Here is a 288,358-nt window from a genome sequence, read left to right as displayed (position 1 = left end):
GTAGCAACTCTGACAGACTCACAATGCCATGTTCTTATGTTGAATTTCAAATATGCAACATTGTGCAGTGCAACTCTGTGCATCACACTTCATATGTTGTGCGTCACTAATTAGATGTCACTAGACTAGGCCGTGCACAATCCTATGAAATCTGTCAGCCATGCAAGTTAACTCTGCCCGCAGCTAAGGTTTACTGGACACTATTCATGCTGCAGAGTAACAGGTCTCATCCATAGTCACACATACAGGGATTAAACCACAGATGGAGTGACTGGCATACAATGTAGCAAGCACCAGACTCTACTCCCTGACTTGAGTGCAAGTAGTAATCAAATTCAACAGTATGTATTCTATAAAATGAAACTAACACTAATCCCAACCACTATCACTATATCTAAAATAGCTAAACATATATTAAACTAAACTACACATGTAACACATGTAACATGTAACAGTGTGTATTCACTAATACACATTATAAAAAAGGACATCAACCCCCTTCCAAAGATAAAAGAAACTTAGCCCCAACACTATCTTAACGTATCCTATATATATATCACACTAAAAAACTAACTATACCTATTCTAAAACTACTCACTATATCTAAATACTACCAACACTAACCACACATCTAAAAACATTCTAACATTGCGGGAATGGAGAAGAGGGTAGTGGGGAATAACATGGGGAGGTACAAGGAAGTCCGAGATGTTGCCGGATCTCATGAATCTCACGGTTCAGGTACTGCATCTCGGTACAAACGTCCCGCACCAACTTATTGTTCCTCCGCATCTCCTTCCACATCCCCATTATTGCCTCTGTCATCTGCAGCAGAGTTGTGGGTGGGACAAGCTCCTCGCTGGTTGTGGATAGAAGTGCGCATTTACTGGTTGTGGCTGTAACTGTCCCCTGGCTTGTCGTGGGTTGAATTGGCACCTGGCTGCTTGTTGATGGAACTGTCCCCTGGACGGTCGTGGATGGAACAGGTCCCTGCTTGTGGGTGGGACTGTTCGCTGGCTGGTTGTATGGTCAACAGGCACCTGGCTGGTTGGGGGAACAGGCATCTGGCTGCTTGGGGGGGGACTGTCCCCTGGCTGGTTGTGGGGGGAACTGGCATGTGGGCGGGTGTTGCCAGCGCTTCCACAAAAGAGTTTGGTCCCATGCTGGCACCAGCAAATCTAAATGCAAACGAAATGGTCAGAACATGGCACCATTGTGCATCCTGAGTGTGTGCAACATGTACAATTCACTTGAATAGGAAGGCATTACCCCACCATGTACAGCACCATCCTCATCTGATCCTGTGACACACTGATGCTACTCCTGTACAATGCACATGTGCAGCCATGTGTGTATAACTGCCACTGGGTACAGTTCATTTACTCAGTGCTTAGACTGGCACTCTTTTACATGAGTTCTAGTGTGGCTGTGTGCAGGTGTGAATGTCAACCTATTGCAAGCTCAGCCTACATGCACAGAAACAATCCTGGGACACCCTTACTAATGAATAGATATTGGCTGCATCACGCATCACACATGAAACAAGTTTGTTATATGAAAGTAGACTTTACCTCTAAGTGCATTAACTCACTCAACCATCACTATACAATGTCTGTCTTTTTGACACTGCGAGGGGCAGACATCATGTAACCCTTTAGCTCACTAATGGGTGTCTTGTGTAACCCGTAATTGCAATGTCGCAAACTGTTAAAATGGATTACACACAGCAATGGCACCCTTGGGTCATGAGATTATGGTAGTGCCAATGCCAAAGTCCTACTTGAGAGCCCCGCGTAGCCAAATAAATGTGAGATCAGATGATGCAGAGTGAAAGCATGCTCACTAAATGCTTGTTGTGTGAAGTCACCAATTGTGACAGAGGAGTTTGTACACATGATCCAGAGACAAGCATGGTATGTCACCAGACACAGCCTGAGCACACCACTGCAGTGCACTAATATGCTACAGCAATTGATATACACATCCATTTAATGTGTGTGAAATATTACGTTTCTACTTTTCCCTATGAGCTACACACTGCCACTACTGTGGAGCAGCAATGCAGCATATCTTCTGATTTCACTGTGCCAACAGGTTTACAATTACATGGCGTGAACCGCACTGCATCCTGGTGCACAACACAACAGCCACTGCATGTACATTGGACGATGCACACAGCAGGGAAGTGTGCATTATTGACTATGCAGTGATATTCACCATGTGCTAAAATTGATGAGTGTATTCCCTGCATCATTTTTGGAACAATGACTAGTTTGCTTGATTCAGTGTTATATATCATGCACAGGAATTGAAAGCTGTATCACTGTCTCTTGATGGAAAAACTCACAACTGAGAATGATATGCCTTGGCCCACATCCAACTACCAATTCTCAGAGAAATCAGAATCCCAAAATACATCTTCACATTGTGGCAGAGTGATATGTGGTACACACCCATAATGCCAAACAACCACGTGTACCATTCGGTACTGACATTCATGACATCACAACAGGGCAATTTTCAACGCAAATACTCAACAGTGGTGTGTGGGTCCCGGAATCGAACAACGTCACCCTGTGTGATGGGTTGACGGCCATCGGTAAGTGAACAAATGTAAATATGTGCCATTACCAGGCATGAAGAAACGCGACATAAACATTAGGAAAAACATTACAGCCACAGGAAAAACAACATCACTGTGGAGGTGAATGGCATGTTGTCCACATGACCCTGTTCACTTTGACTGCCATACACACATGGCCTGTGAATGCAGTGGTGGGCCACACCAAACATCAGTGCTATAAGACATGCACATAAGAGTTGTGTCACCCAATTTCAAGGCACCATTTCTACACAAGCATCATGTCTAAATTGTACTGCGTATGATGGCACTTTTGCAGTATGTAAGAAGCAGTTAAGCAGTGCTTTGAGATGTATGACACTCTAGAGCAGTCAAACTTCCGTAATGTCTTTGGACCTGGCACGGACTTTTTTGCACATGAAGCATGTACAGGGGCGGTGTAGGTACAGTTCTGCTTCTCAAGGTGCTCTGCGTTTGTCACACTGTGTTCTATCCTAAACATAAGTCATAACACAATCGCTCTGCTTTAATATGTACAGTTACCCTGACTGGACACACACACGGCATCCTGCACACAGTCTGTGCCCAACTCTCAAAACTTTGGCCCTATAGTGCCAAGTTTGGATCCTACATAGCGGGTCACACATAAAAGCCCCCAATGTTTGCCTAAATTATGCAGCATTGTGTCTGATGTAACCACATCATGCCTACGCACATTGTACCTCACACCTCACTTTGCTAATTTTTAATACTTGTAACACTACTCAATGACGTCCGCTGTGGGGAGAGAGGAGCAGGACCACCAACTATTTCTCTCTGGAATTGCTCTATCCACTTACAGATTTAACATTGCATGTGGCCTCACACAAGCCCCTGCACCATCTAGTGTGAGTGTCTGATGTGCTCCTCCATCGACTGGTTCACCTGTGTCTCATCCATAATGCACAAATGCACCTCTGTCACTTGTTTACCGCTCCATATTGCAATCATCGTAACCTTTTTACATCTTGTCACCCTCATCCATTTTCAGATGCTCTTTCATTCCTGATTGTCTGCTACTCACTCTATTTGTCCTATTGGCCTTCATTTCTACCATCTACTCATGTTTCTTGGCCACCGACGCTGCCCCGCGTGCATTTTGCCATCTCCATTCCTGACATCTTCTCACTGCATGCCATTGCAACCATCAACTACACCCCATTTGTGAACCACAAATTCCCCGTTGGTAAAGAACTATAGCCCAGCACAAATATAATCCAGTACAACCAACATAACATTGTACTCTGCCAAATTGTGACTGAGTACAGGCACTCATCGGGACCAACAGTTGCACAACACTTCACAACAAGAGAGTCAATGAGCTTTAGCCACAACCCCATAATGGAATTGAAATACTGTTGATGTGTCCACTCCACTTTCAAGCCAGTCACCATCCACAGAAATATGCTCCTACTCCCGCAAACAGACAGCACCTGAATTGGTGCTCAACATCCACATTCATCACTCAGGTACTCCATCAGAAACATTGAGGAGATCTAGACCAATGCCATTGCATCACAAGACATGCACAAATGCATCTCCAACATCTACACAACGACCTACCACAAACTAGCAATCAACAACTGGACACCCATCACCAAAGCTGACAGACTGTAGTGTATGAAGTCAAACTACTCCGTGTGCCGCATGGAACCCTGCAGCCCCAACTATTTCTACTTGTATGCAAGATTCATTTCAGCCAAACACTGCCAGAACATCAAACGTTCCCAGGCACATGCATTGCTGACCAACTACATGGAACATGATGAGTTCAAGTCACTCCTGATTGGGCACAAGGCCAAGCCCACAAACATCGAACACTACATGGACAACTCCCTGCCCAGCTATACCAGCCAAACTCATTGACAGACCCATTTACAGCCTACTTACAACTTGCATCAAACAGTTAACATCATCCACACATCCCAAAACTGCATCAAGTCATACCACAGTCTATGGACCCCCATCAGCAACACACACTATGCCAACTGCACACAAACGGACAATGTTAACAGTGCTGCACTCATCATATTTTTACGTCTCTGTGGCGTTCAACACTGTCTCTCAACACACGCCAATGTGCAAAATCCATGAGGCATGGATCCAAGAGAAGGCCCTCACCTGGATATGTTCCTTTAACTACATACTAACGCTGTGTGACAGAGTTCCCCCTTACCCCTCAAACCCCACTACAGCAACACGTGGAGTCCACCAGGGGACCACCCTCAGACCAAGGCGTGGCAACATCTACATGGCTCCGCCTGCAACCATCTTCCAAAGCGATGTCATCTACATTGTACCATACAACAACGACGACCAACAACCCAGCCTCCTCACATCCAAATGACACTTCTACGCCATACCCAACTTTTGTTAGGGTTTGGAAGGCCTTGCCATATGGATGACAGACAGAAGCCTACAACTGTATGACAACAAAACGTCATATCCTGTCATGCTCAAAGGCAGAGATGCATGGGTGTACACATGGTGATGCCATGCCATTCACTTGTTAGGACCCCCCGGGACAAAGCAACCAACCTGTGGATATTGATGAACTGTTATATATATTTATATATACCCCAAGATCTACCCCATCTCCAGATCCTGCTACCATACCCTCTGCCTCCTATGTTAGGCCATCACATGATTAGTACTCAAACACACATGGACAGTCATTCATGCCCTGGACAACAGCTCACCAAAATACTGCCCCAATCTCACAGCTGGAATGAAGACAAAGCACATCTGCCAATTAATGGGCACCCCACATTCCACCGCAGTACTGATCCTCACATTGCCAGGACACTGACACATCTCCCACCATCTGCACACAGTCCACTGTCTCTACATTGAAGCCCCAGTACTCCTCCAATATGTTCATCACCGCTCACACAGCCCTCTTCCACACAGGGCCAGCTTACCTCAGCGTACAACATACTTCACACACATGAACAGACCCAATGATCTGGCCATCTGTCCTACAATGTGCTCATTGGCACAAGAGAGACAAGATTGTGAGTCTGCTCCTTTTCCCACCTTGCAGACATAGTCAGCAATGAGATTCATCCCCACCTCCAACAGACAAAAGTGCTCACCATTGAGGATAATAAAATCTGGACACATCTCTTTTACTGACTACACCCTTGATGGACTTATACATGCAAAGAACCCTGCGCCTTGCCACCCATATCATTGTTAGTTTTTGTGAAGTGTCACACGGAAAACATCTGTACCATATGTGTCTTCACGGCGCAAATAGGTGTTCGCACATCAATTACAACGTGACTACTCACTACAACTGGCACTTGATGGTGCAATTCACTAAGGGATATTTGGATTGACTACTCACACACCTACTCTACTGTTGCACACACTGTGTTTGGAATAGGTTGTCATTCCAATCCTAAGTTACATGAATCGTGCGGAAGTCTTTTGGGCTAATAACATTGTCTGGACCAGGTTGTCGCAGTATCACAGTTATGAGACAGCATTCAGATGTCATGCCTATTTGCCACACGCGTCAGTTAGTACGCGTTAGTTCTTACCACCATGTAGGCCAGGCATCAGTCCAGTGTAGTCTAGCAGGTCCTCCTCATGCACCAACATTTGTTGCCAGCGAAGCTTCCACTGGCACACGTTCCGGGCGACGCCAAAGTAATGCTCCATCTGTACCCGCACACACTACCAGCACACCTTCCTCACAGACACCCTGTATCCCTGAAGGATATGTCCCGCAGCCTCCAACATCAAAGGAAGATATAACTTCACCAACCACAGGAAGCCCCCCAAATTCCCCATCGGTCATCCTCCCCGACCTTCCCACAGCGGGCATCCCCCTGCACCCCATTACCCACATAAATACTAATAAATAATAACCCACTTATCAAACTTTAACTAACTAACTAACTAACCCCACACAAATACAACAAGACAGAGGACAGTAGACAAACAAATAATTTAAAACAATTAAAACAGACTAAATAGACACGTTTGACAGCACACAGCACACAGCACCACTCTGAAAGTCCCAAACCAACAGCACAATCCACCAAACACTTCCTTCTCTCAGCACATTCACAAGCAATGTGCTGAAAAGTGAAATTGAAAGTCAATACCACACCCCTGTGAGAGGAAGAAAAAATACATCACTTCCTGTGTGTTAGTGGCAAAAATGTTGCTGTAGCGACATAAATTTGGATGCAAATAGGCTGTAAAGCTTCTGATATGTGAATGCAGCCCGTTTTCAGGAAGTGCGATAAAAAAATGCTTGTTAATAAGCCGAAAAGGTCCCAATGGTGATACTGTATGATACAGTGGTGTATTTTCATGGTGATAAAGATTAAAACTTTGCCTGTACCTTATTTTTTTAAGCATTAAGACCATTTTAATTTTCTGCATTGTTTATATAAGTTTCACTGTCTATCTTCAATTTATACATTGCTTATTACGTGATACAGCAGCATACAAGGCAACACCCATTGGGGAAGATCTAAACTCCAATGACAATACATCATGGTGCTGATTTACATGCCTCTTGCACCTCTTTGATGGAGCCATTGCGTCCCTTTTTGTATAGCAGCGGCGGCTCAAGAGATGCACCATGCAGTGGGGTCTCCACAACGTGATGCTACTGTGAGATATGTCAAGTTCCAATGCCCTGCACCAGAAGGAGGCGTTCTGGCACAGGGGGTGGTGTTCCAGCGCTGGAACGCCTCATACAAGTGGCTGAGTAAAATCGACAAGATTTCACACACTCACTGTTGGACCCATGCTGTGTCAGATCCCTGCACTTGCTTGTAGCAGGCGTAAGGATTGACGCAGCATTGTAAAAATATGGCCCCCAAGATCATGGCATGTGCTGCGTTGCACTTGCAAACCCACTCCAGCAATGCCATACATTCATGGCACATATGCGTCACGCATCGTTTCCGTTTGTGGCCCATGTTGCGTCGCATTATATATGTGTCACATCCATGCTAGCTGAGGTGTTGTGAACAATACCTGACATGCAGGGATGCGCCAGTTGTTGTACATCTGCCCCTTAATGTCTAACACTGTGGACCTAAGAAGACGTGTAGGACACCATGACGTATTGCAAGCACCAACATCATAGGCACAGTGGCTAGCTAGACGCATATAAACTCCCAAAATGGCATCCTGCAGTCCCAATTTTTCATAGGCTGGCAGAAAGGTCCTATGACACCAGGATACGTATCAGCGTTCCATGACTCTGTCCCTATTAAGGACGTGGCTGGTGCGTTGATATGACAGTCTGTAATCCATTAGCTATACATCATGGATCAAAACAGGAACAAAGAAGATCCAACCACTAAGCGAGAGGGGAGGATAGGAACAGGATATTGGGGGAGAATGAGCATATGCGAAGATGGGTAAAAAATGAAGCCCTATTGCCAGTGTCAATTAATATCCCAGAGCATATCATCAAACACGGCATTAACATAATCTCCGCTCAAGTGGCAGTTACCTTGTGCAAAAGCAGAGCCATCTAGATAGGTCTTCTTACTAATATGGCACTGTGAGACCACCATGTACCACTATAACTTCACATACGCAAACTCATCAAATTTTTCACCATTTGTAAACAAATTTTCCTCCACTCACAATCAGTATGATCTCACATTGTCCTGCTGTCTCAAAGTGAAATAAACAACTGCATGATTGTTGCTGACATTGTTGCTGTAATTTATCTCCCATATCACATTTCAGAGGGCGAGACAGCACTTCCTGAAGAGGAGCCTGGCCTAACACCCGCTGAAAACGTGGATGGCTATGAGGACAACAACGTCGACTCCCTGCAACTCCTCATCGATACCATCACCTTGTCAGCCTCCAGAGCAAGGCAACCCTGCAGCTTTCCGCCAACCCCACCCCCTGCTCAGACCAATGAGCAGCAGGCACCTGCCGCCCCAGCTAGCTCCAAGGAGCCAGATCCCATCACCGGGGCCTTCCAAAGGCAGGTTCCCGAGCTCCAGGAGCAGTTAGGGGAAAAGGTGCAGGTGGGGTTTCAGCAACTGGCAGAAACCTTGCGGGCCTATGTGGGTGTCTCAGTTCCATTAGGGACCACATTTAAAAGCTAACAGACACCCACAGCCCCTTCACTGCTCTCCAAAAGTCCATGGCTGACATTGCTGGAATCATGATCGTGAGACACCAGTCACTATCTGCTCAGGGTGGCTCCAGCAGTGTCAGCCAGCATCTGGCCAACATCTGCCGAATCATGGAGAGCATGGAGCGGATGCAGGCCCAAGACTTGGCTGCCAGGGCTGCCCACATGCACTAGGTTGCTGGGATCTATAATGCCCTGTACCTGCTTGTTGCCTCCTTTCTGCCGCAAGGTTTGGTGCAGATGGATGCTGCTGCATCCTCAGCTCCACCTCCTGCTGTGTCAGTGCCTCAGAGTGCTGCACCCACAACACCAACTGACGCCTGTGAGGCACATGACACACCAGATGATGGAAATGAGGATGACAGCACATTTCTGCTGAGGAGGAAGCGGCAGCATCCCTCTGTGCCAAAGCCCCAGTTTCTTCAGACGTGCTGTGCTCAAAATCTTGCTACAACTATACACTTCTTTCACTTTCTTCCACTGGGCCCGATTCACAGAATGAACTTACTACTTTTGGCATTCACAGAATGCACTTACTACTTTTGGTATTCACAGAATGAACTTACTCCTTTCGGTATGCACAGAAGTTAGGACTACTAACTTTAGGACTCCTAAATGCCTTCTGTGAATACCGAAAGTTTTAAAATTTGGATTTTTCTCAATTTAGTAGTAGTAAAGTTAGGACTCCTAATTTTACTACTACTAAATTGAGAAAAATCGTAATTTTAAGACTTTCGGTATTCACAGAAGGCATTTAGGCGTCCTAAAGTTAGTAGTCCTAACTTTACTACTACTAAATTGAGAAAAATCGTAATTTTAGGACTTTCTGTATTCACAGAAGGCATTTAGGAGTCCTAAAGTTAGGAGTCCTAACTTTACTACTACTAAATTGAGAAAAATCCTAATTTTAAGACTTTCGGTATTCACAGAAGGCATTTAGGAGTCCTAAAGTTAGTAGTCCTAACTTCTGTGAATACCGAAATGAGTAAGTTCATTCTGTGAATACCAAAAGTAGTAAGTGCATTCTGTGAACGCCAAAAGTAGTAAGTTCATTCGTGAATCGGGCCCACTGTCTCTTGGAACCTCCTTAGACCCCCCCATGGACTGCCATATCACCCCATTCCTTACCACTTCAACCAGCCTGTGGACTGAACTATGCCTCGTCCCTTGGCCCAGTTAACATCAATTGTCTCTGTCTGGCCCTCAAATGGGCACCCTCTGCACTGTATGGCCTGCACTTGTCCTATATGCCTACCACATTTGTAAATATTGTAAATAAATACTAATTAATTCACACATATATGCATTTTTACAATGAGGTCAAGGTACAAAGTTGACAAATACGGTCTGGAGAGTGATCCAGCCAGAAGATACATCAATGTAAATACTAGCAGTGTACATGTCTAAATAGATCCGGAGATGCAGAAAAGTAGGTCGAAATGTGTAAACAGGGGGTGTCACCATTGCACCAAAGGAACGGTATACCAATATCACAATCTCAATAGCCCATCAGGTACAGAAATGTATCCGTACATATCGAAGTCAGTTCCTGCCCACGGCTTGTGTCATCAGTAACACTAGTAACTTGATATCACTTGTCACATCCACTCACATGTGATGTGGAGGACTAACTCTGTTGGCATAGAGCAAATAGCACATCACATTCCAAATGCCCGGACACCACATCCCCATTGATGGAGACACGGAAGGGCACATGTCCAACACAGACATACCCCACCACATTGTCAGCTTCAAGGAACTCGAGCCCTGCATCCAATACACAATATTAATTAAATCCCAACATCCTAGTGACATCATGCCATTAAGCTATAGTTAGCAAAATGTGCTAGATGCAAGTACTACTGGCCTGCTGTCTAGTATGCCATGCACTGCTACATAGCTGTCTTTGTCTTTGATCTATATTTTTACATCTGTGTTTTGAAAGGGGACCCCCAAGTCTGACCCATATTTGTACCATTCCTGCATACACTGAGTATCCCATGGCATCCAACTGTCACAGTCAAAAACGATGTAGATGTGGCGTTTCAGGTTTTAGACAAATGTATTTAATGTAGCTGCACTGGCTGTAGATGCTGTTGTTTGTGATGGGAGTAAATTTCTGCAACAATTTAATGTGGTCACAGTGTTGCCTACGCTGGCACCAAAGCTTTTCAAGTTGACCTTCTACAGATGTTAGATGCCAATGCAAACAGTTCAAAAAGCATAAGCGATTACAAAAGGGCTAATTTGCTACAGTCAATCATCAAAACCTTGTACCACTGCAACATTCACACAATGACATAGTTGTGTGTGCTACGCACCTCATGATGGACCAAGGAAATGCAAGTGTCTTGATTGGTTCTTGTGAGGTCACAAGCTCCCAGACAGTTGCAAGTGGCCATGCGCCTTGCGGTACAACTTCCCAGCCCGAAGATCCATTCTGACATAGGGAAAACGTGTGGAAGCACAGCTTGGCAATGAGAGGGCCCTCAGGGTCGTCATAGAGTCAGTGATCGTGACACAGCCAAAATGCACATATGTGGGAGTCCACAGGGATTGCGACACAAGACAGTTCAGGATAGGCATGCCATGACTGCTGGTCCAAGTAGTTACCAAGGGTGTGTCACCCAAGTGGCACACAAGTGCAGCTTGTTAGGAAATGTAGCTGGACATTTTTGGGGTGACATTGGGCCATTTGGGAGAGCATTGAGATGCCTGTTGGTCTTTGGAGGAGTGATTGTGCCTGATCTGGTCCAGTTGAGATGATGTGATGTCCGCTGTGGCCTTGAGTAACTTGCAACATTCAATCAGCGCTTGGCTCTAATCCGGTCTAGCAGATTGTGAAGGGTGAGATTTCCTCTGCCTTTTACCTGCATTGGGACGGCAGGAGGATGCATTGTGCGACAGCATTTGCGGATACGTGGGCACAGTCTCAGTGTTTGCAGAAGCATAAGATTCCATCCATTCTGCAGCCTGTTTGTGATTTAGAACAACGTGTATATTACCCTTTGCTACTACACATAGACATACTGGGAACAGGATCGAATACAGAAGCTTGTATTGCCTAAGACTTTTTCCTGACTGCCATGAATGTGTATCTGTGTTTAGTGACCTGTGCCATGTAGTGCTGGATAAAAACTTAGAATGATTGACAACCTAAATGTCTTGTTGTTTTATTGTTTCTTGCATTATGGCATCCCTGTCCCTGTAGCTGAGGATGCAGATCTAGAATGTAGGTAGCTTCAAACCTGTTGACAATGGTCTTGTAGGCACCCTGTGCCCCCGTTCCACTATGACGCAAGATGGGAGAGTGCCTTCAGGTAGCAACGAGTTGGGCCAAGTCTCAGTGTACACATCCGTATCTTTACCCTCCTGGAATCTGGCAGCCCCATCATACGTACGTTGTAGCGTTGTGTACATCCTTCGGTATCCTGAACTCTGTCTTCCAGCAAATCAACATGGTTGGGTAAGTTTAGTATATGTAGGTCTAAAGCTGCAACATGCTGGGCAATTTAAGCGATGTCAGATTCTGTGTGAATGGTGCAATCTACCAGTTAGTGATGATCTGTACATAGTTGTGTGAGGTCTATAGCCACCTTCACAATATAGTTTATTGAGGAAGAGCATACTTGCTGTAGTGACTCACCCAGCGTTTCAACTGCTACTAAAATTGCATCCTGCTTGCCAGAGACCTAATCCATTGTGGTTAGCATTGCCATTTTACTTGATTTGCACCCTAAGGACAAAGGGGAGGTGAGTGCGCCTCCGGCACCCACCCTGACATGTGGCTGGGGACTCATCCACATGTAACCTCCTGCCGTGGACTAGATGGGGCTTTGGAATGTCCACCCATCCCAGGTGAAGCATCCACACCAGGGCAGCATCATTCAGCAGGGAGCGCATGCTGAAGAGTAGGGCACCTGTAGATCTACATTACAGGCGTGACAACAGGTTGGTGGGTTGGTGGACAGTGTCCAGCTGGAGAGTGAGGTGTTGTTTGCTAAAGCACAGCAGTGTGAGGTGCTTTTGTGCAATTAATCCTAGCCACTTGTCTCAGTATCACAGAGGTGGAGGCCTTGCCTGCACTACGATGTCAGGAAGAAAATGCATCAGCTCCCGTCTGTGGCCACAACACTGTGCTCCGCATCTGCAATGCAAGTAGGGTTGGCTGGCAAAGTGTCCATTACAAGAAACTCATTGTGTAGTTGCAGTATGGCACGGGTAGTTAGCGTCTGTTGACACACCTATCAGTGTTTCTCAGGCATCAAATCCTCCCCGTTACACTTGTGTGCCCATGCCAAAGTCACAGCAGTTGGTGAGTGCTGGGACATGGTGGCAGTCATAGCTAGTCCACACAGAAGAGAGGCGTGAGTGGGTGGAAGTGGGGCTATGCAGTGACTGTGTTATGCGGCAGGGCCAGCAAAGGCACCACCGCAAAACCCCAGCAAGCAGGATCACAAGAAACCTTCTGTTGCCTCCCTGCAATGACCACCAGAACCACAGTGCCCAGGTTCAGAGATTCTAAGGTCAGGAGAGGTCAGAGTGGGTGGGGTGTGCAGAAGGCCCACAGGGATGTCCAGATGGACTGTGACTCATCGTGACTAACCACCAGTTGATCCAAAGTCTGTGTCCCCACTTTCACCAAACACACGTTTATCAGAAGGACTCTTGGAGGACGCTGTATTCCATCTAGGGCTCTCTTTCTTATATATGGGAGCGTAGTGGTCCGTCACAGGATGTAGTGTGTGACCCTACGGGTCATCCTCCCGCGATCAGGCGTCAGTGTGCAGGATCATGCAGGCACACCAAGGGTTTGCATCAGGGTCCAAGTTGCTGAAATAGTCCAGTCCGTTGGATCAGATATCCAGGGGCTTGCAATCTCCTGTGCATTGTGGCCCTAGTCTGCCACCCAGTGGCAGCGTAATGGTAACTGCACCACTTTCCAAAGCCTGGGGGGCAGAGCTCATCCATGGCCTTACATAGCCTGCGACTCCAATATGTTCTGAGCGCACTCTGCGGTTCAGGAGTCCCTGGATCAGCGGTGCAATGAGCAGGCCTTTATTTTCCTAAAAATTTGGCTCAGGGCTGCAGCATGTGTGTAGTTATGGCGCCACTCACCAAGATGTGCAGCAGGTCAGCGAACAACGAATGAATTTGCCCGTGGAAAGAAAGCTCCCGGCAGCGCTGTACCCAAGCACATCTGCACTATTTTCTGGCTTAGCCACCACAAGTCACACCATGTTGGCATTGCTCTCAAGTGGGCCATCAGTATTTTTTTTCTAGTTACATGTGCTACTCACCCGTGGGGGACACATGACATAGGGCCCTCAGTTTCTGTACACTTCCAGGTGTGTGTGTACCTGCATGTGTATTGTGAGATGTTGATGTTACGTATTGGTTCATATGCAATGGGAGATGTGTCTCACTGGTAGCTATGAATGAGCCTGGTGTCAGTGCGTATCCTCATATAGTTGTCTGTCCATATGTATGAGGTGTCTTCACCCATGCATGGTGCCCTTTTGGAGATGTTATTGTTTTCCATGTGTTGGTGGTGGTGGTGGACCAATGGTTTTGCAACTAGCTTATCAACATAGTGATGGTAGCCCTTAGTGATCAGTATGTGGTACTGGCTTCCAGGCTGATGTATTTTGACAGACAGATAAATGTTGTCACCCAATTATGTGCCCCTTTCCTTTTTTTCTCCAATATGTCCCCTATTTTTTATGATGGGCCACATTTCATGCCCCATTTCCATCTTTGACCCCCAACTAGACGCCCACATTTCATATTGTGCCACATTACACGCCCTGTTTCTATCTTTGACCAACAACTTGACACCAAAATTTCATATTGTGCCACATGTCACAGCATATTTCCATTTTTCCAGACACTACATGCCATCTTAGCAGCTCTTACCTGATTGCACACATACATCTTTGGGGCATATGTTCGAGAACCTCAATAACATTGTGGCCATCTGTACAGCTGTTAATTGCCAATCATACAGCGATAATGGGCTTGCTAATATGCATGATATATTTCTACTACAAGCCCAGGTTAGATATTCTGCACATCTGACACAGGCTTCTATAGGATTTGTAACACGCAGATTAACAAGGCCATTATTGAAATTTTGGGGACAGTTTCCTGATGCTAACACAGACATATTTTGGACAGGGTCTGGATAATATGCACAATTGTATATTGGAACTTTGCATGCACTATTGGCATCCCTTACACCATTTCACATACTCCTTAATTATAAATTTCACACTACGTACACCCTCCAATATACCTTGATTTGGGCAATGTTAATAGATTATAATTCTCAGCCTCATCACAACCAACACCCTCGTTTGCTTGTGTGGACCTCAGGGGACACAACCTTTTTACATTGGCTAGCCTACGTAGCACCATGAAGACTATAGTGTCATACATTTGACACACTGCAAAGCATATCTGTACTGTGGACACACTCCCAACATCAATGGAATGGTGTTTTGCCTTACCACATGTTGAGCCACGTAACTGTTTCTTGAGAACAGTGCCCTTGGCAGACAGTGACACGTAGACATGGTATGTGTTTGTGACATTTTATTTGACACACACCATGTGTGTGGTCTTTTTGTGCTGACATGAATCGGAGGATGACCATCACAATGTTTATTTATTTATTTATTTAAAGAGTTTTATATAGTGCTAACTATACCTGAAGGTATCAGAGCGCTTTACATGAGAATCAACAATGTAACAGAAAAAGATCAACAATTACACAATACATCAAAAAAAAAATAGCCAATACAATTAGTAGAGGAGAGAAAGGAGAGAGAAAAGTAGTGGAGGGGCAAGGGAGGTGAGAAGGGAGGATAAGGGAAGAGAAAACAAGGATAAACGAAAGGTAGTCTGTCTAAAGACCGACTGGGTAGGTCACGACCAAGGAGGGAATCCACGGCCCATCTGTTCCTTCGTGCAAGTCCTGCTGCATTTGCTGTGGGGTGTACAGGACCAGCCTCCTCTTCATCCTCATCTTCATCTGGTGGTTCTGGCACTTGTACCCATGGGGCTCTTGTATGTACACATATGTTGTGCAACACACAACATGCCAGAATGATTTTCATCACGATTTCAGGGCTGTAAAGCAGGCTGCCACCTGTGATTTCCAAGCAACAAATCGTGACTTTAACATGCCAAATGTACGCTCCTCAATGGACCTTGTGCATCTGTGTGCCGCATTATACTGTCTCTGGCCTTGAGTGGTGGGGTTTCGTAGGGGTGTCATCATCCATGGTCGAAGTGCATATCCTTGGTCCCCTGTGACATATGAGGGAAAGAGGAATAAGTCATTGATTGTGCTGGATGTGTTGTTGGTGTAGATGGAATTGTGTGTTGAGATTTCTGTAATGTTGTTTCTCAGGTTGCCCATGTGTTGCTGCTGAATGTTTATATGCATATTAGCAAAATATATTGTCTCTCTGCTGTTACTGCCTACACCACCCAACATCTGTTTGGTGCGCAGCTCTGTAGCATGAGTGGCTCTTTTCCCATCTGCCACTGACACTGATCCACCATACGCACTGTCATTACCATTTGCAATGTAGGATGCAGTAGAAGACACAACACAGAGTTGACATTCTGTGCTGCTGCAGCTGGCCAGCCTGCAGCAACGCACGACACATGATGTTTCATGTCATGAGCTTGCTCTAAACAACAATTACGGACGATTGTGGGCTTGTTTGCTTCACCAACATCATTGACTTCAGCAGCCTCAACACCATCCACTCCCTGTACTAAGTGCTCCTTCCTGGCTTAGGGCTGTCACCACACTGATCCACAATGCAGGGCATACTTTAGAATTCTCGTTATGCACAGTCCGGGCCAGCACGTTGGCTCCGGTCAACACCCAGCCAGGACTAGGCCCCTAATTCCTGCCAGTCGTACACCCCATCAGAGCATTGAGTACACGGAAAATGAACTGCAGAGCAGGATTCCTAAATTTTTATATGTATGTCAACATTGTATCCTGGGGGACAAGAAGACTTTAAATGGTGGACACAGCAACAATGAGATCTCACACTTGATTATGGTCACACAACTGAGTAGTGACCTGTCCATCCTCCTGCTGAAAACTCGGTCCATTACCTACCATGAATCTGTAGACCACAACATACTCAAGGGACAAAAGCCCAGAGGAGATGCTAATTTCCGAGAAGCTGCTTGTTGATAATTCCAACCCAGACATCCTTGATGCTTACCCGATGGCTATGTGATCACAAGAAAGGATCAGGTGGGACAAGGAAGGGGTGGTCTAGCAATTAGTTACAAATTGGCTTTCACATGCCGAATGGGAGAGGCAGACCTGTCCAAATGTAAAGGATATTTAGCCGCTGCCACCAACATTGTTGATTACAACATAGCATGCTTCCTGATTTCCCACACCACTGGCCCAGGATCTCACTTTTCTTCAGTAGCCGTAGGTATTCAGTGAAACATGGAGCAATCCGTCACAATGTATTCATCATCTTAGGGTATCTCTACATACACTTTGATGATGTTGAGAAATCAGCGGTACCAATAGTCTGTGATGGGCTCATCGTGCTCCACCTGACACAAATGAGATATTTCTCCTACACACCAAGCATGGCATTTCCTGGATACAATCGTCAATGACATAACAACCATGGAATTTTAAATGCTGGGGCCCATTTCCATGATACTACCACCATAGTATCCCTTTTCACATCCCACGGCAAGTTGTAACAACATGTAAACCCAATGACACAATGACCCACAGGCAGTGGGATGATTTATGACAAAGGCATTTGCACTGTATTCACATGAAGATTATCTCATATTGGGTAGGGACATTGACATAGCCAACAGACAAGTAGAAACCTGCTTCACGGAGGCACTCAATGAGTTAGTCCACTTACAATGCCAGGAGAGTTACAGCATCCGCCAGGTTTAACAAAAACGTACGATAGGCAAAAGAAATTATGCATACAGCTGACACGCCGATGGCATAAGAACTATTGTATCATATTTAAGGTGGCTTACAATCACAATCTAACAAACTGATGGGGGCATTCAACGGAAATTTTATGACAGGGAAACTGACTTGTCTCAATACTCATCTGCAAACATGTTTGACTTACTGAAAGTCCTACAATGTGATGTGAGATTGATTCAGCCCCCTCATACATCTGAGGAGTGCTGTAATGGATTATTCAATTTGTTGTCAGATGAGGTGACAGAGATTTCTGTCAACTTTCCTCTGGAGGCTCACCAGGGCATGGGCAGCATAACTACTATGGATATAGCAGTCAAAGAAGTAACCTTAGACGAGTTTGGAGTGCAAGCAACCAATGTGATTATAAAGTTGGCAACTGTTGTCATAACAGCCTGCACACACAGAAATGCAGATGCAAGTAGGTAACAGCACCATGCCATTGATGTCATTACTGATCTCCCACTAATTGCAATCACGTACAGTCACCTTTGAATGTCAACAAGACATTGTCCGTCCATTGGGATGAAACCTTACATAGACCCTGAATTGTGTTTTTTTTGTGTGGGACACTTCGACTCTACCTTTCATGGGAAATAGCTGCAGTAAAAGTAGTTATTCTACAGCTCACCAACCATTGCACTGAGCATGCCCTACTACACATGTTGCAATCTTGTTTCCAAGCTGCACACTCCACTGTGTTGCTCCTGCCTAGTGAAACCCTGGGACAATGAGCAGCCATGGGTCATACTGGTGCCCAGGTCCTGTAGCTTTTCAGGTCAGCATTGGACTAATTCTCCTGTGACAGGAGTCATGTGGAGTCAAGAGCTTAACCCTTAGATGGGTGAGTTATTTCATTACTTCAAAGGGCGTTCATGTGGTACATGCAAAATTCTGTTCAGTAAGTGCTCCAATTCTACATGGAGACCCTCACGGCTTGATAATGATCCACAAACAGTTTGATCTATATTTGTTGGGACTTTCCAGCCTGGTGTAGGTGCACTGGGTCTCAATTGTAATATATGCTGATGAAACTCTGCTTATATTCACACTGTTCAAAAGACAATCCCTCATCGCCTAACAATTTTCCCAGTGTATCGAGGCTGTTACGGAATGTATTCACTGCCTGGAACTTAATGGCCGTGCAACAGAGGTGATGATCGTAGGAGGAGCGTCATTTGTATGGACATCTTCCTGGTGACCTCATATGCTTGGTCATCTCTCAAATCACAAAATAGACAGGAATGACTTTATAATGTGGAATGACTACAAATTCTATACGGGAGCCAAATTAGTTAAGTAGCAGGGACATGTTTATGAACACTGCAAGTCCTGAGTCAGGTCTGGGACCTACTTCCCATCAAGGTCAGCAAAACCGTAGTACATGCTGTGGTCCAATCTCATTTTGATTTGGGGAATCTCTTGTACCTTGGTGTATCAATGATTTGGCCTGAGACACAGTAATACCTATTGAGTATGCAGCAGCTCGTATTGTGAATATCCTACCAAAGATTGGAGCATATTGTCAGGTACAGCATTATAATCATTGCTGAACACTGCCACTGAAGCTGTGACATTTTTGACACTGGTCTTGATGATATACCCATCAAACTTTTGGCTGGCAGACATCGGGGCTCGTTGCCAGGGTTGCTGAGCACTGAGCCATGGGAGAACTCTTTCTGTAAGGGGGAAATTACATGGCTGTTCGCAAAAGGCACCAGGAACTGGTAGACATGCAGGCTGTTTCTTCTACCTTGGTCCACCATCTGAGTATCTGGTATTGTCACTAGGACACAACAGCAGGGTGAACCAACACTTGACAAAGGATGAATGTGAGACTCATTTTATTGCATGTGTGGTCTACATCTGGTTCATCGGTACACTGAATGCACATGTGTTGTCCACTTACACACACACAGTTTCAAACCAATCGTTTACTTGGGGATTTGAGACACTGTGGATGTTCACAATACACTGTGACTCGGATTTAAACGAGGTAATTACTTAATAAAGCCCACATTTGTGAGCGGGTCTTTTTAGCCCATGTTCAAATATTTGAGTCGCTATATATATAATTACAGAACCATTGACGCTGCCTGCCTTAGTTTTCCAAGCCCTCCATCTCTACGATAGAGGACGGCCGCCTAAGGTACGACAGGGACATTATGTCTCTTTTGTCAGAGTATTACTAATTGAACACCGGCTCTGTCTCAATTCTTTTCTCTTAGAAACTTCTGTTTGAATTGAATTTTTCTGTATCAGTGATCATTCTGCCACTTCGGTGGTCAACACACATAGTTATTTATCCATGAAACTTGTTGCCACTTCATTTAGACGCTCTATCATTATCCTGAGAAGACTGTTTTTATGCTATCACTGGAAAATGAGCAAAATGTACACAGTGATTATGTTGCCTCTGCCTGTACGTCGGATACATTCCTTATAGGACCACAAGCATAATACAATATGAGGTCTTTAGGTCCTAATTACATAAATTTTCATAAAGCATGTATTTAATTGCTTTGCCTAAAAAAGTACTGGTATTTAGCAGTCAATATTGATGTGACCAGTGTTTCTCTGAATTGAATAAGTAAATGTATTGTTGAGTCTAATTCTTTTTTTGTATGTTGTGTTAGTATTAGGTGTATTATGTGAAATGAAATTGTAAGATTTGATTCAATTGTAATTGCAAACATTTTTGTTTCATTTTACAATAGGGCTTTACAAATATTAATTGATCAGTCCTGAAGATGGTCTCAAAAAAACATTCATAGGAGACCGACACGTCGACCTTCACCCTTATGTAAATGTAAATGTTTTTGTACTTGTCTAGCTACCCGCAGTGGGTTTTCAGGCGCTTGTACGAATACCGCAAGGGAACCCTTCCTGGCTTTCCCTGTGAAGAGTCCACTCCTGGGCAACCCCATGGTGCAGACCAGGCATCCCTCGTGTTGTGGGGGCCATTGTGGAGACTAAGCAAGCTATTGCTCAGAGTTGCAGCGTGGGACCCATGATCAGAATAGGCACTGAGGCGAGAATATCTGGTCAGGGGAATTAATGAGCCCAAGACCAGCCGGGGCTGGAATCGAACCCTGGTCCCTGGCCAGAGCTCTGCATCGCGGTCTGCTTGCTCTATCCATTGAGCAACACTTCTCCACGAGAAGTTATTATCCTATGAGAATTTATAATATTTACAAACAGGATAGGTGTGCTCAGGATTTACAGAGGAGAAAATTGAGATCTTACTGCTCTTCCTGTATTCCTGTTTATATATTTTAAATCCCTTTTGACTTATTTTTTGATAAAATTTAAGATTTGCATATGCACCTAGTGTTATTGTTGGTTTTGTTCATTGTTTCATGTTCAATGTGTCTATGTGAAAACATTCATTGAGGATTGAATACATATGATTTACTAAATTAATCTTTATTAGGGCCATTGAATTGTCCTTCCCACAATTTTATTTAAATATTTAAATCTTTTTTGTAACAAATTCCCTTGGAGGCACTCCTTACCCTGTCATAACGTTACCCAAGCCCCCAATGGTAATTTGGGTTGCTCACTGTGTGTACACTGTACACTAAGAACACCTCTACAAGAAGCCGGAATCCAGAAGAAGGCCCTGGACTGGACCACGTCCATCCTCTCAGGCAGAACCCAACGATTCCGCCTACCACCGATCCGAAGCCACTGCCATCATCTGCGGCATACCCCAGGGCTCAGCCCTCAGCCCAACCCTGTTCAATGTCTACATGGCCCCCCTCGCACAAGTGGCCCATCAGCATTACCTGAACATCATATCCTACGCCGACGACATCCAGCTCATCCTCTCCCTTACTAAGGACCCACACACCGGCAAAACCAACCTCCAAGAAGGAATGAAGGCCATCGCCGAGTGGATAAGGGAAAGCTGCTTGAAGCTGAACCCGGACAAGACGAAGTCCTCATCCTCGGCCCCACCCCCTCAGCATGGGACGACTCCTGGTGGCTGACCACACTGGGAACAGCTTTAACACCCACGGACCATGCACGCAACTTAAGATTCATCCTCAACTCCTCCCAATCCATGGCAAAGCAGGTCAACGCCATCTCCTTGCAGGATCTACAAGTGGATCCCTACCAAAACCAGAAGAACGGTGACCCAAGCCCTCGTCAGCATGAGGTAATATAAATTTTATGGTCAAGTTATGTTCCCTAGCGCGTACCCCACCGACTCCATGTACGAGTTAAAGTGCATGTAACTTCCCTCCTGTGTCAGCTATGAAGACGCAAATACATTTGCGTCCAACGTTAACATGTCCTCTTTCAGACCCACCATGAATGGGTTGAATGGTCCGATCCTAAGTATGCTATGCCAACGTCTTTTTGTAGTGTACTCCTACGTTTTTCAGCCCTGGCTGAAGTAGGCCCTGAATCTCTGCCACCGAGCCTCTTTTCTGGCTTCTGACTCCGAGAAATCTCTGCCCAGGCAGCCCCCGTACCCGTGAACTCTGACTTACTTCTAGCGCGGCCCTCCGTGCTCGGCTCAGCCTGCTGCCTGCCAAGATTGACTATAACCTTCGAGTTATCTGTTTCCCTCCCCGAAAATACATTCCAGCCTGCTAGCTTCAGTAAACATCCTTCCTCAGCTGCAGGGCTAAAGGGCCGACCTGTCTCTGTGCAAGTAATTCATAGCTTCGTTGCCATGCTTCCATGGAAGGCCCCATGCCCCCACGCATCTCATACAGACACCCAGGCGCTTATACACGCACTCACAGCAAGTATAGAATAGCTTCTGCTCTAGAGACCTTTCTGCCCAGATAGCTTAGTTCCTAAACATCAGATATCAGATATGATAGAAGCACAAGTTGATCTGACATGCCAGACTTCTGTCTCTTTCCGTCAGTGTAAATGTCAAGTCCCCTGCACCCCTCCAATTACACGTCATGCAGCTGCGCACGCATCCAAGCTTCCGATTTCTGCTGACATTGCCACATTTTCTGTTAGTGCCACCCCTTTGTGACACCTATCAGTGACGTTTCCAGAACACACCTCTAGTTCACGCCTCTTGATTACGCACATGTACCACGTGTATACTGTTATCTTGTCTTCTCTCAGCTGTTACGCCTTCTATACTGTTTCCAATGATGCACAATAAGTATATAAGCTGTGTACTGTTAATAAAATGTAGCGCTCTATCCCTTCTGACACCCTGTGTGGTGGTCAGAACATGATATCTTGGCCATGACCATTCCTTTTTAAGGAATAAAACCCCTTAGAACTCTAACACCACGGACTCTGTCTTTTTTCATCCGATCTGAGTTATTATTGATTAAGCACTTACCTGCATAGAAATTAAGAGAGTAAATTAATTATTTACGTCATTTTGGCGCCCGAATAGGGACCCCTCCCCCACCTCACGCGCCGGTTGGCGCATTGCAAGCTCTGTCCCCTGCCATCAGTTAGAAGGAACATACGCGTACCGGCAGGATTTCCTGCATCTCCCTCTGACCCACGGAGGTGACGAAGACTGCGATCAGTGCCCAGACGAGGCGGTGAGGAGTGCGGAGGATCCCGACCAGAGCCTAGCCGAAAGAAGCAAGGTCCGAGGTGTCAAGAGGCCCACCAGGTTTCCGAAGTTTTCCGAAAATTCCCGAAGTTTTCCGAAGTTTTCCGAAGTTTTCCGAAGTATCGAGTCGAGTCCAGTCGAGTTTTTCCGAGGCCTTCTGTTTCCGTGCTTCCTGGTGAGTACCATTGCTGGGTCGTATCTAGACGGGTTTGGGTACGCAAGTCCGGTCTGCACTGTTTTTTAGGCAGTGTATCTGTACTGTTTAGCAGTATATCTAGTATTCCGAAATTTCTGAATCTCTGCACTGTTACAACAGTGTATCTGTACTGTTTAGCAGTACATCTAGTATAGTGGGGTAGTCATATATGTTTTAAATGTTTTTTGTGATTAATGTCGTGGTATGAATGTGATTGTTTTCCTTGTGCATTATTGTGTTTTCTTGTATAAATAGTTACATTCAGAATTAAGTATCAAGGATCGAGCATTTCAGTATCAAGTAGGCAAAATGCCGTTTTTCAACAAGTTAAAGCAGATAGGAACTAGAAAAGGGATGTTAGAGGAAGAAATTCCGATCCCCCCTAGGGACACTCCAGGTAATTTCATGTATAACAAACATGGCATAGACGCCATACTGTATCTAGAGTTATGGACCGATTATACCAAGCACCTAGAGGAAAGATACCGATGGCCAGTTAACGGAACATGGGATGCCGAGTGCATCATAAAGGTAGAAGAAGCATTACGGAAAAAGAAAGCCAGACAATCTCAGAAAGACGCCATAGAATTTTGGCGTAAGGAATCACATAAACGTGCTGAAAGGGCACTCCGTAGAGAAGACAGACTTAAAGAATCAGAAAAGGCCCAAGAAAACGAATTAGTTATTGAAGGAATTCGAGTAAAATCAGAACAAATAGATCGCATCCGAAATAGCCAAGTGAACAACATGTATCTTTTGGCCGAGGGTACACCTGACGCCATTTCAGAAATACCGAAAAATTTGCCGTCACCATTAGTTCCAACTAAAGTAATGCACAAGACTACTAAAGACATATTCCTAAATTCATACTTAGACGATGTAGCACCAGCTTACACCAATCTGCCTGTTCGTGCCCTGCCTATTGACAGGGACGGGGGTGGCACTCCACCCCCAGGTCACGTTCCGCCGGTACCGCAACAGACCTCTCCCGTTCCGCCAGCCCCGCCACTTCCCGTACTCAAAACTGACCTACCGAAACCACGTTTGCCTGATCCACCTAAACGACAAGTTCAAGTTCAGATACCGACTCCACAGGGAGGTAATGTACAAGCGTCCGCTTCAGGAGGTGCGACCGCGGGTCCTCAGACCCCGCCACCAACTCACAGATTCAATGTCAGAGATATGCAGAGTCCTCTCACGTACAGGTCTCCCCACTCCTCTAATTCATCCCGCCTTGACGCATTAAAAGAAAACATGTCAGTTTGCAGATATGATCCAGTACCCGGAAAAGACGATTTAATGATATTGGCATCATTACGGTTAAGATCCGCTACTGATAGCTTGTTATGCTATGCAGGAATGAAGGAGCGTCTAGACAGAATATATGAGTTCGTTCAGACAGGAAAGGACTCTGACAGTATTAGGGATGCCATGGAGAAACAGAAAGTTGGCATGCAGGCGCTGATATTACGATTTTTCATAAATTGTCTAATAAGAGAACGAGACAGGCCCGGAACAGATCAGAGTGAATTAGATGCATTGAACAAGTGGGGTCAAAATATAGCTGATGGAAGACATGGCAGACAGAATTGCATAGACTCTATGTACAAGAAGATTAAGAAAGCAGTGATAGCAGTACACCAGAAAGAGAAAGAAAAGGCTTCCTCCGAGGAGGAAGAAGTACAGGAAGAATCCGAAAGAAATGTAGGAACAATAGCATATGTAGGTAAGGGAACTTACCTTAGGAAGGGTATCCGTCCGGAGAGCAAGAGAGTTTTCTTCTCTGCCTTAACAAATACGAATTCTGCTGAGCATCAGTTCCAGGAAACTGATAAAAGGCTTCGAGATCGAGTTGGGTACCATGTACTCAATTCTATGGATGAACAAGAACTAGCCCGATCAGCTGTAACATGGGCCGAAAATGCAGACATATATAATGATGACACAGTAGCGCAGACATTTCTGAACCTCTCCCCCGACGAACAGAAATTAGCAGGTGTATACATGATTCAGCACCTTCTCATTAAATACAGAAAACATTATTCCGATCCAGGTCCCTTACATGAAACACTAGAAGCACTACTGATGGATAGATGGAGAGGTCTAAGCTCTAAATTAATTCAAATAATTCTAGAACAACGACACAGATATGATACCTTTGTAAGCTCTGAATATGTTCCCGCCCCACCTCCAGAAAGGAAAATGTACCACATGCAATGCGGGGGTGGTATTGAAAGTCAGAACCCCTTACGAGAAGTGCACCCTGTTATGGGTGAGGATAAAACCTTGAAACGCGTGTATGTACACACGCCTCTGACTAAATTAGAACTGTTAGAAATGAAGAAACTAGTACCATGCCATGATAAAGACCCTGCAGGTTTCCATAGAGAGCTTAAAGACATGTTATTAATGGGGGACTACACATATGATGATATCATGAAAATGTTGAAAGTATTATTGCCTACGGGTATATTCGAGAAATTAAGGGAAAAGGAATGGGAGGTGGGAGACACAAAGATTGCCTGGGCAGAAATAGAGGAAGAAGAAAAGAAACGGGTCCCAGGGTTAGGCCTTGGGGACAAAACTAAAGCATTACCAGGTTTGATAGTACAGGTCCTGCCCAGATTATTGACAACTAGAAAGGAGGATTGGGATGCAATCTCGTCCTGTAAACAGAAACATGATGAAGATACTAGTGACTTCTATTCAAGATTCGAGAAATGTTTTATTATTAATAGTGGCCTCCAGCCAAGTAGCGAGTCGTACCCACATCTTTTTGTATCAAAGTTAGTCGAGAATTCCCTACCGTTAGTTAAAAATCGAGTGTACAAGGTTGAGAGTACATGGCAAGCAAATACGCCATCCCAGATGTTACAAATGTTACAATATCATCAGAACAGAATTAGAGAAGAACAAGATCAGGAACAAAAACGCATGAAAGACACAAAGATGAAAATGTTAGTAGCTCAGACGATCCCATCCGATGGTCACAGAAATGGTACGACCCAGACAAGTCATACTGCCGCTCCCGTTAAAGGGACATGCAATTATTGCAAGCAGCCAGGTCACTACGTACATGAATGCCCAGTTCTGAAACATAACATAGCGACAGGTAAAACTAAAGAAAGACCGCATCCGCCTAGACAAGACCACAACCAGCATCAGTCTACACAGAATACACAGCCTATGCATGCTTCCTCGACTCCAGCACAGACCGTAGCAGTACCACAGCCACAGCCCATTGCCGCAACGCAGCAAGTTTCACAGCAGATGTATCAGTATGCCCAGTCCGCTTACCCCGAATATTCCCGATATACATGAAACAGCCTAGAGAAGGAAGGTGGCTTGCCTCTTATTTAGATTCCTGTAGATCAAGAAGGTCCTTATGTACACAGTCAAGTATTGGGAAAAGACAGAAAGTTTTTAATTGACACAGGGGCAAGTCGCACTACAATAAGTCATGATGAAGTTCCAGGGGCACCCCTCTCAGGCTCACAGAATGTTTCCCTGGGTTTTTCAGGACAGCCTATTGTAAATGAAGTATCCGAACCAGTCCCCCTGGCTGTGGGTCCATTATCACGTGTTACAGACCTGTTACTCACGAAATCATGTCCAGAAAATCTGTTAGGAATTAAAACATTGAAGGCTCTAGGAGCTATAATATGCTGTTCCCCGGAGGGAGTTAGACTCTTTCTGCGGGATTTCAAGGGTCATTATGTTTTGCGTGAGTTTGATGTCAGATTAAAAAATGTACCTGATTACTTGTGGGCAAAAGGCCCAACTGATGTAGGCTGTATGCACATTACACCATACCGCGTTACACTCAAGGCAGGTGTTGTATTACCCAGAATCAGACAATACAAGTTACCACCCGATGCTGTAGTGGCTTTACTGAAAATGATTGAAGAGCTCATTGCCCAAGGAGTGGTCGTCGAGACCGACTCCAATATCTGTAATTCACCCATCATTCCGATTCTTAAACGTACAGATCCCAATGCACCGCCAGTATATCGGCTGGTGATTGATCTTCGAGAATTGAATAAATGCATTATTCCACAGTATCCTGTGGTCCCCGATATCTCCTCTCTATTGACTGCTATTGATTCAGAAGCAACGTTCTTTACTGTAATTGATCTCAAGAACGCCTTCTTCAGCGTGCCTATTGATCCAGAGAGCCAATATCTCTTCGGATTCAGTTTAAATGGACGCAGTTTCAAATTTTCGCGCGCACCTCAAGGATTCACAGAAAGCCCCAGCATCTATAGTCAAGCACTGAAAAGACAACTAGATTGTATTCAAATGCCAGTTAACACCGCTTTACTGCAATACGTCGATGATCTGCTGATCACCGCACGAAGTGAGCCCGAATGTGAAAAAGCATCACTGACAGTTCTACACTTTCTGGCCGACAAGGGACACAAGGTGTCTCCTTCGAAGCTACAATTCTGTGTTCAGCAAGTTGTGTACTTGGGTCACTTGCTGTCCAAAGTGGGGAGACAGCTCACTCCCGATCGCATTCAGTTAATTGTAAATATGCCACAACCCCAGACACAAAAGGAAGTGCGGGCCTTCATAGGCCTCACCTCGTACTGCAGACAATGGATTCCCCAGTATGCATTTCTAGCCAAGCCACTCATCCAGTTAACGACACAGGAGGCAGCGACTTCGACTGCCCTCCCTTGGACTCAAGAACACACACAAGCTTTTGAAGACTTAAAGAAAGCCTTATGTCAAGCACCAGTTTTAGCGACACCATGTTACAGCAAACCGTTTACACTTTTTGTTACAGAACGTGACGGTACAGCGTTGTCTGTCCTCACCCAAGATCAAGCAGGTTCACATAAGCCTTGTGCTTATTTTTCTAGTACATTGGATTCAGTAGCCCAAGCACTCCCTGCGTGCTTAAAGTCAGTAGCAGCAACAGCGTTAGCAATAAGACAAAGTGATTCAACAGTTCAAGTACCACATTCTGTAGAGGTTTTGTTAAACAGAACCCAGACTCAACACTTGACTATAGCACGACTGACAGGTTATGAATTAACACTATTCCAGCCACACATAGAAATCAGACGCTGCAGTATCCTGAACCCCGCAACACTATTACCAACAGTTATGACAGATCCAGCCCCACATGATTGTATAGAAATCATTAATGCAGTAACAAAGCCTAGACGAGATTTAACAGATGTTCCATTGACAAATCCAGACCTGACACTCTATGTGGACGGTTCATGCATGAGAACAAGTACAGGAGAATTAGTGGCCGCGTATGCCGTGACCACTGAAACTGAAGTTAAAGAAACACATCGTATTGACACACTGTCTGCTCAAGCAGCAGAACTTATCGCTCTGACCCGAGCTTGTATTCTAGCCAAGAACAGAAATGTTAACATATACACTGATTCCCGTTATGCCTTCGGAGTTGTACACGACTTCGGAGTCCTCTGGCAAGAACGAGGTTTTCTGACCTCTCATGGGGCCAAGATTCAACACGGTCCCCTCATTCAAGCACTGTTAGAAGCAATACATTTGCCCTCGGGCATATCAGTCATGAAGTGTAAGGCACATACTAAAGTTACAGATTCTGTTTCCCAGGGTAACGACCTGGCAGACCAGACAGCAAAACATACAGCACTGACTCACATCCAGATTACTGATGTGACAAAGACAATAGTACCGATAAAGTGTATGGCAGTTAGAGATCCCGCCCTAGACGTAATTGACATTCAGACACATGCTACTCCAGATGAAATAAAGAAATGGACTGAACTAGGAGGGATTCAGACAGATCAAGGTTGGGTGACGAAGGGAAAATCTATATGGTTTCTCCCTGACTCAATGGTTCAAGTCATGATAAATACAGCACATAGCCCGGCACATCTAGGAGAGAAGGCGATGTTAGACAGTTTACAGAATCTCTGGTACAACAAACACTTACGAGCAGCAGCAAAACAGAAAGTGCGTACTTGCATGATCTGTTGTCAGTTCAATCCAGGTAAAAGCGTCCCTGTAGAGAAAGGAGGATTTCATCCTCCCGATCACCCTTTTGAAGTCCTCCAGATGGATTATATCCAGATGAACAGTTGTCGAGGTTAAATATGTCCTTGTAATTGTTTGTGCTCTGTCCCGCTGGACCGAAGCATACCCAGTTCCAGACTACACTGCTCCGACCACTGCCCGACAGTTGGTTCGTGAATTCTTCCCACGGTACGGTTTGCCCCGTGTCGTGTATTCAGATAACGGACAGCCGTTCTCGTCCGAGTTGATGAAACAGGTTTCCCTTTTGCTAGGATATCAGTGGAGGTTCCACTGTGTCCGACATCCCGAAGCAGCAGGCCTTGTAGAAAGGCATAATCAGACACTAAAAATCCGCCTTGCAAAGATCTGTCAGGAAAAGGGGGTCGACTGGATAGTTGCCCTGCCCGTGGCACTATTCTACATGAGAATGGTCGCCCACTCAAGATCAGGGCTATCCCCGTACGAAGTGGTCTTTGGCAGACCACCGAATATGTGGGGGACGCCCATTCCGAAGAAAATAACTGATGTTGATTGCAATATGTTGACAGATTACCTTGCCTCCTTGATGTCTGCACTCCAATCATGTCGTTCACAGGTTGCCGCAGCCTTCCCTGACAACACCGATGTAAAGGCGCATGAGGTCTGTCCTGGGGACCTGGTACTCGTCCGGAATTTCGACCGGAAAAGTCCGCTGGAGCCCCGTTGGAAGTCTCCGAAGACCGTCCTCCTTACAACAAGGACCGCCGTGAAGATAGAGGGGAGAAAGGGGTGGGTCCATACGAGTCACATCAAACTTTGCAATGAACTAAAAAACGGACTAAAACAGGACTCTGACTCGTCCACCCCCACCAAAGACTGTGTTGAGGAAAAAGACTTTACCGTTACCGAACGAGAAAAGACTCCCCAAGAACTATATCGTATGAAGCTCCGATCTAGCAAGTCAGACAGTTTAATTGTTTAAGTCCTCCCCTAGGTGAATCGGTTAAATAGTTTCTGACATGTATCCCCTAGATCGAGATAGAGAGAGAGAGAGAGAAGCAAAGAAACGTACATACTGCAAATCACTGCGTAGTCACTGTATAGTGACGTTGTTAATAATGTTTTTTCTAAGTATTCTAATTATTATTGCCAGCATTCTGCTACCTATATATTCAGGCGTGAACAATCTGTTTACAATGTCTCTGCTGAACACACTTTTAGTGAACTTCCTGCACATGAACTCTCTTACAGACTTGCGCTGCGCAACAATACATTCATTAGTATGTTACACCACTCCCATCAGACAAATAATGCTACAGACTGCTGGATATGTGGCCGACTCCCTCCCTACCAGAATTACAAGGGAGCTCTGCCCCTCTTTCCGTACCCGTTCACTCACAATGGCTCCTGTGGGGCATGGTTTAAAATAATTAATTCCTTAGATCCTGATATTGCTGTTTTCGATGGGGGCTGGGTTTGGGGAAACTTGAACTTAGTCCTGCTCAACGTCTGTTATCCTGATAAAGAGGGACTTCCCACTCGAATAGGAACTGATCTAGAAAACGAAGTATATGGATTAGGTAATTACACAATTAGCCTTATGATCCTTACTGTTGAATCCGAGACTGCTCCAGTTCTGCCCCATATGTTAGTATTACCAGTCACAGGTGAACTATGTGTTAGCAAGAAAGGTTCAGTACACGTAGGTCATAGTAAATGCACTACTGTGGTCGAATTCAGTGACCATGGCAAATCGTCCTTTAAAGCTATCAGTCACTCCTATTTTGTTTGTGGTCATACCGCATACATACGTTTGCCTCCAGATTGGGATGGTACCTGTTATATTGCATTCCTTCTGCCACCTGTTTTTCTAGCTCCCCCTGATTATCATAGAAATACGAATCTAGTGCAGAATAGACCCAAAAGAGATATTCCACTTGTCGACTACACAGAAACGGCATGGGAACAGTACACTGATTTCAATAAAGGATTCTTTTTCTTTCTAGGACCTGTCCAAAACAGTAAATTAATACGCAGATTAACCAGAACACTCGAAGCTGTAGTACATGAAACGGCCTCCGCCTTAGGTAACTTAACAGAGGAGCAATCTGCTATACGGGTTGTTGTCCTTCAAAATCGTCTTGTAATTGACGTCATCTTGGCAGATAGAGGTGGAGCCTGTAAGGTCATCGGGTCAAGTTGCTGTGTTTTCATCCCACAAAACGCACCATCTGTCTATCAAGCTATTACCCGTCTGCATAAAATTGCAAATCAGATACATCAGAATCCAGGCACCTGGACTTGGTCCGGTTGGTTCTGGACTACGTTAACAGCTTGGGGATGGAAGATCTTATCATTCCTAGGCATTGGCCTTGTTATAGTATTCAGCTGCTGCCTGTGCCTACAGTGTGGGCCAGCGATTTGTGGACTGTGTGCCACATCGTGCATTGAACATTCCAGTTGTCTCTCAAACAGTCAAAGAAAGAAAGATGAACATATAATGTTACAAGAACAAACCGATCGATTTATGAGGATCGATATATCATGAAGGGTCCGTAGGGAACAAGGAGGGAATGAGGTAATATAAATTTTATGGTCAAGTTATGTTCCCTAGCGCGTACCCCACCGACTCCATGTACGAGTTAAAGTGCATGTAACTTCCCTCCTGTGTCAGCTATGAAGACGCAAATACATTTGCGTCCAACGTTAACATGTCCTCTTTCAGACCCACCATGAATGGGTTGAATGGTCCGATCCTAAGTATGCTATGCCAACGTCTTTTTGTAGTGTACTCCTACGTTTTTCAGCCCTGGCTGAAGTAGGCCCTGAATCTCTGCCACCGAGCCTCTTTTCTGGCTTCTGACTCCGAGAAATCTCTGCCCAGGCAGCCCCCGTACCCATGAACTCTGACTTACTTCTAGCGCGGCCCTCCGTGCTCGGCTCAGCCTGCTGCCTGCCAAGATTGACTATAACCTTCGAGTTATCTGTTTCCCTCCCCGAAAATACATTCCAGCCTGCTAGCTTCAGTAAACATCCTTCCTCAGCTGCAGGGCTAAAGGGCCGACCTGTCTCTGTGCAAGTAATTCATAGCTTCGTTGCCATGCTTCCATGGAAGGCCCCATGCCCCCACGCATCTCATACAGACACCCAGGCGCTTATACACGCACTCACAGCAAGTATAGAATAGCTTCTGCTCTAGAGACCTTTCTGCCCAGATAGCTTAGTTCCTAAACATCAGATATCAGATATGATAGAAGCACAAGTTGATCTGACATGCCAGACTTCTGTCTCTTTCCGTCAGTGTAAATGTCAAGTCCCCTGCACCCCTCCAATTACACGTCATGCAGCTGCGCACGCATCCAAGCTTCCGATTTCTGCTGACATTGCCACATTTTCTGTTAGTGCCACCCCTTTGTGACACCTATCAGTGACGTTTCCAGAACACACCTCTAGTTCACGCCTCTTGATTACGCACATGTACCACGTGTATACTGTTATCTTGTCTTCTCTCAGCTGTTACGCCTTCTATACTGTTTCCAATGATGCACAATAAGTATATAAGCTGTGTACTGTTAATAAAATGTAGCGCTCTATCCCTTCTGACACCCTGTGTGGTGGTCAGAACATGATATCTTGGCCATGACCATTCCTTTTTAAGGAATAAAACCCCTTAGAACTCTAACACCACGGACTCTGTCTTTTTTCATCCGATCTGAGTTATTATTGATTAAGCACTTACCTGCATAGAAATTAAGAGAGTAAATTAATTATTTACGTCAAGCAGCAGGCTGGACTACAGCAACGCACTCTACGCATGAATCCTGGCCAAACACCTGCGATGACTACAACACATCCAAAACACCTCCGTCCGTCTGATCCTCAATGCCCCCCGACGCAGACACATCACCCCCACCTAAGAGACCTGCACTGGCTCCCTGTCAACAAGAGGATCAACTTCAAGCTCCTCACCCAAGCACTCCACAACACCAAACCAGCTTACCTGAACAACAGACTCAACTTCTACAACCCCGCCCACCAGCTTCGCTACACCAGCCTCACCCTTGCTGTCGTCCCGCACATCCAACGAACAACCTCCAGCCGATCCTTCTCCTTCCTCGCCGCCAAGACCTGGAACATCCTCCCCACCCATCTGAGGCAGACCCAAGACCTGCTCACCTTCAGAAGGCTCCTCAAGAACTGGCTCTTCGAACAGTAGCAGCACCCCTGCCCCCCTCAGCGCATTGAGACCCTCAAAGGTACGTAGTGTGCTTTACAAATTGACTGATTGATTGATTGATCGATTGATTGATTGCAAGTCCTCAGCTTTGTGTCTGGCAGTGCTAGGCTGGTCTACCTTTATAGTCTCCTTTTATCGTCAGGTTTTCAATTTTAGAACTGGTTTTAGCAGTTCTTATTTATCTCCAGCTAAGGGGCCTTAGCGCAACTTTTTTTGTCGCTAAGCATGTCCAGGCGATTATGGGTAATAGTGCGACAGTGAGTCAGTGACTTTATTTGTGAGATTTAGCTAGGGTACGCCTACTTCGCATATCATTAGCGATATTTATTGCTTCCATGCATGGCAAAAGTTTAGATGGTGGCTATCGCCGGAAAACTGTCTCTAACACTAGTTAGCGATAGCTTGGTAAGAGGGCGATAAAAATGTCACCGCTTTAGCGGGAAAAAGTCCTGCTAAAGCGGTGTCGTATTGAGTTTCAATGAGCCCACGTATGCCGCAAGTAACTCTTATTGTCATGGAATGGAAGTTGGCATGGAAACTGGAATACAAAAGATATGTTTATTAAGATCCCATGGGGTGGTGGTACATTCAAACAACACCCTTCAGTAATGCAAGAAGGATCACACCGAACAGAAGGCACATGGTTCTTTTATACTCAAACACGAGTTTGAAAAGTAGGCGGCACACACTTAAGACCGGTTCATGTACATATAAGGAAATTTTTGGAACACATCCAACATGTGGGAGGAGTTTAACAACTTAACCAGTTTGGGAAAAACATCTTTCAACGGTGATCGATTAATAACAGATGTGGTTCGATTGCGCATGCGAGGATCTTGACCACAGACTAAATATAGCCTGTTGCTGGGCAGACCATGTGGTCAACTGACGGGGAGGTAGGACAAAAAGCATGGTGACCACGACGTAACGCAGATACTCATAATAGAGGCCATAAATGTAAAATGGCCTCCAAAAACCGGTCAAGATAACATTGAAATGACGTGTAGCTTCAGCGAATGCTAACCTAATAGCTGCTAATTTACAACAGAGGCGAAAGTGCCCTTGATAATATGCCCCCAAATGCTTTCTTAAAAATCCTGGGAATCACATTGTGTCATTTTTCTACTTTGCATTCCTTACTGGGTTTGTCCACGTTGATGTATATTATGGGAAACATACATAGCTTAGTAATGGTAAACCTTATTGCATTCTTGCATTTTTTTCTGATCTGCCTCATCAGTTCCTTAATCTTTGATGAAACAAATTGTCTTTTGGGACAGTTTTCATCTTCCAACAAAACATATTAAACACCTACCTTTTAAGCAGTCATGTTTTCATTGAAATGCTATGGCAGAATGGTACAAAAAACCATGGAAATTAAACTTTTATTGTTGAAGGTCTGGAAAGGTTTTAACCTTACATGTGAATAACTCATGACATCCCCATTTGTCTGTTGGAATCCCAAATCTGACATGTGGGAGGCTCCTTCTTAGAAAACCTTATCTTAAGTGTGAATAACACTTAACCTTAGCGCACTGTTGCTCAAGCGCTAAACGCGCTCCAAATTAAATATACACTCTTTTGCTTTTTCAAGATTGTTTTTAGTTTTTTCCACAAAAAATTCCAAAGATTACAAATAAACACAACTTGTTTTCATTTTGTTACAAACACAATATGCAATATTCAAACAAACATCAAAATCGGTTTCTTTTCATCTCTGTATGCCCAATGCATTTCGAGCTGTAGGCAGTTCTTCGTCGGGGGCCTGTAGATAAATAATGCAGAAAACAGTACTATCACTCAAAAGTCTTAGAAGCACATAAGATGTAAGAAAATAGTGAAATGGAGCTGATCACTCCAAACCAAGAAACACCTTCACCATCACCTAAGTGCACGTGTGAAAAACGCCAAAAAAACCACTTACTCCTGTCGCGCTCCTCAAGCGCTAAATCATTCTGTGAACAAAAAAATCAGAACATATCCTCTAAACTTAGGTTTCTACCATGATAACTGAAACAAAACAAAATCTATACTCTCAATAGTCAATCCGGCGGACTGGAGCAACTAATTACCTTGTCTTCAATTCCACTAGCCAAAATGCTGTATACTCCGTGTTCTATTATTCACCTGCAAAAGTAACAGAGAGACACCATATCTGTAAAGCGGGCGACTAGCTAACCCTGACCGATGTAACTGACACCGCTGCCATAGCGCAGCTCCCTCACCTCGTTCAACTTCAACAGAACTTCTCACGGAACTCCTCTACGTTGAAAACCTCACGCGTTCCTCTTTCGACCCAGTGGATGCGGAACCACAAACCTCGCCGGTATTCATCAACAAGTTGCGTCCAACAACATAAAAGACGGACTAGCGTCTAAAGTACCACACGCGAAACCGCGCCATCTTGTAATGATAAAAATTACCCTTTTTAGTGAAAGCTAGTGAAAACGAGTGAAAACTATATATTAGTGAGTGATGAAGTGGTGATTTAAACCAAAAAACAATGTGCCTCAAAATGTTTAAAGAGAACAAACAGATGCAATGTTACAATGGTAATTTACAAGCAGCATACTATGGTACATTGACAAAGTCAGAAGGATTTATAAAAAACATGAGAAATCTATTTTTTCATTGAGCCCTTTAGGTTCTTGTGTCATTAGAAATTTAATCCAGTGAATCTCTCGCTGGAGGAGGGATCTGGTGAGATCAACCCCCTCATATGATTTAACTACCTCTAGGATGGAATACCTTATCTGAGCGATGCTATGATTGTTCTCATTCCAATGTCTGGCTAAATTACTTTTAGTGTTTTTGTTCCTGATTGTACTTTTATGTTCTGAAATTCTAGTTTTCAGTTTCCTTTCTGTTTTCCCTGTGTAAATTTTGCCACACGGGCATTTGATGTAGTAGATCACATTTTTTGTGTTACAATCTCCATTGTAGTGTAATTGTATTTCTTTGCCAGTTTGCGGATGGTTCAGTGTGCTTCCTACAATAACATTGGAGCAATGTACACAATTCTGGCACTTCTTCATGCCTCTGTTAATCTCTTCAGTTGCCCTAACTGGGGTCATAAGTAGCTCTTTCAGATTTTTAGAGCGCTTGTAAGCAAAGATGGGTGTGTTGTTGAAAATTCCCTTAAAATCAACTTCATTCCTCAAAAGAGACCAATGTTTGTTTATTATGGTTTTTAATTTGTTGGATGATGTAGAAAATTTGGATACGAACACCTGTCTGTCTTGAAGTTTCTTGGGTTTTTGAGTGAGTAGATTCTCTCTGCTACAAACTTTTATCTCACCAGATCCCTCCTCCAGCGAGAGATTCACTGGATTAAATTTCTAATGACACAAGAACCTAAAGGGCTCAATGAAAAAATAGACTTCTCATGTTTTTTATAAATCCTTCTGACTTTGTCAATGTACCATAGTATGCTGCTTGTAAATTACCATTGTAACATTGCATCTGTTTGTTCTCTTTAAACATTTTGAGGCACATTGTTTTTTGGTTTAAATCACCACTTCATCACTCACTAATATATAGTTTTCACTCGTTTTAACTAGCTTTCACTAAAAAGGGTAATTTTTATCATTACAAGATGGCGCGGTTTCGCGTGTGGTACTTTAGACGCTAGTCCGTCTTTTATGTTGTTGGACGCAACTTGTTGATGAATACCGGCGAGGTTTGTGGTTCCGCATCCACTGGGTCGAAAGAGGAACGCGTGAGGTTTTCAACGTAGAGGAGTTCCGTGAGAAGTTCTGTTGAAGTTGAACGAGGTGAGGGAGCTGCGCTATGGCAGCGGTGTCAGTTACATCGGTCAGGGTTAGCTAGTCGCCCGCTTTACAGATATGGTGTCTCTCTGTTACTTTTGCAGGTGAATAATAGAACACGGAGTATACAGCATTTTGGCTAGTGGAATTGAAGACAAGGTAATTAGTTGCTCCAGTCCGCCGGATTGACTATTGAGAGTATAGATTTTGTTTTGTTTCAGTTATCATGGTAGAAACCTAAGTTTAGAGGATATGTTCTGATTTTTTTGTTCACAGAATGATTTAGCGCTTGAGGAGCGCGACAGGAGTAAGTGGTTTTTTTGGCGTTTTTCACACGTGCACTTAGGTGATGGTGAAGGTGTTTCTTGGTTTGGAGTGATCAGCTCCATTTCACTATTTTCTTACATCTTATGTGCTTCTAAGACTTTTGAGTGATAGTACTGTTTTCTGCATTATTTATCTACAGGCCCCCGACGAAGAGCTGCCTACAGCTCGAAATGCATTGGGCATACAGAGATGAAAAGAAACCGATTTTGATGTTTGTTTGAATATTGCATATTGTGTTTGTAACAAAATGAAAACAAGTTGTGTTTATTTGTAATCTTTGGAATTTTTTGTGGAAAAAACTAAAAACAATCTTGAAAAAGCAAAAGAGTGTATATTTAATTTGGAGCGCGTTTAGCGCTTGAGCAACAGTGCGCTAAGGTTAAGTGTTATTCACACTTAAGATAAGGTTTTCCTAGTTTCAGCACGTGACAGGGCAGACGTGCTACCTCAGCTGCACGCATTGAGGTAAAATAAGTTTGAATATTTACTTAAGTTCAACGAATAATAATAAATAGAGATAGGTGAGTGCTCCTCTAATCATTAAAGGCTCCTTCTTAGACCCACTGCCTCTTAGAAAAAAAGACTGAGAAACAAATAAGGTTTTGGATCCTGCGTCTACCCAGCCCGGATCTCAACAACAGGGTAAACAGAACAAAGTGGCTGGATAGGAAAAGTTCATATCGTGAGTAATAGCGACGCAGTCAATATGTACTACGTAGCCACAGTCATAAATACCAAAGCAAATGTATTTTCTTTTTATGGTTTTTCAAAATTTAAAAAAAAAAGGGCAAACCAAGGACTGTCACGACAGTGATTTCATGAGTACAATATCTACACATATACAAAAGTATGAATGAAGCAAAACGAATGAAAGCAAATAAGCAGAAATGACACATCAAAAACAATGAATAAATACAATATTCACAAATTAATTGCATACATAAACAGTGAAAAATTTGTGCAAGAAGCAAGGGGACAACCAGTCCGTGGGAGTGTGAAACCAAGGGACAGGCGGGGACAGATGGAATGGGACGCCTGCCTGCCTGACAACACTGCGGTACAATATTTATGTTGGGTTGCACAGCTAGGATCTCAAGTGATGGACAATTTCTTTTCCTAGATGCACCCTTGTGAATAACCGCAGGGTGGAAGTGTCGACGCGTTTCGAACCCGGGAATTTAGGGTTCTCTTCAGGACGGGGACTGGGAACAGTGAGTCTGTAACAATATACAGAATGGGTGTCAGAGTTGTATATCATGGTATTGTAATAAACAAAAATACACAGTGACTCCACAAATAGAAGAGGACTTTTACCTGCACGTGGCAAGGAGTGTGCCTGGTGTCGGTAATACGCAAAGAAATGGTTTTATCTGGAAAGACACATACAAAGGGTGCTTTAGCACACTGGACCATTGAGGGATCTAGGTAAGTGCATGTCACTTAGACCTATAAAGAGTTATGGCTCATACCTGTGGTTCACCAGGTGTGGTTCGCGTTGATAGGATGCCCACCGCACAGAGCAAAACTCGGGGGGGGGGAAACGGCTCACATTGTCACTGTGTTTGAAGGCTGGGGAAGACACATAACATTTAGTATGCGCGGTTGGCCGGGTGATTAATGTAGACCGGTTGAGATGATTGCGTGGCAATTCCTACCTTAGTAAAAAGGTGTCTGGTCTCATGCGCCAATTTAGAGCCAGCGGGCGGTGTCTCCGAGGCCCGGGATCTGCATGTGAACAAAGCGAGTTTGTTTAAAAAGGGCGCGTCCCTGTTAGGCAGGAGGCGCAGCGGTAGCGCGATAGACGCGGGTTACGGGAAACCTGCAGAGCACTTACTTGTTCAGCAGGATTGAATCTCTTCTCCGTCGAGTCAACATACAGTCAATGGGTGTGTGACGATGCTCGGCTTGGATATTTAAAAGCTACCCGGTCGGTCAACCAATGGGAGTGTCTGGGGGCGGGGTTGGTGAGGCATCATGGTATATGTAGTTTTAACACTGGAGTGAATCGGACCCCCCAGCAGAGAGTGTCGTATTAGGCATAGATGGCGCTTAATGCCCGCTAAGGGCTGGCGGATATCACTATCAACCTCAATCCAGTTCTGCCATCGCGTGGATCTTTGCTTATAAGGCTAGCGCTGCAACCATATGTACAACATGCTCACTGGGCATTGAACATCAACACAGTACGGGCATGGTAAATTACACAAGTAATACAATAGACCCTTTCTCTTAGAACAGTGTGCAAACACAGATTTAAAAGAACCAAAGGGGTTAGTTCAAAATATCAGAGATGAGAAAGAAAAGGTTCTGAACAGCAGAAAAGCCAAGCTCAGCCAGACAATTGGAATGTGATTCATAGACTGGAAGTCTCAGACATTTCGTTCAAGCCTGTATTAGATGTGTCAAACTTCAAAATGAGGTACGCTTCTTTTTGGGACAAGCGGAGATCAGGGTCTCCATTGCCACCCCTGATGACTGCCAGTAAGAGGACTTGTGAATGCAGCCAAGGAAGCAGGGATCCTTGGACCCAAAGAATCGCAATACCTCATAAAACAACACCCCCGGACTCCACATTTGTACTTCCTGCCCAAGGTGCATAAAGACCCCGAAATACCACCTGGCCGCCCAATAGTGTCTGGGTGCGACTCTGTTCTTGAGCCCATCTCCAAATTCGTGGATGTATTCTTGAAACCCCTCGTGGTACAGGTGCCATCCTATCTGAGCGATACCATGGACTTTATCAACAAGGTCGAGGGCCTACCATTTGATTCTTCCAGCCAATTGCTAGCCACCATGGATGTATCTTCTCTATACACACAGATACCCCAACAAGACGGATTGGATGTCATGGAACTCTACCTGGAGGGTCGACCTCGTCCCCACAGGGTGCCTACAGAACTCATAATCTCTCTAGCAACAGTGGCCCTTAAGAAAAATTTCTTCACTTCCGAGGACGAAATGTTCTTACAAATTAAAGGCTCAGCGATGGGCTGCCCCTTCGCCCCCGAAATGGCCATTTTGTTTATGGGCCAGTTCGAAGAAAAATTTGTTCTGAATAACAACCCCTACAGAGACTCAATTGGACAATGGTTCCGATATATAGATGACGTGTGGTGCGTGTGGAATGGTACATCTATACAATTGGAAGAATTTCATGTGTGGCTGAACAACAGAAGCCCGGACATTAAATTCAGTTTAAGTTACCATGAAAAAACTCTCCCATTCCTGGATGTAGAAATTTCAGTTAAAGACAATGTGCTGTCATGTTCTCTGTACCAGAAAAAGACGGACAAGAACAATGCTCTTCATTATAAGAGCTACCACCCACAAAGCCTAAGGGATAATCTCCCTTATGGCCAATACCTCCGTGTGAGACGCAACTGCACCACCATCGAACAGTTTGAACTACATGGCCAAGGTTTGACTTCAAAGCTACAGGAACGTGGCTACCCCCAGAAACTCTTGAAACACTCTATGAAAAGAGCGAGATGGACACCCAGGGAACACCTCCTTGAAAAAAGAACCAAACCTGCGACGGATAGGATGGTTTGTGTCTCCACCTATGGCCCCCATACCAACCAACTGCAAAAAATCATTAGGAGAAGTTGGCATCTGGTCAAGGAAATCCTCCCTGACGTAGGTGCCCCCCTATTTGCTCTTAAAAAGAACAGGAGCATTGGGCAAATGATAACATCCACCAGACCTCCACCGAAAAGGGATCTTCAAAATACCATCTTTGGCGCTAACCCAGTCACGGGGCACCGCAAATGTGGGACTTGTTCCGTCTGTGAACTCACAATAGAGGGGTCACTCTTCACTGATGGTAAGAAGTTTTGGCGTCACAATGAACACACAAACTGCAAAACCAAATACACTGTGTATGCCATCCAATGCCCATGTAATATGCTGTACATCGGCAAAACCACGCAGGAGGTCCGCCAGCATATCATCCAACACCGTTCAAGAATCAAAAATAAAACCATGACAGCTCCACTTGTATCCCATTTTTCACAAAAGAATCACTCCAGTCAAGATATCAGATGGACAGTCCTGGCAGTCATCAGGGGTGGCAATGGAGACCCTGATCTCCGCTTGTCCCAAAAAGAAGCGTACCTCATTTTGAAGTTTGACACATCTAATACAGGCTTGAACGAAATGTCTGAGACTTCCAGTCTATGAATCACATTCCAATTGTCTGGCTGAGCTTGGCTTTTCTGCTGTTCAGAACCTTTTCTTTCTCATCTCTGATATTTTGAACTAACCCCTTTGGTTCTTTTAAATCTGTGTTTGCACACTGTTCTAAGAGAAAGGGTCTATTGTATTACTTGTGTAATTTACCATGCCCGTACTGTGTTGATGTTCAATGCCCAGTGAGCGTGTTGTACATATGGTTGCAGCGCTAGCCTTATAAGCAAAGATCCACGCGATGGCAGAACTGGATTGAGGTTGATAGTGATATCCGCCAGCCCTTAGCGGGCATTAAGCGCCATCTATGCCTAATACGACACTCTCTGCTGGGGGGTCCGATTCACTCCAGTGTTAAAACTACATATACCATGATGCCTCACCAACCCCGCCCCCAGACACTCCCATTGGTTGACCGACCGGGTAGCTTTTAAATATCCAAGCCGAGCATCGTCACACACCCATTGACTGTATGTTGACTCGACGGAGAAGAGATTCAATCCTGCTGAACAAGTAAGTGCTCTGCAGGTTTCCCGTAACCCGCGTCTATCGCGCTACCGCTGCGCCTCCTGCCTAACAGGGACGCGCCCTTTTTAAACAAACTCGCTTTGTTCACATGCAGATCCCGGGCCTCGGAGACACCGCCCGCTGGCTCTAAATTGGCGCATGAGACCAGACACCTTTTTACTAAGGTAGGAATTGCCACGCAATCATCTCAACCGGTCTACATTAATCACCCGGCCAACCGCGCATACTAAATGTTATGTGTCTTCCCCAGCCTTCAAACACAGTGACAATGTGAGCCGTTTCCCCCCCCCCGAGTTTTGCTCTGCGCGGTGGGCATCCTATCAACGCGAACCACACCTGGTGAACCACAGGTATGAGCCATAACTCTTTATAGGTCTAAGTGACATGCACTTACCTAGATCCCTCAATGGTCCAGTGTGCTAAAGCACCCTTTGTATGTGTCTTTCCAGATAAAACCATTTCTTTGCGTATTACCGACACCAGGCACACTCCTTGCCACGTGCAGGTAAAAGTCCTCTTCTATTTGTGGAGTCACTGTGTATTTTTGTTTATTACAATACCATGATATACAACTCTGACACCCATTCTGTATATTGTTACAGACTCACTGTTCCCAGTCCCCGTCCTGAAGAGAACCCTAAATTCCCGGGTTCGAAACGCGTCGACACTTCCACCCTGCGGTTATTCACAAGGGTGCATCTAGGAAAAGAAATTGTCCATCACTTGAGATCCTAGCTGTGCAACCCAACATAAATATTGTACCGCAGTGTTGTCAGGCAGGCAGGCGTCCCATTCCATCTGTCCCCGCCTGTCCCTTGGTTTCACACTCCCACGGACTGGTTGTCCCCTTGCTTCTTGCACGAATTTTTCACTGTTTATGTATGCAATTAATTTGTGAATATTGTATTTATTCATTGTTTTTGGTGTGTCATTTCTGCTTATTTGCTTTCATTCGTTTTGCTTCATTCATATTGTAAATATTGTATATTTGTACTTTTGTATATGTGTAGATATTGTACTCATGAAATCACTGTTGTGACAGTCCTTGGTTTGCCCTTGTGTTTTTGAAATTTTGAAAAACCATAAAAAGAAAACAAATTTGCTTTGGTACTTATGACTGTGGCTACGTAGTACATATTGACTGCGTCGCTATTACTCACGAATGGAACTTTTCCTATCCAGCCACTTTGTTCTTAGAAAAAAAGGGCAGACCTATGTCTGATTCATTTGAAAATCTATCACCCTATGTGAGGTACATGCCAGATATGTACTTTACTTGTAACATTCACACCTGGCCTTTCAAAATTGTACAAGTGAAATTAGAGACCTACTATACAAACATGTTTTATAGGTCACAAACACTCAGATTTGGTAAAGCTGAGGATTAATGACATCCAAAACACTTTTTGTAATTTGCTTAACCCAATAAAAAATTCAGAAAAGGTTTTCGAAATCCTTAAATGGAAAAAGTAAACATTAATGAATTAGTGATTGGAAGGGGTGTGTTAAGATTGTTTCTCCCAAATACAGATTCCTTCAGTGATATATTATGATTTTGCAACCAAAATTCATTTGGAAAACATTAGTATTTTTACCACCAAGTCCAAATTAGTGGTCACTCATTTACAAACATGAAAGGGTACCCAGGGGAACTCCTGTGGCTCATGGGAACTCTTTCCCATTGGGAATGTGACAATAAAAAATAGGAATAGGCACTGGCCATTTGGAAACACTACCTTCGCCTAAAAAGTGTGTTTAACTTTTTATTTTTTTACACGTATTCCAATTGCATTAAAAAAGATTGCTTTATTTAAAAACAATCATAGACATGGTGGTCTGCTGACCACCAAGTCTGTGACTCTTTCATAGTGGGTTGCAATTTGCCACCTGCCTAATGCATAATACAGAGGTACGCTAAATTGCAACCCACTATGAATCAGAATTGTTTGACCTGACCTTTTAGTACATAGGTCAGTCTGCAATTTTTTTTTCTATTTCCAAAAAAAACATTTTTATGATGGAAAATTTGTATCTCATGCGATTGAATCCAAGCCTGGAATTTAACTTATCCTGCGCTGTACCTGGCTCTGCATCAGTATTGCCCGAATGTAAACCACAGAGTTTCACAACTTTACATAAGATTGACTCATTAAAAGTCCCTAATACATTTTTGGAGTGTTGACTCATAACACCCTTATGCCTATCTCAAACACCTGCCTAGCATCTGATGGATGATAGGTGATCGATTCCCTACCTGTTTTCCCTAGGCTTTACGATAAGATGTGACATACTCTGGTGTATCTCATCTTGACCTTCAGAGGCACAACACTGACATACAACTCATCCGATCCCACTCCTACAACTATTGTAGGGATCACCAAAGTCTATCATGTGATAAATCTAATCCCAGCCGTACTAGCCTTACAGACACACAATCCTCAAACCTCTGGTCCTCAAAGAGAAGTGTTTGTTATTCCTCTCTAATATGTTAAAAAATCTTCATTTGTAGATAATTACTTATTAATTAGGTGTTTTTGTAAATTGCTTGGTGTCTTGTTAGAATAACTTCAGAGCTAAGAAGAACAAAAGAAAACCTGGGGGCTAGAGAGGAGTCAAATGAGGTTAGAACACCAATCCCACATTCTTCTATGACGGCCAGGGGGAAATTCTTCAGTCAAATGATTTCCTGACTTGTTCAGTTATAGGAAGTTTAGCAAAACATATATTAGTTGGTTCTTTTCTGCATCTGGATCCTGACCATGCAGATATTGAGGCTTAAACAATCCCACAGAATGGCTGCCATTTTTCTTCACAATGAAGATGCTTCGAATGTACAATGAGTATATGACAGTAAACAAATATAAGACCTTTACTTCCAGTAGCTGTTGTGCCTTAATAATATTATTGTGTTAATTAGTATTTTCTAAATCTGCAATTGTGTATTAAATCAATGAAATATATATCTTGTTCAAGATCTTGCTTAAGTGAGGTGAACATATTCTCTTATAGCGTGAACCCCTTTCATCAAGGAGCAGATATCACATTATTTTTACCTTCAGAAAGACAGTACACAAGTGTCACGATCCTCCCAATCCAAGAGGGACATGATCAAACTGAATCTTGGTGGGCTAGACCTCCTCTCAACAGTACTCTTCTCTTTCCACAGCAGGACGACTGGGCTGCCACGCCTGACACTAAGCAAGCGGGGGACATATTTGTCTTTGGACAGGATCCCTCTAACTGGAAGTCGGAATCCACAGGCAACGCCCACAAAATGGACATCATTGCTAATGGCCCAATAAGATCCTGCAGATTCCCTGCACAAGGGTGGGAGAACCCTGGAAGACTAGTGAGTGGAGACGAGGAGGACGCCGAAGTGAGAACACGGGGCATGCCAGCGGAAGAGCAGCCACTCTTACGAAGGACCACAGAAGAGCCGGAGATGCCGGATTTCCCTGGAGGCCAAATATTTCTCGCTACGCCCGGTCACGCTCCTTAAGTTGCCGGGTGGGTTGGCGAGAACAAGAAGTCCAACCGTTAGGGTGGTTCTCCCTGTTTCTTTTCCCAGATTACTGCTTCCCATTCACAAGCACCCTTTCTGGTTGTTCAGCGCACTTGACGGGTGTTTCCTCACTCCATTCCCTACCAGTATTGTTATATGAGGCAGTGACACTGTTCTCTCTTCTTTTTATGTACCGGAGTGACGTGGCCAAGATGAGGGGTCTCGCATCCTGAAGATGGAAGGAGCGACACACAGAACAAAGCCCGGATAAGACATATTATCACTCACTGTTGACACTGGCCTCTGTAAAGAGAAGAATACAACCTTGTCTAACTCAACGTAGTCCGGAACTTGGTCATTCCACTCTCTTACAACATGTCTAGCAGAGTGTCTTTCTCTCACCTGCCAAAAGTGCAGCACAGAGCACAGCCACCCTACCAAGTACCATACTGTAAATGCCTCATTGTTCATTGCAAAGCTGATAGCAATCACCTTTCAGAGCGCAAAGGCCAGGTATCCGACACATCTAACACATTGATAATTAGCGGATAGCTCCCACTGCTCACTGACCAAAGATCAGCCAACCTGCACCAGTGTTAATACACAGATAACTATCACTTTTCATAGTGCAAAACATACACTGTACATTTTATAGATCAACATACAGTCTCTAAACTCCATCACTCACAGCACTCCCACTAGGTACTGTCTAATGATCATACAACCTGCACCTACTAGACCAATGCCTGGATAACTCGCAATTCTCACAGCCCAAACATATTCCAATGTATGATAAATCAACAGACAACTGAGGACCTTCATCACTCACAGCCCAGATACCTGATAATCTGCTCTTCTAAGAGATTAATTTATAGCAGTAGTCTTACCTTTCACCCATCATAGTCCAATGATCAGGAACCCATTAACTCTAACAAATCAATTCATAGCAGATATCCAGCTGCCTGTTAGAGTCTGATTATCAGTAGATATACCCTCCCACATGTGTTACAGGCCATCATTGACCACTAACAACTCCAATACTACCAAATAGAATTTGGTTGCCTACAGTATAACATAGAGTATATAACCACTTCTCTCAAAATCAGATACATCGCTACTTAAACCAATTAACTTTGCACAGATGATAACATCACTTTCAAAGGCACCCTTGCATACAGACTGCCAGGACCATGAATAGGCCTTGGCGATGACATCACTGACTTCATCACCCCACTGGCCACCAAATCAGAATTTCTTGGGAGACTTTTACTTCAACTGACTACCTAGAAAGGCTGGACAACATCGGACTCACTCGAGCACAAGACGTGGCTGGGTTAACCTTGCGCAACGTCACCTATAATAGTACTTCTCTGCAGCAAGTTGCTCCGGGGAACAGGTGTAGATGGCCACTAACTTCCCCTAATCTTCTCTGTGGAAAACACAGAGAATACCAGTAAAAAGGTTATTGTCCCTGAGCACAATGAAACAGATTAAATCTTTAGAGAAAAGAAAAACCAAATCAAATCCCTTTCCGTATCAGAATTTCTTTATGTCTGTTCCTTATTTATGGAATGGAATTGAATGGGATAGATTTTTATATAGCGCGATATTTACCCGCAGGCGTCCTAGCGCTGTAGTTGAAATACAGAAGGGTGAGGCAGGTCGAGGTTATCTGTTGAAGAAGAAGGGGGCATATTATCAAGGGGGTTTATCTCCTCTTTTTTGGCTTTAAAAGCCCAGAAAGCGGAGATAAAATTATCTCCCTATTACCAAGCTGTCGCTAACACCAGTTAGTGACAGCTAATAGGAGATAGCGACCAACTTGGGCCCCGCTTTGCATGTCAGTGATATTTATCACTAATGACATGCAAAGTGGGCGTGCCAAGATGTTAGCGACTGGAAACAGTCCCTAACATCGCTATCTTCTATTACCAACTTTTGGAGATATTCGCGCTAAGCGCGAATATCTCCAAAAGCTAACACCTGCCCTGAGCAGTTCTTAGCCATGTTATCCAATGGGAGGTGGATCACATGGCTAAGAGCATTTGCTCGATAATGCATGAATATCGCTGACTTTTCAGCGATATTCATGCATTGCGGCCGTTTTTTATCGCATTTGCGATAAACCTTGCTAATAGCAAGGTTTATCTGCGATAAAAATCGCCGATGTGCGGCGATAAGTTTTGTCTCTAAACAAGTTAGAGACAAACATTATCGCTAGTGGTTGGTAATATGCCCCAAGGTTTTTAATTTTTTCTGAAAAGGTAAGATGCTAGGTTCCGAACGGATGGAAAGTGGAAGGGAGTTCCATAGCCTTGCTGCATTAGTTGAAACCATTCTTCCTCCACTTCTTTCTCTTTTGAACCTGGGAATGGTGACTTGAAAGGTGAGGGTCGACCTCAGCTGCCTATAGGGGTAGTAGGGGGTAATCAGAGTATGATTGAGATTTGCTCCTTTTCTCCAGTAAGCACAGTGGGTGATGCACATGCTTTTGAAGCTGACTCTATCTTTTACAGGCAGCCAGTGCAGGGCTCTTAGTTCAGTTTTCACTGATTGCCGGCAGGAGATGCGCAGAAGAGTCCGAGCAGCGCAGTTTTGAATAACCTGCAGTTTTTTTAGGGTGGATTCGGGGGCTCCTAAATATAGGGCATTTCCGAAATCCAGTCGGGAGAGGATTAAACCCTGGACCCTGATCTGTCTGGCCTTGAAAGGGAGGAGAGGTAGGATTTTTCGTATGAGTCTAATGATGCTCATACAGGTGGCTGCTAATTTGGTTGCCTGGTGGCCGAAGGTTAATGCGTTATCCAGCCAGATACCCAGGCTCTTGATGGTATCTCTGGCTAGAGAGGCAGGGCCTAGTGCTGGCGGCCACAGTGAGTCAATAGATTTTTGAGGGGAGTTGCCCAACACCATTAGCTCAGTTTTGTCGCCATTGAGCTTTAGGTAGGACTGGCTCATCCAAGTGCAGACTGCTTCCATACAGCCTCTGAGATCACTGGAGTAGGAGGAGGGATGGGTAAGGGTAACTACCAGTTTCGTGTTGTCGGCGTAGGACACGACTTGGACGCCAAAAGGGTGTATTATTTCTGCGAGGGGGAGAATGTAAATATTAAACAGTGTGGGGCTCAGGGACGAGACCTGAGGAACCCCACAACTGAGAGGTTTGCTGGGCAATGTGATCTTCCCCTCGCTGACTCGGAAGGAGCGGTCAGAGAGAAAGGAGTGTATCCAAATTGCTGCAGTGGAAGTTATCCCTAGCTCTGACATTCTGTGACATAGGATGTCGTGATTCACAGTGTCGAAGGCGGCACTGAGGTCCAGTAAAATAATGGCCGCGGTGACACCTTCATCCACAATCCTTCGAGCTCCTTCAGTTACTGCTAGTAAAGCAGTTTCAGTTCCATGCATGGGACGAAACCCGGTCTGCGAGGTATCCAGGGAGTTGTTTGTTTCCAGGAATTCAGTGATGCATTTATTTACATGTTTTTCTGCAATTTTTGTAATCCATGGTAGCAGGGAAATCGGACGGTAATTACCTGGGTTCATCTGATCCAAGTTAGGTTTCTTCAGAAGGGCCTTAACTGTAGCTTGTTTCCACTTCGGGTGGACGAGTCCTGTTGAGAGGGAGTTGTTAATCAGATTCTGGATAGTGGGCGTGATTGTTCTTAGGAAGCGAGCTGGGGCTGGGTCACTGGGGGATCCAGACTTAACCTGTAGCATTATAGATTCTAGGCTGGTACGCTCCAGGGGTGTAAAGGATTCCAGGGAGGTAGGAGGGGTCGGTCTGGGGTATTGCTGTTGTGGGAGTGGATGAGGAAGTGGGGGAAAAGAGGAGTAGATCGTTGCTATTTTATTGTAAAAATAGTCAGCCTGCTCATTGCAGCGGGTTTGTGCGGTCAAAGGATCAGGTAGTTTGTCGGGGAGTTTGAGCAAGCTTTTAGCGATCTGATAGATCTCCTTGGGTTTGCATGCTGCTTCGTTGATCTTATTTTCAAGTAAAGTGGCTTGCGCTTTTTTTATCTCGATTTTATAGATTTTTATGGATGCTCGATATTCAGTTTTGCTGGTGTTCGAGTAGTCGAGGTGCTATTTCCGTTTCAGTTTCTTACATTCTCTTTTTAGGGTACGTAATTCCTGTGAGTAGCAAGGGGCATTTTTTGGTTTGTGTTCAGATTTAATGTTTTTGGGTGGAATAATGGAGTCTAAGGAGGTGGTGATCCAGTTATTGAAATTGTCGTTGCTGACAATAGGATCAGGGTTGTTCTCTGGGACAGAGGATTCCAGTGTGGAAGTCCACAAATTAGTGTTAAGTTGAGTCCATTTGCGGTCTCAGCTTGAAGCAAGAGGTATGGAGGGGCTAGAACCTGGTGGAGTCCACAAAAATGGAATCAGAAAGTGGTCCGTCCATGGAAGAATAATGGGTGGACTAACTGTGAAATGAGTGCAGTTACTGAAGATGGGATCCAATAGATGCCCTTTTTCATGAGTGGGTTGCAGTACTAGCTGGGAAAGGTCTAATGCTAGCAGACTAATATGTAGTTCAGTGATTTATGAAGTTAGTTGAGGTGCCGGGTGGTCAATAAATAAGCGTCCCCGAGAATGTACAGGTGGGGGAGAAATCCAGCGAAAAAGTAAGGTGTTTGCAGCCGGGTATATTGGTTGGAGAGGAGCGGCAGATGTAATGTTTTTTGTAAATAATTGCTAAGCCACTGCCTTTTCCTAAGGAGCGATCAGCTCAAATTATTTGGTATTCTGCCGGGAGAGCTTGGATGATATCGGGGTCAGAGTCACTTTGAAGCCAGGTTTCCGTGAGGAATATGGCATCGGGGTCTTTGTCCAAGATCAGCAGAGATATTTCAGTGGCATGTTTGGGAAGGGATCTGCAGTTCAGCAGAAACATGCGGAACGAGGGGGGGGGTGTAGAGGGGTGACTTCGAAATAGACAGTATGGGCAGTTGAAGTGTTTTGAGGTAGGGTCCCAAGATGTGATACACAGATTGTTCGTTTGTTTGCGAAATTGATGTAATGTTTTGGAGGAGTACTGTGTGGGAGGAATATGGCCAGCGGTCGTGGCCCCTGGGCCCGGTTGGGCGCGGACGGGCGCAGACGGGCTTGCCTTTGGCGTGCCTTTGACGCCCCGCTGGCGCCACCACTGCGCCCATCCGCTGCGCCTCCTAGGAGGGGGGATCATTTTGTACTAGCTGGTGCCTCGGGGAGGGAGGGGCCTGACCGAGGTGATCAGGTTCCTCACCCAAGATGGCGGGTCCGATAGTTTGCAATGGGGCAGGAGAGCCGAAGGCTCTGTTGAAGGGTCTGGGGAGCAGGATCCACTTTTACTCAGCGGCAGCCTGAGAGGTCAGTGTAAAATACCGAAAATCGTATTTTAGGCAGAGTGCAGAAATTAAAATCAGTTTTCTGAAATGCGCATATTAAAACAACAAGTAAGGCTTTTGTCATCAAACAATGCAAGATTCGAGCACTGTCCCGGCTTCCGCCTCAGGACCACAACACACACCACACACTCACTTGTAATCAGTGGGAAGTGGGGAAGCTGTTGTGCTTTTGTACTAGCTGGTGCCTCGGGGTGGAAGGGGCCTGACCGAGGTGATCGGGTAACTCACTCAAGATGGCGGGTCCGATAGTTTGCAATGGGGCAGTAGAGCCGAAGGCTCTGTTGAACGGTCTGGGGAGCAGGATCCGCTCTTACTCAGAGGCGGCCTGAGAGGTCAGTGTAAAATACCGAAAATCGTATTTTTAGGCAGAGTGCAGAAATTAAAATCAGTTTTCTGAAATGCGCGTATTAAAACAACAAGTAAGGCTTTTGTCATCAAACAATGCAAGATTCGAGCACTGTCCCGGCTTCCGCCTCAGGACCACAACACACACCACACACTCACTTGTAATGTATTTTATTTTATTTTCTTCACACTTGAAATTTCCATCAAGCTGCCAATCTTCACAAAATGTCTGTTAAGATTTTACAGAATGTAGCCACAAGAAAGCAAAGCCGACACGTGTTTCGTCATTGGAAACAATCACCCATTGACTTCTTCAGGGCTACAACAAAACGAAAAAGCAAATAAGGTGTACAGATACAAACAGAGGTTAACTGTTCTCCACCTTCACCAAAAAGGAGAAGCAAGATCTAGAACAGAATTTATAAAAGAAGAAAAAGTGAGAAGAAGGTCGCAACGACACCAAACAGAAAAGAAATCACCCAATGTGAACTCAATGAATATATGAGACAAAGGAAATAGTTTGACTAGTCAAAACGCCTAACCCTAAGAAATTCGAAAAGAGTACAGGGAGATAAAATAGATTAGAAGATGTGGGTTTCGGGAAGTGAAAATTGGTATCTATAGCATCACTGTGGGCCTTTGAGCGAAAAGACTAATGTATCAGCATAATTAAAATTATAATTAGATAGCCAAAATATCGGTTTTACTAATAGGATCCTCGTGATTGTGACCCGATTTCAATGTCTTGCCATATGTTTGATAAGTTCATAACTCACCAAAAACGGGATTTCTTACGAAGTCAATTATTACAGTCCGGGTGTAATCTATGTATGGTTCAGTATTCTATAAAATCACTGGAGTGTAAAGAGAGCAAAGAGTCAATCAACATATTGCCTATAAGATAGAAAATTCACGATAGATAGAATGTTACGTCCCTTAGTACCTAGTTAAATATTTCTCAGACTAGTCAGTTGTGCAGTTGGCATCTGCGCTGCCAACTGACTCACCTTCACCAGACCAGTCAAACACACATACCCGCCAAACAAGGGAGATGGTATACCCCAGATCTCCACACGTCAAATTGCAGGTGCAAGGAACTTGAAAGAAGATAGCATATCAGCAGAAATCTCACAGAAGAACCACCTTCAAATCAGCCCTCAACAACTACCACCAACAGATCAAAGCTGTGAGAATTCCGTAGTCAGAGAGTTCACCTGCCCATCAGCCACCTAAAACATTATCCCAATCTCATAGGAGCTATGCAACACTCTCGCTGACCACTTCCACAAGATAGCAACCATCTACAAAAACTTTGGCCCACACCATTCTAACCTCCTCAGTCACCGATCAACCACCACCACTAATCACGCAATCGCCACATTGGAACAGCTCACCACATCAAACACTACCACTCTGATGAACACCATCTACTCTGAAACACCCACTGACCACTGCCCCCACTGACTCGTCAACCTCAGAAAAGACTAACTCAGCCGCTAACTCTCCACCAGCCTCAATGCCTCGCTAACAACAGGACCTACCCCAATGAGTCAAAACATGAAGAGGTCAGAAGACTCCTCAAGAAACCCTTGGCAGACCCCAATGAGCTCCCAAGCTACCACTGCATCTCGCTATGTTGGTTCCCCAACAAAGTCCTGGAGAAGGTCATCAATCACCAACTCACCGAACACCTGGAGATTAACAACCTACCAGACCCCTCACAAACAGGCTTCAGAACCAACCTCACCACCAATACAATGCTGATCGCCTCAACAGACAGCATCCAGACCATACTGGACAGAGGTGAATCAGTCATCTTGCTTCTACTTGACCTCTCTGTAGCTTTCACACTGTCTCCCACCACACGCTCATTGAACAAGTACACCCTGATTGTATCACTGATGACATGCTCAGATGGATGGCACCCTTCCTCGCGGGATGCACCCAGGAAGTCTGACTACCTACCTAGACATTGCAAGCCAGGCACAACATTGCATCATTCCCCAATGCTCATTCCTCAGCCCAACAGCCCAACACTCTTCAACATCTACAAAGCACCACTCACAGACATTGTCAGATTGCACAACATCTAGATCATCTCCTACGCTGAAAATTCCCAGTTCATCTTATCACTCTCAGACAACCCCACCATGATTTAGACTAATTTCCACACCGGTATAAAAAGAATATCAGCCTGGATGAGGGAAAACTGCCTCAAGCTCAACACAGGAAAGACAGAAAACCTAATCTTTGGTGACACACTGCCCCCTGGAATGACTTCTGGTGGCCTTCGGAACTCAGACCTACACTGACACCAAAAGACAACACCTGCAACCTTGTCATCATCCTCAACAGTGAACTATTCATGAAACACCAAGTCAACCAAATCACCCAGGACCGGAAGGACCTCCACTGGCTTACCGTTCAGAAGAGATACCACTTCAAGCTCCTAACCCATGCCTATAAATCACTTGAAGACCAAGGACTCACCTACATAAGCCACCATTTGCACTTCCACTGACCACCCAGGAATCTCCATTTTGAACACCTCACCCTTGCAGCGATGCCCCGCATATGCCACAGCCACACCTGGGGGAGATCCTTCTCCTACCTTGTCGCCAAAGCCTGTAAAACCCTCCCATTCCACCTGCATTCCACAATTGCTCACTGACATCAGGAAGGGGCTCAAGACCTGACTTTTTAAAAGAGCCTGGCAGCAAGCTTCTGGATACCATTGTGGGTGACAAGCAGCGCTATACAATTACTACTTGATTGATTGAACTTTCTGCTACTCTGACAATCCAGTACAGAGGAAACCACTCCTATTTGTCACTTCCCAGCATATAGTGAGTGACATACTGCCTCTCACATTTGAAAACAGCCTGCACCATTCATTGGATATGCATGACATCATGTCACAATCCAAACTAGTCTAGTTATACTCCCTATTATAATAAATATACAAGATGGAGCAGAGATTGTCAATGTATCAAACACTGAACGTCCACGGTCCAATACAGAGGAGATAGGCACACATAATCAGAAAGGGAGAAGAGTCAGTTAACTTTCAGTTATCATAGTACAAATCATACCAGATGAAGTGTTTCCACAAAGAAAGGGTGCATAATCTAAACCTTTACCAGAAATTCCCAACTTTCAAGCCGCAGGTAACATCCAATCCTAACTCACCAACACACAGCCAATACCTCTCTGTAATTCAATCTTCAGCAGGTGGCAGATACCTCAAAGAACTTGTGAAAGCTCCCAGGAATTATTTTCCTTCCAAGAGTGAAGATGCAGAACAATGTTGAAGTGCAATTATATCAAAGATAATTCCTTGAGAGTGTTCATCAGTCCTAGCTTGCTCACTAGAGGCAGAAGTGAATCAGACAAATTTTCTGATGTTTAGTTTCAACACAGCTGGCTGAAAGTAAGAAATGTTTGTCTATTGCATTTGCACTGTCAGACTCTTTATGTGACATTCATTATAACTAGCATTTTGAGGAGGGCTAATCAGCAGCCAAAACACTTAGGAATCAAAATATGACTAATGGATACAAAAATGCAGAACATTCTTTAGAGCTTGGCAAAGACGGTTTTTAAAACTAGTAAGCAATTTTACTAGGAATAATGTGATCCTTCAAGCCTTGGAACTCATGGTCCCACCCACTCACACTAAAACACATAGCAGATTATCTCAGATGTAGCTGAATAAATTGAAAACATTTTCTGTCACTTTATTTAACATATAAATAAGAGAAAATCTAACTGCCAAAATTGTAATGAACAGTGAGTTTGAATCACATCCTCTTCATAAATCACTCTCCCTTTGCTTTCTTCTTTCACTCTTCTGATGTGTGGGAGAATGGGAGTCATTCCTCCACCGTGCACACCCAAGGGGTGATTACTATGTCCTTCAGACTTGCGTCTGCCTAACACACAAACAGGACCCACCGACCTTAGGTCGGTGGTCCTGGCCACCTAATAACGATGCGACCGAACACTGTTTGGCCGCATACTCCTATTCCCCTATGGGAGCTATTGTTATGGTCATAAACGGGATATGTTATTAAACAAAGAGGACTAGCTTAAGTTGACCAAAGTGTTGCAGTACTCAAATTAGTTCTGTCATGGGCACCTTGTTGGTGTATTCATGAGGCCCTCACCCACCAACCTAGTTGGTGGCATGCTTCATCATCGGGCCCACCCAGTGACACCTAGTATTTCCCGGGTGTGCTACGATGCCTGATTACAGTGGAGCTGGTATATTGCTGAGAGTGCAGTGAGGTTGGGTGAGTTGTGATTTAAAACGGCTTGGTGGTGGTCCCAGTACCCAAGGGTAAATTAAATTTTAATAACTGGGCCGTCACCAGCGGTTAAAAGTAAGGGTACAGGACGCGTGAGGGTGGCGAGTTACTGCCCCCTGCGTCCTTCAGATGGTCGACATGTTTCAGCCAGTGCCTTAGAGTATTCTGGCTTTCCTCAGGACCGTTTTTTAAAAAGGTGTGGTAAAATAAAACAGACTTAGTGTTGTGGTACAGACTATGTGATACACTCACTAAGGCGTTTTTCTATATGTGAGAGGGGGATTCCCTTCTCATGCATACCTGTACAAACAAACATTAAGAACAAGGACAAAACATTTACAGAGAGAGTCAGTAGACAATTTAGACATATGGTCAACAATGCTTTGGTGGCCGGATCTATAGTGCAAGGTGAGAGGACTATAGTCGGCTAGGTGTGATGGTACTGGTGGTGCCATCAGAGTGAAAATACGCGACTAATTAGGAGCGTGGTGTGGCTAAAACACGGAAATCACACTGAAAGGAGTTGACTTAGTGTGGCAGGGCGCAAGAAAATTGTTCTTACGCTATGGGTTATTAGCCAAGGCTTCCATCTTTCTCGGGAATAGTAGCAAAAGGAATTACACCGGCCGAGCCCAAAGAAAAAGGTATAGATACTCTATGGGTGGAATTCTCTCCCCTGTTCGATACCGAATGTATTTTGAACAGATCCCTCTTACTCAAATACTTTCAAGAATCGGCCAACTTGAAATTGATACAATCGGCTGACTTAGATAGAGTACAAATATTACAATCAGAAGTGGGGATGACAACTAGGGTGAGGTTCTACTCTAAGTTAGTAGCCAACCTTATTCTACAACGTTCAGAAGATTTGCAGAGCAGAGGGATAGACGTCATCCCGGTTTTGGGTTATTCAGGCCAAACTAAGGTTTCTTCCAAACCCTCCCAGAAACCCCCATTCTCCCTGTTGCATGCAGCCACAGGGCGTATAAATAAGCCTGGGGAACTAACAGAGCTAAAAATATGTAAGTCTAAGGACTCCCGTATGGTGTCCTATCTTGCCCCTCCTCCGTTATCTTACCAACCAGTCTCAGGAATCGAAAGTGCCCAATGGAATTGGCTCCCCCGAGTCTTGGCAGAAAAAGCCTCAAACAATCACTTAAATAATCAGGATCTTTAACACAAAACTTTCCATAATCTCTTGGAATGCAGCGGGCATAAAAAATAGTCCAGAGAAACTGGCTTTTCTCTTATCTCTGGAGCAAAACATAATATGTCTCCAAGAGACATGGTGCCCTGATAAAATCCAACTAGGGAAGGACTACTATGTCTTAGAAGGCAGTGCTATCTTGAACAAAAAAGGTCATGCGAGTGGGGGGATAGCCTGCCTTTTATCAAATAAAATAAATTGGAACTATGAACATTATCTGGACCCCAGTAATCTGTTCCAAGCAGTAACTATACTTGGGTTTAATAATTCTAAAACTACCAACCGTCTGGTCCTGATTAATGCTTATATCCCTCCAGAAACAGGCTTTAATGCAATACTTAAAAAGGTTTTCTTGCATGTCCAGGGAATTAGGGAGAAAGATCCGATGTCAGACATAATTCTAGTTGGGGATCTAAATAGTAAGATTTCCAATCTAAGCTTAAACTTATTCAGTGATAAATCAAGAGAGGAAACACTTTGTATTCCCCGGGCAGTATTCCCTGAAAGTATAAAAACAAATAAACGTGGTAAAATAATACTAAAGGAGTTGGTAGAAATAGACGGGCTCATAGTCAATGGGAGACTCCCATCAGATTCCCCGGCTAATTTCACACACAAATCATATAGAGGGAAATCGATTTTGGACTACGTAATAACGGGGTTCCACTCATTCGTGCTGCTGAAGGATCTTAATGTAATTGATACCCCACTAAGTGATCATAAAATTCTTTCCGTTTGGTTAAATATAAAGCCCCCAAGTTGTGATCAATGGTCACTGAACAATGACCAAACAAATTTCCATTCTAAATCAGGAAGGTGTTTTTGGAACGCGAAGGCGCATCGAAATTTGGAGGTAATGCTGGATGCAGCAATCTCCGAGCTTCCATCCTGGAATGGCTCTGAAATCGAAAATTTCTGCGTTTTTATGAATTCAGTGGTAGCAGGGACAAAAACACTCAATAGGAAAAAATCTATTAGAATTTCCCCCAGCCCTTTGAGATCTTTAAATATAGAAATAAATAAACTAGTTAGGGCCCAATATCTGAACAGATTACCGGATACAGCACAAAAAATAACTAAGCTAAAAAGGAAAAGGAGAAGGTTATTGACTAGGTTACGCAAAGAAAAGGAGGACTCCATATGGGTAAAACTAAGAGAAGCGGCTATCCATGGGGAAATGAGGCAATTTTGGTCCCTCGTAGGTGAAGGGTGCGGAATGAGAACAAGTCCCGCCCCCATTGCCATCGAGGAACAAATATGGAGGGAGTTTGTCATCAACCTCTACGCTAGTAATAACGAGGCAAATTCTCAAATATGGCAAATAGATACGAGGGAACCATTAGAACCACTTACAGAAAAGGACATAGATTTGGCAATTAGTGAAATGTGTTTTTCCGGGCCAATGGCCCGGATGAGGTGCCCATCAATGTATTGAAACAGAACAGGGCTAAATGGTGCAAGTTACTCTGTCCTGTTTTTAATATTTGCCTATCAAGAGGTAAGGTGTTACCCTCCTGGAAGGGAAGCATCCTGGTGCCGTTGTTTAAAAAAGGTGATCGCCTATCCCCCCAGAATTACCGCCAGATTGCATTACTTGATGCAGTCGGCAAAGTCTTCACAAGGTGTCTGCTCAAGCGGATAAATATCTGGGTGGAGCACTCGGCTGTTCTTCCACTTGAGCAGACAGGCTTTAGGAAAAATCACGGTACCCTGGATAACTTGGCAGCCCTCCAGGTGATAACAGATAAATATATCGGAGCCAGAAAGGGGAGAGTCTATGTGGCATTCATAGATTTCTCCACGGCTTTCGATAAGGTCGACCGACAGCTACTGTGGAGAAAGCTACACGATCTAGGCATGCCTCATGGTCTTTTAGGATTGGTTCAAGACCTACACGACAACACATGGTGCAGAGTATTATTGGGGGGGGGGAAAGGCCTATCCCAGCTTATACCATCTGCAAATGGCCTCAAACAGGGTTGTCTCCTAGCCCCCCTGTTATTCTCCCTATATGTAAGTGATCTTCCCCGTACAATATCTGCAGGTGACGGCATTGCCCCTCGCTTAGGAGACTCATACATCTCTTGCCTAATGTATGCGGATGACATATTGATCTTAGACCTCACCCCAAAGGGACTTAACAATCGTCTCCAATTATTACATGCATTTTCCGAAGAGCATTACCTGAAAATAAACATCTCTAAAAGTAAGGTAATGTGTATGGAGGGGAGGAAAAAACTAAGATTAGAAAACATCAGCTGGGAATTGGGAGGAAAGAAATTAGAAAGAGTATTATCCTACGTATTCTTGGGCAAGGTTGTGAATAGTAATCTAAGCAATAAATCCCATATTGAAAATAGCACTCACAAGGCAAAAACACAGGGAAATGGCTTAAAAGCACTATATAAGTCGACTGGTAAAAGGCACTTTGATTACCTATTGGAGGCATTCCGGGCAAAAATCCCCCCAACTTTGCTTTATGGTATAGAGTTTATTGAATTAGCTGAATGGGGTTTCTTAGATACAGTTGAGGGATCCCTCTTGAGAAGCTTAATATCAGCTAATAATAGCTGTAGCACTGCAGCTCTTCGTCTGGAACTCGGGCTAAGAAGCAGCTGGGCACAGGCTTTGGCAGGAGTCATTCGCTGGGTAATATGTCTGATCAAGGGAAAGCCGGCAACATTAAGATCCCTAATTAAAAAAGAGTTGATGGGCCCATTAAAAGAGTACTCTTTGCTTATAAGGAACTATAGGAAGGCCCTCAAACTCTTGGATCTGGAGGAAGTTTCCCTCCTAGCCCTTTCTACTCAACAACTAAAGCTCACATTAAAGCACGCCACCTGGAAGTTGAGCTATGAAAGGGATCGTACCCTGATCTTACAAAAAAAGGGGACAAACCAAGCTGTTGATTCTTGTATGGTAAAACAAATACAACCTTACGTCACTTGGAATATGCCCCATGGCTTGCGCCGCTTCTGGCTACTTCTTAGGCATGATATACTTCCATTGAATAAGCTGCTAGCTAAATGGTATGGCACTACCAATATATGTAATTTTTGTAACAGTTCAGTCCAAGACTCCCTACACGTCTTGTTAGTTTGCCCAGCTCTAATGGCGCACCGTCGGCAGTGGGTAAAGCCCGTATGTATCCAATTTGGTATTTTAACTGCTAAATCCTTGATTAATGCAATCATCTGTCCCCCGAATGAAATTTTCTGTAACAGAATTTTTAACTTTTTTAAATGTTTCCTAGAATTGTATTAGTTGAATGGCATATTACTGTTAAATAGGTTGATAACATGTGGCGTTATTTTATTATGTTTAATTTGTATCATTGTAATATGTGGATCTCCACGGAGTTCCAAAATCATATTTATAAATAAATAATTGCTTAATTGCCAAGGCTTCCTGGAGGGAAGCGGCAAGGGGATGACCCTATGGGAGAAAAAGAGATAGGTTGTAGGGGTTAGGGACCTGTTAGGAAAGAAGCGCTTACCCAGTTTGTTGTTTGGAGGCTTGTCAGGTTTGTGATACTCACAGTCTTTTTGGTCAGTGCCTGCCTTGTACCTGTTGTCCCGCCGTCCGGTAGAATGAGCCTGTCGGCGTGTGGGCTTTTTATACTATGGTGAACAAGGTAATGATGAGCACCTGTGGGAATAGTAAGGGTGGAAAGACTACCCCTTGGTGTTGTTCCTGCTCATGCTCGTGGTTTGCACACTAGTCTCTCGTGCATGCTCAGTATGTCAGCGCGATTGCTATGATGTTGCTCATGCTCATGATTTGCACACTAGTTTCTCGCACATGCTCAGTATGAATGCGTGATTACTGCTCATGTAGGTGATTTGTACTCAAGTCTTAAACGGGATATAACACAACCTCCCATAAAGCCATGGGAGTCTGTGTTAATCCCTGCCCAGTGTGAAAGTCCCCTCAGAGTGCCTGCCACAAGGTGCAGGTATGAACAGGGGCAAAAGACACACAGATTATGGATGGAATGCAAGCAAATCAATAATTCACCCCCAGCCAAGAGATCTGAGTTACAACAGTCCAGCCTCAACTGCCAAGCTATGCTCTCCCTCGAATTAAAACAAGTATCCTGGGGCCGGTTTCAGGGCATACCCTCATCAGCCAAGCTAGCATGAAACCAGTGTCACAGTGATCCTGCTACCCACATCTCGGCATACCTGGCGCATTTAGGGTCAGAAAACAAAAAACACATGATTGACGGAATGCAGAGCAAATCAAACTTTGAGCCCCAGTCAAGATATCTGGGTTAAATCCATTTTTCTTATGCCCACCATGCCACCCCAGTTTAGAAACAACCATATGCAAATCAGTCGTGACCCTGTGATACAATCCTGGCCAAACTGCCAAGCCAGGTCCTCCCAGGTCTGAAACAAGCATCCTGGGACCGGCTTTGGGGCATCACTCCTTATCAGCCAGGCTAGCTTGAGTTCAGTGGTATACTGAGCCCTGGACCCATATCTGGGCATACTCGGTGCACTTAGGGCGAGAAAGCAAAAAACACACAAATGATGGATGGAATATAGAGCAAATCAAGCAATCACCCCCATTTAGGAGATCTGGGTTAAATCTGTCATCCTTTTGCTCACCGTGCCACCCCAGCTGAACAGGGGAGGCTCCATAGGAGCCCCCTCGACCCCCAAGTGGAGGCCGCAGAGGCAACAGGGCCCCCATACTTGCTCTACAACAAGCTTTCCATATCAGAAAGCCCGACATGGAAATCCTGCTGGAGAACGAGTTACATAATCCTGAGGGCGAAAAGGCAGCCTTTTAGAATTACATGCCAGCCAACGACTGGCTGACGGGCTCCTTGAACCTGTTGGAAGCCGGCTGTAATGAACGGCCAGTTTAATTTCCGACCGCAAGAATTGGGGATGCAGTTGGAGACTTTCCGGGCCCCATCATGATAGGGCCCTCTATGTATTGCTGTAACTCTTTACCTGCTAGTGAGGACAACAGGAAGGAAACACATGTATATTGGGACTTTTGAAGAAGATGTATTTATTTTTTCCTCAAGAATACCTTTAGGACCCTTCCTTTGGCCATCTTCTAAACGTGGCCATCTTCGTAATGACTGTTGCCACAGAAAGGCTAACAAATATGTCATGAATGTTGATTTTTCCTACACAAGGCTCTACCAAAATAATTAATGTAGATAGCCCAACCTTTCATGATTAGACATACAGCAAATAAGTAGAAGTTTCACAAACAATCATAGAGTTAATACATTTATTTTATAGTTTGGGATGGATAAACAGATTAACAATTATTGTGGGACAGTTAGACAAGATAAGATAAAGATAAAATATGTGGTTCCCATAGGTCGAATATTGTTAATATTCATTCTGTAAAGAAGCTATTTCCTGATTTAAACATGGATGAATGTAGTGAGCTTTGCCAGGTTCGGAGCAAAAGGATCCTTGCTTCAGTGTCTTTTTGCCAAAACGCCCTTGCTGATTTCCAGAATCACAATTGTTTGCAGTCTGTATGACATATCCTCTGGGAAATCATTCTTGGTCTTTGCACTTGTGCACCCACGGTATGCAGAAGCCTCGGTAGGAGGTGGCTCTGTGGAGAAAAGTTGCAGAGTTCACAACTATGATTACATTTTGCAATTATATATCACTTACTACCCAGAGGTGGTGTTGAAGCAAGTGCTGAGTTTGAGCACTGAATTGGACATGAGACACCCTTAAGCAGATTCCACGGGTCCTCATTTCCCAAATTTTACTGCACTTATGGCTGGCATTGCAGGAAGGTGTGAAAGCTATTGAAATTCTGATCCACCTAAATGTCTGCCCAGCAAATAGTGGGTAATACAGATAAGATCACCACTAGAACTAACTGGGAGAAGGAAACAACAGAACCATGGGCAGTGGCATGGCATTCTCCAAACCAACACACAGCCACTTATAGAGACATATCCTTCCCTTAAGAGAGTTATATGCGTACCCTCTCCAGCTGGGTGGGCAGAGTTGTCTCTGACCTATTGGGGGATGGGGGTAGTAGCTTGATGATGCAGGACCTCAGATTCTCTGGCAATGCATGTAAGTGAACGAGAGTTGTATATCATCAAAGTGTCTATTTGTCAGATCCTCAGATGGCTTTAGCATTGATAACCCTATTTATTTTTTATCCTTGTCCACTCCTGTAGTCAGTGCACTCTCTGTATTAGGGATAATTATTATCAAGGGCAGTAAGTGTTGGAAATTACCATCTTCTGCATGCTGTACTCCCAGATGCTTGCCTGAGCTGTTTTCCTTGATCATAGAACTCTAGTCCATTTCTCCAGTTGCAAACTGCTTATGCTCTCCCTCTTAAAATGTTGACATTGGTATATATCTGATTCACATATTTATCTTATCTATAAGTCTCTAGCATATGGTACAGAGTGTACCTCGAGCCTTTGAGTTAAATGCTACCAGTGGTCCTGCAGCACCAATTGCGCAAAGACCTAGCAACCCCATCTCTAGGCCTACCATTGTAGCCTGGCTGTGCATTTCTAAACTGCAAATTCTACTGCCAACAATAAACCCTTTTGGCAACTCAAAAATGTCCTTTTGATATATAAAAAAGTCACTCCTAAGTAGGCCTTACCGCCCTTAATGCAGGGTGCATTTTATTTAAAGTAGGACATGTACATGTTGAATGTTCAACACACCCTTGAGGCGAAATAAGGCCCAAAAGCAATTTTCACTGTAGCAAGGTTGGCTGCTCTATTGGAAAATAGTGGTTTACGTTATTACATATATATTACATTTAATCTTGGTTGGAAACAGCTAAAACAAAAATTCAAGCACTATTTTTAACAGTTAATCAAAAAAGTATTTTGTGTTGAAATCGACTTTTGTATAATTATTAAGGAAAATATACTTTAAGAAAGTTTATTTTTGCCTGCCTACAGTCAATGGACGGGATTCAACATTTTGCTTTCATACATTTTCAAACCAGAAATAAGCATTACTTAGGTTGGAGCTTGCTCCTAGGATAGGAATAGAAGGCCTTGGGTGTGGGTGTGTGTTGTTGTGCCCTTGACAAGATGGTTTGTGGGCTGCATCCAGGAACTTTATTAACTTCAAAAAGGCCTACCCTGTCACAAGCAGATATAGCTAACAGCTAGGCCTTCACCCTTCTTTTACAGCCCAGCCTGCCTGGCTCCAATCACATTGGGCGTCTTGTTGACATCACAGTATCAAATCGTGCTGGAGTGTGAAGGCCTGCCTGAGAGGTTTGCTGGAGTTTTATACATCTCTCTCGGGGTGCACTTAAAAGGGCGAGCGTCCAATCAGAAAACACTTCTTGTGTATTCACTGCCTGGCTGATGATGATCCTGCTTTATTCTATATCATTTCTGTCTTTTGGTTTCATGAGGGTACATGGACTGCCTAAAACTGCTATTGGTGTTAGATGTGGGAGGAAACTAGAATTACCATGGTACACTCCGCACATACTCCATCCCGCAGAACCCAAATTATGTTTGCTGCCATCTTGAAAATGTTTAAATTTGAAAACGATAGTTCTTGGAACCTTTACCCCTTGATTAGGGAATGCCCTATGGTCATTTTGACCCACTAGGTCATGCCAGGCATAAATATAGGATCTCCAAGCTGCCTCTTCAGAACACTCCTGGACCTGAAGAAGATCACAAGATGACTGAATCTGCTTACTGCATACTAAGAGGAAACTGGAAGACAGGAGGACCTGCTATTTCTCTCTTACCCAGGACAAGGTAGACTCCAAGTTTCCAAAGGTCATAGAGTGGACCTCCTGCTACAGGTTTCAACAAACTACAAGTGGCCTTTTTTAAAGCTTCCAAGCTGATCAATTGCAACTGGATCTGGACTGGCTTGAAACTCAGGGAGTCTCTAAGTCTCACCCATGAGGTGCTTTGGGGCTTTAGAAATGTACTCCTGTTTTGGCTTGGGACTTTAAGGACCAAAGTTAGAAGGAATATTCTTTGACCAGATAAAACCTGGTTAGTGTATGTGATGTATGCTCCATTGCAGTGGACATCACATTTTCCCTAGGACGTGTTCCACATTAACCATTGACTATCATTGGCACTTTGCACTTCGTGGTGTTATTTCTATCCCTTCTTGGATTTTTGTAATTTTGATGTAATCATATTCTTACATTTTAATCTTTTTTTTTAATTTTAGTTTGGGATTCTTATTGTTTTGCATTTGAATGTATTACTCTTTTTGAAACTGCATAAATACATTGGTTCCAGGGGGTTGATCACAAGTTTATTTAGCATGTTTAGTGGTTTGCCCTGACAAGGGATGTGATTATTACTTGAGGTGGTACTTACCTCTCTCAACTAAGCTGTATGACACAGCCACTAGTGTATATATATTTATATGGGATTAAGTTGGGCTGCATGGGAGATACTTCATAAAGAGTCTCATATTCTGGTTTATTTTTCGGGTTAGAGGTTGGAACCAACATTGAACCAAATCCACTTTCCTGCTACACATATGTTCAGTCTCTCCATATTCATAGAAGTGGTGTATCCACATATTCAAAGGCACATGTCAACACCTGATATAATACATGTACCACCATAACAAAGAGTAAAGTAATTAAGCAAGTTGTACATTATTTTAAACCAGCAAACTTGAAACACTAGCTCCCCGTTTCATAGGATCAATAAAGCACAGCACCCTTTTTTTAAAAAAAGAACCATTTATTTCACCAAATTGGATGGAATGAACCTTAGCTCACCCGTAAATATTGTTTTGTGTAAGTTTCCATCAAAATGTCCTTGATTTTAGAGCACTGAGTATATATATATATATATATATATATATATATATATATATATATATATATATATATATATATATATATATATGTTTTCTATGGAGTCTCCTGGAGCCTCTGGGATCATTCAATGCTATTACTGAGTAAGCATGTGTTCCGACGTATTTGTGGAAATATATTTGAAGCATGTGCTCTAGCCTGTGTCTTGGCCTCTGTGATCAGCTGTGCGGTAGAGTGCAACATTTGTTAACTTGTTTTATTTTATTTTAAAAGTTTAATAAAGCGCAAAAATCACCCATATGGGTATCAGAGCACTGTACAAAGTGGCGTAAGTATGAGTACAACAACAGAATTGAACAAAAGATATAACTTAACAACCAAAGGGTCAAAGGGGAGAACACACAAGGTCAAAGGGGGGCATGTGGAGTCAGCCAATCAATTGGGTTTCAGCAGATCAAAAGGAAAAGTAACAAAAACATAAATCCAATTGAAACCACACGTTAAAAAGAGTATCCAGACAGGAGAAAGAAGTAGATTGAGGTGATATCTGGGTTAATGCAGTCGAAGGTCATTCATTGGTTCTGATCTTGGGGGGAAGAGCGTTCCATATTCTTGCAGCAGGCCCTGAGAAAGAATGATTGTAAGTTATTTTCTCATTGAAGTTGGGAGGTTTCAATAATAGGGTGTTAGAACTTCTTAGGTTACGACTTGAGTCAGATAGCTCAAGTTTTTTCACCAGGTAAATGGGGGTATAGTAATAAATAGCTTTGTGCGTCAGGCAATTTTTATCTTGAACCGGATCCTCACTTCAATGGGTAACAAGTTTAGTTGGGTTAGGTCTGGCATGACGTGGTCATTTTTTCTGGAGTCAGTGATGAGTCTGGCTAAAGCGTTTAGAGTGGCTCTAAATGGAATCAAACTAGTATTAGGTAGCCCAGCATGGGTCACTAAACCATATTCCAGGCGAGAGATAGCTAGACATTGAAAAGCTGGCTGGATGTCCTCAGGTGGAAGGAAAGGCGTGATTTTATTGAGGGTGTTGAGCTGAAGATTGTCTCCCCTAATAGGTGCACTGATGAGATCTTGCATATTTAGGTATTTGTCCAAGGGTATGCCTAAAGATTGAGCTGAGTCAACTACATGAGGAGTGCAGTTTAGTGCAGTAGGATGTTTGAGCATGTCCAGGGTAGGTGCAGAGTGGTTGCGGGGGACAATCAGAAGGAATTCAGTTTTGAGTGTATTCAACAATAGATGGTTATGAGTTAACCATTGTTGAGTTTTTAGAAGTGTATCATTTAGGGTTTTATGTTATCTGGAGAGGAGATCTTCAAATATAGTTAAGTGTCATCAGCATACATATGGTAATGGATGTCAGTGGGGATCAGAATATCGGAGAGCAATTCCATAAAAAGGTTGAAATCAATGGGCGTAAGTGCAGAGCTTCGAGGCACTCCAAAGGTGGCAGGGTACTGGTTGCAAGGGATTGGTTAACCTTTATTCTTTGGGTGCGGTTCAGTAAGAAAGAGGCAAACCAGTTTAAGACTGGGCCCAAAATGTCTATCCTACATATAAGAAGAGCAAATATGTTTTCTTGTTGGATGATGTCAAATGCTGAGGACAGGTCAAGAAGGATCAGAAGACAAGGGACATTTTGATCAAGGGATCTCAATGCGTAATCAACAATGTGAGGTAGTGCTGTTTCAGTATTGTGCCCTGCTCTGCATCCCAATTGGTTGAGGTCAAGGAGCTGAAGTTTCTCAATAGTGTTGCAGAGCTGTGCATGGATGCTTTTCTCGAGCAGTTTAGCTAGAGTCATGATGCTGGTGATCGGTCGGAAGTTGCTAGGATCAGCTAAATCGGCATTGGGTTTCTTTGGGATGGTAGTGACTTGACCCGACTTGAGTCAATCTGGAATCCTCCCATGTAAAAGGGATTCTTGGATTATCCAGGAACCCACAATAGAAGGATTTTTGAATTAACTTGACCCATAGTGGATCGCTGAATTGATTGGCAGGTTTTAAGGACGCCAGAGCTCCATGTCATCTGGAAGAAGAAATGTATTCCATGATGCATTGTTTTTCGTGGTGCAAGTTATGTGGTAGGAAGGTGCACTTGGTGCAGAAGATTCCGTAGGTTCCTCTGATTAAGCAAGGGAGTACAAAGGGTGCACATTTAGAGTGGTTGATTGGTTGCAGCTCAAGTTCAATTTTCCTTGCCTTTTAAGAGCAGTCCAATGAGAAGTCTTCCCCACTAAATAAAGATGTTCTGTGTGCTACATTATGGTTGGTAGAGTAGTTAGCTTGCTGTTTGATGATTTCAAAGAGTTTCTTGGGTCTGTGTTAAGCACTGTCAAACTGAGACCTGAAATTGGTGAATTTTGCATTGTGAATATGGTTGCTGTATCTGCTTCTCATCTGCCTTAACAGATTGAGGCTGGTTGTGGAGGGAGAATTTCTTCAAATTGTCTCTGAAAGCCTAAGTTTGCGACGTTCATTATTTAAAGAGCAAATAAATCATGGTTTGGATTGTTTGATCAGAATTCTCTATGTTGTTTTAGAGCAATAGAGTGGAACATACTAGACGTAGAGTTAATGTAGTGATCAGTCAGGTTGTCTAGATTGGTCACATTAGGGGGTGGCTGAAGACTTTTCTAACTAATGGATATCAGGTCACTAATGTCTCCCAGCTTACAGGATAGTTATTTGGTTTTATGTGGTTGACCCGGTCTACGCATGACCTTTTCTAGTATGCGTAAGGATATTTGGTGATGATCCAACCAGTCACAGGGTAAAATGTTGACGAGTTGAATGATGTTGGCTTTAACTATAATAAGGTCAAGGGTGGCACCCTTGATGTTGGTAGGTCCCTTGCAGACCTGGGTGAAATAGTGGTCAGAGAGGAAGGCTTTAAAGGAGCAAAATAAAGGATCTTCAGTGTTGTTCCAATGAAGGTTAAAGTCTTTGAGGAAGATATGGCTGTGTTGGTCCTAGAATGAGGTGATGGACCCCATCATTTGCTCGATAAAGAGAAGATTATCCCCTGGTGGATGATAAATAGTGTGGAGCACACAGACAATCTTGTTGTTGTTCCACATTTCAGTGACTAGTTGCTCACAGGAAGACATCAGAGCATTTGAGTTTGTTTCAACATCAGACTTGAGCGATGTATGCAAGCAATGCCCCCCCCCCCCGATTTTAGCACATTGATTGCATCTGATAATTGCATAATCAGGAGGGATTTAGATGTTAAGAATTGAGAAGTCATAGAGCCCAGTTTCAAAGAGGATCAGGAGGTCTAAAATTTACGAAATGTTGACTTCTGAAATATATGCTGCATGTTTCACAGCATCTCTGCAGTTGAGAAGCAATGATTTGATGTGTGAGTTGGTAATGACTGCTTCACTGTCAGACATGGTGATATGAAGTACGTTATTGCTATTCACAGATCTTAGGTTCACACTAGGTTCTCTACCATGTTCAAAGGAGCTAGTTAGGACGTTAGTTGTAGAGTCAGAGGGGTCAAATCCAGAGCCGTTGTATGATATAAGAAGAGCAGGGGTGTTGTCATCCAACAACTGATGCAAAAACTTAAGGGGCCTAGACTGGTGGTTTGGAAGAGGTTGAGTTCTCAAGAGAGGGCTTTGTGGGTAAATGAGAGTAGACAGTTCATCCCCGCAATGCTTAGCAATTAGAGGAGGACTGGGTTGGTGTTTCCTCAGGGAGGTATAACATTTCGAAAAATTCTTCATCTTCAGGGAGAGTTGTAGAAGGGTCTACAGGATATCTTTAACAGTAAGTGGATCCTGCTTGAGGTTATCCATCTTCTCCTCAATGTAAGGGAAGCTATTGCAGTTAATGGCCGGCCTAGAATACAATAACAGGTTAGTCCCTTTGGGAAGAGCTGTGTTGGATGGCAGAATAATTCCCTTACAATGGTCTCAGGAGAAGATAGAGCCCCTCCTGTGATTGGATTTAATGTCCACTAAGGACTGAGGACTGGCATAGAGGATAGTAAGACTCAGTGTAGGAGGATGCAGAGATAATTCTTGATTAGGATTGATGGTGGGCAAGGTGATTTTATCCAAAGAGATAGGGAACAAACTCGGGGAGGAGATAGTAAACTGTGGGTAAATGGGAAAAGTACTGGGTAAAGAAGCTGGTAGCACGGCTCTCAACTTGGTAGTACAGCAGCCAAGGTTTAGATTATCCGGGTTGTCAGGGTAATATATGTAGGTATTACACTCACCATCCGTGAAGGGGGAAAAGACAGACTGATTCATAGGGAATGAGGGGGAAGCAGAGCAGAAGGAAAGAGAGGCGGAGCAAACCAAAGGTTCAGCATCAGTGGGAAGACTGATATGATGAGGACTAGCAGGATTTGAGTTATTAGGTGTATTTTTAATCCTCATAAATATTCTGTCAAAGCTCTTGAGCTTCAGGTAGGAGTCTTGAATGAGGATCTTACTATTATTGTATAGGGAGATGTTGAGATCAGCGTGAAGGACAGGAGATACTAGTATCATTATGTGGAAACTGTGGGGGGTTGTTCAGCGGTTTGGAAAAAAGTGAAGAAGTTAGAGCTTTTCTCCATTGGCCTCTTCTGGAACTGTAGAAAATGAGGTCATTAACCACAGTACCCTTTTCTGTGGAAAAGTAGGTGTCAGAGAGTAGCGTTTCAGGACATTTTTTAAGCAGATTGTATTAAAGGACTTTGCAACTTTCTTCAAGAAATCCTACCTGAACAAGGAGATCAGAGGATCTATAAGTAGGTTGATCCATAGCGAGGATAGCGTGCAGAATAAAGATGGTAATGGAGGTGAGGTAGTCCAATTTTAGAGGAGCAATATTCCAAACCAGGGTTCTGGTACAACTGACCAGTACTCGTATCAGCAATAGCTAGTTGGATGGACGATACCGTGTTGTTCACCAAGTTTGATGTTTACAGAGCAGCCTTCATACAATGGAATTCTGTGTTTTATGTAATTGTTTTACAATTCCAAGGTGGTCAACCCATTGCTTCTATGTGTGTCATTCATCTTCGCACATTAACTAAACTTACATTATGCATAATCCCATCCCCGTTTCACTGCTCACTGTAATCTTTAAATTGTTAATAATTTCTTATTGCAAACATTTGCACAATGCATATAGGTTTATTTCTACTTTTATTCTCTTAATGTATTTGTATATGCTTGTCAAGTGTGTGTGTGTGTGGGCGTGTCCGCGATATATTGCAGTTGGTTAAGGTGATGCATTATGAGTTACTGGGTGCCTAAACTCACCAATGATTAAATAGGCAATTTAAGATTGCCACATTGTTAGCAACTCATTGAATGATGGAATCACGCGTGCATTTACCAAGCATGCCTTTACAACACAGTCACTACTTTGACTGCGATGTAACCACATGTTCCATTACCTCAAAATTCATTATCACTTGCTTTAGGAGAGCACTGGACTTTGGAATAGTATAAATTACTATTCCATCTTCAGTGGGTGTGTGAGTAGCGAAGGTGTTGGACTTAAAATCCGCTTTCCCTAATGTTATTGTAATAGGTTGTGTGGAAAAGGAACGCATAGTGGTAGGGTGGTAGACTGGTAGTGACTGCATTGTAAATGCAGGCTGTGTTCTGCCTGATATTTGCACCTCACCAGCCTCAGAAATTAAATAAACTACATCAAAGTTGAGTGACAGTAAAAAAGATCCTATTTAATCTTCAAAGCGTTGATTGATCAAGTATTTTATGGTGATCTCAGGAATTCTTGGCTCATGTTTTATATAGTCCTTATTGGCAAGTGTCGCTCCTGAAGTTTGGTCTTGCAGGTATCACAGATGCTACTTCTTCTGCTACCAGCAACATTTATCACATCTGTCCAACTTTGTATTTTCTGTTGAACTCAGGGTGTGTTGATTGGTGAGTTACTCAGCAGAAGTATCTCTAGATTACATTTTCGGAGCCATATATCCTCGTGTCAACAAAAACAAACAATAAACAATAATTGAGAAAGTCTCCCTCCTGCCATAATGAAGAGGTCTTACCCTGTGGGTTCTTTGAATGATAATGGTGAGAAAAAGAACACATTAAATAAGGGTAAGGAGTTTCGTAGATTTTCTAAGGATATTAGCTCTCTCCAAAGGCACTATTCAATATTGTGTTACCAAAGTATCTAATCATGTAAGTCAGCCTCAGTTCCATTATGAAAGGCAGATCCCTTTGATGACCACATGTTTCCATCCACAGGAACATTAACAAATTTAGAGTTGAGAATCCTGCAGACCTGCTGTTGGTTACCATTCTTAAGGCATTATAACAATTATTTAATGTGCACATCAGAAACTTTACAGACCAAACTCCTCAAGCCTATATTTCAGACAAAATATGTATAAGGCTGCCCCAGTGGTAGAGACATCTTCACAGTTTAGGTGATATACTAGTACTTCTAACTCTTTTAAGTGGCCTTTAATAATATCTTGGAAGGTCATAGTTAAGGGTCCTCACCATGAAGACCAATGCATTAGGTACCACTTTGTACAAGAGGTGATGACTATGTGAAGATTGATAGTGTGGATTTGTACATATATCACTACTGTGCAGTCAATTATTCTCAGCACATTGAGTTCAAGAAGAAAGGAATATAAAAATCACCTCTATTTTGAGGCACCTACCTGAGCGATAAAATGTTGCTGCCATGTAGATACAGTTAGTCATCTCCCCAACACATTTAACAAATCCATTGGCCTCACAGGCCAGGGAACCAGTCGCATTACAGGTGGGGCACTTCACTCCATTCAGAGTCTTATTTTTCGGTGGAACTGTACAATGCATAAAGGGAAAACAGATCTCTGTTGATTATTAGGTTTTCCATACATGTGTCTCAATATGCAATATATATTCCATATAGCAGCATTTCCCAAACTGTTATTATGTGGTGAGTCACGAAAGACCTGGTACATAGCACATTTAAAACTTGTGCTCGATTTGTACCTCACTCCTCCGCAGTGCTAATGTTAAAAATAGGTTGTATGACGATCCGTCTCACACAATGTTATTGCAGCACTTTTAATCGCGGCAATTACATTGCAAAGGCCATCACACCGGCCATTATCTCATCACACGTAGTTGCGACGCAAATGCGGCAATGTAATTGGATCGTGTGTCACATTGTCGATTTAACATCGCGTGACATGACAACGCAATGTTTGAGTATTTTCAGCCAATGGGTTTGTGGGGGGGTGGAGGTATATATTGTATTGCCCATCGTGTCTGCAGCCATTTGTGCCTGTGTCGTGACCTGTGGACAGACTATGGAATCAGTAAGTCTGTACTATTTTGCATTGTCCTTGCTTTGCCTCCCTCTGATTTGTGCATCCGTGGCAGTAGAGGGAAGGCCTACGCTTGCAGCATTGTTTAGTTTGCGCTGATGTCCTGTTTGGCAGCCGCTAGGCACACAGCTTTTGTCCCTCTGTTTCAATCGTTTCCCCTTTGTTTTTTGTGCCCTTATGCCCTCTGTCTACCTTGTTTTTTGTGCCCTTCTGCCTTCTGTTCCCCTCTATTTGCGTGCACTTCTGCCCTCTTTATCCCTCGTTTTTTGTGTCTTTCGACCCTCTGTTTTAATCGTTTTTTGTGTCCTTCTGCCTTCTGTATCCCTCGTTTTTTGTGTCCTTTTGCCCACCATTTCAATCATTTTTTGTGGGATTCTGCCCTCTGTTTCCCCTCTATTTTTGTGCCCATCTGCCCTCTGTTTCCCTCTATTTGCATGCCCTTCTGCCCTCTGTTCCCCTTTTTCAGCGTGCACTTCTGCCCTCTGTATCCCTCGTTTTTTGTGTCCTTCTGCCCTCTGTTTCAATAGTTTTCTCCTTCTTTTTCATGCCCCTCTGCCTCAGTATCCATCATTTTTCGTGCCCTTCTGCCCTCTGTATCCCTCATTTTTTGTGTCCTTCTGCCCTCTGTTGTCAATCGTTTTTTTGTGGGCTTCTGCCCTCAGTTTCCCTCTATTTTCGTGCCCTTCTGCCCTCTGTTTCCCTCTAGTTGCGTGCACCTCTGCCCTCTGTATCCCTCCTTTTTTGTGCCCTTCTGCCCTCTGTTTCAATCGTTTCCCCCTTGTTTTTCGTGCCCTTCTGCCCTCGGTTTCCATCATTTTTCATGCCCTCTGCCCTCTATTTCAATCGTTTTTTGTGGGCTTCTGCCCTCTGTTTCCCGCTATTTTCGTGCCCTTCTGCCATCTGTTTCCCTCTATTTGCGTGCCCTTCTGCCCCCCTTTATTTGCGTGTACGTCTGCCCCCTGTATCCCTCCTTTTTTGTGTCTTTCTGCCCTCTGTTTCAATCGTTTTCCCCTTGATTTTTGTGCCCTTCTGCCCTCTATATCCCTCGTTTTGTGTGTCCTTCTGACCTCTGTTACAATAGTTTTTTGTTGGCTTCTGCCCTCTTTTTCCCTCTATTTTCGTGCTCTTCTGCCCTCTGTTTCCCTCTATTTGCGTGCCCTTCTGCCCTCTGTTCCCCTCTATTTGCGTGCACCTCTGTCCTCGGTATCCCTCCTTTTTATGTTCTTCTGCCCTCTGTTTCAATCGTTTATCCCTTGTTTTTCGTGCCCTTCTGCCCTCGGTTCCATCGTTTTTCATGCCCTTCTGCCCTATGTATCACTCATTTTTCGTGTCCTTCTGCCCTCTGTTTCCCTCGTTTTTTGTGGCCTTCTGCCCTCTGGCCTGCAAACTATCCCTTCTCCCCCTGCCCTGCCCCCAAAACTACCCCGACCCCAGCCCCCTACCCTGAGCCCTGAACCCCATTCCCTACATTCCTAAACTACCTGTAAAGTTTCCCTTCTCCCCCTGCCCTTAGCCGCTTTAAAATAAGCCCATGCCCCAAAAAGTACCCCAGCCCCCCGCCCTGAACCCAAAAAAAAACTGTCCCCTACCCCCGTGAAGTACTCTCACTCTGCTCCCTACCCTCCCTGGGGGCCTAAAACTGTCCCCTGCCTTGAACCCTAAAAACTATCCCCAACATCCCTAAACTACTCCAACCCTGCTTCGACTTCGTAAACTGTCCCTTCTCTGTCTGCTTTGAGCCCTAATACTTAAGCCTAGGCCCAAATGGATGGATGGATGGGTGGATTTTTTTGGTAAAGTTTTACTTAATGCGGTTTTATATAGCGTGAACTTTACCCGAAGGTGGCTTTACATAAGAACCAGTTGCAAAACATAAGGACTTTGGATTACATGTGTTAGATAAAAGATACAAATATGAAAAAATTGCAAATGTACTAGATGTTGTCGTACAAAGAAGACAAAGAAGAGACTGTTGATTATAGTTATCTCTATATAAATCGGGAAGGGATATGAATGGATATACTGCAAGAGCGTTTCACATAGGAATGGTAGAGTACAAAGGTCTACTGCATATACTAGTGATTACAGATATCTCTATATACAGAAAAGCAGAGTTATATTTAGAGGGGTCGGGGGGGATGCAGTGGGTGGATGGATGCATGATGGATGGGTGGATGGATGCATGATGGATGCGTGGATGGATGTATGCATGATGCATGGATGGATGGATGGGTGGATGGATGGGTGGATGGATGGGTTGGTGGATGGGTTGGTGGGTGGGTTGGTGGATGGATGGGTTGGTTGGTTGGTGGATGGATTTGTTGATGGGTTGGTGGCTGGATGGGTTGGTGGCTGGATGGGTCGGTGGATGGGTGGTGGATGGGTTGGTGGATGGGTTGGTGGGTTGGTGGATGGGTTGGCGGGTTTGTGGATGGATGGGTTGGTGAGTTGATGGGTTGGTGGATGGATGGGTTGGTGGATGGATGGGTTGGTGGATGGGTTGGTGGATGGATGGGTTGGTGGGTTGATGGGTTGGTGGATGGATGTGTTGATGGGTTGGTGGCTGGATAGGTTGGTGGATGGATGGGTTGGTGGATGGATGGGTTGATGGATGGATGGGTTGGTGGATGGGTTGGTGGATGATGGGTTGGTGGCTGGATGGGTTGGTGGATTGCATACATTGTTGACGGATTGGCTGGATATATCCTACATTTTACTTATCTTTATTTTGTCTCTTAAAATAGGGGGCCACAATCGCGAAGCTTTGTGTGGATATCCAAATACTAACTACAAAGTCATTCCTGTTCATAACAATGATACAGGTACATTAATGTTATTTTGGCCTAACTCTGACGACACAAAATTGTTTGGCGAAGCAACTGCCAAATGTGTATTTGATACACCTAAGTAATAATGCCACCCCAACCTAATTTTGTTACTTGCTGTTGCAGAGTTGGAAAGTTAACGGAGATGCATGGCAAGCAAAGATTTGGAGTTTCTCCGCTAAGTGCATCAGAGTAGCACAAAAGGTAAAAATGCCTGTTGTTACTGAAAGAGTCAAGCAATGTGATTTGTTGCCAAATTAGATATGCTGTGCTAGAATTAATATTTGTCCATTTATTATCCCACCAAAATAATGTGTTTGGTTATTAATGAAATAAAAGGCTTTTTTGTGTGTTTTATTAGCAGTGCTGTTTGCATTTAGTGACCGGCCTTATCACAAATGTCTTTTTTTATCATTTTAAAAATGCATGTTGATGTTTTGTTCCTACAGCAAATGTATTTCTTATCAACGATACAGGTACATTAATGTTATTTTGGCCTAACTCTGACGACACAAAATTGTTTGGCGAAGCAACTCCCAAATGTGTATTTGATACACCGAAGTAATAATGCCACCGCCAACCTAATTTTGTTACTTGCTGTTGCAGAGTTGGCAAGTTAACGGAGGTGCAAGGCAAGCAAAGATTTGGAGTTTCTCCGCTAAGTGCAGCAGAGTAGCACAAAAGGTAAAAATGTCTGTTGTTACTGAAAGAGTCAAGCAATGTGATTTGTTGCCAAATTAGATATGCTGTGCTAGAATTTATTTGTCCATTTTTTATCCCACCAAAATAATGTGTTTGGTTCTTAATGAAATAAAAGGCTTATTTTTTGTGTTTTCTTAGCAGTGCTTTATGCATTTAGTGACCGGCTTTATCGTAAATGTTTTTTTTATCAATTTAAAAATTTCATGTTGATGTTTTGTCCCTACATGAAATGTCTTTCTTATCATCTCTAAAAGGCATTTTTTTTTGGGTTCCTACAGAAAATGTCTTTCCTACCATTTTTCCAATGTCTTTCTTATCATTTTGGTAATGCATTTTTTAATTTTTCTACAGCAAATGTCTGATCCAAAGATGGCGAAACATATAACTTCAAGCAGAGGAAACTGTCTACTCAAACACAGCAGTTATATATATTGTAAGGAGAGAAATTCTGAGCCACGGGGTCATTGTAAGTGTGTGCAATACTATTTGAGCGATTGCAGAGGACGAGAGGTTACTCTGGGTGAGTGTTTTTAAGGAGCACAGACCATAACCACTCGGCCTCTGTAACTGCTATTGAAGTACGAGAAACGATAAATGAAATAAAGTGATTGCAGGCAACTCCAATGACCCTTATGGTGTCATTTTAAGGGAGGTATCCCAAAACATTACTGAACATGTGGCTAGTAGTATGCCTGCCATCCCCAACTTACTTAGAATGATCCAACATCAGAAGCATGCTAAGGATCCCAAAATGCGTGGCACCACAAACTTTTGGGGATATTACAATCCCTGTTGAACTCTGTGTTACCAATTTCAATTAACCGTTTCTTATGTATGACAATGAAAATTGTCAAAAGCGCATTCTAATATTTAGCACCCCCCGTAATCTCAACCGCTTGGAGAACAGTGATGTGTGGATGATGGATGGCACATTTAAAAGCACGCCCACCACTTTCACCCAAATCTATACCATTCACGGGTACATTAACAACATTATAGCCCCTTTAGTCTACAATTTACTACCAGACAAACAATCTTCAACGTATACTGAGTTTTTGTCAGTCCTACAAGCCAAAATCCCAAACAAAAGTCCGAGAAAAGTAATCATGGACTTCAAATTACCCATGATCAATTTTATAAAGAAATTGTACATGGATATCCAAATACAAGGAAGTTTTTTCCACTTTTCTCAGGCTATTTGGCGTAAAATTAAAAAAAAATGTGTCTGATAGTAAACTACAGTTTCAGCTTAAAAATCTATCTGGAAGAATGCTACACATCGATTACACAGTCTGAATATTTTGGGGTAAATAAAGAAAAATTGGCACCAATATTAAATTATTTTGAAGACACATGGATTGGGCATTTAAGCAGGTCAAGTTGCCGGAGGAAACTGTGTTTTCTTGTGGACTGGTGGAACTGCTACATGCTTAGAGGGAGGAGCAAAAACAAACAATGCCATAGAGTGTTGGCACAACTCTTTAAACGAAAGTATTGGAAAACCGCACCCTAATTTCTGCAGTTTTCTTGAGATTTTGCAAAGGGAACGAAGTTACAAGGAAATGCGCATCTCACAGTGTTTAGCAGGTAATCTACACCCACGTTTTTCTCACCGTTCACAGAAATTTCTGCCCGAATTTTGGCAGTATTAAAAATGTTCACGTTGTCTGTGCCGTGTGACTACCTATCTTCCATCGCACACATACTTAATTCCTTTGGGTAAAAAAAGTGGCACTTGCTGTTGTGTATCATAATCCTATCCAGAAATTGGACATCCTATCTTCTTTAAATTTTTTGGGGGATATGTACCACCCTTAAATTGTTAATGGATTGTGTTATTGTTTGTGTTTTTTATTTCTATATGATATTAAATACCTATTCATGTTTGAAGTATTTGATATTAACACCTTGGCTGCTGGGCGTTTTCCCCCCCTGTGCTGGAAAGAGTGATTTTGCACCTTTCATGACGAGCTCAGCTCGTCATCAGCACAGCTCAACTGTGCATCATGACGAGCTGAGCTCGTCATCAGCATCAAAAGGGTTAATGCAATGTTAAGCATATAATAAGTATTTTGGTATTAATGGAATGTAAAGAAAATAAAAGATCTTGACTTGTTTGAGTATTTGGTATTAATGCAATGTAAACACAAAATAAAAAGGTTCAAACGTGTTCTTTTGTATGTGTCTTAATTTCCACATGGGTCAAGGGTAATTTTCACAATGCATGTTGTATGTCCATGCGCGCTCACTCACACCCCATATGGCTGCTCCCCATCCCCATCTGCAAGCCTGAGCATTCATTCATTTATCCACCCATCCATGCATACACCCATCAATTCATCCATCCGCCATTTATTCATCGACCCATCCATGGATCCATCCATACACCCAGCCATGCATCCATCCATACAGCCATCCTTTCATACATCCGCCATCCATTCATCCACCCATCCTTGCATCCATCCTTTCAGCCATCCATTCATCTATCCGCCATCCATTCATCCACCCATTCATGCATACACTCATGCATCAATCTATCTGCCATCCATTCATCCACCCATCCATGCATCCATCCATAAAGTCATCCACCCATCCATGCATACACCCATGCATCCATCCATCCGCCAGATACAGCCATCCATTCATCCATTCGTCATTCATCCATCCACCCACCCACACACCCACCACACACACAGCCTTCCGACCATCCTTCATCCATGAATCCATCCACCCTGACATCCGCCACCCATTCATCCATCCATTCATCCAACCCAGTAGTGCATCGATCCCCCATCCATTCATTCACCCATCCATAGATCCATCCATACAGTCTTCCACCCATCCATGCATACACCCATGGATCCATCCGTCCGCCATCCATTCATCCACCCATCCATGCGTCCATCTATACAGTTATCCACCCATCCATGCATACACCCATGCATACATCCATCAGCCATCCATTCATCCACCCATCCATGTATCCATCCATATAGTCATCCCCCCATCCATGCATACACCCATGCATCCATCCATTCGCCATGCTTCATCCACCCATCCATGCATACACCCATCCATTCATCCATCCACCATGCATTCATCCACCCATCCATGCATCCATCCATACACCCATCCATGCATCCAACCAGCACCTATCCATGCATCCATCCATAAGACAGTAATAAAAAAGTAATTTGACGCATCTATCTAGATGCGTCACTTTGTAAATATGACGCAACAAGGAGCATTTTTTACGCCACTGGTGCGTCATATAAAGTGAGGCACCGGCGGCGTAAAAATGACGCACGGCCTCATAAATGAGGCCCACTGTGTTTACAAAGTAAATGCAACATGACACCAGCTGATAGGAGTGTACATTTGCCCAGTGGTGCGTTTGTGTTCACAACATCGTCCGATTTAAATCATGTCATAGCAGATTAATCGATGACATAGTTCAAAGTGTTCATATTGCCCCATCTTCCACGAGATCAGAAATGGTCAAGCATTTTTACCATTAGGACTGATGGGGAGTGAGTTTCAAATTTAACACAAGCTTTGAGGGTGAGTGACTCTGACTCATTCCTACTGTTCTTCCAGTGTAACTGGCCTGCAAGTAATTCAAATAAATTGCCTGCATAGGTAGGTTCTGCTCTTGCCCTGAGCGTGGGCAGCTGACAAGACAAATATATTGCAGGCTGAAACCCTGAACTCAGGCCAAGGCAAATGATCTGCAAAACAACAGAAAAGCATATTCTGCATATTTGTCAATGTTAAGAGAACTGTGCATAGGGGCGTGGCTTGGACGCCAACCAAGATGGCGGCGTGAACCGAGCTCTCCGTCACCAGCCTTTTCCCGTCTCCTCAAACGGGCACTTTAAGTTACGATTATTTGCGCAATGAACATTGCCCCGTGCATCGGAACGTGAGGAGAGCCTAGCGCCCTCACTATTTCCCGGTTTTGCGGACCTGCGACAAAGTAATCGAGGAGTCTCTGCTCCACGGCTGCAGCCGCGATTTTGAGCTCCGGCCGCAAACTCCAGCGACGGCCGGCCGGCTTTCTCTTTGAACATGCCTCTGCTGACTCTCCTCTGCTCGCCTGACAGCCTCTACAGTGCTACACTTCGTGGTAAGCCTTAATGACTCTGCAACTGGCTTTCTTGGAGGCGCCCTTTTCCTCAAACTTCATTTGTGCTGCTCTATGAGGCATTTTGAGACTCATAAGGCTAAATTTCATTCTTTCAGCAACAACTATGTAGTCCTTTTCAGCAGCGCTCTTCAGCACTTCAATTGCGCTTCTATTATGCTGTACTTTACAATGCCTCGTCAGGAAGTCTCCCAATTACGAGGTCTTCTGTGCAAGTCAAGCAAGTTGTGTGAGGCCTCATTTCCAAGCTCCAGTCACCATTTTGTGCACCAACAGTAGATTTTAGCAGCGGATGGTCTGTTCGCACACATGCTTGTCCTCATTCTCTCCTGCTTAGCTTAAGCTCTCTGCAGCATTGACCCTCAATAGTGATATTTATTGTCTTTGCTTCTGGCTTTCTTTAAGACATCCTCTTTGTTATGCTTTGCCAGTGACGCGTCTGAGGGCCATTTTGGAGCTACTGTGCAACCTTTCAACTTTCACTGACTTCTCCTCTTCGCCTATATGAACTTTGCTATATGCTATATTCCTGCAACGCTTTTTCATCACTAATTTGTGCTTCTGTTGTATTATGCACTGAGGCACATCGTCAGGAAGTTTCACTTCACCAATTGCCTCCAGTACTACGTTTTTGATTGGTTTCGTTCCTGTGCTTTATTTCTCCTACCTAGTGTTATCACTGGCCATCACAAGCTTGATGCTGAGGAGTTTTCTTATTTTACACCAGCTTCTTATTTTTGCTCCTCTGTTCTGATCGCCTTATATGGGGAAACTCCGTACTCTGAAGCTCACTCCTTTACCTAAATTTCCTGCTGGTTCTGATTCCGACTCTCCTACCAAGGAAATGGAGGAAAGCAAATCCTCGAAGTCTGATTCGGCCCATGGGGCTATTCCTAAAGCTCAGAATGGAGGTAAGACACAATCTTCCTTGACTTCATCCAAGCGTCTGAAGAAGGATCCGCCATCTCCTGGGAATAACTCTTCATCTTCCTCTATGGACCTCATTGTGGAGGAGCTACGTGCCTTCAAGCCACCACAAAAAACATGCAGGCCATGCAAGAGAAATGGACATCTTTGGATTCACGTGTCATGACCTTGGAACAGTCCTCGGATTCTTTACACTCTACTTGCTCCCGCATTCCTTCCATAGAGGCTGAAATCCTTCTACTCAGGCGTCAAACCGAGGATTTGGAAAATAGAAATCGCAGAAACAACCTACGCTTATAAGTCCTTCCAGAACTCAGAGAAGGGTCCAACCCTACCATCTTTTTCCAATCTTTCCTTGCGAAAATACTAGACACTCCGGCCTTATCCACCATTAACATTCAGCGAGCACATCGTCTTGGCCTTAAAGTTGCTACCAAGCCTAGAGGTGTTATCATGCTGTTTTTGCAATATACCGACCTCCTGCAGGTCCTCTCAGCCGCCAAGCTCAAGAAGTAAATCATCTGGGAAGGTCACCGTCTCTATATTTCACAGGATGTCTCCAAAGCCACCGCAGATCGGAGGAAAAAGTTTTTAGACCTGAGCCCTCAGTTAAGAACTCTTAATGCTAGATATGGTCTCTTACACCCTTGTCTCTTCAAGGTTACGTACAAAGACAGAACAATCACGTATGAAGAGGTCCTGCAAGCCTTCATTTGTCAACAGAATCCAGATGTCATGGATACCTCCAGGCCTGGCTGAATAGCTTTGTTGTTTGCTGTCTGTCATTTTCCTGATCTTGTTTGATTGTTGGTTCTGCTTTTCTTCCTTGATGTTGCTTTGTTCTGTACTAATTGCCTTCCTTGTTATTATGAGTGTTTATTAAATCATTCTACTGTTTTATATACTATTATTCTTAGTCAAGTCATGTTTCACTGTGGATCTCTACATTATTTCCTAATGTTTCTCTGATTCCTTCAGATATTTCCCTCGTCAAACCCATTCTATTATTTTCTTTTTCTGTTCCTCTCCTCCTTTTCTCTCTTTTTCTTTCCATTCTTCTCATTTGTTCTTCATTGTATTTATTATGCATTACTATGCATGTTGCACTCAGTTGTTTTTCTAAATTGTTACGTTCCGTGTAACGACATGGAACATTAAGGGATTAACAAATCCCATCAAAAGACAGAGGGTTCTCTCACATTTAGCAAGACTTAAAACTGACTTCTTCAAGAGACTCATCTTGATGAACCAGAAGTTTTGAAACTTCAACGTTGTTGGGTGGGTCATGTTTTTTGTTCTCCTACAAGTTCTAGGAAGAATGGTGTTGTACTTTTGATACATAACAAGTTAAATGTTTCATTGATTACTCATGAATGTGATGTTGATGGCCGTTGGCTCATCGTTAATTTACTCATTGATAACATCCCACTCACCCTCTTTAATGTATATGCTCCTACTGGGATCGATAGATCCTTTTGGCCTACTATCTCTTCCAAGTTGTCCTCCCTTCTTGGAGATTACATACTTCTCGGCGGAGACTGTAACCAGGTTATTGATCCCTTTCTTGACCGTCACTCGAAAGTCACTTTTTGTTCCCTCTAGAATGCATACACAGTTTGTGAACTCCTTTCAAAATAATGCCTTAGTAGATATTTGGAGACTATGCAACCCAGATGTTAGAGAGTACAGTTTCTTCTCCCCCCTCATCAATCCCAATCCCACATTGACCACATTTTTCTCAGTAAATCCCTGTCCCAACATGCTATCCGTTCTGAAATTGGCTCCATCTTACTTTCCGACCATGCCCCAGTTTTTGTAGACTTTGACCTACTCTCATTCTCTCCTCATTCAGGCAGGTGGCGATTTAATAATGCTTTACTTTTGGAACCTTCCTTTTGTACCAAATTCACTGCCTTTGCCAAGGAATTTTTTCTTTTAAATCAAACCCCTGACTCCCCTTTTGTTATGGTTTGGGATTCATTCAAATCAGCCTCTAGGGGTTTTATTATGCATGTTGTGTCTAGACGGAAGAAACTTCGAGAGGCCAAGTCGGAGAAAATTTTGGCTGATATTAAAGCTTTAGAACTTGCTTAGTATGCTTCCAAATCTGATACCTCTCTTAAAGCTCTTATTGACGCAAAAATTTATTTTAACAAATTCACAACAGACGCTGCCTCTAACATTCTGCTAAAATGTAATTCTAGATATTATGGGGGTAAGAACAAGATGGGGAAACTTCTAGCCAATTACTTAAAGATTCGTAAGGAACATACAAAAATTCAATCTATCAAGACTTCTTCCGGTGAATCCACATTTAAGGATAAAGATATTCTTTCTGAATTTGCCAAATTTTACGATACTCTATATACCCCAGAACAGGTTCCAACGTCTGATCTTCTTTCTTACTTTCACTCTCTTCCCTCTCCCTCGGTTTAACATGTTGACTTTCATGCTTTAGAACAAGACATTTCACTTTCTGAAATCTCTCATGCTGTGTCCAAACTTCGTCACGGTAAATCTGCAGGTCCTGATGGGTTTACTATTGAATTTTATAGCCACTTTGCCTCTCTTCTTCTTCCCAAACTCTTTCTCTTATTTCAATCTTTCTCTGCTGCCAGTTCCTGTAGAGGTTCTTTTCAACAGGCCTTAATTTGCTTAATTCCAAAAGAGGATAAGGATCATTCCCTGTGCAAAAATTATAGACCGATATCTTTGGTTAACACTGATTACAAAATTCTAGCAAAAATATTAGCACTTCATATGGATCCCCTCTTGCCTGATTTAATTGGTCCAGAACAATCTGGCTTTGTCAAAGGACGTCTCTCCTCTGATAACTCCCGTGTTTTTCTTAATATTCTTATCAAATCTTCTTCCTTGACTCTTCCCTTTGCAGCTATTTCTCTTGATGTGGAGAAAGCTTTCGATCGGATAGGGTGGGACTTCATGTTTCAGGCTTTACGTTGGATTGGTATTCCCCCTAAATTCATTTCTATTGATTCTTTGCTTTATTCTGACCCTCAGGCCTCTATTTTTGTTAATGGGATGTCCTCGGATTATTTTTCTTTACAAAGAGGGGTTCGTCAAGGTTGCCCCTTATCTCCTTTACTTTTTGTTTTAGCCTTAGAACCTTTCCTTACTAAGATTCGCTTAAATGATACTATCTCTGGTTTTCATTTTGGTCCCTAACAAGTCAAACTCTTGGTTTATGCCAATGATATTCTTTTTTTATTGTTCTGACCCTGCCACCTCCATTCCCTCCTTTCTTCAACAGGTCTCTTCATTCTCTGCAGTTTCCAGATACCGCTTGAATGCCGACAAGTGTGAGATTTTACCTTTGAATCCTCTTTGTCAGAAACATCTCTTTGCTTCTACAGGTTTCTCATGGCAACCATCTAAAATCAAATACCTAGGGGTTTGGTTTGCTCCTCTTTTATCTGATACTCTCAAATTAAATTTTGATTACATTTACAAGAAAATGGACGCAGCTATTATCCACTGGCATCCGCTCTTTTTGTCCTGGTGGGGCCGCCTCAATTCTATAAAGATGATGTTATCTCCCTTGCTTCTCTATACTATTTCTATGCTTCCTTTACACATTCCTCTTTCCTTCTTCAAGAAGATTGACTCTTTATTACTGAAGTTCCTATGGAACGGTAAACATCCTCGAATAGCTCTTGCTTCTTTGCGTAAAGACAAAGCTCACTCTGGAGTACGTTTTCCGGATTTCAAACAGTATCACCGTGCTTTCTCTCTCAAGCAATCGACTTGTTGGTTTTCGTCTATCTTACCTCATTATCCTCCTGTCTGGCGAAGCATGGAATCTTCTTTCATTTCTTCTTTTTACCTTCCGTGAATTCTTATTCTTTACGTCTTCTTTAACCCATTTTCGCTCGCCTATTCTTTCACATTCTCCTCAGCTTCTCTCTCCCTACTTATCTTCATCCTATCCGTCACTCCTCTCCATACACGACCAGCCAATTTGGAATAACACTCTTCTAAAAATCCGTAATCGTACCATTTTTGGAAAACTTGGCACTCTCGAGGAATATGTTGGATTTCTCAATTACTTTCTCAAGGTACGCCTCTCTCCTTCAAGGATCTTCAATCTCTTTTCTCCTTGCCTGCTTCTACCCGTTTGCAATACAATTCCCTCTATCCAGTCTTGCTCTCCTACCTTCAATCTCTTTCACCCTCTAATGATGTTCCTTTAGATCGCAAATCCACCTCCCTTTTACTGGAGACTTCTCCTTCTGCATCCGCCCTATATAATTCTTTCCGTTTTACTACGGATAGAGTGAAATCTCGCATTGAACTTGCATGGGAGTTAGACTTTTCTCAGAATTGGCCTGTACTTCTTTGGGATAAAATTTGGACTAAACTTCATAAGACCTCTAGAGCTGCTAACACCACTCAAACTGTATTTTTAATTTATCACAGAACTTAATTTACTCCACTTGCTCTGTCCCGCTTTTTCACCAGACACTCCCTCTACTTGTTGGTCTTGTCCCTGCCTCTCTGCCGATCTTAAACACATGTTGTTTGAATGCCCCCCTACTTACCAATTCTGGCTGCTTGTTTGGCGGCAAATACAAAAGATTTTCCATTTTCAGGTCCCCTTCTCACCCTCACTAGTATTTGTTGGCTCCCTCTCATCAAACCTTCCTCATTCTCCCAACCACTACCCTCTACTTGACCTTTTCATTGCTGTTGCTTTTCATATTGTCACATCTAACTGGAAACAGGCTGCAAATATTTCATATCAGTCTTGGTGGAATGCAGTTTGTTTTAATCATCGCTTAGACACCAACTATGTATCTCCCATCTCCCTATCAAACGTGATCTAATTTGGCTCCCTTTAGTAACATACCTCTCTTCCTCTGCCCCTGTTCATTTATCTCCTGATCCTGAAACAGTTGAAGTTCGTAAGCCCCATGATTTTCTTATTCCTGTTTTTACCTTAATATTTGATCATTAAAATTCTTAAATCTCAATATAGTATGTTTTATCTAATGTATTAGTACACTTATGATGTGTTCATAATTTTTAATGCTTGTAATTCTTCCTTTTTATGATGTTTGTATTATTATTATATTCCTTATTTCTCCCATCCACCTATTGTAACTCTTCTCCTCTCAACCCCCCTTCCCTTATTCCCCCCCTTTTTATTCTTTTTTCTCAATAAATCAAACTTAAAAAAAAGAGTACTGTGCATACCCTATCAAAGGAGCTCGATTTTAGCTAGCTGCCCCAACAGGAATATGAAGCAAACTATACCCACATTTGATTGTCTTTAATATAAGCTGAAAAAAGTCCATGAGGCTCAAAAACCTGACTGTGTTCTACCAGATTGTGCATGATCAGGCTATAGGTCAACTCCTTGACAATGCCCAAAAGGTCCCCATACACCGGCCAGCAGGGGACATTATTGCCGGCAGCAAATTCATTTCTTTATACTAAAAATCACCCTGCTTTAAGTTCATTAGGGCTATGTGGGCCACAAATGTCCGTTGTTCTAAAAATATGGTTGTGATTATAAATTGTTTAGGACGCACTGCCCAGAAGAATGAAAGCGAGATCTAAATGAGCTTTGCAAAGACTGGAATATAATATCAACGCAAACAGACATCAGAATACTGACAGGTCCGGGACATACTGACTACATCCCCTCACTTTTTAATACCAGTTTATGAGAATAATTCACCCAGGTTCTCTACCAGTGTCAGTATCAACAGGAAAGTTACACCTGCTATTAAATAATAGGTGTGGGCTGAACTCGCAGAATTTCCCTCTGTGAAATTCTGCAGAGTTGCATGAAAACTCAGCGTGTTTCAGCATAGTTCTGCGATCGGCTGGAAATCAGCATGTCACGCTGCTCGTGCTGATTTGTAGGACTGGGAACTTGTTCCTCGCTGAAACATCTGTGTGAACAGCACCACGTGGGGTGCACCTCAAATTTGTTTTGCTGCCTTATTTACAACCGGTGGTTGAGAAATATATATTATCTAAGGCGGGATCCCTGCATATAGCATTTTTAGACCTAACTTCCGCATTTGACTTCATCAAGAGACCCAAGCTGTGGTCTATGCTCCTAGATCTGGGCATGGACGAATATTTGGTGGTTTTCCTACACTCTATGTATATGAGATATAATAAGGCTCCAAATCTACTGCTACACATCTCTACACAGACAACACAGTGTTGCTTGTCACTGCAGAATAAACCATAACACCTTTACAATCAAATCTCAATAAACTGCTTCGGACAATACCAGTATAGCAGGGACGAGTTCCCTCAATGCACGGCGGGCTCTCGGGTCGCGGTAATTCTACTTACTGGCTCCTAATTAGAATTACCGCGACCCGAGAGCCCGCCATGCATTGAGGGCACTCGTCCCTGCTATACTGGTATTGTCCGAAGCAGTTTACGAGATTCTTTCTCCTTTTACCTTCATTGAAAGGTTCTTAGCCACATCCGTGCTGATGAATATCTCCGGTCCCGTGGCTAATCTGGCTTATTTTAGGCATAAATTCATGTCCTGATGATGATTTGCGTGATCTAAAATAGCGAATTGAAACGCCGTCGACACTCCTTTGACACCTTATACTACCACAAAAAATTGAGATTTGATTGTAAAGATAAAATGGTTTATTCTGCAGTGACACTTTGACAAAATTGTATTGGAAGTGTCGCTAACCAATTGTTCCTTGCCTAACAAGCCTTGTATGTTCCGTTTGTATGTCATCTTGTAAGTGTGTTCTGTGGGTCACAGGCTTGTGCCTCTCCTTGTAATATTGTAACATTGTCTCAAAAATCTTTTTCTATAATAATACACAGGCCCTCGCCCGGCTGGGCCGGTCTACTTACTAAATATAGCTACGACTGCGTCTATATTTTATTGTTTCTCTCCAAAATTACTCTTTGCAATGGACCACTGTTGTTGATAAAGTACTTTCCCAAGGTCCATGGCTGTATCCTTTGGGTCCCCTTGTTGTTTCAACGCATAATTAGTAAACATAACACAATCGAAAATAGACCAAATTCATGCATGGATGAACATTTCTACGCAGTTACAACCACAAGAACCAGACATTTATCTGGGAACATTTACATCCCACTAGACTCCCCCTGTAATATCAAGGAAATCTTTCCAACAGTGTTAACATATTCATCTGTAAAGTTTTACTTAAGCTGCATCCTGTTCCAAGTCATGGGCATATCCCAGGCCAAAGAGAATAAGAGATCTAGCACCCAAATATACTACATACTAAGAGAGATGAAGTAACACAGCAAAGTGGGTTTACCACCAACAAATAAGCAGTCAGCCCTTAGCCCCAAACACACATACACAGAACATACACAGAATAACACTATAGTATTTATGTTAATAACAGAAACTCCTGCAAAACTAGATCAGTGTCCCTGGAAGAATTAATCTATTTCCCTGAAAACTTGCAGCTGATGCAGTGTGTGACCATCAACAAGGTAATTTGCTTACAACCATGGACTGTCTTACATAAACACAACCATCATATGATCGATCGGTTATAAAAAGGAAATATCCCAAAACAATATTCAACCGCCAACCAAAGTACAGCCACTCCACCAGAGGGCCGACCTATTATGGAAAATAAATATAAAAAAACTCAGCACAACTGTCCACCAAAGTACAGCTGGAAAACCAATAGCAGGAATCAATAATATCCACCCCTCAACTACAAATTGAAAGAAAGAAAAATAGAGTTTTACAGCTAAACAAGTCGGATCAACTGGAACAAGAAATATATGCTCCTCTAATGACACCACAGACATCTACAAGAAAGCAACCACACATTATTCAACCACAACCATTGTCACCTTCATCAAAGTAAGATTGTTTTATTTTCCGCTTGCCCTTGAGCAGCAGGCCAATAGATCAGGAGAAATAAGGGGCTATGGTCTGGTCTGGAAGAATGCTTTACTCTATGCAGAATCTCAAAAACTCGTTCATTTTTTGTTAAAGATAAAAAAAAAGTAGTGAAGATGCTGTGACTTCGTGAGACTATGTGTGCTAGGAACCGTGCAATTCTGGGTGGACTTAATAGAGGAATTACATAACTTTCTGGGAGGTGTTCAGGTGTTATTATCAGTTATGAAATAATCAGAGTGGAATTTGTGATCGTATGTTGAAGAATTAAGATGTCGGTTACAGAGCTCTGTAGGTGGCATATTTGTTTGTATGCTTCAGAGCTGGGAAGGATGCTACAACTGGTAGATGAGTAGGGGATCCATGCCTCAAATGAAACAAGATTGCTTTCTCTCAGAGTTTGCAATGCTACAACAAACTGCTTGTGCAAGCCACATGCACCCAAATAGATGAGAAGCTGTTAGAAAGTGATATGTGAGAAGTTGAAGCCCCTCTCCAGCCCATACATGGCCCTCAAAGAATGTGAAGGCCCTGCAGGGTAGCACATTTTGAAAGTCCACCAGAAACCCACTGGTAAAAAAGAAGAGATACTGTGCCACATCATAGCACAGAGCTGTCATCAATAAAAAGCAAAATGCAAAAGGCAGTGATTGAAACAATGCCCAAATGTGAGAAATGGAACAGTTACTCTCCGGCAACAAGCAGATGACAATCTATAATCTCAGATCAGGAGTGAAGACCCAAATGTAAGCTCACTGACAGTGCTTGCTGAAGTTACAGGTCCAAATGAACAGAGGTAGTCGTCAGAACAGCATATGCTCTCAACAGCAGTAGAAAAGAGTACAAGGTATGATTCAGGTCTATTCCTGAAACCACCATTTGACACCGCCAAAAATCAGAACATTGGCACCAGGTGGCAAGCATGGATTAACACATTTGATGATGTGATAGATGTCATAAAAGAATCAGATGATAAGATAAGAAAATCATTAAGTACTTAAAGAACATTGGTGGTGATGAAGTAAAAGAAGTGTTTAAGAAGATCTCGCAGACTGAGGCAATATTGGACCATCGCATCAAAGAAGTATTGGATACCAAGTTCAATCCAATGTCAAATGTTGATTATGAAAGGTACATTTTTGATCAAGGGAGACTGCAAGCCGATGAAACAAAGGATAAGTTTGTTGAAAGACTTGATGTGCCTATCAAACACTGTATATTTAGTGATTTTACTGAGGAAGAAGCCATACACCTCAAAGCCGTTGAATCATGTCTTTCAGACTCTTCCAGAAGAGACATGTTGAGAAAGATGCTCAGTTTAGAGCAAGTACTAATGACTGCAAGAGCCAATAAAAGAGCAGATGGACAAGCTGTTGATATGGAAGCTAGAACAGTAAAGAATAAATCAGCATTGGTCATGAAAAGCAAGCACAAGTAGCAGGTAGATACATGCAAGTCAACGTTTCCACAGAAGAAATGTTTGTCTTTCAGGTGTGGGTTTTCATTACCCCATGAATTTAAATGTACATCCATAGCACAGGCATGAAAAGTTTGTGGGAAAGAAAAACACTTCATAATGGATTGCAAAATGAAAGAAAAACCACACATGTCACAGCGAGAAAAGAATATGGATGCCAGAATGTTCCAGAAGAACTCTCACCATGCCCACACGGCCCATAGGTAACATCAGTCAAGTTCATCTTACAAAGGCTCATCAACGTCATTATCAAGCACATAAGATAGATGTGCATTGCTGGTTTTGACCAAGGAACAAGAGGCACATGAAGGTTTGGCTGTTTGCAAGGAGGACCAAACAACCAAATAAAACAACAGAATTAATTAGTACAATGCTCCTAAATGACAATAAACACCAACGGTTGCCCCATACCCTGTATCACAGGCGGTGGTGCATTGATCAACTTCAACCCAATCAAAAAGTTTAACAGCCTTTCTGTGCTAAACCTCAACCCACCAAACATAAATGTGTACCTGTCTGCTTCAAGGGTCATTCACAACGATAATGTGACATGAAGCAAGCACTGATTAAAGTTATTCATGGAACTTTTTCCGTTCCATGCCTAATTAGTAGTTATTGATACTGATATGGGACTGATATCTCTCAATTAAAACCTCCTTACTCAATCTGAAATTGTGAGTCACTTTCTATTGTTGCGTCATGGACTAGGCATGCTGAAATTAATGAAGGTGCAACTTCACATTAATGATGAGATTTGCCCTGTTGCCCAACAGAAGCACAGGGTAACTTTTCAGTAACAAAAAGCCATTGACAAAAAACTAGAAATAGTAATGAAGCATAACATCATTGAGCACACAATCAGACCTACGCCTTCGTTTTCTCCCATAGTGCTGGTGCCAGAAAAGGACAGTGGATGCACAGTGCCCATCTGTGTTGCTATGCACCAAGCTAACAAAGCAATCGATAGAGAAAGGCATCCTGGTCCACACATAGCTGGCATGATCATATGACTGAACAGCGCCAAAGTCTTCTCCCATCTTGACTTGAGCAAGCAATACCAACTCGAGCTAGGAGAAACCATAGGTACAGAACTACTTTTTCAACTCATGTTGGTTTGTTCAGATACGAAAGGTTGAGTTTTGTAATGTCATCAGCTGCAGACATATTTCAGGATGTTATACGTCAAATAATTCAACGTGTTATGCATGGTTTTAATTACGATGATGACATGGTGCTATTTGGAGCAGCACAAAATGAGCATGAAAAAGCTCTTACACAAGTGTGCTATTTACTTTCAAAAGAATAAAACATGCAATTCAGAATGTAACCAAGATTTGCCTATTTTGACCCCAAGTTAAAGACTGTGATCACAGTTGATGTGAGCCTGGTGGGGCTGGGGGCAATCCTTGCTCAACCGAATGGTTATTTGACTGTTCAGAGACATATTGTGGCCCATGCCAATGAAAGCCAGTCTGACACAGAATGCGACCATTCTCAGCCAGAGGCAAGTCAGGCTGTAGTGTGGACCTGCAATGTGTTTCTATGTGAGAAACGTTTCACTATCATCACAGACCACCAAACGCTGCTCACTATTTTTGGATACCATACAGCCAAGATGCGCCCTCACATTTAGAGGTGGGGGTTGTGACTACAAGAGTATTACTATACAATTGTACACAAGATGGGTAAAGATTAGAACCCCGCTGATTACTTTTCACAATGGTCTGTTTTTCAATAGCAAAGAATTCAAGGAGTTGCTTGCCAGACTAAATCTCAAGCCTCAAAACAGTACACCTCTGTGTCCCCAAGCCAATGCTGTTGTGGAATGATGTATGGGTACTTTATTGAGAATTGATGGAGGGTATTGAGCTCAACCAAACCATGTGTTAAACCCTCTGTGGGTATTGTTCAACTTCTCACTCCACAACTGGTCCGAGTCCTGCCACCTTGCGATTTGGGAGAGCCATCGAAGACAAATTGCCACAGGGGACAATAGACTGATCCTTGAATGCTGATAAGATTTGGGTCACAGACACTTCTTGAAATTGCTAAATAAAAACATACGGTGATCGGTGTCGATTAGCCCAGGAAACAGTTTTCGATGAAGGTGTCAGGGTCCTTTCTCTAGCAGAAACAAAAGCAGAAAACAGACACTCTGTTTGATGTCGATCCCCTAACAGTCCAGATCAAGCATCAGAACATGTTCCATCAGTGCATGGTCTGAGTACCTCTAAACCAGCTAATACCACTTAACCTGGCTGACTAGTGAAAGCACCTCAATGACTTGTTGAAGAAAATATATTGTGACTGTTGTTTATACTCTTTATTTCACAAAGTGAATGATGTGGTGTCATGAGACTATGTCCTATAGGCCCCTTGCTGTTCTTGACGCAATTAACAGAGGAAATATGTAAATTGCTAGGAGGTTATTAATGGTTATAATGTAATCAAATTGCAGTGTGTGATCTATGCTGAAGAATAAGCACAACTGCTTGTGTGCGTCACCCCAATCCCGCTCTTCCGCGTGACATTTGAGCCTGAAGAGCCTCTTCTGGGACAACAGACTCCACCTGGTCGGTGCCCCTGATTCCCACGCCACCCCAGCTGCCTGCACAGAGCAACCAGTTGCTAGGCAACAAGCTGGCCACCATTCCTTTCAGCCTATAAAACTAGCGCATTGCAAGCCTCTCCCTCAGACCACCCCACCACCCCGCTCACCTCACCAGGCTACTCAAGACCAGCTGGTTCACGGCAGCACCAAAGGCAAGTCCATATTTGCCTGTCTGTGCCACCACTGTGCCCAGTGGTAAAAACTCTGGCCCACCGATCATCCACCGCTACTCCAGCTCCACTCCCCAAGGAATGGACTCAATATGCTGCAGCACCCTCTGGTTTACCTGCTCATCCAAAGAAAACAAAGAAGCTTTCAACTGCCTCCACTGCAACTTCACATGCAAATCCACAGTACCACATGCTGCTACAAAGACCACCAACCACCAGCCCAACCCACAATGCATGCTACGTAAGGTCCTCTCCCTGACCAAGCACCCCAATAAACTCTGGGACACCACCACCAGCCCCCAAGTGTTACTCACAGATACCTGGCTCAAGGACCCCTCCCCTTCCCACTACCCATATATGACAGTTGCATTACCGCGCAGCGTTCACGCGCAGCGAACGCGCCCCAGTCGCGCCGAAGGTGCGCCAAAGGTAAGCCCGTCTACGCCCGTCCGCGCCTGGACCGCGCCCAGCGCCAGAGTCCCTGGTCCTCGTAATGTCCACCCCTCCCGCATTACTTACGATGCCACCACCCTCCTAGCCCTCAACCCCGGCCGTTCCCTCAACTGCGTCCAAGCCGCTCCTGGACACACCCATGGATCCTTTTCCTGCAACTCCTGCAAGTTCGACGGCACCAAGAACAACTCCTCATCTACGATCACACAACAGATATCCGACCCCAACCACCTACAATGCATCCTGCTCAACACCCGATCGGTCCACAGGCACGCCATTGACCTCTGGAATCTACTAGACACCATCTCTCCGGACGTCGCCTTCCTAACAGAAACATGGATGAACGCCACATCAGCCCCAGACATCACCATTGCCATCCCGGAAGACTATAAGATCATACGCAAGGACCGTACCGGCCACACAGGAGGAGGTATCGCTATCGTCCATAAGAAATCCATCCGCATCTCAACCAGCTCAGACATCAATCTCGCCAACTCTGAACACCTTCACTTCCAGATCCACATCGACCCCAAAACCACACTCAGAGGCACCCTCCTTTACAGGCCACCAGGACCCCGCGCACAGTTTAGTGAAGACATCACGGACTTCATCACTCCACACGCGCTCCCCTCCGAGGATTACATCCTTTTGGGAGACCTCAACTTTCACCTTGAAAAGAACAACGACCGCAACACCACCACCCTTTTGGACAACCTCGCCAACCTCGGACTTAAACAACTTGTCACCACCTCCACCCACATCCCAGGTCACACACTCAACCCTATCTTCACATCCAGCCAACATGTCTCCTTCAGCCACACCACAGCTCTCCTTTGGACTGACCACAGCTGCGTTCACTTCACCTACAACAAGCCCACTTCCAACAACCACCCCCAACCCACTCTGCAAAGAAACTGGAACAAAATCACCATCGACCAGATCTCCTCATCGCGTCTTCAAAACCCCCCAGCCCACTCCTCAAACCCAGACCAAGCAGCCACCAACCTCACCCAATGGTTATCCAACAGCGCCGACATCTTAGCACCACTGAAAAAATGACAAATCAAACTAGGCAGCAAGAAGGCCTCCTGGTTCAACGATGATCTTAAGAAATCCAAGAAACTCTGCCGCTCCCTTGAGAAGGCCTGGAAAAAAGACCCAACCACCAGCACCAAGGACGCCTTCAAAAACGCCACCCGCATACACCACCAACTGATCCGGAATGCCAAGAAAGCCGCTTTCAAGGACCGACTAGATAACAACGCCCACAACAGCAAGGAATTATTCAACATCGTCAAGGAATTTACCAACCCCTCGGCCAACTCCAACGACATCACCCCCTCTCAAGCCCTCTGCGACTCCCTAGCCTCATTCTTCCACAACAAAATTGCAGTCATCCACAACAGCTTCGACAACCGACCCGAAGACCAACCCACCCAACCCCCTGCAGGACCCCCAACCCCCCTGAACATCCTGAATGACTGGAAGCCAATCTCCACTGAGGACACCATCCGTCTGATGAACTCTATCCACTCAGGATCCCCCACAGACCCATGCCCTCACCACATCTTTAACAAAGCAGACTCCATTATAGCACCGCACCTCCGAGACGTCATCAACTGCTCCCTCAACTCCGCAACCTTCCCGGAAAGCTGGAAACATGCCGAACTCAGCGCCCTCCTGAAGAAACCCACAGCTGACCCCACAAACTCAAAAACTACCGCCCTATCTCACTCCTTCCATTCCCGGCCAAAGTCATCGAGAAAGCGGTCAACAACCAGCTCGCCGCATTCCTCGAAACCAACAAATCCCTCGACTCCTCACAATCCGGCTTCTGAGCCAAGCACAGCACTGAAACCGCCCTCATCGCAGCAACAGACGACATTCGAACTCTACTGGACAATGGAGACACAGTCGCCCTCATCCTCCTCGACCTCTCCGCAGCCTTCGACACGGTCTGTCATAGCACCCTTTTACAACGCCTCAGAAACGTCGGAATCCATGGAAAAGCACTGGAATGGATCACCTCATTCCTCACCGGTAGAACCCAGAGAGTCCGCCTCCCACCATTCAAGTCAGAGGCCACTGAAGTCATCTGCGGCGTACCCCAAGGGTCCTCACTCAGCCCCACCCTCTTCAACGTATACATGAGCCCCCTGGCGGCCATCGCATGCCAACATAACCTCAACATCATCTCCTACGCCGACGACACTCAACTGATCCTATCACTCACCAAAGACCCGAACACGGCCAAAACCAACCTGCATGAAGGAATGAAAGAAGTAGCCGAATGGATGAAGCACAGCCGTCTGAAACTGAACTCAGACAAAACAGAAGTCCTCATCCTAGGCACCTCCCCCTCCGCCTGGGATGACTCTTGGTGGCCAGAGGCCCTTGGAAAAGCACCTATCCCGATGGACCACGCACGCAACCTGGGCGTCATCCTGGATTCCTCACTCTCGATGAACAGACAAGTCAACACCGTTTCTTCATCTTGCTTCAATATTCTTCGCATGCTCAAAAAAACATTTCGCTGGATCCCCACCGAAACTAGAAAAACAGTCACTCACGCTCTGGTCACGAGCCGACTGGACTACGGAAACACCCTCTACGCCGGTACCACCGCAAAAATCCAGAAAAAACTCCAACGCATCCAGAACCCTTCAGCCAGGCTCATATTAGACATACCTCGTAAAGAACACATCTCTGGCCACCTGAAAAACCTCCACTGGCTCCCCGTCAATAAGAGGATTACTTTCCGGCTCCTAACCCACGCATACAAAACACTCTACGAAATCGGACCCGAATGCCTCAACACACGACTGTCCTTCTACACCCCCTCCCGCCAGCTACGATCCTCCAACCAAGCCCTTGCCAGTGTACCTCGCATCAACAAAACCACCATGGGAGGTAGATCCTTCTCCTACCTGGCAGCTAAAACCTGGAACTCACTTCCCACTCATCTTCGCCTTACTCAGAACCACCTAGCATTCAGAAAGCAACTTAAAACGTGGATATTTGACAAGTAATTCCCCACCCTTCTTCAAGCGCCTTGAGACCCTCTGGGTATGTAGCGCGCTATACAAATTTATTGACTTGACTTACGTGACTAAGATGAAATTGGCACAGAAGCTGTAATATAACATACATAATTATTAAACCTCAGATGAGGGAGACTGCGTCACACAGAAGCCTTAGCAAATGAATGATGCAGTCTAAGGAGTACAGAAAACTGGGGCCTTATATATGCTTAGGGTTACATAGTCGGCATAAGACCAAGGGGAGGTTTTGGCACATGTGAGCATGCAAAATGACTAATATGGGCATACAAGATCTGCTTGCTCAACAAAGTGGGAGGAGCTAACAGTGGCTGTTTTTGGCAAACACATCCTGACATTTACACACTAGGAACAGTTGCAAGGACAGCTGCAAGCCCAACTGAGCATGTGCAAAGGTGGAGGATGCTGAATATAGTTAGTTTCTAGGCAGATTACAAGAGCAGTCAACACTGAGGGAGGACAGAGCACATGGCGAGCACGTGGCAGCACATGGCAAACAAGGTGGCTGCCAGAAATACAAATTGGCTTTCAGCTCATGCTAACAAACCTGTCCAAATGACTAACAGAGACTGGCCAGGCAGGTCTGAAGGAGTAATTGAAGTCATCCACAAGAACACCATCAGGTTCACCGCATGTTCTGATGATCCCCTCTCACCCGACATGGAAAAACTCAACTACCACCTACATACCAATGCCTAATCAACAGTCAGAGGTACACACACTTACAGACCACCAGGACTCTGACCGCCCTTCTGCAACACCGTTTCTGAAATCATTGCCCCCTCTCCTTGGAATCCAGATATTACATCCTCCTCAGTTAACTCAATTTTCACCTTGAAGACAGTGTGAGGCATGTTGGAGTCTGAGGTACGTGCTGTTGAGTGCAGAATTAATGTAGACCATGAATTTCATTATTTTCTTGATGTGTAAGACACTATTTGTATTTGCATAACACTAGATGGAAACTAATGTTATATGTGTCCTGATAGTACCTTACTGAATATCAAATGAAAAATGTTGAAATACTATTGACTTACTGATAGTATAGCAAAGAAAACTTTCAAAAATTCTTCATACATTGTTGATACAATATGTATGGTGTATATTGTAACAGCTGTTGTAAATGGCCACCAACTGATGAACATCTATATAATTTATCTTGTAATCCACCCTGACGGGACTGTCCACAACAATACCCATAAATGTATAACAACGTATGAACTTTCATGTGAATTCGCAATATGTGTGATACGCTTTTTATACTTCATGCTGCAATATGAATATGATGATATTAATGCTAAATGTTGGGCTCTCTATACCTTCTTCCCTTCCTATTTTCTTGGCCTGTATTTTCCTTCCTACATAAATATTATCTTTAAAAAAAATATATTATCTTTCTCTATTTTCTGGTCACTACTCACTAAGGTATAGTGGAATAGCATCGGACGGATAATTTGCTGGACATGTTGGATGCACGAATATGGACTTAGCTCCTAATAATTAATAGTGGTAAATACAATTACTGCTCTTTGTTGATGGTATAAGCGTGAATTTAACCAGATCCAATAGTTTTAATGAATCACTGACAAAGGAATGACAGATCGAAGATGGCGTTACACTAACAAGGCTTTTGTCCTCTCAGCAAATATATATCTATAATGACTTTTTGTGACCCAATGGGATATACGAATATACCACTTGTGTGTGTTTTTTCTTGAATTTATTATGTAGTTTTCGATTCAAATACTAAACAGAATGATCGTGAATACACTGTTTCAAGATGTCGCCGGTTTTCCTTGTGTTTCTTCTTTTTGATGTATTGCGTACGAAGTCCGTTATTGATCTCTATATACCGGAAACCGAGGGCGGAACACTTACTACTTAAACCTGTGCTACCGCAAACTCGGCTCACTTACTGACGGCGTTCGAATGATGGCGGGAGTACTCTCTGGGACCTGGTAAGGGCATAATCTATGGAACTTAACTTAACCTTTTCGGGCGTTACCCGTGTAGATCTGCAATTCGGTAGCATCGGGGATCTTTTTTACTTTATATATATATCTTTTCGGCTTGATACTCATACCCCTTTTTGTTGCCATACGACTTAAATATGAATTGTGGGGTGTAATTTTATCACAATTACGTTGCTTAATTAAAAAAATTCTACGATTGCCGGTACCTGTACTTTAGTACCGTAAGACTCACGTGAACCTCTCTCTTCTGTCTGTTCGCTGACTGTGTTAGGGACGTTCTTATATTTATGCTTAGATATTGATCCAACATATTATACTGTGATCAGGAGCCATTTTAAAGCTTGTCCAAGACATAAACCGAATGGCTAATAGGCGTGTTTGTGCTGATGTATCCTTTATTTACCAGATAGGCTTCATATTTAGCGCCCTTGTATCGGGCTCAATTAACATATTCCCAATTGTATACGATCACTGTGCGTGTACTATTGTAAATAGACACTCGTTTTTGTGACTTACAACTCTCATTGTCTCTAATTTAGATCTAGGACTCACTACACTACTTTACTTTTGGACCTGTATTCCTAGTCCACCTAAGGTAATAAACTGTCAGGCTTGAGACTTTTTTAGATGGGTATTTGTTACATTATGTTTACCAGCCGTAGTAGATCTAATTCTGATGGGGGCTAACTGAAGATTAAAGCTGCGTTAGGTATACGCAAACTAGTCCCTTTAAAAATCTTAACTTCTAATGATGTGACCTTTGACTTAAATATATCCTTATTCCTGTTTAGACCAAAGAACTTCGATTTGATAAATGGATTGGACCTGGAAACATTTGTCCATTTTAAGGTAATATACTACCAGATCTAAGTATGCTGTTTTAGGGGCATACTTTTTAAATTAGTATCAGTATATGTGGTGCCTAAATGCCTTTTAAACTCTCAACACTTTTAATTTCTTTGTGTTGATGTATTACAGAAATGTTCGCTGCTTTTGGATTAAGCTGAATTTGCAACACTACAAACACAACAGAATTTAATTGCTTTAAGGTATTTATCTTATCCTATTGATCATGATCCAGCCTATTTATACAGGGAGTTCTACTACTGATGCTTTTTCCGGTTCTGGCACCCAAAAATAGAAATAAAAATATAATATTAAAAATAATCACATCCTTATATAGGATGTAGACTTGTTTTAGGAAAAATGAGGCTTCTCATATAGTGAATACTCAGTTGTTTTTTTACGTTGTTCTTTGCCATGTATCTTACTGTTCCCTGCGTCTTCCTTTCTTAGACCATTATTATATGGGACCGTACACAGATATACTTATGACTGATCAATTACCCTGGGCAATTAATGGTTATGGGTCTCTCTTTATCACTGGATGAGAAATCCAAATAACTCTATATGCTGAAACAAACAAATCTTAACCAGGCAATTAATTAAGCTTTGGTATAGTTGTAGACTCAGAATTGGTTTTCGAACCTCTTGACTCTATGATGGTTTACAATCCTAATTTTTTTTCTTATCTTTCTCTAACTTGGTGACTCTTAGGTTCTTCTGCACCATTCTTTTCACTTTCGGCTTTCCGTTCTCTTTATCTCCATTTTATCGATATCATTGCTTTGGCATGTGCACATTGGATGTCTTTAATAGATCAATGGATTCTATCCTCCAATCTTCTTGGCTGTAACTGTAGTTTTATTTACTTTTGATAGAAGACAACCTGATTGTAAAATTGAAAACAACTTATGTGCCCTTTTTTTGTTACTGTAGCCCTGAGGAGTCATTGGGTGATTTGTCCCCAAGACGAAACACGTGTCGGCTGTTGGCTGTTTGACTGTTTGGCTACATTGGATGATACCAACTACATAGGATCATCTCTCAGAACTTGTCACTTCAAATCTCTACATAAAGAAAATAAAGAATTTACTTTTTGAATGGCACAATCTGGAGGATTCTTTTGGACTGACATTGCTCTCCAATACTGTATTTGATTGCTCTGGAACAAAGTTTGTTGTTAGCTATTTCTTCTGTTTCTTACAGGAGATTATTTTGGCATGTTAGTGGTCATCGCCTTAGAGCATCCATCATTATAAATTTCTTCCTTCTAGCTTTATTGGTTTTGCGCAAGACACTACCCAGCCATGTTCTGCAAGCACTTTTCATTTGGATCTGGAGCTGGAAAGATTACTCTTTGTGGCTGCTGCTGGATATTTGTATTTGAGGACTTTTTGTTTGGATCACTTTTGGATTTCAGATTTTACAAGTAAGTTGGTGTTGTTTGTTTGGGGCATTGTAGTTGCTGTAACTACAATTTATAAACTTTTTCACGACTTTAAAAATTATATATTGTGGATAGCCACAGTATCCAGTAGGCCCAGGGTTAGTCATGGGTGCATGATACAACTGTTTCTGTGAGTTTTGTTGAACTTAAATATCATTTACGGCATGGAATTGAATAGCTCACTATTATATCTGGAAGTTTTTTTTTAATTTTGGGGTGCGTGTTAAAGCCACACTAACCAGTAGGCCCAGGGGTAGTCGGTGGTGCATGGACCAAGTCTTTCTGTGGGTTCTTTTGAATTTAAACATCATTTAGGGCATGGATGGCATTGGATTGAGGTGATTTGTGTGTGTATTTCGATCATTGGGGTGTTGTTGGGGCCAGTCTAGGGCCGGGCCATGTGGGTGGGGGGGCATATTGAGGCCAGGCAATTTTTGCTATAGGCCGGCAAGCTTGCAGGCCAGTAGGCCTGAGGTTATGAATGGGTGCATGAAACAAATAATTCTGTGTGGTCTCTCTTGTGTTAATTTAAACATCCATTTTTGATTAGAATTGCAATTTTTATCTTGGGTCTTTCTGTTTTTGGGTATGTTGTGTTAATAATAATAAATGCCTAGTTGCAATAGTATTAATTGAAGCACGACATATGCAACATTTATTTAACTGATGATCCTCTGGCTTCTTTCCTTTTAGGTGCACAAAGACTCTCATAATCATCACTTGTTGTACTGCCAGGAAGAAGTCCTGCTGCGGTGTGTGCACAACGTCACGTGACATCACGTGTGACCACAGACAACTTTGCAACTCCTGCAACTGCGTCCTGCTGTTCTGACATGTGAATAAGATGCGCCCAAAGAAAGGTGGCCGTAGCTCCTCTACCAAGAAAGTTGCCAGTGCCACTGCCAGTAAGAAGGAGCAGAAGAAGCAAGTGGAGCCACTTCCTAAGGAGACTGGTGTGCCGACCTACACTTTTTTGGAAGAAAAAAAACTATGCCTGCAGCAGCGGTGTCCACCGTTGACCAAGCTGGGAGCAGCAACTCAGCTTCATTTGTCTCAGTGCCACCACGCCAAGTTAGGCCAAAGCCCATGAGGGCCGCAGAGGCAGCCACTTTCATTGCTCTTTCACCATCGACCAGTGATGTTGGCTTTGACGCATCGCAAAGTAGCATCCAATCAACGCAGGGTGTAACTCATCTGACGAGTGTTCAACTACAGCCGCAATGACAACCACAGGTGCAACAAGGAAAGGCGCAAGGAGAGGCGCAAGGAGAGGCACAATGAGAGTCACAAGGAACAAGGAGAGGCCCAACTGCCCACAATACTTGTTCCTCTAGAAGTAGCGGCACCTCAGGAAATCGAGTTTCATGCGGAGGTAACAGGCGAGCAAGCCACTCCTGATGATCCATTGTCTTCCAGATCCCCAGCAAGGAAAAGGCAAGCTCGTACAACTTCTTCTTCAAGACCCCTTCCTTCTGATGATCTAGATCTTGATTGCCACCCGCCAATTCAGTCTGAGAGGTAGGCATGCCATGAGCCGACAATGCTAGGTAAAAGGAAGGTTCCTGCAAGGCTTTCTAATGACAAATAAGAAGTAGAAGTGGTGTATTCTGCTGCTGCTGAAGAGTCTGAAGATGATGACCCAGTCATAACAGTCGTCACTCCAGCCCCAGCGGGCATGCAGCAGGCAGACATTTTTCCCCTATCCCGAAATGCTACGCGGGATGTGGGTGGCGCGGCACTGGTACCACCACCAACACAGGTAACTACTACACCAACACAACCTACAGCTTCCAGATTTTCTCTTCAGAAGGGCCGCCAGGGACCTCCATCCAGCTCGACCTCCATTACCTCAAGTAGTGGTGCTGTAAGTGCACAACAGAGTCAAATTCCTCCACACCCATCCTCCAGTTCATCTGGCATTGAAAGTGGCACCTCCACCATCACCAGAAATCTCAACTCCCAAGTTTGGGACTTTTTTAGTATTAGCAAAAAGGTGGAAAATCAAGTTATTTGTTCGATTTGTAAACAAGTAGTTAGTCGGGGTAAGCTTGGTACCGACTATGGTACTGGAGGCCATAGAGGTCATCTCCAAAAACACCACAGCATCCAGTGGGAGGTGCACCTAAGTAACATCTGAAAAGCCAAAAGTACAAATCCAAATGTAGCCATTGATATTGCATCTGAGACAAGGAGCTGATTGTGAAGGGGGGAGGTGAAGAAGCGAAAGACATTTTTTCTGGTACACACGGTACCCCTGGCAGCAGCACTGCAGTGGTAGCGCCTACTCCCTCTACCCCAGCAACATCTTGGTGGCACAGTACGAGTCTGGTAGAGACAAAAATGCGAAAAAGTACATCAATGAGCCTAACTGGGTTGAAGAATTCTGGATCATCATCACATATGAAAACGGTCCAGACCACCATTAAAAGCATGTTTTGTTTGGAGATGCCATTGGAACGCAACCACCCAACGGCACGTCTGTATATTTCAATGCTGGCTAAAATGTTAGCGCTGGATCTTCTCCCCTTTTTCTTTTGTGGAAGGGTTGGGTTTTCTAGAATTTGCGGCAACAGTCTGCCCTAAATGGAATGTTCCTATCCAGTCCTATTTTTCCAGAGTTGCCGTTCCAGCACTACATCAAGATGTGCCTGATGTGATTGGGCAGCTTTGCAGAAGAGTGCTGTTCACACAATCCACCTGACAACAGACATGTGGACCAGTTGTCAAGCCGTTGATTACATGTGCATCACTGCACACCGGGTCTCTTTTGCGGGGGTTAGAGAGAAGACAGCTGCACGTGTTGACAGTGTCACAATTTTTCAAGCTACTCGGAAACATGCAACGGTAGACATGAGAGCAGGTCCTGTGAACACACAAGTGTGGTAGATAGTCCGATTGTGCGGACTAAGTTTTCTACTCATGCAGAATAAATGCTTGAAAAAAGAAGCATAAGATTTCTAGTTTCTTGTGAATAAATTTTTATATGAGTCAAACAAATGGACAGTACAGTAAGGAGGTAGCCAGCTGACACATGTTTCGTCACACCGTGAAGGAGATGTGACTCATTAGGGCTAAAGAAACATGAAAGGAAGGAAGGAGAAAAAATAATAAAATAAAATAAGAATGAATGACTGAATGAACCATTGACAAAAGGCATGGTTTGTGGGGTGATGAAGCTAGAGTGATCGTGGAAACCCTAAGGTGCAGAAGGAATACATGCTGTGACAACAAAACACAGAGTATAACGAACCCTAAAGTAAACTGTGGTGCACTGTGTAACATGAGAAGCGTAAGACGGGCGGAGACCAGAAGTAAAGAGGAGCTGCTAAATGGATTTCATCCTGGTGGATCTCAGGGTATCTAAGAGAAAAACATAGGAGCAAAACTGGATAATCACAAGTGTAGTGGAGTAGAGAATGCACAGGGTGACAGGTGCAGCTCTGCGGAGGCATGAAGGAATTATGGACTTCCGTTATCCCAAGGAGGAAAAGGGGAGAGAAACAACCCGTAGTGGCGGATAAGGGTCGGCCCGTCATAGGTGAGTTCGCAGTGACACAAGTGAAAGAGGTGCAAAGTGAAACAAAATTCTTATATACAACAAAGACAAAGATATGGAGCTAGGACCGGTGTGGGTGCATACATAACACAGATAGTTACATAATCGACGCTGATGAAATGGTAAGCATCAGACAAAGGAATGTTTTTTGCATTATAACACCTGGTAGGGACGGAAAAAACAAATACTACAAATATTGCTACAGTGAGATTCACATCCTGAAACCCATGTGAAGGCAGCTAAATGGTATAAACTGCAGACCTATGTGGGAGAAAAAAGAAAACGGAGTGCGGACCTGTATGGGAAAAGAAGCAGGGTACATTGCGTTGGCATGTGGACAACAAAGGGTGAGCTGAAATGTTAGGCAACGGAGGGCAAGAAAATTGCGTAATGCATCCAGACTGTCAGTGTATTTACAGCCGGGGTGAAGTCTAGAAATGCTAAGCCAGGGGGATCTGGGAGCATTGACGGTGGCACAAGAGGTAGTGGTGTACTCTCAAAGTCGTGTGTAGCATAATAATAAACCCTGACACAGACTAGGGGTCGAGAGCGTAGGCTGGGCCAAGTAGGGGATTTACCAATGTAGTATGGTACATAACAGGTAGTGACGGAGGACAATTAATCCTAGCGAAATAACATACGAAACTGTATGTAGCATATACATTATTGATAATCACATGTAATGTAAGTATGTTTGTTTTATTAATAAACTGTGCAATTACTTAAAATCTTTACAGTATATGATACAATGAGCTACAGTAAAATACAATGAAATTCCCCCCCCCGTCGCGCCCTAGTCCAAGTAAAACCGGGAGTGCAACTATTTAGTTACAAAACTGACTGTGTTAACTACTTTTGTCCAATCAGAGTTCCATTAAAGGAATAAGAGTTTTGATTTCCCCATGAGACCACGCCTACTAGAGTCTGAGAGACATGTAGAAGATCGACATCATCAATCACGCTGCGGAGCCAGTTGACAGTGGGTAGGTACTGCATCAGACAGTTAGCCGACCCAGATTAAATACCTCAGTTCGATGGTTCCAATTACTTTGTAACGTATCGCTGAATTAACTGTAAGCTGACAACTTTGGGGCAGCAGGGAAAGCGCTAAGCCCACTGTCGGGGCCCTTCGGATCAGTAGTCTTTTATAGGGATTTGAGTGCCCTTTTAACATGGTGGATGAACTTTCCGACCCTAGCTAACAAGCAGGTCATAGTTTCTGAGAAACACCAGTCCGAGGCCTCTCTGCATGTTCTATGGCCTAGGTTCCGTAATGCCGGACCAGGCAATCGCTGGCCAACTTTGTGCAGCAACATAGCAGGTGTAGGCCGGATTCTCTGCGATAGTTGCAAGCAATGGCTCCGTCCGTTCGTGCCTAGCTCCGTCCGTTCGTGCCCAATTGTAACTGTAATGTAAGTAGCAGAAACGTGAAGGGAAACAACAACAATTAAAAGGCTGAATAGGATTGGCCGATCTGGTGGGCACATGTTGACAAACCACAGAGTAGGAACAATGGTGAAAGGGTTCCGGACGGGTGAAAGTGTTACAGGGTAGGTAGGAAGTGAGGCAAATACAAAGGAGATGGGAGTAGAAATGAAATAAAGGAATTACCTGTACAGCTACTCGGGGCAGTAATATAGTTAAGGCCATGGCTGAGGGTGGCTATTTCAAAGTGCTGTGCTTGGCGCACAGCATTAACATTAATATTATTGTTCAAGATTTCTTGAAAAAAGAAAACACAGTCAGCAAGTTACTGACCACCTGCCAAAGAATCTGCACACATTTCAGCCATTCTTTGAAAGCCCAGATGCAGCTGAGGATCATTCAACGTGACCATGAAGTGCCAGTCAAAGGACTCATCCAGGAGGGGGAAACACGTTGGAACTCAACCTTCTACCTGCTTGAGCGTCTGTTTGAGCAGTACTTGGTAATCAATGAGTATGTCTTTCACGCACGGGGTGATTCTATGAAAGACATGAGGCTAGAGGTGGAGGAATGAGACCTAGTTAAAAGCCAGACAGATATGCTTCATCCTTTTGAGGTGTTCACAAGTGAAGTCAGCAGGGAGGACTGTACTTTGGGCAAAGCTATCCCATTATTGCGCATGCTGGAGCACCAACTGGAGGTGGTGTCTTCAACGTTCCGAGTTGATACTGAAAAATAAGACGCATATCAGTTGGCGGAGAGCTTATTAAGCTGCCTAGTTGACAATGCAAGGCTTAAAGCAATACATTCAGAACAACATTACATTCGTGCCACTATTCTGGATCCACGGTACAAAAAGGCACTGGCCAGCAATACATTAATTCCTTTTTCTGAAGCAGATGTTTCCAAGTACAAACATTGGCTAGCTCTGTCAGCCACTCAGTTTGAAAAAGAGCGGCAGGAGATTCAAGGTACCACCTCTAGTACTACTGAGGCAGCAGGCCATCCGGCGTCAAGGTCCACTTCTGTGACCGAAGGCAGTCACTTTCCCTCAGATCCGTTACCGACACAAGCAACCGTATCATCATCACCTGCACCAGGCCCAGCCATAATATTGTCGGAAGCGGATTGGATAACTCATCAAGGGATTGCTCTATCCAGTTTTGATGCAAAGGCAACAGATGGTACGCAAAGTGGAGCACCCCTGGAGGATCTTGAGTGGTTGTTGCAGGCCTATCTGGATGACCCAACAGAGGTCTTCTTTGATCAGAACCTATTGGTATATTGGTATGGGAAAAGGCATCAATGGCCACTGATCACCAAGCTGGCTATAAATTATTTGGCTTGCATATTTGCAAGTGTTTCTTCTGAACGTGTTTTCAGTGCTGCTGGTGCCATTGTAACCTCAAAAAGGACCCGCCTCTTGTCCAAAAATGTGCAGAGGTTAACAATGATCAAGATGAATCAGCACTTCATACCACCAGATTACAAAATACGTGAATCCACAAAGGAAGAAGAGGACACCGACTTAGTTGATGAAAGTTCTTCTCTGTTAGCTGACCTACTCCTGTTTCAATTCACAGAGTTTGAGGACGAGCTTTACATCCCTGACACCTAGGCTTGAAATACTTACTTTTTTTTTTCGTCCTTATTCACTTTTATTTCTGTGTGTCTTTCTTTGTTTTGCAACTTTTCGCACAACAAAACTCTAATCACAACAAATCCATCAGCAGCACTGTCTTCATCTTATTTCCATATTGAAGGTGCCGCTGTCTGGATTCCTGAAGTTCACAAGTTAACAACTCAGTCATGCTCCTCTATCCTCCTCCTCCAGACTCCCTCTATCCATTTCCCTCAAGGCAGACGGCCGGATAACACGAAATGAAGAAACTGTTGCTTCGTAGACGCGGGAAGTGGGACTGGAATGACTGACTATGCTGACTGTTACTTCTGAAATTGACACAAGAGGCTGTCCTGTGGCCCTTAACTTAAGAATAAGATGCTGCCAAAAAGTGGAACAAGTAATGAATGATGAGATGGCATGCAGTGGACAAAACTGGCTGTCTGGCTCTGATGAAAGCTATTGCTGTTTGTTTGTTGTGCATGAAATGAATCCTATGTGTTCTCGTATTATTTAATCTTTTACACACTAAATGTAACTCAAGTCTACTCTGTTTACCTTGTTTAATGCAAATTGTACTTCTACTGCATGGGCCACTACGTTGCATTTTTTAATATGGAATATTTCCTTGAACTCACTTTGTGTAGACTGTGACTGCATGAACAACATTGAGTTTGCCAACACCATGATGATTGATGAATAGTCATGATGACCAAAGTTACATAATATCTTTACAGTCACTCACTGGGATGGATGGATCATCCTCATCGATTTACGGAAGAACTATGGCCATTTCGTGAGTGGCAAACAGGTAAACAGGTCAACAACAACCACAGCAGAACTACATGACTGTCTAGTCCTGGTATGGAGTGGTCGAGCCAATGTAGTGTTATGCCAGAGTCCAGGCAGCGGTTCATGTAATATTGCGGCTATGTGGCTTGCTGTATAAAATTAGATCTGCTTTGTCTGTGTCAAAGAGGTATGCTACATAGAGGTTGGTTCACTCAGTGGTGCCTGCCATGACCATCTGGATGGCCCTGGCATGCTCTGTGCTAATTATTATCCTGGAAACAGAGACACTGAGATGGAACTTTACAAATGATGCATGTATATAATACTGTTCGCCTCTGAAAGTGAAAGTGTTATATTTGCACTACAAACCGTACCTTATATTTTTCCTCTGGGGTGTTTTTAATATCTCTTTCTGTTTTTCCATCGACAATTACAGGTCGGCACTTACCCTGTTCTATGAGAAAAACATTAACTCAGGCTTACCATAGCAATCCGAAATTCCTCATCCGCCAGGCAGGCAGTGGACAGTGTGCTCACCAAGATTGATCGACGGAGTGCCCAATGGAATGGAGGAGTACCGCGAATAAGAGGAATGGCTGGATGCATGCAACTTCCCAATTTGACCAGGACAACTAAAACATACAGTTACAGTATCCACTTCACTTGTCCTTATCTTTTTAATTATGTTATTCTTGTGAACTTCTATAAGTGCGTTTGCTCTCTGCTTCAAAATATCCCTACAGCTATTTGATAAGTTTCTTTGCTATTTTTAAAACTAATGTAATGTACTACTAAGTGTTTATTCTCTCTGAGGGCAGATAGTCAAGTGAAATTGCATAATTACTGCAGCTCTGTACTGTATTATTGTTTAGTACTAGTTAGTAAGTTGTAGTAAGTACTACTTTTCAGTAACCTAACCATCCATTTAACAAACAACCACTGCATGCACTTCCTTTATGTCCCTTAAAAGATGTATGCATATCTTCGTATCCAAAGATTTTCTTTTCTTCATTTGTTGTTTGTCCATGCTGTGTTTTTTTCTCTCGACAAAAAACTTTCCCAAAAACCCCTATTCCCATCTATTTTTCAAACCCTAACCCTCTTACGATGGGCTGTGTGGTTTTCATTGAAGTGTGACTAAATGACACCAATAATTCCACACACTTGCAGGGGAGGATATGGTCAAAAGCAACAGAAAATCAATTTCAAGGCAGGTCAAGGAATCCAAGGCTATGTTCTTATTCTGCTAGACACACACCCATGAGTATTTGCAAATCAATTCAGAACTTAATGTCCGCCATCAAGTCGATTCATCATCAACAACATCCTCCTACATGTGACTAAAGCTTACACTGCTGTGTCCTTCAGTACTAGTTCTTGTAGTAGCCATAATCCATGCAACTTGTAGTTAACTTTTGATTGAATACTTTAGCATTGCTTAGGCTACAATTTATGGCACTGTTCTTGTGTACTGTACTATCATACTGTTCTAATGCTCGTCTCAGGCCACTCAATGTCTCATTTCCTTCTTTTTTCATTCATATGCTGCTACTGCCAGTGTGCACCACTTTTACTACCACCACAACAATGCCATTTTATCTGTCAAGGATTCCATAGCCAACCTTAATCACCATTTGCCATAAAGCCATCCCCGTGCCTAGCCCTATTCTCAAACATGAATCACAGGAAAGATAAGCATTTTGGAGGAGGAAGAATAATGGAGCAGGAGGAGAGGAGAGACTGACGGTAGTATTAGTAAGGTAGTAGGTCAGCTGAAGTCAGTGGCACTTTTGTACAAATTTGGGCGATTACTTAGACAATTTGAATCAACCAGCCAGTTAAGTTTCAGGAAAACAAAAGTACATTTAACCCCCCCCTGGATCCCCCAGAAAACAGTAAAAACATATATGCCATGTTTAAGTAGAAAATAAATATTTATTTCAACCTTAACAAAAATAAACTATCCCACAAGACCCGACCCACCCCCCTCCCTAACCCCAACCAATGTCCTTGAAATGTCCCCAAAAGTTCAAAAACCCCAACGCCCAATTCCCACAGCCCCAAAAGTCTTTAAAAAAGGGTCAAGGGACAGTCTTTACTTTGGCCGGCGGTGTCTTGTGGCCAGGTGGTCATGCAGCTCTCTCCGGAGGGCCTTGAGCATGACTTTCTGCCTCTCCACCTCCTTCTCAAGGTAGGCCTCTCTCAGGGTTAGACGGTGCACACGCGCCTTGCAGGTACTGTGGGGGGCAGCTGTTGGTTTCGCTGCTCGGTGGCGGCGGGTTGCTGCCGGACCACGGCGCCGTACCGCTGGAAGAGTGCGCTGGCAGTATGACCCAGGGGCAGTGGTGGAGGATGCAGCTGATGTTGTTGACTGAGAGTCATCCTCCTCCTCCTGAGCCACCAGCCGCCGATATTCGACGACAATTGTCTCCAGCTTCAGTCGCCTGGCTCGGATAGCCAACTCCTTCCTTGATAGTTTAGAAGGAGTATCTATATGAAGAAACAAAAACATACTGTAACCAATACTTTTTAAGATTAACACAAAATATTTCAAAAGAAAGTTGTGTCACAGTAGCACTAGCAACTTTCAAACACAGCACACAACATTTGTGGCAAGTATCTATCTAACCTCCCACTTCGTCGACCTCTGCTATAACATTAGTGGGAGTTTTAGGAATTCTACTAGCACTATAGACTCACTACATTAGACTCAGACAGTACACCAATCTTCTTCTTCTCTCTGGTTTAGCGAAATTAGTACGTAAGCTTGTGGAAGCAGGCATAATGCCAGCACAGTCAGCTTGCACCCAAGAAAAACAGACGCAAGCCATGATGACGCAGACCCACGTTACTGTTACCAGTACATGCAGTTGGGGAAGCTCTTACTTTTCTATTAGGGTGGCACTAGCCATACTCTGTTACAAGGGCTACTGCTCAATTAATTTAATTTTCACCCTGCCCTGCCCATGACTAATACAAAAGGAAAATGAAGAAGATAATATGATCATCTATCCCTTCACTTGAGATTTGCTTATATACGGATGACTTTAGGTGCTTTGTTTTTATTGATTGAGTGAACACCGATAGGCCAAACATGAATGACCAAGTTGAAAAAAAATTATTAACATAGGTAGTGAGTGGTCAACGTAATCGCCGGAGGAAGGCACTTGTGACTTGACTTAATAATGTGAACTGTACAATATAGATACACAATATATGCTGTGATTGTAAACTACTGTTAGAAAAGGGAGTATTCTGAAAAATACAGCTTCTACTTCCTCGGTTTTGCTACTCTGGCACAGACGTGCGTTGTTACATGCTCTTCAAACGAACACTCTTCATCCAGTGACCGTCTATTCTGTCTACTCTACATACACCTATGCTATCTATGAGGAAGATACCATCCAGGCATCCATCCATTCAAAGAAAATGTCAATCATTCTTCTTAATTCATACCTTACTTTTTCGCACCAAAAAAAACCCTATTTATTTTATTTTGTAAACCGCCACCCATGCATCCATGCTTGACTTGCATTCATATTTGACCCAAAGGATATATTACGCACACATGCAGTTTCTGTTTCACCCACCCAGGCAGTCCTCTTTCTTTCTCCTTCCACCCATCCTTTTTTTTTTTTCGTTGTTGGTATTTCTTTTTTATTTTTTATTTATTATCTTCACAGCAGCAAAAAAAAGAAATAACACATAATGCAAAAGAAGAAAAGAGCTTGGGAAAATACACAATTAAAATCCAATTCACATTATATAAGCTGTTTTTAAGATTCAAAATACTCCCGAAACGAGCCCCAAATGTTAATACCGATCTGTCATTTTTTTAACCCTTTAAGCGCAAATAAACTCCATTCTTACTTATATAAATTATACATTTTAGCCCGCCAGTACTCAAAAGCAGGAGGATCTTTCTGCAACCATTCCGTGGCAATGCAGAGACGGGCTACAGTCATAGAAAAGAATATCAATTGTCGATGCTAATATAATGCAGTCCCTTGATTATTAGATGTAGGCATCACCAATAACATAATGACGGGTGTGATTATCAGCCGAAAATCCATTACATAGGACTAAAATTTCTCTATATCCGAAATAAATCTAGACAATTAAGAACAATAAAAAAAATATGAACACTATCTGCATTATCCTCCCAACAACGGAAACCTTTTTCCATTAAATCCAGCACCCCATTTAGACATTTGCGCAGGAGTGTAATATAAATCGAATATTGTTTTGAAACATTGTACTTTCAAATTGGCTGACATTAATATCTCCCTGGAACTCACTATAATCTTCTCCATAGGGATATTTTGTTCTCCGAAAATCGTAGACCATTTAACATTGTAATTTTCAAGATTATCTGGTTTGATTGAAAATAATAGCTGATATAGCGCACCAATTCTCTCCTGTGTTCTTCCCAACTCTGTAACGGAATGGGATATGATGTTAACTTTTGTACGAGATAAAAAATCCTGAATCTGCAAGAATTTAAAAAACTGCACCTTAGGTAGATCATATTGTTTAGTTAGTTCATCAAAAGATTTACATACCCCCTTAGCTGAGTAAAAATCACCTAACATAATAATACCTTTCCTTCTCCAACCATATACATTATTATCACTAAATATAGATGGCAAGATCTTGACAGCATTCAGGAGGGTATAGTATGATATTGTACCCAAAGGTTCCAGTTTTTTTTATTCTTTTCCATACTCTATACGCACTATGAAGAGCCTTAAATCGAGTACTCTTCAAATAACTTCCATCAATTTCTTTAAATAGACATTGTCTCGCTATTGGGCCTAGGAGTATTTCAAAATTTGGAGGGGCAGAAGCATTATTCACAGTGCCCTCTCCTGTTAACATGAGTCGCATTTTTAACAGAAAACATGTATAAAAATATAATGCAAAGTCCGGGATAGCTAATCACCCTCTACAAACTGGAAGCGTCATGAAACGCATTGTGCGCCTATGCTTGCCCGGGGTCCATATAAACTTGCCACAGATCGATTGAAGGTGTTGTAGACTAGCATTTGTTACTTCCAATGGAACAGACCGAAACAGATAAAACACCTTGGGTAAAATACTAATTTTTATAATGCTGCTGCGCCCAATTAGCGTAAAATGTAAAAGCCACCAATTATTTAATGACTCTATGACAATCTGTAATAATAATTTCCAATTAGCATCCATCACCTCATTCATAGAGGCATGAATTAAAATACCCAAGTAAGTGACCTCCTTCACCACTCTAGCATCGGTCCATGCAATATTGTCTGAACACAAAATTTGAGTTTTAGCTACATTCAATTTATATCCAGAGATTTGATCAAAACGCTGCCGTTAAGCGTTCTATCTATACTATTGCCAGAGATGGATCGGTTGTAACCACAGCAATATCATCCGCATAAGTGAATACAGAGAATTGAAAATCATATACCGAAAAAGGAGGGATGCACGGATTATGAGCCCGCTGTTCTATAAATGGATTGATATAAAGGGCAAATAAAAGGGGAGAGCAGGGGCAACCTTGTCTGGTACCCCTAGAGATCGATACTACCTCAGAAGACATACCCATAGCCAAAATTGTTGAGGTTGGTGTAATATAGAGTGCCTGCAAACCTGTAATAAATCAATTACCAGATCCACACTGATATATTAATTGCCAGAGATAATTCAGTTCCACACGATCAAACGCTTTCTCAGCATCCAAAAAAATCAAGCCTAAGTCCCTCTGTTCAGCAGATGCCATATCAAATAATGTAATTACTTCATTAACTTGCGTAGCAGTTTCCCGGTGAGGTATAAACCCATGTTGATTTAAAGAGACTAACAGTGTGATTACTCTAGATTACCGATTTGCTAAAACTTTAGAGTAGATCTTACTGTCACAATTTAAGAGCGAAATAGGGCGATAAGATCCAACTAATTCCGGGTCCCTACCCTTTTTACAGAAAACCCCAATAGTGGCTTCTGCCCATGATTTAGGGGGCTGACCTGATTGCGCTGCCAAAAACACCTTCAGCAGCGCATCCTTTTTTTGATAAAATTATTATTTTTTAAACTTCCCCAGGAATCCTATCAGGGCCCGTAGCTTTCCCTAGGGCTAAACTCTTCAGAGCTTCCTCTACTTTGGTCAATCAATCAATCAATCATAGGCATTTATACCGCGCACTACTCACCCAGAGGGTCTCAAGGCGCTTGGGGGGTGGGGTGTCCGCACTGCTCGAACAGCCAGGTCTTGAGCTTCTTCCTGAAGGAGAGATGGTCTTGGGTAAGGCGTAGGTCGGTCGGGAGGGAGTTCCAAGTCTTGGCGGCCAGGTGGGAGAAGGACCTTCCTCCTGTTGTCGCTCTGCAGATGCGGGGCATGGCGGCGAGAGCGTGACTGGTCGAGCGGAGATGGCGTTTGGGAGCGTAGAAGTTGAGGCGGCTGTTGAGGTAAGTCGGGTCTTATTTGTGTAGGGCTTTGTGTGCGTGGGTGAGGAGCCGGAAGGTGATTCTTTTGTTGATCGGGAGCCAGTGCAGGTCTCTCAGGTGTCTGGAGATGTGGCGTCGTCTGGGGACGTCGAGGATGAGTCTCGCCGAGGCGTTCTGGATACGCTGGAGTCTCTTCTGGAGCTTGGCGGTGGTTCTGGCGTAGAGGGCGTTGCCGTAGTCCAGACGGCTGGTGACGAGGGCCTGGGTGACCGTCTTCCTGGTCTCGGTGGGGATCCACCGGAAGATCTTACGTAGCATGCACAGGATGTTGAAACAGGACGAGGAGACGGCGTTGACTTGTCTGGTCATGGAGAGGGAGGAGTCCAGGATGAAGCCCAGGTTGCGAGCGTGGTCTGTCGGTTTGGGTGCGTTGCCCAGGGCGGGGGGCCACCAGGAGTCGTCCCAGGCGGAGGGTGAGGAGCCCAGGATGGGGACTTCCGTCTTGTCTGTGTTCAGTTTCAGGTGGCTGGTCGTCATCCACTCGGCCACGTCTTCGTGTAGGTTGGCTCTGGCGGTGGCGGGGTCGTTGGTCACGGAGAGGATCAGCTGGGTGTCATCGGCATAGGAGATGATGTTCAGGTTGTGTTGGCGTGCGATGGCCGCAAGGGGGCTCATGTAGACATTGAAGAGGGTGGGGCTGAGCGAGGAGCCCTGAGGGACGCCGCGGATGACTTCCGTGGCTTCTGATCTGAACGGGGGAGGCGGACTCTCTGTGTCCTTCCGGCGAGGAAGGAGATGATCCATTCCAGTGCCTTCTCCTTGATTACGACGTTGCTGAGGCGCTGCACTAGGGTGCGGTGGCAGACAGTGTTGAATGCTGCGGAGAGGTCCAGGAGGATGAGGGCCGCTGTTTCTCCGTTGTCCAGCAGGGTTCGGATGTCGTCAGTGGCAGCGATGAGGGCGGTCTCGGTGCTGTGGTTGGCCCGGAAGCCTGACTGAGATGGGTCGAGGGATCCAGTCGTCTCGAGGAAGGCTGCCAGTTGCTTGTTGACTGTCTTCTTGATAACTTTGGCTGGAAACGGGAGGAGAAAGATGGGGCGGTAGTTCTTGAGTTCGGTGGGGTCCGCCGTTGGTTTCTTTAGTAGAGCGCTGAGTTCGGCGTCCTTCCAGCTCTCAGGGAAGGTGGCGGTGTCAAAGGAGGTGTTGATGATGTCCCGCAGGTGGGGTGCGATGACAGCGTTGGCCTTGTTATAATAATAATCGGGGTGTCCAAATGCTTAGAAATCATTGGGTCTAACTGAGTAATAACTGAGTAATAAGATCCTGTAAAAATAGGCTTTCTTTCCCACCCAGTCGTCCTTCCTGTGTATATGGATCAGTATAAAATTGATGGAATATCGAAAGTATCTTTGATGATTCAAAATGAAGACATCCATTCTGATCCTTCAGTGCTTGGATACTTCGTGCCGACTCTTTCATACGTAGCTGTACCGCCAAGCGTCTACCAATGGTTTCCCCATACTCATGATTCTGCTGTTTAAATACTAAATATTTCCTAGCATTCTCTAGGTTCCAGAACCCTATAATATTCACCTGAATATCTTCTAGTCTTAAACTATCCACTGCCTTTAACATAATCCCAGCTATAAGGGCTTCTTCTGCCAGGCTCAACGCCTCATATGCTGGCATATTTCCAGTTTAAGTTTCTTTTGTTGATACAAATTATAATTAAGACTTTCCCCCCAAAACAAGCTTCAAACATATCCCACACAATATTAGTATCAGCAGAAAAAGTATTATTTATAAAAAAACTCCTGAATCCAATGCTGCATATATTCTTTAAACTCAGCGCTTAGACATAGTTTCCGATCAAATGTAAAATGCCTAGGCAAGCTATTTCTCCTAGATATGCCAAGTTCTATCCCAATGGGAGCATGATCCGAGGAAACAGACAAATAAAGGCGTCACATAACAAAGACGAAGGGGCAAAAAAATAATCCAGTCTGACTAACTTTTTATGGGGATAGGAGTAAAACGTGAAGACCATATCCGATTTATTTGATATTCACCAGACATCCACTAAGCCATGGTCACAAACTAAGTTATATAGGGCTTTAAAAACTCTAGGTTTCCGGCCCTTGTATTTTTGGGGTCCCTCTAGCAACTACTGATTTGTTAGATTAATATTAATATTTCCACAGATTACTAAAGGTTGCTCCCAGGATGCCAATTCTGTATATAGTTCTACTAATATCTCAGGTTCATCCACACTGGACCCATAGATATTACACACCGTAAGGTTCCGTCCCGCAACACTACATTCAGCTATAGCCCATCGACCATGTTTATCAGCTAAAGTGTGACCGATAGTAAATAAATAAGGTTTAACTAAAATCGCAAACCCACGAATCATCCAAGAAAAACAGACGCAGGCCATGATGACGCAGGCTCACGTTACTATTACCAGTACATGCAGGTGGGGAAGCTCTTACTTTTCTATTACGGGTGGCACTGGCCATACTCTGTTACAAGGCATACTGCTCAATTAATTTAACTTTCACCCTGCCCTGCCCCTGATTACTACAAAAGGAAAATGAAGAAGATAATATGATCATCTATCCCTTCACATTATATTTGCTTATATAAGGGATAACTTTAGCTGCTTTGTTTTTATTGATTGAGTGAACACCGATAGGCCACACATGAATGACAGAGTTGAAAAAAAAATATTAACACAGGTAGTGAGTGGTAACCGTAATCGCCGGAGGAAGGCACTTGTGACTTGACTTGATAATTTGAACTATACAATATAGATACACAATATATGCTGTGCTTGCAAACTACTGTTAGTCAAGGGAGTATTCTGAAAAATTACAACTTCTACTTTCCTCGGCTTTGCTACTCTGGCACAGACGTGCGGTGTTAAATAGTACAAAAGAGGGACCCCCTTTGGGAATTACTTTCAGGCCAGGGAGTAGAGGGGAGAACAAATACCAAGACAACAGAAAAGGCTCACTCTTGACCTATAATTACTTAATATAATGGGAGTTACCTCTCAAACACAGGGCATACACCAACAATGTCTACACAGAGTGTAAATTTTTTCTCATTTTATTTCATTTTGCAGTAAAAAAGTCTTTTTTTCTTTTATATCATATTTTTCAAATACAACAATTATAAAAATATATACATTCTACACAGAGGCTTCAGGAAAAATATATTACAACACAGTGAGATTATGAAATATATCCTTGATTCTTCAAATTCATATAGAACACAAAATCAATTAAATGTGCACAACCAGGTAAAGAGCCATACATACAACACATACATTCTTTCTAAACATAACAGATTTCTTCGGGGAAATAAACAACAAATGCACTAAATTTATTGACCTATCTGATGTGGTCTACTAGGATATTAGTATTGCTGGATTTGCGGACCATCTACTTAGAAAGTTATGTAACTCACTAAACTAATTACAAAAAGGTTCTACTAGGACTGGCAGCACTCAGCAGCACACGAAGTGACAGACATAGTCCGTTATGAGTGGAGAAGTGTGGCTCACTGGTTAGAGGAGGCAGACCTGGAAGCAGAGGTCAGCCCGGGACCGGGGTTCAACTCCCGGCTCAGCGGGTCTTGAGTCCGAAAATGTCCACGGACTCGACAAATCTCGCTCCGGTGCCTACTCAATTCATGGGTTCACACTCTGTGACTCTGGGCAATAGCTTGCTTAATCTCCACAACGGCCCCTCGCTTTGGGATGCCTGGCTTTCACCTTGTGGATACCCTGCCAGGGTTATCTCACAGGGGAATACCAGGACGGGTTCCCTAAGCAAGCGCTTAGATACCGGGTCGGTGATTTGCGCTATATAAATACATGTACATTTACATTTACATTTATGATGGCAGATCACTAAAAAATGTCCTACTAAATATCAAGTCATAATATACTCAACCTATCAATCCACCACCACTATTTCTTCTTAGTGGCAGGAGTAAACAGGAAGGACTGTACTTTAGTCTCTAGGCTCTCTAGCATTATGCAGTTCTGTAAAGTACGCTCTTACATAATCACTCAGGCCAAATAGGAACAAAATTGAAAACAAGTAAGCATAGTAGCACCTGCAATCACAGAAGCTTTTGAAACATAATTTACCTGCAATGTAATCGGCAGCATTCTTGCTCTTCAGAAAAATCATATATTTGCAATATAACACAGAGAAGAGGAAAACAAAGTAGTTATTAAATAGCTACTAGTTCTCACCAAGCACAGGGATCTCGAAACCAAGCAGGTCTTGTTCCTGGTCCAGTATGTCGGACCACCGGTGCGTCAACTGGTTGTAGGTGCGCCGGACCCCTGACTACCGATACATGGCCTGGCACACCTTACCCCACAGCTGGCGACTCTCCCAGAGGCCATACCCAGTACCTGGCCTGCCACTTGCTGCGATGGACTTGGGGAGGTGGCGCTGCATAAAGAAGACCAGTGCGGCCACCTCCACCACGCTGAAGATCTCCCTGGGACTTGCAGACGCCCCGTTAAATGCCCGCAAGGGAACAGGCTGCAGGGTGCTGGACTCTTCCCTTTGGAGGCTCCCTTTGCCTTGGTCCTGGGTAAAAAAAAGGAAAAAAAGGAAAGTATAGGGAAAAAAAGTAAATAAAAGAAAATAGAGTGCTAAATAAAAACTAGTTATTAAAGTAACAAAAAGTAGAAAAAAACACAAAATATAGATGTACAAAAATAGAGATAGATAATGAGTAAAAAAGATAAAATTAAGTTCAAACATACAAAGGATTGCAAAGATTGAGGCAGGATAGAAAGGCATGCCCAGAACCATAGCAATGAATGAAAAACAAGATGGCCACGCCCATTGCAACCACATGGGAAAGTTTGCGCGATATTTTCCTCGCGAGCACGCAAAAACGTATGCGAACACGCAATTGATACCCGTAACAGGAAATGCACAACGCGACCATGCAACTTGCGACTGGAAACGGAAATACGCAACGCGAACAGTGAAAACAAGATGGCCGCGCCCATATACGACCGCATGGGTAACTTCGCGGTAGCCGCAGTGAAAAAAAATTCCAGCAAACTCGCAAAAAAACCCATCCGCAATGTCACGAAAGTTTGCGTATTTTGCGGACCACGAGTACGCTTTCTCAAAATTCACCCATACTTGATGGCAACGCCCTATCCTCTTTTCTCACCGGACACACTCATAAAATCTGTCTCCCACTGTACACTTCTGACCCAAAGAGAACCATCTGTGGCATACTCCAGGGAACCTCACTCCGCCCCACACTGTTCAATGTCTGTATGACTCCACTGGCACCCATTGCTCACAACCACGGACTCAACATAATCTCCTATGCTTGAACAGTACTAGAGCAAACATACAGAAGGCCATGACTGATGTTACTGACTGGATGAGAGCCAACTGTCTCAAATTCAATGCCGGCAAGATCAAAGTTCTCCTCTTTGGAAAACCTCAACATGAGCTGGCTCCAGGTGGCCCTCTACCCTCGGACCAGCACCCATCCCCACCACCCATGCTGGCAACCTCAGAATCATCCTCAGCAGCGAGCTCTCCATGACATGACAGGTCAACTTGGATTCTTCAACCTGCTTCAACACCCTCAGAATGCTCCATAAAGTATTCCTATGGATCGCAACCGACACCAGAAGGACTATCACTCAAGCCCACTTCAACAGTTGACTTGACTAGGGAATGCCATCTACGCCGGAACCATCAACCTCCTCCTGAAGCACCTCTAAACAATCAAGAATGCAGAAGCAAGAATTATCCTGGACCTGCCCTGAAGACCCCACATCACTACTACCCCCATAGCCTACACTGGCTTCCTGTCTGCAAGAGATGCTACTTCAAGCTGTTCCTGCATGCCTACAAAGCCCTCCATGACACAGGACCAGAATACCTGTACAACCACCTTACATTCCACCAGCCCACCATAAACATCAGGTCTGCCTCCCTGCCCCTCGCCACCGTTGTTCACATCCATCATACCGAGGACGCCCTTTCTCCCACATTGCAGCTAAAGCCAAGAACGAATTCCCCTTTCATCTCCAAACCACTACCGCCCTCGCCAAATGCAGGAGTGGACTTAAAACCTGGCTGTTTGAGTAGCTCCACTTCACACAGCACCTGGATAACCTCCAGTGATAAGCGCATGCTACAAGTACTGATTGATTCATTTATTTATGTGCATGTTCTCATGCACGGGAGGATGGCAGAGATGCAGAGCAGAGCAAAGCCACATTTGGCAGCAAAGCGATTGAGACCTGAGGAACTAGGGGGTGATTTCACACAAGATCTACTTCCTTCTCTAAAGAAACCTTCTCACAGAAGACAGTAGTAAGTACAGCAGCATACCTGCCTGCTGTGATAATCTAAGATTACCAAAGCCTTCTATAAATGCCATAAAACCACATCTACGAAACTGCAAAGCTTTGGCAATAAGGCAAGACAATTGTGCACATGAGGGTTAGAGAGCTGGCAAAGATAGTAGGAACTAGAGATTGTTGGAAGATAGCTTGCTGACAGAGACACTGAGGCCGACCAATAAGTAATAAGTTATATGTAACAATCGATCATTGACAGGAGCCAGGATAAGATGTTAAAAAGTGGGGGCAGAGATAATGGGAAGGCAAATGTTAGAGAAGAGAATGTCATAAAGAACAAATACTCACATTGAAGAGGCTTTTTGCTGCAGCCATTTGTTTGGCAGACTTCAACTTTCAGCTGATAAAAAGTTTGTCTTCCTGCACTCCTGTACATGGTGTTCTTGTGTCTCGTAGCTGAGCAATTCTTGAAGGAAGTAAAAACTGAGCCCAGACTCCCTGGATATGAAAAGAGAACACACATAGCATTGGTATGCAATTCAGACTGACCAAATCAACCTCAGGGCATCGCCTTCCAAGGCCATCACAACAGACAGACTCTTCCTGATATCGACACACAAACCTCAAGATGGGACCAGAACATGATAGCAAATGTGTCTCAGGTAGAGAATTTGCTTTTTATTATGTCTCATAATCCTTCACGGTGAAAAGTCCTGTTCAGAGTCCTCCTCATTCAAAATGCCATTGCTCATTCAAAACACCCAAACGTATAGATCTTGTGAGTGTGTCTTGGAAACATACGTAATGATATTTTATGTGATGCAAGACACCTTTCTTTCTATTCTCATTGGTTACCTTCTACTACCTTCTTAGCACTTTGAACTATGTGGTTATCACACATTGAAGCCCCCAGAAAAGTTGAAACACAGCTCACACGTACTACTGTACACTTAGGACTCAAAGTGTCTTTCTTTGTCTACCTGCTCTGTAGTTGTCATCATCATCATTAGTATCAATGCCCGATTGATGTGATTGTCTACTGATAGCTACTAAGCTACAGACTGCACAACCCAACTCACCAAGATGGTGCATATGATCACTAGCGGATGTCCCTGATAAGATGGCTGCCACAAATAGCAGACAGGGAACACAGGTGATCAAGAACAAAACAAAAATGAATTAGAAAAAGTTCTGACACACATTGCTACCCACTCATAAATATGATAAAACCCATACACAACTGAAAACACATATGTAGTAAACACAAGAGCAAAGGCACTTCCAATTATGCAATATACATTAGATGTAATGCTTAGTTCTCTAGACTAATAAGGATCAAAAATACTGCACCACAATCCATTATTCTTACTCTCATTGGATAGAGGTTCAAAATACATCATCTTAGATCAAAAGCAACAGTACATCAGCCATGTACGGTGATGTCCAGATGTCACTGTTGTCAAAAAATAGTTTTCATTAGAAAAGTTGTGTTTTACTGCACAGGTTAGAGTTCAGCTATCATATCCAGTACAAGGCCACATTTTGAATACTGCATGTTTAAATGTTGTGCACAACAATTTGTTTTCATTTAGTTTTCGATAAATCATTGAAGTTCAGCTCCCGCCACAGTTTACCTCTGTACTTGAAGTACGAACTGATGTGCTTCTGCAACATTGCAAGAATATGAGCTAAACATCAGTTTATGTGCTAGTAATGTTTCACAATGTATTGTAGTAAGTTGCATTACCCATGTTTCTATCCACTGTCCTCACATAAGAAATTATTACTAACTAGGTTTAGGATGAACCTGTTTCATTATCTGCTGATTAGACCAAAAAGTGAAATTTTTAAGTAATCTGCAGCGCCCTGTGGCTGCGACGGAAAGTCTCCACAGAACATGCTGCATTTTATATTTTAATGTAGATTTCATGAATACCCGCGCAAAAGCTATTTGGTTGCTCTTTTAAAAAGACTCAATTTTAATCAGATCAGACCAGCTCTTATGTACTTACAACTTTTGCATAAGGATAGTATTCTTCAGGTTACAGAATTCTTAAAGCTATGTATAAAGCTGCGAAATTGTTTGGATCAGTGATGGTCCTCTTTGATGAGTTTTATCTTTCATGAACCTATTAGCTGTATGTAAATAACTGATTCCTGTACTTCTTGCACTTTACCGCTTGTTTTTATCATGAATTTTTAAACTGTTTGTTGTATATGTACTTTTATGGTTTGAATCAAAACCGAAATAAAGTCTCTATTGAATTGAAATTGAAATATTGTTTTTAGCAGTTGTTTTGAAAATGAGCAGTTGTATTGGTTTAATGCACAAGTTACATTTTAGAGTTACCTTACTACATGCTATGAGATTATGTGCTTATTTGTCATGAACATTCTAAATGCTGAGAAAGTCTTCTACCAGTCGTAAGGGATTACATATTTAGAATCCTGGAAAAAGTAGGAATGGGCCAGAAAGTATCTGAAAACCAAAATGGCTGAACAATTGTACGGAGAATTATTATTCTGAAATCTTTTGAGATTCTAAGAGTTGCATGTTGCAAAATATGTGGTAATATTTTAATCTAGAGCATTGGTTACATTATACTTGATACATTGTTTAACCAGAGCTTGGAGGCAAGGTAACAATGGAAAATATTGAACTATTGATTTGAAATCAGTAAACGTCACAAAGTTAAGGTGGAAGTGAAGAACTTGATTCAAAATAAATGAATAAATACAACTAATATTTAGCATGCCGCTGAGAAGAACTAGGCATTCTAGATAAAACACAGCTATCCTCAGAGACTGATGTACATTATGCAATAGGTAGAAAAAATATATTTTCACCACAGGCCTGTGCCTCTGAGACACTGGGTTTAGTATTGACGTGTTGCAGTTGAGTGATCCCCACCTAGAGCTTAGCAATAAGGGAGGCTGACATGATGTAGCAGTAGCCTGACATGGGACTGACTCTGCACCCAGCCCTTCAATTCTTGCAGCAGCCCTGGTATGCTTGCTCATTGCATGTTCACCTCTGATTAGTCACCTGCTCATTTATCCAAGAGCTAACTGTAAGCGTGTAGGCCAAACTAAACAAGCTCCATCTTCTAATAATCACATGAGCTCATTGCTGCAGCACTAACACATGCATAGGCTTCATCTTGACCAATAACTAAAATGGTATTTTATAGAGCTCAGCTACTGACAGCATGGAAAGGCAAGGAAGAAAGACATGATTTGTTCCTCAAGGTTTATCCTGCACTGGGAAGAATATGCTATTTTCCTGAGGTTATTGATAGAACCAGGAGGGAGTAGTTTTGCATCTAATGAATGCACATCTGTCTTTCTTGCTTGAGAACCAAGATACTGAGTCATTTTCTGATGCAGGGAAAGGCTTATCTATCTGTTCCTAGAGTGTATGTGTCAGACATTGCATGAGCATCATCACATTGTGCGTCATTTCTCTGAATGAACGTCGCTCTCAAAGTACAATCCTGCTAATTAATTTTAGTTAAGACCTGATCATAGACATGATACCATGAGGATCCCTTTAACTATCCGGTACCTACCACGGGTGTACTCACTGACTGCAGACATGCAGCTTTCCACGTTATTGGGGCAGGTCACCAGCTCACCATAGCATCTCTTGTTGGCTAAGTCCAAGCAGTATTCACACTTAATAGCATTTCCTGAAAAATATAATAAGAATAACAAATAATATTAATAAGAATAATACCAATACTACCAATCATACAAATAATATTAATTGGACATGAAATGCTCTATGACTAAAGGTTTCCATCAAGTGTCCTAGGGTTTGAGTCATATATTTAAAGGATTGATATCCTCTCTGGGCTCTTTGTCAGGTGGATCAGGTTTTAAATGGACAACCTGGGCACAATCTCATCTGGCCTTTCACTTCATCCACTCTCTTCTTTATATTTTGTTTAATGGTGTGGATGAGGGTGACACTTTCACTTGTCTGTGTGGACTGTTATGCTGCATGGCTGAGGTTAGTGAGAGAAACAACAGTGCAACAAGACATGTGGAGGGCAACATGTGTTGGAGATATATCTCCAACACACTCCTAGCTTGACGACTGTCCTGCACAGCTCTTTACCCTGTATGTGCTGCTGCCCCCAAAAGCCATGATGACCAGTGGTGTTAGAAAGTATTGATACACAAGGCATTCGTCTGATAGGAGGTGCTGCATGAAGAAAGAAGACTTTTCATTATTTTTTTTTTATTTAGAAAAAAAAAGTTCAACTTAGTGTACATACTATGAAAGTGAAAATGTGATTCATTCACTACCTGTGCTGAGATAGTGGGAACAAAGAACCGACTGTTTTATGAATGAACATGGTGTTTCTTCTGCTACTTGGGGGGGGAAAGAAGAACAATGTACATCTCTTGTGACCTGCACCAGGCATTTCTTTCTCACTGCTGTGTTAACACCACTTCTTATAGGGGAGATTGGCCACCAAAAACACATTTTGAAGAACAATGGGCAGCGCCAGACACCACTGCACTGGGATGTGTGAATGCTGAATGGGCATCACCAAGGCCACTACATGGTATGTGTATTTAACTTCCTAGGGCCCAGGCCTTCATTTCCTCCCTACCTTTTCAGCAAGAGGAATGGAGGAGGGTGGGATGCATGGCACTGTGATGGGCTTAGATAAGATCCTTGGCTGAAAAGAGACTCTTTTAGGAAATTATAAAACACAACAGTACAGAACGCCTCTGTTCTTTTGAACATCACGTAGCAGGTATATTTATACAGCACATGTCCATCCCTTGGAGTGCTTTAGTGCTGAGTAACAAGTGTTTATTGTTACCTGACTTAATGGTACTCATGTGTTGACCTCAGCAGGATCTATATTATTTTCTAGTACACTCTAATGAATTCTTAACCCTCTCCCTACTAATCTTTATCAAAGGTCACAAACAAGAGAACATATTATTATTATGTTTTTCCAAAGCTCCCCACGTCTAGAGCCTCTATATCTGTGCAGCACCCTCCAGTCCACCTAGCTCCCCACACTTGCCTCAACATGACTCTAGAGCTCAAGACACTCTCCACTGCCCTTCAGTGCCCCCAGCCCCCCCAATTTACACTTGTAAATTTCTGCATCCATCCTGCAAGTGGTGTTGCCACTGGAGATAGTGTAACTCACTAACTTAGAGTAGCAATGTGCTTAGTAGGAAGAAGGTAGTTGATGCAGAATTAAATCAGAGGCAAGGGGTAGAGCGTGGATGGATGAGCATGGAGGGATGAGCGTGGAATGTGGAGCACAGAGCAGCTCACAGACCACAGCTTGCTGTCTACACTGTGGCCCACAACCTACATCGACCATGCTGGGACTAGTTAGACTGGTCTGACTGAACACTGCACATAATCAATACATTACCATAGGGCCTCATTGATAAAATACTGAAAGGCTTCAGGTGCATTCCAGAGTCCGAATTGAAAGGCAAGTTATTTGTACAAACCAAATTTGGTACAGGAAGCTGTCTTCCACTCATCACCCTCTCTGACTCATAACAGATGGTAAGCACCCCACTGATATAGCTTGGTGTAAATATGTGCCTTCTTGAATTGATAAATTATTGTGGAGATTAGGGGACAAGGGTACCTGTTCTTAATAATAATTTAATTCAGGGCTTGTAATCTAAGCAGGTTCTGAGTTTCACATATTGCTTCACAATTAAAAACAGTGGATAGGATGACAGACACTGTGAGGGCTGTGAAAAACGTATTGCCAACATTTTTTTAATGTACTGGCACAAATGGGTGTTTTCCTTCTCTGTTAAGGTGGGAATAGGGGTACACTGAGTGTGTGAGCCAGGTTGTACTTATTTCTTGCAATCAAATGGATGATGTGGTGAAGGAGTTGTGGCTTTATCTTTATCAAACTCATCGGCAATTTCCTGGTATTGTTACATGAGTTTGAGTGAGCCTAAACAAACAGAAGACAAGAGGTGTTTGGCGGTTTATGTATTTAAACATTACATCTGAGAGAACAGTTATAGGCACAAGGTTTGAGAACTGTCTTAATTTACAATCAGTGCCTGTCTTTCTTTTATTCAACACATGATAGGTTCCAAAAGTTTCTGGTATACTATATATGGTAAGGAATGTTGCTTGCTGCATTTCAAGTCGAAAATGTATTGTCTAGTATTTACCAAAAGTGGGTATAAACCTCGCGTGGACACAGAATGGGCAATGGATACAGTGTCCAGATGTCCTAACTCATGTGGCATCCAACTTTTTATGGTGTTTTAGGTGCGTGCGTACCCCTCCAGCCATTTGTGCTTTATTGAAGCAATCACCCTTGGCCCTTATAATGGTGCTGCGCCTATCTGTGAGATTGATTAAAGAGTTTCCCTCCTAAGCGTTTGCCTGTCAGCCACACACTCTCCCCCCTGTGCCCTATCAATCAGCAATCCTGGCCTTGGTCCCATTGCCTGCTTGACTATATATATTTTCTCGTTGAGGTTGATGTGGAGTTTACAGCAGGCAATTCTGTTAATAAGGACACTATTTCATTTTCATCAAAGAATGCATCGATTTCCATATTCACATCGCCCCCTCTAGTTGATGATTCAACTACACTACCTGACTCATGCATTTGGACAGTTACTTGCTAACACTGAGTTCTGAAGGATCCTGTTGTTGTTTAGCACCACACCTTCCAGACATCCCTGATCCAAGCGGAGGAGGAACCTACAGCCAGCAACCTCCCACCTCTCACAATGCTTGCTGTGCTATAAAAGTGCTTTAAAATCTCCCACAATGCTGGATGTGCCTGAGAAAAGCCTGGGCCAAGGGTATGCCGTCCAGCACCAGTAAGCGACAGGAAGATGCATTAGCAGGGCCATCTCCCTTAGGCTCAACATTCATGAATCCTCAAGTAGATGAATGGCCCCTTTGTACTTTGCCCATGTTGTTAACATATGGCCGGGATGCCCGCCACCCCCTCCCAACACCAATTCCCCAAGGGGAGGAGACAGACACAGGTTTGAGCTTTTGGAAGGCGGAGGGGAGGTACCCCCCCCCCGGCCATATTAATTAAAATATGAAACAAAATTTAAAACATTAAATTAAAACGTTTCATGAATTATGTACAATTTTACTTTCATTACATTTTGATGAAGACATGTTCTTTGGCTAACCTTAACAGATCTCTAATACAAAGGTTTACTAGGCGAGTCTAGCATCCTGAAAATGCATACATTCTAAATTAAAATTGTACACACTAGCATTAAGGGCCAACGGCAAGGTCTTAACCGGTGTCAGATCCCTACTACCAAACTCCTGCCCTCACGGTGTGAGTGGCGCATGCGCAGAGGACTTTACCCTCGTTGCCAACTGTAACTTCCCTTGTCGTGGGGGCCCCCTTTCACTCGACGCCATCTTAAAGGTCGTCCGAGTTCCCGTGTGAGGTATCTGTAGGAAGGACAGCGTGGACTCCCCCCCTTCCCCACAATCTCTTCCGCTGGAGCGGATATCCGGCCCCCGGGAAATTCGTAGGGGGGGCATCTAGCCGACTCCCCCCTGGGAGGGGCCTATGGCCGTCTCCCCCTAGGCGACCCATCCGTAGTGGGTGCCGCCTCCCCGTGGGAGGGGCCAATGGCCACCTCCCCCCCGGGCGTTCCCATCCATTCTGGGTGGCGCCCCCCTCTAGGGACCTTGAAATTACTGCTCACCGATCATGACCTTACCGCCACAGGCCGGATAGTTGACCGACTATCCGGCCCCCCACACCTCCTAAAGGTCATGCCTCCTTAAACCCCTTAGCCATGCTATGAAGTCTCCTATGAGTAAATCATTCCCCGCCCTGGACAGGTGAACCCCATCATTCAAATAAAAGTGATCACCCCGAATACACCCATGGGGAATGCTATGCAACTGCGCGGAGCGAAACAATTTCCCAACTTTATTGTTGACCCTCTTTACCGAGTGGTTCAACGCTGACACAGAGAAACCCCCCCGCCAAACTTTCCTGGGGATCATGTGGGACCAGGCGATTGTGCACCCCGGGAGCCTCTTAGCCAACCAGCTAACTGCCAACAAAATGTGTTCCAATAACACTCGTCTTCCCAGTCTTACTAAGTCATCAAAAAAGAAAGGGAGGACAAAGTTTGGATTAATCTGAGGGAATCTGCTGTACATGGTAATATTAAAGATTTTTGGGCAATAATTGGGAAGGGGTGTGGTACGCGTCATAGTCCCACCCCTATTCCTATACCAGAAGAGGTATGGTCCTCTCATATCCGAGAGCTCTACGCAGGGAACGGGACTACAGGTATTGATAACTCCATATATGCTGCACCTGAAGACCTTGTATTGTACCCCTCAGAAAAAGAAATCGAGACGGCTATAAAAAATATGCGTCCCTCTGGGGCCATGGGCCCGGATGAACTCCCTATGACGGTCCTTAAACAAGATCCCTTAAGATGGAGTAAAATCTTGTACCCCTTGTTTAAGGCGTGCCATCTCTCCAAAATTGTTCCTGCTTCCTGTAGAGGAAGTATTTTGGTCCCCATCTTTAAGAAGGGTACAAGGGATAGCCCTGGTAATTACCGCTTGATTGCGCTCCTCGACTCCATCGGAAAGGTCTTTGCAAAATGCCTTCTAAGTTCCCTTTCTGATTGGGTCGAGGAAGGCAATATTTTGCCGTTTGAACAGACCGGTTTCCGTAGGGATCATGGCACGTTAGATAATCTCACCGCCCTTCATGTGATCACAGATAAATATGTCAAGGTGAGAGGAGGAGTGGTGTATGCCACCTTTATAGATTTCTCCACAGCGTTCGACAAAGTAGATCGTGGAACGCTGTGGAGAAAATTGGCGATGCTTGGTGTCCCTTCCCTCCTGTTGGAACTGGTTCGGGCTCTGCATACTGAGACCTGGTGCAGGGTCTTAATGGGGGGCGAAAGGGGGCTTTCTGCCAAAATACCATCTCGGAATGGCCTTAAAAAAGGCTGCTTATTGGCTCCCCTTTTGTTCTCCTTATATACGGTTGACCTCCCTGCCGCCGTGTCTGCCAGTGAGGGGATTGCCCCGATGGTAGGAGGGACTCCAATATCCTGCCTGATGTATGCCGATGATGTTCTTATTCTTGACTTGACTCCAATCGGTCTTGCAAATCGGCTACAGGCTCTCCATGATTTCGCTGGTGATCATCACATGAAGATTAACATTACCAAAAGTAAAGTGATGTGTATAGCTGGCAAGAAGAAGTGCCGTTCCACAAATTTCGGTTGGGCTATTGGGGGGCATAGATTGGAGGTCGTAACCTCCTATACTTTCTTGGGAAAAATATTTACGGCCAATATGAGCGAGAAACTCCATATAGAGCATTGCTCTCGCAAAGCTCTTGCCCATGGCAATGGTTTAAAATCTCTATACCAGGCAACGGGGAAAAGGCATTTTTCCAGTCTTCTAAAAGTTTTTAGAGCAAAAATCCCCGCTACTATCCTATATGGTATTGAATTAATAGAGGTGAAAACCTGGGACTTTTGCCATAAAATTGAGGGGAAACTCTTAAGATCCCTCTCTACTCTAAACAATGCTTGCCCACTAGCCGCTTATAGGCTTGACTTTGGACTCAGGTGTACCTGGGTTCAGGGTCTATGTGCCCTAATAAGATGGGTGGCCAGTTTGGCTAGAGCGGGAGTAGGGACCCTGCGAGTCCTCCTCAAAAACGAACTACTGGGCAACTTTAAAGAGTTCTCTAAACTCGTAAGTAACTTTAGAAGGGCTGTAACGCTACTTAAACTTGATGAAAGTGTTCTGTTCGCCTACTCTCCCTCACAGTTAAAACTTGTCCTTAAGGAGGCTTCGTGGGAGTTTTGTTTCCTCTCTGATAAAAAGTCAGTTGGTGACAAAAGGAACGTGGAACCTCTCATTTCTTCCTATAGGTTGAAGCAGCCACAACCCTATGCCCTATGGAATCTACCGCATGGTATACGTAGATTTTGGTTTTTGTTACGTTATGATTTAATTCCACTAAATCTACTGTTATCTAAATGGCATGGGACTTCTGCTCTGTGCAATTTATGTAAACTGAACACCCAGGACTGTATGCATGTACTACTGATTTGTCCCATGCTCCGTAATTTGCGCAATCGATGGCTAAAAGTAATTTGTCTCCGCCTTAGCATTGTCACTTTAAAGGACTTTCTTCACGCACTTTATTGCCCTCCGAACGAAATGTTTTGTTCTTATATTTTTAACTTTTTTAAAGGATTTTTAGCTATTTATTAATATGTAACTGGAGATATCTTGTCTGTCCGACCTTGTAGATGAATTTTTTGGTGTATATCTATTGTGGATTGAATCTTGTTCCTCAAACTTTGGGATTTTTTGTGTATTTGTTGTTGTTTATTGTATATTTTTATGTGGCCCTCTTTGAGAGCCAAAACATAATAAAATAAATTTGAAAATTTGAATTTAAGTCATTGCCCCCCAAGTGTACTATGACTATAGATGGTGGTGACCTTTGCCGCCCTAAAAGACCCTCCACAAATGATTGAAATTGGTCAAAACAGAGGCCACCCTTCCCATGGAAGGTCACTCTGTACCCGTATTCCCCAGATGCGTGAGTCGCGTCACCTGCCATGAATACGTCCCCGGCGCGCCTCACGTATGAGTGGCCCACGACCCATACCACTTTCTCTCCAGTCGGTGATCCTTGACCGCTGGGCCCCTGGTGATGGGTTGACTCCAAATTCCGCCCCAATCCGCCCTAAACCAATCGGACGCCTCGTATCTTGTCTGCGACCCTCCAGGTGTTTACAGCAGCGGAGCACCTTCCTGACTAAAAAGGAACCCGTCGGGTCCCTTATGCCGTGGAGCTGTGCCATGAATGAAATGGCCGCCATATGTCTGTTGGCAGTTGCAGCTGATCTGCCTTCTCTATGCAGCGCTATGCAGAGAACCCCAGGAAGGATTCCTCCTGTCCCCAGCTATGTCTCCCTGCCGGGCCTAAAAAGGTGCAGTAGGAACTAAACGCTCCCTCATAAGCCTTCCTCGTCCTGGGCGCTAAGCTGGCTGCCACGAGGTCTTGTAATCGGGGGACAGATCAGCCATAGTGCTTCGGGGAATGGTGCCGCTACTAGGTCCGCTGTGGGTAGATAGCCCCTGAAAGCCTGCATGTGTGAACGAGAGAGTGCATCAGCTGCATTATTCAGTACACCCGGCACATGTTTGGCCCTGAACTGTACATTCAATCTCATGCAACATAAAACAATTTCTTTTAACAGTCTCAAGATCCACTTGCAGCGGGCTGCCTGCTGATTAATGCACTCAACCACAGTCATATTGTCGGACCAAAACACTACTGAGCGGTCCCTAAAATCGTCTGGCCATGCCAACAGAGCAACCCAAATGGGAAACAGCTCCAAGAACCCAATGTTACCTGTCAGGCCGCTGGAGGGCCACCACGTCGGCCATACTTGCGCCGACCATCGGTTACCAAAGATGGCGTCAAATCCCACGTTCCCGGCTGAATCGGTCCACAAACCCAGCTCGTCCGACGATGCTGGCGATTTGTTCCACACTACTCGACCGTTGAAGTCCGCCAGAAATGCCAACCAAATGCGCATATCCTGGCGAACCTCTGCTGACAGTCTCGTGCGGTGGTGTCCCTCCTTGAGGCCGACCATAGCTTGTGCAATAGAGCGTGAGAAGGGGCGGGCCATCGGTATTACTCTCAAGGCAAAGTTAAGCTGACCCACTGTTTGTTGTAACTGGTGCAGGTCACTTTTTCTTTGCCCAGGCATTGTGTTAAGGAAGCCCTGAACTTGGCCACCTTCTCCATTGGCAAATGGAAGCATCCTTCCACTGAATCAAGCTCAATTCCCAGAAACTCCAGTGAAGTAGATGGCCCCACCGTCTTACCTAGTGCCAATGGGACTCCAAACTCCTGCATGAGGATGCAGAAGTCCTGCAGCGCCTGTGCACATTTCGCATTGCCGGCCGGCCCTAAAAACAGGAAGTCATCTAGATAGTGCATCACTTGTCTATGCCCTGTGGCCTCGGTGAATGCCCACTCTAAGAAGAAGCTGAACATCTCAAAATAAGCACAAGAAATTGAGCAACCCATGGGCATGCATTTATCCATGTAATAACTTCCTTGGAACGTAAAACCTAGCAAGCGCTGGTCCCGCGGGTGTACCAGGAGCAACCTGAATGCCGATTCGATGTCCGATTTCGCCATCAGAGCACCGGGGCCCAGGTGATTCAATAGGGCAACGGCATCGTCGAACGATGCATACCGAACTGAACAGACATCCGGATAAATGGCTTCATTCACCTAGGCACCCCTCGGGGCCGACAGATTGTGAATGAGTCTATACTCCCCTGGGTCTTTCTTCGGAACCACTCCCAGAGGTGAACACACGAAGTCCGCCACCGGCGGGCATGAAAAAGGCCCCGCTAACCGCCGCAAGCTGACTTCCTTGGAAATTTTCCTAGCTGCCACAGCTGGGTTGTGTTGGACAGATTGCTGATTTTTACAAAAGGCGCTCCTCCGAAAATCCCCCGCCGGGATGTTGAAGCCTTATAGGAAACCATTCCTCAAAATCCCAGCGGATACATGATCAGGGTATTTGTTCAACCAGGGAGTCAAAGCCATGATGTCGACGGGAGAAGATGATTGCTTCCCAAGCATCACCTCACTCTTGCTTGGACCCCCCCTTTCCTCCCAAACCACCGCTCTTGGATCTACAGCTACTCTCCGGGTGTGAGGAGTTCCCACAGCCCGCACATGCATGCCGGAACCTACATGTTCCCTGGGGCCTGTTACAGTTGCCTCTGTTGAAACCCCAACAAACCCCGCGCTTGCCCCCATTTCCGCCGGTCTTGGGCTGTGATTCCCCACCAGCGCTTGCTCGAAAGGGCTGCGCGGGCTTTTGGTGACTTGTCCCAGGCCCGCTCCCGCCCGGCGAGGACGTACCTGCCAATCCAGGCAAGAGCTGCTTGTGCCACGATACCGTGTCGAGGCAATCCCATGTCAAAGTTGCATCAAACTCTTTAGACTTTCGGAATTGCATGTCATATCCTTTCCACTCATTCCCCCCGTACATGTTATAAAAATCCATGATCCTATTCTGGTAACAGGATAGCTCGGGCAACACTTCAGGCTTACGTTCCCCCATTACTGCCGTAAATATAGAGAAGGCCTTCACCCAGTTCGCTACGGTCTCGTCGACCCTAAATTCTGCCATCTTGGCCCGCCATACGCTGGGGTGCCATAAATCTTTCTGGGTCTTTGCATATTCCATCTCACGATGGTCGGTCAATAATGAAAACATATTAACATACTTGTCCCCCATATCATTTCCCTTGTGGCCGCTGGGATGTGCTGGGCCACCCTCTCGCGCCTTGAAGGCACTGAACTTTCCCCCACCATTGGCAATGGGTTCTTACCGGGTTCAACCGCCGTGTCTGCTGTCTTTTTCCGGCCAACCGTAGTTACTCCTGGCGCCACCTGTGGAGAAACAGAAGGAACATTCGCCGTCCCGGCTTCTCTCGACTGCCATAACTGCTTGATTATTAATCTAGGTTCCTCGGCCGGATCCCCCGCAGCTACTGCCCCCCCTGCTTTCTTTTTAAGCCAGGGCAACACTGCCCCTAACTGGAGGGCCAGTTCTGGGGGCATTTGATCATCATTAACCGGGGTAATTACAACAGGGATTGGTAAACCTATATCCGGACTCGGTACCGGGCCGTCCGCCGGTGTGATGGGGGCAGCTGGGGGCACCTCCGGAACCGGATCGTCCCCGGAAACCGCCCTCCTCTTACTACGCTTCCCCCTACCCTCAGGGCTGACTCCCGGCAAGGCCAGGCCTATCACCTTCTTAGGACGGGCCGAGGGGTTGTTCTGGGCCGCTAACTGCTTCTTAACCTCGGCCAAACCTCGACCGATCGAATCTACTTTACCCAGTTTTCGGTCCATGATCGCCATTCGGTTCGACAAGGTGCGCAGTACCTTCTCGAGCTCGGAGCTCTTTCCCGCTTTTTTGCCGGCCATAGCTTTGTTTACTCCGCTCTAGTAGATCGACGAGGTCCCAGATCCTTTACACTCCTGGTACTGAAAGAGAAACAACAAGATTACAAGTTCTCAAAATTGCCGCTTGTTCCGTCGAGGGCTTACGAGCAACGAGTGGTGCAGCCTTCAGAGCACTGGAACAAGAGGACGCTTCTTTGGATTCCCGCTCTATTTATCCGTCTGCGGGAGGGCGGGGACCCTCCTCAGGTACGCCCCTGGGCACGGTCTTCCGGGCGGGTGTCTAGGACAACCCCTTCTGGGCGGGAAGGGCGTGCTCCGGCTACGCCGCTTTGGGCATACCAGCCGGACCACGCCCCCCGCCCAAAATGGTTTCCCGGGGGATCGGGGCACCCATCCTTACGTTCGGGGGGACCGAGTGGTCTTCCCTTTCCATAATTTTAGTTTCTTGCCTGGCTAATTATGTACCCTCAGTTCTATGATTATTTTTTGCAAATTTGCTGTCAACAATGACATATTGCCCAAACTCATATGCCTTTCACACCACAGCTCATCTTCTCTCCCACAAACCCTGTATCCTTTTGACTCTGACTCAGTGAACTTGAGTTCCATACTAACTTTCCTTTTGAAATAGAATACACTGCCTCGCTTCAGCTGCTCCATTTTGCTTTCTTTTTTGTTTTTAGTGTACCTTACTGCAAAAGCGGTGACACTACCAAGTTTCAAGTTTATTTATTTGATTTAGTTCTCAAGTGAGAATTTTTTTTAAAGAAGAGATGAAAAGTAATCTGTTATAAAAAATAATAAGTGATCATTCTAGTACAATTTAAAAAATGTAAACATATTATAGCACACAAATTCTTTAGGAAGTGACTTACATTACAGAAGTCACATAAACAACTGGCATTTTCATTATGATTCCACTTAGAGGTAAAAGATTTAAAAGGGAAAATTCCAAGCCTAAGTAATCTAATGCATCGCGGGACTCAATGCCCTAAGGTTAATCGAGTATACTGTTACAATTGTTAACATTCTATTGTCTCTGCATAAAGTTCATAATGCAGCAATTTAGAGCGAGCAATGTTGTATATCAAGGTCATAACTTATCCTATGCGTTAAAAGTTAAAAAAAAAAACTCAAGTGCGTAGGAGTCCAAGATTTCAACAATTCAGTTGTACAGTTCGATAATTTGAGTGCAATAATTAGGTTTTGACTAAAGATATACTTTGGTGATCCTAGATCGAAAGTCTTCAGCAAAAATCTTAAGAGAGAGCTAGAGGGGCAGAGCTGGTGCAGGAGCAATTGATGCATTTTAATAAATTGTCTTTGTTTCCATTTTCTTATTGGGATTATTCAAGAGTGTACGATTGAATAGGAGGGTTTGTTTAAAAACAGTGCATAGGAGAGCTGAAGATTATATTGGTTTTATCACCAGAGGAAATAAATGGCAGTTGCTACTGTTAGCTTGGTTAAGAGGAAGACTTCAGAGGTTGTGCCAGGCATAGGGAAGCAAGTGAAAATAGGGAAGAGAGCAGCGGAAAACTGAACTCTAGGCACAATTGAGGACTTAATCGATTAGGTTGAGACAATCTTAGCTGATACGTGCACTAAGAATATCATAGCTTTTTAGAAAAAGCAGGAATGAGAGTGATGCTCTGAAACTGTTGAACACAGCGCTGTTGCAGAAATAGCTCCCCATAATGAAGATCCATTAGCTTAATTGTTATCTTCTAGATTGAGTAATAAAAATGGGCCAAATTCTTGTACTTCTTCAATCAATCAATCACTCAATCAATCAATCAATCAATCAATCAATCAATCAACCAATCAATCAATCAATCAATCAATCAGGACACTTGTAAAGCCTACTACATAACCATGAGGGTCTCAAGGCACTGGGTGTGGGGGAGCTGCTACTGATCGAAGAGCCAGGTCTTCAGTAGTCTTCTGACGGCCAGTAGGTCTTGGGTCTGCCGGAGGATGGTGGGGAGGGTGGTCCAGGTCTTGGCGGTGAGGTGGGAGAAGAATCTGCCTCCTGCTGTCGTTCTTCGGATGCGGGGGACCGTGGCGAGGGAGAGGTCGGCAGAGCGGTGATTGTAGGTGGGGGTTTAGAAGCTCAGTCGTCTGTTGAGGTACGCTGGGCCGGCATCGTGGAGGGCTTTGTGTGCGGGAATGAGGAGCTTGAAGGTTATCCTGTTGTTGACGGGGAGCTAGTGTAGGTCTCTTAGGTGGGTAGTGATGTGGCAGCTGCTGGGGATGTCGACGATAAGGCGTGCCAAGGCGTTCTAGATGCGTTGCAGCCATTTTAGGAGCTTGGCATATACGGCAGCATCGAGGGCGTTACCGTAGTCCAGCCTGCTGGTGACGAGGGCCAGGGTGACTGTTCTTCTTTTTTTAGTGGGTATCCACCTGAAGATCCTACGTAGCATTTGTAGGGTGTTGAAGCAGGAGGAGGACCTGCTCAGTCAGGGTGAGGGTGGAGTCGAAGATGACTCCTAGGTTGCGCGCAAGGTCTGTGGGACATGGAGCAGTTCCCAGTGCAGTCGGCCACCAGGAGTCGTCCCAGGCCAAGGGGATTGACCCAAGGATGAGGATCTCCATTTTGTCCGAGTTCATCTTCAGTCAGCTGTTCCTCATCCAGTCGGCGACGGCCCTCACTCCTTTATGGAAGTTGGTTTTGGCTGTGTGAGGGTCTTTGGTGAGGGAGATTATCAGCTGGGTGTCATTGGCGTAGGAGATGATGTTAAGGTCATGTTGACGGGCAACGTGGGTGATGGGTGCCGAGCTGAGGGTCAAGCCCTGGGGTATGCCGCAGATGATCTTGGTGGCATTGGAGTGGTGGGGGGAGGCGGACGCTCTGAGTGTTGCCTGAGAGGAAGGATGTGGTCCAGTCCAAGGCCTTCCCTTGGATTCCAGCATCTTGGAGGCGTGTCCGTAGGGTGAGGTGGCAGACCGTGTCAAAAGCAGCTTATAGGTCCAGGAGGATGAGGGCTGCTGTTTGTCCGTTCTCTAGCAGGGTCCTGATGTCATCTGTGGCAGCGATGAGAGCGGTTTTGGAGCTGTGGTTGCTGCAGAAACCGGACTGGGATGGGTCCAGGATGTTGTTGTCTTCGAGATAGTAAGTATGCGAAATCTTGCGAAATGGCAAAAAAATCTGCGAGTTCAAAGGAATATCCGCGAACTCGCGGATTTGCACAGATATTTAGAGTTCTGTTTCTACTGGCTAATCAGTTAGTGCTAGCTCGTTGGGTAAATGTATAGTGCTTTTCCTACAATGAAGCTGCGTAAAGGGCCAGAAGAGTTGTCTCCAGTGACCACGTGTGTCTGTAACTTTGTCACTGCGCGAGGTGCCTCGAGTGAGCTGTCCATTATAGTGAGGAAAGGGCGCAAAGACGTTGCATACCCTAGTGTATGTGGGGCGGGCCAAATGGGCGGGGCTTCTATGCAAGTTCAAATGCCTCTTGTTTATAAAGGGTCAGAGACCGATCAGAGCAGAAGATGAGAAGGAAGCATCCTCCTGGTCACAGGAAGTGCACAGTGATTGGGCTTGAGAAACTCTTGGATGCAAAGACCTCCATCAAGGATTACATCCAATTGTAGATGGTAGATATAGGGAGGAAGCACACCTGCCTAGCCTCGACCTTGCTCACTAGTTGTTTGGGCTGATTATAATGCGTTACTGAATTTGAGCTTCAACTCCGGCACCTGCTTTATTTATATCTGTAAGTGCTTCCTGTTGAGGTTTAATTTTTCTGACAGGAAAATCGTGCCAGAATGAATCCTGCCTACATATTTATCCACGCAGATGCCACCTTGTTGTGCCATACCTCTACTCAACTGGAGTACTTTCTACTGGCTAATAAGTAAGTGCTACCTCGTTGGGAAAATGTATAGTGCTTTTGCTACTATACAGCTGCGTAAAGGGCCAGAAGATTTGTCTCCAGTGACCATGTGTGTCTGTAACTTTGCCACCGCGCCGAAAGGCGCCGAGGTCCCTCGAGTGAGCTGTCCATCACAGTGAGGAAAGGGCACGAAGACGTTGCATACACTAGTGTGTGTGGGGCAGGGCCAAATGGGCGGGGCTTCTGTGCAAGTTCAGATGCCTCTTGTTTATAAAGGGTCAGAGACTGATAAGAGCAGCAGATGAGAAGGAAGCTGCCTCCTGGTCACAAGAGATACACAGTGATTGGGCTTGAGAAACTCTTGGTTGCAAAGACCTCCATCAAGGATTACATCTAATTGTAGACGGTAGATATTGGGAGGAAGCACACCCACCTAGCCTTGACCTTGCTCACTAGTTATTAGGGCTGATTATAATGCGTTACTCTGGCATGTGCAAAAAAAACAAAATCAGCCCGCTAGTGGATTTGAGAATTTTTCCGCGATTTTGCGAGATTTGCGGATCGCGAAATTGCAGAAAATCCACAAATTCCGCAAGCGGAACTGATTTTGCGCCCATACTTAGTGGTGAGCTGGTCATCGGTGACTTTGGGTTTTCCTGTGGACGATGGCGATTCCTCCTCCTGTTCCATTGGTTTGATCCCTGTCCGTGATCTTGTATCCTTCCGGAAAGGTAATGGCGATGTCAGGTGTTGAGGCAGGGATCAGCCAGGTCTCTGTCAGGAAGTCGACGTCAGGGGAGGTAGAGCCAAGGAGGTCCCAAAGCTCTACAGCGTGTTTACAGGTGGACCGGGTATTGAGGAGGATCCATCTGAGGTAGTTGGGTTCCTTGGTGGGCTGTTTGGCTGTCCCGATGCTGGTGAAGTTGCAGTTTCGACAGGGTGCGCTACGGGGTAGGCCGGTAGCAGGTGTGTTCTCGACCGGGGTTGAGTGCGTGGATGGTGCTGGCGTCGTAGTGCAGTCAGGCATTGTGGCATCTTCGGGGTTCAGGGATTCTGGTGCTGGGCATGGTCCAGATGGGTTTGCCTTCGGCGCGGCCGCGCAGCTGCCCCCGTAAGAAGGGGAGGTGGGAGGGAGGAGCAGCTGGGAGGGGGAACGGGAAAATGGGAGCGGGGTCGCATGGGACGCAGTGGCGGGAAGCAGAACTGGCGAGGGATGTGGGGCGGAAAACAGGCACAGGTAAAGGCAAAACAGGCAGCAGAAGAACACAGAACAAGCACAGGCAAAAGCAAAACAAGCGGCACAAAATACAAAGCAAGTACAGGCAAAAAGGCTAAACAGTCAATTAGACTACAATACAGGTCACAAGGCACGATTATCAGAATGCACAAAAAGCGGGCACAAAACAAACCTAAGGCCTAATAATGGCCACCAGGGATGAGGCGCAGGTGGTAGCCTGCCTGTGGAGGTAGGCTTCAAACCCAGCAGCAGCTGCGTCCTGGGCACGGCGCACTCTGGTGGAGCTACACAGTGTGAGGAGCGAAATCCCTTCAACAGGGTCATGGGTCTTCACAAGTTATGAACATCATCGATAATGTGGAAGGGGGTGGAGGTGCAATTTCCATATGTTGTTCAAAGACATATGAGCCTTCAGTCTTTCTGAAAAAGCCAGAAGACAACACAACAATCTCTCAACTCATAAGTGTAATTCTATTGAGGACCATTATGAAAAATACATCACCCAAACTCCAGCAAGTGTCGCCCCACTGACTGAACCAGAATACTGTAATTTAATAATAACATAGCTCTCTTCAAGGCTTGATGCTCTGACTAAAGAAGTTGAAGACCTAAAGAAATTAATTGGAAAATTAGTATGCAAAGCTATCAACATACAGTTTAGCTGAGAGGGAGAAGCTTTTGAGCACAGTCCCATGTGTGCTGAAAAATCTCAAGCAATAATAATTTGTTTCGAGGGGTCCTACTCATTTACCCATCCTCATAGATTGTCAACAAATAAAGCAGTTAGCACCAATATCAAGAAGAACCCAGGAAACTTAAACTCAAACAAAGAGGTGGACAAGAGTAATTGGAATGCAGGAGAAAGGCAAGCAATACATCACTCGACAGTAGGAGGGTGGGAAGTGGTGATGGGCTTTAGCACCAGTGGAGGAAGCGAGATCAGCTGGTTCACAGGTGACTCCCAGTATCTGGCAGGCCCAGGAAGAAATCAGAATGAAAGACCAGAGGCAAGTTAAAAGCCAACCAACCAAATGCAGTCTGGAAGCAGACACCCAAATTCAGCACAAAACATGATAGCCTCAAAGTGTTCATGATTAATGTGCCGAGGTTAAAGCTGGGAGACAGCGAGGATGATGACTCTTCAAAGAGCAAGGAGACCATATATGGCCACCAATACTTGTTCTAGTGCGATCTGACATCATTCACGTTCATCGAGTAGAAGTGGGGATTTCTACTTGTATGTAGTTGGTCTGTTTGCACTAGACTTAAGGACTAGCCTACCCCCAGAATCCTTGTAAGGCTTCAAGCTGAATAGACCAAATAGGGAGATTATTTGTACTTGAGGGATTCAGCAAAATCCTCCTCCTCTTACTTATACTACTGACACCTTAGAACCTGTCAATTGAGGGACAAGGCTGACAAATAGACCTCGAAGTGACCTGATGTGAAATCCTTGTAAATCTGTTTCCAGAGGCCCATTGAACTGTGTTATAGGGACGTCCTGCTCATATCCATTAAAGGGGACAGAGGGATTACTGGCCTTGCTACCAGATGAAGTTCACAAGTTGAGTGCGCTCTTGATGGACTATAAGAGATACGAGTAGATAATATTTCAATGATGTCCTGTTGTTGCAGGGATTCTACTCATACACAGAACTGTGCACAAGGACCCATGACATCAGTGAATTGTGGTGGACTGGGCCACCAATCTCACCTCAGTACCTAGAGCCCCTAACCAACTAGCATCAATGCCTCATTAGCTCTGCGTCCTATAGCAAAGGAACCAATGATTAGACAACCCAGAACATGCAACTTAGGTTACTCTCAGGAATGGTGAGTATCAAGAACACGGTTTTGGTTGTTATTCTCATACCAATCCACAACATGGGTAAACAGAGACACAATAAAGTTTAAAATGTTTATTTTAACGATGTGCCCTAAGATGCAGTATTTTTGCTAACATAAGCAGGGATATGACTAAAATTAATACACTCAGCATTGTTACAATTCCACAAAACACAAAGGGAGAAATCATATTATAATGATAGTGAAAACAGGTCCTACAGTTATGTTATGTTATGTTATGCACTTTTGTATTGCGCACAGCTGCCCCAGCTAAGGGGCGTCCTGGCGCATGGCAGGCAATGTGCAACAGATAGCAGAAACACAACACAGATAAAAGATCTATTTAAAAAAGAAACGTTTTCAGAGCTTTGCGAAAGGCCAAGAGGTCAGTCAGTAGCCGCACGTCCACTGGGAGGGAATTCCAGAGTTCAGCCGCCCTCACCCGAAAAGAGCGACCACCAGCCCGACACAACCTGTATCGGGGAACCACCGCGAGCGCTTGGCTTCCCGATCTCAAAGCGCGGGAAGGAACATACCACGACAGGAGGTCAGCAAGAATTGGCGGACCTACTCCCCTCAAGATCTTAAACGCCAAGCACAACACCTTGAACTGGATGCGTGATTTAATGGGGAGCCAATGCAAGGATCTCAAGACTCCTGAGACAGAGCTCCTTCGGGGTAAGCCTACAATGGCTCTAGCCGTGGCATTCTGCACTCGTTGAAGGCGGGTAGTCTCCGCCACGTTGGTCCCTACCAAAAGCGAGCTGGCATAGTACAGGCGAGATAAAACCGTGGCCTGGACTATCAGCTGCCTGGTACCACGGTCAAAGAACTTAAGAATGGGCCTCAGCGACCGCAAGATGCCAAAACAGCCGGCCGCGATTTTCTTCGAGTGGCCCTCGTAACTGAGAGCGGGATCCATCCACACTCCCAGATTCCTAAGTTCAGTGACCGGGAGAGGGACCGGCCCCAGTTCAATGGGCCACCACTTGTCCCCCCACAGTTCCGCCTTCCTGCCAACGATCATGATCTCGGTTTTCTTCGCGTTGAGCTGGAGACAGTTGTTCTTCATCCAGCTTGCCACCGCCCTAAGTCCACTCTGAAACCTGGGGGCATCCCGGTCCGCATCCCCGCTGATAGTCACCGCTAGCTGAGTATCGTCAGCATACGAGACCATAGTCATGTCCCATTGCTTGACGATCTCAGCCAGCGGTCTCACATACAGATTGAAAAGCGTGGGACTCAGCGAGGAGCCTTGCGGGACCCTCTGTCTCAGAGGAAGGAATTGGGACTGGTACGGTGGCAGCGCAACGCTAAAGAAACGATCGTTCAGGAAAGAGCGAAACCACTGGAGGGCAGAGCCACCCAGCCCGACCTCCTCCAGGCGATGCAACAGGATAGGATGGGACACGGTGTCGAACGCGGCGCTCAGATCTAATAAAACGAGCGCCGCTGTCTGCCCCGCATCCATCACTGTGCGTAGGTGTTCAGCCATGGAGAGAAGGGCAGACTCCGTGCTGTGACCAGCACGGAAGCCATTTTGGGTGGGATCCAAGATGTTAAACTGGATGAGGTGGGCCGAGAAAACTTTGTTGACATGGGCCTCCATTACTTTGGTAGGCCAGGGAAGCAAAGAGATAGGCCGATAGTTTTCAGGCTTGTCTGGGTCCAGTGAGGGCTTCTTTAGGATGGGGGAAACCATCGCCCGCTTCCAGCTACGGGGGACCGTGCCCGACTCCAACGAGATGTTGATCAGGGAGTGTACCACGGTCCGACCCACGAACGACTCATCTCTAAAGAGAGCCGAACTGAGAGGGTCGGCGGGGGACCCAGATTTCACCTGCTTTGCCAAGATGTTAAACCCTTCCAATGTCAACAGGGGAAGCGAGTGCAGGGCTGTGTCTCCACAGATGGAAATTGGAGACTCAACTGGGGGTCCTGTGGATGGAAAGGTCATATAGATGTTTTGGACCTTTTCCTGAAAGAACGCCGCAAGAGCCTCACAATGAGCAGTAGAGCCCGTCGTCGGAGCATTACATACCACCCTCCCTAGCTAGGAACTATGTTTATATAATATAGAAGGTCTCATAGGCTTGAATGGGGAACCCCATACCTCCAAGATCAGCAGACGCGAACCTCATCAGGTTCTGCAAGTGAAAAAAATCATGCATGCAGTGCAATATTAAAGGCACCAGAATTTTAGTTAGCTGCAGCTGCGTTCATGTTGTGTCTAAGCGTGGCCGATCAGCCCAAATAGCAGCTAACATTGTTATGGTAAGCTTGGAGGCTTCAGCACTCACTGTGCAGACCAAGGTCCTGATGTAAGTCTAGGGATGTTGAAAGCAGGCCTTTCTCATGTGAAGAAATTCATGCAGCCTAACTTACATCAACAGTTACATATAGTGATGTGTGCAAAAGCAGCAGAAAGGTAAAATTGCGTTTAAACTTCTAATAAGCCTATGCTAACAGCATTGTGCACCAGCAGGGCCCTGCCTTCACTACACCCTCCTTTGATGGGAACACGCACCTACGGGAGGCAAGTTAGGAACGCAGAGTTCAAGCTAGATTGAGACAGAACCATGTTCAAAATTTGCCAAACTGGATAATTGGGAGTAAAATCCAAATTAGTAACCACAAAAAATCTGAAAACCAAGCAGGGGCTGTATAGTGACCAATACGAGGAATGTGCAGAAAGAAAAAATGAATGAAAAATCACGAGTCCAGTACGCGTCTTGAAAGCGAAAAAACGTCACTTCAATCCAACAGTGTGTAGGCACAGAACGTTGCAACAGCCTCCAATAGGAAGTCATTATTATTATCAGAGAACATTTCACCCATCCATTTAAGTAATGGGAAGGAACATATATGTTTTTTGATAGCCGGAGCCTCTAGCACCATCAGAGGACAACTCAGGTCATTTTCAATATAACTGCTTGCCTGGAAGTCATGTGTCACCGCACATATATCCCAATCACCTAGGAATCCATGCATCGCTGCAAAAGCCATAATCCTGATGCCAGAACATTCAAACTCATGAGTAACTAAGGCACTCATCATCCGGGTTAGGAGACACCGTATTGCAGAGACACAAATCCAGAGCCCATTCAAAACAGCAATCCAGGCAATGTAAGACAGGCTGTACCCATGTAAAGTAGGAGAACCAGAACAATAATCCATATGCTGCACTCAATGTAGCCAGATGCAGCATTCCATAGTAATCAAGCATCCGGTTGAAAAGTTGAAGCAGCCGGGGCCGATTGCCTTGTGACACAGACAGTGCAGCCATTTCTGAGCAAGCAAATTAACAGCAGTACACCGGCAGCCAGGGCAAGAATTAATGGTAAACCGCCAAAAAGGCTGGGAAAAATAGAGTGAAAAAATGCCGGTATCACACCAAATATAGTTTGGAATGAGGTCACAAAGCCAAACGTACAATATTAAAATAGTGCGCCAAGACTGTAGTCGACGAGGCATTGAATATTGTGTGAATCAAAACACCGAAATGCAGTGAGAGATCTGTATTCAAAAGTGGATGCACTTCATTGCGGGTGTTTGCAATGTGAAGGACAAATATTTCACACGAACAAGGGCAACTTCTTTTTGTGACAATAGAGCCCTTACTCAACTCATCTTGTTGAACTCTGCTTTCAAGGTCAGAATGGAAGGCCAGATGGATACATTGAACTTCCCATGTGGAGGAGGAAATACCACATTCTTACAGCAAACTACACATTGGGAGACAGTCGCAATGTACGGAATCCCTGCCAGCATCCCACTGCAATCTTCATTATTTAAAAGCAAATAACTACCATTTGCTAACAACGTGAAAGTTGGTGTTACCCTTTAAAATGCAGGCAAAATTCAGCACTTTCTAATTACAAGAGCCGTGCAATTTGTTGGAGAGTAGGATCTGCTTCCTATGGTTACCCCAACTTTATGCTGTGTTTCACTGGTTTTTCGACTTTAGTCTGGCTGTGGCCCTGCTAATCAGGACCACAGCCTAGTTGTTCTCTCTCTAAATTGATAACATGTACTTTAGGTACATATTAGATTGGTTACTGGGTCACCCTTATTAGTACCTAGTATATGGTACCTTAGGTACCAAGGGCATAGGTACCTCAGAGGCCTACCCGGGGCTGAAGCATGTATTATGCCACCCATAGGACGCCTTCCAAAATGGCACCACAGGTCTGCACTTGCAGCCTGGGTAAGGTGGTGTAGGCACCCTTTACTGGTAGGCACCCTTTAATAGACCTGTCACAATGACAGGTCTATTAATCTATCGCCCTCCTGGGAATGCTAATCCCTGGGTTTCTTCTTTGCCAGATTTCCTGGCCCCCTTGCTGCTTAGAGCAGCCGTCTTTTCTATTCTAGGGGACCTAAATATCCATCTCGAAGATTCCGACAGTACGTCCACTAAACAGCTTATTTCTACTCTCGAGGTTTTTAACATTCAACTCTTGAACTCTGCCCCTACACATCTTGCTGGTCACTTATTAGATCCCATCCTGTCAAATCTACAGTTGGACTGCTCTCAGAAAGCACGCCCAATAGAATGGTCTGACCACTTTGCTGTTCCTTTTTCATTGGATATTACCAGGACAGCATTACAGATCGGAAAGGAAATAGATAAACGGACACGCAGTTGGGGGAAAATTAACATGCCAGAACTTAATAAACAATTATTAAGGACACTTCCTAACACCGACCTATCTATCTCTGCACTAAATTGTGCAGTTGGTCAGTGGTTAAATAATGCTGTTGATTCCACTCTTCCCTTGACATATAACAAAACTATGCCTCATCAGCCACCTGCACCTTGGTTCTCCGACAAGCTTATGTGCCTTCGCTCTCAATGTACGATTTTAGAAAGGAAATGGAGGCGCAATTATTCTCCTACACGCAAAGTAGCTTACAGAGAAGCTCTGAAGGGCTATCATAACAGCTGCAAAACAGCCAGAGCAGACTATACTAAAAAAATAGTTTCAGATGCACAAAACTGCCCTAAGGTGCTCTTTTCAGTTGTAAAAAAAACGGACAGGAGCGGACTCTATTCCTACGCCTCCGGCGCTTGACAAGGTTCAATGCCAATCCTTAGCTGACTTTTTTGTTAAAAAAGTCGACTTGATCTACGATCTTTTTACACCGCCACCGATGGTAACCCCTTTTGCATCTGGCGCTGGGCAGTCATCTGCTAATGTTGACAACGTTGCCAAACTCTCTGTATGGCAGCCATTAGACAATAGTTCCTTTTCTTCTTGTCTAAATAGTGTGCGCTCTGGCTCTCCGTGCGATGCACTTCTGGCTAAAATACTCAAACAATTAGATCCCTCCACCCATCAGATTTTTGTTAAATTGTTAAACGACTCACTTACTGAGGCATATGTACCCCAGCCATGGAAACACGCTATGGTAGTGCCCTTGTTAAAAAAGTCTGGTGCTGATATCTCGAATCTTGCCAACTTTCGTCCAATATCCCTGCTACCCATCTTCTCTAAAGTGTTAGAGAGACACATTAATACCCAGCTAACTGAACTGGTGGAAACTTCTGGTTTCTTACATTCCTACCAGTCGGGTTTTCGGTCCTGCCACTCGACCGAGACAGCCCTTCTTGGGGTGACAGAGAGTCTCCGACACGGTGTCGACCAGGGTGAAACTATGGCGCTCATCCTGTTGGATTTGAGCGCAGCTTTCGACACCGTGTCACATTCCATCCTTCTTGACTCTCTGCGGTCACTCGGCGTGACTGGTAGGGCCTTAGCCTGGGTAGCCTCCTTTCTTGGCGAGCGAACCTTTCAAGTTTTCTCCCCTAAGGCGGCATCAGCAGTCTGTTCCTCAGCGCGGGGTGTCCCCCAGGGGTCCATACTCAGCCCCCTATTATTGAATCTTTATGTAAAACCCTTGGCTAACATCATAGAGCAGGCGGGGCTGACCCTGTTGTCTTACGCTGATGACACCCAGATTGTCTTCTCCCTATCAGGGCGAGACGAGAATAAACCCTCTGCACTAAAGTCGGGCCTCATTCTTGTGGCGGACTGGATGCAGAGGAACTGTTGTAGTGTAGTTCCTAGTTTCCCACTAGGCCCTGCGCATTGGAATAACATAAACAGTAGTATCGACGTGGAACTGCAGATATTCCAGGCCTCCACTGACTATGCTAAACTTAATTGGGTTGTGTTACCAACTAGCTCAGAGGTCACTGGAAACTTTCTTCTCTGCATAGGAAGTGATCAGCTTCCTTGGCACAGACAAGAAGGGATTCAGTTTTCCAACAACCGTTCAACATGACAACTTTGCTCCTCAGATCAAGAGTCGATCTCTAGGGTCGTGTGAAACAATAGACATGTATTTCACTCAGTCAGTCTAGTGCAGTTTACTTTCACGAGATGTAGAGAATAGAGAGACGGGCGTTTGTCAATAAAGGGTTAACATTTATTGCACAGTCTTTCTTCTCGTACAAGAGAAATGTATTGCCACAATTGCAATAATTGTTATTATAAAAAGTACGTACAGTAAGATAAGTATTGCGAAATAGAACTGTAAAAGCATTGATATGGTTTCTTAGCCATACAATGGTTTAAAAGTAATAAAACATATATACAGTCATATATACATTAGGCTAACATACTCAACTGGTGCTTCTAACTAGGCCTACCCCAGTGTGCCTGACCTAAGCCTAACACGTGAAAGAGGAGTAAGTAAGTAGCTTAAGTTAAGTTGGTTTTGCCAAGGTTTGTTTCATGAATTCTCGTCTAAGGGTTTAGTCAACACCATACCTCTGAATAGAATGAAGGAGGATTGGTATCTCCTTCAGGGGTCTCTCTCGATATCCCGGTCACCTGCGAGGGTAAACCGGAAGCGCCGGGACTGGATTTCTCTGCACGAGAAAGGCAGCGGCTTCTCTTCAGCGTGTCGAGGAAGGAGGGGGGACAGCGTCCGCGGGCAGCTGGAATCTGCTGGATGTCTTCGCAGAGGGACGGCTGTTCAGCTCCTTAAGCGTACTGCACCATAGGTCGCGCTTTAGCGGCGATAATGGTATCAGCAGCTTCACCACCACAGGATAGCAGGCTGCAGCGACAGAGTGCTAGATTTACCAACACGGGGTCGTGCAGGCAGCTGGCTTCAGTAGCCCGTACAACAGGCATTGCTTAAGGCAACGTTGGTAATATTTATACCTGACAGGTGCCGGGTTTGACGCAAGTTTGCTGGACATAAGACGTCAATTAAAGATGTCACTAGGAAGTGATAGTTATCAGTTGCTCATTAGAGTTCCATTACTAATCAAAACATAGCAAGCGGGGATTTCCAGGTTTGCTGAGTTTTTATCTTGTTGAAGAACTCGGAGTGTTATCTAGGAATATCAAATAGTGACTGCTGCTCTGTCATTGCACTAATTGGTCGCAAAGGAAGTGGCAGAGGGAACTATGCTGGAATGTGGCTCTGTTCGTGTGAGGCCAGAGATGACTTTTCAGAAAATCGCACTTGAACGGTTATGCCAATATAGGGAATAAATGGCTTTATAGCCGAATAGGGGCATAAGGTCACAGTATCGATCAGGAACCTAGATAAACACGCAACACCCACTCCACGGGTTAATGTCCATCAAAATTACTAAAACTAAAGGAATTAGATGCATGTGTAACATTCCCACCCCAAAATACATAAATGCATTCGAAATAGGCGTACTTGTAATACATGGAATATAGGTACTGTACGTTTTTTTAAAAAGCATAGAAATCATTCAAAAAATTATTGCGTATGAAATCAATGAACGATTATGCATAAAGAATTACACATGAAGTATCTCTGACAGAAGAAATGCGAGATAAATCATCACATAAAAATGCATTGTAATAACATGTGTGCTAGAGGCTGGTGTAACGTTGTTATGTCTCTAGATGTGTTTAGAAATAGAAGTGTGAAGCTTCTGTTCTCTAAGAATAGTTTTTACGTTAAGCAAAGAATTGTTCGTGCCAAAAAAGGTCAATATTAGAAAAATTGTCAAATTCAAAGAATTATTGCTTGAAAGGGGAAAAATAGATTTCCAAAGCTCTTGGCAGTTATTGTTGATCAAAACTGAAGGCCGAATTCAGAGTTCATGGGAACGCTGTGTGTCGGAAAAGCTTCTAAAAGTTATTGTTTCTGTACGGGTGAGAACATCGTATCAGACAGGCTCTCAAAGAATTGGTCTACAAAATCAGGTGATAGTTCAACCAAATTAGATAGCGCTGTAACTTGGCAGGTGTGAGAATGATTGCTGTCATCGTATTCAGGACCAGCAATGCTCACAAATGGCTGTACCTGGGTGATGCTGCTTTTGTCGCTTGCTCCACTGTTACCACTTGGCTGTAGTACAGGAGTCTCCACAAATGCCGTCATCAGGATTGGTAGCCGCTGGGGACAACACAATGCGTGAGCCGTTATTGGACTGAGCAAAGTATCGACGTCCATTGGTACTGCTGATGGAAGTGAAAGACAGATGTCCAACATGCATTCATCGCCGCAAAGCATACACCGTAGCACAGGTAAAATACAATTTTGCCATATCGGTCTGAATGAAAGGAACCAGGTCATGTTTAGATCTCTCAGCCTGGCCAATCCAAGGACGTTAGTTATCCTGTCCCGGTAGCGCATTGCTAGGATTGTCTCTTCCATTCCCTTGGGAGCTATGTCTGAGCCGAGGCTTGCCATAACGAAGCAGGAGGGTCAAAAATAAAATCCCTGCGACGAGTCCCAAAAATAACGGTATGCCGCCAAAAATGGAGTGCACAAAATTAGGAAAGATTCCCAAAATTGCCTGGAAGGGTGTTAGCAGTCCCGTAAAGACTGTCTTAAATATGCCTGGGATGCTTGTTGCACTAGACATGTTAAGGAGTTGGCTGAACATTTCTACGAAATGCACGGGGCAATTTGTTGATAAAAGGTCATGAACTTCAGTAGCTGTCCTTGCAACTAGAAGATCATACGTCTCTTTAGATGACGTTATAGGCACTGTTGTCTGTAAAAGTACAGATTTCATTTTGCTTAAAGTATCAATTCGTATAGAATAGAGATTCAGACGAGGCCAGATGGGAGTCACTATGTCTGGAGGCCCACTCGGAAACAATGCTTGCATACAGCATTTGACCATGGATGTTACTTCTACTAGATAACTTTTCCCTGGCACGAGGCCACAACATCTGTGATCCGTTCTAAGAATGTAACTCCCGTTCGAAAGTTGCATAAAGAAGGGCTCTATCTGAGTTGCAGGTGTGACTAGCTGGTGGCATGAAAGGTTGTTTGAATTTCCATCACATGCTCCGTGTAAATTAATACCCTGACACAAAAGTATACCGCTTAGTGAATGTTTACAGTTGTCACCACTAAGAAATACATTTTTGTCGCTGTCACTATAGCAAGAATGAGTGTATGGTAATTTCCATATAGATTTTACATATCCTTTACCCAATTGTTCATATTGGCCAGCAGGTATGTACTCAAGGCACTTTTTAAATCAGAAAGTTGTTATCGGAATTGTGATAATTCCGTGTATTATACATTCAATGACAGGACTCTCTGACATTGTCAATGGTAATCTCTCGAGTTTTTCGATGCTCAGGATTGTATAGTCTGCTCCTTTCTGTGCCAAACTGATCTGTTTATCAGTAAGGTTAAAACTGGAAAATAATGACGTTATGTTGATTAAACGCCAAGGCACATAGCCTGAACGAAGATTTTGCAGCGTCCAGCCTAATTCTATAATAGAGCGTAATTGAGACTGGCCATGTTGTAACATTAGCAAATCTCTGTCTATCACATCAAAGGCAGAGGATACAATATTGTCCAACGAATATATTCTGGAAGACAGAGTCATTAACCCATTGTCTACCACAGAAAGTAATTTCTCCAAATTAATACGATCAATTTCTCGTATTTTTTCAGCAGTTTCAATTTGTTTGACTTTCCAAGCCTCGTTGTAAGCAGCATAGATACTGGTCGCTATGAAGCGCTTTTGACGCTGTTTGCGTGGTCCAAGAATGAAATCGCGCAAATCAGCACCATCTTTTAATAAAGACAAGTGTTGCTTAATTTCAGCCAGTGTGGATGATTTTAGCCATTCAAGGCAGAGCTTCCCTACACTGTATGTTGTTATAATCCCTGGATGTTGTCTCTGGGAGTATCTTGAGTCTAATCTGGTAATTTTTAACCCCTGTGTTTTATTCAGGAATCTATCTTGACAGCTGTTTGTGTCAGTAGGCCAGATTAACCACTTTTTCCAATCAGGATGTGTTCTGTTCAAATTTAAAATTTGTGTTACGTCTAATTCAATATCTGTAGTTGCATTTTCAGGTATTGGCTTTTATATAGACGGTGTTTTAAGGTCTTTGATCTTAGCTAGGCCAAGACAAGATGTTTGGTGTATTGTGTCATTTAAAAACAACATTTGTTCTGGTATCATGCAGGTTCTAAATAGTGCTTCAATGCCTTGCACCTGCCAATCTTTTGTACCCCAAATTGTTTTCGTTTCAATATTATTTTTCCAATAATCAAAACCAAATGTCATCATTTTGTCATAAAATGCTTCTGAATATATCAATTTAGAATTTGTCAGCATTGTTTTCATTCCTGTTTTATCTAACAGTTTATAATAAAACGTTTCTGCATCACTGGTGTTAAACCCTGAAAAATATTTGAATTTCTCAAAAAATGCTTTAGAACTGCTTTTAGGTGGTGTTGCACAATGTTCCCATTGATTATACATAAAAACATTTCTAGGCTGTGCAGATTTATGCAAGTAATGATCCCCATAGTGGGTGTAACAGAATAACTGCTCATAACTAGATGAACCTTGTAAATAATCATGATCTGTGAATCTAGCTGACATTACTAAATCAGACATCATGTCATTAATACTGTTAAAGTCCCAATCATCAGAGAATGTACTTGGTGTCACAAAGTCACTTAAGGAAACCTTTAGTTGATGAGGATACTTCAGGATTTCGACCGGACCATAGATTTCATAGTCTGTTTTCTCCCATACTACCCCACCAGGTATTGGAATTGCTGTGACATTTACTGTTGACAGTTCTCTTTTCTTCACGTGAGATGATCTGTGTGGTTTCAGGACTAGGTTGATGTTCTGACTTGCTGTGTCCATTGTAATATATTTTCCCTCAATGAATTTTCCCAAACACAGTACCATGATGAGCCAAAGCAGGAGGAAAAATACACCTAGACCAAACCAGAACTCTAGCCAAGGGGAAACAAGGTAGATTTTCTTCAGTTGATGAAAGAGTTCCGTTGCTTTTTCTTTAAAAGACTTTTTTGTTTCTGGCATCACTTCGGGGTCATTTAAATCTTCAGAGAAGTTGTCGAAGTTGATGAAGTAACCAGAGGCAGTTCTGTCAATTGATGGGATTGTTCTTTCAATCTGTCTCTCGGTAGCACTTTCTGATGCCACATTAGTGTAGACTGGTGTTGTTTCTTGACGAACTGTTTCAATCTGTGTTTCAAGAGGCACGAGTTCCATGGCATTATTGCATAGTCCTTCATTGTGCACTGCAGGCTGATCGAATGTGATTAGTCTTTCAGTTTGAACCTCTTGGATTGTTGCAAGTTTGGGTATTCTGTTGTTTCTTGGGAGTCCACTGGGCCTACTGTTGATTATAGGCCACATGCTTGTGGTTTTACCAGATCGATGCACACGATTCTGTTCTCCTTTTTACCAGCAAGGGGCGGTAGCACAACTGATCTTGTTCCGGTGACTGCCAAGACAGGTACTGCTTTTCTGTAAGAAGGCCCAAATTCCTTCTTAACCGCGATCTTTTCTCTGACTAGATCCCCAATCTTTGGAATCCAGACAGGCCTTGCTGGGGCTGTTGCGGGTGGTGCCTCGTCAGTGGTACTTGGCTGTTGCTTTAACTTTATGTTGCTTAATGATTTTCTTGTTTCATTCAGTTCCTGTAAAACAGCCAAACGATCCTTTACATCAAAGTGCGTTGTTTCTTCTTGTACCACTGACATCTGACTATCGAGGTCCTGAACTCGCATTCTAATTCCGAACAATAGTTCGTATGGGCTGAAACCTTTTAGAGAATTTCTTGGCATGTTGTTAAGACTAGTCTGGACACTTATTAAATGTTTGACCCACCCAGCGCCTGAACCTAATACCTTCGCTGTTATAGATTGCTTTATGTCCCGGTTTTTTCTTTCTACCACACTATTCCCTTCGGGGTGCGACGGACAAGAATACCGCAACCCAATTCCCATGCTAGCCATGGCCTCCTTATAGGCTCGAGAGCTGAAAGCAGGACCCTGGTCAGAATAGAACGTGGTAATTGCGTATGTGCCGATAAAGACTCGCAAATCTTTTATAACCGTTCTAGCGTCAGCCGAGCGCTGGGGGACTCATTTTTTAAGTGCTTTTAGCCTTAACTAATTAATAGGACGCAGGTTGGGGTGCAGGCAGCGTTACGCTCTTTCTGACTGGTAGCCGGTAGCAAGGTTCGCTACTGCGATCCCTATTACAGTTTTCACAGTTGTTTGCATATATTTGGTGTTCTACACTCATTCCCGGCCACCAGAATACTGATTGTAATTCAGTCAGAGAAACCTTAATTGTTTGGTGTCTCAGACCCAAACCCAAATGTGCGTCTGCTATTAAAAATATTCTCATGTTCGTGTTTGGAATTACTCTGTCCCCCACTCCAGGGATTCGAGCAAAAGGAACGGAGTTTGCATCGATTATGTATGCATAATTGAGTGGATAGTTTACGGGTAGTGCTGCACAGTCGCCTTTTACGGTCGTTTTTACTGCCAGCATGGTTTCCCCGTCTATGTATTTATCTGTACGCTTTTTTGTGGCTACGGAAGCCGGTTTAGTTGCTTCCGCGGTGGCTGTATTAGCCAATGAATTCCCTGCAACATGAACGCCATCACGTTGAAGACTCTGTGCGTGAATCACGTGAGTCTTTTGTAGTTCTTTACTTAAAAGAGCTACGTCGTTCCAGAGCAATTTATGCTTTATTGTGGCACCTGTGTCATCTTTGTAGTCGTTTTCAATCCAACTCTGCAGTTTTTTATTGTAAGAGTTGACGCAAAAATGAGAATCGCACACTATAAGTGTCGGGAATTCGCGTTCTGCATTTTCAAGCGCCATCTTTAAAGATCTGATTTCAGTTCTCTGAACCGAACAGTTTCTTACAGATTCAGTTTTTGTTACTTTCGGTCTGAATTTACCGCACAGCCAACGACCTTTAATGATCGCACACGCTGCATTGTAGGATTTGCTCTCTACATTGAAATGCTGTACAAAGCTATCTGTATAGATTATACAGGCGTATTGTGGGAGAGGCAGAATTTCGATTGGCAGAGGATATTCTTCTTCATAATCTAAATCATTCAGTTCTTCGTATTGCGGGGCGAAATAGTATTTCACGTCTTCCTCTCCTAGAGAATCTATGCACTGTATCCATTTTGGATCCAGTGACACTGTAGGCAGGTTTACTGGGCTGAATAGCGCTTCGAAGGCGGATTCCGCTGTGAGGATGTTAATCCTTTTGCCGTGTGCTAGTTCTCGTTCATTTGCTAATGCGATTTGCACTGCGTTCACAGTTCTTTCTGTGTGACTGAATGTTTTTCTGCTTGTGTGTACAAGTGAGTTTTAATTGAAATCGGTACCTTTTCTCCCTCATTAGAGGTTAGGTATGTGAATCCGCATCTTCCTGGGATGACTCGGATTACAAGATCACGTGTGTTGTCACGTGTGTCTAATTTTGTTTTTGCTAACATGTCTGTTTGCAGTGATCTCAAAATTTCTGTGTGTTTTTGAGTCCAATTGATTTGTTTAAAATCAGGTGTAATTAGTTCGTAGAGAGGTTTAACCCTTTCTGCGTAATTTAGAATGTAAGTTCTTCCGAAATTCAGAAAACCTAGAATGGATTGTAAATTCTTCAGCGTTTTTGGAGCTTGGAGTACAGCGCACTTCTCTAAGAAGTTGTCCGCTAGGCTTTTCCCTTCACTTGATAATTCGTACCCTAAAAACAGTACTGTCAGATGGGCAATTCGGGACTTTTTAAAGTTGAATTTGTAACCCTCTGCTGCGAACCCAAGTATAATGGTGTTCACTCTTTTCAAATGAGTATCCAAGTCGTCGTCTGTGAGATAAATATCATCTACGTAAGATAATGCTTCATCATCATAGATTTGTAGTAACTCTGTTACCCTAGCTGAGAATAGTCCTGGGCTGTTCTTGAACCCCTGTGGGAGTCGACAGAATTTTATCTGCGACCCAAATGCGAAGAAAGCGGTCAAATATCTGCTTTCTGGTGCAATGTTTTGACAAAAGAAACCATTAGATATGTCTAATGTCGTTTTATATTTTTTCCTAACTATATTATTCATTAGGGCTGCACTATGCGAGTTTTGTACTGCAAAAGTTTTGCAACATGTATTAAGATGTCTGTAGTCCAAAACTAGACGATATGAATTGTCTGGCTTGGAGACAGGAAACAAAGGATTGTTCATTTGAGAGGTGCATGTTTCAATCACCCCCTGGTATTCAAGTTGATCTAAGATCTCCCTGACCTGTTTTTTAGCTTCTTGCTTTATGGGATACTGCCGTTGGGAAGTTGGTTCACTTTTTAGTTGGATTTTGTGAGGAGGAGAGTCCTCATCCCATCCTACATGATTTTTATACAATGCCGGAGCCTGGGCTACTGCCCATTTCCTTGCATATGTATATTTTTTGTGAATCGGAATGTGATTCGAGAAGGCAGGCATAATCACTTCTTCGCCACGAGGGCACTCCCTGACAAACTCCGGGGGCCAATCTTTTTCAGCTAACAGAATATCATAGCCTTTTGAGAGCTTATCCCAAAATAAACCCTTAATTTTCCTAGTCTTATCACCCTCCATACGCAATGTTATTTCGTATATTTTATGGGGCTCGCTAAGTCTGGCGTCGGCAGTTTCAACCTGAATGTATTCATTCGTGTCCACTGTCTCCAGATGACTCATCAAGTTCTTGCGCGCTATACTGATTTCTGCTGCACTGTCCAACATTGTCAATGCCCACTCCCCGTTTTTCAACTGTGTCCTCAGTATTCTCGGCATGGTTGATTACTCTAATACTGGCTACCTTCTTTTTAGGAAATTGAGATTTTTTACTCTGAGCAGGTTCCTTGTCTTTGGACTTGGTGTGCTCTCCTGGGTCTGACCTTCCTCTTCTTTCCGAATTCTGTGGAGAAGATCGAGAGGGACGTGTATCAATACTTTGATATCTATCAGGTTTTTTCAGATTATCCCTATTTCTAAGGTTATATCTTTTCTCAGAGGGCTCCCTCTGGGGAGACTGGCGTTCTCGATATATATATATATATATATATGCAGCAGCCAGTCATCAACCATCCGTTCCAAAGACGACCGTGGACCCAGAAATTGAAGGTGCTATAATTTTATTGTGATAGTCCCCGCACCTCCGCCATGACGCATTTCGAGCCTCAATGGCCTTGATCATATGACACGCTATGGAGGCTTCTCAGGATTTTTAAAGTGACAGTGCAAAATACTTCGTTGAGCGTCATCATAGACATAAAAGCAATACTTTTTTTGGGAATTCGTCTTCAATTTTAAAAACAATGTTGTTTTAAAACCACAATAACAAAGAACAATTGAAGGAGTATTACCCGATGAAGGGGATGAAGGTTTATTCTCGATGAGGAAGCACTGTTCCTTTGTTAGTAAACCCCTCCCTCACCACCTAGTGGTGACTTGCTTCATCATCGGGGCCCACCCAAGTGGCCTAGCGTCACTTGGGTGTGCTTCAACACCTGAGTTGCAGTGGAGCAGGTAGTGAAGTGTGGGTTGTAAACAAAAAATAGTGTGAGTGTTAAAATTGTCCTGGTTAATGCTTTTGTATAGATTTTAATAAAAAAGTAACTGGACAATGTTAAAAAAGATCGGTGAGATAATAGTAGGGGAGTTACGGCCTACATATCTCGGCTATGTGTTGGTCGACATGTTTCTACCATAAGGGGCAATCCCCGGTATTCTTCAGGACCAAAACAAGGAAGTGGGAGGTGTGGGTCCCCTAAAAGACGCACCCTGTCCTAAATCCTTGGTCATCCAGAAGGAAAATATGCTTCTGGGCAGACACTCCTAAAATGTAGGGTGTCAATAAAAACTGGAGAAATACTTCAGTTGGATTTCATCAAGCAGGGGGTAGGTGCTTCGCTAGTGGCAACATATTAGTTGCAATTCGCGGAGAAAGACGGTTCGCCTACATCTACCTACTGCTGCTCGGATGTAGGTAGATGTAGGCGAACTGGGTCACACGATATCCTATGACAGAGAATTCAAAACTACATATACAAGTACAAACTGAGTGTTTTGAAGACTGTATTAATACTTTGTAGCTTCTTGCAGATCTGCTTGCATAGTATATAAAGTAATTAACTGGTAATAGGGTAATGGCTAGGCCATTCCTTACCTATATGAGTAATAAGGAGAGTAATTTCATTACTGCAAAGAGAGAACAAGATACATGTATAAGTACTTAGGTTTTGGCAAAGTGATAGGACATGTTTAAAGAGTGGTGAAGGAAAAGGATAGGGCCTCATGTGACATGTGCAAACACACTCTGTGACGTGTTTTGAGTTAAGGAATTTAGTCTCTTTTACTCCTGAAAGTCCCTGGGTCATACTAGCCCTCCATGTTATTCTATTAAACACCATACAGCTGCATTGCAGAGATGTGGTCCGAAGCCATGTCCCATTTTACACTTGTCTGCAATGCAATTCTCCGGCACTTTCTACATATATCTGGTGGGTTAGTTGGCCCCCAGGGACACTCAGTATTCATGTTAACTTTATCCTGTAACCACACACAGATTTTCTATCCACACACATCTACTCTGTCCATCTCCCCTTTCTTCACCTGTGTGCAAACAGAGGCCATTGTGCATTTTAATACTTAGTTAAACTTACCTTCACAGTAAGAGAAATAAGAAATTCTACACATTTTTTCAGTTGTTTTTTATAATTTAAATTTCTGAAAATTTCATATATTATAGAACTAGAATCTGTGAAAGAGAAGAAAAAATATAGTTATAAAATGATAATACATCCATCTGGAAAGCGGTAAATGCCCCCTTATCAAATCAGAAATAATCGATCTAGCTATCTCGGGGGATACATTTCACGGGCCTTTATGAAAATGTAATTAAAGATGGAAGTAACATAGGTAATCCAGTAACACATTCTGAATATAATACTCTATCCAGGACGTTTGCTCTGGATATTGTTTTTGAATGTGATGAGGTTATTAGAGCCATTAAAGAAAGTGCCTCAGGAAAAGCGCTGGGGCCGGACGGCATTCCGATTGACGTCTATAAATTTAAAATACATCAATGGGCCCCATTGTTAACCAATGTGCTAAATTGTTCTAACCAATATACATTTAATTTAACTGGTCAGAAGCTATAGTGATTCACATCTTTCAAAAGGGAGACAGAAATGACTCAAACTGTTATCGCCCCATATCCTTATTGGATGCCTTAATGAAAGTGGCTCAGAAAAGGGGGTGGTGATGAACAGAGTGTCTGAATTAAGCAGACCACTCTTACCCAGTCCAAATATCAGGGCTTGATCCATCACCGTTATTTATCTCACTGCACCATCCCAGCTGAGAACCTGGCTATATTCAAATCAGTCTGTCCCTGGCCCAGTGCATCATGGGAACAGGGCAGACTAAACTACCAAGCCAATTCTTCACCAGAAAGGAGACAAGCTACCGGGGACCGGTTTCTGGCATTTCAGCCGTCTTTGGCCCGGCTTGCTTGAATCCTGATGGTGCAGTGAGAAAGGGACTCATGTCTGAGTATACCCTGCCACACCTATAGTGGCCAAAAACGATTCAGAAAAGGGGGTGGTAATGAAAGTGGCTGGCAGGATAATTTTAAATAGGATACAGGAATGGGACGAGGAGAAGGAAGTTATCTCAAACTTGCTATATGGATTTCGTACAGGGAGAGGTACGATTGAACAGGGTCTTAACCTCTCATTGATAATAGGCAAATATATACAGGCCAAGAAGGGGACCTCTTTCTGACGTTTGCTGATTTAAGCTCAGCCTTTGATTGTGTAGATCATGAAAAATTATGGAACACACTAAACGAAAGAGGCGTAGACCCTCAGCTTCAATTATTCATAAAGGAATTTTACAGGGGAGAGGAAGTCAGGGTACAGTATGGCAGGCGAGGTGAATGTTCAACCAAATTTGGAATAAGGAGAGGGGTTAGACAAGGGTGCATATTAGCACCCTTTCTCTTTACCCTATATATTGACAGCATAGGACACCACCTCAGGGAATTTCAGTATGACTATCCAACAGTCAGTGGTACCCCGGCCCCAAACCATCTGTACTCGGACAACGCTGTTATTATGTTGCGGACCAAGATTGGTCTTCAGAGGGCTGTAACGAAATTTGCAGCATACATGAAAGATAGAGGGTTAAAAGTAAATGTTAAAAATACCTAATCTATGACCTGTGGAACTAGTATAAGGAGCAATTGTGATATTTTCCCTAGATAAGAATAAGATTGATAGTACTAATAAATGTTCCTATCTTAGAATTATCTTTGATAGGAAAGGAACATGGCAGGTGGCTATGATTGCAAGAAAATTAACCCTCTCCGGGGCAATAGGAGCTGTGATAAATTTCTCTAAGAAACTGGGTTGGAGACCTGTGCCAAAACTGTTGGAGATTTATAAAGCTAAGTGCATTTCTACTGGTTCTTATGGGGCTGGAATCTGGGGGATTAAAAATGTGGAATTGCTACAACAATGCGAAAATTACTACACCCGTTATTTACTAGCTGTACCTAGGTCCACGGCTACATACAGCTGCCATAGTGATCTGGATTTTACTGACACTATCAAGATTTCCCCTTAATTGTTGTGGCACAAGATATGGGTTACACCAGAGACAGGCCTAAATAGAGCCATAATCACAGACTGCCTTAATTTAGATAGAGTTGCCTATATAAAATGGATCATGTATATAAAAAACATGATGCATGAGATCGGGCACCCAGAGTATTTTGAAACACCAACAACTATGGAATCAGTACCTAGAAAAATATTTAAAAAGGTGACCCTGGAATATCTGTAAAATAAAAGGTGGCTCTCCGTATTTGCTACTTGAATCAAGTAGCTATTTACGGATGCTATTGGCACGCTTCCGTGCTGATTACTTTTATAGACTGATAACCTTCACAGAAATAAACGACTGGTCTAAGGATCTGCCTAAGTGCACATGTGATGATATATCCCACCAATCTAATATGCACAGCATCCTGTTTTTTAAATTGTACTTGGTTCCAAGAAAAATGTTTCTGATACCTATTTTTAAAAGTTGGGTGCTAAACAGGTGTAGGGTCGCATTTCCAAGATTGCAACAATTGGAGACTGAAAATGTAATCAAGGCAGTTTCTTCCTTCTTAAAGATAGCCATTAGGTTCTGGAGTACAATGTGAACGGTTGTAAGCAGTGAACACGCAATATTTCATACTTGTATTGAACATGTAACCCTGACTATGATGTCTTTTATTCGGAATACAGTGGGAGTGGTTACATTTAGCAGACATATACCATCTTATATTGTGACAGATCATGTGAACCTGTATATGATGTCCTTTCCCTTTTATAGCCGCAACAGGCTCGGTCACAGTCTATTTTAATTGGTTAATGAATTTATGAACTGTTTTTTATATAAATGTTTTTTAACTGTATAAAGATTCTTTTTAACTTTTTTAATCTGTGCTTTTTTGATTTTGTAATATGAAGTTGATTAAAGCATTATTGAATTGAATTGAATTGAATATAATTATAATATATATTATATTTTTTACACAGCATAATTTTTACATTTTACAAATAATTTTCTTTGCCTTTTTTGCTGTTCTCAGAATATATTGAATTTCACTAGAAACAGTGATTTCAATCATACTCATCACATAACAACGGGCAAATAAAAACAATCAATAAGATTGTTTAAAAAAAAAAAATAGATCTAACATATTTATCATATTCCCAACTATTTCTGAACATTACACAAAAATGACATCCTCAATAACAAACCAAAAAACTACAAATCATACATATCTAACATGCTTTCTTCTAAGAGAAATTTCTTACTTTAATATGAAAGAACTTATATAATTATACAATGAACACTTATTTTTAATTTTCATACACTATAAATGATGTTCTTTAAAAATATATGCTGACAGAATGTGCAAGAAAAAGTCCTTAATTAAAATATATACTTTTCCTATAGGCCAAATAGTATTCTTGAAATCCTTTGTATTCAAATGGTCCAATAGTAATCGTATTAATATATATTAATAAATTCAGAGGCCGAATTATGTTCTGAAAACTTTGGCTTTAAAAATATTAGGTACGACTTTGGTCATTTGCAAGGCAAACGTTGTTTAAAAACCAATCGAGCATCATTACAATATATCCATCCCTTATAACATTTTAAATAGGCAGGGTAATGTCCAGATGTTGTAGAAGGACCATCATGGAAAATAATTGCGACTGCTACAAAAGTTCTACTTGATATTGATACTTGAGTTTCTACAAAATGTTTAATTAAAGTTTCTAATTTTCTTCCATCAGCTGTACAATGTTGCATCATTAAAATGATATATTGTCACTATCTTTCTATAAATAATGTTGATAACGTTTCTGATTTGCATTGGCTACGCTCCATGTTTTGATTTGGTGCTTTAACTACTACATTTCGAAAGCGCGCTACATACCTGTGAGGGTCTCAAAGCGCTGGGGTGGGGCTGCTACTGATTGAAGAGCCAGGTCTGGAGAAGTCTTCTGAAGGCCAGCAGATCCTGAGGCTGTCATAGGCTGGTAGGGAGAGGGTTCCAGGTCTTGGCGGCGAGGTATGAGAAGGATCTGCCACCGCCGGTGGCTTTCCGGTTACGAGGAACTGTGGCGAGGGCGCGGTTGGCTGAGCGGAGGCTTCAGGTTGGGGTGTGGAATCTGAGTTGGTTGTTGAGGTATGTAGGTCTGGTGTTGTGTAGTGCTTTGTTTGCATGGATGAGGAGTTTGAAGGTGATCCTCTTGTTGACGGGGCGACAGTGCAGGCCTCTCAGGTGGGGTGTGATGTGGCTGCATCGGGGAACGTCGAGGATCAGTCGTGCCGAGGCGTTCTGGATTCGCTGTAGTCGTCTCAGGAGCTTCATTGTTGTTCCTGAGTAGAGGGCATTCCCGTAGTCAAGTCTGCTGGTGATGAGGGTGTGGGTGACGGTTTTTCTTGTGTTGGGGGGATCCATTTGAAGATCCTGGAGAGCATTCGGAGGGTGTTGAAGCAGGATGCAGAGACAGCGTTGACTTGCCTGGTCTTGGAGAGGATGGCGTAGAGGATGACCCCCAGTTTGCGTGCATGGTCTGTGGGTTCCGGCGCTGTGCATAGCGATGTGGGCCACCAAGTCAAGTCAAGTCAAGTCAAGTCAAGTCATAGAATTTATATAGCGCACTACATACCCAGAGGGTCTCAAGGCGCTTAGGGAGGGGTGGGGGATTACTTGTCAAATATCCACGTTTTAAGTTGCTTTCTGAATGCTAGGTGGTTCTGGGTAAGGCGAAGGTAAGTGGGAAGTGAGTTCCATGTTTTAGCTGCCAGGTAGGAGAAGGAACTACCTCCCATGGTGGTTTTGTTGATGCGAGGTACAGTGGCGAGGGCTTGGTTGGAAGATCGTAGTTGGCGGGAGGGGGTGTAGAAGGAAAGTCGTGTGTTGAGGCATTCTGGTCCGATTTCGTAGAGTGCTTTGTGTGCGTGAGTTAGGAGCCGGAAAGTGATCCTCTTATTGACGGGAAGCCAGTGGAGGTTTTTCAGGTGACCAGAGATGTGTTCTTTACGCGGGATGTCTAATATGATGCTGGCTGAGGCGTTTTGGATTCGTTGGAGTTTTTTCTGGAGTTTAGTGGTAGTACCTGCGTAGAGGGTGTTTCCGTAGTCCAGTCGGCTCGTGACCAGAGCGTGGGTGACCATTTTCCTAGTTTCGGTGGGGATCCAGCGAAATGTTTTTTTGAGCATGCGCAGAATGTTGAAGTAGGATGAGGAGACGGCGTTGACTTGTCTGTTCATTGAAAGTGAGGAATCCAGGATGACGCCTAGGTTCCGTGCGTGGTCTGTCGGGATGGGTGCTTTTCCAAGGGCTTCCGGCCACCAAGAGTCGTCCCATGCGGAGGGGGATGTACCTAAGATGAGGACTTCTGTTTTATCTGAGTTCAGTTTCAGACGGCTGTGTTTCATCCATTCGGCAACTTCTTTCATTCCTTCGTGTAGGTTAGTTTTGGCGGTGCTAGGGTCATTGGTGAGTGAAAGGATCAGTTGAGTGTCATCCGCGTAGGAGATGATGTTGAGGTTGTGTTGGCGGGCGATGGCCGCGAGGGGGCTCATGTATATGTTGAAGAGGGTGGGGCTGAGTGAGGATCCTTGTGGAACACCGCAGATGACTTCAGTGGCCTCTGACTTGAATGGTGGAAGGCAGACTCTCTGGGTTCTTCCGGTGAGGAACGAGGTGATCCATTCAAGTGCTTTTCATTGTATTCCGATGTTTCTGAGGCGCTGTAGAAGGGTGCTGTGGCAGACTCTGTCGAAGGCTGCGGAGAGGTCGAGGAGGATGAGGGCGACTGTGTCTCCATTGTCCAGTAGAGTTCGAATGTCGTCTGTTGCTGCGATGAGGGCGGTCTCAGTGCTGTGTTTGGCTCGGAAGCCGGACTGTGAGGAGTCAAGGGATTTGTTGGTTTCGAGGAAGGCGGCGAGCTGGTTGTTGACATCTTTCTCTATGACTTTGGCCGGGAATGGAAGGAGCGAGATTGGGCGGTAATTTTTGAGTTTGGTGGGGTCCGCTGTGGGTTTTTTCAGAAGGGCGCTGAGTTCAGCGTGTTTCCAGCTTTCCGGGAAGGTGGGGGAGTTGAAGGAGCAGTTGATGACGTCTCGGAGGTGCGGTGCTATGACGGAGTCTGCTTTGTTGAAGATGTGGTGAGGGCATGGGTCTGTGGGGGATCCTGAGTGGATGGAGTTCATCAGGCGGATGGTGTCCTCAGTAGAGATTGGGTTCCAGTCGTTAAGGATGTTCAAGGGGGGTGAATGTTCAGCATATGGTTGGATGGGTTGGTCTCCGGGTTGGTTGTCGAAGCTGTTGTGGATGTCTGCAATTTTGTTGTGGAAGAATGAAGCTAGGGAGTCGCAGAGGGCTTGAGAGGGGGTGATGTTTTTGGAGTTGGCTGAGGGATTGGTAAATTCCTTGACGATGTTGAAAAGTTCCTTGCTGTTGTGGGCGTTGTTATCTAGTCGATCCTTGAAGGCGGTTTTCTTGGCCTTTCGGCTTAGTTGGTGGTGTATGCGGGTGGCGTTTTTGAAGGCGTCCTTGGTGCTGGTGGTTGGGTCTTTTTTCCAGGCCTTCTCAAGGGAGCGGCAGAGTTTCTTGGACTTCTTAAGATCATCGTTGAACCATGAGGCCTTCTTGCTGCCAGGTTTGCCTTGTCGTTTTTTCAGTGGTGCTAGGATGTCGGCGCTGTTGGATAACCATAGGGTGAAGTTGGTGGTGGCTTGGTCAGGGTTTGAAGAGTGGGCTGGGGTGTTTAGAAGGAGCGATGAGGAGATCTGGTCGATGGTGATTTTGTTCCAGTTTCTTTGCAGAGTTGGTTGGGGGTGGTTGATGGGTTTAGGCTTGTTGTAGGTAAAGTGAACGCAGCTGTGGTCAGTCCAGAGGAGAGCCGTAGTGTGGCTGAAGGAGACGTGATTGCTGGAGGTGAAGATAGGGTCGAGAGTGTGACCTGCGATGTGGGTGGGGGAAGTGACCAGTTGTTTAAGTCCGAGGTTGGCGAGGTTGTCCAAGAGGGTGGTGGTGTTGCGGTCTTTGTTCTATTCAAGGTGAAAATTGAGGTCTCCCAGAAGGATGTAATCTTTGGAGGGGAGCGCGTGTGGAGTGATGAAGTCCGTGATGTCTTCACTGAATTGTGCGCGGGGTCCTGGTGGCCTGTAAAGGAGGGTGCCTCTGAGTGTGGTCTTGGGGTCGATGTGGATCTGGAAGTGAAGGTTTTCAGAGTTGGCGAGATTGACGTCAGAGCTGGTTGAGATGTGGATTGATTTTTTATGGACGATAGCGATTCCTCCTCCTGTGTGGCCGGTACGGTCCTTGCGTGTGATCTTATAGTCTTCAGGGATGGCAATGGTGATGTCTGGGGCGGAGGAAGCGTTCATCCATGTTTCTGTTAGGAAGGCGACGTCTGGAGAGATGGTGTCTAGTAGATTCCATAGGTCAATGGCGTGCCTGTGGACCGATCGGGTGTTGAGAAGGATGCATTGTAGGCGGTTGGGTCGGGAATCTGAGGTGTGAACGTAGCAGAGTTGGTGACGGTACCGATGAATTTGCAGGAGTAGCATGAGAAAGGTCCATGGGTATGTCCAGGAGTGGCTTGGACGCAGTTGGTGGAGCGGCCGGGGTTAAGGGCTAGGAGTGTGGAGGCATCGTAGGTAATGCGGGAGGGCTGGGCAATGCGAGGACCAGGGGGTCTGGCGCTGGGCGCGGTCCTGGCGCGGACGGGCGTAGACGGGCTTACCTTTGGCGCACCTTCGGCGCGAATGGGGCGCGGTCGCTGCGCGTGGACGCTGCGCGCAAAAGCCACTGTCATAAGTGGATAGTCGAAGGGGAGGGGCGAGGCAGGCTCAGCTTGGAGGCGGGAGCGTGATTGGAGGGACGAGCTAGGACGTCAGATCGAAGCAAATGGCTGCAACAACAACAAACACTTAACGCAGGGAGAGGTTGGGGCGAGCAGTGGGGTGCAATGATATATCTATTTTAGAAGGGAAATGGCTAACATAGAGTAGCGCTATGAGCACAGCACAATGAGAATGACAGGCGGCGCTATGAAAATTAGGCACAGAGCAAACACAGAGCAGCAATCCCAAAACCAAGAGTCATACCAGGCTGATGGGGTGGGTCCGAGAATGTGGACCTCCATCTTGTCTGAGTTCAGCTTCAGTCTGCTGTCCTTCATCCAGTCGGCTACGGCCTTCATTCCTCCGTGGAAGTTGGCTTTGGCGGTGTGGGGGTTTTCGGTGAGGGATATGATCAGCTGGGGGTCGTCAGTGTAGGAGATAATGTTGAGGTTATGTTGTCGTGCGACATGGGCAAGCGGTGCCATGTAGATATTGAACAGCGTCGGGCTGAGGGAGGATCCCTGTGGGACGCCACAGATGATCTCAGTGGTTTTTGAGCGGAAGGGTGGGAGGCGGACGCTCTCGGTTCTGCCGGAGAGGAAGGATGTGGTCCAGGCCAGGGCCTTCTCTTGACTTCCGGCATCATGGAGGCGTGCTGATAGGGTTGGGTGGCAGACTGTGTCAAAGGCTGCTGATAGGTTCAGGAGGATGAGAGTGGCTGTTTCTCCTTTGTCCATCAGGATCCTGATGTCATCAGTAGCGGCGATGAGGGCAGTCTCAGGGCTGTGGTTGCTGTGAAAACCAGATGGGAAGGGTCCAGGATGTTGTTGACTTCGAGGTAGCAGTTTAGCTGTTTGTTGACAATCTTCTCTGTCACTTTTGCCGGGAAGGGGAGCAGGAAGATGGGCTAGAAGTTCTTGAGGTCTTTGGGGTTCCGCCTTGGCATCTTCAGAAGGGCGTTGATCTCGGCATGCTTCCAGCTTTATGGGAAGGTTGCTGTCTCGAAGGAGCTGTTGATTGTTTTCCGGACTTGGTGGGGTGCGATGGTTGTGCTGGCTTTGTTGAAGACGTGGTGAGGGCAGGGGTAGGATGTGGATCCAGAGTGGATGTAGTTCATGATTTTGATGGTGTCTTCATCGCTGACGTGGGACCAGGCGGTCAGACGGCTTTTGTGGGTGGTGTTGACAGGGGTGGTGGACTCGGTGGTGGGCGCGGGGGTGTCGGAGTTGAAGCTGTTGTGGATGTCGGCGATCTTGCGGTGAAAGAAGGTGGCCAGGGAGTTGCACAGGTCTTGTGATGGTGGGATGTCGTTGGTGTTGGAGCTGGGATTGGAGAGTTTTTTCACGATGCTGAAGAGCTCTTTGGTGTTGTGGGCGTTGTTGTCTAAACGGTCCATGAAGGCAGTCCTCTTGGCGGTCCTGATGAGTTGGTGGTGTCTGTGGGTGGAGCTTTTGTGGGCTGTGTGGATGTCTGGTGTTCGGTCATGGAGCCATTTCTTCTCCGAGCTCTTCGGTGAACCAGGTGGTTTTCTTGTTGCTGTGGTTAGTTGTGGAGGTCTTGAGGGCGGCGAGGGTGTTGGCGCAGTCGTTGATCCATTGTTTCAGGTTGGTCACTGCGTTGTCTGGGTCTGTGGGGTCGGCGGGTGGTCTCAGGGCAAGGGTTGTAGTCAGTTGGTCCTTTGTGACCTTGCCCCAGCAGCAGCGTAGTAGCTGTTGGGTGCGGTGGTGTGTGGTGGGTTTCCTGAAGGTCAAGTGGACGCATCTGTGGCCGGTCCAGTGGGGTTCGGTGGTGTGGTTGAAGGAGACGTGGGGGCTTGTGGAGAAGATGGGGTCCAACGTGTGTCCAGCGACATGGGTGTGTGTCGTCACGAGCTGTTTGAGTCCGAGGTTGTCGAGGTTGGCGATCAGGGCAGTGGAGTTTGGCATTGTTGTTGTTCTCGAGGTAGATGTTCAGGTCCCCGAGGAAGATATAGTCCGTGGAAGTGAGGGCATGGGTGCTGACGAGGTCGGCAATGGTGTCGCAGAACTGTGGTTGTGGTCCGGGTGTTCTGTAGACGAGTATTCCTCTGAGGGTGGTGTTGGGGTCGGTGTGGATCTGGAAGTGCATGTGCTCGGCGGTGGTGAGGGTGTCGTCGGTGTTGGTCGAGACTCTCAGGGTGTCCTTATGGATGAGGGCGATTCCCCCTCCGACTCCATTGTTGCGGTCTCTGCGGGAGATTTTGTAGCGCTGTAGGATGGCTATGGCGATGCCTGTTGCTGAGGTGGTGTTCAGCCAGGTCTCCGTCAGGAAGGCGACGTCGGGAGCGGTGGTGTCTTGGAGGTCCCAGAGTTTGATGGCATGCTTGCGAGCGGAGTGGGTTTTGAGGAGGATGCAACGGAGGTGGTTGGGTTCTCTGGCTGGTGGTTTGGAGGGCTGGATGCTGGTGAATCTGCAGTTCCAGAAGGCGGAGGGCCCTTGGGTGCGCTTCGGGGTGGCCCGGTAGCAGGGGTGGTCTTGTCCGGTGTTGAGTGCATAGAGGGTGCAGGAGTCGTAGTGCAGTCTGGCATTGCAGGGGGCATGGAGTCCAGGGTTCCTGGCATTGGGCGCGGTCCAGGTGCGGACGGGCGCAGATGGGCTTGCCTTTGGCGCGCCTTTCTGTGTCTATGTTAGTGGTACTTGTAAACATACATATTTCACATTGATGTTCCCATTGATAACAAACGCTAAAAACATTTTGAATTTCTATGCCTTCATTTTCCAATACGGTAAGCATATACATTAGAAATTCCTGAGCATCTTGTTGGATATTCTGAATAAATTGTATAGAACCAGAACATATATCCAGAAGATTACGAATATCAGAAATGCTTTGCAAATTACTTTAATCAGTTCTCAATTTTTCATAAACAGAATGCAACAAGGAACAAAATATTTTTCCCTATTCTCCATAATTTGCTGTTGCAAATTTTCAAGAAAAAAAACAACATTGACCACTACATTAGCATAGTAATTGATACCTGAACTATTTTCAAACTGATAACCAACAATCTCTTTGACAGTATCCTTTTTCTTCTTGCTTCCAATCACAACATTCTTTTTTTTTTCCTTCTCTATACCTTCACTACAGATATTCTCATATCTTCTTTTTCGACCTACCACATGCTTATCAAATCCAGGATATTCACTTAAATTGGAAGCTGGGAGCATACGCTTTTCGTTACATATTGTACTCTTTTACACAGTTTGCATCTGCATTGACCTTAGTGTCATCAAAAATAATCCAAAACAAACCAGATAAAGTTCTGACTCGGGACAAAACAACATATGCCCTACCCTCTTTAAAAACAGTACTTCCAATGTTCACCAAAGCATTGTCTACACTTAAACCTTGAGATTTATGAATAGTCACTGCATATGCCAGAGAAAGTGGAAACTGTTTTCTAGGGACGTATAAATCTTTAACAAGCAAAAAATGAACTGAACAATGACCATTTTGTTTTACTTCTTTAAACTAATCAAATTTAATTTTAAAAAATTCAATTCCATCTTTATTCTGATAATTAATAAAATTCGCAATGTTGCCCATTGAACCATCAAATAAACCTTTTACGACATCCAAATTATGCCTTAAAATTACCCGACAGTTTATACATGCACATAGATTCTTTTCTAAACCAGCAGTGATAGATATCGATTTTTCTAAAGAATCCAATTTTGTTTATAACAATTCTGTCAAAATAATAGTGATTCCTTCATGCTCTATTTTATCAATGAAAACAACACCACTAGGTTCGGGCTCCCAACACTAAGGCCAAGCCTCTATAATAAGTAAACTTACCATATGCTAATACTGCTTTCTATTTTGGCTCCTTTTTAAGTGAGCAGTTATACTGAACATCCAATAATATAACCATTAGACTTCTTTTTCTGTCGGAAATAAATATTTCTTTTTATTTTATTTTCACATATCAAAAGTTAAGAATTTTTTTATTACCTTTTTCAACCATTCTAAAACATGCCACTCACACTTCCAAGTGACTCATACAACCATTTATACATAATACCATCTATACGCAGTCGCTCATTTTTTTAACACACAACCTTCACAGACCCTTTTCATACATTCATTCACCATCCAATATGTACACACCTAGATAATTAACTATTTTTAACGTTTTAGCTTACATTCCTATTTACATCTGACAGCAATAGTACAGAATTCAACTGCCTCTAAACAATTGGCATTATTCAAAAAACCAATGTCAAAAATCTTATGGCATTATGTCATATGATTGGTCTACGCGTTTCGAACTCCTAACTGTTTAGGGAGTTCTCTTCAGGACCATACAGCTGAAAGAAAAAAAGAAGAAATTTTTGAGTGAAACACTTTTAGCAGCCAACTCTCTCTTCTTAAGGTCACCTGACCTATATCAGACAATTATCGCCTTTTTTCCCTGAGCTTGATTCAATGTGACCTCTCTAATTCAGAGTGACCCATCTACAAAACATTTACAAAATGTGGTTATCAGTGTGTATAATAGTTCTGTTGTTTCTCAAACTTACGTAGCAACCAAAGTGGCACTTACATGTGCTTTCTTTTTTAGTGGCATGTATCTTCGAATCAGGAGACTTCTCCTTTCTAGGAGGCAGAAGCCATGAAAAACGGATTAAAGACTGATTGTCATTGTACTGGAAATTCAAGAAAACCTTAGTAGCCTTCTCCGTTGGTAAATTACCATTGAGCAAGTGTCTCTTTGTAACAGAGCAATTCCTCTGTCTTTATCTTTAGTTTGACATATTAATAGCAAGGCACCTACTAAAAAGGATTGAGAATTATTTTAGTGAAAAAGCGAGGTTGGGCATATCCGACTACAGGTAGATGTAACATTGGAAACATAAGTTGTTTCTCCTTTCCGCAACCGGTTAATTCCATTTAAGGCTTCACGGTTTTTAAAAACATGGATGACTGTTGCTCGCGGATGATTGATCCCGTCTTTTCTTGCTCGCGTTACTTGCAAACAAACTCTATTTGAAAAAATCACAAACCTTGTGAGATCATTGTAATTATGGCAACAAAAATTAACTGAACGTGATTTTTAAAAAAAGATAAACCTCGTATTAGTCTTGCTGCATTTTCGGCATTGCGTCTCAGTTCCTTGTCTTTGCAAAGAAAGCCCTACCCTTATGACTAGAAATTAAAGTATATATCTTAACAAAATGAGGATGTCTTCCAAGTGCATCGGTATTAAACTTTCATTACAAGGCGCAGTGGATTAAATGTATCTCGCGTTTCCTCAACCGGCTGCTGCAATGCGTCAGAGGTGCAGGCCTTGTATGTCTCAGTGTACAGGCATGGCCACCATATTACGTGCTAATAAATTTATGATCTAGACTGCCAGAAATTATGGGATTTGTAGTGCGGTATGGTTGTATTGCAGATCGCATTGTGTAAAGATGCTGCTTCTTCAAATATTCTCCCAATTGCACATTTTTTCGTTGTTGACACTTTCTCCATTTTTGGTTCCTCATAGTGATACCTCTTAACATAATATGATAACCAATGTATGGCAATAGTAGTTGTTAATCTAAACTCAAAAATGACTGTTTTCTTTTAGTGAAAAAGCTTTTTCTTTTTTGGTCGTTCCTATTCTTGTTGCCACTCAACGGAATGCATGTCCAGAAGGAATTCTTCTGCGGTCATGTTCTGGATAAGAAAGTTCCATATAGGTGAGATGATATTATTCTTAAATAACCCTCTTAAATGGTCTTTATGGAGGAAATAATGTAACCTATGTTGTGATTATCTACCATGGTGGTGTATCTCTGCTGGACAGTCTCCTCCTTTGTCTTCTTTGATTGTATTCGTTAGTTGAAGAAGGCCCTTGATGGAGGCTGATACTACCGCGAATGCAAAGCAAGATATCTAGACTTCGACTTACTTTGTAAATTTCAGAACATTTGTTGAGTCCACTTAGTGGGGTTTCAAATTTAACAATAAGCACTGCCTCTCTTCTGGATAACTTCTCTTCTATGTCTCCACCTCTAGGATCTTGTTCTACTTTAGAAATAACGGTCCAGGTGAGGTCTTTTTCAGTGTGGTTGTTCAATTTCCAATGGTTAACCAGTGTCGCCATTTGAATATTCCTTTTAATTCTGGACCTGTGTTGTATAATCCTTACCCTGACTTCCTAGTTTGTTTTTCCGCTATAGAGCATCTGGAAAGGGGCGACCAACTCGGTCCCCCCGAACGTATGGCCGAGTGCCTCGATCCCCCCGGGAAGCCATTTTTGGGCGGGAGGCGCGCCTCAGCTGGTATGCCCGAAGCGGCGTAGCTGGGGCGCGCTCGTTCCCGCCCTAGAGTGGGCTGGCCTAGACACCGACGCAGCCAGCCACGCCCTCGGGGCAGGCAGGGGCGGGTATACGCCCGCCCTGAAGACGGATAAAAAGGGACGCAAGACCAGAAGACATCCTCTTGTTCTTGTGCTCTGAAGCTGCACCTCCTCGCTGCACGTGAGCTCGGGACAGAACAAAGAGCCAATTTTGAGCGTTTTAATCTTTCTTTTGTCTTCTAGATATTTCGTCCGAAAGATGCCCAAGAAAGGCGCCAAGAGAATGTCGACTGACCAGATGGTTCGGGCCCTCATGAAGGAAATGTCCGAAATAAAGAAACAGTTGGCGGGGCGAGACGGCGAGGAGGGATCGGGACGTCCACCGGCCAGAGGGAGGCCTAAGAGGCCGAGAAGGGGGCCGGTCGGGGGAGACGTCCCGGTTCCCTGTACCCCGCTCGAGCCGCCAGCCCCGGTACCGGCTCCGGTACCGCAGGAAGGGAACCCGATCCCGGTCGTAGTCACCCCGACATCTGCTGAGGGTATGCCTCCCGAGTTGGCGGCACAGCTAGCAGCGTGGTTGGGGGACAGTACAGAGGGCGCCACGGCTGCCGAAGCGCAAGCACTCATGAAACAGTTGCGCGAGAAACGTGATGCAGCCAAGGTGCCCGCGCCGGATGCGGTGATAGACAAGCCACGAGGGGCGGAAGTAGCGTCCGGTGCAGGTAAGCGGCCATTGCCGATCGCAAGGGATGAGTCAACACCCTCTCGTAGAGAAAAATTGGGGCAACATGTTCCTTTGCCAATAAAGGAAAAGATTTGGGCGGGGGAATACGTAAACATTTTCTCCCTGCTCGTTGATCACTATGAGGTCGAAACTGTTAAGGGTCAAAAGGATCTGATGCATCCGAGTGTTTGGCGCGCCAAAATGGCCGCCTTTAAAGTGAATGAGAATATTGGTAACTGGGGTAATGCTTGGGGAATTTTTACGTCAATTTTGGGGGAACGTAGGCCTGAATTGCTCCCTGAATTTCCAGTATATCAGTCACGAATTATGGGGTACTCGACATCGCACCAAGGTAACCAATGGTTCTGTTATGACAACCTTTTCAGGAAAGCGATGGAGCATAACAAAAGTTTAACCTGGGACTGTTACGATTCTTTGACATGGAATAAAATGAAAGAGTCGGGGATGTTGAAAGTGCCGTTGGTGGGGAGTACTGTTGGTGAGTCCTCCCGCCAAAATGGGGGGACGCCCTTTCGGTCGGGTACGGGTACAGACGAGTACCCGAGACCCGCCGGCAATACAGGGAAGAGGGGTTTCTGTTTCAATTTCAACAGAAGTAAATGTACTAGGCCCCCGGGATCTTGTAAATTCAAACACGAATGTAGTGGTTGTGGGGCACCCCATCCTGAGTCCTCGTGCAGAGCCAAATCGGGTGAAAATGGGGGTAGAGGAGGCGCCAAACAGGTCTAATATAGTCCGAGGGGCGCCTTTACCAACCCCGATTGATACCCTGGCGATGGTTCCCTGGCTCAGCGAATACCCAGATCGTACTTCTGCTGGGGTGCTACGAAACGGTTTTTCATATGGTTTCCGCATCCCGGTGGGGAACTTTCAGGGTGTCGGGACGTGCAAAAATCAACTTTCCGTCTTGCAGCATACGACTGTAGTACAGGATAAGATCCGGAAAGAGGTTACCCGAGGTCGGGTTGCCGGCCCGTTTCGTGTTCCCCCGGTACCGAATTTTGTTTGTTCTCCTTTAGGGGTGGTCCCCAAGAAGGACCCGGGCGAGTTTCGATTGATTCACAATTTATCAGCTCCTCATGGCCTTTCTGTAAACGATGCAATTGATCCAGAAATGTGTTCGGTGCGGTACGCATCATTCGATGAGGCCGTAGCCATTTTGAATCGCCTGGGGCCCGGGACGCTGATGGCGAAATCAGATATCGAGTCAGCGTTCCGTTTGCTCCCGGTATACCCGGAAGACCAACGTCTTTTGGGATTCATGTTTCAAGGTTTGTATTACATGGATAGGTGTATGCCGATGGGGTGCTCTATATCTTGTGCATATTTCGAGAAATTCAGTAGTTTTCTACAATGGGTTTACACGAAGAAAACGGGTTTTCAGAATGTGATGCATTACCTCGATGACTTTCTGTTCCTTGGGGCCGCTGGGGATGATGAATGTGCCCGGGCCTTGACTGAATTTTGTGTTTTAATGAATCAATTTGGCGTGCCATTGGCACCAGGTAAAACTGTGGGTCCCACGACTTGCCTCGAGTTTCTCGGGATCGAGTTGGACTCTAGTGAGGGTTGTTTTCGTTTACCAGCTCCCAAAGTGTCGAAATTCAGGACAGCCCTGCAAATGTGTATTACTGCATCTAAAGTTACGCTGCATCATATGCAGCAATTGGTGGGGAAGTTGAATTTTGCCTTAAGGGTGATCCCGATGGCCCGCCCCTTCTCCCGTTCGATTGCACAGGCGATGGTCGGCCTAAAAGAGGGTCATCATCGCACGAGGTTATCGGCCGAGGTCCGCCAAGACATGCGTATTTGGTTAGCATTTTTGGCGGATTTCAATGGTCGAGTCGTCTGGAACAAACCGGCCTTGTCCTCTGAAGAGCTTGGTCTATGGACGGATTCAGCGGGAAGCATGGGTTTCGGCGCCATCTTCGGCACAAAATGGTCGGCACAAAAGTGGCCAACATGGTGGCACGAAGAGGGGCTGACGAGTAATATTGCTTTCCTTGAGCTGTTTCCCATTTTGGTGGCCCTCAGAACCTGGCCCGATGGATTCAAAAATCACTCTGTCATATTTTGGTCTGACAATATGACCGTTGTAGAATGCATCAATAGTCAGGCAGCACGTTGTAAAATGATTTTAAGGCTGCTTAAAGAAATTGTCTTACTGTGTATGCAACTGAACGTGGTATTCAGAGCAAAACATGTCCCAGGGGTGATGAATCAGGCTGCTGATGCGCTGTCTCGTTTTCAAATGCAGGCTTTCTCGGGTTTCCTTCCCTCAGCGGACCCAGAGCCAGCACCCTTTCCCGAAGCTCTCTGGTCTCTCGGTGCCCCGAACTTCGTTACCTCGTGGGAGAGAGTCTAGCACCAAGGACGAGGAAGGCATACGAAGGGGCGTTTCGGGCTTATTTAGCCTTTTTGGGGACTGAGAGAGGGGGACTTTGGGGGCATGAGGATTGGGTAGTACATTTTTTGATGTCCTTGCGTAAGGCTGGGAAGTCGGTGGCTACAGCCCAGAGGCATCGTGCTGCCATCTCCTTTGTTGCCAGGGCTCATAATATCCGGGACCCGACAGCGTCTTTTGTGGTACAGAAAGCGCTGCGTGGGTGGCAACGCCTTGAGGGTCGCAGAGTAGATGAGAGGCGCCCGATAGGTCTGGATAGGTTGTCCCAGTTGCTGGCCACACTCCCCGCCATATGCTCGTCTCAGTTCGAGGCCTGTTTGTTCCGAGCTGCTTTTACGCTTGCATTTCACGGGGCTATGAGGATAAGTGAGCTGGTAGCAAGGAGCAAGCGGGATGTGGCGGGGGGTTTGTGCCGGGAACACGTTCAGATCAGGGGTGAGACTATGACTGTATCCTTTGTCAAGTCAAAAACCGATCAAAGTGGGGTGGGAGACTGCATAGTCATTCGCAGGATTCCAGGGTCTTCCATGTGTCCGGTGAAGTGTTTAGAAGATTACTTAGCACGAAGGGTGGCATCATGGGTGGGGACATTGTTGAGACACGCGGACGCCACCCCACTGACGAAGTTTCAGTTTCAGCGGGTGCTCGCGATGTCAATTACCGCAGCGGGCTTGGACCCGGGTGAGTTTGGGACCCATTCCTTTCGGATAGGGGCTGCCACTGAAGCTACAGCCAGGGGTCTTAATGTGGAACAAGTAAAACGAGTGGGGCGTTGGTCCTCCAATTGTTATAAGAGGTATGTGCGGTTGCACATGTTGTGAAGCTGTAATACTGTACTCACGCTTCTTGTCTTTTGTTTGGTTTTCAGTTACGCAAGCCTTCGAGGCGGGGCGGACTATGCAGTCGACCCAACACCGGGCCAGCGGTCAGACATCACCGGCTGTGAGAAAGGAGGTGTGGGTCGTGGGCCACTCATACGTGAGGCGTGCCGCAGACGTATTCGAAGCAGGTGACATGATTCACGTAGCTGGGGAATACGGGTACAGAATGTCCTTCTACGGAAGGGGCGGTCTCTGTATTGACCAGTTTCAGGCATTCTTTGAGGGTTTGTTAGGGCGGACGAGGTCACCGCCGTCTATAGTCATAGTACATTTAGGGGGCAATGATTTGGTCACCACCGGTAGACGACTTCTCCTGGAGGCAATGCTTTCCACTGTAAGTTGGTTGGCGAGGAAAGTTCCGGGGTGCATAATTGCGTGGTCTCATATGATCCCACGAAAAGTGTGGCGGGGGGCTATTTCGATCCCTGCTTTGAACCATTCTGTTAGAAAACTTAATAACTAAATGAGTAGGTTGTTTCGTTCCAGGACATTGCATTCTATCTCGCACGGTTGTATTAATGATGACAGTATGTATCTGGGGGATGGTGTGCATTTGTCTCGGGTGGGAAATGAGTTACTCATAGGAGACTTCTTAGCATGGTTAAAAACGTTGGAACATGACCTTTAGCTAGGAGTTTTGTGGGGGGCCCGGATAGCCGGTCAACTATCCGGGCCTGTGGCGGTAAGGTCATGATCGGTGAGCACTAATTAGTAGATCCCTATGAGTGGGCGTCACCCAACACGGATGGGAGCGCTCGGGAGAGGTGGCCATTGGCCCCTCAATGGGGAGGCGGTCCCTTCTAAGGATGGGTCGCCGGAAGTAAAGGAAAGGCGGTCAAGGCCCCTTCCTTTGTAGGAGGGGTTACAGCCCCCTCCTGGGGAATTTCCCGGGGCCAGTGACATCTGCGACGGCAGATGCGGTAAGTTGTGTGGGGTTGGGATAAGGTCTACGGTACCTTCTAGATACCTCACACGAGTATTCGAACGACCTTTAACTGGCGTCGAGTCTTTAGGTGCCCCCGTCAAGTCAAGGGAAATTGGTAATAGTTGCACTTGAGGTACGCCTCCGTGCTGTCGCCCAGCCCAAGTGGGAGGGGTAAGTCTGGTTAGGGATCTTGACACCGGTTATGACCTTGCCGTTGGCCCTTAAACGTTAGGTTGTACAATTTCAATATGTCAAGAAATGTTTTGTAAGATGCTAGTTCGGCTAGGAGAACCTCTGTATTAGAGAATCTGTTAAGGTTAGCCAAACATCGCAATATGGTAATGAAATTGTACATAACATGAAACGTTTAATGTTTTAATTTTGTTTTAATAAATACGGCCGGGATGGTCACTCCATCCCACTTCCAAAAACTTCAAGAACTGTTTCCGGTTTCCCTCCTTTCGGGGATTGTGTTGAGAGGGGGTGGCGGGTATCTCGGCCATATGGAAAGGGGCGACCAACTCGGTCCCCCCGAACGTATGGCCGAGTGCCTCGATCCCCCCGGGAAGCCATTTTTGGGCGGGAGGCGCGCCTCAGCTGGTATGCCCGAAGTGGCGTAGCTGGGGCGCGCTCGTTCCCGCCCTAGAGTGGGCTGGCCTAGACACCGACGCAGCCAGCCACGCCCTCGGGGCAGGCAGGGGCGGGTATACGCCCGCCCTGAAGACGGATAAAAAGGGACGCAAGACCAGAAGACATCCTCTTGTTCTTGTGCTCTGAAGCTGCACCTCCTCGCTGCACGTGAGCTCGGGACAGAACAAAGAGACAATTTTGACCCACCCACCAGCCCCTGAAGACAGCCAGTTGTGTTTAATAAAGTTGATTAATTTTGCTTCGGTTTTCGTATACAGGTTGTAGTGCCATGTGAATGTTGAGTTAATAAAGAATGGTCGTTTTGAGTATGTTTGCCATTAAAGATATTCAGTTTAGTGTTGAATTTTTAATGCATGCTCTTTCGGTCATAGTGGCCAATGTATTCGTAGGTTAATTTGCACTGTCGTATTTATTTTGGTAGGCGGTAAGGTCATGATCGGTGAGCACTAATTAGTAGATCCCTATGAGTGGGCGTCACCCAACACGGATGGGAGCGCTCGGGAGAGGTGGCCATTGGCCCCTCAATGGGGAGGCGGTCCCTTCTAAGGATGGGTCGCCGGAAGTAAAGGAAAGGCGGTCAAGGCCCCTTCCTTTGTAGGAGGGGTTACAGCCCCCTCCTGGGGAATTTCCCGGGGCCAGTGACATCTGCGACGGCAGATGCGGTAAGTTGTGTGGGGTTGGGATAAGGTCTACGGTACCTTCTAGATACCTCACACGAGTATTCGAACGACCTTTAACTGGCGTCGAGTCTTTAGGTGCCCCCGTCAAGTCAAGGGAAATTGGTAATAGTTGCACTTGAGGTACGCCTCCGTGCTGTCGCCCAGCCCAAGTGGGAGGGGTAAGTCTGGTTAGGGATCTTGACACCGGTTATGACCTTGCCGTTGGCCCTTAAACGTTAGGTTGTACAATTTCAATATGTCAAGAAATGTTTTGTAAGATGCTAGTTCGGCTAGGAGAACCTCTGTATTAGAGAATCTGTTAAGGTTAGCCAAACATCGCAATATGGTAATGAAATTGTACATAACATGAAACGTTTAATGTTTTAATTTTGTTTTAATAAATACGGCCGGGATGGTCACTCCATCCCACTTCCAAAAACTTCAAGAACTGTTTCCGGTTTCCCTCCTTTCGGGGATTGTGTTGAGAGGGGGTGGCGGGTATCTCGGCCATATTACATGGACATTTAATTCCATATATGACATACCTTGATTTGCTATTGGTAAATGCATCATGTTTCCAAAATATTTCATTATGTTCAAACAGGGAAACTTAGAAGTCTTGGCACAGCAGATACAAGTGTCACACTTCTGATGTCCTTGGATTGCAGGTAGACCTAGAAATGTTCTTAGCGTGGTAGGATTTTTTTGTGGCATTGCTGCTCGAACTTTTTTGATTTGCCACACTGTGATACTTTTTAAAGGCAAACAGTGGTTTATTAGATAAATCTTGATTCAGATTACTTACAAGGTGCCAATTTTGATTATTTACATTCTTTAAAAGATTATAATATGGACAATATGTTGATACACAGACAATTCTGTCTGGTTGATCACTAGTTCTCTTTTCCAGGAGTGTTTCTTTTGGTGTCCACCAAGCGCGTTTCATCACTCTCTTCAGTAATCTTTTAGGATACCCTTGATCTTTGAGATTTTCTGTCAGTTTCATGGCATGTAGCATGTATTCGTCTTTGAAATGGCAGTGCCTTCTTTTTCTGAGATATTTCCCTTAGGCAGATTTTCCTTAAGTTTCTTGGGTGGTTACTTTGAAAGTGTAGGGCTTTGTTTCGGTCAGTCTTTTTTTTTTAACAATGTTGTGATCAGTCCACCTTCCGATGGAATAACCCATACATCAAGGAACGGCATTTTTATTTTTTTTATACTCAACTTGATGTCTTTATTTCGGTTATTCAGCCATTCATGTAATTTCATAAGATTTTCTTCATTTCCAGTGAAAACCATGAAAATACTGTCGATATATCGACTCCAATTCCCAATGTATTGTTTGAAAGGGTTGTCCTGATAGATAAATCTTTCTTCATATCTGGCCATGTACAACATGGCTAGCTCTGGGGGGAAGGGACACCCCATTGCGGCTCCTGCCACTTGATAATAGAAATCTCCATTGAAATTAAAGAAATTTTTCTTAAGCGCAAATGTTGCCAATTCCATAATAAACTCCGTTGGAACCTGTATTGGTCTCTCTCTGCTTTCCAAAAAGGGTTCAATTTCCTCCAGGCCCTCATCTTGCAGAATTTGGGTATATAATGATACCACATCCAATGTGACAGGATGGTGTGCGCCTCTCCTGAAAGGCAATTGTAGACAACTTATTAATAAAATCCGTAGAGTCTTTTAGGAAGGATTCGACATTTTTCATAAAGGGCTTCAAAAAGAAATCCACAAATTTAGATATTGTCTCCATTGTGACTTGCAACCCGAAATTATAGGTCTGCCAGGTGGAGTTTTTTCATTTTTATGTATTTTGGGAAGTACGTAGAAGAGAGGCATCCTTGGGTTTTTGCTTTGCAAATATTCATATTCTTTTTTACCAATAAAACCTTGGTTGTATCCCTTTTCCAGGATTATCTGAAGTTGGCTTTTTAACTCATATGTTGGGTCTTTTGCGAGGGTCACTGGGTCTTTAATAGCGCCTCCAGGCGAGAGAATGCGGCAGGGGGCTTCCTCTTCCGCGGCAAGGAACACTGGGTAATGTAGTCCCCCTCCGCACTGCGGCCGCGTTTGAATGGCGGCGGCAGGAGGGAGACGGGCTGCTGTTGGACCTTCTACCGGTGGGTTTAGCCCTAAAGTGTTGCCTCACTTGATCTCCAGGCACTCCAAAAAGTTCCCCCGCTCCACCGGGTCTCTGGGTCTTTAATAGCGCCTCCAGGCGTGAGAATGCAGCAGGCGGCTTCCTCTTCCGCCGCAAGGGACGCTGGGTAATGTAGTCCCCCTCCGCACTGTGGCTGCGTTTGAATGGCGGTGGCGGGAGGGAGACGGGCTGCTGTTGGACCTTCTACCGGTGAGTTTAGCCCCAAAGTGTTGCCTCACTTGATCTCCAGGCACTCGAAAAAGTTCCCCCGCTCCACCGGGTCTCTGGGTCTTTAATAGTGCCTCCAGGCGCAAGAATGCGGCAGGTGGCTTCCTCTTCCGCCGCAAGGGACGCTGGGTAATGTAGTACCCCTCTGCACTGCGGCCGTGTTTGAATGGCGGCGGCGGGAGGGTGACGGGTGCTGTGGGACCTTCTACCGGTGAGTTTAGCCCCAAAGTGTTGCCTCACTTGATCTCCAGGCACTCGAAAAATATGCTTCTTCTTTTTATAAAATAGTGCTCTTTTTCTATATGTTTTCACATATTTGAGCAAATTAAGAACCCCTCCATTATAACAAAACAAATTTAATGGATTTCTTTATACTGATTTTGCCTTCTTTTGCCATACATTGAATTCTTACAATTTACATTTTTTTTTCCTTTCCTGTTATTCATATTCTTTTTTGTTGTCAAACCATTCACAGTAGCTTGCACATTCTGCACACTGTTTCTAGGCTTTGAAAGTTTTCTAATGAAGTCCTTTGTTGTCTTACAGGAAGATTTTTACTTTTTACCCACATGATGTTGGTCATCCAATATTTGATGTTGAATTTTCTTCAAATAATTGTCCTTTAGCTGTCCTTCTCTCTTTCTTGATTTTTCAGGCATCATAACTTTATTTTAATGATGATAAACAATAACTATTAAAAATAAACATAAATAAATGTATTTTAATACATTTATAAATTATACTTTTCTATTACTATACAAAAACATTTTATATAGAAACCATTTAACCATTTTCTTTTGTCATCGCTAATTGAAATTGTAATTCACGGTGTAAACATAACTGTATAGGAATGCAAGGGGAGTAACAGGGTGTTTGCAGCAATGTATGGATACTGACTAAAGAATTGTAGGCCTGAAACACTAGTGTGTAGGTGGTTAGATGATTACATGCATAGTGCATTGGAGTTTGAAGCAGTCTATGTGATAAGGCCTGGCTCACCATATGAGTACTTGGATACTGACCGAATGATTAGAGTAGTATAAGGAGAGACACTGGGTAAATGTATAATTGTTTGTGTATTACTGCAGTGAATGGATTAGTACATGGTACTGCATAGGTCACTATAGGATTGCAAAAGCAGTGCCAGGGTGTTAGCTTGAGTGTATGGACACTGACTAGGGCATCGAAGGCCTAAAACACAAGTGTGTAATTGGTTAGAGGACTACATACATAGTGCATTGGAGTTTCAAGCTGTCCATGTCCTAAAACCTGGCTTGCTGCATGAGTACATGGATACTGACTGAATTATTAGAGTAGTTCAAGGAGAGACTCTGGCAGAATGTATAATGTGTTGTGTGTTACTGCAGTGAATAGATTAGTACATGGTGCTGAAAGGGTCACTAGAATAGTGCAAGTTGAGTCACAGTGTATGTATACTGACTAAGCGTGGGCCAAAAATCCATTCCGCTCGCGAAATTTGCGGAATTTCGGCAATTTCGTGATCCGGGAATCTCATAAAATTGCCGAAAAATTTGCAAATTCGCTCGCGGGTGGATTTTCTTTTTTTTTTATGGCCAGCTCACTCAAGGGACCCCTGCGCCCTTCGGCGGAATGGTATAGTAACACACACATGGTCACTGGAGACAACTCCTCTGGCACTTTATGCAGCTGTAGTGTAGAAAAGTACTATACTTTTACCCAGCAAGGTAGAACTTACTGGATTAGCCAGTAGAAGATACTCCAGTAATATTTCTGCAAATCGCAAAAAAATCAGCGAGTTCGTGTGAAAATTCGCAGATTTTTTTGTGAATTCGCGTGCCACGGATTTGCAAAATTTGCCCATACTTAATACTGACTGGGGAATTTTAAGCCTAAAATACAAGTGTGTAGGTGGTTAGAGGACTACATGCATTGTGCATAGGCGTTTGTACCAGTCCAAATATAAAGGCCCAGATAACTGCATGAGTACTTACGTACTGATTGAAAGATCACAGTACTAAAAAGAGAGACACTGTGTGAATTTATAATTGGTTGTATTTTACTGCAGTGAAAGGATTACTACAAGGTGCTGAAAGGTCACTAAAAGAGTGAAAGAGGAGTAACAGAGTGTTTGGAGGAGAGTATAAATACTGACTTGGGAATTGTAGGCCTGAAACACAAGTGGGTATGTCAGAGGTCTTCAAACTTTTTGATGCCGAGACCCCCTTGTAAAACCTTTTTAGGCATAAGGACCCCCTTCCGACAAATGTTTCTAGAAACTGGTACTCCTCATTATCAACTTTGACAATTATATATGCGCCTGTTAGACCTCATCACATCCATCCATCCATCATTCATCCACCCATACTTTCACACATCCATCAATCCTTCATACATCCACCCTTTCATCCTTTCATCCTTTCATCCATACATACATCCTTCATCCATCCACCCTTTCATCCTTACATCCATACATCCATCCTTTACCCATCCACCCTTCCATCCATCCACACATCATTCATCCACCCACCTTTTCACACATCCATCATTCATCCATGCAACCTTTTTATCCATCCATACATCCATCCTTCATCCATCCACCCTTTCATCCTTCCATCCATACATCTATCCACCCTTTCATCCATACATTGATACATCCATCCACCTACCCTTTCATCCATCCATCCACCCATCATTCATCCCCCACCTTTTCGCACATCCATCCATGCATCATTCATCCATGAAACCTTTTATCCATCCATACATCCATCCTTCATCCATCCACCATTTCATCCTTCCATCCATCCATCCTTCATCCCTCCACCCTTTCATCCTTCCATCCATACATCTATCATTCATCCATCCACCCTTTCGTCCTTCCATCCATACATCCATCCTTCATCCATCCACCCTTTCATCCATACATCCATCTATCCACGCACCTACCCGTTTATCCATCCATCCACCCATCATTCAACCACCCACCTTTTCACATATCCACCCATTCATCATTCATCCATGCAACTTTTTATCCATCCATACATCCATCCTTCATCCATCCATCCACCCTTTCATCCGTCCATACATCCATCCTTCATCCTTCCACCCTTTCATCCTTCCATCCATACATCTGTCCTTCATCCATCCACCCTTTCATCCTTCCATACATCCATCCTTCATCCATCCACCCTTTCATCCATCCATTCACCCATCATTCATCCACCCATCTTTTCACACATCCACCCATCCATCATTCATCCGTGCAACATTTTATCCATCCATACATCCATCCTTCATCCATCTACCCTTTCATCCTTCCATCCATCCTTCATCCATCCACCCTTTCATCTATCCATCCACCCTTTCATCAATTGGCTCATCATTCATCCACCCACCTTTTCACACATTCATCCATCCTTTATCCTTACATCCATTGTGCATCAGTCCACCCTTTCATCCATCCATCCACCCATCATTAATCCACCTACCTTTTCTGTGCCTCTCTCATGGGGAGTCAGTATCTCTCTGCGTCTTCTTCCTTCTTCATTCCCGCTCATGGGAGGGCATCTCTGTGCCTCCCCGCTGGGGGCGGAGGGGGGTGGAGGGGACAGAAGGGCTGTAACAAAATCTCACCATGAAGAACAGACTCTCAGGCACATTTCTCCTATACAGGCGCCAGGTATGAAGGCTCCTGGGACGTGAACTAATGATTTATGGGACGTGTAACGGGACCCACAGCTCCAGGCGCGCAATGTATATTGAACTCAAAAGGCTACACTACAGTCTCCTCCCCCAGCCCCCCCAGCTCATGTATGTGAGCCCCGCTGAAACAGCTTCAGGGACACACACAAAGCCACACCCGAGTACTTCACAGGTTTTTAAAAGACCTTATACTTGTTAATGTGGCTATGATGTTTCTCACCCCTCGGTGTGAATTAGGCCTCCGCCGTGAGCACCCTCAATCAGCCCAACGCCAGGAAGTGCATGGTCTGAAAGAATCTGCGACCCCCTTCCAAGGACTCCACGAGCCCCCTGGGGGTCGCGCCCCATAGGTTGAAGACCTCTGGTGTAGGTGATTAGAGCACTACATTCATAGTGCATAGGAGTTTGAAGCAGTCCATGTCCTAAGGCCTGGCTTGCTGCATGTGCACATTGATACTGACTGAAGGATTAGAGTAGGACAAGAAGAGACACTGGGTGAATTTATAATTGTTTGAGTTTTACTTCAGTGAATGGATTAGTACATGGTGCTGAAAGGGTCACTAGAGGAACGCAAGGGGAGTAACAGGGTGTTTGCAGCAGTGTATGGACAATGACTGGGGAATTGTAGCCCTGAAACTCAAGTGAGTAGGTGGTTAGAAGACTACATGCATAGTGCATAGGAGTTTGAAGCAGTCCATGAGCTAAACCCTGGCTCACTACATGAGTACTTGGATACTTACTGAATGATTAGAGTAGAACAAGGAGAGACACTGGGTGTATTTATAATTGGTTGATTTTTACTTCAGTGAATGGATTAGTACATGGTGCTGAAAGGGTCACTAAAGGAGTGAAAGAGCAGGAACAGGGTGTATGCATAATGACTGGGGAATTTTATAAGAGTTTGTAGCAGTCCATGTGCTAATGTCCTGAATCGCTGCATGAGTACCTTGAAACTGGCTGAACGGTGAGAGTAGTACAAGGAGAGACACTGGGTGAAGTTACCAAATGCTCCTGTCACAATGGTTCCCAAATGCACACAGACTCACAGTGTGATTTGAGACAAGAAACACTAACCCTTAGACTTTACCAAAACATATTTATTACAGTGGAAGAGGTAAGATGACCGCACACATTCCACATATTTTAGTACTGCACTTTAATTTGCGAGCTTGACTCATTTTGCAAATACATAAGCAATGACTGCTTTCTAATTGTATCAAAACATAAAAAACAGGATATGTTTTTAAGCAGTTGTGTCTGCAAAAACATGAAGTACCCAAATGCTTCTGTCACAATGGTTCCCGAATGTACACAGACTCACCGTGTGATTCTAGATACGCAACACTATCCCTTGGACTTTACCAAAACACATTTACTACTCTGGAAGAGGTAAGGTGACTGTACACATTCCACATATGTTACTACTGATCTTTAGAGCGGAAGCCTGACTCATTTAACACATACATTCTAATTCTACCAAAAGTTGAGAACAGGGTAGGTTTTTGAACAGTTATGTGTCTACAAAAACATGAATTCCAAAATGCTTCTGTCACAATGGTTCCCAAATGCACACAGACTCATAATGTGGTTCTCGATGAGCAACACTATCCCTTGGACTTTACTAAAACACATTTACTAGTCTGGAAGACGTAAGGTGACTGCACACATTCCAAATATTTTAGTTCTGCACTTTAGTGTGAAAGTCTGACTCATTTTGCAAATACATAAGCAATGACTGGTTTCTACTACTACCAAAACTTGAGAACAGAATAGGTTTTTAAGCAGTTATGTGTCTACAAAGACATGAACTCCCTAAATGCTTCTCTGACAATAGTTGCCCAAATGCAGACAGACTCACAATGTGATTCTAGACAAGCAAGACTATTCCATGCACTTTAGCAGTAGAAACACGTTAGTCTTATTAAAAACAAAGGCACCACATACAACCCCTCACAAATTAATAACTCACCTTTCAAATTGATTTGTAGATTAAGAAGTATGTCAGTCACTCACCAGCTTTTCTTATTCAGAATATCTGTACTGTACTGCTCTTAGCAAAACCAAAACATGGCAAACGTTCTCTCTCATTCTGCACACATAAACATGTCTGTATCAAATCACATTGCTTTGCACAATATTTCAAAACCGTACACACATTTCTATTGGTTACACATTGCAACCCTTTCCAATTGACATAAGTTTGAACCCTACCGCCAATCTGCTTAATGCCTGTTACCACAGTAACAGTTCATGGAACACTCAACTGAGCACACAGGTCACACGTAGAGCACACAATGCTGCTAATCCAAACAGCAAATGTGCTTGACTTTTCAAAATATCACCTTATCCTAAGTCATGTTCATTTCAATCAGTTTGTGTTAACCAATAAGAAACATGCTTTTAAAAAACAGAAACATGCACCCTACTTTACACTCTAGAATGTTCTCAAACAGCCAATCATTTCTTTCTTTTCAAAACTGCATCTTATCCACCATTTCAGAAAAATCTTAGTTTTCAAACTGCCATTTCACATACAGACACCTTCTGAGTGCATCCAGACCTCCCTTCAAGATGCTAATAGTGTGGATTGTGGGACACAGCTACATTTCCTGGAGCCAAAGATATGCTGAAAACAGAGACATTGACAATGACCTAGCTTTGCCAAATGTAGACATTAAGTGGATTGGAAAGAGAGGGTTAAAATGGCACCAATTGATGCCGTTGGTTAAATCCTTTTTTGCATCTCCAACACCCTGACCTCATAATTGTGCACCGTACTGGAGATGACCTAGGCACTTTAAATGGGGTAGGTCTGGAAATGCCTATCAAGGAAACCTTTGATGAATTGAAGTGACTTTGCCCCCAAATTGCCTTTGTCTATTCTAACATATGCCAAAGGCAGAAATGGAATTGGTCAATCAATTTTGTCCACAGTTTGAGAAAGATAGGAAACATGTCAATAAAGATGTTTCTGCAAATCTACGAGATTATAGGATGGGGTCTGAAAATAACCGTGAGAGCACGGGACTCACATCTGTGCATACCCATAACCACCCACCTGAGAAACCTCCACTGGCTCCCCGTCAACAAAAGGATCACATTCAGACTGCTCACCCATGCACACAAAGCGCTCCCCAACATGGGCCCGACTACCTCAACAGCCGAATCTTGTTCTACACCCCCCACCCGCCAGCTTCGCTCCACCAGCCTCGCCCTCGCCCCACGAATTCACCGAACCACCTCCGGAGGAAGATCATTCTCCTACCTGGCAGCAAAGACCTGGAACTCCCTCCCCACTCACCGATGACTGACCCAGGACCATCTCAGCTTCAGGAAGCACCTAAAGACCTGGCTCTTCGAGCAGTAGCAGCACCCCCCCGCACCCACCCCAAATTGCCTTGAGACCATCACGGGTGAGTAGTGCGCTCTATAAATGTTTGATTGGATTTGATTTGACCCATATGCCACTGGAATCAAGCTATCCTGGCTGATGAGGGCTTGGCAGTTCGGGCTGGACTGTTCCCATGGGTCAAAGGGTCAATACTGATTTGCATATGGCTGGGTTCAAACTGGAATGGCATGGTGAGCAAAAAAACGATGGTTTTAGGGCCAGATCTCTGTATTGGTGTGAATGTCTTGACAATGTTCTGCATTCTGTCCTTCAACTGTTGTTTTTGCATTTTCCAGAGGAATTGAAAAGCAGGAAACCACTGCCACTAAAATGTACTTGTCAGCACCATCCAATGATAGGGGCTGTAGCGGTCCAAATATACACAAGTAAAAGGCATGTTAGAAATAAAAAGAGGTGTCTGGGGTGGGTGCACTGCTGTGGAACCTCTCATCTGTTGACAGATGTTACATCTCAGGACAAATTCCATAGTCTGTTTGTAAAGACCGGGCCATCAGTAGCGTTGTTGTAAAAGAGAAATCATAGCAGGCCCCCCTGCATTTGAAGAAGCCATACCCTCATATGTTGGCAGCATTAGTCTTAGTCTGTTATTACGATTTGGTATTACTCTGTCCCCCACACCTGGAATCTGAGCACACATTATGTTTTTTGCAATTTACTTGTAGGAGTACTTGAGTAGAAAGCCTTTTGGTAAGTGTGTGTCATTGCACACAGCATTGATGGCCTGTATCTGTCTATTCTGATACTGGAATGAGTTATCAAAGTAACTGTGGTGGTGCAAACCATCACCTTTGCTGCCTCATCAGCCAATGATTTCCCTGCAATGTGCACACCAATAAATTGGTGACTCAACTTTTGGACGACATTAGTTTGTGGCAAGCATTCTTTTTGCTTTGCCACCTGTTTCTGAAGCAATGTATGCATCTCTGTGCAGCCTTTTGAATCCCTGAATCCATCCTGGCTCCAATAATGAAGATACTAATGATATGACTGCACACAGCAATACAAATCATAAACACAGATTGGGGGGAATCCAACATCTGAATTCTGTAGTGCTAGTACTGGAGCCTTAAGTTCTGCAAGCTGTGTCATGGATTCACCTAGTGACTATGTGTAGGTTTACTCAGGATGGAAGGTTCCATCATGCATATGCCCTTTTACAACTCAGTATGCCGCTGGATATTGCTGTTTTGTCCCTAGGGCAATTGTCTAGAAAAATCTGTATGAATGATGTGTGGCCATAGTGATCTACAGGCAATATTTCATTATTTAAACAACATTCTTGCTAGTACTGGAGCAATGTCCATGTTTGTAATATAGAGCCAAATGTGTAGTCCAATTCTGTGGCAGTCAGGGAGTTTGCCCATTGTAGCCATCTCAGATGTAGAACTTTTGCATTCGGAATGCTACCTCTTGCAACCCCCTCTAAAGCTGATAACTATGTCATGACAATAAGTCATTTCCTTTGCACGCTCTCTAACTACAACAGTCTGGACTGCTGTCAGAATTTTTTCGGTCTGTACAAACTGCTTTTCAGCATTTGTATAGGGATGCGATTTATATTAAATCGGTATAACACCTTCATTGAACGGGACATATATGTAGCCTGATGTCCCCATGATTACATGGATCACCAGGTTTGTTGTGTTTACATATGTGTGTAAATGTTTGGAAGCCATTGTAGGAGAGTAGGGTCTGCAATCTTATGATCACCCCAGATTTTTGCTTTTTGCTTCACTGGTTTACGACTTCTCTGGCTGTGGGCCTGCTAATCAGACCCACAGCCTTGCTGTTCTCTCACTAAATTGACATGTGTACCTTAGGTGCATTTACCAATTGGTACTGGGCCACCTTATCAGACCCTGTAACTCAGGGCATAGGTGTACCCAGGGCCTACCAGGGGCTGCAGCATGTATTATGCCACCCCTGGCTGGCCATCTAAATCTGACACAACTGGCTGCACGACAGCTGGGGCAAAGTGGTGTAATCACCCTTTGCTGTAGATATAGTATACCTAAATCTAACCCTAAAATAGACACATAGATTCCTATCAGTCACTCCTATGGCAGGCCTTAACAATCCTGAAGGCAGAGTGCATGGAATCATGTGAGATGGTGCTCTGGCATGAGCTGAGCCCGTCTGCAGCTTGCGGAACCAAGTCCTAATAGCTGTTCCATGATAACGCGTACCATATACTCTTAAGTGCATTATAATCTTCGCGGTTATTTGCTATCTTTGGTATCGCTTTATCAAAACATGTCGAGTAAGGTGTCATACGAATTGGAATACTAACCCCTCACCAATTCTGGCGACGGCGTTAGCATTCCACCCTTCTAGAGGGACACGACATGTATGTAACTGTGAACCCCGGTTAAAGTTAACTCGAGCCTCAGCATCACAAAATGGATGCTGCCACCACAGACACAAGTCTGACCTCCTGCTGCTGGGAGTCCTTCAAGGGAGGAGAGCTTGGACAAAGGGTTTCCTGTCAGGGGTGGTGCTAGCACCGACCCAGACAGGGTTTTGTGTATCCTAGGTAGGCAGGGCTGAATAGGAAGGTGACTGCAAGTGGCACCCCGGTGCTCACTATGCATCTGCCAGTCTGAACCGGTTCCAGCAGCACACCAGCCCCTGAGCTGGGGAAAGTCCGGCATGGGAGAGGGGTGTAACCACCCCCCTTTCTGGTCCCACCCATGGGCAAGACCTAGTCCCGTACCAGCCCCTTTCTTTAGTATAAAGGTGGGAGCGGGGACCCCTACCAAATTAGATAATTCCGAACCTTGATGACTTTCCATGAAAGAACTCTTGAACCTTTCAGAAGACTCTCCTTTGTGGCTAAGGAGTAGCCACCCTGCACCCGCAGGCACCATCCAAGCATCGCGGTCTGCTGTAAGTCTCTCCCCCAGATCAAGACTGCCCAGCTCGACAAGAACCAGCTTCCCTGGCACCTCTGACCTCTACCTGCATCATCAGCCCAGCTGAGATTCATGGGTGTGACGAGACCTCGAGGGACCGGCCATCTTCAGGACTGCAAGACGCTTGCCCAGCATGACCGCCGAGGGATCCTCGAGTGAGTGCTTTGGGGTGTGAGAAGCCCTAACCCTGAGCAGCTACAGCACCAAAGTCCAGCCCCCCAGCATCCACGAGATCTGCGTGGGGCCCTTCTGCTCTTTGCTGCTCACCGCGTTGTCTGGCTACTTGCCTGCTGGCTTGTGGCCTTCCCGACGACGAACGACGACATTTCCAACACTGGTCGGGTTGCTCCAGATTCGCCCTTGCTCCCCTCCAACAGAGGAGCACCCAGGACCCTCCTGGTCCACTCCAGATGCCATTTTAAGTCCACCGCGTGGGCTTGCATTTGCCAAGACTTGTTGCCCCAATCCTGGGTCCAGGGACGTCGACAGCAGATACCATCGTGGGACAGCTCGCACCTCCATCCTGGTCACCGACAACACCTCCTGGTCCGTGAGACTGCAGAGCCTAGCGTCGCCCACTCACCTGGTCGAGGTGACTCCATCCGGTGCCATCCTGGTGCCCATCTAATCACTGGCTAGTGATTCAGAACTTGGTCCCCTCTGCTTACAGGTGTCTTCCATCTTCGATCCAGGCTTGGATCCCTTCGAACTTCAACACTGGTCGCCTGCCAGCAACTTCTTCTTTCAGGCTCCATAGACTGCAACGAGGATTCCCGACGTCTTTCCAGACCTATGCATCCGCAGCCCCTGGGCTAGGTAAACTCAGCATTTCGGTGCTCCAGCATAGCTTTGCTATCCAAAGGTCCAGATTCTTTTTCGTTTCAGCTCTACCTAGTCGGATTCGTCCGATAACTCTAACTTTACGAAATCTAGCTTCCATAGACTTTATCCCGCATCCCGCGTGAGAGTGCAAACTCTGCACCCGATCTCCCTAGGCCTCCTGCTAGTAATCTGAAGGTTCAGTAGTCAAGTCCTAGCGATCCTAAAGCCTATTAGAGTAGTACTTACCTGCTAGTAATTTCGCATTCCACTTTTAGAGTATATGGTTTTTCGTGCCCCTCGGGCATTTGTGTAAATTGTGCAACTTTGCGTATTTTCCTAAGAGCTTTGTATTGTGCTTAGCGCCCTGTCCTCATAAAGAGTCCAGGGCTGTTGTGTTCTAAATAAATATACTTTATTTTCATAACAACTTGTGTGGTGTCCTTTCACTTGGTGTTCAAGGGGTATATGTGATGGTATAACAGCTGGCTTAACACGCCCTCTAGAGTTTAGCCTAAAGACTGCTCTTGTCCATGCTACTAGGATAGCTGGTCTAACGGTTGACTTACAACCAATCATCAATAAGGGTCGTTTGGAATGATACTACGTGATCACTAGAATAGTGAGCACTACATATAAGGCCAACTTCTCACATCCATCATATCAGCTTGGATGGAACTCAACATTTCCATTTGTTATTCTGTCTCAAGAGTGCGTAAAAAGTCCAGACAACTTAAGTCATGAATGGTCTACCTGTTCTGCATAATCAGGAGTGTCTGTCCTGTCAAAATTTAGAAATCCTTATATGGATTGTAACCTTTTTAAGTGGTTGGTGGTTGGAGCAATGTGCATTTAAAAAAAATAAGTTCCAAGGCTCTTGCCTTCACTTGACAGCTTGTATCTCAAAAATAAGACACTGAGGTGGGCAATTATTGATTTTTGAAACTGAATCTATAGCCCATGTGAGCAAACCCCAAAATGATGTGTTCCACTATGGTCAAGTGCTGCTTCAGGTCATTGTCTGTAAAATATATGTCATTGACATATGACAATGCCTGATCATCAAAGTTCTCAAGTAATTTTATGACTCTGGCTGAAAACAGCCCGGGGCTATTCCTATACCATTGTAGTGAATGGCAGAATTGTTTATGAGAGCCTAGCACCACAAAGGCAGTCAAATACCAGCTTTTGTGTGCTATATTCTGGCAGAAAAATCTATTTGAGTTAACTATTTTTGTTTTGTATTTCTTCCACGCAATGTTATTCATTTGTGCAGCACTGTGTGCATTTTGTACTGCGAATGTTCGAGTAGCTGTGTTCAAATGTCTGTAATCTCATACTAATAAGTATGATTGATATGGTTTTATAACTGGAAACTGAGGATTAATTATTGATGAGTTGCAACTTTAAACCATACCTTGATATTCAAGTTGTTCAGTTTTTATTGGGTATTGTCTTTGAGCTTGTTTTGAAGTGCTCAATGGTATACATGTTAAGGCAAACCATAAACCTACCCCACATGGTTGCTGTCTAATGCATTAGCTAGCTCCACTCACCTGGCATGTGATAGTTTAATTGATTCTGGAACAGGGTTGGAGAAAGCCAGCAAAATTACAGTTTCCCCTTATGGGCAATCCAGCACGAAGTCAGGTGGTCAAACTTTTACGGCCAGTAAGATGTCATAACCCTGAGTGACTTCCTCCCAAAAGAGGACAATATTAAACCTTGGAACATGCCTCACCAAACATAGCTGGAATTTTGGCAACCAATGTTAGACGTCTAAAATCTTATCAGTTGTATCCATTGTGATATACTCAGTCAGCACTACTCCCACCAGACAATCTATCAGTTTGGCAAACTATTGTGACTTTTGGTGCACTCTCCAACATTGTCAATTCTCATTTCCTATTCAGAAACAGAGTCCTCAAAATCCGGGGCATGCCTGACTTTTAATACGACTACCTTCTTTTTTTTTTTAATTGAGATTTTTATATTTTAGGTTTGACATTTCACTATAAATTCAGATACGTGTTGTGAGTCCTTTATTTCTTTCATTTGCTCTTCTGATCTCCGCTCTGACTGTCCTCCTCTTCCCGAGCACCTGTTGAATGTGCCCTGAAAGAAACACGAAGAACGTGGATCAGTATCTAATACCTGTCAGTTGGTTTAACATTTTCTTGGTTACTTCTGTTGTAATGGTTTTCAATAGATTCATTTGTAGGTGACCCACCCCGTGATTGAGTGTTTTATTTATTTTTCTTATTTTTCCACTACTTCTTTCTCATATGTACTGCTGCAATGCCCATTCTCCTACTAGGGGAGCCATCACCCTTTGGCAAGCAATTGTTAGTATCCCAAGCTTTTCCTGTCGGCTTGTATAGGGTAATACTTCTTCAAGCTGGAGATCTTTTGCCCAATAGAAAAAAAACTGTTTTCTTTCCATTTTGGTGGGTGTTTATCCCATTACTGCATTCAATGTTTAAGGGCTAATGCCTGCTGCAGCTAACTGTGGTGCTACAGCTCGAACAGTCTTGACAGGTGCATTACAAATTGTGAAGCTTTCTGTATATTTTTACTAGGTTATTGAATAATCCTCGTATCTGGTCTGCTGTCAGATGATCAACATTGGGATGCGGTGTGTAACCGGCTAAGACTGGTCATGTTACCCCCTCATTGCTGAGTTGGCCCAGTCTCACGTCTTGCATACTATGGGGAAAAGGGCACCTTTAAACCAATAGGTATGTTCTTGGTACGTTTGAGGAATTTCTAGTTCCTCATATGCAGTATATTCTACATGTATTTCACCTACTTCATATTTGTGAAATAGCTGTGTAGCATCATCTGCAGCAGGGAATTTGACCCAAGATTAAAATACCTCTGTCCTAAACGCTTTGTGCGCCTTTACCATAAAGGTAATCTCCACATCTTCTAGGGTAAGGACATGTTGTAGCAGTTTTTGAGTGTCTGTTTGCCTGCAGTTTTCAATAATATTTTTTGCCATGGTATTTTAGGAAATGGAATATAATATCCAACTTACCCAGTGGGAACGATTTCCTTTCAAGCTTCAATTTACTAGCAGCCAATAAATCGGGTAACTTCCTCAGCCGAGAAGAATATTTCCTAACACCAAGGACATCTCTGGTTTTAAAAGGTTATAGTGATCTCTGAGGAATCTCAATGGAACTACTCAGTTTATCCATACAAAATACAAAACCAACCAATACTGGTGATGACATGCCGTATAGTTTCCAAAAATAAGTAGAAAATCCATGTCTGACAAAAACCTAGGAAGGTGCCACAATCCTACCTTGCACCTCCATTTGATATGTTGTTCCTTGGACCAGCTAGCTCACAGTACCATCGTTAGCCACCCATAACCTCTACAGGGAGCAAACAGTTCTGGCAACACCTGAACATGACAATTCTGTTTCCTCAGGAACAGTAGTGATGGACTTAGAACTTTTCGATCAATAACTCATGCTCTGTTTTGCTCAGAGAATTAAACAAAAAATAAATGAAGGGACGTTTTCAATATTTAATGAGCAGTAGTGATGCTCACATATAAAATATGAGCTGCAATGATTAATAGACAAATGCAGAAAAAGGTTATAATGAGTGTCAACAAAGTGAATAAAAACAAAGAGTTCCACTGTCTTGTCGAGACAGCTTTTTTTATGCGTACATAATATAAAGATAATAGCAATCAAGGGTAATGCTATGAGGCTTATCCTAACTTATGTGTCAAGGGTGTGAATGTATGATCTGCCTAGAAACCACCTTCTGGATAATGTAACTGATTTAAATATTGGTTAAGAGTATTGGACCCCATCTTGGTCTCGAACTGGACACAACTCATGGAGATGTCAGACAGCAGATAGGCAAAAGATCCATCATACAGCTGCCCCTCAAAGTCAGCAGAAGTACCTCCTCTGATTATGTTAGCAACAAAAGGTTATATATAGAAAATGCCAGCCTTGCCTCCGGTTGATATGTGATAGTTACCATTGTTTGTGTTCTACAGATAGCTGGGTCTCCATATGGATATAATAATAAACACATATCTATTGCGCATGTGTGGGCCTTGTACCTAATGCCAAGGCAGTGTTATGGTGTTCGCTCACATTGTTCTGTGTCAGCAAGGTCGGTGCAAAGGGTAGGCAACTTTAATGAAGGGTTGTGTACGTTTTAGAATGCTACTAATTCCTACTCGGGCACATGACACTACCTTTCTAAATAGTTTACATCTGTGTAATACCATTGGTTGATATCAACAGCTGAAGGCAGTGCCAACTGAACCATAGTAGCCAATGTCTGAAAGGGTCTGTAGGTGGAGAGTTCATCTTGTAATTAGATGCAGAATGACGCAGCTTATTTTTAATACAGTATTTATAATAAGGGGTTAGTTCGGCTTAGTGTTAATAGGGGTGGAACAGAGCTTAGCGTAATTGGGAGATAAAACAGCCTGTTGTAGGACTCAGGAGGGAGCAGCTTATTGTTAATAGGAGGATAGCTTAGTCTAGTGTTAGTAGGGGAGCTGCTCAGTTTTTTATGACTAGTGGGTAGCTCAACTTGTTATCAATAGAAATAGAGCTCACATTGGTGCTAATAAGGGAGAACGTAGCTTGGTGTTAGTAGCAATAAAGTACAGGTTGGTTTTAGAAGAGCTCAGACTAATGAAAGTTATATGCAGCACTCTACTACCTTTCTTCTATGTTCGCAATATAGAAACACTATATTAATACATGTAGACATACCATTTAGCAGGAGAAAAGTGCAGATTGTTTATACGGAGAAGAGTCAGCTTGGTATTGGTAGCAATATAATGTTGAGCTTGTTAGTATTGTAGGAGAGTAAGCATTTGGATGTTAGCTGTGTACAAGCTTGCTATGGTTGAATCAGAGAGGCTTTCATTTCAATAGTCTGAAGAGTACAAATCAGCTCAGCCTTGATTTAGAGATGGACACTCAACATGGAGATACCTCAAGCTAGCTGCAGTCAATTACAGAAATCACCTTGGTATTAATAGGAACGCCTTCAGCTTGGCGTTAGCAGCTTGATTGAGCAAGATACATTTTTTTGTGCCATTCTTGCGTTATTTATGGTCCAAAACCCAATCCAGTAGATGAATCATATGGCAAAAGAAACAACAATTTGATGACCAACCTTTAAGAAATATACCTTTTAATAAAGAATTGAAAAAAACACACTCACGAGGAAAGTTATACATGTAAGTCCCAGGGCCAGATGTACAACCCTTTTTTGCGGCTGCAAATGGGAGATCTGCTCGTTTGCAACTGCAAAAAATGTTGCAGGCATGTACAAATACTATTTTGAGAGTCACTGACTCACAAAATAGAATTTGCGACTCTCGCTATTAGGAAGGGGCATTCGTTCCTAATAGCGAGCTACCATGCCAAGTACTGTTGTTTTGCGACTGCATTTGCGGCTGCAAAACAATCGCAGTTCAATACGTACTACAAGTAGGTGGTAAACCACTGGCAAAGGGGAAGGGGTCCCCAGAATACCCCTTCCCCTTTGTGAATGGGTGCGGAAATATTTTTAAGGGCAGACAGTGGTCCCAGGGACCACTGCTTACCCTTAAAAAATGAAACTGAAACTTTTTGTTTTAAAAGCATCCCCCTTTTCTTTGAGGAAAACGGGCTGCAAAAAAAATGCTTCATTTAAAAGCAGTCCTAGACATGGTGGTCGGCTGACAAAAGCAGGCCACCATTCCAGGGAGTGCTAGCCATTCCCATTGGGGTCGCAAATTGCGGCAGCTTCATTAATATTCACAAGGCATGCAATTTGTGAGCCCATTGGGAATCGAAAACAGTGTCTGATTCACTGTTGCCCATTAAGTTTAACAAGTCGCAAATTATGAGTCACAATTTTGAACAATTTGCGACTCGCTAAACTTAATGGTCGTACATCTGTCCCCCATAGTCTGTTTTACACATAGCTTAGTAAACATCATTGTATGAACTCACCTGCAGCTATGAAAACTAAGAAGAGGCTGGCACCAGCAGCGAACAATCTCATGATGACAAAGAGGATGGAGTTGGCTGTGCAGAGCTTGTGACTTGAGCTCTTTCTGATCTCACTTCTCTTCTGGAGGTTCTAATAGGTAGCTCTTCTTTTCTCAGGGTGGTTTTGAGGAGGTCACCTGACTCAGTAATGTTGATCTGGTTGGTCACATTTGGCTATCTAAACTCCCCCTCTTCTCCCTCTTCCTCATGATTTTACCACTGACCTGATGTGTCAAGGAAAAGGAGTCAACTGATGAGTGTTCGCATTCAAATGTAGATGGCTTAGATCCTCAGAACCCCTGCATCAATTTCCCAGTAATGTTGAATATTAAAGTCTCTTTAAACCTGTCTTGAATTTAAGACTATCCTAAACCCTCTTAAAAAACAAACTGTTCTTCTCCAGGTCCCACGGATACAGAAGCTCTGATAGGCTGTGCAGCGACTGCCACTGTGTTCTGCTTTCATAACAGAATGAGTCCCCATGTAAGGTTTAACCCTTTTGAATTAGTGTCAGGATCAATAAAATATTGACAATTGGCTGTGGCTCCTGTGGGAACAGCTTTGAAGCAATGATACTACTCTTTCAGCACTCTTGCTTTAGGAAGCCTCTCTGGATGATGCATGTTTTATAATGCATTGGGATACATTTATATTCTGCCAACCAGGAAATTGTGCCATTCAAAAGATCAGTCATAAAAATACCCTTTGATACGCCTTTCTGACATCTGAAAGGCTTGCTCTAGTACAAGCTGCCATCATACCATGTAAGCTGTACAGCACAGAGTGTTTATACGGATAGGTAATAGCCCTATACAAAAATAGGCACACACATATTTGTAAATAATATTTCAGTGATCCATTAAAAAATACATGTTTACAGCTGTTTTTTGTAATTGTGTGCCACTTTCTTGTTATCATAAAGTAGCAACCCAAGACTTATCTATTGAGACAGACTTGGACCAAGCTTCTTAGATCACCAGCAATGCAAACAGTATTTCCTGGTTAACTTACTTTTATCCATCTAACAGATGTCAGCTAGAGTTCTACATCCTTCAGTGATAATGTGTTAAATCTGAGTGTCAAAAATAAAAGCATGCAAATTTATTTGAGGTGACATTGAGCACCTTTATCTGCTTGTCTAGTGACAAGAGAATGTAAACCAGTGCTCAAATTAGCAACTGTAGAAAAGAACAGAGTGGAAGGGTTATTTTGATACTGTGAACCATACCATGCCAGTGGAGAAGTTTGGCTCAATGATTAGAGCGGCAGACCCTGATGCAGAGATCTAGCCCGGGACCAGGGTTCTATTCCCCGCCTCGGCGGGTCTTGGGCTCAAAATTCCAGGGACCTGATAAATCTTGCCTCGGTGCCTATTCCAATCATGGAGTGCAACTCTGGGCAATAGCTTGCTTAATCTCCACAACGGCCCCCACAATGCTAAGGATGCCTGGCCTCCACCTTGGGGGTGCCCAGGAGTGGATGCCTCACAGGGAAAAGCCAGGATGGGTTCCACAGCGGTATTCGTACAAGTGCCTTGAGACCCTTGCGGGTGAGTAGTGCGCTATACAAGTATCAATTTACATTTACATTTACATGCCACAGCACAAGTACCTCTAATATGTTCCATTTTTCATATAGCTACTGACTGATGAGATGGTATCAACAGAGAACAGTACACAAAACAAAGTAATGTAAAATCCGATGTTAAGGAAGTAGACCAGAAAAAATCCAGCAAGTGCCATATCAATAACAAATTCAGTGTCTGATTTTTTTTCTTGGGGTATAGGTAGCCTCAATGGTGATGGAGTACCTCTAACGACAAGCTAATGGTCCCCTTCAGATTTTCATGCAGGAGAAACATAGGTTTGGCTTCGGTGGTGACTACTCCATCACTGCCAGAGAAAACGCCTCCCCAAAGGCCAGACGGAGTAAGGGCAGTCAGAGATGAGGCTTTATGTTCCTCCACACACTTTTATCAAACATAAAAAAATAAAACTGTTTGGTCCAAGGCTGTATAAAGTTGATGCAGCCCTGTTTTAAACAAAAGAATGCATTGATAAGAACCACTATGACAGCGGTTCTTGCCAATGTATTACAAATGACTGCCTGATTGGAGGTAGTTTTTAAATTCAATGGGCAGTCAATCGAACTGGGGGACAAAGAAATATACTTTGTTCTCTGGATAAAATTATAAATCCTAGGCAGGGTAAGTCAGATGGACAATTAAAATTAACCTGTGCTCACCATCTGGTAGCTTGGCATAAAGAAGGCAGGCTCAACTTAAGAAGCAATGTGTAAAGTATTTGTGCAACATACCACAAAGTAAAACAATTGAAACACCAACAAAAGACTGCGCACCAGCTAATAATATTAGAAAATATTTGTATGAGTAAAAGAAGAAAAACACAATAAACAACGTGGACGTATCCGTAGATAGGTATGATCCTTGATAATTACCTATACACCTTTACACAGGAGCACTAAGAACTGTTAGTTGTTTTAAAAGACCCCCTCACCCACCTGGCTAGTTGGTGGCATCCTTCATCATAGGGATCCTTGCTGAATTGCCGAATGCAATCCAGCTGTGCTTTAATGCCTTATTTACAGCGGAGCAGGTATTTTGAATGACGTGAAGTGCTATGTGAAATGTGATTAAATATACATAAATGTCTCTAAGAGCTACCCTCATGAATGTATTTTTAATTTGAGGGTCTTAGGATATAGTTAAAAACGTATGCAGGATACAGTAGGGGTTAATGACTGTGCTTTAATATCCCTTTAATGTGTCGGTCAACTATTTTCAGCCTTCTACGACATTCGTGAGCCTTTCTTCAGGACCATGGTTTGAGTGGCTAAAAATTGGAGTATTAGGAAAAATATGTCATATTGTCTACATTCATTTACCAGCAATTTCACCAGTGTTATCTTTATGCTGTTTATATTAGTATAGGTTTACACTGAAGATTGGTTTTATAGAACTGTCATTCTTTAATCACACTTAATTTTGGCTTTTTAGAACATCATTGAAGCAGTTTTTTCAAATCCCAAGAACTTTATTTGCTGTGTAAACAAACACGATTCAGAAAAGGGGGAGGTGATGAACAGAGTGTCTGAATCAAGCCGACCACTCTTACCCAGTCCAAAGATCAGGGATTGATCCATCACCGTTATTTATCTCACTGCACCATCCCAGCTCAGAACCTGGCTATATGCAAATCAGTCTGTCCCTGGCCCAGTGCATCATGGGAACAAGGCAGACTAAACTACCAAGCCAATTCTTCACCAGAAAGGAGACAAGCTACCGGGGACCGGTTTCTGGCATTTCAGCCGTCTTCGGCCCGGCTTACTTGAATCCTGATGGTGCAGTGAGAAAGGGACTCATGTCTGAGTATACCCTGCCACACCTATAGTGGCCAAAAACGATTCAGAAAAGGGGGTGGTGATGAACAGAGTGTCTGAATTAAGCAGACCACTCTTACCCAGTCCAAAGATCAGGGCTTGATCCATCACCGTTATTTATCTCACTGCACCATCCCAGCTCAGAACCTGGCTATATGCAAATCAGTCTGTCCCTGGCCCAGTGCATCATGGGAACAGGGCAGACTAAACTACCAAGCCAATTCTTCACCAGAAAGGAGACAAGCTACCTCGGACCGGTTTCTGGCATTTCAGCCGTCTTCGACCGGGCTTGCTTGAATCCTGATGGTGCAGTGAGAAAGGGACTCATGTCTGAGTATACCCTGCCACACCTATAGTGGCCAAAAACGATTCAGAAAAGGGGGTGGTGATGAACAGAGTGTCTGAATTAAGCAGACCACTCTTACCCAGTCCAAAGATCAGGGCTTGATCCATCACCGTTATTTATCTCACTGCACCATCCCAGCTCAGAACCTGGCTATATGCAAATCAGCCTGTCCCTGGCCCAGTGCATCATGGGAACAGGCCAGACTAAACTACCAAGCCAATTCTTCACCAGAAAGGAGACAAGCTACCGGGGACCGGTTTCTGGCATTTCAGCCGTCTTCGGCCCGGCTTGCTTGAATCCTGATGGTGCAGTGAGAAAGGGACTCATGTCTGAGTATACCCTGCCACACCTATAGTGGCCAAAAACGATTCAGAAAAGGGGATGGTGATGAACAGAGTGTCTGAATTAAGCAGACCACTCTTACCCAGTCCAAAGATCAGGGCTTGATCCATCACCGTTATTTATCTCACTGCACCATCCCAGCTTAGAACCTGGCTATATGCAAATCAGTCTGTCCCTGACCCAGTGCATCATGGGAACAGGGCAGACTAAACTACCAAGCCAATTCTTCACCAGAAAGGAGACAAGCTACCGGGGACCGGTTTCTGGTATTTCAGCCGTCTTCAGCCGTCTTCAGCCGTCTTCAGCCGTCTTCGGCCCGGTAAGAGTGGTCTGCTTAATTCAGACACTCTGTTCATCACCACCCCCTTTTCTGAATCGTGTAAACAAACACAGTTCGTTCTGATGACACTTCCCCTTTAACTAGAATGCTTATGCCAGTCCGTTATAATCCACCCCCAATTCTACATCACACGCTAAGAGTTTATGAGTAAGGAACCCTTGCCGGTCCACTCGATTTCCCTGTTCATGTTGCCGATTTTTCATCCAAATGCGGTAAGCGTTAGAACATGTTGTTCATCCGTAATGTGAAGCGCGCACGCTAAATTTGTTTTTCAGGACCTTCTACAGGAAGGATACTTTGTAATAACAAGCCATTGTTGATTACCTTATGATTGATTGCGAACCGTTAGTTGATACAGTTGGTGTAGCAAAGGTTATTTTTTTACCAAACATGAGTCTGTAGACAGTGAATGCTATAATACTAGCAGCATATGTAGTTATAAACTTTCACGACATAACGGTTTGAATCCTCGTATTAGCCTGCAAGTATCATTATGGATTTTTTGGTATTTTATATGAACCCGATAGCAATGAAACGTTTGAATACAAACTGTGTATATAGCGTCACACGCTTTTACTACATAATGGTTTGATTTCTCATATTGGCCTGCGAGCATCACAATTTAGACACGCATTTATTCCGCTTAGCGTGTTAAACACTACCTATATTCCTGTTATTATCCTTTCATTAATCCCACTTATATGGATTTAATTGTATTATTTTATCGTTTGTTCTAGTTTATTCTAAACCACTTATTGTTTATAAGCATGGACATTATGCCATGGATTCACTAAGCAGAGTACATATATAATAAACATTTTTGTAGATAACATCATATCAGTTATTTTGAGACTACATATTATGTATCATGAAGTCTAGAGGTAGAATATTAGTATGTTCATTTTGTTTTATTTTCCTGCAGATTTCCCTGATGAAGGCACCTAGTTGCCGAAATGCATTAGAATGGAATGGAATATTATGTTGAAAACCATGGAATGATGATTACCAATGTTGTTTTTGATCACTAGAAAATAACGTTATTTAAGGAATTAAAAAAGATCAAATGGAAATGAAAAAGAAGTATGATTAAAATACTTTGAAGACATACCCTTAGAGAGTTTACTGAATAATTTTGAAGAACTTTTGTCAGCAGAATCTTAGCACACCGCTGTGCCCCAGGAGACACTCACACAATTTGTGTAGGTGCAACCCTTGTTGTAAAATTTGGAGTACCCACTGAAAGTGAATATATCGGCACGCTTCCTAAAGTGTGCTGTGAGTGTAGTGAGTTTGGGTTACTTACGGCCCCTCAAAGTGAGTATCTGAAAGAAAAGAGGAAAGGCATACAATATCATAGTATTACAACATGGGAAGTAACATAATGATTTATTGCATGCCTGGAATTGTCGTGCTCCAGTAGGGTTATTGCTGTAATGTGTACCTGTGACTTAGATAAATCATGCAGCAAAGATTTGAACAAGTGCACTCCGTTGTAAATTACCTTCAATGATTCAACCATAATTAGGTAATTGAGTGCAGCCCGACCGTGGCCTGTACTGGGGCCATGTGTATGAAAACTTGAAAAGAAAAGTGAAGCGATTGCACACTCCAACCTCGGACACGCTGCTGAAGGACAACAATGTATCACAAATACACCAAGTTGACCGAGTATTTGATCTGTTTATTCCAGGTACTAGAAATTATTCATCTTGATTCATCAAGTTACACGGTAAACAATTGTATGATTAGCTTCTAAAATGGCAGATGTGCCTCAAGCCTTTTCCTGTTGCATGCCTTATACAATATTCATATTCTTAGGGATTATTCTTCAATACATTTTGGGCTTAACTTATAGCCCTTCTTCTGGTATTCACTAAAAGTTTTAAAAAACATGACTATTAAATTAGATGTTCCAACTGCATTTCACATTTCAACAAATTACTCATTTACGTAACCCTGACTTTTTAATTGAAGTTTTCCCGCTATCCATAATAACGTGCTTAAACCAGGTTCCCTTCGAAGTTCCCAAACGTTGTTATGCCACTTTTTCATACAAACTCATTATACCACAATTAAATGACCAGTTTCCCATTTGTTCACCCCTGTATCACAAGCTTTCAAATACTACTGCCCTACCTACCTTTTGTTATGTCATTACGGACTTTCATTTTCATAGTCCAGCGTTGAATTTAACTTCTAGCGTCCTCATCTTTAAACTGAAACTCTACGCACTCCTCCCCTTCCATTAACCAATGACGTTACACGAAGCTTACACCTCATTACTCGTCTGAAATATAACTCCCATACTGCAGAAAATGCACCAACGATCACCCAATGTGTCAATTATTTTAAACTGTTTGATCTTTAACACATATGCCCCACCCTCCCTTAAGAGTATACATTAAACGTCAAACCAATTTTTTCAAAAAGTCCGACTCCAATACATGTAAATTGTAAATTACACAAGATAGTAATAAGACGTCTTTGACACTGCCAGTGTCAACTTTTTATTGCCGTACTCATCAAACTGCCATTGTAAAAGGATAGAAGAAAGAGAACTCGAAGGGTAAACCATATGCTACACACAGATTCGCCAAAGGCAACGCTCCATAGTATTCTTGCATCTGGTCACGCAGTTGGAGCAGCCGGGACTGAACGGCGAGGGGCACATACTGTGCATCCATTTTGCAATAAACAAAATAAAAGCAGAATGCCGGCGCCCAAAGCCAGGATCAAGGGGTAACCTCCAAAGATGCTCGAAAAAATTGAATATAAAAATGCAGAGATCACACCGAATATAGTCTGAAATGAGGTAACAAGGCCAGAGCATCCTACTTTAAAAAAATGAGCCAAGCCAGTAGTCGACGAGGCATTCAAGATTGTGTGGATCCAAGCACCGAACTGCAAGGGCTGGTCCGTGTTTAATAAAGCATTTACTTCTGTACGAGTATTTGCAACACGAAGGACAAATGTCTCACGCGCAGATGTAAGGGGAACTTCCTTCTCAGATAAAAGAGCTCTGATTCTGCTCATCTTGTTGAACTCTGATTTCAAGGTCGGAATCGAGGGCCAGATGGAAGCATCAAGCCTGCCATTTGGAGGAGGGAACAACACATTCTTACAACAAGTAACACGCTGGGAAACTGTAACAATGTAAGCAATACCGGTGTGCAACCCACAGCATTCTTTATTATTTAACCTCTTCGCCGCTAATGACAAGGGTAACTCGTCATGGAGTTTCCATTGATTTCAATGGAAATTACATTGAAGTTCCAGCAGAAGCATAGCATCCAAGTGGTTAATAATAAATAACTACCTTTAGCAAGCAGTGTGAATGTGGGTTTAATAGCCAGGACTGGGGTGCCTTTCATAACCCATGCTAAATTTGGTGCAAGCATATTACAAGAGCTGTGCTACTGAAGATTTCTGCATGTTAATGAATAATCGGGTGTAGAGACACAATCTTCGCTATTCAAAAACCCTTCATTATCATCCCTCAAACATCTGTAAGTGAATGGGAGGTTCCAAACTTCATGAAGGAATGCTCCACACAGGGGCTCAAACCTGCCCATAGCATAGTGTTTCATGCAATTCTCGAACTTGAAAACGGAAAAAGGTAAGGGTATTAACCTGTGGATAAGCCAAACAGCAAAAATTGTCTCTGCTACAGAAAAAGGCAATGGCAATGAATCTAATTTTTCAATATGCAACAGAAAAAACGTGGCATCTTTCATTGACATAAATTGTTGTTTCAAAGTCAAATTAAAAGGCAGAAATAACAAGCTCGTGTTCATGTGATTCCATGGAACGCGAACATTTTTAAGTGTTTGGCAAGTCCAGGCACACAGCTTGACAGAACGCAATTAATATTGTCCATGATACAACATTGCAACATCTTCTTGTACAATATCAACCACAGATGACACAATATTATCTAAAGTGTAAACTCGGGAATAAAGGGTTTTAATGCTATTGTCTACCACAGCTAGCACTTTTTTTAAATTAGCTTGATCCATAGCTCTAGCAGCTTCAATCTGAGATAGTTTCCAAACTTCATTGTGAGCAGCATATATCCATCTTTTCGATCTGCCACCCTCAGTGCCCTTAACAAAATCATTTATGTGAGTTTGGACAAATGCGACTTGACAGACGCTAAGGATGAATGTCTGAGCCAACTCTGGCACAACTTGCCAACAAAATAGGTGGTGACCGAATGGTGAGTTTGAAAACGGGGATCAACTCTAACCACCGTACAGCCAGAGGTCAGACCCAGAAAGCGGTGCTGGCAGGAATCTGCACACTTTTGCCATCGCAACCAGCCTTCTGAATTAATGCTGGAAACATTAATAGAGGAATTACTAAACAGTGCCTGCATTTCACTCAGGGGTGTACTGGTAAAATTATTCCAATGGGGGTATGCACGCAAATCAGGAAAGGGAGCATTTAATTTTTTAGACGTAGCCAATCCAAAGCATGTCGTTTGTGAAATAGTATCATTCAGAAACAACATATGTTTTGGGATGAGGCATGCATGATGCAAAGCCTCAGTGCCTTGCACTTGCCAACTTTTACAACCCCAAACAGATTTAAGATCAATAGTATCTCTCCACAGTTCGTAGCCCCCAACAGCCAACTGGTCAATAAAGGACTTTGAATAAAGTAATTTGGTGTGGGTAAGTCTAACCTTGGAAAATAACTCTCCAGTCGATTTAAAATAAAATGCATTAGGGTTGGATTGGTCAGAATCTGTAAACTAGGAAAACTTTTTCAGAAACGTTTTGGAGCTGCCTTCCAGTGCTGCGGGACAGTGTTCCCACTGCGTGAAATTAACCCTACTTCTGAATGAGCCAGTCTTATGCAGAAAATAATTGCCAAAATGTTGGTAACAGTACAACTCAAGATAATTTGCAGACTCCAAATATAAATCTTCAACATCGAAGGCAGCATAATATTTCAAATCAGTAAACAAAGCTTCAACCACTTTAACATCCCAATCATCAGAGCAAATATTTTGCTTAACCACATCCCCCATAGAAACACGAAGCACATTGGGGAACATTATTAACCTCTGTGGGATCATGAATCTGGAACTTTACAGCATCTGATACAATCCCATCTAAAACGGGACAAGCAGTCTGGTCCCTCTTCATGATTTGCGAAGGGGAGTAGGGAGTCAAAATTTCATCAATCACTCGTATGGTCGTTCTTTCTTCATCATAGTGTCCATTGATAAAACGAAAAAAAGATACTGCAAATACTATGTGCTATGCCAATGCCTATGCTAAATAGTACCTCTGCGTTCTGTGTTCCGGGTGTAGGGCACATATCAGTAGGAGAAAGCCGATGTAATTACACTTATCAGTTGCGTACTTTTAGCACCCCTCCATTGTTAACCCCTCCTAATGTATATTTTGTTTGTTGAGAAAATTCCTATACTTGGCTTCCACAAGGTTGGGCTGGACGTTGCTACCTGTCCTTCCTTTATCCTCCAGTCTATATTGCCCCATCTAATTATCACAAGGATCACCGCTTGGATAAACGAAGTATTCCTGTTAAGAGAAATAAAAGAGAGATATATACTACCGATATAGATCAGACAGATACTCCACTGCAGCATTTTACCAACATTGTATAAGGAGTGTTTCCCATTTGGGGGCCTATAATAACCAGCAAAGAAGTACAGTGTTTGTCCAGAGTAGTTGAAGGGGTAATTAACACTACTGCATGGATATTGACTAATATAACCGTAGAGCTACAAGCGACCAGACTCGTCTCGCTTCAAAATCATATGGTTTTATACGTTATATTGGCAGATCGAGGAGGAGCACGCTGTGTGATTGGCAGTTCTTGCTGTGTTTATATTCCTGACTCTGCCCCTCCGTTCATTTGGATATCCAGAAGCTACATCGTTTGGCTTCCGAAATACATGTAGAGACTGGTACATGGTCCCGCTCTGGTTAGTTCTGGGGTTTGCTGTCTACTTGGGGATGGAAAATTCTGATAGTGCTGGCAGGTATAGCCTGTATCATATTCACGTGTTGCCTTTGTGTACAATGTGGACCTGCATGTTGCTCTTATTGTGCAACTAAACTCACTTCCTCTGTGACCGATCCATCCCCAGCTGCAGTAAAGGCTCAGTTAGTTCAGCAGGAGCTCAAAGATTTAATGCAGATTGATGAAGGAATATTTAAAGATTGAGCTGTTTTAGTTAGCTACATCATGCTAAAAGGGCCGTTCTGAGGGATAAAAAACAGATTTCCCATACATAAGGAGTATCGGACCTATATTATGTTAGCATGATGCATCTACATGTAACCTCTTTTGCTTGATATATATATATATATATATTCACTGAAAAAAACATAGGTTTCAGGCCTTATATAGTTAGGAATTAGCATTTAAAAAACCTTTAAAATTCACTCAAAAAACTATACGTTTTAGGGGTGTTAGAGTTAGCTAGACATTTCACTCATACAAAACCATCGAAATTGCTCCTATATAGTTAGTTGTACTAACTATATTTCGCGCACCCACAATCCACTGCTGATGATGTCACATATTACATCATTCATGACATCTCAAATGACATCACTGATGACATCACTGATGACATCATCCATGTGACAATCACATACACCTTTTCATAGACTAGTAAAGTCTTTCATCACTGGAGCTCGGCTGGGTCCGTTCTTTGTCTGAGGAATATATATATATATATATATATATATATATATATATTTATTTATTTATTTATTTTATTACATTTGATTAAGCGCGAACAAATGCCCGTGGGCGTCTTGGCACTAAGATATCTGAGAGTAATTCTCCTGCTGCAAGAGTATGATCCAATGTTACTGGTTAAACAGCCAAGTCTTTAGCTGTTTGCGAAAGGACAGAAGTGAGGGGCTGGTTTTGATTGACTTGGGTAAGGTGTTCCATAGTTTCGGTGCCGAGACCAAGAACCTCCGATCACCCCAGGAAACAGTTTTGGTGCGGGGAACCACTAGATCGTTTAGACTGGAAGAACGAAGCGATCTGGATGGACGATAGGGAATCAGTTGTTCTTTGAGAAACAAGGGTCCTTGATTATGCAGAGACTTGTATACAATGCAAAGAGTTTTAAACTTAATCCTGCTTCTGATGGGAAGCCAATGTAAGTTTTTGATGGTGTCGGTTGCAGACTTATATTTGTGAATTCTGGCCAAAATTCTTGCTGTTGAGTTTTGGACGGTTTGCATTTTTTTGATGACCCTGACCTGGGCATTTGCAAAAAGAGCGTTACAATAGTCCAGAGTGGACAGCACTAGAGAGGTCACCAAGGTTTTCCCGGCAGTTTCAGGGAGGAAGGGGATGATTTTCTTTATTAGACGTAGTTTATGGAAGGCTGAGGATGCGATTTGGGTTGGCATGCGAGACAAAGTTGAGATGGTCGTCAAAGACCACTCCCAGGTTCCTCACCTTGATGGCGGGATTTGGCGGGGTTCCGAAGGCCGTGGGCCACCATACAGAGGACCAACCAGGGGTGAGTTGTCCGAATATGATGACTTCCATCTTTTCGGAATTAAGTTTTAAACAATTGGAGGCCATCCAGTCTCCAATTGCCAACATACCTTCTTTAAAGCTCTCTGCCACCATATCACCGTTGTTTTTGATGGCCAGGACCAACTGTGTGTCATCCGCATAGGAGGTAAGGCTCATCCCATGTGCTCGAATGATGTTAGCTAGGTCCGACACATAGATATTAAAGAGTGTCGGACTTAGGGATGAGCTTTGTGGGACCCCGCATGGCAGAGACAGGTCGGGCGATTGGAAAGATCCCAGTGTAACAGCCTGAGTTCTTTCAGACAGAAAAGATGCCAGAAGTTCTTTAGCTGTATGTTAAATGCCCATGTTTTCGACACGGTCGACCAAGATCGAGTGATCGATCGTGTCGAAAGTTGCGGATAAGTCTAGCAGTATTAGTACTGCTGTTCCGCTATGATCTCGGATGGATCTAATATCATCTGCCGCTTTCATCAGTGCAGTCTCGGTACCGTGGAACCGACGGAACCCAAATTGAGTATTATCGAGTAGATGGTGTTCCTCTATGAAAGCAGATAATTGTAGATTCATAGCTTTTTCAGCGACTTTTGCCAGGAATGGGAGGCTTGCTATTGGCCGGTAATTTTTCAATTCATCCTTATCGAGATGTGGCTTTTTTAGTAATGGTTTAAGGAGAGTTTTTTTGACGGCGTCTGGATAGATTCCTGATCTAAACATGGTACTGCAGATTTGAGTAATGGCGGGTATAAGAGCGTCAATGATTGGTGGGAGAATTTTAAAAGGGCAGGGTCTAGTGCAAAACCTGTTTTAATCGTGGTGATGATTTCCGCAATTTGAGCGTTGGTGATGTCTTTGAAAAGGGTATACTTGGGTTCAGGGTGTGTCGGGGTATGTGTCCTAGAGGTGGTATTGGTATTATTCGAGAGAGCCGAGAAGATGTCATTGACCTTGGTGAAGATGAAGGTAGCCAGGGCATCACAGAGAGATTGAGAGGGGGGTGGGTTCAGATCAGGGGAGTAACCTGCTAGCTGCTTGGTGGTGTCATAAAGTTCTTTAGAGGAATTTTTGGCTAGCTCTATCCGTTCGCTAAAGTACTTCTTCTTGGCTTCAGTGATCATGGCTTTATATTTGACCAACGTCTCCTTATTTATTTATTTATTTACTGACATTTATAGAGCGCGTACAATTACCCGTGGGCGTCTCGGCGCTAGACTACAGTAATGTCCCTCCCCAGGCTGAAGTATATGCGGACTCATATGCTGTTTTTATTGGTTAAATAGCCACGTCTTCAGGCTTTTCTGGAACTGTAGGAGTGAGGGGCTTGTTTTTATGTGGAGTGGCAGAGTATTTCAGATTTTAGGAGCCGCGACTAGGAAGCGGCGGTCGCCCCAGGAGACTGTTCTACTACGTGGAACCACTAATTGGTTAAGTGATGTGGATCGGAGTTTTCTGACCGGGTTATAAAGTATTACTTGATCTTTAAGGAAATGAGGTCCTTGATCCTGCAGTATTTTGTAGACTGTGCACAGTGATTTGAACTTTATCCTGTTTTGGATGGTCAGCCAATGGTAGGTCTGCAAGGTATCTGAGATGGGCATGAATTTAGGTTTTTTAGAGAGCAGGCGTGCAGCCGCGTTCTGTACTGTCTGCAACTTTTTAGTGACTCTGTTTTGTGCATTGAGAAAAAGTCCATTGCAGTAATCTAATGATGTTAAAACCAGAGAAGTAACCAAAGTCTTGGCGGCCGTATCTGGCAGAAAAGGGATGATTTTTCTTATCATTCTGAGTTTGGAATGGGCAGTGGCCGCAACCTTATTTGCATGTGCCATGAAATTGAGCTGGTCATCAAAAGTGACTCCCAGGTTTCTAACCTTAGAGGTGGGGCAAGGTGGGGTGCTGAAAGCCGATGGCCACCAGGCTGCAGACCAGGGTGGCGAAAGAGTGCCAAAGATAACCACCTCCGTTTTATCGGAGTTGAGCTTCAGGCAATTTCTTGTAGCGGATTTTGTTATCCTCGCTATAGGACTTCCGCCAGTGCCTCTCCTTGTTTCTGCAAAGTTGTTTCTGGGTTCTTAGTTCTTCCGTAAACCAAGGTGCAGAGGGGGCGAGTCTATTTCTGGTCACCTGTTTGATGGGAACCAGTGAATTAGCGGTGGTGCCCAGCCAATCATGGAATTGCTTGGTAGCGGTGTTGGGGTCGGTGGAAAAAATGGGGTTGGAATTACCGAGCAGCATTTTTAGGCTAGAGCTGTCTATGTCATTCCAAGCTTTGAACAGTTGACGGGAAGTAATGAGTACTTTGGGGGTAGGTGTTTCGTAGATGTTGATTGAACCCAGAATGGCATAATAATCCGACCATGTGAGAGGGAGGATATGATTTATATGAATATCCTCCAGGTTGGAGAAAATGCCATCCAGGGTATGGCCGCCGTCGTGGGTAGGGGAGTTGACCAGAAGGGGGAGACCAAGTGTCTTCATGTCCGAGAGAAGGGATAAGGTATCCCTGTACTCTACTTTGTCTAAATGGAAGTTAAAATCGCCCAAAACTGTTAGAAAATCTTCCAATGCCAGAGATTCCAGGATTGAGCTTAGATCCATAAGGAAGTCTGACCGTGGTCCTGGTGGTCTATATACAAGAATCCCTCTGAAGTTATTAGAAGGGAATAGCTTAATGGCGAATTGCATGGCTTCACAAGAGGATGAAGGGATAGCAGTGGTCCTCACGTTAAGTGATTTGCGGGCGATAATCGCTAGTCCGCCCCCTTTTTTACGCTGTCTATCGTGTCTATAGATTGTGAAACCTCTTGGGACTGCAATGACTAGGTCGGGGTCAGATGTGTTGTCCATCCATGTCTCGGTCATGAATAATATATCTAATTTCCTACCCTCTATCAGGTCTGCTATATCCTGTCGATGTTTACCGAGAGAACCGACGTTGGTAAGTGCTATCGATATTTTTGTTGGCAATGGAGGTTGTTTTAATTGCAAGGGGGATAGAAGCCGTACAATGGGGGCAGGACTGGATGGAAGGACCGGGGAGGAATGAAGGGTCAAGCTTTAGGCAGTCACAGTTATCGGGTGGGCGCATCTCGAGCAGAGTGGTGTTAGAATAGTGCACACGGATGGCTGGGTCGAGTGGACCAGGGGTGGCGGCCCTGGGCCCAGTCCAGGCACGGACGGGCGCAGACGGGCTTGCCTTTGGCGCGCCGCCGGCATGCCCGCTGCGCGGACGGGGAGACCTGGTGTTTTTATACATGTATAGAGGAGGGTTTAGAGGAGGATGGGAGGCGTCCAAAAACTGGACCGCAACCCTTTCCTCCCAGCAAGATGGCGGCTGAGGTGGGTCAAGTCACGGTGTCAGTGCCTGAAATCGGCTGCGCTGTGCAGGAAAGAGGTATTGGCGGCTTCGGTGCGACGCAAATCTCGCGCCAAAGTGCAGGGGAGTACAAATTAAAATAGAGCAGTTAAAATATATACAATTTTTAAAATGCACGTACTTCGGTGATCAAAGTCGTGAATTTGGCAATAAACAAGGAAAGAGCAGAGAGCCCCCGGCTTCCGCCTCAGGGGAGAATGTAGGCAAATATCGCTGCAGTTGTGTATTATGCCCCTTAAGTATCCTGGGAGGGCGGGAGGCGTCCAACAACTGGACCGCAACCCTTTCCTCCCAGCAAGATGGCGGCTGAGGTGGGTCAAGTCACGGTGTCAGCACCTGAAATCGGCTGCGCCGTGCAGGAAAGAGGTATTGGCGGCTTCGGTGTGACGCAAATCTCGCGCCGAAGTGCAGGGGAGTACAAATAAAAATAGAGCAGTTAAAATATATACAATTTTTAAAATGCACGTACTTCGCTGATCAAAGTCGTGAATTTGGCAATAAACAAGGAGAGAGCAGAGAGCCCCCGGCTTCCGCCTCAGGGGAGAATGTAGGCAACTATATATATATGTATATATATATATATATATATATATATATATATATATATATTTATATATATATATATTAGCTACTGGCGGTTGCCAGTAGGTAGTTATAGTTAGGATGTTTTTCAATGCAAAATCTCAAAATTCTATTGTGAATAACTTTGGCACCGGTTGACGATTCTGCCTGAAAATTTCCTCAAATTTGCCTCGCGGAGCTTCGGTCCTTCCTTAAAAGTTTGGGGGGATTCATGAAGTGGGGGCCGATATAAAAGGGGGGTCCCAAAACGTGTTTTCCCCATGTTAATTTCCATAGGGCGGTCAAACTCACTTTTAGCCCGAACGGCTGAATGGATTTCCACCAAACTTGGCAAAATTGTAGGGACTGGTAGCCCGATGTGCCTTTGCTAGGTCTCAAGAAATGTGCTCTAGAGGATTTTGAGTAATTTAGGTTAAAAAAAATATATATATCTATGGCCGCGCCCCAGTACATGCACAAGGTAGCGCACCGGGCGCGCTACGCAACTTGCGTGCGGAAAGCTGATTGGCTCTCGGGTGTCTGTAAACATTCTAAACAGTCTGGAGCGGCCACCATCTTGTGTCTCGATAGGATCTAGACACAAGAGGTGGCAAAAACAAAGGAAAAATTTACCATAAGGGGGCAGAGTAGACCCCCCTGACCCCATAGGTTTGATGTGGGGCTATAAAAGGGCCCCGCGGGGCAACATTTAAAAAAAAAAATGTTTCGATTTTTGCGGGGGGAGCGCCCGGTAGGCGCACCGGGGAGCGCACCAGGGAGCATACCATGGGGAAAAAAGAATGACAGACTTTTCAAATAATGTAGGTTTATTAATAAAATTGTTCTTTTTGTTGTTTTCTTTTATTTAAGTACCAACATGTATGTACCAATGCAGTCTAAAATGTAATGTACACCATCTCCTTTGTAGATATCTTGCATGTTGTTACAGAAGTTATTGTGGTATATGGAATTCATACCATAGTCTGTCAGGAAAGCAGAAACAACATGGAGGCAGGAGATGATAAAGAGATGTTAAATACACATTGGAGATAATATAGTGGGAGAAAGGAAGTAACTATGAGCAAAATTACTATGTAACATAAAATGTTGCACAGCATACTATAAGTCTCACTTTATATTATATCTATTTTGGTACTATTTCATAATTTACATCTAAAAAAGAATAATGTCTCAAACAATTTTTAATTTTTAAATAAAAATGTATTGCTGTGATTTTACAAAATCTAAAAGAATTTCCAACATTTTTTCGTCAGGTATGTCCTCATTTGGATTCCATGATTCAATTTCTTCCACACAATTAAGTAAGTTGACATCATTGTAAAAGGATCAAATATATTTATTTATTGAGGCAAACACTAATAATTCCTTCTCAAAAATATAAAAGCCATGCATTTACCCCAAAATCGTTTTTTAAATAACATTTTAGAAACACAGCACAGGTCCTATGTACAAGCATTCCAGGTCACTAGTGAAAATTCACTATTTCACAAAAGACAATTTCTCTATGCAGCAAAATGCTTTAACCAAGCATTATCCAAAATCCTGACTAATCTGAGAAAACATAGATGACATGATTGTGAAATGTGCTAAAATATTTTTTGAATCATGCAGATACTATCTAATCAACCTTTTTCTTTGTAATATTCTAGCCTTGAGTTACTCCCAACACCTTTTGTCTGTTTTATACCGTCTCTCTTTCTCTTTCTGACTTTTTTTCTCTCTTCCTGTTACACCCTCTGTCTGACCTACTTCTTGTAACATCCTGTCTCTGATTTACTTCCTCTTACACCTTCTCTCAAACTTACTCTCTGTCTCTTCCTTTACAGGCTCTCTCTGTTTTAGTCTCTTTTACAACCTTTTCTCTTCTAACACCCTCTCTCTGTGTTACTTCCTTTTACACCATCTCTCTGTTTTACACCCTGTTACATCCTTTTTCTGACTTACTCCCTTTTTTTGACTTACTCCCTCTCCCTATTACATCCTTTTTCTGTCTTTCAACATATTATACACCCTCTCTGTCTTAGTCCTTTTGCATGTTTTACTCCCTCTACCTGTTTCTTTGTCTGAGTCTCTCTGTGTTTTTGTGTTACTCCCTCTAGCTGTTTTTCTTTGTCTTACTCCTAGTTATATAGTTGCTGTGGTATAAACTTAGATATGTTGCAAATTAGTGTTTATATCGTTTGCTTATTGTCATTGCTTTGTTGTTTGCTAATAGTGGTCTATAATGTGTTATTTTTTTCTTTACCACAGATTGAAATCAACATTTCAAAAGTAAGCAAAAATGCTGTGAAGGCAAAGGAGAAGAAAAAATACCATACGGAAAAGAACAAAATCAGCAACGGAATTAAAGGAATCCTCTACAACAAATACTTCAAAAAACACAAAAAAAGCTCCTGGTAAGACAACTAAGTCTTTTTTTCGCAACATATATAGAACAAAAACAAATGTTAACGGGAATGTGAAGATCCAGAAGGAGAGAGCAAATTTGAAAAGGAAGGAGAGGCCCTCAAAAAATGTCTCTACTGGAGCAGGAGAGAAGAGTATGGATAGCAATAGAAGGCAAAATCAATTTAGGGACATTCGTAGACAAATGTATCGCAATAGGGTAGTTTTACATTTTCTAAAAAATGAAAAGAAAGGTAAACAGAGAGCTGCTTTTTACAAGAAAAAGAAAAGTGTAGAGAAGATTGTTGATCATGCTTTTGAAGTTAAGAACAAATTATTTATTTTAGTAATCAATAGAATTAGGATACTTAACAAGGCAATTGATGTTTTCAAATCGAACAGTAGATGGAAAAGAATAATTAATCAGACTAATTTTTGTGAAGTATTTTCTGGAGAATGGATGCATAGTTCAAGTAGAGACATTTTTTAATGAGGAGAGTTACTTTCAGGAAAATGGTGCATGCAGTTGACACCAGTGGTCGAGCATGTGAGGTGAAAGATGGTTGTCCGATGGAAAAAGAGAAACTTGTGTCTAGAGATGCAGAAGAGGTGTTAGCTGATGAAGTTTTAGGGAGACATACTAAGGGTCCAGTGTACACATGGAAGTGCAGTAGTATTTGTAGTGTGCAACAGGATTCAATCGATTTGCTTCGAAATTTCTTAAGCACATATAGTAAGAAAAGTGTAAAACAGAAAATGAATATCTTGCAAGAGTTAGATCCTTGCAGAGTGAGAGAAAACACAGGTTTGCATGGACATTCACTAGCTTGTCTTTCTAGAAAAGTATGTCAGAGTGTTTTTCATCATTTTAGGATGTTAGCAGTGCATCATAATAAGGTGAGGAAATTAGTGCGAAGGTTGTATTATGCAAAAAGTCCAGCACTTAAGCTTAAACAGTTAAACAGTGCTCTTTTGCATGGATCTGAAGTAGATGTGAAGACTATTTATGAAGAAATTGAGTTTTGTTATTTTGGGAACAAAGAGGACAGTGTAGAAATGGATATAGTAATGGATGGTAATGTGGAAGACAAAGTACAGATTTCAAGTATAGAAAAGTTTGACGAGGAAATTACCAAGTTTAAGGTGAAATCAAGTGAAAGGCCTAATTTAACTTGTGTGTGTTGTCGACTGACTCATTATAAGATTCAGACTAGGTTAGTTGATTTATATGCAAAATGTGAATTGGAAAATAATAGTGAATGGAAGGATTTTGTAAGTTATTTGTTGGTGGAGAATTCTTTTGATTTGAGTTTTGATCAGCGTATTTGTAATTATTGTTTGAAAAAATTAAATGAAAATAGAATGCCTGCTAGAGCTGTTCATAATAATCTTCAGTTGATAGATATTCCTTCTGAATTGATGGATTTAAATACTTATGAATCTATTTTGATTCAATGTGTCCATCCTTTTCAGGTTATTGTTCGCATGGAGCCTAAGATAGGGAAATTACCTCCTACAGATTTACAAAGAGGATTAAAGGGAAGAGTTGTTTATTTGCCTCTAGATGTCAAGAAAAATATTGATACTATTGGTGTAGAAAGAGAAAGAGTAGAAGAGGATCCTCTGGTTATTCTAGATAATGGGGTTCCGACAAAGAGTAAGAAAATCTGGCAAGATTTAGTGGATGTTAGGAAAGTCAAAAAGGCAACGTTGTATTTGGTCAAAAACAATGAGTACTACAAAGATGTAAGTGTTGAGCAGAGGAAACAGCTATAGAAGAAGACAGTGATTGTGCAGTTGGCCAAATTGAAAAAGTTGATGTGTCTAGAAGTGAAGAAATATATGAACATTATACTGTTCATCCTTAGCATTCCAAAGAAGTAATGGGGAATGCAATTGACTTGTTTCAAATGAAAGCAGCAAAAGAAAGTCCTATTAGTGTATGGGAAAAAAGTTTGGAAGCTCGTTGTTTTCCACACTTATTTCCAACAGGTCGAGGTTGACGATATGACAATCGACCAGTTCAAATTCCTGCAGCTGAATACCGGACTTTAAGATTATATGCTGAAGATCCAAGGTTTCGTCAATGCATTCAGTATTTGTTTCATCTACTATATGAAAGTCATTTGTCTGGGCATTCTTATGCAGTTAATCATATACTGAAAAGTGGAGCTCATCTGCAAAATGTTTCAGCGAGGGACTTTATGGAGAAAGTCAATCTGCAAGACAGTATTTTGGAAGCTCAGCTAATCAATCTCATGGCATGACAGCGTGGAACAAATGAGTACTGGTTCCGTTGTCATGGGGAATTGAAATGTATGCTAGGCTGTGCTGAGTAGGCATGGGACGACTTACTTCAATTTCTACGAGAGGCAAATGGAAACATACAAAATATAGAATTGAAAACACCTGGAGATCTTTGGATCCAGTGAATGTTTGCAGATATTTTAATCATAGATTTGAAGCTATGATGTCTTTTATTACCAACAAAAAAAATCCTCCCCTTGGAGAGGTTTTGGATTTCTTTTGGAGGAAGGAGTATCAAGCGAAAGGTGCTCCTCACAAACATATGTTGTTATGGATTAAAGATGCACCCAAATTTGGAACTGATTCGGATGACACAGTGAGGAGTTTCATTGAAGAATATTCAACATGTGCTGTTCCGAAAACTACTGAAGAAAACAGTTTAAGGCAACAAGTTTTAAGTTTTCAATCCCATCGATGTGGAAAGTACTGTCGTCGAAAATTTAAAAACAAGGACAAATTCTACACGAAATGTTGTTTTGCGTTTCCACGACCAGTGATTTCTAAAGGAAGAGTAAATAATTTGATGTCTTCTCTGCGACATACTGTGACAAGGAAATCACCAAAAAATACATACAATTTAAAAAGAAACAAAGAGTCCAAGTATATCAACAACTGCAACCCAGTGATTTTATCCATGTGGAATGCTAACATGGATATTCAGTTCGTTGCTGACAACTCTATTGCTGTGGCTCGATATGTGACGTCTTACATCACAAAAAAAGAAAAGACTGAACTGAAGGAAATGTGGGAAGACATTTCACATGAAAAGAGTATAAGTATAAGTAAAAAATTATACAGTTTCAGTCTGAAGATGTTGTCGCATCGAGAAATTGGAGCATATGAATGTTCTGATCGGTTATCATCAGCAAGTCTCTATGCCAAATCAAGAACAATCATTTGGGTGAGTCTAGGTCTTGCTGCAACACAAAACCGAGTTTTGAAATCTGTACAAGAAATTGAATATTTGGCGGAGAAAGAACCATATGGCTGAGATACCCGCCACCCCCTCTCAACACAATCCCCAAAAGGAAGGGAAACCGGAAACTGTTCTTAAAGTTTTTGGATGTGGGATGGAGTGACCATCCCGGCCGTATTTATTAAAACAAAAAATTAAAACATTAAACGTTTTCATGTTATGTACAATTTCATTATCACATTACGATGTTTGGCTAACCTTAACATAATCTCTAATACAGAGGTTCTCCTAGCCGAACTAGCATCCTACAAAACATTCTCTAAGAACACTGAAATTGTACATCCTAACGTTTAAGGGCCAACGGCAAGGTCATAACCGGTGTCAAGATCCCTAACCAGACTTACCCCTCCCACTTAGGAGGGGCGATGGCACAGGGGCTTACCACAAGTGCAACTACTAACAATTTCCCTTGACTTGACGGGGGCACTTAAGACTCGACGCCATTTAAAGGTCGTTCGAACACTTGTGTGTGGTATCTAGAAGGTATCGTTGACCTCTCCCCACCCCACACAACTTACCGCATCTGCCGTCGCAGATGACACTAGCCCCGGGAAATTCCCCAGGAGGGGGCTGTAACCCCTCCTACAAAGGAAGGGGCCTTGACCGCCTTTCCTTTACTTCCGGCGACCCGCCCTTAGACGGGACCGCCTCCCCACTGAGGGGCCAATGGCCACCTCTCCCGAGCGCTCCCATCCGTGTTGGGTGACGCCCACTCATAGGGATCTACCAATTAGTGCTCACCGATCATGACCTTACCGCCTACCAAAAATAAATACGACAGTTCTTCAACCTATGAAAACATTGGTCGCTACGACCGAAGGAACATGCTAAAAATGCAACATCACATCAAATCACTTTAATCGTAACAACCTAAACGATATTCACCCTCTTTATTAACCACAAACTGATACTGTTATAGCCTGTAAACGAAACGGAAAAACAACTTATCAATTCACTTTATTGCACAACAACTTTGCTGTCCTCAGGGGCTGGTGGGTGGGTCAAAATTGGCTCTTCGTTCCGTCCCGAGCTCACGTGTAGCGAGGAGGTGCAGCTTCGGAGCACAAGAACAAGAGGACGTCTTCTGGTCTTGCGCCTTCTTTTATCCGTCTTCAGGGCGGGCGAAAACCCGCCCCTGCCCGCCCCGGGGGCGTGGCTGGCTGCGTCGGTGTCTAGGCCAGCCCACTCTAGGGCGGGAAAAGGCGCGCCCCGGCTACGCCGCTTCGGGCATACCAGCCGAGACGCGCCTCCCGCCCAAAAATGGCTTCCCGGGGGGATCGAGGCACTCATCCATACGTTCGGGGGGACCGAGTGGTCGCCCCTTTCCATATGGCTGAGATACCCGCCACCCCCTCTCAACACAATCCCCAAAAGGAAGGGAAACCGGAAACTGTTCTTAAAGTTTTTGGATGTGGGATGGAGTGACCATCCCGGCCGTATTTATTAAAACAAAAAATTAAAACATTAAACGTTTTCATGTTATGTACAATTTCATTATCACATTACGATGTTTGGCTAACCTTAACATAATCTCTAATACAGAGGTTCTCCTAGCCGAACTAGCATCCTACAAAACATTCTCTAAGAACACTGAAATTGTACATCCTAACGTTTAAGGGCCAACGGCAAGGTCATAACCGGTGTCAAGATCCCTAACCAGACTTACCCCTCCCACTTAGGAGGGGCGATGGCACAGGGGCTTACCACAAGTGCAACTACTAACAATTTCCCTTGACTTGACGGGGGCACTTAAGACTCGACGCCATTTAAAGGTCGTTCGAACACTTGTGTGTGGTATCTAGAAGGTATCGTTGACCTCTCCCCACCCCACACAACTTACCGCATCTGCCGTCGCAGATGACACTAGCCCCGGGAAATTCCCCAGGAGGGGGCTGTAACCCCTCCTACAAAGGAAGGGGCCTTGACCGCCTTTCCTTTACTTCCGGCGACCCGCCCTTAGACGGGACCGCCTCCCCACTGAGGGGCCAATGGCCACCTCTCCCGAGCGCTCCCATCCGTGTTGGGTGACGCCCACTCATAGGGATCTACCAATTAGTGCTCACCGATCATGACCTTACCGCCACAGGTCCGGATAGTTGACCGGCTATCCGGACCCCCCACAAAACTCCTACCTATAGGTCATGCTTTAAAGTTTTTAACCAGGCTAGGAAGTCTCCTATGAGTAACTCGTTCCCCGCCCTCGACAGATGCACACCATCCCCCAGATACATACTATCATCATTAATACAATTATGCGAGATTGAATGCAATGTCTTGGACCGGAACAACCTACTTACTTTGTTATTCAACTTTTTAACCGAATGATTCAAAGCAGGGATCGAGATAGCCCCCCGCCACACTTTTCGTGGAATCATATGAGACCACGCAATTAGGCACCCCGGAACTCTCCTCGCTAACCAACTTACCGTGGAAAGCATAGCCTCCAGGAGCAGTCGTCTACCGGTGGTGACCAAATCATTGCCCCCCAAATGTACTATGACTATGGACGGCGGTGACCTCATCCGCCCTAACAGGCCCTCAAAAAATTCCTGAAACTGGTCAATACAGAGACCGCCCCTTCCGTAGAAGGACACTCTGTACCCGTATTCCCCAGCTATGTGAATCATGTCACCTGCTTTGAATACGTCTGCGGCCCGTCTCACGTATGAGTGGCCCACGACCCACACCTCCTTCTTCACAGCCGGTGACGTGCAACCGCTGGCCTGGTGTTGGGTCGACTGCTCAGTTTGCCCTGCCGCGTAAGCTTGCACAACTGAAAATAAACAAAAGACAAGAGGCGTGAGTACATGAATACAGCTTCACAACATGTGCAATCGCACGTACCTCTTATAACAATTGGAGGACCAACGCCCCACACGTTTCACCTGTTCTACATTAAGACCCCTGGCTGTAGCTTCAGTGGCAGCCCCTATACGAAAGGAGTGGGTCCCAAATTCGCCCGGGTCCAAGCCCGCTGCGGCAATGGCCATTGCAAGCACCCGTTGAAACTGAAACCTCGTCAGCGGGGTGGCGTCTGCATGCCTCAACAATGTCCCCCCCCATGATGCCACTCTCTGTGCTAGGTAATCTTCTAAGCACTGTACCGGACACATGGATGACTCGGGGTTCCTGCGAATGATCGTACAGTCCCCTCTCCCATCTTGGTCAGTCTTAGACCGGGGAAAGGAGACAATCATCGCGTCCCCCCTGATCTGAACATGCTCCCTGCACAAGCCCCCCGTCACATCCTGTTTGTTCCTTGCAACCAGCTCACTAACTCTCATAGCCCCGTGAAACGCCAGCGTAAATGCAGTCCGGAACAAACAGGTCTCAAAAGGGGACGAGCATGTATTCGGGAGCGTGGCCAGTAACAGGGACAACCTGTCTAGACCTATCGGTCGTCTCACGTCTACTCTGCGACCCTCTAGGCGTTGCCACCCACGCAGCGCTTTCTGTACTGTGAAAGACGCTGTTGGGTCCAGGATGCCATGGGCCCTGGCAACAAAGGAAATGGCGGCACGATGCCTTTGGGCCGTAGCCACCGATTTCCCAGCCCTGTGTAAAGACATAAGAAAGAGTACTACCCACTCTTCCTGACCCCAAAGACCCCCTCTCTCTGCCCCCAAAAAGGCTAAATAGGCCTGGAACGCCCCTTCATATGCCTTCCTTGTCCTGGGTGCTAGACTCTCTCCCACGAGGTGACGAAGTTCGGGGCACCGAGAGACCAGAGAGCTTCGGGGAAGGGTGCCGGCTCCGGGTCCGCTGAAGGAAGGAAACCCGAGAAAGCCTGCATGTGAAAACGAGACAGTGCATCAGCAGCCTGATTCATCACCCCTGGGACATGTTTTGCTCTGAAAACCACGTTCAGTTGCATACATAGTAAGACAATTTCTTTGAGCAGCCTCAAAATCAATTTACAATGGGCTGACTGACTGTTGATGCACTCTACCACGGTCATATTGTCGGACCAAAAGACTACAGAATGATCCCTGAAACCTTCTGGCCAGGTTCTCAGGGCAACGAGAATGGGAAATAATTCAAGGAAAGCGATATTACTCGTTAGCCCCTTCTCGTGCCACCATAGGGGCCATCTTTGAGCAGACCAGCTCGTGCCGAAGATGGCGCCAAACCCTACGCTTCCTGCTGAATCCGTCCATAGCCCAAGCTCTTCCGAGGACACGGCTGGCTTGTTCCAGACGACTCGGCCATTGAAGTCCGCCAGGAATGCTAACCATATCCGCATGTCCTGGCGGACCTCAGCCGATAACCTCGTGCGATGATGACCCTCCTTCAGGCCGATCATCGCTTGGGCAATGGAGCGGGAAAAAGGGCGAGCCATTGGGATTACTCTCAAGGCAAAATTCAACTTCCCCACTAATTGTTGCAACTGATGCAGTGTAACCTTGCGTGTGTTCAAACATACTCGGAGGGCTGACCCGAATTGTAACACTTTGCTAGCCGGTAAACGGAAACACCCCTCACTTGAGTCCAACTCGATCCCCAAAAACTCGAGGCAAGTCGTGGGACCCATAGTTTTACCCGGTGCCAACGGCACACCAAAATGACCCATCAACCCACAGAATTCGTTTAAGGCCTGGGCACATTCGGGATTTCCGGCGGGGCCAAGGAACAAAAAGTCGTCAAGGTAGTGCATCACATTTCGAAAACCCGTCTTTTTAGTAAACACCCATTGCAGGAAAGTACTGAATTGCTCAAAATAGGCACATGATATAGAGCATCCCATTGGCATACACTTATCCATGTAAAATGATCCCTGGAACCCGAATCCCAAAAGACGCTGGTCGTCTGGGTGTACCGGGAGCAACCGGAACGCTGACTCGATATCGGATTTCGCCATCAACGTCCCGGGCCCCAGGCGATTCAAGATGGCTACTGCCTCATCAAACGATGCGTATCGCACCGAACAAACTTCAGGATCAATTGCGTCGTTCACCGAAAGGCCGTGTGGCGCAGACAGATTATGGATCAGACGAAACTCACCTGGGTCCTTCTTGGGGACCACCCCTAACGGAGAACAAACAAAATCCGGTACCGGGGGTACACTAAACGGGCCAGCGACCCGTCCCCGGCTAACCTCTTTCTGAATTTTTTCCTGCACCACAGATGAATGTTGTAAAACAGAAAGCTGATTCTTGCAAATCCCTACACCCTGAAAGTCCCCTACCGGGATGCGGAAACCATGTGTAAAACCGTTCCGCAGCACCCCGGCAGACGCACGATCCGGGTAATCACTGAGCCAGGGGATCATTGCCAAGGTATCAATCGGGGTCGGTAGAGGCGCCCCTCGGACTAAATTAGACCTGTTTGGCGCCTCCCTTGCCCCCATTCTCACCCGTTCTGGCTCTGCACGCTGACTCAGGATGGGATGACCCACACGTACTACATTCGTGTTTAAATTTACAGGACCCCGGAGGCCTGGTACATTTCCCTTTGTTGAAGTTATAACAGAAACCCTTTCTCCCGTTATTACCTGCGGGCCTCGACTGGTCGTCGGTGCTCGTACTTGGTCGAAAGGGCGACCCCACATTTTGGCGGGAGTAGTCAACAACATTGCTCCCGACCAATGGCATTCGTAACATTCCCGATTCTTTCATTTTATCCCACGTTAAAGAATCGTAACAATCCCAGGTCAAACTCTTGTTATGTTCTTTTTCCTTCCTGAACAGATTATCATAACAAAACCAATGGTTACCTTGATACGCCGTCGAGTAACCCATAATTCGTGATTGGTAAACGGGAAACTCAGGAAGCAACTCAGGCCTACGTTCCCCCAAAATTGACGTAAAAATACCCCAGGCATTGCCCCAGTTCCCAATGTTCTCATTTACCTTAAAGGCGGCCATTTTTGCGCGCCAAACACTCGGATGCATTAGGTCCTTCTGACTTTTTACATGCTCCACATCGTAATGATCAACAAGCAAGGAAAAAATATTCACGTATTCCCCTGCCCAGATCTTTTCCTTTATGGCTAAAGGCACATGCTGTCCCAATCTCTCTCTACGAGAGGGTGCTGACTCGTCCCGTGCAATCGGCAATGGACGCTTACCTGAACCGGACGCAGCTTCTGCCGCTTGCGGCTTGTCTATCCCTGCCAACGGTGCGGCCACTCTAGCTGCCTCCTTCTTCTCGCGAAGTTTTTTGATCAGCGCCTGTGCCTCAGCAGCCGTGGCGCCATCACTGCTATCCCCCAACCATGCCGCCAGCTGTGCTGCCAGCTCGGGGGGCATGTCTTCCTTAGGTGTCGGGGTGACGACAACGGGGATTGGATTCCCCTCGATCGGTACTGGGGTCGGCGCCTCGAGCGGGGCAGAGGGAGCCGGGGCGTCCCCCCCAGCTGGAACCCTTTTCGATCTCTTAGGTCTCCCTCCAGCCGGTGGTTGGCCCGATCCCTCCTCCCCATCTCGCTCCGCCAGCCGCTTCTTTATGTCGGACATATCCTTAAAAAGGGCCCGAACCATCTGCTCGGTCGTCATTCTCTTTGGGCCTTTCTTGGGCATCTCTCCGACGAAGTCTCTGAAAGACAAAGAAAAAGATCAAAACGCTCAAAATTGGCTCTTCGTTCCGTCCCGAGCTCACGTGTAGCGAGGAGGTGCAGCTTCGGAGCACAAGAACAAGAGGACGTCTTCTGGTCTTGCGCCTTCTTTTATCCGTCTTCAGGGCGGGCGAAAACCCGCCCCTGCCCGCCCCGGGGGCGTGGCTGGCTGCGTCGGTGTCTAGGCCAGCCCACTCTAGGGCGGGAAAAGGCGCGCCCCGGCTACGCCGCTTCGGGCATACCAGCCGAGACGCGCCTCCCGCCCAAAAATGGCTTCCCGGGGGGATCGAGGCACTCATCCATACGTTCGGGGGGACCGAGTGGTCGCCCCTTTCCAAACAGTACAGATATTTTGAAGACAAACATGTTGGATACATACTATCCAAAAATAAGTACTCACCTTGAGAACACTTGTTTGTATGAAGTTCTGCAAAACTACAGTTATAAGAGGAACATCACAGAAGATATCAATCATCTTCTATTTCTTTTTCCCTCTTTTTGTCCTTCTACATTACTTTATTTCCCTTTCTTTATCCTTCACTCTTGCTTTATTTCTTAGTAGACTTTTATGATTTTTAACCTCTTCACCTGTCTCTTTTATTTATTTTATTTATATTCTACTAATTATAACTTATTTTTTCTTCTCTCTTTCACAGATACAAAGTGTAGAAAAAAAAGTAATTAAGTTTACATTAATTATAGGGTAAGTATGACTAACAAATGTAGTTTGTCATCATCCTTTGCTTTAACCTCACTACTTCTCTCTCACCCTACCTCACCCCTATTTCCTTACTCTGCATCCCTCACTTATTCTTATCCTCCATGTTTACTTCTCTTTTCCTTACTTTCCTACCACATTCAACTTCTTTCAGTCCTCCTGCTCACCAACACTCCCTCAATTTCCTTTTTTTTCTGGTTCCATGTCTTTCCTTTTCTCAGTTACTTCCTCTAACACCTTTTCTCTGTCTTACTATCTATTACACAGTCCCTTTGTGTTCCTCCGTCTAGCTCTCTTTCTCTTTACAGCAGTCTTTCTGTCCGATTTCTTTATGCTCACTTCTTCATTAATTTTTTTCTTTGTTTTTTTGGGGTGCGCTAATGGGACGTGCTCCGGTACGTGCACCGGGGCGCGCCGGAAGACTGCGCTTACCGGGAGCGCTCCACGGCATAAAAAAAAAGGAATATACATAAAAAAATAAGTATTACATAAATATATATTATAGGACTCATTTTAAAAAATATTACATTACATAGGTATAGAAATTTGCTAATAAAAAACCTTTGAAATTCACTGAAAAAAACATAGGTTTCACACCAGTTATAGTTAGGAATTAGCATTTAAAAAACCTATGAAATTCACTGAAAAAACCATAGGTTTCACTCCAGTTATAGTTAGGAATTAGCATTTAAAAAACCTATTAAATTCACTGAAAAAACCATAGGTTTCACACCAGTTATAGTTAGGAATTAGCATTTAAAAAACCTATTAAATTCACTGAAAAAACCATAGGTTTCACACCAGTTATAGTTAGCTGGAAATTTTACTGACATAAAACCATTGAAATTCCCACGTTATAGTTAGTTGGACTCACTATAACTTGCGCGCCTGCAGTGCACTGCTGATGACGTCACATATTACATCACTCATGACATGGTCAGTGACATCCCTCATGACATCACTGATGACATCATCCTTGTGACAGACTGACAGACCTCCTTTCGGTGTAATGTAACCCTTGAAACACATATTCAAAAATAGAAACTAACATTTTCAAAAAAATTGAGATACCCATACCAGTTACAAAAACCAATTCAGTAATTCCACCATCTATATACACATCCTCTCATTCAGCAACAGTTCTAAATAGTCACTCATACACATACTCACTCATCATATGTAGTGATACACATATACATCCTGTTACACACTGACAGTCATCCCAAAGTGACTCACACACATACTCACCATGCAAATACACTATTGAACATTCATTTATTTGCATATACAGCTATACACACACTAGTACATTACTTCTAAGGAAACTTTCACATACTTACTTAAACAATCACCTAGAGAAACACATACTTATCTAAACAGGAACTCTTTCAATCTCTCCCTCTCTTATATACTCACTTATATACATCAATACTCACATATACTAGATTAAAACATATGTAGTTACCGATAAAGACACTAGTGAGGTAGGCATTCACTCACTAACACACACATATATTCACACTCATCCACCCATACACTCCTGCACATATGCTGTCTTCAAAACACATACAAACAGTGAGTCAGTCATTGATGCATCTATGTGCTAAGTAATACCCCCACCAAACCATACAGACACTCATACTGATACTAAAAAATATAAAACAACAAAAAACAATAAAAAAAACAATGACACCATCCTTGTGACCGAGTGACAGACCTCCTTTCAGTGTAATGTAACCCTTGAAACACATATTCAAAAATAGAAACTAAAATATAAAAATATTTATTTTTCAGAAAGACACACATTCCCTGGATGGGTGTTTTAAGTGATGTCATGTGTGATGTCACTGACCATGTCATGAGTGATGTAATATGTGACGTCATAAGCAGTGCATTGCAGGCGTGCAAGTTATAGTGAGTTCAACTAACTATATATATTTTTCAGTGAATATATATATATATATATATATATATATATATATATATATATATATTTATATATATATATATATATATATATATATATATATTCACTGAAAAAACCATAGGTTTCACACCAGTTATAGTTAGGAATTTACATTTAAAAAACCTAATAAATTCACAGAAAAAACCATAGGTTTCAAACCAGTTATAGTTAGCTGGAAATTCCTACGTTATAGTTAGTTGGACTCACTATAACTTGGGCGTGTAATGCACTGCTGATGACATCACATATTACATCACTCATGACATGGTCAGTGACATCACTCATGACACATCGCATTAAACGCGCAAGTTATAGTGAGTCCAACTAACTATAACGTGGGAATTTCAATGGTTTTATGTCAGTAAAATTTCCAGCTAACTATAACTGGTTTGAAACCTATGGTTTTTTCAGTGAATTTATTACGTTTTTTAAATGCAAATTCCTAACTATAACTGGTGTGAAACCTATGGTTTTTTCAGTGAATTTCATAGGTTTTTTAACTGCTAATTCCTAACTATAACTGGTGTGAAACCTTTTTTTATTGAATTTCTAAGGGTATTTATTACCAAATGTCTATATCTAAGAAATGTATTTTTTTCTAAAAATTAATCCTTGATTCTAATTCGTTTTTGGAATAACATCTTAGAAACACAGCAAAGATCCTATGTACAAGCACTCATTTTCACTATTGAACCCTCACTATTTCACAAACTACAAATCCTCTATCTTGCAAATGTTGATATCAAGCATTATCAAAAAGCAAGACACAAACCAACAACAAAAAAACTCAGGACCTTATTTATGAAGGCCTTGCGCCACGAGTGCGTCAAATGTTAAAAGAGACGCTCTGGTGCCACAAGGCAATCATAAATATGGGCTAAATATAAATACCATTGTTTTTCCCCGAAAATCGTTTTTTGAATACCATTAAAGAAACACTGCGCAGAACCTGTGTACAACCAATGATTATCACTTTTGAACCCTCACTATTTCACAAAATACAAATCCTCTATTTTGCAAATGTTCATAGCAAGTATTATCAAAAAGCAAGACACAAACCAACAACAACAAAAATCAGGGCCTTATTTATGAAGGCCTTGTGCCACAAGAGCGTCACTTATTTCCCATGTTTAAAGTGATGCACCGGCTGCACAAGGCAATCATAAATAAGGGCCAAATGAAAATACCATTCATTTGCACCCAAAATCGTTTTTTGAATAACTTTTTATTAACACTGAGCAGAACCTATGTACAACCACTGATTATCACTTTTGACACCTCACTGTTTCCCAAAATGCAAATCCTCTATTTTGCAAATGTTCATAGCTAGTATTATCAAAAAGCAAAAATACAAACCAACAACAAAAAAAATCCGCGCCTAATTTATGAAGGCCTTGCGCCACAAGAGAGTCACTTATTTCCCATGTTTAAAGCGATGCACCGGCTGCACAAGGCAATCATGGAAAGGGGCGACCACTCGGTCCCCCCGAACGTATGGCGGAGTGCCTCGATCCCCCCGGGAAGCCATTTTTTGGCGGGAGGCGCGTCTCGGCTGGTATGCCCGAAGCGGCGTAGCCAGGGCGCGCTTTGTCCCGCTCTAGAGTGGGCTGGCCTAGACACCGACGTAACCAGCCCCGCCCACGGGACGGGCAGGGGCGGGTTTACGCCCGCCCTGAAGACGGATAAAAAGAGACGCAAGACCAGAAGACGTCCTCTTGTTCTTGTGCTCCGAAGCTGCACCTCCTCGCTACACGTGAGCTCGGGACAGAACGAAGAGCCAATTTTGAGCGTTTTGATCTTTTTCTTTGTCTTCCAGATACTTCCTCGGAGAGATGCCAAAGAAAGTCCTGAAGAAAATGTCGACCGACCAGATGGTGCGGAACCTTTGCAAGGAAGTGTCCGAGATAAAGAAACGGTTGGCGGAGCGAGACGGGGAGGAGGGTTCGGGCCCGGCGCCGGCTGGGGGTAGACCTAAGAGACCGAAAAGGGTTCCAGCCGGTGGAGACGCCCCGGTTCCCTCCGCACCGCTCGAGGCGCCGACCCCAGTTCCAATGGAGGGAATTCCAAACCTTAAGCGGCAGAAGCTGCGTCCAGTTCAGGTAAGCGGCCATTGCCGATTGCAAGGGACGAGTCAGCACCCTCTCGTAGAGAGAGATTGGGACAACATGTGCCTTTAGCCATAAAGGAAAAGATCTGGGCAGGGGAATACGTGAATATTTTTTCCTTGCTTGTTGATCATTATGATGTGGAGCATGTGAAAAGTCAGAAGGACTTAATGCATCCGAGTGTTTGGCGCGCAAAGATGGCCGCCTTTAAGGTAAATGAGAACATTGGCAATTGGGGCAATGCATGGGGTATTTTTACATCGATTTTGGGGGAACGTAAGCCCGAGTTGCTCCCTGAGTTTCCCGGATTATGGGTTACTCGACAACGTATCAGGGTAACCATTGGTTTTGTTACGACAATCTGTTCAGGAAAGAAAAGGAACATAACAAGAGTTTGACTTGGGATTGTTACGATTCTCTAACATGGGATAAGATGAAGGAATCGGGGATGTTAAGAATGCCATTGGTCGGGAGCAATGTTGTTGACTACTCCCGCCAAAATGTGGGGACACCCTTTCGATCAAGTACGAGCACCGACGACCAGTCGAGGCCCGCGGGCAATACAGGGAGAAAGGGTTTCTGTTTTAATTTCAACAAGGGGAAGTGTACCAGGCCTCCGGGGTCGTGTAAATTCAAACACGAATGTAGTACGTGTGGATCATCCCATCCTGAGTCATCGTGCAGAGCCAGAACGAGTGAGAATGGGGGTAAGGGAGGCGCCAAACAGGTCTAAGCTAGGCCGAGGGGCGCCTTTACCAACCCCGATTGATACCCTGGCAATGATTCCCTGGCTCAGCAACTACCCGGATCGGACTTCTGCCGGGGTGCTGCGGAACGGTTTTACACATGGTTTCCGCATCCCGGTAGGGGACTTTCAGGGTGTAGGGATGTGCAAAAACCAACTTTCCGTTTTTCAACATACATCTGTAGTGCAGGAAAAAATCCAGAAAGAGGTTAGCCGGGGTCGGGTCGCCGGCCCGTTTAGTGTACCCCCGGTACCAGATTTCGTTTGTTCTCCGTTAGGGGTGGTCCCCAAGAAGGACCCAGGTGAGTTCCGTTTGATCCATAATCTGTCTGCTCCCCATGGGCTTTCGGTGAACGACGCAATTGATCCAGAAGTTTGTTCGGTGCGATACGCATCGTTTGATGAGGCAGTAGCCATCTTGAATCGCCTGGGGCCCGGGACGCTGATGGCGAAATCAGACATCGAGTCAGCGTTCCGGTTGCTCCCGGTACACCCAGACGATCAGCGTCTGCTAGGATTCGGGTTCCAGGGGTCATTCTACATGGATAGGTGTATGCCAATGGGATGCTCTATATCATGTGCTTACTTTGAGCAATTCAGTACTTTCCTGCAATGGGTGTTCACTACGAAAACGGGTTACCGAAATGTAATGCATTACCTTGACGACTTTTTGTTCCTTGGCCCCGCCGGAAATCCCGCATGTGCCCAGGCCTTAGCTGAATTCTGTGTGTTGATGGGTCATTTTGGCGTACCATTGGCACCGGGTAAAACCATGGGTCCCACGACTTGCCTCGAGTTTTTGGGGATCGAGTTGGACTCAAGGGAGGGGTGTTTCCGTTTACCAGCTAGCAAAATTTTGAAATTCAGGGCAGCCCTCCAAGTATGTTTACATGTATCCAAGGTTACGCTACATCAGTTGCAACAATTAGTGGGAAAGTTGAACTTTGCCTTGAGGGTGATCCCAATGGCTCGCCCCTTTTCCCGCTCAATTGCTCAAGCGATGGTTGGCCTAAAAGAGGGTCATCATCGCACGAGGTTATCGGCCGAGGTTCGCCAGGACATGCGGATTTGGTTAGCATTTCTGGCGGACTTCAATGGCCGAGTCGTCTGGAACAAGCCAGCCGTGTCCTCCGAAGAGCTTGGGCTATGGACAGATTCAGCAGGAAGCATAGGCTTTGGCGCCATTTTCGGCACAAAATGGTCGGCACAAAGGTGGCCCCTATGGTGGCACGATAAAGGGCTGACTAGTAATATTGCCTTCCTGGAACTTTTTCCCATTCTGGTGGCCCTGAGAACCTGGCCAGAAGGGTTCAGAGATCATTCTGTTGTGTTCTGGTCCGACAATATGACCGTGGTAGAATGCATCAATAGTCAGGCAGCCCGTTGTAAATTGATTTTGAGGCTGCTTAAGGAAATTGTCCTACTCTGTATGCAACTGAACGTGATATTCAGAGCTAAACATGTCCCAGGGGTGTTGAATCAGGCTGCTGATGCACTGTCTCGTTTTCACATGCAGGCTTTCTCGGGTTTCCTTCCTTCAGCGGACCCAGAGCCGGCACCCTTCCCCGAGGCTCTCTGGTCTCTCGGTGCCCCGAACTTCGTCACCTCGTGGGAGAGAGTCTAGCACCCAGGACAAGGAAGGCATATGAAGGGGCGTTTCAGGCCTATTTAGCCTTTTTAGGGGCAGAGAGAGGGGGACTGTGGAGTCAGGAAGAGTGGGTAGTACTTTTTCTGATGTCCTTACGTAAGGCTGGGAAATCGGTGGCTACGGCCCAAAGGCATCGTGCCGCCATTTCCTTTGTTGCCAGGGCCCATGGCATCCTGGACCCCACAGCGTCTTTTACAGTACAGAAAGCGCTGCGAGGGTGGCAACGTCTTGAGGGTCGCAGAGTGGACATAAGACGACCGATAGGTTTTGATAGATTGTCCCAGTTACTGGCCACACTCCCTAGCACATGCTCGTCCCCTTTCGAGGCCTGTTTGTTCCGGACTGCATTTACGCTGGCATTTCACGGGGCTATGAGAGTTAGTGAGCTAGTTGCAAGGAACAAACAGGATGTGTCGGGGGGCTTGTGCAGGGAACATGTTCAGATCAGGGGTGATGCGATGGTTGTCTCCTTTCTCAGGTCCAAGACTGACCAAGATGGGAGGGGGGACTGCACGATCATTCGCAGGATTCCCGAGTCATCCATGTGTCCGGTACAGTGCTTAGAAGATTACCTAGCACGAAGGGTGGCATCATGGGGGGGGACATTGTTGAGGCATATAGACGCCACCCCGCTGACGAGGTTTCAGTTTCAGCGGGTGCTTGCAATGGCCATTGCCGCAGCGGGCTTGGACCCGGGTGAATTTGGGACCCATTCCTTTCGTATAGGGGCTGCCACTGAAGCTACAGCCAGGGGTCTTAATGTAGAACAAGTGAAACGTGTGGGGCGTTGGTCCTCCAATTGTTATAAGAGGTACGTGCGATTGCACATGTTGTGAAGCTGTAATCATGTACTCACGCTTCTTGTCTTTTGTTTGTTTTCAGTTGCGCAAGCCTACGCGGCAGGGCGGACTGTGCAGTTGACCCAACACCAGGCCAGCGGTCACATATCACCGGCTGAGAGAAAGGAGGTGTGGGTCGTAGGCCACTCATACGTGAGACGGGCCGCAGACGTATTCAAAGCAGGTGATATGATTCACGTACCTGGGGAATACGGGTACAGAGTGTCCTTCCACGGAAGGGGCGGTCTCTGTATTGACCAGTTTCAAGCATTCTTTGAGGGTTTGTTAGAGCGGATGAGGTCACCGCCGTCCATAGTCATAGTACATTTGGGGGGCAATGATTTAGTCACCACCGGTAGACGACTTCTCCTGGAAGCTATGCTTTCCACGGTAAGTTGGTTAGCAAGGAGAGTTCCGGGGTGTGTAATTGCGTGGTCGCATATGATCCCACGAAAAGTGTGGCGGGGGGCTATCTCGATCCCTGCTTTGAATCATTCCGTTAAAAAATTGAATAACAAAGTGAGTAGGTTGTTCCGTTCCAAGACATTGCATTCGATCTCACATAGTTGTATTAATGATGACAGTATGTATTTGGGGGATGGTGTGCATTTGTCGAGGGTGGGCAATGAGTTACTCATAGGAGACTTCCTAGCTTGGTTAAAATCGTTAAAACATGACCTTTAGGTAGGAGTTTTGTGGGGGGTCCGGATAGCCGGTCAACTATCCGGACCTGTGGCGGTAAGGTCATGATCGGTGAGCACTAATTGGTAGATCCCTATGAGTGGGCGTCACCCAACACGGATGGGAGCGCTCGGGGGAGGTGGCCATTGGCCCCTCAATGGGGAGGCGGTCCCGTCTAAGGGCGGGTCGCCGGAAGTCAAGGAAAGGCGGTCAAGGCCCCTTCCTGTGTAGGAGGGGTTACAGCCCCCTCCTGAGGAATTTCCCGGGGCCAGTGTCATCTGCGACGGCAGATGCGGTAAGTTGTGTGGGGTGGGGGGAGGTCCACGATACCTTCTAGATACCACACACAAGTATTCGAACGACCTTTAAATGGCGTCGAGTCTTAAGTGCCCCCGACAAGTCAAGGGAAATTGTTAGTAGTTGCACTTGAGGTAAGCCTCTGTGCTGTCGCCCTTCCCAAGTGGGAGGGGTAAGTCTGGTTAGGGATCTTGACACCGGTTATGACCTTGCCGTTGGCCCTTAAACGTTAGGATGTACAATTTCAATGTTTATAGAGAATGTCTTTTGTAGGATGCTAGTTCGGCTAGGAGAACCTCTGTATTAGAGAATATGTTAAGATTAGCCAAACATCGCAATGTGATAATGAAATTGTACATAACATGAAACGTTTAATGTTTAATTTTTTGTTTTAATAAATACGGCCGCGGGAGGGTCACTCCCTCCCACATCCAAAAACTTTAAGAACTGTCTCCGGTTTCCCTCCTTTTGGGATCGTGTTGAGAGGGGGTGGCGGGTATCTCAGCCATATGGAAAGGGGCGACCACTCGGTCCCCCCGAACGTATGGCGGAGTGCCTCGATCCCCCCGGGAAGCCATTTTTTGGCGGGAGGCGCGTCTCGGCTGGTATGCCCGAAGCGGCGTAGCCAGGGCGCGCTTTGTCCCGCTCTAGAGTGGGCTGGCCTAGACACCGACGTAACCAGCCCCGCCCACGGGACGGGCAGGGGCGGGTTTACGCCCGCCCTGAAGACGGATAAAAAGAGACGCAAGACCAGAAGACGTCCTCTTGTTCTTGTGCTCCGAAGCTGCACCTCCTCGCTACACGTGAGCTCGGGACAGAACGAAGAGCCAATTTTGACCCACCCACCAGCCCCTGAGGACAGCAAGTTGTTGTGCAATAAAGCGAATTTTCTAAGTATGTTTTTGCTGTTTTCGTTTACAGGTTGTGAAAGTTTCAGTTTTGTTGTTTATCATAATAAAGTATGGTGAATATCGTTTAGGTTGTTACGATTAAAATGACTTGATGTAGTGTTGCATTTTAAGCATGCTCTTTCGGTCGTAGCGACCAATGTTGTCATAGGTTCGAGTAAGAATTGTCGTATTTATTTTTTGGTAGGCGGTAAGGTCATGATCGGTGAGCACTAATTGGTAGATCCCTATGAGTGGGCGTCACCCAACACGGATGGGAGCGCTCGGGGGAGGTGGCCATTGGCCCCTCAATGGGGAGGCGGTCCCGTCTAAGGGCGGGTCGCCGGAAGTCAAGGAAAGGCGGTCAAGGCCCCTTCCTGTGTAGGAGGGGTTACAGCCCCCTCCTGAGGAATTTCCCGGGGCCAGTGTCATCTGCGACGGCAGATGCGGTAAGTTGTGTGGGGTGGGGGGAGGTCCACGATACCTTCTAGATACCACACACAAGTATTCGAACGACCTTTAAATGGCGTCGAGTCTTAAGTGCCCCCGACAAGTCAAGGGAAATTGTTAGTAGTTGCACTTGAGGTAAGCCTCTGTGCTGTCGCCCTTCCCAAGTGGGAGGGGTAAGTCTGGTTAGGGATCTTGACACCGGTTATGACCTTGCCGTTGGCCCTTAAACGTTAGGATGTACAATTTCAATGTTTATAGAGAATGTCTTTTGTAGGATGCTAGTTCGGCTAGGAGAACCTCTGTATTAGAGAATATGTTAAGATTAGCCAAACATCGCAATGTGATAATGAAATTGTACATAACATGAAACGTTTAATGTTTAATTTTTTGTTTTAATAAATACGGCCGCGGGAGGGTCACTCCCTCCCACATCCAAAAACTTTAAGAACTGTCTCCGGTTTCCCTCCTTTTGGGATCGTGTTGAGAGGGGGTGGCGGGTATCTCAGCCATATAAATAAGGGCCAAATGAAAATACCATTGATTTGCACCCAAAATCGTTTTTTGAATAACATTTTAGAAACACTGCGCAGAACCTATATACAACCACTCAATATCACTTTTTAAACCTCACTGTTTCCCAAAATACAAATCCACTATCTTGCAAATGCTCATAATAAGTATTATCAAAAAGCAAAAAACAAATCAACAGCCCACAAACTCAGGGCCTTAATTATGAAGGCCTTGCGCCACAAGAGCGTCACTTATTTCCCATGTTTAAAGTGATGCACCGGCTGCACAAGGCAATCATAAATAAGGGCCAAATGAAAATACCATTCATTTGCACCCAAAATCGTTTTTTGAATAACATTTTAGAAAAACTACGCAGAACATATGTACAACCACTCAATATCACTTTTGAAACCTCACTGTTTCCCAAAATACAAATCCTCTATTTTGCAAATGTTCATAGCTAGTATTATCAAAAAGCAAAAACACAAACCAACAACAAAAAAAATTAGGGCCTTATTTATGAAGGCCTTGCACCACAAGAGCGTCACTTATTTCCCATGTTTAAAGTGATGCACCGGCTGCACAATGCAATCATAAATAAGGGCCAAATGAAAATACCATTGATTTGCAACCAAAATCGTTTTTTGAATAACATTTTAGAAACACTGCACAGAACCTATATACAACCACTCAATATCACTTTTTAAACCTCACTGTTTCCCAAAATACAAATCCACTATCTTGCAAATATTCATAATAAGTATTATCAAAAAACAAAAAACAAATCAACAGCCAACAAACTCAGGGCCTTATTTATGAAGGCCTTGCGCCACAAGAGCGTCACTTATTTCCCATGTTTAAAGTGATGAACCGGCTGCACAAGGCAATCATAAATAAGGGCCAAATGAAAATACCATTGATTTGCACCCAAAATCGTTTTTTTAATAACATTTTAGAAACACTGCGCAGAACCTATGTACAACCACTCAATATCACTTTTGAAACCTCACTGTTTCCCAAAATACAAATCCACTATCTTGCAAATGTTCATAATAAGTATTATCAAAAAGCAAAAAACAAATCAACAGCCAACAAACTCAGGGCTTATTTACAAGGCCTTGCGCCACAAGAGCGTCACTTATTTCCCATGTTTAAAGTGATGCACTGGCTGCACAAGGCAATCATAAAAAACGGCCAAATGAAAATACCATTCATTTGCACCCAAAATCGTTTTTTGAATAACATTTTAGAAAAACTGCGCAGAACCTATGTACAACCACTCAATGTCACTTTTGAAACCTCACTGTTTCCCAAAATACAAATCCTCTATTTTGCAAATGTTCATAGCTGGTATTATCAAAAAGCAAAAACACAAACCAACAGCAAACAAACTCAGGGCCTTATTTATGAAGGCCTTGCGCCACGAGTGCGTCACTTATTTCCCATGTTTAAAGTGATGCACTGGCTGCACAAGACAATCATAAATAAGGGCCAAATGAAAATACCATTGATTTGCACCCAAAATCGTTTTTGAATAACATTTTAGAAACACAACACAGGACCTATGTACAAGCATACAATTTCACTGCTGAAACTTAACTATCTGCTTCCAAATATTCTCCATAGAGCAAACAAGTCTCTATCTAAAGTAAATAAATCATTACTTACATTTACAAATGCTTTGGGAGATTGAAAACAGTGTAAGACACACACACCAATTTTTCTTTAGCAGAGCAAAAGGTGTGCACTCAATACACTGAAACAAAGACTGGCATAGAAATCTCTAACTTTACACACATATGCCTTATTTCAACCAATCAAAAGTCTTCCCTCACTATTTTCAAACCAACACCCTTCCCCCTCTCAGACCTTTCTATCTGTTACCATAGCAACTCCCTCCTAACTGAACTCTCAGGTTCAAAAGTTTATTCTACAATGTTGCAAATTAAGTCAGTAAGGATGTTTGACCTCTCAATACACCAGCTTATCCAGGGCATTATTGCTTTTAGTGACTTTTTCTTAACCATTCAAATTGCTTCTTACACACAACACAACCATGCACCCTAACTTTCGGTTTTCAACTAACTGAATCCACCAATCATTGCTTGTGATTCAACAGCAGGGAAACTCCACAATTATTTTTTTGTAAACTCCTACTGTTCAAACTGCCATTTCATTCCCACACTTCATCTGACTGCACCAGAACCTTCTCACATCATGTATTCTGTATGGATTATTGGACATGGCTACATCCACTGGGCTCAAAGGTATGCAGCAAGCAGACATTATCACAACCTTGATTTATCAAATGTGGAAATTAAGTGGATTGGCCAGAGAGGATTGAGATGTCATCAATTGATAGAATTGGTGAAAACCTTTTTGCATCTGCCAAACCCTGACCTCTTAATAGTGCACTGTGGTGGAAATGATTTGGGCACTATGACTGGGGTTGGTCTGGAAATGCTTTTAAAGGACACCTTTGATCAATTGATAACACTTTTTCCACAAACTGCCTTGGTATATTCCAATATATGTCAAAGACAGAAATGGAACTGGTCCAACCAATTTGGTCCACAATTTGAGAAAGCACGGAAACATGTGAATAAATCTGTTTCTGCTTACATGAGAGACTGTGGAATGGGTTCAATATACAATAATAACTTGCGTTACAACATGGAAGACATCTACAGAGGAGATGGTGTGCACTTCTCAGATGAGGGGAATAGAATATTCCTCCTGAATTTAGGACTGTGCATTGGAACCCTAAAGCTCTTTTCAGAGCTACCCTACCTCTGATCATTCAAAGCGTTTATCTTTTTCTAACTTTTTTCACTATTTTCCACCAAAGTACGCTCCCCGGTACGCTTACCGGTGCGCGTACCAAGCGCTTCCCCCGCAAAAATTTTCACATTTGTTTTTTTTTTGCCTATATGAGCGTACTAAGCCCCCCTCAGAAAACCTAGAGGGTCAGGAAGTGACTACAGTGCCCCCTTCTACCCATTCCCAACGTTGTTTGTCCTCCATCTTGTGTCTCGATTGTACCGAAACACAAAATGGAGGACTCCCGTAATGCTGCCGGTGCGCGTACCGGGGCGCGCAACGGTAAGCGCTCCCAAAAAAAAGGTGGGAAAGTCATTTACAGAAAAACCACTGGAGACACTTACACCAAATATAGAATACGCCCTACTACATAGCAGTCCCTACCATTTACCCAAATTTGGTGGAATTCCATTGAGACATTTAGGTTGTAGGCCTGTCTAAATATCCTGAGGTAAATTACATGACCAAAACACATATGAAGTGTTAGAATTTACAACCAATTAAAACGTTTCTTACATTTTCTATGATTATTTCCTGACATTTGATTGGTTATGTACATGAATATATATAAAAAGAGAGAAGGAAACACAGCCATTTTGACTACTACTTCCTGAAGTACATTTGAAAAGAAATTACACTTACAACTTCAACTGCTTTCTTAAAGGTAAGTATGTTGTGCACTTTAAGTTAATTTGAGAAAAAATATTCTGTTAGTTATATACTATCCCACTGTAATAGAAATAGATTGAGATAGGCTTCTCTGTTATAGTTATAGATTGAGTTAGGCTTCCCTTGTATTATTATAAATTTACTTAGGCTTTATCACATACACTTTTATATATTTCAAATTCCAGCCTAATACCATACACTACCCAAAGATAGCTTCACTATTAAAAAATCCAAACTGCCTGTCTGAACCTAAACACAACAGTGCCCTAACTCTACTGATATATGTTTTTTTATGCAATTTACAGCAACAAAATGGAAGGAGAACAGGATATTTCTTTTGAAATTGTTTTGGACAACAACACAGAAGAAAGAATTGCTGAAAATGATGACTTTGATTATATGGACGAGTCTCGGGACCATGAATTAGTTCAGTGTGTGGAATCAATGGAATCACAGAATAAAAATGAGGACATTCCAGACAATATATTATTAGAAGTTTTATTAAATTATGAAAAAGAATCAGAAGAATACATTTATATTTAATTATCAAAAATTGTTCGAGCCATTATTCATTTTTATATGTAATTCATCAAGTAGATCAAAAATGTTTAAAATATAAAGTGAGACTTATAGTATACTGTGCAACTTTTTTGTGTTACATAGTAAGTTTGCTCATAGTTACTTCCTTTCTCCCACTATATTATCTCCAATGTGTATTTAACATCTCTTTATCATCTCCTGCCTCCATGTTGTTTCTGCTTTCCTGACAGACTACGCTATCAATTCCATATACCACAATAACTTCTGTAACAACATGCAAGATATCTACAAAGGAGATGGTGTATATTAAATTATAGACTCTGCATTGGTACCAACATGTTGGTACTTAAATAAATAAAAAAAACAACAAAAAGAACAATTAATAGACATACAATTTTTAAAAGTGTCATTCTTTTTTCCCCATAGTACGCTCCCTGGTGCGCTCCCCAGTCCGCTTCCCGGTGCGCGTACCGGGCGCTCCCCCCCGCAAAAAATCGAAAAAAATAATACTTTTTTTTGGGCCCCGCGGGGCCCTTTTAAAACCCCCACATCAAGCCTAGGGGGTCAGGGAGGGTTTACTCTGACCCCTTATGGTCATTTCCCCCCTTTGTTTTGGCCACCTCTCATGTCTCGATCCTACCAAGACACAAGATGGCGGCCGCTCCGGACTGTTTGGAATGTTTACAGACACCCGAGAGCCAATCAGCTTTCCGCGCGGAAGTCGCGTAGCGCGGCCGGTGCGCTCCCCGGTGCGCGTACCGGGGCGCGCTTACAGATGTATATATTTTTTTGAACCTAAATTACTCAAAATCCACTGGAGCACATATCTTGATACATAGCAAAGGCACATCGGTCTACCAGTCCCTACAATTTTGCCAAGTTTGGTGTAAATCCATTCAGCTGTTCGAGCTAAAAGTGAGTCCAACCGCCCTATGGAAAACTCAATGTTAAAAACACGTTTTGGGACCCCCCTTTTTTCTCAGCCCCCGCTTGACGAAACTCCCCCAAACTTTCAGGGGACGCTCAGAAACAAAATGTGCCATTTTCCTATATATCAAAAGAATCCCGGCCGCCTCTTGCTGCGGTCATGAATGGGCGCAGACCTCCTCTCCACAAATGATTTAATCAAAAATCATGAACGCCATCACACCGATGAAGTGTCAGCAGTACATAATTTATTTCTGTTAGTGTCAGAGCAAGTGCCCTCCCTGACGTGTTTCTCTCCACGAACGGAGCTTGGTCACATATATATATATGTGCTTTTGCAGGGAGGACCTCATTTATTCACTCCTTGCGTGTCCACTGCTAACAGAATAGGCCGAGAAACATACAGACGCCATTTTCAAACTTATGTTTGAACAGGGGCTGTGATCACGTGTTAATCTCCGGCATTTGTCAAGCCCCAGTTCATCTGAGTTACTGGTGGCAGCTGAACGTAGGCTGTTTACTCGACTGTCCTGAGACTCAAAGTCACATCTGGCTTTGGGTGCGATAAGCGCATTCCTGGAGGCGCTGTGCCTACACTCCCGGGCACCAAGACAAAAGGGAGTCACCCCTCCTGACCTTCCCAGTAATATATAGTTAAGCTTTGAACTAATCATGTGTGCAATATATGGTCCTTCCCTGGAGCTCGAGTGCCAACTGGTGTTTTTTCCTTTACTGTGATTATATGTGTTGAACCGAAAAGTATATTACCTCATGTTTGAATACGAGCCAACAGTCTTCTCCGTGCACCTGATGGGTGAGGTTTGGAGAGGCTCCTCTATAGAGTATTTTGCTTAATAAATGATTGCACTTTCTTCACTGCCAACTGACTGATTATTTGGTAATGGGATTGGGGCTATTGGTAGGTATAGCCCTTTACGTTATTTTTATGGTACTTCAATCTCATGTCGAGGGGAAAATTTGTCCCAACCACAGTGAGTATGGTACAACGCTGGTGCAAGCGCCTTAGCCCAATCTTCGCAAATTGCAGTGCCTGCTCCTTCGGCACAGTGTACGCGAACGCGGGGAGGATCACCTCCTTCCCTTGCCGAGTGGCCAAGACAAACTGTGGGGGCCAGTCAACGTCTGCCAACAAAATGTCATAAGTAGTCGTCAGATTTTCCCCAAAAAAACCTTTTATGGAATGTACCATGTCACCCTCAATTACAAAGACTATTTCATAAAGCCTTTCAGGGGGGAGCCACTCTAGTGTTTTTTGTCTCAACTACAACAAAGGTGTCAGTCGCTGTCACCTTCAGTAGTGGATGCAGCGCCTCTCGAATGATGGTAATCTATGCCGCGCTTTCCAGCAGGGTCAGAGCCCATGTCAGATTCTGAAGCTGCGTACTCACTGTCTGTGGCATATCTCGCTGTTACAGCAGCAACTTTCTTCTTCTGAAACTGGCTTCTTTGACACGGTGTTTCATCCTGCTTGACTTTCCCGTCAGCCTTACGAGGCTGATCACGGCTCTGTTGGGCACCTTGACCTCTCCTGCCGCCTCCTCCACCGGTGGCTGTTACCGATGTTTCCTGCAAAGTGCGAGGAGAAGGTTGTTCAGGAACCTGAAACCTATCAGGCGACTTAATAGTACTGCGGTCGTGCACATCATATTTACGCTCAACAGTGGCAGGTATAGGCTAAGCGGGACGGTAACCCTGTTTCTGCTGCTGCATCTTCCCCTGCTTTTTTTTCTTACTACAATTTTGTTTCTGAACCTTGGGACGGTCATCCTTATGAGATGTCCCTTACTAAGTTTTCTGTTGCTTTTCTTTTTTTCGTGAAAGGCTTAACACCTAACTATTACTGCCCATTGTCTTATAAGCCTCCGTAATAATTTTTGACAACTGAGGGAATTAGTCGGCGTCGGGTACCACACCCAGAGCATTAGAGACTTGGAAACTTACAGCATCCCCCTTGACATTAGCAAGGATGAGATCACGTACCATTTCAAATGCTCCCACGAGGTGCATTCCTAACTCCGCTGCTGCCTCTGGTCCGTGCTCATCCTGAACACAATTGATCACATTGAGCAAAACAGTCATTGACGGGGTGCCAAAGCACCTAGTGTAGACTGCTGCAAAAATCACCCCCCAAAGTTGTACACTCAGTCACATCAGGCACTAAGTCTTTCTGAAAACTCACGGTGAGAACCCTGTGTTTCTAAACAGGACTAATATTTGGGAACACTGCTTCCAGGAGGTCACATTTTTCGGCAAGCCAAAAAGGCATTTCTTCCTTATCTTGGGGAGGCTTGCCCATGACCGTATTAACCATGATGGGACTAAGTTTGAGTACGCCACCGCCAACTGGATGTGCTGCACCAGCCGGGGCCCCACCCAGGAGGTTGTGAATAAAGTAGTTAACCAGACCCCTAATACCTGCTACCAAAAAGGCATTCAGGGGTCGGAGTAGTTGGGCTGTCAAAGTACCTGCCTCAGGATGTGGGGTGTAAGCAGCCAACACAGTCCAAGTAGTGCCTGGAATGGACAACAGTCCTTGTCTGACCGCTGTAACAATATGTGGGAGCACGCAATTAAACCAAACGGCATGCTGCCAATCAGAAATCTTCTGTCCGATATGGAGTGTACACTGCAGGAGCATCAGCGGGGGTATACAAGTGATAAACACCAGAAACAAAATCCACTGCGGGAAATGTGACCCATGAATAATGCAACTCAAATGGGTACGCCACATCAGCAGAAACTACAAAAACCACTGCCTGTCCCTGCAAATGATTATGCACAGCTACAGCACTGTGAGCCGGGATATCAACCGCAGTCATATCGAAACAGTAATAAAGAAGTACAATACAATACTATAACGTACAATTGGGAAGTAATTCAAAGTAGAAACCTTTGAGAAATATCAAGCTTGAAACAACCTATGCAAATATAGGTAGGTTTATTATCCGTCACCCCCTTCAATGGGAAACAATAGTGAGGGGGTTGTAGACTGATATAAGCACTACTCAAGTATCTCACAATAAGACCACACTTGTTAGCAGTACAATGTAACAATGGATTCTGCACAAGCACAGAACTGTGCACAGAGACTTAGGACACCAGTGAATTAGGGTGTGCCGAAACTCACCTTAGTACCCAAATTCCCCTACCAGACTAGCAATCAGTGTCACATTAGCTCTTCGTCCTATAGCAAAGAAACCAATGATTAGACAACCTAGAACATGCGACTTAGGACCATCTCAGGAATTGTGGGAAGTGAGAACACTCTTTTGTTATACGTTCATACCAGTCCACATCGGGAGTAAAATAGAGACATGGTAAGGTTAAAATGTTTATTTTAACAACGTGATCTCAAGCGCAAGTATTTTAATCAACATCAGCATGCATATGGATAATAATAATACGGACAGCGTGGTTACAATTCCATAAAATACTAAATGAGGAATCATGTTACAATGATAGTTCAAATAGGTGATAAAAGTGCCTATTTAAAACACCCACCCTATCTATGAACTATGTATTATAAAACTACAAAAGGTTTCTTGAGCGTTCTTAGGGGGACCCCATTTACCTGTCCGCTCAGTAAGTGTAAATTACATCAGGATTGGTTAGTCTCTGTGCATGCCTGGAATCTTCCAAGTGTGTTTAATTCTGGCAAGTGTGATATGATAAAGTCGCCAGAATCCTGCTCGGCTTGCAACTGCCAAATTGTTGTGTCTAGAATGTGTTACACGGACACGCAGATAAACAGGCTAGCATGTTATGATAACCTTGGCGGCTTAGCACTCACTGCACAGACTGGGGATACGATGTATGTCTAGAGATGTCGAGAAACAACCCTTTTCTCATGAATAGACCTTCATCAAAGCTAAGTCAGCAAAAACAGCTAAGCAGTGTTGTGTGCAAAAGCAACAAAAAGGAAAAATGGCGTTTAAACTCCTAATAAACCATACTAATTTAACAGGCATGCAGAAAGAGGCCCACAAATCATACTACACCTTTACAACACATTAAGCCTTTAACACGCAGGAAAGTACCACACAGGTAAGTATGTGTGTCTTTAGGTAGGAACGGAGATTGTGTGTGTACTTATTTAAAATATGAGGGGCAAATTACCAAGGCCTTTATTGCTGCTTTAGCTGCAATTTTTGCTTCTAAAGCAGTAATTTTTTTATCGCCCTATCAGCAAGCTGTCGCTAACAGGCGTTACAGTTTGCCTATCGCCTTGCATGCCAGAGATAATGATCGCTAATGACATGCAAGATAGGCATTCCCAACTAAAAGCTACTGAAACAGTCGCTGACACAACTTGCCCCCATTAGCAACGCAGGTGAAGCGATAAAAAAAACCCAAGCTAACCAGGATTATCGCTGGATTTTAACACCTGCTAAAATTCTGACTTAGCCATTGTTTTCTATGGGAGGTGGATTCTACGGCTGAATCCTCACCTGCCTATTAGCAACCTTTTCCTTAGAGATGGGAATTCATTGCTGAAATTCTCTCGTTATTGATGGTGAATCGCCGCTATCGCAGGTTCATTATCGCCTTCAAGATAGAAGTTGATAATGACATGTTATATACGCGATCTAAACAAGAGATAGCCGGCGATGAAAAATAAAGCGCTAAGCGGGCTTGACAATGATTATTGCAAGTCCTTGGTTATATGGCCCAAAATCTCTTCCACAACCTTGCCTCTGTTTTCCTCTTACATGTGTGCACTTCATTAGCTAGACAACTACATACGACCCCACTGAGTAAGTAGAGAGGGCCATGAAAGAGACGCAGTGTAAGTAAAAGATGATAAAGGTAAAGAGAATATTCATATAGGTAAGGTGTAGTGAAGTAAGGAGAGAGACACAAAGATTGAGACTGAGCAGGCCTGGCATGCACACTAAGTTTCAGATAAACATACTGAGTTTCCAAATTAGAAAAATAAGCTATTTCTATTAAACCATTTTGGCAGACCCACTCACTTTTCCAGGACTCCAATAGGATGATGAGGTCTGTGGGTAATTGTTGACTCAGCCAAAGTCTGAAGCACATTTGCTTCATTTTCCTTTACCATTATAAACAGTAAAATAAACATGCACCATTGTTACATGCCTTTGTGAATCAACCCCCAAAATGTGGAGCTCCCTTTTAGTGAAAGTGCAAAAAGTGTACAGACATATTGATTTGTAGTAACTGTAAATCAATAAATGGGGCCAATTCCCTAAAGCATGTGGGAGTGCCTAAAAGAGTTCCACAGTGGTACCGCATTTACAGACATCAGAATGCTTTTGTGAATAGACTTCACAACCAAAAGGACAATATGTTGATATGCTGCCCCAAGTGATTGCCAGTAGTTAGACAACATACAAGCATTTCTTTCATCATCTTTTGTCTCTTTGTTGTATGCAAGTGGCAAGGATATGTTCAGACATGGCTCCATGCTCCCTATGCCACTATATCCAACTGATGAGCCATCACCATCTTTTTGCTCTGTCTCTTCTGCTTTAGTTTGTATGTTTCTTGGTTTTACATCCACCAGTTCCATTCATGCTTCGCCATTTTTATAACACCATACTTAGTATCAGAAGTAACCCCCTTTCAGAAGGCCATGTAGCATGCAGGCATTGCTGGGCCCAACTGTGGTGAATGAGGCCTTTTACTTCTTATGCCCCGGACCTGACCTACTATATATCCCACTCAATTGGGCCAAGTACTGTTCTAAGCTTGACTCTCAATGGTAGCTGTGGTAAAACAGTGAAGGTTCCCGTGGGTAATGTAGATACAGGTCAGTGAACATGACTCATAACTCAAAGTGAAAACAGCATGAACAATAAAACAATGTACAGACAAATACTTGCGTTTTTACGTAAAAAAATATTTTATTTCTAACTCTACACATGCAAAGAGAGGGGGCATTCAAATGCAATAATACAATCCCCCTTGAGGTCAGATCTTCACTATTTTCAGTACAATTTCTATCCCTCCCTCCTTAGTACAATGTGTTCTGGGTTACTTTTCAATCAGTGAATATAAACTATTCAGCTATACTCAAGAGTACCTTTGACTCTTCAGAATTGTAGTTAAATGTGTCTATGGTGCTACATCATCTTCATCAGATATTCCCCCAGGTCCCTAAAGGCCCTAGTTCAAGTCCTAACTGCAACTGCAGCACAGAAGTGTTCAGTGTTACAATAGGTGCCCTCAGTGCTGGCACTTGTGAGATCAGCTGTTCCTCAGAGAAGTTAGGCTGCTTGTGGTACACACACCAGCCTCAGTCGAATGCAGGCTCACTCTCCAGAGTAGCATGGGAACTCTCCCCAGCAATTGGAGCAGCTTCAAGATCTCAGCAATGCAGTAAGTCTAGTTCTCCCCAGCAGGGGTATTTCAGTCCTTTGGCTTGCTTCACAGCATCTTCCTGGCACACTGGGGTGAGTCTGGGTGGATTCCGTGCTGTGGCTAGTCCATCGCTCAGAACCTGACTCCAGTCCCAGTCAACGGATGGATCACAAGGTTGTTGGAGTACCTTCAGGATGCAGAGTACACTCCTCAGGTGCAATTGCCCACACCACAGCAGCCTCTCCTGGCATAAGGAGTTTCCACTCATGCATTCACCACCCTGGCACACTGGTCGCAAAACTACTTCACTGGTGGTCCTCTCTGGCTTAGGGGTCAAAGCAACAAGGCAGTGTGAGTTTGGCACCATTAGCACAGAGCTCAATTATTGGCTCAGTCAATAGTGGCCCTCTTATGGCATACAAGTGTCACTGAAAACAGTTTTGCACATGGGTTATGACCCGATCGGTGCACAGCTGAATCCTCACGTTGGGAGGCCTCACAGTAGGGCTCCCCACTGGACCTCCTTTCTGCACTTTCCTTTTCCTCACAGGGCACACTGTGCTTGTCAAGCAGACAGGTGCTGGAGGACTATACTCCAGGGCAGGCGGTCTTGGTTTCCCTGGGTGATGTCACCTCATCTACCCCGAAGACAAGAAGGCCTTGGCACCCAGTCCTGGTCAGAGGCAGTAGTCTTGCAGAGCTCCCTCTTCTTATACATAGCCATCTGGCTGCTTGGCAGATGACCCATTTTTGTGGTTTCAACATCCCCTTCTAATAGTCATTTTCGAGACACCCAATGTAACCTAAGGGTTGTGTCTTTGAAGTTCGATGTTGGTAATCTGCTTCTTTTGAAGTGGGCAATTTTCATCATTCTCCATGAAAGAGGTCTGTCACAGCAGGCAAGACTCTGAAGCTGATTGTCCACAACAAAATGCATGCATGTGACCAGAGTTCTCACCTGGATGTCAACCACAGTGATAAGTACATCAGAGAGTTAATCCTAGACCCCAAATCTTACTGTTTATGATTCCCTCATCAGCCTCATCTCCCTTCCTGAGACGTGTCAATACACCTTCCTTGTTATCTACACTGAATCAAAGAGAAATCTTCCGAAGTAAAAAGAGGGCCACTTCAATTTCCCTCCAACATGTCCACCTCCACACAGGAATGCAGTGATTCACAAATATATCTGGGGAAATCCTCTCCTCCTCATGTCTTCACCAGTTAGAGATGGGCTTCCTAAAATGGAACACAGGGTCCTCCATACAATGTTCCCTTACAGGCACATTCCCTTAGTGTACATTCACCATACACTTTGGATCCAGCACTGTTATATGTATGCATTGTTCACTACATGAACCTTTGATTTTCAATGCACACTCAATCTGTGTGCACTGTTCTGCACTGACACTTTTCTATCTTTAACCAGGGTGTGGTATTTACAAACCCACACTGTCAGCAAACACACTCACTGTGTGGGTGCGGCACAGCACTCCACCCATCATGTTTTGTACTTGACTGAATGAATATGAAACTTATAGAGTGCTAACTAAGCCCAAGGGTTTAAGGCGCTGTAACGGGACGATGTACAGACAGGAGGGAATATGCTCAGACAGGGGCAGTTGTAAACAACCAGGTCTTTAAGGCCTTGGGAAAGAGAGAATGTGCCACCTGCCTAGAGATTTCCTCTGGGAGGGAATTCCACAACTTAGCTGTGGCCGGCGAGAAGGATCTACATCCCATTTCACTGTTTTGAACATCGGTACTATGAGGAGGTATCTTCTCGCCAACCTGAGCTCCCTAATGGCAGTATAGCGCTGGAACATGGATTTGATACTGTCAGGGCCAAAACCATAGTAGGCCTTTTGAGTCAAACTGAGGGTATTTAAAAGGATTCTGCGATCAAAAAGAAACCAATGCAATGTGGAAAGAGAAGCCGAGTGGTATTTTGGAAGGTCTATTACCAACCTAAAAACAACAGTTGATGGACATAACCCAGAACAATGTCATACATTCCCCAGTACTGAGATCTGGGCCTAAATCCATTGTTTTTTCTGCTCACCATGCCATTCCAGTTTAAACCCAGCCATATGCAAATCAGTCTTGACCCTGTGCCTTGCCAGGTCCACACTGGACTGGGAACAAGCTTCCTAGGACCGGTTTCAGGGTTTTAACTCTCTTCAGCCAGGATGGCTTGATTTCAGTAGCATGGAGAGCACGGGACCCACGTCTGGGCATACATGTCCCACTCACGGTTGCAAAAGCAAAGTGGGTCCCTTGCTCACTTTGCCACTGGATTAAAGCTAGCCTCGCTGATAATGGCTGATTAGCTAGAAACTGGTCCCAGGATGCTTGTTTTCAGTCCAGGGAAGACATGGCTTGGCATTTCGGGCTGGACTGTTCCCATTAGGCACATGGTCAGACAGATTTGCATATAGCCATGTCTGAACTGGTGTGGCGGAGTGAGCTAAAGAATGATGATGGATTAAACCCGGATCAGTTGACTGGGGTGAGTGCTTGCATTGTTCCTCACTCTGTTCATTATCTCCTTTGGTTTTTCCATTACCAACCTGGCAGCGACATTCTGAACCAGCTGCAGGCTTTGCACCAGTCCCTTATTGTCCCTTATTAATACCCAAATAGAGGGCATTACAATAGTCCAATCTGGACATTACCAAAGCAATGACAGCTTGTTTGCATGAAGAAAATATTAGGAACTGGGAAATCTTCCTAATAATCCTGAGTAACCCAAAACAAGTAGACACTGTCCTGTTCATCTATAGGCTTAAAGACATGGAATTGTTCACTAGATTTTTCCTGTGGGAGACAGGGCTTGGGCAATTGCCTAGCGAGTCCGGCCACCACTCACTGGACCAAATGTCCAATTTGTTCCCAAATATTGAAACCTTGGTCTTCTCACCATTTAATTACAGGAAATGTTGCATCATCCGAGGGGTGTATGCTTCCATACAATTTTTAAAGTTGGTGGTGGATTTAAAGTCCCTGATGCTATGGGTGATGGACACAATTATTTGTGTATCGTCAGCATACAACAACACTCCAGGCAAAAGGATTTTACCACTTTCGCCAGTGGGGAAACGTAGATAATCAATAAAATAGGGCTCAGGGAGGAGCCCTGAGGGACTCCCCACAATATGGAATTTGGAGCTGAGTAAAAATTGCCCTTTTTCACTGTTTGTGTCCGATCACTAAGGAAGGAAGCGAGAAGCCCCAGAGCTGATCCCCTGATTCCTATCTCCATGAGACAATCCACAAAAGCCCACATATATCCACCACATGTTTTTCCTGTGGATACACTGCACAGGACTACACCTCTCTTGTAATGTATTACTCTCAGGCATACATACACCAATCACATATAATAAACACCCATGCACTGCAAAGCACTGCTCCATCTTTGTACTGTATCATTCCCACACCCACATACAACCAACAAAGACTCACTACTCTACACTGTGCAGTATTCCACATCTTACCTGATGCCGACCAAGGGTGAGTTAAGCATGCAGCATTAGAACAATTAAAAAGGTGACTGAGCCTGTAGGACTCACATTTAGTGATACAAGGGAAGAACATCCTGATCACTACTACTGATCAGTACATGGTATGTAGCCACCACTGAGAACATGCTGCTTAACTCCTGGCGAAGGCAGCATTCCACCACTATTTGTGCAGTTCTTTGGCTGTCCCTTCTGGTCCTACAATACTGCAATCCATGAGACAGACCTTTGTCATGCTGCACACAAATGTTCTGTGTTTAGCTATGACAACATAATCATCATTAGGGATCCAGACAACATTACAGATGAGGACTCAGGATGGGCTACACCTCTTTTACCATTCAGAGCACTTTTTCTTCCCTAGCACTTAGTCAAAGGGCTAGACAAATAAAATAAAAAATAATAATGGATACTATTTCATAATCTTTTAATGAATGACATTCAGTTCCACTTTAGAAGTCTCAAGACGGAATTCTGTGCACCAAATGTAATGAGAGATGCATATCTTGTGCCTGCCAGGATACACCCTCCTAATGCTTGGTCATCAATCACCATGGGCCTTGCTGTTAGCTGAAGTTGTACCTTTCACATTGTACAGATCAGCATATCTTCACTGTTTGAAAATATGGGAATGCAAGAACATAGCTTGATTTTAAAATTCATGTGGAATCCCAAATCCCTTGCCAACTCTTAGTAGTGCTTTGGTGATGGCATTAATTGTATGTGAGGGTGTCATTTGGAACACCAGCAAACCAATGAAAATACAAAAAATGGTTTAATTCATTAAATGTAACAAATAGTTATCACGTCTTTCTCCAGAATAAACAAATTCCTCACAAGTCCATTTTTGTCCCACTCTCTTATCAGGTGGAAATCCACTCTGGCTTTCCTATCCAAAGCAGTCATCTGACGGGGATAAAAACAGGTAAGTATTAGAAGGAAGAACATATATAAAGATATCCCTGTCTGAATCGTTCTTTTTTCTAGTAGTAATTCTGTTATTTCTCTTTCTAACTATACTGCATTCTTTGTTTTCTTCCTATTCCCTTTTTGCCTCTCTCTTATGAAGATTTTCCATAAGATTTTATCTTATGATGGTTCTGTATCCCCAACTGTCGCTGTTTATCTTGCCTTCTTCTGAAGACATCTTCTTTTTGACATTGTTTTCTTTAATGAAACAAGAAAAGGGATGACCCTTCAATTTCATCAGCCTACACTTACCAGCATGCTCGGACACTGTGGCCACCTGGGCTCCAGAATGGCCTGGTGGTGGAGGTGGATGTGGGGATGCCCTGGCCTGTGGAGACTCTGTCCAACCAATTCCTTGCTTACTCACTCACAGGGGGAGATGTTGATCAATAAGAAAAGAGGTCAATCTAACCACCTTACCTAGTACCCGAGACCCAGAACCTACATGTTTTTCTGGCATCTGCCCCCCCCCCAACACGTCAACCCTGCTGCAACCTGCCTGCCAGCTGCTCTTATTGGAAGTTGTTAGATGCTCCCATGCACCCCTGAAAATGACTCCTCTGACAACGTTAGCACCAACTGGACCAGACAGTGAGGGCTACTTAAGGAAATCCATGATCCAAGACCCCATGGGGTCCACTCCCACCTTCCCTCTGACACAAACAACCCTGCACAATCATCACCTGTTCACTCCACCACCATCATACATGATCAATCCCGCTTTCAGCCAGACATGAATCAGAGCCTTCCTCATCAGCTACGATAGGACCTCATTTGCAGAATACTTCCCAGCAGTAACCAATGCCTAGGGAAGAAATTCAGAGAGTTCTGCCCTGGGACGAGACATTAAGATAAAAACATTTGGACTGCTGAAGCTCGTTAGATTGAAAGTGACGTTATATGGGTGAGCCTGGGAATTCTCAGATCACAGTGAAGCAATTTTGGATTTGCCAGATGAGTCTGCTATGGACATGGCCTTATCAAACCCTAAAGACACCACCAACCAATATGGCACACTCCTGACTTGGAAAACACCATGATATCTACTCCAGCACCTTTGATTTGGTGCAACCTCCAGAAGGGAATTGTACAGAGATGGGCTCCATTAAGTGGTGGAGGAGCTCCATTACGACAGTGACAGAGAAAGATCTTAGTCCTTGCTGAAGCAATTGGCTAGGTTGGACCGGGAGACCATGGAGTGCTGATTGTGTCTTTTATCTTTGTCTGACTTAGATTCCAATTTATTTGATTTATTTGTGGTTATGATGTGTTTAAGTCTATAGAAAGGGCAGTAGAGCAGCCTTTGTCCCTTTCTTTCAGTAGGCAGTCTATCATGTCAGATGAGCTGTACTCACCAAATGCTCCCCTGTAAGCCTGGACACTTGCCCTACCGCCTCGAGTTTTCCTGCAAGAGAAGTACAGGTTCACCTAATATCTCTTTAAGGCAAACTCTTTAGGGTGTTTATTTTCATTCCATGTCTTTTCAAGAGATCTGGTATTAAAGTCTCCAGCTATAAGTGGATTAAGATAAGGATATTTGATGAGAAAATCACCAATGATAGCTGCCTGATCTTTGAGTGCTGGATTGACATATTAGTTGAATAATAGCAATCAAAATGGTTTATAATGATTTTTTATTCCATTGATAAGTAATACTTGGATTCCAGGTGAGGGAGGTGCAAGTGTGATTACTTCCAATCGTTGGGGATGCTTCAAGTAAACAGAGAGGCTGCCCATTGGCTGCTCAAGAATATTGAGTCTTGAAGCTGAGACATGGGTTTCAAAGTACCCGGAAAGAGCTGTAGTAGATGTTGCGTATGTCTCCTGGAGACAAATTATATCACTGCTTTCAAGGTAATCTAAGGCTGAGTCATTTTTAATCAGTATCTGAAGCCCAGCCACAGTCCAAGAAATGATCGTTAAGTAGTTATTTTGCTCATTCAATGTATGATCTGTGTTGACTCTAAGGGACCTCATGGTGCTGTCGGGCCAAATGACGGCCACATTCGGCCTGATGTCCAAGGTGGTTGTTAGTGTCCAGTTTGCTAGTAAAGACTATTCTCTGATTAGTAGGGCAGGTAATTCTCAGAGGTGTATGCTGGGAGGGAGAGCTGGTAATATTGTTACCAGGACGGATATCATCAGCACATTTTAAGATGGAGTAAGTAGTTAAAGATTTATTGACTAAGACGTGAGGATATCTGTCTTGAGGTAAGTGCCTAATCTCAATACCCCAGTCTGCCAATTGATTGACTTCGACTGCATTGCCATCTGGTGTGACTGTTGGTATAGCCCGACCACTGTGGATTCATCGTGGGTGTCGCTTGACAGGCTTTGGAATTAATCCCAGGCATCATCTGCCAAGCCTATATGCTCTAATGATGATATGTGAGTAAATAAGCGCAGGATGTTGCCTCTGTTCAAAACATCATAATTGCCATTGGCATGGTATCTTGGTGTAAGTACGACCTCCACTACTCCTGGTTTTGAACTGCTGCTGCTCGTTGAGGTTCCCATTATGACTTAAAGTACATGTGTTGGTTGATGTAATTGGGGGGTTTATATACCTTTGGTCCTGGAAGAGATATTACCACCTGTTGATGTTGCATGTTAGTGTTGTATGCATCACTGGACAATGGTTGTGTACCATTAGTGCTGTATGCAGCACTGGACAATGGTTGTTTACCAACCTCTGCTTGTGGCCCTGAAGTTTGGGGCAGCAATGCCGGCCCAGGAGCGAGGATAATCCTAACATCTGGGCCTTCCGTGGACTTAGACTGAGTTGATGTTGTATGAGCTTCCCCTTTCTTAGAGAAAGGAAGTGGGGGGGCATTGGAGAAAATTGTCCTCGAGGTAGAATCATCAGCTAAACTCTTAATTGATGGTTGCTTGATGAATTGTCAGTGATTTGGTGACACTTCTCTGTCTTTCTTTCCTGATGTCTTTCCTGAAAAAAATGGATAGAACTTAACAGGGCCAATATTTGACTTAGTTGTATATGTACGAGTAAGAAGGGACGCCGCTCGATTTTTGGTTTTTGCCTTTTTTTGGGGTTTCCTAAGTTTTTTCTTTTCTTTCCTAGAATGCAAACCTTCCTTCTGTTTGATCTCCGGGGTGCCGTCTAGTTCTTCTACTATTTGACAGCTAGTTGAAAAACAGGGTGCAGCAGTTATGGGCCACATTGAAGAAGTTAAACTTGAGACAGTGGATGATGGGAAATGTGATGTTTTAATTGAGCTTGCAAGCGGGTCTTCAAGTAAGTTAACTGGATTGTTGATAAGTTCTCTATTTGATTTAGTTGAAAGGATGGACCGGAGGGGGATCTTGAGACCGGGACTGAGTCTTCAAAGGTGGTCAAAACCACAGGAAGATTTGCTCACTGTTCCACAATGGCTGCACATGAACATGAGCAAGTTGTTGGTAAAGTGGAGATCAAATTTGTGATATGATTCATTTTTCCATTCGGATCTGGCAAACATGTAGTTATTGCCTGCAAGAGATCCATTTTAAAATACATCTTGGAGGATTGACAAAGTAAAGCTTTGAGCGTTGTGTGTTGTGGGTTAGTGAGTTTTGGCTATTCCGAGGCAACCATGAAACTTGGGTTTTTTATGTTTTGAGAGGTGCAGTGAGAATGATTTGTTCCACTATATAGTCTATACAGCTGTGGAGTGGACTTGGTTTCAAGTTGCTGTAAAAATGACCCTGAAAGTGCTCCCAAATCTTATTTTTTCAAAGCAACGGGAGAGCCTGCGGCAGCAATCAAAGAAGTATGCTGCCAAGTGGGTGAATGAGATTGGTGTATTTGTGCCTCAATTATAATAGATATTCTTGGCACACGTGATGCTGATATAGAACTGTCAATAAGAGACCAGGAGTGAAGGTCCATTGAAGCAGAGCTTGTGTTAGCATTAGGGAGAGAGTCTGGCCCCAAGGGCATTTGGGTAGGACTATTGACAATGTCCATGTTTGGGCAAGAAATGGAGCGGCATTTTTTCTTTGTAATGCAGAGGCCCTGGGAGTTTGTTGTGTAGGGGAAGAAGTCTTCATTAACTATTGAGTTGGTTACTAGGTGGTCTGCCCTGCCATTGGCTGACAACCCATTGAAGGGCTCTATTTCTTAGGGGCCCCGAAAGCTGGCCTGGGTTCTGAAAATGTATGCGTGTTATATTGGGATCGTTAGTCAATGGCCCTTCTGGGGCTGCGTCTCCATTAGCTTCAACTGTTGACATTGATCTGGTGACTGGGATCCTTTTTGACATCTTAAGGCAATATACATGTGCAGCATGATATGTTGGTTGATCCTGGTATGAAATGGGATAGTGAGCTATGGAGAACAAGTAATTACTAGGTAAGCATAGGTGGACGTAGATAGGCTGTGAGCAGAGAACACTGCTGACCCGTTGGCCGCACCCAACTTAGTTGGGCGCTTCCACAGGCTCACTGGGCATGCACTCAGCTGCTGCCTCTAATGGCGGCCGTGCTCACCTTTCCCTGTGGTCCTTTGTGCACAGTCGAAAGTTCACGGGGCTCTCAGGGATTGTTATACCAACACAGCCTTCCCAAAATGCCTCAGTCTTCTGTATCATGGGGGCCCCTGCCAAGTAGCTGCAGGACTCCTGCAGTGTTCCTGCTCCTCTGCAGCTGCTGTGCCATGTCACTGTAAAAACCTGGGCCGGAGTTCAAGCCAGATTCTCCATACTATACGCCATGCTTTACTTGCAAGGTAAGTTTAGATAATAGTCCATGTGCACCAAATGGTAGGTTTGTTTCCAGCCAAGTAACGTGGAAGCAGGAGCATGGAGCAGATGAAAAGAAGATGAGCGGGGCTCACGGGGCTCATGGGGCTCACAGGGTACACAGAGTCACTACTACCATAGTCACTACTTTTACTAATTACAGTATGCCACTTACCATGTGCCTTTTGCCTTTCAAGGCTCACCTGTGCTTCTGTGCTCCCCCGTCAATGCTGTTGCTGGAGTGGCAGTTTCATGGCATCAATAGGTTAGGTACACCACCACCAGCCCAAGCCACACTCGCAATCATGGCTGCTCGCAGATTTAAGAAGTTTTGGGGAGACCCCCACTGATTGCAGGGCAGAAAGTGCAGCATACAAGCCAAAAAACCAGGAGCCGCAATTTAACCAGGAGCCGTAACTCAGTCGAGAGCCGGGGGCCGTGATACAGCTGCATTCGGCGTCTACCTACGGACGGCTTTGCGACTGACTGCTGACTGCGAGCAGGGAGGCGGGGAGGCAGAGTCATGTTCCTAAAGCTGCCAACAGGTATCTGATCTCAATCCCATTGCTGTTCTTTTGACTCTCCCTCCCCTTCTCCCTTCCACCCACTCCCTCTCTGTCCCATTCTTACTATCTTCCTTTCATTCTGACTACCTTTCTTTTTCTCTTGGATATGGCACACAAACTTATGTTTAATTTTTGTCTTGCAGGTTTTATACGCTGCTTCCAGAGGAGTCAAAACCATTTATTTCATGTTATACTGTTGTTTGTTGTAATAAACTTGCGTTTCCATTTATTTGCGTATTTTTAATAAAGGTTATTTTGTTAATAATAAACAAGTGAGTATATTCGTCTTCTTTTTCTGACAACACTTGTCTCTAGCTTATTGTGAAAATTGTCTGTTTATAGGAGGTTATGAGGGAAAACATTTGTCATTTTACGGTTCACCTACCAAATATAAACCAACAGACTATTACATAAATGAAGGCTGCAGAATTCTACAACTGCAAGGGTTCCATGCTTGTATCACTTTACAACACCATGAGTACTCCCTGTGTGATTACAGAACCAATAAGGCACTGCCTAGGACCACCAAGGCTTCAGGGACTGGCGAGGCCCACCCTGCATATGTAAGTAAAGCCCCATAGGATGGCAATCCAAGGACTTTAGTTGGCCTCGAAGCCCCTGAATAATTACTAAAGAATACCCGGGAAGTTAGCGATCTTCAAGGCTGCGAAACGTTTCTGTGCCTACCAGCGCCTAATTTACATGTGAGATTAAGGTCCCTAGTCCTGCAGAGACCCCGCAATATAATAATAGGTTTGGCCACGGAACATTTTCCACCAGAGGGCTCATTTAAATGAACGGGTGAGACTCCGCCCAATTTTTTTTTTCCATTATTTTTACCACCCGGAACCGTTCCATTAAAGCGATACAAGGTTATCCTACTCTTGTTTCATCAAAACAAACAAGGATTGGCTATGACAGGGTAGAAGTCATGCACCCGCGCTCTAATAGCAAACATAAATATCCTACGGTTGCACACCCCAGGACATTGTATGAGCTGCGCTTGGGAGGTGGCACTCCCTAGGCACCATGATGCATTGGTTACTGCATAACTACAGAATTAGTAAAAACTCATACTAACACTACTTGCCCACGTGTAGTACAGGGAGCAGAGTGTCCTGAAAAGGCAGAGAAAAGGTAAAATCTAAAAAAAAAAGTCCCACCATAGGTCGGATGACATAATTCAATGAGCTGACGACCCTGGGATGAGTAGAACAGGTTCACAAAGAAAACAGGTCTTCAGCAGAATGCAAGTAATCTCGAAATATTGGTGAGTGCTGCCTTCTTTTTACGTTCACCCGCTTGTCGCCAAATTTATGTAGTGAAGAAGCAGACAGGAGAGGATCCGATATGTAGATTTATTGCAGGAAAAGAAGACAGCTTAAACAGCCACCAACAGGAGCAGACAGCAAGGCAACCGTCTTCTCCAGTTCTGTGTACAAACTCCCCAAGATTACCTTCATGGTAGCCCTACATTCAAAAGTTACATATTTACATTCTAGTAGCATTCTACTATGACTTACATTGAAATACAACACAGAACACATGACTTTACAGCAATAAGCTCATGGTTTCATCCACGAGTCTTCAGACCGGTCGGGGTGAGTAGTTTGCTTCCCACACCCTGTATTGTATAAATCCAAAATAACACTACTTCCACAGGTATGCTACAGTGCCCAGAGCACATCACTTTACAGCAAAGGGCTGACGGTTTAGGCTCACGGTTTAATCCCTGAGTCTTCAGACCAGTAGGGGTGAGTAGTTTGCTTCCCGCTCCCTGTATACTATAAATGCATACTAACACTACTTACACAGTTAAACTACAGCTGCCAGTATGCGACAGCACACAGACTCCATCACTTTACAGGAATTCACTTGGTTTGGTCCCCGAGTCTTCACACTGATAGACGTGAGTACTTCGCTTCCCACTTCTGATATAGTATAAACGCATTGTAGGGGTCAGTAGTTCACTTCAAACTCCCTGTATGATATAAAATGCTACTAACACTACTTGCACACGGATGCTACAAAGACCAGAGCACACTCGGTTTCATCCCTGAGTCTTCACACCGGTAGGCGTGAGGACTTCACGTCCTACTTCCGATATAGAATAAATACATGGTAGGGGTCAGTAATTTGCTTCCCACTCCCTGTATGCTATAAACGCCTACTGACACTACTTGCACACGTATGCTATAAAGGCAGAGAACATCACTTTACAGCAATGAGCTCATGGTTTAGGCTCTCTGTTTCATACCCGAGTGTAGAAGCATTCCATCTCAGTACCATGTCACTCTTCGCAACACCAAACTTTCAGACCGGTAGGTGTGACTGCTTCGCTTCGCACTCACCCACAGAGGTTACAGTCCTCCTATCCTCCTCTTTCCTATTTTTTTTTACCCTGTTTACCCCTTACTCGCTTCAAAGGAATCACAACATGGTGGCCAACACTTCCTAGTTGTAACCGCTCGCACAGCTCGTAGCCAATAAGCAACAATCTTGTGCCCGTAATGCCCCAGCCAATCAGATGGTAGAATTCCCAAATATCGATATTGTCGCGTTCTAATCTAGGACCCTGATCGATACTGTGACCTTATGCCCCTATACGGCTATAAACCCATATATTCCCTATATTGGCATAACCGATCAAATACAATATTCAGAAACTCGTCTCTGGCCTCACATGAACAGAGCCACATTTCAGAATCGCTTCCTCTGCAACTTCCTTTGCAGCTCATTAGTGCAATGACATAGCAGAAGTTACTATCTAAGATTCCTAGATTAACACTTTGAGTTCTTTAACAAGATAAAAACTCAGCAACCTGGGAAAGCCCCGCTTGCTATGTTTTGATTAGTAATAGAACTCTAATGAGCACTGATAGACGATCACTTCCTAGTGACATCTTAATTGACGTCTTATGTCCAAAAACTTATGTCAACCAAGGCACCTTTCAGGTATAAATATTACCAACGTTGCCTTAAGCTGCTGCTGCTGTTATGCTGAAGCTATCGCTGTCAAGCTAATGCTGACACTATCGCTACTGCTATCGCTGCTAACGAGCGAACGATGGTGTGGTGAACACAGGAGCTGAACAGCCGTCCCCTGCAAGAGCCCAGCAGATGCAAGCTGCCCACGGACGCTGCCCCTCCTCCTCCTCCTCGACGCGCTGAGAGAGGCGCTGTCTTTTCTCTTGCCGAGAAAATCCAGCTCCGGCGTTTCCAGCCTACTCTTGCGAGTGACTGGGATATCGAGTTCCCTGAAGGAGATACCAGATCTCCATCATTCTATTCCAGATGTATGGTGTTGACTAAACCCTTAGAGAGAATTCTTGAAGCAAACCTTGGCAAAACCAACTTAACTTAAAGCTACTTACTTACTCCCCTCCCAAGTATTAGGCTTAGGTCAGGTACACTGGGGTAGGCATAGTTAGAAGCACCAGTTGAGTACGTTAGCTAAATGTATATATGAATGTATATATGTTTTATTCATTTTAAACCATTGTATGGCTCAGAAACCATATCAATGCTTTGACAGTATTATTTCGCAATACTCATCTTACTGTACGTACTTTTTATATTAACAAGTCTTGCAATTGTGGCAATTCATTTCTCTTGTACGAGAAGAAAGACTGTTCAATAAATGTTACCCTTTATTGGCAACGCCCGTCTCTTTATTCTCTACATATTGTGAAAGTAATCTGCATAACAACTGACTGAGTAAAATAACTGTCTATTGTTTCACACGACTCTAGAGATTGACTCTTATCTGAGGAGCGAGGTTGTCATGTTGCACGGTTGTTGGAAAACTGAATCCCTTCTTGGCTGTGCCAGGGAAGCGGATCACTTCCTATTCAGTCAAGAAAGTTTCCAGGGACCTCTGAGCTAGTTGGTAACAAACCCAATTAAGTTTAGCATAGTCAGTAGAGGCCTGGAAGATCCGCACTTCTACGTCGATACTACTGTTTATGTTATTCCAATGCGCAGGGCCTATTGGGAAAATAGGAACTACACTACATGGCGCCCAAACATTTGTTACGGCGATAAACTAACGCAAGACGTTAGAGTAACTCAGTCGTACATTTTTCACACAGACCCCTTTCTCCCGTAAATACTCCAATAGACGTCTGGAGTGGGTGAAAGGTTAAAATCCGCCCGACCTTAGTAGGAAGAGATTCCTATGTAAAGCTCTGGTTTATTTAACGTTGAAGGATACAGTGTTCCAAAATATTGTGCACCTAATCTTTGTCTCCTTGGAGACCTGCTCTGCAAAACCTGCATTTATAAAATGTCAGTGTTAGAAAACGGGACCGTTGAAACCGCAGTAAATTCAAATCAACGGGACGCCGGTACTACTGAACCGGGTGCGATAATCATCCCGGCACATTTAAGAAAATCTATAACGTTAAAACGTATTGAAAATGGACTGACCACACAAGGTGGCACAGTCATCTTCGTGATAGAGGCACACGAATATCGGCAGACAGAGGTATTCTATTCATGGATAAAATTTCCAGCGGCAAACCCTGCAACAAACGAGTTCCACTAGTATGTAGTAGGAGTTCCACCGGATGAATACGCTCCTTTCGAGGAGATTGAAATCCCACTAAAATACCAAGAACATTTACTTTTCTTTTAAAGGCGCCCTAAAACATAATGATCATATTACCAGGCTCGGTCCACTAGGTAGACCAGGAGCAACGTGGCCGGTTCTAGCCAGCTACACACCACATCCGGATATTGCAAAAATGTCTAAAGAAGAGCTGTTTGTACAGCTAAAAACATTAATTAAAATACATAGGCAATTAGTCCAATATGTAATGCGGACTGCAACAGTCCAACCAGCTGTTAATGTACCACAGCTGCCCCCTCATCAGGGGAACACTAATAAAATTACACCACAGAACATACAATCATGTCTTGGTAAAACACCCGTAAAACGGGAACAAATTCCTTTCTGGTTAACGCAGAAAATCACTCAAATAGAGGCAGTATTTCCGAATACTAACCCTATAGAGAAACACAGGATCCTGACCATCTGCCTTCCAATGGGGGTCGCACCACACATAGAGGACTGTGACACTTGGGGTACAGTCTTTGCTTCCATTTACACAAAAACACATGGTGTTCCATCTATGGCGGTAATACCCGAAGTGCTAAAACAGATTCAGAATGAATACGGTCCAGAACCTGCTTTAACTCTTGGTATGAAATTACTGAAAGATTTCAAGCAGGTCTCGGCTATATTATTAGCCAACATAAAAGGAGAAGCAGCATCTGTGGCGATCCGCCAGAAGTTGAAGGAAACAGATATAACAGATCAACCAATTGAGCTTGCCAGAATCGTAGAGAAATGCCATGAAGAATTAGGTAGAGACAGCTTGGGTGGAAAACCAGTAAAGCCCCAACTGCTCGAAAATCCTGAAAAATTATTTATTAAAAATAATTCAAACACTCCTAAAAAGAGCTGGGATGGAAATAAACAATCCACTCCCAAAGAAAATGTTTTCCAGTCCAGAGGAAGGTCTCCTCGACGGGAAAGAACTCCGACTCAAAAACACCAGTCTCCCCAGAGGGAGCCCTCTGAGAAAAAATACAACCTTAGAAATAGGGATAATTTGAAGAAGCCTGATAGATATCAAAGTATTGATACACGTCCCTCTCGATCTTTTTCGCAGAAATCGGAAAGAAGAGGACGGTCAGACCCAGGAGAGCACACCAAGTCCAAAGACAAGGAACCTGCTCAAAGTAAAAAATCTCAATTTCCAAAAAAGAAGGTAGCCAGTATTAGAGTAATCAACCATGCCGAGAATACTGAGGACACAGTTGAAAAACGGGGAGTGGGCACAGACAATGCTAGACAGTGCAGCAGAAATCAGTATAGCCCGCAAGATCCTGATGAGTCATCAGAGTTAGCAAGCCCAATAAGATATACAAAATAACATTGCGTATAGAGGGTGATAAGACTAGGAAAATAAAGGGTCTATTTTGGGATAAACTCTCAAAAGGCTATGATATTCTGTTAGCTGAAAAAGATTGGCCCCCAGAGTTTGTCAAGGAGTGCCCTCGTGGCGAAGAAATGGTTTTGCCTGCCTTCTCGAATCACATTCCGATTCACAAAAAATATACTTATGCAAGGAAATGGGCAGTAGCCCAGGCACCGGCATTATATAAAAATCATGTAGGATGGGATGAGGACTCTCCTCCTCACAAAATCCAATTAAAAAGTCAACCAACTGCCCAACGGCAGTATCCCATTAAGCAAGAAGCTAAAAAACAAGTCAGGGAGATTTTAGATCAACTTGAATACCAAGGGGTGATTGAAACATGCACCTCTGAAATGAACAATCCTTTGTTTCCTGTCTCCAAGCCAGACAATTCATATCGTCTAGTTTTGGACTGCAGACACCTTAATGCATGTTGCAAAACTTTTGCAGTACAAAATTCGCATAGTGCTGCACTAATGAATAATATAGTTAGCAAAAAATATAAAACGACATTAGACATATCTAATGGTTTCTTTTGTCAAAACATTGCACCAGAAAGCAGATACTTGACCGCTTTCTCAGTAATGGGGTCTCAGAAAAATTTCTGTAGGCTCCCACAGGGGTTCAAGAACAGCCCAGGACTATTCTCAGCTAGAGTCACAGAGTTACTACAAATATATGATGATGAGGCATTATCTTACGTAGATGATATCTATCTCACAGACGACGACTTGAAAAGAGTGAACACCATTATACTTGGGTTCGCAGCAGAGGATTACAAATTCAACTTTAAAAAGTCTCGAATTGCCCATCGACAGTATTATTTTTAGGATACAAATTATCAAGTGAAGGAAAAAGCCTAGCGGACAACTTCTTAGAGAAGTGCGCTGTACTCCAAGCTCCAAAAACGCTGAAGAATTTACAATCGATTCTAGGCTTTCTGAATTTCGGAAGAACTTACATTCTAAATTATGCAGAGAGGGTTAAACCTCTCTACGAACTAATTAAACCTGATTTTAAACAAATCACCTGGACTAAAAAACACACAGAAATTTTGAGATCACTGCAAACAGACATGTTAGCGAAAACAAAATTAGATACACGTGACAACACACGCAATCTTGTAATCCGAGTCATCCCAGGGAGATGCGGATTTAAGTACCTGACCTCTAATGAGGGAGAAAAGGTACCAATTTCAATTAAATCTCACTTGTACACACAAGTAGAAAAAACATTCAGTCCCACAGAAAGAACTGTGAAAGCGGTAGAAACTGCATTAGCGAATGAACGAGAACTAGCACACGGCAAAAGGATTAATATCCTCACAGGGGAATCTGCCTTCGAGGCGCTATTCAGCCCAGTAAACCTGCCTACAGTGACACTGGATCCGAAATGGATACAGTATATAGATTCTCTAGGAGCGGGAGATGTAAAATACTATTTTGCCCCGCAATTCGAAGAACTGAATGATTTAGAATATGAAGAAGAATATCCTCTGCCAATCAAACTTCTGCCTCTCCCACAGTACGCCTGTATAATCTATACAGATAGACTTGTATAGCATTTCAACGTAGAGAGCAAATCCTAAAATGCAGCCTGTGCTATTGTTAAAGGTCGTTGGCTGTGCAGTAAATTCAGACCGAAAATAACAAAAACTGAATCAGTAAGAAACTGTTCGGCTCAGAGAGCTGAAATTAGATCTTTAAAGATGGCGCTTGAAAATGCAGAACGTGAATTCCCGACACTAATCGTGTGTGATTCTAATTTTTGCGTCAACTCTTATAATAATATGTTGCAGAGCTGGATTGAAAATGATTACAAAGATGACACCGGTGCCACAATAAAGCATAAATTGCTCTGGAAACAGGTAGCTCTTTTACAGAAAGAACTACAAAAGACTCACGTGATACACGCAGAGAGTCTTCAACCTGATGGCGTTCACGTTGCAGGGAATTCATTGGCTAATACAGCCACAGTGGAAGCAACTAAACCGGCTTCCGTAGCCACAAAAAAGCTTGCAGAAAAATACATAGAAATGGGGAAACCATGCTTGCCATAAAAAGTCCATTAAAGGCGACTGTGCAGCACTACAAGTAAACTACCCACTCAATTATGCATACGTAATCAATGCAAACTCCGTTCCCTTTGCTCGAATCCCTGGAGTGGGGAATAGGGTAATTCCAAACAGGAACCGGAGAGGTTTCCTATTACCGGAGGCACATATGGGGTTGGGTCTGAGACACCAAACAATCAGGGACTCTCTGACTGAATTGCAATCAGAGTACTGGTGGCCGGAAAGAAGTGAAGGTATTCATGACTTGCAAGAAACTGTGAAGACTGCAACAGAGATCGCAGTGGAGAACCGGCCAGTGTACTGTCAGAAGCCCTAATAGAAAGCATTAGGCAATCTATCCGCGCTATCAAAAAAGAGAAACGCGTCCCATTGTACATCATGAAGGTTAAACACACTTAAAAAATGTGGTCCCCAGCGCTCGGCTGACGCCAGTACGGTTATAAAAGATCTGCGAGTCTTTATCGGCACATACGCAATTGCCATGTTCCATTCTGACCAGGGTCCTGCTTTCACCTCTCGAGCTTATAAGGAGGCCATGGCCAGCATGGGAGTTGGGTTGCGGTATTCTTGTCCGTCACACGCCGAAGGGAACAGTGTGGTAGAAAGAAAAAACTGGGACATAAAGCAATCTATAACAGCGAAGGTATTCGGTTCGGGTGCTGGGTGGGTCAAACATTTAATAAGTGTCCAGATCAGTCTTAATAATTTGCCAAGAAATTCTCTAAAAGGTTTCAGCCCATACAAACTATTGTTCGGAACTAGAATGCGAGTTCAGGACTTAGATAGTCAGGTATCAGTGGTACAAGATAAGAAAACAGACTTTGACATCAAAGATCGTTTGGCTGTTGTACAGGACTTGAACGAAACAAGAATATCCTTAAGCAACATAAAGTTAAAACAACAGCCAGCTACCACTGACGAGGCACCACCAGCAACAGCCCCAGCAAGGCCTTTCTGGATTCCAAAGATTGGGGATCTAGTCAGAGAAAAAATAGCGGTGAAGAAGGAATTTGGGCCTTCTTACAGAAAAGCAGTACCTGTCTTAGCAATCAACGGAACAAGATCAGTAGTACTACCGCCCCTTGCTGTTAAAAAGGAGAACAGAGTTGTATCAATCGACCTGGTAAAACCACAAGCATGTGGCCTATAATCAACAGTAGGCCCAGTGGACTCCCAAGAAACAACAGAATACCCAAACTTGCAACAATCTAAGAGGTTCAAACTGAAAGACTAATCGCATTCGATCAGCCTGCAGTGCACAGAGAGGGACTATGCAATAATGCCATGGAACTCGTGCCTCTTGAGACACAGATTGAAACAGTTCGTCAAGAAACACCAGTCTACAATGATGTGGCATCAGAATGTGCTACCGAACGACAAATTGAAAGAACAATCCCAACAATTGACAGAATTGCCTCTGGTTATTTCATCGACTTCAACAACTTTTCCGAGGATCAAAGCAACCCCGAAGTGATGCCAGAAACAAAAAAGACTTTTAAAGAAAAAGCAACTGAACTCTTTCATCAACTCAAGTAGATTTATCGTATTTCTCCATGGTTAGAGTTCTGGTTTGGTCTAGGTATATTTTTCCTCCTGCTTTGGCTCATCATGGTACTTTGTTTGGGAAAATTCATTGAGGGAAAATATAGTACCACGGACACAGCAAGTCATAACATCAACTTAGTCCTCAAACCACACAGATCATCCCAGGTGAAGAAAAGAGACTGTCAACAGTAAATGTCACAGCCATTCCAATACCCGGTGGGGTAGTATGGGAGAAAAGTGACTATGAAATCTATGGTCCGGTCGAAATCCTGAAGTATCCTCATCAACTCAAGGTTTCCTTAAGTGACTTTGTAAAACCTAGTACATTCTCTGATGATTGGGACTTTGAAAGTATTAATAACATGATGTCTGATTTAGTAATGTCAGCTAGATTCACAGAACATGATTATTTACAAGGTTCGTCTAGTTATGATCAGATGTTCTGCTTCACACATTATGGCGATCATTACTTGCATAAATCTGCACAGCCTAGAAATGTTTTTAAGTATAATCAATGGGAACATTGTGCTACACCACCTAAAAGCAGTTCTAAAACATTCTATGAGAAATTCAAGTACTTCTCAGGGTTTAACACCAGTGATGCAGAAATGTTTTATTATAAACTGTTAGATAAAACAGGATTGAAAACAATGCTGACAAATACTAAATTGATATATTCAGAAGCATTTTATGAAAAAATGATGACATTTGGTTTTGATTATTGGAAAAATAACATTGAAACAAAAACCATCTGGGGTACAAAAGAGTGGCAGATACAAGGCCTAGAAGCATTATTCAGAACCTGCATGATCCCAGAACAAATGATGTTTTTAAATGACACAATTCACTAAACATCTTGTCTTGATCTAGCTAAGATTAAAGACCTTAACAAACCGTCTATTCCAAAGCCAATACTAAGTATGGGCGGAAAATCCGTTCCGCTCGCGGATTTTGCGGATTTTCGGTAAATTCGCGATCCACGAGGTTCGCGAATTTCCTGCAAAATCCGCAAATCCGCGAGTAGCGGATTTTATGGCTTGCTCGCACTGTTCGTGTGAGTTCGCGGCTTCCCAGTTCAACTTCGCGCCCCGCGAATAAGCGCTAAATTGCAGAAATACGATCTTAGCAAAACTGAAACTACTTACCAGGTTCAAAAGTTCAAGCTCATCATTAGTAGCCATTTCCTGTAGTGCTTCCTGAGGGGCCCCTCCAGAGTTCAGTTGCCTACTTGCAACTATTATGTGACCCTGCTCTGACCCTCAGAATAGTTACACATATGCCACAAAGGTCCTGAATTACAGCTAAGGGAGACAAGCAGGAGCCAGGCTGGAAGTTCAAATCCAACAGTGACACATTAATCAGCCCCTAATTCATTATTGTCAGTTGGGGCAGGGCAGGTGTTGTAACTAATTTTGCAACAATGAAAGCACTTAGCAAGTGCAAAAGATCACTAATCAGGAAGCACTAAGTAGGCAGGTGCCAGCTAAAAAAATATTCTGTGACACATTAATCAGCCCCAAATTAATTCAGGTCACTTGAGGCAGGGAAGGTGTGCTTTGCTTTGCCACAATAATGTACACTGGACAACCAGAGGGTGCTGTGATGAAACAGAGGGTGGCATGGGTCGGCCAGAGGGTGGCATGAGTAGTCAGAGAGTGGCAGTGGTGACAGAGGGTGGCAGTGATGAAGAGTGATGAAGAGTGTCCCAAACAGGCTGGACACGTAGAAACAACAAGTTTGCAAAACTTGCGACCCAACAGGTAAGTTTGCTTTTGCGAAATTGTACAAAACCCTTGCGAACTGGGAGAAACCCGGGCGAACACAAAAAAAAAAATCCGCAAATTCACGAGAATTCGCGGATTTTTGCGGATTGCGAGTTCGCAAATCCGCAAAATTCGCGAACGCGAGATTCGCAAAATTCGCCCATGACTAGCCAATACCTGAAAATGCAACAACAGATATTGAGATAGACGTATCTAGAATTTTACATTTAAACAGAACACATCCTGATTGGAAAAAGTGGTTAATCTGGCCTACTGACACAAACAACTGTCAAGATAGATTCCTGAATAAAACACAGGGGTTAAAAATGACCAGACAAGACCCTAGATACTCCCAGACACAACATCCAGGGATAGTAACAACATACAGTGTAGGGAAACTCTGCCTCGAATGGCTAGGATCATCCACACTGGCCGAAATTAAGCAACACTTGTCTTTACTTAAAGAGGGTGCTGATTTGCGCGATTTTATTATGGGACCACGCAAACAGCGTCAAAAGCGTTTCATAGTGACCAGTATCTATGCGGTATACAACGAGGCTTGAAACAGCAGAAAAATATGAGAAATTGATCGTATTAATTTGGAAAAATCACTTTCTGTAGTGGACAATGGGTTAATGACTCTGTCCTCCAGAATATATTCGTTGGACAATATTGTATCCTCTGCCTTTGATATAATAGACAGAGACTTGCTAATGTTACAGCATGGCCAGTCACAATTACGTTCTATTGTACAATTAGGCTGGACGCTGCAAAATCTTCGTTCAGGCTATGTGCCTTGGCATTTAATCAACACAAAGTCATTGTTTTCCATTTTTAACCTTACTGATAAAGCTTGGCACAGAAGGGAGCAGACTATACAATCCTGAGCATCGAAAAACTTGAGAGATTACCATTGACAATGTCAGAAAGTCCTGTCATTGAATGGATAATACACGGGAATTATCACAATTCCGATAACAACTTTCTGGTTTAAAGAGTGCCTTGAATACATACCTACTGGCCAGTATGAACGACTGCGTAAAGGAAGTGTTAAGTCAGCATGGAAATTACCATACACACATTCATGCTACAGTGACAGCGACAAAAATGTATTTCTTAGTGGTGAAAACTGTAAATGTTCACTAAGCGGTATACTTTTGTGCCAGGGTATTAATTTACACGGAGCCTGTGAAGGTAATTCTAACAACCTTTCATGCCACCAGCTTGTCACACCTGCAACGCAGATAGAGCCTTTCTTTATGCAACTCGCGAATGGGAGTTACATTCTAAGAACGGATCACAGATGTTGTGGCCTTTCGCCAGGAAAAGTGTATCTCGTAAGCGTAACTTCCATGGTCAAATGCTGTATGCAAGCATTGTTTCCGAGCGGCCCTGGAGACATAGAGACTCCCATCTGGCCTCGTCTGAATTTCTCTTCTATACGAATTGATACTTTAAGCAAAATGAAGTCTGTGCTTTTGCAGACAACAGTGCCCATCACGTCATCAAAAGAGATGCATGATCTCCTAGTTGCAAGGACAGCTACAGAGATCCATGACCTTTTATCAACAAATTGCCCCGTGCATTTCGTAGAAAAGCTTAGCCAACTCCTTAACATGTCTAGTGCCACAGGCATCCCAGGCATATTTAAGATGATTTTTACGGGACTGCTAACACCGTTTCAAGCAATTCTGGGAATCGTTCCCAATTTTGTCCATTCAGTCTTTGGCGGCATACCCCTATTTTTGGGATTTGTAGCAGGGATTTTATTTTTGACCCTCCTGCTCTGATATGGCAATCCTGCATCTTACCTGTACTACGATGTATGCTATGCGGAGATGAGTGCGTGTTGGACACCTGTCTTGCACTTCCATCAGCAGTACCAATGGATATCGATACTTTGCTCAGTCCGATAACGGCTCACGCATTGTGTTGTACCCAGCGGCTACCCATCCTGATGATGGCATTCGTTGAGACTCCTGTACTACAACTAGGTGGTAACAGTGAAGCGAGTGAAAAAAGCAACGTCACCCAGGTACGACCTTCTGTGAGCATTGTTGATCCAGCCTTTGATGGCAGCAATCATTCTCACACCTGCCAAGTTACAGCACTATCGAATTTGGTCAAACTGTCACTTCATTTTGTAGACCAATTCTTTGAGAGCCTTTCTGATATGATGTTCTCACCCGAACAGAAACAATAACTTTAGAAAAGCATTCCGACACACAGCGTTCCCATGAACTCTGAATTCGGCCTTCAGTTTTGATCAACAAAAACTGCCAAAAAGCGTTGGAACTCTATTCCCCTGTTCACAAGAAAATATTTTTGGGATTGAACTATTTTTCATAATATTTTCCCCTTTTTTCTGGCACGAAAATTCTTTGCTTAAAGTAGACCTATTCATAGAGAACCGAGACTCCGACTTCTATTTAGGTAAATCTAGAGACATAATAACTTTCAACAAGCCTCTAGCACATTTTTCTGAAATGCATTTATATGTGATGAAATTATCTCACCCTTTTTTCTGTATTCAGAGATATTTCATGTGTAATTCTTTTTGCAAAATTGTTCATTGATTGCATATGCTATAATTTGAATGATTTATATGCTTCAAAGATGTACAGTACCTATATTTTCACGTATTTCAAATACGCCTATTTCAAATGCATATATGTATTTCGGGGTGGGCAATGTTACACATGCATCTTATTGCTCTAGTTTTAGTAATTTGATAGACATAAATTCGTGGAGTGGGTGTCACGTTCTAATCTAGGACCCTGATCGATACTGTGACCTTATGCCCCTATATGGCTATAAATCCATATATTCCCTATATTGGCATTACCGATCAAATGCAATATGCAGAAACTCGTCTCTGGCCTCACATGAACAGAGTCACATTTCAGAATCGCTTCCTCTGCAACTTCCTTTGCAGCTCATTGGTGCAATGACATAGCAGAAGTTACTATCTAAGATTCCTAGATTAACACTCCGAGTTCTTCAACAAGATAAAAACTCAGCAACCTGGGAAAGCCCCGCTTGCTATGTTTTGATAAGTAATAGAACTCTAATGAGCACTGATAGACGATCACTTTCTAGTGACATCTTTATTTACGTGTTATGTGCAAAAACGTATGTCAAACAAGGCACCTTTCAGGTATAAATATTACCAACGTTGCCTTAAGCTGCTGCTGCTGTTATGCTGAAGCTATCGCTGTCAAGCTAATGCTGACACTATCGCTACTGCTATCGCTGCTAACGAGCGAACGATGGTGTGGTGAACACAGGAGCTGAACAGCCGTCCCCTGCAAGAGCCCAGCAGATGCAAGCTGCCCGCGGACGCTGCCCCTCCTCCTCCTCCTCGACGCGCTGAGAGAGACGCTGTCTTTTCTCTTGCCGAGAAAATCAAGCTCCGGCGTTTCCAGCCTACTCTTGTGAGTGACTGGGATATCGAGTTCCCTGAAGGAGATTCCAGACCTCCATCATTCTATTCCAGAGGTATGGTGTTGACTAAACCCTTAGAGAGAATTCTTGAAGCAAACCTTGGCAAAACCAACTTAACTTAAAGCTACTTACTTACTCCCCTCCCAAGTATTAGGCTTAGGTCAGGTACACTGGGGTAGGCGTAGTTAGAAGCACCAGTTGAGTACGTTAGCTAAATGTATATATGAATGTATATATGTTTTATTAATTTTAAACCATTGTATGGCTCAGAAACCATATCAATGCTTTTACAATATTATTTCGCAATACTCATCTTACTGTACGTACTTTTTATAATAACAAGTCTTGCAATTGATGCAATTCATTTCTCTTGTACAAGAAGAAATACTGTTCAATAAATGTTACCCTTAATTGACAACGCCCGTCTCTCTATTCTCTACATATTGTGAAAGTAATCTGCACAACAACTGACTAAAATAACTGTCTATTGTTTCACACGACTCCAGAGATTGACTCTTATCTGAGGAGCAAAGTTGTCATGTTGCATGTCCTATTCAGTAAAGAAAGTTTCCAGTGACCTCTGAGCTAGTTGGTAACAAACCCAATTAAGTTTAGCATAGTCAGAAGAGGCCTGAACTATCCGCACTTCTACGTCGATACTACTGTTTATGTTATTCCAATGCGCAGGGCCTATTGGGAAAATAGGAACTACACTACAATATCTGTAAAATTCAATATTTCTCCACAACTGCTGAATGGATATACACCAAATAAACGAATGCGTGCTTTCGAGACCAAGACACTTCTCCCTGCCAAATTTGGGGTAATTCTGTTTATCCGTTCGACCTCTAGCCTTGTCTAAAGTTTCCTATGGAAAATAACAAGGAGAAAACACGTTTTGTGACCCTCCTTTTATCTCGGCCCCACCTTGACGAATCGCTCTCAAACTTTTAAGGTAGGAGCTGATATGAACAAATAATTTGTTTGGAAACTTTCATGAATATTCATCAAATAACTCTAAAGTTATAAGCAAAATTAAAAATGCTCATTAGGATTGCGGATAATCCGCATCCTCTGGACCTGTCGAAGCCACCTCAGATTATCCGTTGCGGACTGGAAAAAGACCCCCCGCCAGATTAGGATGGCTGGGGGATCCATTTTCCATCCGCCGCTTTTCCGCCGCGGTCGCCTTCTGACCGCGGCGGAAAAACTCTAACATGGCTGGCGGTGTCTATCAGACACCGCCAGCATATTACGATGGCTGCAGTCATATGCCTTTCCACGGCAGCATTTCCTCTGTGGAAAGGCATACGGTGTTGTCTTCGGGGGCCCATTGCGGGCCCCCAGGGGTGAAGGGTGGGTGGGGTGTGCAAATGGGGGGTGCCTATGGTACCCCCCTGCCTTTGCGTGCACGAAGCGGCAGGCACCATGCGGTGCCTGCAGCTTCGTGCAGGCAAAGGAAAACATGGTTATTTTTAACATTGCGGTGGGTGCTGCTTCAATCAGCACTAGCCGCAATGTTAAAAATACAGGATGTGACCGCCAGGGTGGTGTGCACATCCTAATTAGCACGGAGGGACCGCTACTGCCCCTGCGGACGGTCCCTCCTCCTCTGGGTTGGCGGACAGATGCAGGTCCGTCCGCCATCGTAATAGGCCCCTTTGTCCTAACTATAACTACCTACCGGCAACAGCCAGTAGGTAATATATATATATATATATATATATATATATATATATATATATATATATATATATATATATATATATATATATATATATATATATATATATATATATATATATATATATATATATATATATAGGTGATCAAGATAGTGGAGGCGACCGAAACGCGTCTGAGGGGGACACTTGTCTGTTTTATTTTGGTGAAGAATAAATTCATGATGAAATCTTAAGAAAGCAGCCTTCGTACCTTCTTGGAGTTCATCCTGCTCTGGTCTGTGCCTGCGACCTCCCTCCGTGGATTTGGAGGGTCAGGATTTTTGTTTTATATATATATATATATTCACTGAAAAAAACATAGGTTATATGGATTTATTGTGCATATGTGCAATGTGACATCTAGAAGAAATCTAATATGTTATGGATATATCCAGCCAAGATATATGATTTTTTTCATGATGGCTAGGTTTAAGATCTGTTCATGGAATATCTGTGGGCTAAATGGCAGGAAAAAGAGAGGAATTGTGGCACAAATTATACAGACTTTGAGATGCGACCTTGTTTGTCTACAAGAAACCCATTTTCATGGAGTAATAGACACTTGCTTTTGGATTTGGGTATGGAGATTGTAGGGGCCTCTAGACAAGGCTCTACAACTAGAGGGTTGGTAATACTGAAAAGGAGGGGAAGCAGCACTTGTAAATGTTTAAAAACTGATCCCTGGGGAAGGTGGGTGATTACATATTTCTGGATAGGGAATAAATCTTGGACTATTTGTGCTATATATGGCTCAAATGTGGACGATCTAGAACTGCTAAATTTTCTCAGTGTGGAACTGGCAGGATGGCCCACCCCTCTTATACTATGTGGGGATTTTAATATCCATTTGGAGGCACAATTTGATATAACTAATGATGAAGAATATCCAGGCAGGAAAGTTAAAGTTTATAATGCTTTAAGAGGACTAATTATTGAATTTGGTCCGCCTCTGGTTATACTTTCTTTTCGCCCCTCATCAGAAATTCGTACGCTTAGATTATTTCTTTATAACTTCTGGAGATATTATGGATCTAACGTATTTTATTTTTCCAAAAATAATATTGGATCATAACCCTATTTTGATAGAATTGCCGTCAGATGGAACAGCAACTCCCCTACGTAACCAGTGGCCATTTGAACGGAAACTACTCTCAGATACTAGTTATATAGAGCATATGGGGAAATGGATAAATGATTTCTTGGGATATAATCATAAAAAACCGAGTGCCCTGATATTATTAGATCTGTCAGCGGCATTCGATACTGTCAGCCATACCCTGCTCTTGGACAGATTGGCCGCGTTTGGGATACAAGATGTAGCTTATGATTGGCTCAAATCCTTAATCTCTGAAAGATCCCAGAGGATTCAATTGGAGGATTGTACGTAAAAAAATGAATTCAATGCTGGAAAGAATAGATCATCTTCATTTTTCATTAACTGGTCGGGCCAATATTTTAAAAATGGTAGTCCTTCCTAAATTTTGATATATGTTTCGTGCTATACCTTTAGAATGTCCTCCCAGTTGTTTTAAAGAGCTAGAGAAAATGTCTGCCAGGTTCTTATGGATCTGTAAGCGAGATAGACGAGCATATAAAAAAATGATATAGCCCAAATAAAGAGGAGGGTAGGGTATCCCTTTTTTTGTATTATTATTTAGCCTCTGTTCTACAGTATATAGGTCCATTAGTGATCGGCGATAAGGCAAGATTATCTCCTTGTCAATCCCCTTCAACTCATGAATTTGCTAGGGGAAAAGAGTGTAGGGCCTGTCTAACAAAAATAATTGAGCCCAGTTATTTTAAAAAAACAAGATTCAAGACTTTAAAATCAGCATACATGGTATGGAGATTAATAAAACATCAAATAGGAATCCCAAAAGTAACATTATATACACCTTTTAATGCTTCACATATCCTTCCATCAATATGGCGAGATAATTTGATGTCTAGATGGCGGTTGAAGGGTATTTTTTGGTTAGTTGATATAATTTCTGATGGATCTTCCTTTTATGGTTCTACTGGAAACATTCAATCTATCTGGCACAAATTATTTTAAGTATCTGCAAATTCATAGCATATTAACAAATTAAAATCACCGCTAGAGAGAATCCCTATTATTGATTGCTTATTTAAGAAAACCCCAATTGGTTTGTAATATAAACTTTTGTTGGAAGCTTGTCCTGATGATTTGGAGCAAGCTAAAAGTAAGTGGGCAGCAAAATTGGATTTGGAGTCAGTTAATCTAGAGGAATCAATTAAATTAGCTAATGAAATTTTAATTTCAGGGTGTTCTAGATCACTACACTACATGGCAATATATGATCTTTATTACACTCCCAGCAAGATCTCGAAATGGCAGACGTCGGTGGGCATAACCTGTAGTAGATGTGGGGAGCTCGCTGCAGATGTGATACATATGTTTTTCTCATGTCCAAAATTGAAGGAATTGTTTTCTTCTATTGAATGTTTTTTTTAAATATTTTGTTGCAATCAGTAGTTTCCATTACCGAGGAATTGGTTCTGACCGGGCTAACATCTGAGGTAATGCCTGAAGAAAGGAATACAATTCCTATTTATTTGTATGGCGGTCATACCTTCTTGCATTACCCGTGAATGGATTTGTACTGCCCCTCCTTCCTTTGAGACCTGGAGGGCGGGGCTACTTGCTAAATATAACCTAGAACTGGCTATATACAAGACTAAGGGGAGGAAGATAAAGAGTAAGGAGTTGAACATAAGGGCATCTCTGTTGGAATGGTCTAACGGGTAAAATTTGAGACTGTCGTTTGTGTCTGGATATATTGAACCATGAATTGCACTATGTTGTATTATTTTACATTTTGTGAGTATCCTAAATACTTTACTGTGTAATAATGTACAATTTATTGCTTTGTTTCTTTTACTTCCCTGTATAAAATGATAAACTCTCAATAAGAAAAAAAAAGAAAAAAAATAAATAAATAAATAAACATAGCTTTAAGGGATGTTATAGTTAGAAATTAGCTTTTAAAAAACCTCAGATATTCACAACAAAAACCACAGGTTTCAGTGGCGTTATAGTTAGTTGGACATTTCACTCGTAGAAAACGAAAGAAATTTGGCCGGTATAGTTAGTTGACCTAACTACAACTCGCGAACCCGCAATACACTGCTGAAGACATCAGATATTACATCATTCATGACATGGTCAATGACGTCACTCATGACATCTAAAATGACATCACTGATGTCATCTCTGATTACATAATCCAGTGACTGTGTGTTTCTGTAAAGCTAAAATATGTTTATATACATATATGCCAAGTTGTATTGAAGAATGAGTGGGTTTATAAGTGTCTGATTTAGTAACTGTGTGACTCACTGTATAAGTGAATGATTAAACGTGTCTTACTGAATGCATGTGCTACTGACTAAGCTGTGTGAATGTTTGTATCAGTCTGTCAATTGGTGTGTAAGTGGCTGCCTGGTTTGGTGAGTAGCTACATGAGTGTCTATATGGGTTATTGATTAGTTGTCTGAATGTCTGTATGTTTGCCTGAGTGTCTGTGTGGGTGGTTAAGGGGTGTGTGTAATTCTGTGCATAAATGTGTGATTGGGTGATTCACCAGGTGTATGGGTTCAAGAGCACATCAGTGAAGGGCTGTGTGGGTGAGTGTTTTTATGAGTGTGTTGGTTAGTGAATGGATGTCTCATTGGTACATGTGTGAGTAACTATATATGTAAAAGGCAGTATGTGTGAGTGTTGGAGTATATACATGAGTATATGTGAGAGTGGCTGTATGGATGAGTTTGTGCTGGTATCAGTGATTGTATAAGGGATTAAGTATCTGTTAGTAAAAGTGAGGTGGTGTGTGAAAAACTGTATAGGTGAGTAAATGGGAGTGTCATTGATACTTTGCATGACTGACTAGGTCTTTGAGTAACTCAATAGATAAGTGGTGGTGTGTGAGTGTCTTTAGAGGTGTATGAGTTCATATAATAATGCTGTATGATGAATGCTGCATGCATGAGTGGCTGTATGGGTGAATGAGTGGATGTGTGTGTGACCTAGGAATCAGTGATTGGGTATGTAGTAACTGGTGTTGGTGTGTCTATGGTTTTGAAAGTGGTAGTCTGTATTTTAGTGTAGGTGTATCAAAGGTTATATTAGGGTAAGAGGAGGTGCATCAGATTGTCACATGGATGATGTCATAAATGATGTCATTTGAGATGTCATCAGTAACTTCATCAGTGATGTCGAGATCATACGAGATCAATGGTCAAACACCAAACGGACCTTTTCCTCCTATTATCATCCGAAAAACCTGATGTCCTTCTGTTGACCGAGACATGGCTCTCGGAGGACTCATTACCAGACATCCTGGCTGTTCTACCGGCCGATTATTTTATACTCACTGGTAATCGGCCCCCAGGCAAGAAAGGCGGTGGTGTAGTGGCCATCATTCATAAATCTCACAATTGCATGGCTTTACCAACCTTGTCCTTGGGCGATTCAGACAACATCGTCTTTAAAATGGATACTACCAAGGGCGCCATTCTCTTTGTTATTATCTATTGCCCCCCACACTTGATGCCCTCCTTCCCCACTTCTCTGGCCGAACAACTGGCACCATTAGTGACCAACTATTCCAGGTTTATGTTGGCTGGTGACTTGAACTTCTGGTTTGACAAACCAGAGGTGGACCCTCAGGCAGCTGTATTGCAGGAGCCACTGGTCGACCTTAACCTTAGGCAACACATAGATTCCCCCACTCATAAGAAAGGCCATAATTTAGACCAGCTTTGGTCCTACAACTTGCCTATCAGCTCCTTGATTATTGAACCCTGCATATGGTCAGATCATTTTTTGATACGCTTCTCTTTTCTGATCCAAGGGTCTTTGAAACTGACAACTGGGAAAGGTGGGACGTTTTGCAAATGGAAGGGCATCGACATGCCAGCATTAATTGACACCCTGACCGCGACGCAACCCTCTTCATCACAAGATTTGGATTTGATGGAGAAATCCCTTTCGAACTGGCTTGTGAACGCGGGAGACACCCATGCTCCTTGGGTTAAAGTCTCTCATTCTCGCCCCAATAATGCCCACAAATGGTTTACCTCCCAACTTAACTCTCAGAAACTGGAGGTCCGCCAGTTGGAGAGGAAATGGAGAGCTAGCTATTCTACTCCAAATAAAGTGGCCTACTGTGCAGCCCGTAAAAATTACCAGAAAGCCATTCTCAAACAAAAAACTGAGTATTTTTCGGGAATTATCCTTAACTCACACAACAAATCTAAAGACATATTTAGGATAGTGCATGAACTCAGCAGCTGTGACAGAACAACTCCCTCTGTTATCCCCACCCAAGAGCTGTGCAAATCTCTTAACAGCTTCTTTTTGGAAAAAATTGACACCATCAAAAAGAGTATCCTGGCCTGCCCCTCACCCATCCCTTTAAGTGATATCTCTTCTAACCTGTCGCTACTGCACTCATTTACTCCTATTACCTTAGAAACATTGACTACTCTTTTAGCCCGGGTAAAATCTGGCTCTCCATCCGACCCTTGCCCTCCACTCATTCTCAGAGATATCGGTCTGTCCCTCCCGCAGGGGATAATTACCCTGTTAAATAACTCGCTTTCCAGTGGCACTGTGCCAAAAAACTTCAAACATGCTTCTGTTGTTCCACTTCTCAAGAAACCAGGCACTGACCCTCTCATCCCTACCAACTACAGACCTATCTCCCTACTCCCCTATTTCTCAAAAGTACTGGAAGCCAATGTAACAAACTGTTTGTCTAATTTCATCGAGACAACTCAGTATCTGGAGCCCAACCAGGCGGGATTCCGACCCGGCCACTCGACGGAGGCCGTCATCGTGGCTGTCCAGAACAAGCTCCGTTCGAACACTGACAAAGGCATCCATCAGGCGCTGATACTCCTCGATCTGTCGGCTGCGTTCGACACGGTTGACTATTCCATCCTGGTCAGCAGTGTCGAGCAGGCCTGCCTCAGGGGCTCGGCCCAGAATTGGATCACCTCCTTTGTCTCTGACCGATCACAATCTGTCACACTTGGCCCGTTTTCTGCTCCTAAATTGTTTTCATTTTGTGGGGTCCCACAGGGGTCCTCACTGTCACCTCTCTTATTTAATCTTTATCTTCGTCCTCTGCTTCACTCACTAAAGAATTATCAGGTCTCCATTTTTAATTATGCTGATGACCTACAACTTATATTCCCCCTCAATACACCAGATTCAGTTACTGAATTCCACAATGCTATGGATCACATCCATAGATGGATGAACCTCAACCACCTCAAACTTAACCCAGGCAAGACCGAACTGATCTTGCCTGGGAAAAGTGAGCTAAGTTGGGGTCCCCATTTCTGGCCTAGCATCATGGGCCAGCCCCCGTGCAAATCTTCATCTGTGAAAAGCTTGGGAGTCATAATCAGCGCCGACCTCTCTCTTAAGGGTCAAATTGGTGCTGTTGTCTCCGGGGCTTTCTTTCAGCTCCGGAAAATAAAAAAGATTTCCTAATTCCTTACCCACTCAGCCCTGATCCAGGTGGTCATTGCTTTGGTTATGTCCAGATTGGACTTTTCTAATAGCATCTACCTGGGACTTCCGCTTGGCCAACTTAAGAGACTACAACTAGTTCAAAACCAAGCGGCCAGACTGATCCTCAAGCAGCCAAAGTGGCAATCTATCACCCCTGGCCTGGAACAACTGCACTGGCTCCCGGTGGCGCAGAGGGTCATGTTTAAGATGGGCTGCATGGTTTTCAAAGCTCTTCAACACACTGGCCCTAAGTTTATTGAAGGCTTGGTACTCAGGTACACCCCCTCACTTAATATCCGTTCTGCAAAGAAGGACCTCTTAATTGTTCCTTCCTTTAACAAAAAACATTCAGGCGGCTGCTGCTTTGACTTTTTAGCCGCCAGCCTTTGGAATACGCTTCCTCTGCCCCTCAGACAGAGCCCTGACATTCTCACCTTTAGACATCACTTTAAAACTTGGCTTTTTAGACAGGCCTTCAAATAATGTTTATTCCTAATTTGGCTGTCTATTTTTCCTTTCTTAGTTATGTTCCTGTACCTCAGCGCCATGAAGCCCAAGGGCGTACGTGCGCTTTATAAATATTATTTAACATAACATAACATGTCACTGAATATGTGATAAATGATGTAATATCTGACATCATAAGCAGTACATTGCTGGTGCGGGGTTATAGTTAGTTAAACTAACTATGACAGCCGTATTTCTATGGTTTTGTACGAGTGACATGTCCAAATAACTATAACGTCCCTGAATCCTAAACTTTTTTTCATTTAATTTATTTTTTTTCCTAGCCAGAAGTTTGATGCATTGTAAACGTTGGACATACATAATGCAAGGGAAGACAGATATAATAAAATATCATCAATCAAGACTTAGTATAATTAACACAAGTATACCAGGAAAGGATGACATCAATAAGGCTAGTTACATATTATTTCTAAGAAAAAGAGTGGTCAAAGAAAGGAAAACACAAAATACATTAGCAGTTTCCTTAAAGACTGGACCACACCTTTTTAAATTTAAACCAGGATCACAGGCTTCTTAGTTTGGCTACTGCTGATTCCATTTATTATATTTGTCTAAGTAAGACCCAAAATTATTTAATACTTGGACTCGTATTTTGAATCTACACTTGAGCAATACATAAACGAGCACATGATATAACAATAGAAATAAATGATCTCATATAACTGCCCATATCTCTTATAACCCCTAAAACTATTTCTTTCTCGGCGATCTCGACATCATGGCCAACCATAGTTATGAGTACAGAATTTACCTTTGTCCAAAATAGATTCAGCATTGGACAAGTCACAAACATATGTCTACGGTTTGCAGCATACATTTGACATTTTAGACATATTGATTTAGCTGAAGGTTGAGTAAAGACCCATTTGGAAACACATTCAGGAGTTTAATACAACATAAATACTATCCAATACTGTTGAAGCTTCGAACTTACTAATGTAAGCGCCGTATATATAAATTCCAATGAATCCTGTATTTCCTCCTGAGTTAATTCGATTTGAAAAATCCAACCAAGATTCACTATTGTCTGTAGCCCGTCATCGCTAACAGCTGCTAGCAGTTTCTGATAAATGTTGCCACTTGCTCCTCGGCCAGCAGTCAAAAACAATAAGGATAGTACTTATGAGGGACTCATCATCTCTAATAACCCAGTATTATGTCCTCAGGCCAGTCTGTATGAAAGCCATGCAGTGCTGGTATCAGGCCATTTAAGCAGGCTTTCAATTTGACCGGCAAATTCAGCCCAGAAATAAAGTTTAAAATCAGGAAGCTTAAAACCCCCTTGTGTGTATGGTTGTTTAATGTACAGAAGAGCTCTTCTTGCATGTATATAACCCCAAATAAAGGTACCTACTACGCTATCTAGGAGCTTGTAAAATGTCCATGGGACCCTTAATGGAAATATCTGATGGAAATACAAACATTTTAGAATAATGTCCTGTATATACAAGTGCGAGACGTAATTTTGCCATGATAGTTTTGAATAGTGGTTCATAGTTCAGAGAGACCACATCATCCACTCAACTACTTAGACATTCTCCCAAATATAATGCTGTTGTTGTGATTCCTAGTATTTGTGTAACTGTTGCAGGGTGATTATTTAAATTGTCTGGGTCTTATTCAAATATAATTTATAACCTGAAAAGTAGCCAAAACGCCTTTCCTCTTGCCTGATTTCAAACATAGCTTCGACTGGACTGGAGGAAAAAATGGCAATGTCTTCCATGCACTCAGTTAGCATAAATTCCATACCACTGAACGACACTGGAGGTATCCTACCATTTTGCAACAGATGCCTTATAAAAGGCTCAATATAGAGAGCAAACAGTCATGGGGATAGTGGACCTCCCTGCTGCATACCCCTTTGAACAGGATAATGAGACGATGCAATGCCATTCAGCTTTGCTGCTGCTGTCGGGTTGTTATACAATTTTTGAATTGCTGATATAAACTTTTGACCGAGGCCAAATTATGACATAATTGGCCATAGTGCTCCCCATGCAACTCGGTCAAAGACCTTCTCGGTGTCCAACATCAACATCCCTATATTCTCAATGAATTGACCAGAGACGTCAAATGCAGCGATAGCTGTATTAATATGTACTGCCATGTCTCTGCCGGGACAAAAACCATGCTGTTGTTCCAACACTAAATGATGTATAATGGGGGCCAGCAGAGAAGCTATGATTTTGGAGACATTTTAACGTCAGCATTGATCAATGATATGGGCCAATATGAGCCCGTATCCTCTACCGATTTATTCTTTTTGGGGAATACTATAATATTAGTGATTTTCCAAGAGGGAGGAACATCCTCCCCTTGGATAATGTTAAGAAATAATGAAGTAAAGACAGGTGCCAGAATATCCTTGAAGTTTTTATAGAATTCCAATGGGATAGTGTCTTCACCAACCGCCTTGCCTGATGATAAAGTACTAATCGCTTTCTCAACGTCCCCAAGTTCAATATCTCTTTGCAGAGACTCAAAGTTCAATGGGTTCAATACCGGTAGCACACACTACTGTATTTAGTCCTGGGTTATTTGTTTATTAGAGGGTATTGATTTGTCATATAGATCTGTATAAAAGAGTCTAAATTGTTCAACTTTGTCTTCTGATTTATTATAGGATAGACCATCTCCTCTTTTATTGTGAAATGTACAACTAACAATAACGTCCCTGAAACCTGTGTTTTTTCAGTGAATTTCTGAGGTTTTTTAATTCTAATTTCTACCTATTATGTCCCTGAAACCTATTTTTTTTCAGTGAGTTTAAAAGGTTTTTTAAATCTAATTTCCAACTATGCCTGCAGAGGTAGGGCATGTGCAAAACGAGGAAGAAAAGCCAATAAAGAAGCAAGAGAAATGCAGAGAGAGGCAACAGAAGTCCAAAAAGGCAAAGAAAGGTGCAGAAAGAATCAAGAGATATGCAGAAAGGACCAACAGCTATGCAAGAAGAGGCCTTGTTGTAAATCATCCTGTGCCTCCAACTTTTTGCTGACTGGTACTAGTGGTAATTGACTCTGACTAACCAGGCCAGGAGCCAGTGCTATGGTTCAAGACACTTAGAATACAGTGAACACACCTACATACACTAGGGTACACTAAGGTTCGGGTACCCCCCTGATTGACATGACCTCCGCTGTAAGGCTCTAGTACATTATAGGGCAAGGAGAATAAAACTACTTCTAAGTCAGAGGTGCAGAAAAAGGCAAGAGAAAGAAGCAACAGAAGTTCCGAAACAGGCAAGAGAGGTGCAGAAATAAGCAAGTGAAGTATAGAAAGAGGCAAGAAAGGTGCACAAAGATGCAACAGAGGTGCAGAAAAAAGGGAGAGAAGTTCAGAAAGAGGCAAAAGAATTGCTGAAAGAAGCAACAGAGGTGTTGAGGGAAGCAAAAGAAGTGCAGAAAGCGGCAAGTGAAGTACTGAAAGAAGCAATAACAGTGCAGAATGAAACAACAGAAGAGCAAAAATAGGCAAAAGGGTTGCAGAAATAAGTTAGTAGAGGTGGACAAAGAGGCATGAGAGGTAGAGAAAGAGGCAGGAGGGTGCAGAAAAAAGGAAGATAGGTGCTAAAATAGTCACAAAGGGTACAGAAAGAGCAAGAGAAGTACAGAAAGAAGCCACAAGAGATACAGAAAGAGGCAGGAAAGTTGTAGAAAGAGGCAAGAGAAGTGCAGAAACAAGCAAGAGAAGTGCCGAATAAAGCAAGTGAAGTGCAGAAAAAGGCAAGACAGGTACACAAAGATACAACAGAGGTGTAGAAAGAAGAAGAGAAGTTCAGAAATTACCAACAGAGGTGCACAAAGAAGCAAGAGGGGTGCAAAAAGAGGTAGGAGAGATATACAAGGAGGCAAGAAAGGTACCAAAAGCGGCAGGAGGGGTCAGAAAGAAGCAAGAAAAGTGCAGAAAGAGGCTAGAGAATTTCTGAAAGAAGCAACGGAGGTATAGAAAGAAATAAGAGAAGTGCAGAAACAGGCAAGAGAAATGCACCAAGAGGCAAGTGAGGAGCAGAAACAGGCAAAAGATGTGTCAAAATAAGCAAGAGACACATATGTAGAGGCAAGAGGGGTGCAGAAAGAAGTGAGGTGCAGAAAGAGGCAACAGAGGTGCAGAAAGACACAAGACAGGTGCAGAAATAAGCAAGTGAAGTACAGAAAGAGGCAAGAAAGTTGCACAAAGATGCAACAGAGTGCAGAAAAGAGAAGCTCAGAAAGAGGGAAGTGAGGTACAGAAAGAAGCAAAAGCAGTGCAGAAAGAAAGAACAGAGGTACAAAAAGAAGCAAGAGGGTTGCAGGAAGGGGTCGTAGAGGTGGACAAAGAGGCAAGAGAGGTACAGAAAGAGGCAGGAGGGGTGCAGAAAGAAGGAAGACAAGAAAAGAAAGAAGCAACAGAGGTGCTGAAAGAGGCACAAAATGTGCAAAAAAGCAAGAGAAATGCAGAAGGAACCAACAGAGTTACAGAAAAAGGCAGGAAATGTGCAGAAACAAACAAGAGAAGTCCATAATAAATCAAGTGAAGTGCAGAAAGAGGCAAGAAAGGTACACAGAGATGCAACAGAGGTGTAGAAAAAAGGAAGAGAAGGTCAGAAAGAGGGAACAGAATTGCTGAAAGAAGCCGCAGAGGTGTAGAAAGAAGCAAGAACAGTGCAGAAAGAGTCAAGTGAGATACAGCAAGAGTAGTGCAGAGAGAGGCAGGAGGGGTCCGGAGAGAGCAAGAGAAGTGCAGAAAGAAGCAACAGAGTTGCTGAAAGAGGCAAAAGGTGCAGAAAGCACAAAAAAAGAAGTACAGTTTAAAACAACACATGTACAGTACGATGCAAGAGAGGGGCAGAACCAGGCAGGTATGGTACAGAAAGAGGCAACAGGGGTGCAGAAAGAGGCAAGAGAAGTGTAAAAACAAGCAAGAGAAGTGCAGACAGAGGCAAGGGAGGTGCACAAAGAGGTGGTAGGGGTGCAGAAATAGGCAATAAAGCTATGGAAAGATGCAAGAAGGGTAGAAAAGGAACAAGAGAAGTGCAAAAAGAACCAGCAGAGGTACAGAAAGAGGAAAGAGATGTGCATAAAC

The 288,358-nt window shown here is 43.8% G+C and overlaps 1 protein-coding gene across 1 annotated transcript; it reads right to left on the bottom strand.

The window, feature by feature from the left end:
- Window positions 1–62,739: 62,739 nt before the first annotated feature.
- On the bottom strand, window positions 62,740–214,249 carry LOC147700983 (uncharacterized). The gene is made up of 5 exons (XM_086929285.1): window positions 213,790–214,249; window positions 125,694–125,813; window positions 122,473–122,622; window positions 72,744–72,890; window positions 62,740–62,882 (listed from the first exon to the last, which is right to left on the bottom strand). The coding sequence occupies exons 1-5, from the start codon at window positions 214,247–214,249 to the stop codon at window positions 62,740–62,742; spliced, it is 1,020 nt and encodes a 339-aa protein (XP_086785411.1).
- Between the last annotated feature and the right edge of the window lie 74,109 nt (window positions 214,250–288,358).

The sequence above is a fragment of the Lissotriton vulgaris genome, chromosome 7 (genome assembly GCF_964263255.1).
Source record: "Lissotriton vulgaris chromosome 7, aLisVul1.2, whole genome shotgun sequence".
Classification (NCBI taxonomy): Eukaryota; Metazoa; Chordata; class Amphibia; order Caudata; family Salamandridae; genus Lissotriton; species Lissotriton vulgaris.
The sequence above is the reverse complement of the archived record's forward strand: the minus strand, read 5'-3'. Positions and strand labels throughout refer to the sequence as shown.

Excerpts from the sequence above, each read along its gene's own strand:
- LOC147700983 (XM_086929285.1), bottom strand. The coding sequence starts at position 214,249 with ATGCAATTCGCCATTAAGCTATTCCCTTCTAATAACTTCAGAGGGATT. Across the intron at positions 125,814-213,789 it reads TAGCCTAAAAATGCTGCTCG|GAAATGCTATTAAGTGTGAA; the intron begins GTAATTCCAACC and ends TATATTTTTCAG. Across the intron at positions 62,883-72,743 it reads AGCAACATTTTATCGCTCAG|AGCCACCTCCTACCGAGGCT; the intron begins GTAGGTGCCTCA and ends TTTTCTCCACAG.